This window comes from Rana temporaria, chromosome 1 (assembly GCF_905171775.1).
Source record: "Rana temporaria chromosome 1, aRanTem1.1, whole genome shotgun sequence".
NCBI classification, from domain to species: domain Eukaryota; kingdom Metazoa; phylum Chordata; class Amphibia; order Anura; family Ranidae; genus Rana; species Rana temporaria.
In genome coordinates, this window is record NC_053489.1 from 339,413,228 (window position 1) to 339,649,143 (window position 235,916).

Consider the following 235,916-nt stretch of genomic DNA (forward strand, 5'->3'; position numbering starts at 1 on the left):
GGGAAACCGTACGATTAAGACATCCAGAAGAACTGATGGGATTTTGTCACAAAATGGACTTAATAACACCGGATCTGCCGGACTGGGTGGATTAATCTAAATGAACTGGTCTGATGGTGGGGGAGGAGGGGGTGGGTGGGAGGGGGGCGGGGGGGGCAGCTGAGGAGCGGTCTGAGTATCACCACTAGGGAGGAGCCGACGGTGAAGGAGCGGAGGCAACTAGTAGCGGCTCCTAGGCCAAGAATGGGCCAGGGGGAGGGAGGGGTAGGGGGATTAGGGGTAGTAGGGTGGGCACTGGGGTGGGGACCTTCTCGATGACTCCACAAGATATATCGCAAACCCTTCAAAGTCCCTTAAGATGACAGACATTAAGTTTCTCTCGTATAATGTCAGGGGCTTAAACTCTAAGGTAAGAGACATAAGGTCCTTAGTGAATTGACGCATCATAGGGCAGATGTTGTCTTTTTACAGGAGACCCACATAACGTTAGAGTCTAACATAAAGTTGTACTCTTCTAACTACCCCATTTGGTTTTATGGAGACACAATATCATCACGTTCCCGCGGGGTCGCAATAGGATTTGCAAGAGGTACCCGGTTCACACTGGTGGACAGATTGACAGATCCCGAAGGAAGATTTTTATTCCTGAAAGTAAAACTGGGAGGGGAGGATTACATCCTAGCAAATGTCTATGCCCCCCAATGTGAACCCGGTTAAATATGTGAGCAAAATCCTTAGAAAACGAAAAGATTTTGAGGTGGGGCACGTGGTGTTGATGGGGGACTTTAACTTTTGTATGAACCCTGTACTTGATAGTACGTCCCGGGCACAGGGGACTAATGGTGAGCAGCTAAAAGAACTGAAAAAACGATTATTACATAATCAAATGGTGGATGTATGGCGAATCCTCCATCCTAAAAAACGCGGGACGTACTCGAGGATAGATTATATCCTCATAGACCATAGACTCCTTGAGAGGGTAATCGAAACAGGAATTGAGGTTACGACGATCTCAGATCATGCCCCTATAATCATAAAAATTAACACATCCATACAGAAAGTTAATTCACCTGTGGAGACTGGAGGAAAGTTTATTGTGTGATGAGGAGGTAGTTGGCAGAGTACAAAAGGAACTGGAATTCTACTTTCGAGAGAATGATACGGAGGGAATGTCCAGGGCCTCCCTCTGGAACGTGCATAAAGTCTATATAAGAGGGATTTTTATTGCGGAAGGGGCAAGGAAAAAGAAAGAAAGAACTAGGAAGCTAAAATCACTAATGGAAGAAATATATAAGTTGGAACAAGATCATAAAACACAGGGCCAAAAGCGAGAAATACTCCATGAATTGACTTTAAAAATAGATGAATATAGAGCACTATCAGAGCAAGAAACTAAGAAATTCATAAATAGTATGGAGAGAGAAAGATACGTTTGGGGGAATAAATCCGGTAGGAATTAAGCCAGAATGGTACAAAAAAAGAAAAATAGAAATTTTATTGAAAAAGTAAAAAAAAAGAACGGGGAACTGGTTCATGTGACAAGCGAAATAGCCAAAGTCTTTAGAAGCTATTATGAAGGCCTATACGCGGTACAACAAAAGCCCTGGGATCCTGGTGAGAAAGAGGCCAAAATAAGGGACGTACTACAGAAAGCCAATTTGCCAAAGATAGAGGACCATGAAACCGCAAAAATGGACAAATTTATAACGGAGGAGGAAATTAACTGCGCCCTAAAAAATTCGGTCAGGGGGAAAAGCCCAGGGCCAGATGGCTTTACGACCCTATATTTACAAAAGTTTAGCGCCATCCTGGTACCTAGACTCTGCCAATATTTTAACGGGTTGGGAGTAGAGTATGAGATGAGCAGGGATGCATTAGCAGCAACGATTACAGTCATAAAAAAAAGGGAAAAACACTGCTGGTGTAGCCAGATCCGTCTCCGGTATTCCGATCCTAGGGATTTACCGGCTCTCTAGGGCTATTGGGGTGGGGGCAGGCTTGCCCTTCTCACCCCAGGGTGGGGAGGGGTCGGGGGACCCCGAGTTTCATTTTAAACACTGTTTGCTCTTTTTGGGCTATAATTTGCTTTGCTACTGCTATGTAATGACGCTGTTTCTTTCCCCCTTTCTCTCTTTTTCATCTCTTTCACTTCTACTCTCTCATGATCGACAGTGGAGTTCTCCTAGGCTTCGTGATGGGTTCCGGTCCTCCATATCAGGTGGCTGTTCGCGGGTGCTCCGCAGGTCAGTCCTCCGCAGCTCATTGGCCCTACGGGACAAAGGTATATATTATATTCTCTGGTATAACTCACGCACCTCTGATCCATGGCTGATTCACACTCTCCCCCGCCAATACTCAAGCTTATCTCCCATAATACGCAGGGCCTAAATTCTCCGATTAAACGCAGGAAGCTCTTACAATTATATCACTCTATGCACGCGGATGTACTTCTGCTTCAGGAGACGCATTTCCCATCCTCCTACAGGCCCACGTTCCTTCACCACCGCTATCCTCAATTCTTCCTCTCCTCAGCAGATAACAAAACTAAGGGGGTGGCCATTTGCTTCGCTAGACACATTAATCTTTCCCTGGTAGAATCGATAATTGACCCGCAGGGTCGCTACGTCCTTATTTCAGGACATATAGAGGGGGAACTATACACTTTTGTCTCTTACTACACTCCTAATAAGGGACAAAGACTCTTTTTTGAATCGTTATTACACAAACTGCAACCGTACTTTAGGGGCACTGTTTTTATGGGGGGAGACTCTAACATGGCGTTTGACTTCTCGCTGGATAAGTCAGCGGACGGCACGACAAAACCTAAACGACCCTCCAAACAGAGCAGCAAAATAGCCAAGCTCCTACATACTGTAGGGCTTATAGACATTTGGCGGGAAGCCAACCCGCGCACAAAGGACTACACCCACTTTTCTGCCCCCCACAACTCCTATGCCAGGATAGACCACATATTCACCCAGGCCACGTCAATTCCTTTGCTGTGTAACTCAAAAATCGTTGATTCCCCCCTCTCGGACCACTCAATGGTGACTCTGGTTACACGGAGGCCACAGGGCTCTAAGAATCCGCCTCACGGAGGCCATTAGGGAATACTTCCATATTAACGCCACAAGTGATGTGTCTCCGGCCACGGTCTGGGCGGCGCACAAGACGGTCATCAGGGGAAAATTGATCCAGTTGACTGCTAAACTTAGAAGGGAACACAGGGCGGACAATCTTAAACTTACGGAAGAATTCCGTACACTGCAAAAAGCACACAAACGCCAACCCACGCCCGAGACACTGGCACGAATGGACGAAGCCTGTGCGCTTCTTAACCTCTCCCTCACAACGGCAGCGGAGCAGCATCTTCGGTGGTCCGGGGCAAAATTCTACTCCCAAACTGACAGGATGGGATCTCGCCTGGCCACTAAATTGAGTCCCAAACAGAGGTCTTTGGCCTTCCCTAAAATCCGGGAGCCCACAGGGGACCTGACACAGAACCCTTCTAAGATAATGCATTCCTTTCTGCGTTTTTACTCAGACCTGTACAGCCCTGCCGGGGCGCCTCCCAGCCCGATGGGGGGGGGGGGGAATTCCTTGACGAACTCCCATTACCATCTCTTACTAGGGAACACAGGGATATCATGGAATCTCCTTTTACCCAGGAGGAGGTTTTGTCTACTATTAAGGCGCTCAAGCTGGGTTCCTCGCCAGGACCGGATGGCTTTTCCACCGGTTACTACAAAAAATTTGGCGAATGCCTGGCACCACACTTGACGCGGCTGTTCAACTCTCTCAGGGATGGAGCCCGATTGGGTACGGATCTAAACTCCGCCTATATATCGGTCATTCCGAAACCGGATAAAGATCCTAGCGAGGTGTGTAATTATCGGCCAATTTCCCTGATTAACAATGACATTAAGATAATGACAAAAATGTTAGCGAACAGATTGTCTTCATACCTTCCTATATTCACAAAGATCAGGTGGGCTTCATCCCTGGGAGACAGGGAATGGACCAGATCAGACGGGCTATTGATGTCATCTCCCTCCTTAGATCACATTGGGATGGGGATTCGTCACAGGAGGGCTACCTGCTATCTATTGACTTACATAAGGCCTTTGACTCTATTGACTGGGGGTACTTGACGGGGGTTCTGGGAAGGTGGGGCTTTGGTCCTAGCTTCCTTAACCTCATCGGTTCATTGTATTCGAGCCCCTCAGCGCAGGTACGGTTAATGGGCAGATATTCAGAATCCTTCCAGATAGGCAGGGGAACTAGACAGGGGTGTCCTCTCTCCCCTCTCCTCTTTGCAATTGCCATTGAGACTCTAGCGGTGGCGTTGAGATCAAATCCTGACATCAAAGGGGTAACATGTGGGCCTAGGGAGCACAAATGTGCACTGTACGCCGATGACCTCTTGCTCTTCGTTACTTCTCCCCTTCTGTCCACCCCAATCATACTTAAGACATTACGGGTATTCAGTGAGATTTCGGGATTGCGGGTCAATTTGGGAAAATCCCTGGCTATGAATGTCTCCATCCCCCCGCTTCTGCTCAAACAGCTCTCTGGGAACTTCATTTTCCCTTGGGCTCCAGCTCAGATTCCATATTTAGGCATCAAATTGACACCGGATTATACTGGCCTTTTTAAGGCGAACTATCCTCCTATGATCAGTAAGTGCAGGGGGGATCTCGAGAGATGGGCCAAGTGTGGCTTGTCTTGGCTGGGTAGGGTGAATGCAGTGAAAATGACCCTCTTGCCATGTCTGCTGTATTTGTTCCGTGCTCTCCCGATCCCGGTAACAAAACATTTCCTCACTAAATTCCAGGCAGAGGTTATCAGGTTTATTTGGGGGGAAAGGGAATATAGGTGTCCCTCGAGCGTCCTCTTTCGTTTAAAAACTCAAGGTGGTCTAGGGCTCCCTAACTTTTGGGGATATTATCGAGCTGCTCAACTGACACAAATTTCGACAACTTTCTTTCGGGGTCCTAAGCCTGACTGGCTTGCAATGGAACGACAAGCCATCCCTTCTCATACCATTGACTATGTTTTGGGGTGCGACTCCAAACGCAGACCAGCCATTTTTTCTCCCATGCTTTCCCACTCTGTAGCACTTTGTACCAAACGATTCTCCATTGGCGCCCTGATATCACCCTTGACACCCCTTTCGCACCTATTTCATAACCCTGACTTTCCACCGGGGATGGATATCAGGGCTTTTAGGTGGTTGACGGATAAAGGCCTGTATAGGATGGGACACTTTCTCTCCCCAGCGGGCCCACTTTCCCTTTCACATTGCAAATCTCAACTCGACATGCCCGACAGTGAAATCTTTAGGTTCTCTCAAATTTCCCACTTTCTCCGTACTACATGGACGGATAAATCAGTGCCCCCCACTATAACTCCATATGAACACTGGTGTGGTGTGCGAACTCCAGGGATCAGAGGGGCGGGATATCACAGATATATATATAGCCCTAATGACCAGAACTGATAAACCCTCGTATGCAAGGGCCTGGGAGGAGGACCTGAACACCACATGGAACACGGAGGTGTGGTACCGCGCCTCGAATCAAGCGTATAAAGGTATTCTTAATGTGTGTCTCATAGAAGCTAGTCTTAAACTTATGCTCCGGTGGTACTACGTCCCTGCCAGGCTGTCGAGAATGTTCCCGGGGTCCTCTCCACTATGCTTTCGGGGGTGCGAATTGGAATGTGGCCCTGCTGAACCAATGCATCCCAGGCCTTCCTAAACACTCCCGGATTTTAAGCATTTTTATTTTATTGGGGGCCAAAATGACCATTGCCAAATCCTGGAAGAAAACCTCAGTTTCCTTCCTGATGTTTAAGAGAAAAGTATCTTGGATCATGTCCCAGGAACAAATCGTAGCTAAGTGGGAGGATCAGGTGGAAAAATTTAGGTCTATTTGGGAACCCTGGGCTACCTATTGCAATGTGTCGCTCATTCCTGGGATGCCGCCTGGTGGCGAGACCACTCCACTCTCTGTCTGATTGTGTCTCTCTGTCCTTTTTCTCCCTCCCTCTCTCCCACGTTTCTCTCTCTCTTCCCTCTCTGACACCTCTCTTGGTGTTCTGAACTGCGATCTGGTTCCTTACAATGTTATGTTCTAAGCTCCAATCGTTACTGATTGATCCGGAACGGGCAAGCTTTATCAAAAGGGCGTTTTGGCGGCTGCAGGTCTGTGGCGGCGTGGGGCCTGGGGCCCCGGCTCTCAGGACGCAGCGTGATCCCTATTAGGGGCGTCCGGGGAGCGGGGGGTCGGAGGCGCCGCACGGCATTAAAGTAGCTGCTAGTACGCCTTTGGAACAGTCACAAGCTTATATCACCCTCCATTGCTTGTTTAATTTAGGGGGGCTTAACTGCTAGATTGTTTTGGTATTGTTAGGCTGGAGATTTGCTCTCCGGACTTTATGCAGCTGTCTGGAATAGCTTGATCGTTTTACTTGTTCATGTACCACTGTTCTTTTTTGACATTGTATTGGAAAAATCTTCAATAAAAACTTTAAATATTAAAAAAAGAGGGAAAAGATAACACACTCTGCTCAGGCTTTAGGCCCATTTCTTTATTGAATGCAGACACAAAATTGTATGCCAAGATCCTTGCTGGACGAATGAAGGCGATAATGACAGCCATGGTCCATCCAGACCAGGTCGGCTTTATACCCGGCAGGGAGGGGAAGGACAATGGGGTTAGGGCAATTCTTCTTCTCCTTCTGCAAATTAAAGAAAATGGGACCCCCGGTCTATTCCTGTCAGTCGACGCTGAAAAAGCGTTTGACAGGGTAGACTGGGGGTTCATGATACAAACATTAGAACAAATAGGAATTGGCCCGAGAATGATTGCGTGGATTAAAACACTGTATTTCCACCCCAGTGCAAGGATTAAAATGAATTGCAATTTATCGGCACCCTTCGAGATGAGGAACGGGACCAGGCAGGGGTGCCCCCTGTCCCCTCTCCTATTTGTTCTATCACTGGAACCCCTGCTGGCAATGGTGCGGAATGACCCTGACATTAGCGGAGGAAAAGTAGGAGAAGAGGAGCACAAACTGTCAGCTTTTGCCGATGACATCTTATTTTTTATATGTAGCCCTAGAACCACATGTTCTAAGTTATTGGTAAATTTAAAACAGTATGGGGAGGTTTCTAATTTTAAAATTAATGTATCCAAGACGGAGATTTTGAATGTCAATATTCACAAGGAGGAAGAACGACATCTCCAAAAGGAGTTTAACTTCTCTTGGCAGAAAGAGATAAATTACTTGGGTATAAAATTAGCAAACTCCCTAAAAAAAATGTATAGAAAAAACTTTATCCCCCTGTTAGATGAGATTAAAAGAGAAATTAAAAATATATATAATAGACCAATCTCGTGGGTTCGGAAGAATAAATGTTGTAAAAATGGTCTTAGTTCCAAAAATTTTATATAAATTCCAAATGGTTCCAGTAGCCTTACCACAGTCTTACATTAAAATAATAAACTCTCTGTTAATGAATTATATTTGGAAAAATAAAAAACATAGGATCTCCGCACAGGTATTAAAACAGAACAAGAAAAGGGGGGGATTGTCGGCTCCGGACATTAGAAAATATTACTACGCTTCGGTCCTCTCACGGGTCATAGAGTGGGCCAAAGAGACCTATGATAAAAGATGGATTAAAATCGAATGCGCACTAGCAAGGGCACAATTAGGGAGATTAATTTGGAATCCACCACAATATAGAACTCTACACATGTCTACACACGCAATCACACTTAACGCACTACGGATTTGGGATAGAATGCATAAACAATTAAAATCAAAATTTAACTCTCCACTTAAAGATCTTAAAGATTACGAATACTTTGCACCAGGGACAAAAGGGGTGGGTGGAAATTGAATAAGAAATAGAACCCAGGTAAGGGATATTATTCACAAGGGGAAAATCATGACACTTCATGAGATTAAATCCAAGATAGAATTCATGGCGTTGGACGAATGGCGATATTTACAGCTATCATCATTCATTAAAAGCCTACCGCAACCTTTGCGCCCAGGGGAGGAATACACAATGGTGGAACAACTCTATTTAACTGAAAGTTCTAAGGGGAATATCTCTAAAATCTATAGTTTTTTGTTGAAAGCGGAATCGCCGGAGTCGTTAAAATATATAAAAAAATGGGAAAAAGAACTGGAAGTCCCAAGAGGGAAAACGACAGTAGGAAGAATCCTCAACCTGACCCACACCTCGGCAGTCGATGTAAGGATGGCCGAGAGGAATTTTAAATGTATTACGGGATGGTACGCCACCCCAGACAAAACTAGTAAATTCAGAGAAGGGCAGTCAGCGGAATGCTGGAGAGGTTGTGCTGTAAGGGGAACGATGGCCCACCTGTGGTGGGACTGTCCTAAAATAAAAACCTACTGGAAAAAAATCCTGACTAAGGTCATAACTAAGAAAGAGATAGAAGAAGACCCTTGGGTAGTTCTATTCCATGGGGGTGAAGAGACCTTAAAAGAATATAAAAGATCCTTGACCCCCCCATTTGCTTAATGCCGCTAAGCGATTGATACCTAAGAAATGGAGGGAAGTGGAAAGCCCACAAGTTTGGGAGTGGATGGATTCCGTTGAGGACACATATAGGAGGGAGGAGTTGAAGTACGGGGTGGAGGAGGACAAGGCAGGATCCAGGGACAATTGGGCAACTTGGAAAGCATTTAAAAAAACTTGGAGATTTGCGGAAAACTTGAGAGAGCAATGAGAATGATATAGCAGTAAATTGGTTTAAATTTGCAAATGTGGGGTCATGAGAAGGTGGGGTGGGGGGTTGGCGGGGATCGGGGGGAGGGGTGGGGGGCGGCTGTAACGCCGGCTCAATTTTCCTTATTCTTTTTTCGTATATATATATATACTTTCTCAAAAAAAAATAAGCATACAAAACTTATTTAAAAGTAATCATTTATCCGCATATGATGCTAAACTTTTACGGAGACGATGGGGGCCCATCTTCCATGAGAAAGTCGCCAAGATTGTTAAGTCTGAGCGAAAAAAAAAAAAAAAAAAGCAAGGATGTAAAACACCTGGAGTCGACTCCTCTCATTGATGCAGCCCTAATGAGGATGGTGAGGCACGTCACACTCCCATTGGAGGATACTGTTTCCTTTAGGGATGGCCTGGAGAGGAAAATTGAGACCGACCTCAAGCGGATCTACATTACAGCGGGTATGAGATGCAAACCAGCTCTAGCTCTCACAGCTCTTTCTAAAGCGATGGAAGTCTGGGCGGACAACATAGGTGCTTCTCTGAGGCATATTCATAGGCTAAGGTTGGCACTGGCTTTTCTGGGTGAGGCTTCCCTAAACATAATTCACCTGGTGGCTCGGATCATGCTGTCATCTGTCATGGCTAAGCGTGCATTGTGGCTGTGCCCATGGTAGCTGACCCTGCCTTCAAGCAGGCATGGTGCAGGATTCCCTTTGAAGGTTCGTCCCTCTTTGGGAACAAATTGGACAGTGCCCTCGCCCGTCCCAAAGGGGGCAAGTCGGGGTTCCCCAGGATCACTGTCTGCTAAACCAGAAGAGAACACAGCCCAGGCAAGGTTCAGATCGAGCAATGGATGCACGCTACTATAGGCCTGGCCTTGAGTTCAAGAAGACCTGGAAGAAAAAATAGCCTTCAGGCCAGAAGTTTTCAAAAGGGGCATCTTCCGGTGGACAAGAATCCCCCAAGTCTTTATGATATTGCGCCTGCTCAGACAAAGTGAGTCGGCATCCTTGCCTCTCTCGGAAGAGAAAAAGCTAATTCTCCTGTCCTATGCAGACTCTTGTGGCTCAGGGCGCTGCAATTCCAGTTCCAGCCGACGAAAGGTTTCAAGGGGTCTACTCGACCCTCTTCATGGTGTTGAAGAAAAATGGCTCCTGGAGGCCAGTTATAGACCTAACCCACTTGAATTATCTTATCAAGAAGAAGTTCAAGATGGAGATACTACTCATGATCAGTCAAGAAATCTAACCAGGCGATTGGCTTGTGTCTATAGACCTGAAGAACGCCTACTTCCATGTTCCGATAGCGTCACAATTTCAGAAATACCTTTGCTTTGCTGTCGATCAAATCCATCTGCAGTTCACCTGTCTCCCCTTCGGGCTTACGACATTGCCTTGTTGGCTGTCGTGGCTCTGATCAGGACCAGAGGTATCCATCTATCACTATCTAGACGACCTGCTTTTGTTATCTCGAGATAGGGAGCAGTTGCTAATCCACAGATCCCAGGTCATCTCCACTCTACTCGAGTTCGGTTGGCTTCTGAATCTGGAAAAGAGTCATCTGGATCCTACGCAGTCCCTGGTATTCCTCGGGGCACACGTCAACGCTATCAAGAGCACCATCTTGTTACCCCTGGAAAAATCCCAGTGATCCGGGACAGAGTTTGGTTTGCAATGTCGTCCTCTCATCTCCGAGCCTCTCAATGCCTAAAGATCATCGGCACCATGGTGGCAACAACACCCATGGTAAAGTGGGCTCAGTGGAAAATATGGCCCTTCCAGAAGGGTTTCCTTCAGCAGTGGAACCCAGGGCTTCGGGATCACTCTATCCAAAAAATCTCATCCATGCAGAAGAGCCTTCCTTCGTGGCTACAACAACCTCCTCAATTGTCACTCCATCGCACCTGTGTCTTGGGTCACCATCACTACAGATGCCAGCAACAGGGGCTGACAGAAGTAGCCTAAGGTATATGGAATTTTTCCCTCACAGGATAGTTTCCAATGTTCTGGAACTCCGGGCAGCGTTCTGCGCTCTGTAGACCTTTCATCACTTAACAGCAGGAGCCTCAGTCCTCTTAAGACTGGACAACACGACGGCAGTCGCATACATCAAGAGACAGGGGGGTACTCAGTCTCTCCCTGTCGAAGGAAGTAGAGACCATCGTGATCTGGGCCCATAAAAACCTGGCCAACCTGACAGCTGTCTACCTCCCTGGAGTCCAGAACATTCAGGCAGATTTTCTGTCGAGAATTTCTTTGGACAACGAGTGGACTTCCCCCCAAAGCCTGAAGGTGGGCCCTGTCCCTGGGAGTCATTCCGGAAGTAGACTTGTTCACCTTCCTGTGCAACTTCAGACTAGAGAGATACTACACAAGGTCTCGGTATCCCCAGGCTTTTGGGTATATGCTCTGACAGACCATTGGCGGTTCCACATGGCCTATGCCTTTCCCCCGGTTCCTGTCATTCTCTGATTTCTGTCGAGGCTCAGGATAGAAGAACCAGAGATAGTGCCAATAGTCCTGTACTGGCCAAACAGGCCATGGTTTCCACTGCTGATGCAACTCAGCTTCCGGGACCCAGTTGCTCTACCCTTCAGACCAGATCTCCTATCACAAGGGGCAATTCTACATCCATACTCGGCCCATCTACATCTGATGTTCTTGAGATGGGAAGGTTGGAGGTCATAGGCTGTCCAAGTAGGGCCATCTCCACATTATTAAATGCCAGAAGAGCAGGCACCAACAGGGTCTACCAGAGGATTTGGAAAAAGTTTGCAGACTACACCACTTCCACTGCAGGTTCTTGCAATAACCCAAAGATACATGATATCCTGGGCTTCCTACACTCAGGCTTGAATCTCATTGTCAGTCAGCTCACTGCGAGTCCAAGTCTCTGCAATCTCTGCCTTTACGGGTGTTTCCTGGGCTAGACACCCTCTTACTCAGTAGTTGTTTAGATGAGCAATAAAGCTCAGACCTCAGAAAAAGCCAAGATTCTCTAACTGGGATCTTCCCATTGTCCTGGATTTTTTCTCAGGTAGAGAGTTGGAACATGAAGATCAGTCCTCTATCAAATGACTCTCTAAAAGTTGCCTTCTTGGTGGCTATAACATCGGCCAAGAGGGTCTCTGAAATCAGCTCTCTGGGATGCAAGGTGCCATTTTTAACCTTTATAATTCCTATGTCCTCCAGAAACGGTGACTGCTGACTCAACTAGAAGTGTGTCTTAATCATGGGCGGCGTCACGTGGCTCCAGAAGTTATTTGCAAGGCGGCCTTGTGGTCTTCACGTTCAAGGCACACTACTGCGTAGAGCCAGCCTCGTAAATTTTGGTTTACGTATCATATCTGTTGATGGTGCCAATTAAACCTTTTTTTCTTTTGTCCAGCACTCTGCCCACCCAGGTGTGTATGGCTAGTTATTTCCCACACGTAGGCTGCCATGGAGTCTGTCAGGAAAACAGAAAATGTATATCAAATACTTACCGTAATTTTCCTTTCTCCATGGCAGCAGGAGTTCCCTCCCAGTGGCTGGAGTAGGCTAAATTATGGAACACGGCCTCTGGCCTAGAGCAAAGATTTATGGGAGAAGGGTCCTATGAGGTATGAGGGGCAGGATTAACCCACACGTAGGCTGCCATGGAGTCCATCAGGAAAGGAAAATAACGGTAAGTATTTGATAAAAAAAAAACATTTTTTTCTACCATTAATCTTATTTCAAATTACTTTTAGATTATGATTCTGGAAAAAAAAAAGCAATGCAAAGTTATTTACAAATGAAACAATGAGTTTCCTTAAGGCCGGGTTCACACCTATGCGAATTGAATGCGGACTTCCCCCGCATAGCAGGAAAATGTGACTGTCTCTCTATGGAGCCGGTGCGGTGAGGCGGAAAAACGCATGCTTTTCTGGTGCGTTTCAGGTTCTATTGAGCCCAAAATTCGGGCTGAAATCGGACCTGAACCGGTGAACCAGCATGCACCGGACCCCTGCTGTGAGCCACATGTGGGGATGGTATGAACCCAGCCTTAAGGAGAAGCCCAGCCTGAGCTAGTTTGGCTGTACTTCTCCTAGGGGTCATAGGCGTGCAATTCGTTTTGCAATTCATTTTGCACTCCTGTGGCCGTTTTCAATAATGAGTTTCCTTAAAGGAGAAGTCCAGTCTGAGCTCGTTAGGCTGTGCTCCTATGGGTCACAGGAGTGCAATTTGTTTTGCAATTCATTTTGCACTCTTGTGGTCTGTTTTCAATAATGAGTTTCCTTAAAGGAGAAGTCCAGTCTGAGCTTGTTAGGCTGTGCTCCTATGGGTCACAGGAGTGCAATTTGTTTTGCACTCCTGACATCACAGGAATTAGTCCAGGCACCGTGCCATTATTTTTTTTCTTTAATAGAACACTGAGAAAATAGCCAAGAAGAAGTCATAAACCTATTTCCTGGTCATCAGAACATCTAGTCTGACTAGTAAAGTCTGAAAGGGGGGGGGGGGGTTCATTCTGCAGCATTTGTTGCATTTTCAACAACTCAAGAGCTTGTAGGAAAACATCAGACATATTAGATTCAGAAGAACTTGCATATTTAGGACATGTCCATTATTACCTGTTCGATAATGATATGGAGGATTTGTTTAGATTGAATTGCCAGGTGATCCATTAAAGCGGAGCTCCACCCTAAAGTGGAACTCACGCTGATCGGAACCCGCCCCCCCTCCGGTGTCACATTTGACACCTTTCAGGGGGGAGAGGGGTGCAGATACCTGTCTAAAGACAGGTATTTGCACCCACTTCCGGCCACACGTCTCGGGCAAAAGACGGGTTTTTCCAGACTTCCCGTCTGTCCCCCGTTGTGTGCTGGGAACACTCGGCTCCCAGCACACAGCGTGTGAGCCAATCGGCGGGCGCAGCACGACTCGCGCATGCGCCGTAAGGAACCGAGTAGTGAAGCCGGAGCGCTTCACTTCCTGGTTCCCTCACTGAGGATGGCGGGGAGAGCAGCAGAGAGATGAGCGATCGCTCGTCCTCTGCTGCGGACGGCACTGGACTCCAGGACAGGTAAGTGTCCTAATATTAAAAGTCAGCAGCTGCAGTATTTGTAGCTGCTGGCTTTTAATATTTTTTTTTACTGGCACATCCGCTTTAAGGTTTATAACCTAATTTCAGAGGATTTTGAGCCCCTGGCAAGACAAGGGCATGCCATTCCAGATATGGTAAAACTTTTTCTGACATGCCCAAAGAGGTGCAACAAACACAGCAAAATGCACAGTAAAAAAAAAAGCATAAACCTGAACATGGAAAAATGCTTCATGAGTTACTTTGCCACATTTATCACGCTTAGGGCAGCCCATGGGAAATTGCAAAAAAAAAAAAGCACATTAGCAGGACAGGTGGGAATGGAGGGATGAACATGGACATGCTCCAAATATGCTGCTAGAAGTTGGCAGAAAAAAAAATCCTCTAATTTTGAGTATTTACATGTATTTGTTTACAGGCATATGGTGTTTACAGTGGGTCAAAAATGTATTTAGTCAGCCACCAATTGTGCAAGTTCTCCCACTTAAAAAGATGAGAGAGGCCTGTAATTGTCATCATAGGTATACCTCAACTATGAGAGACAAAATGTGAAAACAAATCCAGACAATCACATTGTCTGATTTGGAAAGAATTTATTTGCAAATTACTGTATTTTCCGGCGTATAAGATGACTTTTTGCATCTAAAATCATGCCCCAAAAGTCGGGGGTCGTCTTATACGCCGGGTACCTGTCTGTCAGACGGCGGCCATCCATTATTCAAAAGCCGCGCCTCCTCCTCTCACTGTTCCGTGATAGGCGGAACACTAATTTTCCCAGCAGAGCCTCTGTTCAGTGTTCCGCCTATCACGGATGCCTTCTCATCCTCAGCCTCGGCCTTGGACAAGAGGACATCCGTGATAGGCAGAACACTGGGAAAAATTAGTGTTCCGCCTATCACGGAACAGCCTGAGGAGGCGCGGCTTTTGAATAATGGATGGTCGCCGTCTGACATACTCTGCAAACAGGAGAAGGTAGGGAGATCGTCCAGGCAGGGAATGGAATGGCACAGTGAGGCATGTATAGATGGCACAGTGAGGCATGTATAGATGGCACAGTGAGGCATGTATAATGGCACAGTGAGGCATGTATAATGGCACAGTGAGGGGTAGTCTTATACAGTGAGTATATCCCAAAAGCTGGAAAATTAGGGGGTCGTCTTATATGCCCAGTCGTCTTATACGCCGGCAAATACGGTATTTGCTTGTATGGTGGAAACAAGCAACATTTCTGGCTCTCACAGACATGTATCTTCTTCTTTAAGAGGCTCCTCTGTCCTCCACTCATTACCTGTATTAATGGCACCTGTTTGAACTTGTTATCAGTATAAAAGACACCTGTCCACAACCTCAAACAGTCACACTTCAAACTCTACTATTGTGAAGACCAAAGAGCTGTCGAAGGACACCAGAAACAAAATTGTAGACCTACACCAGGCTGGGAAGACTGAATCTGCAATAGGCAAGCAGCTTGGTGTGAAGAAATCAACTGTGGGAGCAATAATTAGAAAATGGAAGACTTACAAGACCACTGATAATCTCCCTCGATCTGGGGCTCCACGCAAGATCTCACCCCATGGGGTTAAAATGATCACAAGAACGGTGAGCAAAAATTCCTGAACCACACGGGGGGACCTAGTGAATGACCTGCAGAGAGCTGGTACCAACGTAACAAAGGCTACCATCAGTAACCCACTACGCCGCCAGGGACTCAGATCCTGCAGTGCCAGATGTGTTTCCCTGCTTAAGCCAGTACATGTGCGGGCCCGTCTGAGGTTTGCTAGAGAGCATTTGGATGATCCAGAAGAGGATTGGGAGAATGTCATATGGTCAGATGAAACCAACGTAGAACTGTTTGGTAGAAACACAACTTGTCGTGTTTGGAGGAGAGAGAATGCTGAGTTGCAACCAAAGAACACCATACCTACTGTGAAGCATGGGGTGACAACATCATGCTTTGGCCTGTGTAGAACATCCAATCCACAAATAGAAAAAAAAGTCCTGAATTACACCTAAGCCCCAAGAAGTTTTTCTTTTTCAAACTTTAAATGTGAAATACTGAATCAGATAAATATATGGTATATTAGCTTGTCTGGTTAGAAGGGTACTGAAAAGAAGCTGAAATATGACTTTCATTGAAGCAGTACTCTCTGATGCTCTTTAAGGCTGGGTTCACACTATTGCGAATTGGATGAGAGTTTCCCCACATCCAATTCACATAGCAGGAGATTGTGACCATCTCTCTATCCAGACAGTTCACACATCTCCACAGCGGCTCCGGTGTGAATTTCATCTCTGAATTTAGGCCGAAATTTGGGCTAAAATAAGACCTGAAACAGTGAATGGAGATGCACCAGACCCCTGCTGTGAGCCACTGTGTTATCCAGTGTGAACCCAGACTTCATGAAAAAAAATAATCTGAATTTCCAAAAAGTTTTGACTTATCTGTCCCACTATAACAGAAATCCACTGCAATCTATTTAGAGAAATAAAATTACCCTGAAATCAAACCGTTGTCGATAGTTTGTACTGTGAGACATATGGCAGTGAAGGCTTAATGCCTAAACATTGCACAAAAGTGAGAGCATAAGCACAGAACATAATGGATTCAGAAGCATGCTGATGAATGTCAGCATTTCCACCAAGTGTTTGTGTACAGTATTTGAGTGAATGCATTACATAATGTGCATTCATCAGTGTGCAATGACAATGCATTACATCAATTTAAAAATTAATTATTTGTATTCAAATGCTAATACATAAACAATTTATACCATGATTTTAAAAGATGTTTTCCTTGCTTCCTTCCAATCTGCCAACTCATGGTATGCTCTGCTAGATTTAATACTAATTTATCCCATTTGTTTTCTTGCCATACAAATTACATCTGTTCTTTGGATCCTTAGTTCTTCCCCACAAGACGTGGTACATCTGTTTCTCAATTCTAGATCATCATGTACAACACCACTCTGCAGGAAGATCAAGACGATTGTCCTTTGTCAGTGAGAGAAAATGAGGGAAAATACAAAATTGTACAGTTGTCCCAGAACTAGAGGTGAAGGGAAAACTTCGGGACAACTGTTTAAGGTCAAAGATGGGAACTTTCCTCACTTTGGGGAATATCTTTTAACTTCCTATTGTGTCTCTGGGACAGAAAGTGGAGAAATATTTTCCTAACGGTACACAGACAGCAAAACATATTAGAATGGGTTTTAATCTTCCCTTCTCTATCTAAAACAAAAAAAAAAATACTTAAAGTGTTGAACACTTATCTTCAGACATCTATAGAAGTCAATGTTGATCATGAATACCCTGGTATGAGTGGCCTTATGTGAAGTACCCCATAATATGGGAATAGTTATAACCTAATTATGTGTAGATTTTTCCAAACAATCTATTGTTTTTTAAAATAACAAAAATAGTTACAGTATATCAATTGTAGTATTTGTTAAAATGCCAGACAGTTATGATGAATTTACTGTAAGGCCCCATACACACGAGAGGATTTATCCGCAGATACGGTCCAGCGGACCGTATCCGCGGATAAATCCTCTCGAGGATTTCAGCAGATTTCTATGCGATGGCGTGTACACACCATCGCATTGAAATCCGCGCTGAAATCCTCTGGCGATGACGTGTCGCGCCGTCGCCGCTATTATGACGCGGCGACGGGTGCGACGCTGTCATATAAGGAATTCCACGCATGCGTCAAATCATTACGACGCGTGCGGGGAATCCCTTTGGACGGATGGATCCGGTGAGTCTGTACAGACGAGCGGATCCATCCGTGGGATCCGATTCCAGCAGATAGATATTCTGTGCATGTCGACAAATATTTATCTGCTGGAATTCGGAAATATCCGCGGATAAATATCCGCCGGAGTGTACACACCATAGAATCTATCCGCAGAAACCCATTCGATGGGATTTATCTGCGGATAGATTCTATCGTGTGTACGGGGCCTAAGACTCTGCAATTCATGTACCTTCAGTAGCACATCCTGGGTTATCTGCACCATTGGTTAAGAACTGGTGCCTTATGTTAAATACATACAGTATCTCACAAAAGTGAGTACACCCCTCACATTTTTGTAAATTTTTTATTTGACAACACTGAAGAAATGACACTTTGCTACAATGTAAAGTAGTGAGTGTAGTAGTAGTGAGTTGGTCGACCATGGCGAGGCCTGTTATGAGTGGAACCTGTCCTGTTAAACCACTGTATGGTTTTGGCCACCGTGCTGCAGCTCAGTTTCAGGGTCTTGCCAATCTTCTTATAGCGTAGGCCAGCTTTATGTAGAGCAAAAAAAAACATTTTTTTCAGATCCTCAGAAAGTTATTTGCCATGAGTTGCCATGTTGAAGTTCCAGTGACCAGTATGAGAGAATGAGAACGATAACACCAAATTTAACACACTGGGGAGGGAAAATGGTTAATTGGGCCCAATTTGGACATTTTCACTTAGGGATGTACCCACTTTTGTTGTCAGCGGTTTAGACATTATTGGCTGTGTGTTGACTTATTTTGAGGGGACAGCAAATTTACACTGTTATACAAGCTGTACACTCACTACTTTACATTGTAGCAGGAGTGTAATTTCTTCAGTGTTGTCACATGAAAAGATATAATAAAATATTTACAAAAATGTGAGGGGTGTACTTACTTTTCTGTCTATGTACAGTAGAGAGATACTGTGATTTCTGCAAGTATAAGTTTAATATTTCTCAATAAAGCGGTCAATAACAGTTTAGTAGTTACAAGCCTGAACATTTTAGACAAGAGAAATCAATAAATATTTCTCATTGCCATAGTAAATATATCAGGGACAAGCTTATAATTACAGAAAATATGATGAAAGACAAATACATCAATTAGGATACAGACCAATAAACTATTGTTATCTCAGTCCTTGCAGAATTATTGAAGAAATTTATAGTTATCTCTGAAAGCAGCAGTCAGAGACACACAGAGAGTGATCATCCTGCTTAGTGCATAAAAGATAAATTGCTGTGAGCCTCAATAAGTATTGATTGACTTGACAACAAGCAATAGCCTATATTATACGATGCAAAAGACAAAACACCATAGAAAGCATATACCAGGTTCTATATAAAATATTATATAGATAGTTGTATTATATACTCAGAGGTATTCATCTTCTGCACAGTATAAGAATTTAGCATTTAAAGAATTAGGGGTTTTACATGGAACTAGTTTTTTAAAGCGGGAGTTCACCCGAAAAAAAAAAATTAAGATTAGATTGAGGCTCATTTTGTCTAGGGGAATCGGCTATTTTTTTTAAATCGAAGCAGTACTTACCGTTTTAAAGAGCGATCTTCCCCGCCGCTTCCGGGTATGATCTTCGGGACTGGGCGTTCCTACTTGATTGACAGGCTTAAGACGGTCGCATACATCGCGTCACGAGTAGCCGAAAGAAGCCGAACGTCGGTGCGGCTCTATAAGGCGCCTGCGCACCGACGTTCGGCTACTTTCGGAAAATTGTGACGCGATGTATGCGACCGTCGGAAGCCTGTCGGGAGCCTGTCAATCAAATAGGAACGCCCAGTCCCGCAGCCCATACCCGGAAGCGGCGGAGAAGATCGCTCTCTAAAACGGTAAGTACTGCTTCGATTTAAAAAAAACTACCCGATTCCCCTTGACAAAATGAGCATCAATCTAATCTTAAAAATTAACTTTTCGGGTGAACCTCCACTTTAAATTCTTTTCTAAGATCATATTAAATATAAATAAATTACCCATCCTTGTATTTTCTTACAGTGCTGTATTAATCTTTTCTTATTTTTTTTTTCACCAGGGTTTAGGTATTAGTCACTGATAAGAATACTAATTACTTATGGTATACTGAATACATTTTTTAAAAGGAATGTATTTTCATGTAGCACATATTAGTAGCTATTATTGTAGCATTTGATATACTGTATAACTTTGTTTATGTGCAAAGAGAGATCACACAAATATTTATAAGTATAACATTTAATTAAGTCATTTGTTATACAGATCATATAAATAATATAAACTAAATCACCACGTGAAAAAGTGTCAAAAAATTATTAAACATGCGAATAAAAAGAAAATGTAGAAAATATATACTGCAAATTATATATAATCTCTAAACAAGTGTTTATAAGTGGTCACCCAAAACCCACACCCAAAGTGTGGAAAAAATAAAAATAAATCAAGTCCATAAATTGTAGTGTTTTTCCAAGTGTTTCAAACTTAACCACTTCCCGCCCGGTCAATAGTAAATTGACGTCCGGAAAGTGGTTCTGTAATACTGACTGGACGTCTATTGACGTCCTGCAGGATTACATGTCGGCGTGCGCCGATCGTTGATGCGGGGTGTCAGTCTGACACCCTGCATCTCCGATCTCGGTAAAGAGCCTCCAGAGCCTCAGCTGTGTCCAATCACGGCTGATCACGATATAAACAGGAAGAGCCGTTGATCGGCTCTTCCTCACTAGAGGAGAGCTGATCAGTGGCTCTCCTGACGGGGGGGGGTTTGCGCTGATTGTTTATCAGCGCAGCCCCCCCTCGGATGGCCTCACTGGACCACCAGGGAAGCCCACATTAGACCACCAGGGAAGGGGGCAATAAAAAAAAATAAAAAAATGAGAATAGATGCCAATCAGTGCCCACAAATGGGCACTGACTGGCAACATGGGCACTGACCAGCCATAATATGGGATTAAAAAAGTGATGCCCAGCAATGCCATCAGTGCCATCCCTCAGTGTCCATCAGTGCCACCCCTCAGTGTCCATCAGTGCCACCCCTTAGTGTCCATCAGTGCCACCTCTCAGTGCCCATCCATGCCTAGTGCCCACCTATCAGTGCCCATCTGTGCCACCCATAAGTACCCATCAGTGCCACCCATAAGTGCCGCCTATGAGTGCCCATCAGTGCCGCATACCAGCGCCGCCTATCAGTGCCCATCAGTGCCGCCTATCAGTGTCCATCAGTGCCGTCTATCAGTGCCGCCTCATCAGTGCCACCTCATCGGTGCCCATAAGTGCCGCCTATGAGTGCCGCATACCAGCGCCGCCTATCAGTGCCCATCAGTGCCGTCTATCAGTGCCGCCTCATCAGTGCCCATCGGTGCCCATCAGTGCCGCCATATCAGTGCCCGTAATCGAAGAAGAAAACTTACTTATTTACAAAAAAAAATTACAGAAAAAAATAAAAACGTAATTTGGTCTTTTTTTAGTTGTTGCGCAAAAAATAAAAATCGCAGAGGTGATCAAATACCACCAAAAGAAAGCTCTATTTGTGGGAACAAAATGATAAAAAAATTGTTTGGGTACAGTGTAGCATGACCGCCCAATTGTCATTCAAAGTGCGACAGCGCTGAAAGCTGGAAATTGGCTTGGGCAGGAAGGTGCGTAAGTGCCCGGTATGGAAGTGGTTAAACAAACATGCAATCTTCTCAAAAAAACTTGATATAATGCTTCCACACACCACTTGTGTTTCTGTGACTCTGCCCCCTTAAGGATTTGCACTCACCACAAGAATGTGCCTTGCATTCTCATTAAAGCTTAGTAAAACCCTCCAAGGTCTCCTAGGCAATTCCAACAGTGTCCAGTAAACCAGTGTTCTCCACATGTAAGAATAAATAAGTGCTTGCAATAGTGAAGTACTGTAAAACCATTTATTCAAACGGCACACAAAATCTCCAAATATTGCACTCACATCCTTCCAAGAAAAACAAGACACTTCAAACAAAATCCTTTTTCAGATGCAAGAGACTAGCAGCGGGGCATGCGATATATATAGCGGTCACAGCAAACCTGGAGCTGAACCTACTGATATCACCCCCCAAATAACTAGAGGCCCCGCCTGGTAAGAAGTCATTTTCGCCCCCTCACCCCGCTTCTCAACTCGCTGGCTGCATGGGAGAAGAGGCAAGAAGTCAGCACCCCTTGCTTCTCAATCTAATGTAAGATGTCATTTCCGACAGCAGAACACCCCTCCCCCAACTTCTCAACTTTCTTTAATGTGACATGTCACTGTCGTCGGCGCCCCCCGCTTCTCATTTTTAATGTGCCATGTCATTTTGCTTCGGGCCCCAGGGAGGTCAGGATCGGCACTGAGTGTTGGTCACACAGAGGTGATCCAGTGTATACTTGTTGTTTTTCCATGTAGGAAACTTGGCTAAAGATAGAGAAATGCAGCAGCTTTGGTAATGGATAAAATCCTGTGTTAAGCTTAGAAGTATTGTAAAAACATACAATTGTACCACACTTTTTAAAAAGAATGATTGATATTCCTCTTTCAGGCCTCTAATCTTTTTGATTCATCGATCCCTTTTTTTACAATCTCATAGACCGCAATCAAACTGCAGCAGTGGAAGCGACCAACCACACACAGAGCCAAGCCCCACCCTCGCCGGATGTGCAGGAAGTGCAAAATGCCACCACATCAGGTCAGTGTCATACAGCACTGCTTCAGGTAATACATGTAGGCCTGCATAATTGTAATACATGTTTTTTTTCCAAATTTCAGGAGGTGTTCGAGCTAGTGGGGGCGGATTAGACACCTACAGTAGCCTGTGCTAATTGGGGAGATCATGTCCTGCAGGGCAGAAATAGAGGACACAAACCTCGCCCTCGAGAAGATCATAAAGAACAACTGAAAGGTGGACCAAAACCTGAAGAATCTGATCGATGTGCTGGTGAGGGTTTAACCACTTCCAGACCTTAGGTGTTTTTCAGATTTGGTGTTTGCAAGACTAAGGCCCCGTACACACGATAGAATCTATCCGCAGATAAATCCCAGCAAATGGGTTTCTGCGGATAGATCCTATGGTGTGTACACGCCAGCGGATCTGTTTCCGCGGAGAAATCTCCTCTGGGATGGATTCTAGCAGATCGAATATTTGTTGTGCTGCACAACATATCCATCTGCTGGAATCCATTCCAACGGATGGATCCGCTCGTCTGTACAGACTTACCGGATCCATTCGTCCAAAGGGATTCCCCGCACGCGTCGTAATGATTTGACGCATGCGTGGAATTCCTTATATGACAGCGTCGCGCCCGTCGCCGCGTCATAATCGCGGCGACGGCGCGACACGTCATCGGCAGAGGATTTCCGCGCGGATTTCAATGGGATGGTGTGTACACTCCATCCCATCGAAATCAGCGGATATCTTTGAGAGGATTTATCCGTGGAAACGGTCCGCTGGACCGTATCTGCGGATAAATCCTCTCGTGTGTATGGGGCCTAAAACAGTTTTTTCTGCTAGAAAATTACTTAAAACCCCCAAACATTATATATTTTTTTTTCTAACACCCTAGAGAATAAAATGACGGTCATTCCAATACTTTTTGTCACACCGTATTTGCGCAGCGGTCTTACAAGCGCACTTTTTTTGGAAAAAAATCACTTTTTTTAATTAAAAAATAAGACAACAATAAATTTGGCCCAATTTTTTTATATATTGTGAAAGATAATGTTACGCCGAGTAAAATGATGCCCAACATGTCACGCTTAAAAATTGCGCCCGCTCGTGGCATGGCGTCAAACTTTTACCCTTAAAAATCTCGATAGGCGATGTTTAAAAAATTCTAGAGATTGCATTTTTTGAGCTACAGAGTAGCTCTAGGGCTATAATTATTGCTCTCGCTCTAACAATCGCGGCGATACCTCACTTGTGTGATTTGAACACCGTTTTCATATGCGGGCGCTACTCGCGTATGCGTTCGCTTCTGCGCGCGAGCTCGTCGGGACGGGGCGCTTTAAAAAAAAAATTTGTTGTTTTCTTATTTATTTTTATTTATTTTATTATTTTTTACACTGAAAAAAAAAAAATTATAATTTGATCACTTTTATTCCTAGTACAAGGAATGTAAACATCCCTTGTAATAGAAAAAAGCATGACAGGTCCTCTTAAATATGAGATCTGGGGTCAAAAAGACCTCAGATCTCATATTTGGGCTTAAATGCAAAAAAAAAAAAAAAAAAATGTCACTTTTTCAAATGACCAAAACAAAAATTTGTCTCTTTAAGAGGCTGGGCGGGACTGACGTTTTGACGTCACTTCCGCCCAGCCGAGCTATGGGGACGGGCGAAGGAGATTTTTCCTTCAGTCTCGTCCCCGCTTACCAGCCGACAGCACCCGATCGCCTCCGCCGCTACCGACGGCTACGGTAAGCGGGAGAGCGACGGGAGGGGGGGCCCTCTCCCGCCACCAATAACGGCGATCTCGCGGCGAATCCGCTGCGGAGACCGCCATTATCGGATTCCAGACCGCGCACCCTAAAGATCGATACCTCGGTTGTGGCAGCAGCTGCTGCCGTTACCGAGATATCAATCTTTAAAAACAGGACGTACATCGTCGTGCGCAGGTCTGGAAGTTGTTAAAAAAAAAAAAATAGATGTAGACAAGTATTTAAAAGCAAAAATATATTTCTTGACAAAAAATAAAAAAATAAACAAATTCTATTAAGATATTTTTTGAAAAAATGAAAATGACACATTTTAAGTGTGATACAATAAATATTTTTGGATACTCAACAATGTGTGGCTTCTTATTATATCAATGCTGCCTAAAAGAACAAATCTAGATTTGTGGTGTTTACATTGACAATGATGAGTATTTAGTACAGGAAAATAAAGATGACACTATGATAACGTAGGAGAAAGCTAGAATGAACTCAAATTAGAAAAGAATCAAACTAAGAAAAGTACTAGAACAGGGGCAGAAAAATTGGGCCTTAGGCACTGGTGGAGGTGTCACAACACTGCAACCCCTCACAGATACTGTTATTTGAGCGCAGCAAAGAGCCACATACAAAGTATTGCATCAAATTTTTTTATTAGACGCCCCTGTTAAACAGGGGCATAAAAATTGGGCCTTAGGCACAACACAACACTGCAACCCCTCACAGATACTGTTATTTGAGCGCATTAAAGAGCCACATGCAAAGTATTGCATCAAAAATTATTATTAGACGCCCCTGTTAAACAGGGACATAAAAATTGGGCCTTAGGCACAATACAACACTGCAACCCCTCAGATACTGTAATTGGAGCGCAGCAAAGAGCCACATGCAAAGTATTGCATCAAAAATTGTTATTAGACACCCCTGTTAAACAGGGGCAGAAAAATTGGGCCTTAGGCACTGGTGGCGGAGCCCAGAAACAAAACATTTCTTATTAGCTATCAGCAAGATCAGTAAGGAGGAAAAGGATATTCAGTCAGCAGCATAACAGGACAGTCACTCAGCATCAGCATAGGCAGTCTCCAAGGGATCTGTCATTTCAAAAAAATGATTCAGTTACATCAGCATCAGGTGCTTGGTAGCTGGTGTTGATCCAAGCCTGATTCATTTTTATGAAGGTCAGTCGATCGATGGAGAGGCGCACCCTGTGATCGGTCACAAAGCCTCCAGCAGCACTGAATGTGCGTTCTGAAAAAACGCTGGATGCAGGGCAAGCCAGTAGCTCAATTGCGTACTGTGCAAGCTCTGGCCAGTGATCCATCCTCAAGACCCAGTAAGCCAGAGGATTTTCGGTGGGGAAGGTGTCCAAGTCTGATCTTGCCCCTAGGTATTCACGTACCATGTAAACCAAACGCTGGCGATGGTTTCTTGAACCGGTCATACCTTGGGGCTGCGGACTAAAAAATTGTCTAAACGCATCGGTCAGACGGCCACTGTCAGGGAAGGTTCCCCCTGCTGGTGTTACTGCCTGGTATTTGGCGTGCAGTACTGTGGCCCACCACCAGGTGTCTCCCGACAGTCTTGGACTGTCGGGGGAGTTCTTCCCTGGTGGTGTTATGTTATCCTTGGGCTGCAGTACTGGCGTCCACCAGCGGGGGATTCTTGGCAGTATGGAGCATACAGCCCTTCCTGCGTTCAGGTGTAACCTGAACGTAATTAGCAAGCATATATATACCCGGCGTGTGCAATCAGTCCTCGCCCTGGTATCTGTCTATTTACCTTGATCCTGATCCTTGATCCTGATCCCTGCCTGGACTTTCCTCCCTGTATCCTGATCCTTATCCCTGCCTGGACTTTCCTTCCTGATTCCTGCTTCCCTTGGATTCCTACCTCGCAGCCCGTCCATCCATCCGCTCCCTGATCCGCTGTGTTCCCATCCTCACCCATCTGCTGACTTCCCCTGTGTATGACCTTGGCCTGGCTTTGTTTATGGATACAGTATCTCCCTTTGATTGTACATACTGTTTGCTGTTTATTGTGCACTGGTTGTCCCACATGTTTTGTTCACTTATTTGTAAATAAACACCTTTATTTCACTGCATACAGTCTTGGTCTCCTCTGTGTAGGCACACAGTACTGGTCTACTAAACTCTCCTGACAGTATACCAGGGCCATCCCTGACCAGACGTGCCTGCACTGAGGAACCATCCTGTTGCGGTGCGTTTTTTGACGATGGATTTCAATGAAATCACTTACCTTTCTCTGCTGGCAGAGGAGGATGAGGAGTGTTGTCGCCAGGTTTTTGAGGGATGGACAAGTGACCAGCTGATGGAGGCCATCCGATCAGCCCATTCCATGGTGGATCAGGGTTATATGTCTTATGATGATATTCAGCCATTAATCCATTTATGTGTTAAACCGGCCCTGTCGTTCATCCCAGATGGTAGTGATGATTTCTCTCCTCCCTTCAGTCGTGACCAAGTTGAATCCTTGATATGGTTATTAGAGGATGATCCAGTTTCTTTTGATGAACATTATTCCTCTTGTTCCCAGCAGAAGTTGTCTGAGTGCATTAGTTCAGTGCAGTCTCTGATTAAACAGGGTGTGTGTGTGAATCTGCTTTTGTTCAACCTGTGCTGCAGGCATGGTCAGATCTCCTGATTTCAGCCAAACCACTACATTCCAGCCCTGCCATTAATCACCTGCCTTTCCAAGAATCTATCCACCCATCACCAATAGCAACCCCAGTCGCAGCTCAGTATACACTGCTTCCCACCAGATACTGCTCTGCTCCCTGTACCTATGCTGCATTCAACCCACCTGTCTCTTCTCAGCTGCCTACAAACCCACAGCAACCCACTTCTACCATCAGACACCTACCTGTTCAAGAGTCTTTTCTCCTATCACCCATGGCAACCCCAGTCGCAGCTCAGTATTCACTGCTTCCCACCAGATACCAATACCCAGTCTCTGCTCCCTGTACCTATCCTGCATACAACCCACCTGTCTCTTCTCAGCCGCCTACAAACCCACAAAAACTTCCTCCAGCTACTGTTCCCTCTTCTCTGCCATATCCCAATCCTCCTTTCCAGTCCGCTGCACCCCTTACCTACAGAGCTTCTGTGGCTAAGCCCAAGAAAAAACGAAAGTTTTTCCCAACCAAGATGATCCTGCCAGTAACCCAACCTGTCTCCACACCAACCAACCTGCTCCAGTCTGCTTGCAAGCCAGCTGAACCTGATAACCAGCCTGATTCTGCCAAACCTCTACCTGCTACCCGGCCAGTGCCTCCGCCTGAAGTTCCCGTTTGCCAGCCTGAAGTTCTTGTGCCAGTTTGCCAGCCTGAAGTTCTTGTGCCAGTTTGCCAGCCTGAAGTTCTTGTGCCAGTTTGTCAGCCTGCTGTTCCAGTACCAACTGCCCAGCCTGCTGTTCCAGTGCCAACTGCCCAGCCTGCTGTTCCAGTGCCAACTGCCCAGCCTGCTGTTCCAGTGCCAACTGCCCAGCTTGTTGTTCCAGTGCCAACTGCCCAGCTTGTTCCAGTGCCAACTGCCCAGCTTGTTCCAGTGCCAACTGCCCAGCTTGTTCCAGTGCCAACTGCCCAGCCTGTTCCAGTGCCAACGGCCCAGCCTGCTGTTCTTCCAGTGCCATCTGCCCAGCCTGTTCCTGTACCATCTGCCCAGCCTGTTCCTGTACCAGCTGCCCAGCCTGTTGCAGTGCCAGTTGCCCAGCCTGTTGTTTCTGTGCCAGTTACCCAGCCTGTTCCAGCTGCTCGGCCTGTCGTGCCAATTGCCCAGCTCGACGACCCGGAGCCTGCTGCCCAGCTCAACGACCCGGAGCCTCTGCCTGCTGCCCAGCCCGATGACCCGGAGCCTCTGTCTGCTGCCCAGCTCGACGACCCGGAGCCTGCTGCCCAGCTCGACGACCCGGAGCCTGCTGCCCAGCTCGACGACCCGGAGCCTGCTGCCCAGCTCGACGACCCGGAGTTTGCTGCCCAGCTCGACGACCCGGAGTTTGCTGCCCAGCTCGACGACCCGGAGTTTGCTGCCCAGCTCGACGACCCGGAGCCTGCTGCCCAGCCCGATGACCCGGAGTCTGCTGCCCAGCTTGATTTGCCCCTGTCTACTTCCCAGCTTGATGTACTTTTTGCCCAGCCTAAGATTTCTGTACCCACTGCCCAGCTTGAGCTGCACTCTGCCCTGTTAAAGGTCATGGACTTCCCTCCGGCCCAACTTGTTGTGACTTTATCTGCTGCCCAGCTTGACACCACGGACTTCCCCCAGCAACATCTAATTGGAGTGTCCGGAGGCCGCTCCTTTGGGGGGGGGGTACTGTCAGGGAAGGTTCCCCCTGCTGGTGTTACTGCCTGGTATTTGGCGTGCAGTACTGTGGCCCACCACCAGGTGTCTCCCGACAGTCTTGGACTGTCGGGAGTTCTTCCCTGGTGGTGTTATGTTATCCTTGGGCTGCAGTACTGGCGTCCACCAGCGGGGGATTCTTGGCAGTATGGAGCATACAGCCCTTCCTGCGTTCAGGTGTAATTAACAAGCATATATATACCCGGCGTGTGCAATCAGTCCTCGCCCTGGTATCTGTCTATTTACCTTGATCCTGAGCCTGTATCCTGACCCTGATTTTTGGACCCTGATTCTGATCCTTGATCCTGATCCCTGCCTGGACTTTCCTCCCTGTATCCTGATCCTTATCCCTGCCTGGACTTTCCTTCCTGATTCCTGCTTCCCTTGGATTCCTACCTCGCAGCCCGTCCATCCATCCGCTCCCTGATCCGCTGTGTTCCCATCCTCACCCATCTGCTGACTTCCCCTGTGTATGACCTTGGCCTGGCTTTGTTTATGGATACGGTATCTCCCTTTGATTGTACATACTGTTTGCTGTTTATTGTGCACTGGTTGTCCCACATGTTTTGTTCACTTATTTGTAAATAAACACCTTTATTTCACTGCATACAGTCTTGGTCTCCTCTGTGTAGGCACACAGTACTGGTCTACTAAACTCTCCTGACAGCCACCTTCTCCACTGCTCTTTCTGTGACTCACCGAAGCCTCAGCAACACATTGTCCAGGAACAGGATTTGGTAATCCCCCAGGTTCTGGGAACGCGTTGCACAGACCCTTCTGCATGGCCTCCCGAAGATGTTTCATCCTCTGCTCCCTCTGCGACGGCAAGATAAGCTCCGCAACCTTACTCTTGTAACGTGGATCAAGGAGAGTTACCAGCCAGTAATGATCCCTCTCCTTGATACCACGAACACGAGGATCCTTATGCAGGCTTTGCAGGATCAGGGAGGCCATGCAGCGTAGGTTTGCTGAGGCATTCGGGGCACAGTCCTCTGGGTCACTGAGGACGACAGGATCTGCAGCCATCTCATCCCAGCCATGTAAAAGTCCACGGGTTCCTTGGGACTGTAAGTGATCCCTTGAAGACTGCTGCTGCTGATGCTGAGTGCTAGGCTCCACCTCCATGCTGCTGATACAATCCTCCTCCTCCACCTTGTCCTCCTCCTGTGTGCTAGGCGGGCATGCAGGACCACTGACTGGATAAAGGGGGCCTTGAGAGGTAAGGAAGTCCTCCTCTTCCTCCCTCTGTTCTGCTTCAAGGGTCCTTTTCATTATTCCACGTAGCGTGTGCTCCAACAGGTGAATAAGAGGGACAGTCTCACTGATGCATGCACTGTCACTGCTCACCATCCTCGTGGCCTCCTCAAATGGTGACAGGACAGTGCATGCATACCTGATCAAGGCCCACTGGCGTGGGGAAAAAAAAACAAGCTCCCCTGACCCAGTTCAGCTGCCTTATTGGCACAGGTACTCATTGATGGCCCTCTGCTGCGTGTGCAGCGGCGGCAGCATGGCCAATGTAGAGTTCCATCTGGTGGGCATGTCACAGATTAGGCGGTTCTTGGGCAGATTGTATTCCCTTTGGAGGTCTGTCAGCCGAGCAGTGGCATTGTATGACCTTCGGAAATGCACACAGACTTTCCTGGCCTGCTTCAGGACATCCTGTAAGCCCGGGTACCTGCCCAAGAACCGCTGCACCACCAAATTGAGAACATGAGCAAAACAGGGCACATAGGTCAGTTTTCCATGTCGCAGGGCAGAGAGGAGGTTGGCTGCCATTGTCGCTAACCACCATTCCTGGCTTAAGCAGGCATAGCGTCATCCACCTCTGAGCCTGCCCCTGTAGAGCTGACAGAACCTCTGCCCCAGTGTGGCTCCTGTCTCCCAAGCACACCAGCTCTAGCACTGCATGGCATCTCTTGGCCTGCATTCCTGCGTAGCCCCTCGTATGCCTACGGAGCACGGCTGGTTCAGAGGAAACATCAGCACAGGAAGAGGCCACAGAGGAAGAAGAAGAGGAGGGGGTGGAGGAGAGAGGTGTGTCACAACCAGTAGTAGTGTTTTGGAGGCGTGGTGGCGGAACAACCTCCAACCCTTTTCTGTACCTTGCCCTGCGTTCTTCCCAGCTGCCAGCAGAGTCACCCAATGCGCCGTGAAAGAGAGGTAACGTCCCTGTCCATGCCTGCTGGACCATGAGTCAGCGGTGATATGCACCTTACCACTGACCGCCCTGTCCAGCGAGGCATGGACATTGCCTTCCACATGCCGGTAGAGAGCGGGAATTTCCGTGAGAAAAAGTGGCGCTTGTGTACTTGCCACTGAGGTACCGCACATTCCACAAACTCACGGAAGGGGGCAGAATCTACCAACTGAAAAGGTAGCAGTTGAAGTGCTAGCAATTTCGCTAAACTAGCATTCAACCGCTGGGCATGTGGAAGGCTGAGAGAGTACTTCTTTCAGCGCTGCAGCAGCAGGGGCAGGGAAATTTGTCTGCTACCATCAGTAGATTTCCCGCATTTACTACTAGGTTGTGACACACCTATTTCTACACCTTCAGTCCTATAGTGCAGGCTTCAGAGAGGACTAAGGCTCTAGTGGGGTTGGAGCTCCCAGCTGATGAGGGGCAAGGGGATGTCTGCTTTGTTCTTTGGTGTGGGTCTTTCAGGTATGCTTGTCAACGAACTGCATGGCAGGTCGACATATGTCTGGTCAATCATGTGGTGCCCAAGCGGGTGATGTTTCGGCCACGTGAGATACGCTTGAGACATATGTTGCAAATAGCAACGTTGCGATCTGATGCACATGTCTCAAAAAAGGCCCACACCAAAGAACTTTTGCATTACCGTTGAGACACAGCAGCGCCCTGCACAGGCGTAGCTCTGCGATGTAATGCAGTTGGTGTGCTGCCCTTAAGCTGTCCCCTGGAGGGCATCCTGCCTCTTTGGAGATGTGCCTGTGCCTCTTCCTCCTCCTCTCTCCTATCAGGCACCCACGTAGAGTCAGTGACCTCATCATCCCCTCCCTCCTCATCACTGTCGAAATCCTGGCAGTATGCTGCAGCTGGGGGAACATGACTGCCAGATTGCTGTCCCTCTCGGGCATCCGCTCTCTCTGGGCTCACATCAATGCCTTCCTCTATCTGTGTTCCGTCTTTGGAGCCTTCAAAACGCTGCGCATCTTCATGTAGCATGTACCCAACACTGTGTTGAAACAGTTCGGGGGACTCCTCAGGAGGACATGGTGGGACTAGGGAAGGATTGTGTGATGCCGATGTGCAGAGGGAAGAGGACGCCTTGGCAGCTGCTTTGCCAGACAAACTAAGCTCAGCCTGGGTGAGAGAGGATGAGGAGGATGAGGATGGCTTGGTCATCCACTCTACTAATTTCTCTGCATGTTGAGGCTCAACACGGCCAGCTCCCGAAAAGAAGGACGAACGTGTCAGACGGCCACGTCCTGAAGAGGATGCACCGTGTCCACCACCAGTGTTGCCTCTAGATGCAGAGCCTGCTTGCCCTTGTGACTCTCTGCCTCTCTTTGTTGTCCTTCCAGACATTTTAATAGCCTGCACAGGACAAAATCAGAAATAAACAGCACATGTGCAGTAAGAGCGACTGCGTTTATGGACAAAAACACAGCAAACGTGCACTAACAGCAACTGCGTTTATGGGCAAAAACACAGCAAACGTGCAGTAAGATCGACTGCGTTTATGGGCAAAAACACAGAAAACGTGCACTAACAGCAACTGCGTTTATGGGCAAAAACACAGCAAAGGTGCAGTAAGATCGACTGCGTTTATGGGCAAAAACACAGAAAACGTGCATGTGAAGGACTTTTTACCTATATGGTTCAGTTTAATCCTCCCTGCTTGTTTAAGGCTGTAATGGTATTTACCCTTCTGCAGCTAGTCCTGTTTCAAATGTTAATTGTTCTAGCCCTGTGTTTACTGGTTACTGTGATTAGATAAGTGGCTCATGTTAATTATGCTGATTGCTTCATTGTGGTAATTATCTCTCTATATGCGGTGCCGAACCGGCTAGATACTGATTAGTTCAAAGAAATATCTTTATTTCAAAGGAGCTGTATTGAAGACCCCCCACTGTGTAAGAGGGGGGCGGAGATTTGTCATTGTAACAGTTTTGGAAATGACATATAAGCTGTGTGTGTTATAACATTAAACTCTGTGTTGTTCCAGCAGTAAGCTTGGCATGTGTGGCTTTCTGGGCGACTCCAGGGATATTCCTTCTCGTGGAATATTGGGGTGATTTTCGTTATGGGAAGAAGGGAACGTTGACGGGGATATCATACCAATACCGTCACAATTGGTTGGCAGCAGTGGGATTTTTCCCTTCTATTCCCCTTCACACCCGGATTCCAAGCAGACACTGGAAGAACTACTGGAAGTTCGTGGAAGGATTGCTAGCAACAAAACCAAGCGGGTCATCATAGCAGAATCAATGGAGATAGACCAGGAGGACGGGATTGCAGCAACGCCAGCAGTACAAGAGATGGAGACACCAGTAATTCAGGAGGAGGAATCGCCAGCCAACAAGCTAATGACAGAGAAGCTAGCGTGGTTCGGCCCGAACCCAACGGCAGATGTGGTGCTGAGAGTGATGGACCTGTTAGCGAAGGAGGATAAACAAATAAGGGACGCAGAACTACAGTTAAAACTGGCAGCAGTCCAACAAGCAGCCGCACCTTCTCCGAACAGTGAGTACAGCACAGCAGACACAAGGAAGATTCCGTTTAGCGCTTTTAAAGCTTTTGATGAAAAGGACTGTGAAATTGATAACTACCTGGCGGATTTTGAGCGACAATGTAACCTGCACCGAATAGCTAGAAGAGAGTGGGTTGCAATATTGTCAGGCAAACTGTCAGGCAAAGCTTCTGATGCTTTCCGGACCGTGCCAGACCAGGATATCCATAGCTACGCCAGGGTTAAAGAAGTGCTCCTGGCTCGTTATGCAGTAACCCCAGAGTCCCACCGAGAGAAGTTCAGGGACTCACGCAAAACCACGAAAGACTCTTACGCGGAATGGGCATGCCAGTTGTCCCTGTCGGCCTCTAACTGGGTTAACAGCAGCCAGGCCACCACCGCAGAGGACATTTTGCAACTAATGCTCCTGGAGCAATTTTACAATCACATCCAGACGGACGTCAAGGATTGGGTGAGAGATCGCAGGCCCATAACTCTACCAGAGGCCGCGAAGTTGGCGGATGAATATGCGGATACTCGCAAGACAAACCAGGTCACACCACGGGTACAACCTCCACAACCAACGGCGCCCTCACACCCACCAGCCGCTAGATACCAACCGCCTAACAGACCGATGACATCTAGCCCTCGCTACCCACGCCAGGAGGACAATGAACAACGCTGCTTCCGGTGCAAACAGTTGGGTCACTTCAAGCAGAATTGCCCCATGAATGACAACACCAGGTCAAATTGGTCTCAACCGGGGTACCGCCCACCAGCAGCAGCCCATTGTGTAGACTCGGCTTGGGATCCCCAGGAGCTGGGTCAGGAAGAACCATTGGGCACCCCTTACGAAGCCCTCATGGTACAATCTGTTATTACGGACAACAGGGAACACCATTGTCAGCTGGTCATGGGCGACAGCCATGAGCCGGAGGGGCCTTGGAGGGAGCTGGGCAGAAAGAGGCACCGCCAGCTACCCTCCAAGAAGAAGAGGTCCTGGAAGTCATATAACCAGCGGACCTGGGAGGAGAAGAAGCGACTGTAGGAGATGGAATCGCAGCGGGCGCCCCAGATGCGGGCCGAGATGTTCGCCAAGGGCCCACCGGTGGCCCCTTACACCACCACCCAGTTCCTGATGATGAAGGACCACGTGGAAAGCCTGCAGGACATGAGCAAGCAGGATCTGATCCGTGAGTACATAGAGCTGGAGGAGTGCATAAGCCGCATGGAGGAGGAGAACAACCACCTTAGGTCACAGCGGGCTGACCCCCCCAGGCTCCATGAACTGGAGATGGAGCTGGAGAAGCTCAAAGAGGAGAACCGGCGGCTGCGGAGGGAGCAGGGGGTGGCTGACCTTATGGGGCTCTGAGTCCCCTCCCCCCCCCCCCGGACTCTGAGCACCGTTGCTACAGCATTTCAACAAATATAACTTTTTCTTTTTATGAATCTCCTGTGACTGTCACTTCAGAGCCCTAACCTGCCCCTCCCATAGCGGGACACCTAGATGGCGGCGCACAGACCCATTCGCCGTCTTCACACTGACTTCTGGTGACTCTGCAGATCGCACAAAGACTTGGGGACTGAACGGCGTGTGATCTGACGACCCGGTGGCATACCTGAGTCTGAAGCAGTTGCCAAGGGAGGTCAGTCACGCCAAACGGAGTTAACCTCGGACTAAAAGCTCTGAACCCGTCAACCCTACTGGACCAGGGAAGGTCCAAAAGGGTTTGCCGGAGCAGGGAGAAAGGGGGGCCATTGTGAAGGACTTTTTACCTATATGGTTCAGTTTAATCCTCCCTGCTTGTTTAAGGCTGTAATGGTATTTACCCTTCTGCAGCTAGTCCTGTTTCAAATGTTAATTGTTCTAGCCCTGTGTTTACTGGTTACTGTGATTAGATAAGTGGCTCATGTTAATTATGCTGATTGCTTCATTGTGGTAATTATCTCTCTATATGCGGTGCCGAACCGGCTAGATACTGATTAGTTCAAAGAAATATCTTTATTTCAAAGGAGCTGTATTGAAGACCCCCCACTGTGTAAGAGGGGGGCGGAGATTTGTCATTGTAACAGTTTTGGAAATGACATATAAGCTGTGTGTGTTATAACATTAAACTCTGTGTTGTTCCAGCAGTAAGCTTGGCATGTGTGGCTTTCTGGGCGACTCCAGGGATATTCCTTCTCGTGGAATATTGGGGTGATTTTCGTTATGGGAAGAAGGGAACGTTGACGGGGATATCATACCAATACCGTCACAGTGCACTAACAGCAACTGCGTTTATGGGCAAAAACACAGCAAACGTGCAGTAAGATCGACTGCGTTTATGGGCAAAAACACAGCAAACGTGCAGTAAGATCGACTGCGTTTATGGGCAAAATCACAGCAAATGTGCAGTAAGAGCGACTGCGTTTATGGGCAAAAACACAGCAAACGTGCAGTAAGATCGACTGCGTTTATGGGCAAAAACACAGCAAACGTGCAGTAAGTGCGACTGCGTTTATGGGCAAAAACACAGCAAACGTGCAGTAAGATCGACTGCGTTTATGGGCAAAAACACAGCAAACGTGCAGTAAGAGCGACTGCGTTTATGGGAAAAAACACAGCAAACATGCACTAACAGCAACTGCGTTTATGGGCAAAAACACAGCAAACGTGCAGTAAGATCGACTGCGTTTATGGGCAAAAACACAGCAAACGTGCACTAACAGCAACTGCATTTATGGGCAAAAACACAGCAAACGTGCAGTAAGAGCGACTGCATTTATGGGCAAAAACACAGCAAACGTGCACTAACAGCAACTGCGTTTATGGGCAAAAACACAGCAAACGTGCAGTAAGATCGACTGCGTTTATGGGCAAGAACACAGCAAACGTGCACTAACAGCAACTGCGTTTATGGGCAAAAACACAGCAAACGTGCAGTAAGAGCGACTGCGTTTATGGCCAAAAACACAGCAAACGTGCACTAACAGAAACTGCGTTTATGGGCAAAAACACAGCAAACGTGCAGTAAGAGCGACTGCGTTTATGGCCAAAAACACAGCAAACGTGCAGTAAGACCGACTGCGTTTATGGGCAAAAACACAGCAAACGTGCAGTAAGAGCGACTGCGTTTATAGGCCAAAAAAACAGCACACGTGCAGTAAGAGCGACTGTATTTATGTGCAATTATATAGCCCACGTGCATTAACAGCGACTGCATCTATGTGCAAATAAATAGCACCCGTGCAGTAACAGCTAATGCGTTTATGTGCAATTATATAGCACACGTGCAGTAACAGCAACTGCGTGTATGTGCAATTAAATAGCACACGTCCACTAACACTGAGTACTATGTTTAGGTGTAAACTAAACACATAGGGGCAGATTCATGTAGATCTGCGGCGGCGTAACGTATGTCATTTACGTTACACCACCGCAAGTTTTACGGGCAAGTGCTTGATTCACATGGGGCGTGTATCATTTAAATTAAAATGGGGCGTGTATCATTTAAATTAAAATGGGGCGTGTATCATTTAAATTAGGCGCGTTCCCGCGCCGAACGTACTGCACATGTTCCGTTTTGAAATTTCCCGCCGTGCTTTGCCCGAAATGATGTCGGACCGACGTAATTTTTTGAACGGCAACGTGCGTTACGTCCTTTCCTATTCCCGGACGACTTACGCAAAAAAAATGTTTTTTTAAATTTGACGCGGGAACGACGGCCATACTTTAACATGGGACGTCTAAAGATAGGCCAACAAATAGCAGCTGTAACTTTATGCCGGGAAAAGCCGACTAGTGACGACGTAAGAGAATGCGACGAACGAGCGTACCTTCGTGGATTGCCGTAATCAGCTAATTAGCATACCTGACGCGGAAAACGACGCAAACTCCACCCAGCGGCCGCCGAAGTATTACACCTATGATCCGAAGGCGTACAAAGCCGTACGCCTGTCGGATCGATGCCAAAAGCCGTCGTATCTTGGTTTGAGAATTCAAACTAAAGATACGACGCGGCAAATTTGAAAATACGCCGGAGTATCAGTAGATACGCCGGCGTATTTCTTCTGTGAATCTTCCCCTATGCAGGCAATACAACACGTTAGAGCACTGCATCTAGAACAATCTACTGCCTAACAATAGGAATAGCTGATCTAGCTAAGCTATACAGTGTATAAATATATGTACAACGCTAGGATGTATATATATCCTCTACACACTGTAAATTTAACTAAACTGACTAGCCTTCCTGCTCTATCTATCTATCTATCTATCTATCTATCTATCTATCTATCTGGTAGAAAAGACACTGGGCTAGATTCAGATAGGTTAGCGGATCTTTAGATCTGCGTAACCTATCTGATTTACGATCCGCCGGCGCAAGTTTTTGAGGCAAGTGCTTTATTCAGAAAGCATTTGCCTCTAAAGTTGCGGCGGCGTATCGTAAATCCCCCGGCGGAATTCAAATTCCGTGGCTAGGGGGCGTGTAGAATTTAAATCAGGTGCGTCCCCGCGCCGAACGAACTGCGCATGCGCCGTCCGCTAAATTTCCCAGCGTGCATTGCTCCAAATGACGTCGCTAGGACGTCATTGGTTTTGACGTGAACGTAAATTACGTCCATCCGTATTTGGGACCGACTTACGCAAACGACGCAAAAAATTCAAAATTCGACCCGGGAACGACGCCCATACTTAACATAGGATACGCCGCATATAGCAGGGGTAACTATACGCGGGAAAAAGCCGAACGCAAACAACGTAAAAAAAAAGCGCCGGGCGGTCGTTCGTTTCTGAATCAGCGTAACTCCTCTTTTGCATATTCGTTGCGTATACAAACGGAAGCGCCACCTAGCGGCCAGCGTGAGATTGCAGCCTAAGATCCGACGGTGTCACTTACACCTGGCGGATCTTAGGGAGATCTATGCTTAACTGATTCTATGAATCAGTCGCATAGATACGACGGACGGAACTCAGAGATACGACGGCGTATCAGGAGATACGCCGTCGTATCACTATCTGAATCTAGCCCACTGTGTCTCTCTCTATCTATCTCTCTCTCTCTGTCTGACTGTTCTTTTCTTTAACAAAGCCGGAACACACTACACGCGGCCGCTTTACAGGCGGCCTTATATAGTGTGGGGTGTGTACTAAACCCCCTGGGCCATAATTGGCCAAAGCCACCCTGGCTTTGGCCAATTATGGTTCTTCGTTTTTTGCGCGCTGTGATTGGCCAAGCATGCAGGGTCATGGTGCATGCTTGACCAATCATCAGCGCGCAATGCCGGGATGATTGAAGCGCCAACACCAGCCATTGCCCTGATAAATTGCCCGCGAAAAGCCCCCCGGGCCTTGGCACAATTTTCTTCAACAATGCCAGTCCCCAATGCCAAAAACGTTGGGGACCACTGCTCTAGAATATGTTCCATTGTTTTCTCCTTCTCATTTGTGGATCATGTGTGACAGGACTGCTGCTGGGAGCGAGGAGGGACTACACCGGGCTGGACACGGACAAGGGGAAAGGTTTGGAGGAGGAGGGGGGAGAAGAAGAAGCCCAATGAGTTCAGGAAGACTCAGGAACTCCGGAGCGAAAAAGAAAAAAAAAAAGCAGATGCCGCTACACGGGAACAAACTCAAGCCGCTCCGCACATGTGCCGCGGCGCCCCGAGCATCACGGGAAGTGTAGTCCGGCCGCGGGAAGGCCAAAGAGACTCCAAAAGGAGAGGAGGAGGGAGGGGAGCACTGGCAGTGAGCACTCTGGTGCTTGAGCGCCCCCACCTCTGTGGCGCCTGGGTGAACTGCACCCGGCGCAGCCGTCTCGGATCGGCCCTGCAATTTTCCGCCCTGTTATCCTGGCGGCGCTGGCGCCGTAAGGCAAGTGCCATTGTTGCCTTGCGCTAGCGCCGGCCCTGTCCAGAATACATTATCATTCTGGCTAATGTAATGAATGAATGCCCAAGTTCTTGATGCGCCTAATGCGCTACATAAGTTTACAATCGTTTTATTTGCCAAAACTCTGCTGTCAGGAAGAAAGGAGTCTAGGAGAATTAGCAAATCCAGTGTGCATGAAGCCTTGCACTGCTTGTTCCTATACACGCACTTTCTCAGAGGGTGTGAGTACAGCCAGCAATGTCAGCCCCCACGTCCTTCTACTATCTAAACTATTATAGGGTCTATATGGTCGCTATAAATATGTTTTGGAGGGTAGTGATTTTGCGAGTTGTCGCTTTTATTATTATTACTATGTACAGCGCCCCCTTTCATTCCGCTGTCTGCACACAACTTTACTTCACCCACACAGAACTGAGCTTTTCCGGTGACCGTATGACGTAGAATGTAGGCGCCCAGGGGTGGGCGTGCCCTATTCCTCGTTGACCTCCAGCAGGCTACGGTTCGGAAAGGTGATCAGCATCGTGCGTAGACTCGCCCATACATACCGACATGTTCCGATTGGAGGGTCTGGGGCCCAAAGCTGATCCCGAGGAGCTGCGCGCTAAGATGCGGCGAGATGTCGTCAGCTCTGTGCGGAATTTCCTCATCTATGTGGCCGTGCTGAGGATCAGTGAGTGACCCTGTTGTCTAATGACTGAGCAATGATTAGATGTTCCTATACTTACTATTGTATACATGGAATAGGCTGGTCCCTGGTAGGCTCATGTCATAATGTGGAGGTATAGCCAGCATATACCTATTCATTATCACAGGCTTCATTTACACGCGTGTCCTGTAGTGTTCACCTACGTGAGGGTCACATTTACACGCGTGTCCTGTGGCCCTCACATGGGTGAACACTACAAGACACACGTGTAAATGCATCCCTCACATGGGTGAACACTACAGGACACGCGTGTAAATGCATCCCTCACATGGGTGAACACTACAGGACACGTGTGTAAATGCATCCCTCACATGGGTGAACACTACAGGACACGAGTGTAAATGCATCCCTCACATGGGTGAACACTACAGGACACGCGTGTAAATGCATCCCTCACATGGGTGAACACTACAGGACACGCGTGTAAATGCATCCCTCACATGGGGGAACACTACAGGACACGCGTGTAAATGCATCCCTCACATGGGTGAACACTACAGGACATGCGTGTAAATGCATCCCTCACATGGGTGAACACTACATTTTACATGTGTGTCTTGTGGGAAGGCATATTTGCACACACAGGGGATGTACATGTGTTCCATGCAACCTCATGGAGGCAGTCCCATTCTTGTCAATGGTGATACAGAGGCCATCCAGACACAAAAGCTTTTCCCTATTTGATACATGTGTGGGTGCGTGTGCTCAAGCAGTCTGATCAGGGCTGTGCCCTGACATGGATGTCAGATTGGGAGCAGGCGGTTGTCTGTGCAATCCCAATTACCATGAATGGGATAGCCTGCAAGGGGGTGCACAGAATACCTGTACATTTGAGTGTGGGTAAACATGGCCCTCCATAGGTATACGATGTAGTACACCCGTGTAAATGAGGGGTCCTTAATGTGGTGGTAAACCGTGGGGGACCTGCAAGACAATGGCATAATGTGCTAGTATGCATTGCATACTAGCACATTATGAACTACTTGCCTTAGAAAAAAGATCACCACTGAGACTCTTTTCACACTGGAGGTATTTTTCATGCGCTTTGTCGCTAAAAATAGCCTCATCTGCAACCCCAGTGTAAAAGCCAGAGTGCGTTCACAGTGGGGCGCTGTGCTGGCAGGACATCAAAGTCCTGCAAGCAGCTTCTTTGTGATGCTTTAGGAGCGGTGTATACACTGCTCCCAAAGCGCCCCTGCCCATTGAAATCAATGGGCAGGGGCGATTTGAACCCTTTGGCCACTAGCAGGGGTTGAAAGCGCCTCTAAAAGCGACAAAGCGCTCGTAAAACTAGCGGCACTTTACCTCCGACGCCCCTGTGCTGTCAGTGTGAAAGGGCTCTGAGGGAGCTGAAATGTTTCTTGGGGATTGCTGGCTCTGGCACGTGGGAGCCCTTTGTTCCAGCAGGACACGTAGGACCTGCAGAGCACGTGCGCCGCTGATGTCAGCGGCTGCATGCAGGGTCAATATCTCATAAACAAAGGTAAAACAAAATCCGCTGACAGGCTGGGCTTTTATAACAGAAGAGACTCTAGACGTCTTCTTTCATCTCCCCCCTGCCTGTCGGCGAGTAATATGATCTGAGTCGCATGTGTGCAGCTCACACCACATTTACGGCTCGCTCTGCATGCTGCAGTGATGTGACTCCCATGTAAATGTGTGGGAGTGACGTCACCACTGCCCAGCAGTTCAAGCAGCTATAGATTCTAAACCCTCAAGGAGGACCGGGGAGCAGTGACAGTGCAGCACTGGAGGGCCCTGTGTGTAGGCAAGTCTGTCATAATGTATTAGCATGCATACTAGTATGTTGTGAGTTTTTTTTTTTTTTTTTTTTTAATACCACCAAAAAAAAAAACTCTATCTGTGTCTCCCCCCCCCCCCCCCAAAAAAAATGTTTGGGTACAGCATTGGATGAACGTGCAATTGTCATTCAAAGTGCGACAGCGCTGAAAATTGGCGTGGGCAGGAAGGGGGTAAAAGTGCCTGGTATTGAACTGGTTAATGTGGAAGTCCAGGCTAGAACAAAATGAGCTTAAATCAGCTCCCACACCTTTTCAAACACCTGTACTAACTACCCTGTAGAAAGAAGCTGCTTTTCCTTGTGCCAACATGGCAGCATACTTGTGGTTGTATGCTATCGTGGAGCGGCACTAGAAAAGGAAAATTATGGTAACTATTTGATAAAAAATGTTGGCACCAACATGGCAGCTTACTGCTATGTGTATGTTGCCATGGATTGGGAGAGGAAATGACAGTAAATATTTGATACAACTTTGTTATACTTGCCTATTTTCAGGGCGTTCCAGTCTAGTCACATGGTTGACTCCAAGTGGCCGGCTTCAGGGGAGAGGAGAACGTGCAGACCATGGCTGGAATACCTGGGCAGTAATGTCTTCCATAAGATTACTATGACCCATCCCTTGTTGGCACTCCCTCCTCTCCACTAAAGCCGGCTGCTAAGAGTCGCATGACTTGACCAGATCACCTTGAGAATAGGCAAGTATAACAGAAAATTGTATCATATACTTATTCATTTGTAAAGTCCTTTTTTTTTTTGTTTGTTTTGACATTTTATACTTGCCTGCTCTGTGCAGTGGATTTGCACAGGGCAGCCTGGATCCGCCGCTTTGCTGCTCCTTGCCCCTCCCTCCTGTTGAGGGCCTCCACAGCAAGCAGCTTGCTATGGAGGCACCCAAGCTGAGTCACAGCTTCTGATGTCCATTCAGACACGGAGCTGCAAACTCCAGGCAGGTAGTGTCGCGGTTGGATTTCTAACCAGCGACCCTTTTTACTGCTAGGAGAGAGTGCTACACCACTGTGCCGCCCATTTTAACTTTTGCGCAAACCAATCAATATACTTATTTTTGGTAATAAAAAAATGTAGAAGAAAATGCATTGGCCCAAATTGATTTAGAAATGTTGTGGCTTTTTTGGGATATGTATTGTAGCAGAAAGTAAAAAATATAATAAAAAAAAAAAAAAAAAAGACTTTTTTTTTTACGCATAAAAAAACTGCAGAGGTGATCAAATACCACCAAAACAAGGCTCTATTTGTTTGGGGGGGAGGACATCAATTTTGTTTGGGTACAGCATCGCACGCCCACGCAATTGTCAGTTAAAATAACGCAAAAAATGGCCTGGTCATTAAGGGGGTAAAACCTTTTGGGGGCTGAAGTAAAATAATGTAATTTTCCTTTCCTGCCACCAATCTATGGCAGCATACATGTTGTAGTATGCTGCCATGTTGGTGCCAGAAAAACAACATTTTATCCAATACTTACTGTATTTTTCTTTTCCTAGTGCCAGTTTATGGCAGCATACTACCACATGTATGTTGCCATGGATTGGTGCCAGGAAGGGAAAATTACAGTTAGTATTTAATACTATTTTCTGTTTTTCTGGAACCAACATGGCAGCATACTACCACATGTATGCTGCCATTGATTGGTGCTGAGAAGGGACAATTCCGGTATGTATTTGATACAATTCTCTTATGTTTGCCTAGTCTCAGGGCGCTCCAGTCCAGTCACATAATTAGATTCCCAGCGGCCGGCTCCAGGGGAGAGGCGGGAGCACCAACAACTGATGGGTGACATCACTGCCCAGGTATTTCAGCCGTTGTCTGCACTCCCCTAAAGCTGGCTGCTGGGAAGATCACATGACCGAAGCAGTGTGAGAATAGGTAAGTATAAGCATCTTCCTTTACATGGTAGTTAGTATTGGTGTTAGAAGTGGGAGTGGGCAGTTTTAGGCTTAGATTTTGGAATTCCACTTGAGCCGTCTCTTGATTCTCTGTATGTCACTGTCTTCTACTAAATTCCTGTCACCCTTGGGTGGTCGCTGATGATGTAAGCTGCGCAGTAGCACTCTCCTCCATTTCAGGCCTCTTCCAGCTGACAGGAGTTGGCTGGGAGTGTACTCTGCACTGCACATGTACCACAGGCAGGGTGCATTTTTGGACTCATTCACACATGTCTGTTGATCTGCATAGGTCAGTGTTTGTTACCATAAAACACAATTTGCCATACTGCAGGCTGGGTGTATTGCCTTGCATAGCTTTGAACGGGGTGTCATTTTTGGACAGTTCAATAAAGCTACAATGGTATTAAACCCAAAAACAAAAATGTAATATATATTGCAGCTTACCAATCATTAGATGCGGTGGCTGCATTTCTTTTCTCCTCTTTATTTGCATTCAGTGATCTGGCCAGTAACACACTTTGTCTTGGATTGTCTCCAATCTATAGAGGAGCAACAGAGACGCCTTTAGGCTGGATTCACACCTATGCATTTTTAGTGCATTTTGCAGATTTGCGCTACAGAACATGTTCCATAGAAAACCATGGTAAATGGACTGTAGTGCAAATCTGCAAAAAGCACTAAAAATGCATAGGTGTGAATCCAGCCTTAGACGCAACATTGTCAGTCTGAGGAGAGGATAGTGACACTATACCAAAAACGGAGGAAAAATTTGTATGACGAGCTGTCTGTCTATTTCCGGATTGTTAGTATGGTGCTTTCATTAGCCAATTTCGCTTTTCCGTCAGACAAAAGCTGGATGTGCAGACTATAAAAATTTTTGTTGGATGTGAACTTGACATCCGATTTGTAAGAGCAAGACTAAGCATGCTCAGAAACCAGAAGAATACATAGAAAACTATTCAACACATTGCATCACTTCTTACGACGTATTCTGTTGTAAGAAAATGTTCGAGTAACCTCTTCACTTTCGACATGAGACTAGCATGGCACAAAAAAAATGACATTCGGTTGTCCGAAAATCTAAGCGTGTGTACGAGGCTTTAGACTAGCCGATTTTAGATGGCTGGCAAGTTAAAGCGGGAGTTCACCCGAATTTTTTTTTTAACATTAGATTGATGCTCATTTTGTGAAGGGGGATCGGGTAGTTTTTTTAAAATCGAAGCAGTACTTACCGTTTTAGAGAGCGATCTTCTCCGCCGCTTCCGGGTATGGTCTTCGGGACTGGGCGTTCCTATTTGCTTGACAGGCTTCCGACGGTCGCATACATCGCGTCACGAGTAGCCGAAAGAAGCCGAACGTCGGTGCGGCTCTATACGGCGCCTGCGCACCGACGTTCGGCTACTTTCGGAAAATCGTGACACGAAATATGCGACCGTCGGAAGCCGGTCAGAAGCCTGTCAATCAAATAGGATTGCCCAGTCCCGCAGCCCATACCCGGAAGCGGCGGAGAAGATCGCTCTCTAAAACGGTAAGTACTGCTTCGATTTAAAAAAAACTACCCGATTCCCCTAGACAAAACGAGCCTCAATCTAATGTTAAAAATTAAGTTTTCGGGTGAACTTCCACTTTAAGGCTGAACTCCTGCTTGGGTTAATTTTAGTGTGGTATGTACTTTTTGAGATTTGGTATATTGTGTTTTTGGGCCATATAAGATGAGTATATTTTCTTATGAATTTGTCTTAAAGGTTTGTACAAGCTGACGTCAAAAACGTTCATAATTTTAATGAATGTCTCCTTATTTTCTAGCTCCATATATCTTAAAGAAACTGGATAGTATATGAAGATATGAATTCCTTCACTACAGAAATTCTCTGGACTAATTGTATTCCTAAAACCGGAGTTATTCAAAGTGCAAAATTACCGTACTTGTTGGATTGTTCAATATCCTGATATGCAAGAATCTACCTACATGACCAATCTGTACATTGACTGTATGTCACACCCTGGAGGTTTAAAAGTATTTGAATATGAAAGGGGAACATGCACTTTCTATTGCTAACGTGTATTTTCTATTCGCCAGTAGAATTTGGTGAGGCTTTTTTTTTTTTTTTTTTTTTTTTTAACACAGCTACCTCCCATCTTCAGTGATATCACCGTTTTTTGTTGCATGGATTATATGACTGTTCTGCCATATAAAGATTATTTCCATCAATGCATACAGAAGGATGTGAGGTTGTGCTGTGCTTTCTTACTCAATAAACATGCAAATGTTTGTGCTTTAATGTTTTCTTCATTTGGTCTTATTGGAACCTCTTTCGTATCGGTGCTGGGCAGCAGGGATTAAATTGAGCCAGCAAATATTTTTTTAAGTTTTACACATACTGCTTCCCAGTAGTTTAAGCATGTGTATACATAGAATCTGATCTTTATATACCATGAGAGCACCACACTGTGTTCAGTTGTAGAAAATGAATAGATTGTTATTGACCACAGTGTCGTTGCAAATGTGACATTTACACTTTACTTTGTACTGCTCTTTTGTAAATGGCTTTAATGGAGTTTTAACGGTCCATTGCCGTGAACATTGAAGTGGTTGTAAAGGCTTGTGGTTTGCCTTGGGTTTTTTTATTTATTTTTTTGCTACCTTCATGCATTTTTTGCAATAAGGTAAAAAACCTTTCCATGGTCAGCTATACCCAAATACTTACCTGAGCCCAATCTGGATCCAGCACTGCTCTCTCTTCACAGAACATGGAGGCAGCAGTTGGGAGCTATTGGCTCCTGCTGCTGTTCATAAAATCCAGTGGGGAGGGGGCAGGTGCACAGCTACACCATTTTTAGTAGTAGAAACAGTAACGCACAATACAGCAAAAACACATTTGCCTTGTCAACTATGCACAGCCTAAGGTCTCTGCTAAGAGGAGAACGAATATCCAAGAACAGCGAGGTGTGCCGCTGCCATACCGTAATCTTAAGGATGCAGGAAATAGCCTAGGAAAACATCCATCATGATACATCAATGTGGAAGACATAAATTAGTATTGTACTTGCAGAAGACTCCAGCTAAGCCCCCCCCCCCCCCCCATCAGCCAAGAGTCAGACCATCCTCTGGTTAAACAAGTATACACTGTTTATATCAAACATGAAATAAGCAAGAAGGACCCAGAAATTCAATAAAACTGTAACAGTACAAGAGAGCCATCCATCACATTCCTTTCTAAACTAGGTAAAGTCACCTCAACTCAAGTAGGTGGCTTTTGTAAAAACAGCATATTCACCAAGGATTTCCATGCTGTTAGTTGGTGCAGATCATTACTTTCATTACATTTTTTTTTTTTTTTTAAAGGTACATTTTTTTTTTTTTTTTGTAAAATTCAAAAAGATAAAACATAACATTTTTGTAAATGTAAAATAAACTGTGACAAAGGGGGGGGGGGGAGCAAAAAGTGCTCAAATAACAGTATACAGTACATTGTGTGTGTGTATAATATCAGTTTCCCACACGTGAACCATGGGCTTAAGAACCAAATATACTATACATATTCTTCAAGTATAAAGTAAATATCGTCAGCAAAACATTGTATGCAAAAACAGCAAGACATTTCTCATTCTTAAGCATTGCACTAGGTGGTATAGTGCGATCAGAAGTAACCCTCATATCTTATGAAATTTATGAGGGCAGCCTCTAGCGTCATATGTTAGTTTGTATAGCGAGAGTGCCTGATTTACAAGAGTAAGCCAAAAGACTATAGTTGGAGGAGCTAAGGATTTGCAGTGCATAGTTATAATAGAAAATTGAATACTTGCCTTTCATAATTTTGCTTTCCTGGTGCCCATCCACATGATTATCGTCCCGGTAGAGCAGTGTTTCTCAATTCCAGTCCTCAGGCCCCCCCATCAGGTCAGGTTTTCAGGATTTCCCTCAGATGAAAAGGCTGTGGTGATTACTAAGGCAGTGAAACTGATCAAATCACCTGTGCAAAATAATGGAAAACCTGACCTGTTGGGGGGGCCTGAGGACTGGAATTGAGAAACACTGCGGTAGAGAATGCTGGAAAGGTTTCCAGTCGACCTTCCCGCAAGTTGGCCAAGGCATCCGCGTCATCACAGGAATCTATGCGTATGCTGCCATGAAGGCACCAGGAGAATTGAATACTTACCTTTCCGTAATTTTCTTTTTCTGGCCCACCTCACATCAGCACACAACGGGTTAACACCTCCTCTGGAGACCCACATGACCACCTGGCATATGCATAAAAGACAGCCCCTCCCCCAACTAATGGCATGTATACACGATCTGAAAATCGTACAATTCTTCCTCGGCCGATTGTTTTCATCCGATATTCGGATCGTGTGTACGGGCCATAAGATGTTCTTTTTTTGGTCTGCTCCAGGACACCTGTTGATTGCAGTTGGTAAGTTATTTGTTTGCTGCATCCCAAGCCGAACCTACCCCTCCATGTTCAGCCTCTCGTGGAGTTGGAAGACCCTGAATGCTGAAGGTAAATCCTTCTAAAAACTGGGTGCCTTTTTGTGCCAAGACTATGGGCAAAATTATGCTTGAACAGCATTGATAATGTACAGGTGGTATAAGAGCTCTGCAATGTCATCATTGCCTCCTCCTTTTTTTTTTCCCTGTGTGTTTTTTTTTTTTTTTTTTCCTGTCTTTATATACAGTGCACCGCACTGCCCTCGTGGCTTTATTGTCAGTCAGAGCAGCTGTGAATTGGGTCACAGTGTGCAGGGAGATGGGTGGCACATGATGGGCCAGTCGCCATACAATGGTGTAAATGATCTTGGAGGTCTGCATTTGAGAGGACTTCTCTCTTTGCAGTCCTGCCAGGTAAAAGACTTCCTTAAGAGTCCAAGTCTCGTGTCTGCCTCTGGATGTGCTGTCCTGACTCCCCTGATAATATGCTGTGTACTTCTGTGGGTTTGACAGTCTGACTGTTTTTTTTTTGTCTCAGACTCTGACTGTGTCTGCCTTTGGAAATGCTGTCTGAGCTCACCTGCTGCTTCTTCTGAACAATGCAATTAAGAGAATGACAGGAGGAAAAGTCTGGGCTGTGGCCACAGGCTAGTAAGAGGAAGCCACCATCCTTTACTCAAGCCTACTGAACTTCAGAAGGTGCATGAGGTAAAATCTTATAGGCTGCAGATTTAACAGATCACAGTCTCAGTTACTTTTGATGCAAAATCAAGTCCAGAGCAAGCTGCTAAGAGGGCTGGAAAGTCTTTTTGGAGGTGCATACAACCAGTCTCTTCCAGTTGGAGCCAAGGGGCCTGAGTGAAGTTGATGACTGTCGTCCAAACCCTCCAGAAGGAGGCTACAATCATCAAAGACCAGTGGGTCCAGAAGACGGGTGTGAGTACAAGGGAGGATTCCAAAGTTGACCACTAAATTAATTTAATTTATGTTCAACAGATCTCAGAAGAGAAACGGTTTGCAATATTTTTATACTGCTACAAGGCCATCATACCAGTGGCGCCGAAAACATAGTTATTTAGGGGCCCTTCTAACCAGTTTTTCTAGTACTTAAGGCAGGAGCCTTCTGGCCTGTTTCAGTTTGAAGGAATCAAATGTGTTCATACACACCAAGAGGTTCAAGATGGAGTCCATGCAGACAGTCGCAGGGACAGTTCAGCAGGAGGACCAGTTGGTATCAATCGGCCGGCCAACTCATAGTTCCATGTACCGATCAATGCTGAGCAACAGAGGTGTGTGAGATTTGCGGTGGTCAGACTTCCAGTTCAGGTGTCTGCCTTTTACAGAATTGGCACAGCCCCAGGAATCTTTTTGAATATCTTGTTGGCAGTGGTGGTACATGAGGGCTTTTCAATTTGCCTTCTTTAGCCTATGAGCTTGGCTGTCTATGGACCAGAAAATCTTTGTGCCTATACAAATTCAACTGAGCTTCTTTCAGAGGCATGCCTCTCAGCCCAGGATATGGGATGTTTCTGATGCTAGTGTCTGGGGCTGGGGAGTCCACAATCTGAAGAAACAAGTGCAAGGCCATTGGAGCACGGTGAAGAACAGACTCCCCAACTATCTTGAATGGAAGGAAGACATTTTCTAGCATTGCAAGCCTTTCAGGATCTTCAAGGAGGTCTGAGAAAAGGCCAGTACACACGATCGGATTTTACAACAATAATTAGCTGATGGATATGTTGTGTCGGATAATCCGACCGTGTGTATGCTCCATCAGACAATTGTTGGCGGAATTAACGACAACAAATGTTGGCTGTTAATGCTCACCAATTGTCTGACAATAAATCTGTTACGTTGGATTATCCGATCGTGTGTACACAAATCCGTCCAACTAAAATCCAAAGTACAAACACGCATGCTTGGAACCAATGCTAAACATCAGACAACAATGGCAAAAGTTGCCCAAAGGGTGGTGGTAAAGAGCTGAAAACCCACGTGGTTTGGTGTATGTTGGCTGAAAATTTTGGGCCATCTGTATGGGTACCAAGTTCACGACCAACGCCCTTCGGACCAAAGTCCATGGAAAAGTCAGATGCAAGTCTGATCGTGTGTACGAGGCTTAAGGTTGACAACAAGACAGTAGTAGCCTACATTATCTGACAAGGGGACACCAAAAGTCTTTTCTTGTTACATCTTGCAAAGAAACTTTTCGTAGGGCAGAAAACCACTTAGTCAGTTAAGGTTGGTCCTCTTGCCAGGGTTGGTTCGGCTGAATTCTATCTGAATGTGATTACCTACTACTAATATACCTTGACCATTCATAGAAGAACATTCATAGGTATATTCGGGCCTGTTTCTTTATAGTCTGAGCAAGTGACCATATCTAATGGACATTAAATAAAACATTTTGCTTACTTTGAAAATACATCCAAAACGCATGTAAGGGTGATGTTTGAGACAAATTATTATGAGAAATTTAAATGGTATATCAGGAAACAAAATGTTTTTTTTTTTTCTGTTTCTTCTTCAATATAAATTAACTTTCTTAGAACCACTGCATGGCTTCTCTTACAACTTGACTTCCTCTTGACTTCTCAGAGGTAGTGGTTCTGCATGCAGATGTAGTAGGGCGAGAGAAGGTTCTGCAGGGCCAAATCATCTAAAGTCACAATACGACTGTCTTTTCTATCTCAGACTGCGCTGCACCTGCAGATCAGTGTAAAAGAAGCCTAATAACCCCCCTCCTTTTTTTAAAGTGCTCGTATATGACCATTGCAAAACTATGATGTTGGATACATAATATGCCCATTGCTAAACTGTGATGTTTAATAAACTAACATTTTATCTTTTAGTTTCTGCTGGCTGTTAGAAAGGTTCCTGTCCCAGGTTAAATGATACAAAATGCACTTTGTCTGGAACAGGGGCCAACACTTTAGAATAGGTGAAGCATGGGCTCCTTCCACAGCCACTTGCTTCCCCCGATTCCATCCACTGTGATGCTCTGGGATGGTAGGTTAGCAACCTGCAAGCTGGGCTTGCTGACCTACCATCCCAGAGCAGGAGGTCGAGGGCCACATCAGAGGGCTCCTTGGGGCACATGTGGCCCGCAGGCCACCGGTTGAGGACCCCTGGTGTGTACAGGCTATTTACAGTTACAGTAATACAGTACATGGGATTCAGAGTGCTACAAATTTGTATATACATACACAAATGCACATGCTACCTATCCTTTCCTAGCAAATGCACTAGCTTGAATGCAATAAAGATATATTTAAAGTCACTTAGCATTTGTTATAGTTGGTCTGCAATTTCTGCAGTTAACAGGACTCCAAGAACTTCAGTATATTGCAGAAAAAGGAGTTCTTGACCCTGACAGTCTCTCTGTATCTTGTAATGTGCCTTCTGGTATTGTTCCTTGGCAGAGTTTATCTTTCAGGCAGTGCCACTGCCCTTTTATTCCAGAAATTTTGACAGCTCTTTTTACATGGATGTAGCCCTTTCAAATCAAGTTCCTACATCAGTTTCTATGAGAGAAATATTTCTGTTTACAAACTATAGATGGCAGCATAGTACCTTTAAAAGTGTTGTGAACAAGCAAACTATCGCTTGTGAAATGCCTGCCATTGCCTGTAGCTAAAGAAAAAAGTGCAGCGCAATATTAACCAAATAAATAAATAATAATAAATGTGCAAATTGATATCCAATAAAATGAATAATATAAATATATTAAGCATGTGTCAAGTGAAAGTCCATGGTAATCCACCAGTGCTGAAGAAATCACAAGTTGTGACAATCCCTCCACCATAGGTCTCTCTAGGTACTCACCTTCCAGGATGGTCCCCTGAAATTACCAGGAAGTCATGCAAGCAGATAAACCGAAGATCAAATGCCTGAGTGAATCCTCCAAATATTGCTTAGAACTCCAAAGTAAACAATCTCTCTTAAGCTCAGCAGGCCAATGCAGGTATGAAAAAATAAAGGACGAATCTAAGTGCTCTCCATTTTGAATAAAAAACAAGCATTTATTAAAAATAGCACAGGCTTCTCACATGGCGGCCGAAATCAGACAGCATGTAGTAATCACATAAGGACTGTAGATAGCAGCGAGTGACATCATACGTAGCTGCCTCCCCCTGTACGCGTTACGTTCTGGACGGAACTTCCTCAGCAGGGCCCCGGAAGGTGAGAGTACCTAGAGAGACCTATGGTGGATGGACTGTCACGACTTTTGATTTCTTCAGCACTGGTGGATTATCATGGACTTTCACTTGACACATGCTTAATATATTTATATTATTCATTTTATTGGATATCGATTTGCACATTTATTGTTATTCCTTTATTTATTTGGTTAATATTGCGCTGCACTTTTTTCTTTATATTATTTGTCACTAGAATTTTGTGTTTATTCTATTGTGTTCAGTTTGCATACGGGGGGTTTGGTGATTAATTTTTGCACTGATTGCACTTTTTTGCTTGTTATCTCATTGCCTGTATCTGTCTGACCCTTTTCACAATAAAGATGACATCACGATAGGTTGGAGTTCCAGTGTGCGACCAATTTCTTGTTTTATTCGTCTTCCACAGTGGTGAGCCAAGGTCTGCACCTGTGATCTACCTTGCACCTGATTCTGCCTGGAGCGGTGTGTTTCTCCTTGTTGTTGGCTATAGTACCTTAAGCCCTGGTTCACACTGGGCTGCGGGAGTGAAGCCGTGCGAGTTCAGCTGACAGCTTCACTCCCGCTGGCAGTCCCGATTTCGGCCGCGATTTAAGAGACATCTGTACAGGTTTCTGCACAGATGTCAATGTAAATCACGGCCCGAAATCGCAAAAAGTAGTACAGGAACTACTTTTTGAAATCGGTGCAGCGCCGCAGATGTGGCGTCGCACCGATTAGGACGGTGTAATTGCCGGCAAATGCCGCCGATTTGAGATGTGATTTAACATGTGAAATCGCATCTCAAATCGAAGAAAATTGTACCCAGTGTGAACTTGGGCTTAATGCCATAGGTCAAATTTATCAAAAGGTCATGCTATTGTTGATTCTTATTGACAGAACTACATTTAAACTTGGATACAGTGTTCAATAAGAGCTCCTCCTAAAATAAAACGAACAGTTAACATGTGTCCAACATTTTACATTGCCCACATACTGTATACCACAATAGTTTCTATTAAAGAACAAAAAAAATGAGTCTTGTGCAAACACTGCTTGATTTAATGGTGACGGGTGTTTAAGAGATGCTCCCACAATATGTTCTTTCCTTTTTTTCCTTCCCTCCCTATATATTTACAGTCTAATGCTTATTTAGTCTAGGAGCATGTAACATAGAGAAATAATATTTTTCCCTCTGTCCCACAGGCTTCCTCTCACCTGGTTCTAGCATGAATGACTTGTCCTAAAAAGGGGCATTACTGTTCCTGCATTGTATGCCATAATGTTAAGGGCCCACTCACATTCTAAGCCAATCATCTGCAATGAGATCCAAACAAGTCATGAATATGCAGTGGGGTACCTTTAATGGTATTTTCTTATAGTCTAGCTTTAAGACAGCTTTGGAGCTGTAGATGTATGTGCCATACCTGCAGGATGCCTGTGGAAGCTGGTAGTCACTATAGCCGATACCGATACTTTTATGATCTCCACTAGATTCTGGGTCTTGTGTTAATCATCTGCCCTGGCTCATCTTCCACAAGATGTACCTACTACAGTGATTTCCAGCTTCCATGGGGATCCCACCGGTATGACAAATAAATACTTACATCGTATATATAATAATAGTCCGTGAAAAAAATGTGCTACTCCAACTAATAGTGGTCTTCAATCGATTATTCTGTCTCCAATATTGAGTGCACCACCAACACCAGGTGAAAAACCTGCTCACCTCATATAAAAAACTACAGGCTTTTCATCACAGCTCCTGCAAATCCACCTGGGATGATCGCCTCTCCTCTCTCCTGGGACTTGGCACTTCTTTTTCATACATTATGGGACACAGAGTCAGAGTAATATTCATTACCTTCTGGGTTATACTTCATCATCAGGTGAATGACAAAGATCTTCAGACAGGAAGTGACCTCCCTATATAACCCCTCCCATACAGGAAGCACATCAGTTTTTTTAACCAGTGTCTACAAGGTGAATGGCTCTCTGAGCTCCAGGTCTCTACTCCCACAAACAGTTCCAAAAATGAATCAAGGTATTGACCGATCAGATCCATTTGACACAGGCTATATGCTTAGATAAATGGTACCTGAGCCTCGCAAAGAAGACTCTTGATTCTGCAAAGTTTTGCCTATAATGTGGCTTCCGGCACTGGATCCTGCGGAGTGGAAATCCTGGACACTACAGCGCTACGGCATTTCCTGCAGGGGGCTTTACAGGTCCAAGGGAGTGGACCCTAAACATGAAAGGGTACCCAGTCCTTGAAGGTTCCGTTTGACTGGAACCCACCGTGAAGTGTGAAAATTGGCCCTTAGTTTCTAAGATTTGCATCATACACGAATACAGCTACGCCCTTTTGCCGGGACTGCCCACATGCGTGTGCACACGCACGCATAGAACGTCCCGACGCACACTCAGCTCATTTAAGCTGTGTAAGTGAAGCATGCAGTGCTTCCTGAAGGCAGCTGTAGGACACGGAGCAGGCTCTGAACAAACACTTGCAGTGGTTAATTTTTTCTTACCTGGGTGACGTGAGTCACCAGGTGTTGCTTGGCAGACTAAAGGTGCTTAGCAGGATTGTTGCATAGGAGCTTGGTGAGTCCTAGTAAATGGTATCCCTTCTAAAAGGGTGTCATCACACACACCCAAGTACTTGTTTGTGGCTAGTAATGTCTTCCAAAAAGAGTAGTGGGACTAACACTACAGGGAAGGGCGCACCTATGTCATCAGTAGTTCCTGATGAACATGGTCGTATCTCTAGTGTTGTATCCCCTTAAGGATCAGAGGCTTCTGGGCAATCTGAGCCACTGCGCCTATCTTGTATTGTGTCTACAGTCAATGCTTCTGCTTCACTCTTTATCACTAAGGATGAACTGTCCTCAGCACTAGCCGGGTTAGAGCACAAGATTGCTGATATGATCGCCACCATCCAGCAGGGTGGCAGGAAGTTTGACAGATCCCCCTCCCCGGAGTCTCCTAGTCTGGAGCAGGAATGGGTCGAGAATGGGAAAGAGCTTAAAGCTCAGGATCTGATGGAGTGCCTGGCAGATGAGTCTCCTTCCGAGCAATCTGGACAAGAAGACTCTCAGCCTCATTCGGTGGAAGAGAGACGACTGCATTCTTTGGAGGTTGTCCAGGCAGTCAAGGTTCATGTCCAGATCTGTGGAGTATCGAGGATCAGACTCTTTTTTTTGTTTTTGTTTTACCAAAGAGACCCAAGAAGGGGCAGGCCGCTTCCAAAAGCTTCCATTGCCAATTGGGTCCGTCAATTGATCATTCAGGCCTACGGTCTGAAACATAAAGCTCCCCCCTTTAGGGTGAGAGCTCATTCTACCAGGGGTGTGAGAATCTCCTGGGCTTTTCGTCATCAAGTATCTGTGGCTCAGATTTGTAAGACTGCTACCTAAGTGCATACGTTCACAAAATGTTATCAAGTGGATGTTCGAGCAGCTGAGGATTCGGCTTTTGGCCTCAGTGTACTGCAGGCTGCCATGTAAAGTTCTAATGGCTATTGTTATTTGGCAGGGTGTCTCCCTCCCCTCAAGGCTATTGCTCTGGGACATCCCAGAAGGTAATGAATATTAGCCTGATTCTGTGTCTCATGATGTACTCAAAGAAAAGGATTTTACAGGTAAGTATGACGTAAAAATCCTATTTTTGCTTATATACCATAATCAAATCACATGTAATAAAAAGGCAATTGCATATTGCTAATTTCAACACTTTACTAAAAGGCCCATCTTCTAAAATACACTTACAAACAAACAATGTAAAAAGAGCTAATATCTTTCCCATCAGCTGGCTCACCACTCCAAACATCTCAGTGGTGCGTTCAATATTGAAGATGGAATAATCGATTGAAGAGCACTGTTGGTGGAGGAGCACATTTTTTTCATGGACTATTATTATATATACACTCAAAACGAGATACGCCTTAAAATCATGGTTTTCCGTCCTACCTAAAAAAATGACACCGGCGCTTTTCTGTGCGTAAATTACGCTAGAAACGCCGCTGTTTTGATAGGCAAAGATGCAAATGAGGGAGATAGGGCGATCCACAAAATTAAGTGTGTGCGCCGTAGATTACGCCCTGTGCGCTTCTGTTAGTTTCAATGTGTAAATTTACACTTTATAAAAGCAGCCCTAATTTTACACATGCCGTGTAAAGGTCAGCTAAAGCAACACACTTGCTGGACTACAATCTGTATGCCAACATGCCAGGGGCATCCATGCGCATAGCTAGACTAGTGACTTCAGTGACCGAGGGTACCCCCTCTTCTGAGGGAACAGCAGCCAGGAGACGCCTCCCAGAATGCATCTTTGCACAGTAAACACACACATTAATTATGTCACAATGAGAATGCATAAATGCACACCACTGTGGTCCCTAGCACAGACATATCACATGCACATCTAATTGGATTAGATCCAAGTACCCCCCCCCCCCCATTGGTACTTGGGAGCAGTAACGCCACGCCACGGCTCCAATTCTGTTACTGTGAATTCATACACCATTCAGGGACCTGGGATCACTTCTCCCTGGTCCTGGGGATCCCTTCTCCACCAAAACTGAGGGTGACACCCTTATTTTATCAGGAATGCCACCCCCCCACATTCACACATCATTCACACACATAAACCAAATCATAAGTACAGTATACCAAACAAAATCATAAAAATATAAAAAAAAAAAAATCAAAAGTACCCCTGAAAATTATTAACCGCGGCGAGTGCTCCATCTGGGCTGCCCACGGGCACGGCCACGGCCAACTGGAGGATCTTCATGGGGGGGTGTTAGCAGGGGAGGGAGTATCTTCATGGGGGGGTGGGTGAGCACGGGAAGGAGGAGCCTCCCCTGGTGTCTGTCCTCCTGCTGGCCTGCCCTCCAAGGCCACTGCTATCCTGTTCAGACAGATAGTGATGGCAGCCGTATTGGCCTGGCCAGCCCGGGTTTTGTCCTGGACAGCCCGGGTATTGTCCTGCACAGCCTGGGTCAGGGCAGTCACCTCCTGGGCCACGCCTGTTGTGGCGGTCTTCAGGTCCCACAAACATGTGATGACCGCCAATGAGTTTGTGGCCCCATCACCGAGTGACTCCTTCATTGCACCCAGGCTGTGCTCCATCTGGGTGAAAATGACTTTTATCTGACCCAGAGTGCGGGTCTGCTGGGCATTGTCCTTCTGCAGACTGGCCGGCAGACGCTCGGCCACCCCCCTCGTCTCCTGGGTCGCCATCCTGCCTGCCCCTGAGGCTTGTGGCCTGGGAGGAGGAGGGGAGAGAGTGACCCTTGTGGGTTGCAGCCTGTTGGGGGAGGAGTGGGAGGGGCTACCCCTGATGGTGGCCTGACTGCTGCCAGCCTCTGGGGTAGGCTCTGGGGTAGCCTCAGGGGTAGCCTCAAGTGTAGCCTCAAGGGTATCCTCAAAGGTCATCATATCAGAGGCCAAAAGGACTTCCCGGCCAATTTGAAGATCTTCTTCCTCCACCCCCTCATCCTCCTCCCCCTCATCCTCCTCCCCCTCAACCTCCTCATGAGGGGAGGTTTGGCCACTCCCCTCCCCTGGGGAATCCTGCCCTTCTTGGGACTCATCAGCAGCCTCTTGTCCTTGCGGTGGTGCAGCAGCCTGGCCTGATGGGCCAGCAACCTCCTGGTCATCTGTGGAGGACACAAAACAATCACAGGTTTGAGGATCCACACACTTGGCACATCTTCCCTTCCCCCACCCACACATGCTAATCACCAGATAGAAAAACCCAAAACTTACCTGTCCTCACAGGAGAACCTGTTTGATAGCCACGCAGGCCCACCACCTGCTCTGGCTGGAAACACCGGGCCACTGCCCATTCCTCCTCACTCAGACGGATGGGGCAGGGTTCCCCTCCTCCAGTGCCCCTGGCATGGGCATTGATCTTTGCCACCTTGTTCCGGACCACGCTCTTTAGATCGTTGATCTTTTTTTGGATGCCAGCGGGGGTCCTCGTCTCCCCCCCCCCCGCCGCATTGATCTGATCTGTGATCTTCTTTAGAATCGCCTTCCTTTGGGCCGGGGAGGTGTTCCGGCTATGTAAATATCGCCCATATCGGACGATGGCCCGAGCAAGGATTTGCTTCTCAACCTGATTAAAATTGAGCTTCCTGCGCTTGGGTGCCATCACAGACACCACTCAGCAACAAGAATAAACTCACAGAACAAACAAACAAAAATACACACACAACAAACAAACAAAAATACACACACAACAAACAAACAAAAACACTCACAGAAGAAACACACAAAAAGCAAAACACACAAGCAGACAGCTACTACAAATTCAAAAACAAACACGCAAAAAACAAACACAAAATACAATAAAAAAAAAAAAAACACAAAATACACCCAGAAAAAAAAAAAAAAAAAACACTCAGAAAAAAACAAACATAAAATACACTTAGCAGAAACAAACACCAACTACTATCTAATACTCCTCCAAAACTTCTCTATCACACACAACTCACCAACAAACACCGACAAACATTCAGAGCAGAAGCAACTTGCTCTAGGAAGGGTAACACAGGGAAATACTTTTGCAAGGGAAGTGTGTTTGTCTGGGGCTATTTATACACAGGGCGATCCTCAAACTAAGTATGCTTGGCCTTTTACCTATCTCACTGATTGCGCCAAGCAAAGTTCTGCACATGCCCAGTGAGAAGCAGATTCGTGCGCGCATGCGCAGTACGGCTGGCCCTTCATTTGCATGGGGTCACGGCTCATTACAATGAAGCACACCCACTTTCTTCCCACTTGCAAAAACCCCGCCTTACGCCTTGGGATTTAAGTTACGCAAGCGCAACTTTGTGCGCAAATGCCCTGTGGATACGGCAATTACGACACCAACTTAGGGCGCCGTAACTTAAATGACTTAAGTTTTGAGTAACTTAATTTGCGGCGCTGGCTGTGGATCTGGCCCTGAGAACTTATATAAATTTTGGGTCATTTAAACATTTAATATATATATATATATATATATATATATATATATATATACAATATAACTATGTAAAAATTGCCATACCTAACTTCAGCTATATATATTCTTTAGTATTTGTACAAGGTAGTAAGACACATTTTGAATGATATATTGTAAAAACAGATTTTTTGGAGTTCTCTTGGAATTTTGTTTGAACAGAGCACGGCAGTTAGAGGGCCCTCAATTTTGTTAAAAATGTGTGTTGCGTAAGGAACAGTCTGAGGTATTTTTACAGCATATCTTTGAAAGTCATACTTAGCCCATAGTTTACATTTTGGCTGAAATGCTCTGCATTTTTGCACAGCGTGCTGTTAATCTCACAGCAGAGCTCATTTTAACGCATAGATTCAACACTTTTAGTCCTAAAGTAACATTTATTTTTCCTCTCATGTTGTCTTCTGGTGTAATCAGTTACATTGGGGTCAATTCACTTAGGGGCTCATATACACTTGCGATTGGGGGGGTTTAAAACCCTGTGGTTGAGCTGTGTTTTTACTTCCCCTCAACCACTCCCACTTTTGTTGCTGCAGACCTAGCATCAGGGGGCGTACACATACTGCTGCCATTATACTTTGCAACCACAGCAGAAATGATACCCCTGTTGTGCTCAGTAATTGGGGCTGTGTGTGCAATTGTCCAGTATTTAGGAGGTTAAAACAGGTGGTAAGGAGGCAATACAATGCCTGTCTATTGCTCTCTGAAGAATGATGCAAAATCTTGGATCGTACTTCAAAGAGCAAAGCAGCTGTAAATGAGCCACAAGCCTAGGTTCACAATGTAGTGATGCAGGAACCAGCGCGATTCCAGCGCTGGTTCCCACATTGCATCTCTCCCACAGGCAGTTCACACTGCCATCTGCGAACTGCTGTGGTTGTCAATACAATGTTAATGACACCCCCAAGTCCCTGCACTTTTTTTATGCGAATGCAATGCAAGTTCAGCCATACAACTGTATGACTGAACTTGCATTGCACAGACATTGCATGTGATCTGCACCGCACTGCGGGTGCGAATCACATAAGTGTGAACCTGGGCTAAGGCCCCTTTCACATTGAGGAGTTTTTCAGGCGGTACAGCGCTAAAAATAGCGCTGCTATCCCGCCTGAAAAACTCCTTCACTGCAGACTCAATGTGAAAGCCCGAGGGCTTTCACACTGAGGCGATGCGCTGGCGGGAGACAAAAAAGTCTCCTGTCAGCAGCATCTTTGGAGCGGTGAGAGGAGCGGCATGTATACCGCTCCTTCACCGCTCCTTCCCATTGAAAACAATGGGAAACAGCGGCAATACCGCCCGCAATGCGCCTCTATAGAGGCGCATTGCGGGCGGTATTAACCCTTTATCGACCGCTAGCGGGGGTTAATACCGTACCGCTAGCGGCTGATTCCCGCGGCAATCCCGGCGGTATAGCGCTGCTATTTTTAGCGGCGTTATACCGCCACCGCGGCTCCCGCCCCAGTCTGAAAGGGGCCTTAGAGATAAATACTGCATTCATTTTTGCATTAAAATAACTCATGCCGTATTTATCTCAAATTCAATTCACTAAAAATGTATGCCTTAACAAATGTGTTAAATATTTATGTTTTGCGACATGTAGCACTTAATTTTAGTGTTATTTTTTTTTTTTTATGTTTTTCAATTTTTTCACAGGCTAAAGCTCAGTACACACTATAAAAAAAAATAGAAGAAAAATTCTGTAAGAGAAACGATCGTTAGTATAGTGCTTTCAACAGTTGATCCCGCCTGATTTTCTCAAAGTGTGTACCCCACTTAACATTGGATCAGGGGAGGATTGTTCTATGAATGAAGTCATACAGAAATATTGTGAAACTATGAAAACATCCTCCTTAACCTAGGTTTATGCCGCGTACACACCATCACTTTATGTGATGTAAAAAAACGACGTTTTTAAAACCGTCACTTTAATTGACCGTGTGTGGGGGAAAACGTTGTTTTATGTCTTGTAAAAAACGACCAAAAAAAATTGAAGCATGCTTCAATTTTATGTGTCATTTTTCAAAACTTCGTTTTTTACTTCACAGAAATTGACCGTGTGTAGCAAAAAACTTCGTTTAAAAAGACGTTTTTACACCCGCGCATGCCCAGAAGCGAGCTTCAATGGAAAAAGTGGTGAGAACGTAACCTCGCTTTGCTAAAACATTGTGAGAAAAACGATGGTGTGTAGGCAACTTCGTCTTTGAAAATTGAAGTTTCAAAAACGTCATTTTTTACTTCACAGAAAATTACGTTTTTTTTCATCACATAAAGTGATGGTGTGTACGGGGCATTACACTTTTTCGTTTTGTGCCGGCCGCGTTTGCATGAGCCTTGCCCTACAAAACACAGAAAAGGTCCCTGTATCTTCCTAGAAACCACAGCCAGCATGGGAACTGCAGTGCGGAGTCCTACAGTGCAGTCCCCAGTGCGGGTGCAATTTTCAGTGTGGACAGCATGCTAATAGAATTAATGGCACCAACCCGCGGGTGCTACATTTTGTGTGCGGGTGGTTTCCGTTGTGGGACAAAGTGTGGGTCCCGCAGTGGCATCCATCCACAAGTGTGAACTGAGCCTGGGCCCTTTTCACACAAGCATTCCAATCAGGTCCTCCTCTCAATTTCTCAGGTGGACCTTATCAGAAGCTCCATATGAGTCTATGAGCAAGCTGGTTAAAATGGACTTGTATACATTTACATCCTCCTACCTCCGAGTCTGTTGGACCCCTTTCACACTGGGGCAGCAGGTGCATTCGCGGTAAAACACCTGAAAACTGCCTCAGTGTGAAAGGGGTTTTAAAGTGGTTGTATACCCCTTTTTTACATTTTTACATACAGGCAAGTGGCTTACCTGTAGGTAAAATGAATATCTCCATTCGGAAATGGGAAAAAGATCTGGGGAGAGTTTTCACCCCAACACAGCATAAACAAATAATATACCTGGCAGTCAACTCGTCGGTATGTTCAAAAACGCAAGAAGCTAATTACAAGCTTCTTGTACAATGGTATTACACCCCAGAAAGATTACACCAATTTGATAAAGAAGTAGATGAAAGGTGTTGGAGGTGTGGTAGAGAACAAGGAACTTTGTTACATATTTTTTGGTATTGCCAAAAAATAAGACATTATTGGGAGGAGGTGAGAAGAATCTCGCAAAAATTTTCGGAAGTATTGCTTCCGGACGATCCTGCTCTTTTCCTGTTACATAGTTCAGAAGTACCGGTGCAGAAGTATAGGAAGTCGGTAGTGTGCCACATGATCAATGCGGCACGGGCAGGAGTTACATTGAAGTGGAGGGACATTTGCCCGCCATCTATTGCAGGTTGGCTTAAAAGGATTGAGGAGGTAGGTGCAATGGAAGATTTGGTGCGTACAGCGCAGAATAGGAGGATACAGTACGAAGAAATATGGTCCGGATGGAATGTATTTATGAGATCAGAAGAAGGAAAGGTGTTAATAGGGGGAAACTAGACTCTTAGAGAGGAAGATTTAAAGTATTGGTAGATGACTTGGAATTTAGAAGTGTATGTCCAATATCTCGGGAGAGGAGAAGGGGAGAGGAGGAGGGGGGCGGGAGGGGTGGGGGGAATTTATTGTTTGGTTTTTTTTTTTTTTTTGGAGAGGGGGGGGGGGGAGGGGTAGGGAGGGAGTATTAGATGGATGGGCAATAGGAGTAAGGATGGCTTAGGGGAAATATAGTGACGGATTAAACTGTTAAAATGTGTGGAAAACGTATCTAGAGTTGTAACATTTTCTGTTATCTGTGGAAAAATAAAATAAAAGATGAGTAAAAAAAAAAAAAAAAAAAATGAATATCTCCAAAACCTACTTGGTTTAGGGTATATTCACCCTGCATGCAGTTGCGCATGCACAGTGAAGGTCTAAAAAAGGTCCGGCGTTTCGTGCCGGAATGGAGTTGGGATGACGTCAGTGTGGCTCCGGTCACTCACAGCGCCACAGCGAACCCGGCGTAAACACTGAGGGGAAAATGTCAGCTCCCTCAGCGGTGACTGGGATGTAAGGTAAGTATTTCATATTGAGCTAGTATGCGGCATACTAGCTAATTGTGCCTTTGCCTTACAGGTTTCTTTATTTATTTTGTTTGCGGGTATATAAATGCTTCATGGTCCAAATAAAAATAAAAATGGAAAAGGACAGTTTTTCCGGACCTAAAGGTAACAGATCAAAGGTAGCCGAATTGTAAACGGATAAAAGTTTGTTTACATCTAGCTGCCCATGGCTGCTGTTAAATGCAAACATAAACTGAATGGGTAAAGTTGTTGAAAAACTGACATCAATCCCATTCAGCTCTGATTCAGCAGATAAACGCCTGCTTAACAGAGCGCACAAAGCTCATGTAAAAAGGGCCCTTAGGCCCCATTCAAACTTTACAATTCGGTATTGCGGGCAGAACTGCAATGTGATTTCAGTGAGTTTCTAAAAGTATGCATGTGAATTGCAAAGGAATGGACAACTCGCTCCTGTGTGATTCCCCGTGTGAACCAGCCCTTAGGGCTCATTTACACTTGCTTTGGCTTCAACACACATTAACGGTTACACTTGCTTCAAAACAAAGCTAGTCAAAGCTCCTGTCATAAAATGGTTAGCTTACAGCCCTGTTTACACCTTGCTTTTTGCTTTGCTTTGGCTTCACTTTAAAAATGATACCCCATGTAGCTTTAGTGGTGCTTCCAAACATCTTCAAAGCCTCCATAGAAGTCTATGGCAAAGCCTGCTTGAAGCCCCACGAAGCCTCATCGAAGTTCCACCAAAGCCTCACCGAAGCTTCATTGAAGCACCAAGTAAATGCAAGGTGTAAACAGGACTGTAAGCTAACCATTTTTTTTAGTGACAGGAGCTTTGAGCGGTGTTCAGAGAGCTTTAAAGTGGTTGTAAACCCTATTAAAAAACAAAACAAAAAAACCCCTGTAAGACAGAGGCATAATGAGCTAGTATGCATAGCATACTAGCTCATTATGAATTACTTACCTTACATCGAAGCCCCCGCAGCGGTCTTCATACCCCCTCCAGCCGTCAGCATCTCTCCCGGGTATCGCAGGTTCCGGCGATGTGATTGGCAGTTGCCGGGTTGATACTCCCGCGCATGCACGTGGGAGTCGCCGGTAACGGCACACTGACTGAAGCAGCAGCACATGCCATTGCTTCAGTTTGCTCTAGTGCGCATGTGCCGATGACATTGGCACATGCAGGGGACAGGGGATATCTCCTAAACAGTGCAGGTTTAGGAGATATCTGGGGTAGCCTTATTATAGGCTTACCTGTGGCATAAAGTGGTTGTAAAGGGTTTACAACCACTTTAACAAAGCCCATCCGAAGCCACAGAACAACCTTCCTCTGGTGAAATGTTACAATGTATTTATATTCCAGAGCTCAGGGCACAACATTTTCACATTGATACATTGTATACTTGTCAGTGCAGAGTTCTCCTCATTGTTATTTTGTACATTTCAAAAATATTGATGGTCTGTACCATAAAATAAGAAACGTGTATGTTTTTTTTTTTGTTAATGCTACATATGCTTTGGCGACTAGTCCCAGTGCGAATGACAGAGGTAGAAATCTGCTGATTGTAGCCACTGTGCCCTGTACACTTTAGAGCCCTTTCACACTGGGGCGGCGTCGGTGGTAAAGCGCTGCTATTTTTAGCATAGGTATTCGGCCGCTAGCGGGGTGCTTTTAAACCCCGCTAGTGGCCGAAAAAGGGTTAAAACCACCCGCAAAGTGCCGCTGTAGCGCGTTCAGCCGCGTTGCCCGTTCATTTCAATGTATACACCACTCCTCCACCGCTCAGAAGATGATGCTTGCAGTACATTTTTTAACATCCTGCCAGCGCATCGCATCAGCGTTTCTCAGTTTCCCTTGGGCTTTCACTCTGAGACAGCAGGGGAGCCGTTTTTCAGGTGCTTTATGCTACTTTCACACTGAGGTGCTGGGTGCGCTGGCTGTAAAGCGCCGCTATTTTTAGCAGGGTTTTACCATTGTGTTTGCCGCGATTTTCCGCCGCTAGTGTTGCGGTTTTAACCCCCACTAGCGGCCGAAAAAGGGTTAAAAACGCCCGGAAAAAATCCACTTTGCGGCGTTTTGCAGGCAGGTTGGAGGTGCGACCCCATTGTTTTCAATGGGCAGGGGCACTATAGGAGTAGTATTTTTACTGCTCCTACAGCGACTCAAAGATGCGGCTGACAGGACTTTTTTTTGTGTCCCGCCAGCGCAACTCAGTGTGAAAGCAGCCTAAAGTCCCATAAACACTATCAGTTTTCCTGCAGGTTTTTCTTTTCAGGTTTACCAAAACCATCTAATATGAGGGCAAACCTTAAGGCCCCTTTCACATGGGACCGCAGGCCACACCACCCACCCCCTCAGAACCCAAAACTCCCAGTGAACAAAAAATCAAAACAACTGCTTGGTATTTTAATGGCCGTGGCACCTTTATTGGTTTAAACAAAATTAATCTATATAGAATAACCATCTTTATTTAATCAAATTATTGAATTGAATAGTAAACTTTAATAAACCAAAAAATTCCCTGCTCAGCCATAGGACTCGAGCAGCTTAAACTTGGAAAAACTGTAAAGTCCCCCCCCGATTCGGGGGTGACAAACCACATAATTGTGCCAACGACAGGGAGGGGGGGTGGGGATCAAAGTCCAGTACCCAGCCAACAGCCCTGAGTGGACGCAGCTGCAGCCTTATATAGGGTCCATCCGGAATCCAGAACCTTCCAGCGGTCACCTGCTCTACCTGGACCAGTCAGAGCCCACTTATCCAGGTACCTGTAATTTACTAGAAGCAGGAGAAATTGCACAGGTGTTTTATAGTAACAATCAGGTGTTTTACTATACTGACCATATAATTTTGCCAGTAGAAGCCAGGCCTGAAAAGGGGAGGGGGAGGGGCGGCCGCAGGACCCATGTGCATGGGCCCAAATGAATTGTGCCCTTTTATGCCACGGGGCGGATCAGAAATGACCCGCCTCCGTATGCTGAGCGGGGATCGCTCCGTTGATCCCCGCTGAGCCGTCCGATGACAGGGCGGTCCCCGCACACTGTGCAGGGACCGCCCTGTCTTTTCGCCGCTCTCCCCTATGGGGGGATCGGATGAACAAGGACTGTATGTCCGTGTTCATCCGATCCGATACGCAGACGGAAGGAAAAATAGGGTTTTCTTCCCTCTGCAGAATTGGATCATTGCGGAGGCGGGTAAGATTGGGTGTCAGCGGATGTTCATCCGCTGACACCCGCAATCTCATAGGGACCAATGTATGTCCCTTTTTCATCCGTAAACGGATGGATAAAAAAGCGGACTTACGGTCCGCACGTGTGAAAGGGGCCTAAGAGTTTCAATTTGTATGCAATCAGGCAGGCCCTTGCACTACATGGTTTTGGTAAACCTGAAGAGAAAGACCTGCAGGAAAACTGATAGTGTGTATGGAGCCAGGATGTGGCTGCAAAGACACTGCAGGAGATCAACTGCTCTGGGATGCAACAAAGGATACAAAATTGTGAAAAGATTTTTTTTATTTAAAAACATATGAAAATGATTTATGATACACAGAAAAATAATTGAAAAGCATTTTTCTTTAATGAAAAATAATATTTATGATACACAGAAAAAAAAATTAAAACAGTTTTTTTATTAAAAATAATACTTATGATACACAGAAAAAAACATTTAATCGATTTTAATATTTCGATTTATTAGAGCTTGCTGCATGTGAGCACATCATTTCCATGTGTCTGCCACAGGATGGAGTTCCTGGAACAGCATACAGCTCGCTTCTTTCATCTTTACGACTCTTTCCTTGGCTCCGTCAAGTCTCTATGGTGCTTGACTGCTGGATTCAGTGGAAAGAACAGGAGGGGGCTCCTCTCCTCATTTCTCCTCCTGTACTCTATGGTTTAGCAGCCGCAGCAGCTGAGCCTGAGAGCAGTTGTACAGGCAGCACAAGGAGCAGCATTGCCTGGGAGCCAGCTCAGCACTCTGTGTGTGCATCCAGGTACTCTTCTACTGGAACTTTCTGGGTCCTTGTCCCCCTCATTACTTCATATGTACTGCTCCACATGTACACTACATCCTCTCCATGGGAAGGTTGGCATGCTACAATCTGCTCTGTGTGTATGTGACATTGTGAGGATATGGTGGGGGGGGAACTATAGCATCCTCCTGGGGGTACACATGACTTGTGCATGCTCTCACACTTCACCTCTGCCTGTAACATCATCATCTTCATCCACATCACTACCTTACATTATGATAACACAGCTCAGCCTCCTTCTAATCTGTTATAGTGTGTTGTATACTACACTGCACATACTACAGTGTACGTCATAGATATCCAGGGGATGGGGGCATAGTTTACATCCATATACTACCTTGGACGGATCTACCTAGAGATAGGTCACAGTTATCTATCACAATGTTTTATTTAAAAATGTTTTATATGTATATATATATATATATATATATATATATATACACACACACACACACACACACACACACACACACACACACACACACACACACACACACACGGCATAGGTGGGCAGGATATTGATCTAAAAATAATAGAATGACCTCTGTATCTATCATGCCTAATCAAAAGAGTATCCAATGTTTATATTTAAATACACACACGCACATTGATCTAAATTTTTTTTTTATATATAATGACCTCCTGTATCTATCATGCCTGATCAAAAATGTGTGTGTGTGTGTGTGTATATATATATATATATATATATATATATATATATATATATATATATATATATATATATATATATATATATATATATATATATATATATATATATAAACACACAGACATCAGGCATAGGTAGTGTATTGATCTAATAATATAATGACCTCTGTAGATGCGGCTTGTGCATATTCAAAATAGTATCTGATATACAGCGATCAGCCTTAACATTCTGACCACCCACTGTAAACTGCCAAGGCATGAAATCCAGGAATGCAGTGGTATCTGGTACCAAGCCATCAGTAGCAGATCATTTTAAAGTGACTGTAAAATCTTGTTTGTTATTTTTATAGTTTTTTTATTTTTTATACTTGCCTGCTTTGTTGCAATGGATTTGCACAGAGCAGCGCAGATCCTCCTTTTTTCAGGTCCCTCTTCTGTGACCATGGCCCCTCCCTCCTGTTCAGTGCCCCCACATCAAGCAGCTTGCTATGGGGGCACTGGAGCCAAGTCACAGTTCACTTTGTCCATTCAGACAAAAAGCCCTGCTTCCCCTTCTCCTGATTGGCTAGCTGACTTTGACAGCCAATGGCGCCACTGCTATGTCTCAGCCAATCAGGAGGGAGAATCTCGGACGGCTGAGACACTCGTGGACAAAGCCATACAGAGTGGGACCTCCGCGTAAATATAAGGGGGGGCTGCTGCACACAGAAGGCTTTTTATCTTAATGCATTAAGATAAATAACCTTCTGACTTTACAACCCCTTTAAAGTGGAGGTTTACCCAAAAAAAACATTTTTAACATTACATTCAGCCGAGTTGTCCGAATGACAATCGGCTTTTTAAATTTTTTTTATCCCCGTACATACAGTATTTTCACCGCCGCTTCCGGGTATGTCTTCTGCGGGACTGGGCATTCCTAATTGATTGACAGGCTTCCGACAGTCGCCTACTGCGTGTCACGAGTTGCTGAAAGAAGCCGAACGTCAGTGCGCAGGCCCGGTATAGAGCCGACTCGCAGTTCGGCTTCTTTCGGCAACTCGTGGCGCGCAGTATGCGACGGTCGGAAGCCTGTCAATCAATTAGGAATGCCCAGTCCCGCAGAAGACATACCCGGATGCGGCGGTGAAAATACCGTATGTACGGAAAAAAAAAAAAACAGCCAATTGTCATTCGGACAACTCGGCTGAATGTAATGTTAAAAATTTTTTTTGGGGTGAACCCCCACTTTAAGTCCTGTAAGTTGTGAGGTGAAGCATCCATGGATCAAACTTGTTTTTCCAGAGCAGTCCATGAATGCATGATCAGATTGAGATCTGGAGAATTTGGAGGCCAGGTTACACCTCCAACTTACTAGGGTTTATTTACCAAAGGCGAATCCACTTTGCACTACAAGTGCACTTGGAAGTGCAGTCACTGTAGATCTGAGGGGGACATGCAAGGAAAATTAAAAACAGCATTTTAGCTTGCACATGATTGGATGATAAAATCAGCAGAGCTTCCCCTCATTTCAGATCTTCCCCTCAGATCTACAGTGACTGCACTTACAAGTGTATGTTGTGTAGAGGCAGTGCAATGTGTTGTTAAAACACATCACACTATTTACTTTTTTTTCTAACTTTATTAAAGAGTCACAAAGTGCACAGCAGTACGTTGCACGTGGTTGACCAGCATTTTCAGGGTTAAAACTGCACCAGCCAGCCTTTCAGTAAATGTGATCCAAGCAGCTCTACAGCCCACTTGCAATAGCAGTAAAATTAAATAAAAAGTAAAAAATCATTTTAATAAAATAAATGTAATTAAAAAAAGTAAAAGCACCCCTTGTCTCTTCTGCGAATAAAAACAAATGCGTGCTTAGGTCCCACACATGTATGTAAACAGTGATTGCACCATATGTGAAGTATTACTGCAAACATCAGATTGAAAGCATTAACACTACAGCCATCCTTGTTTAACTTTAACCTCTTCCCAACCACCTCCATAGCAGATTTAATGCTACAGGGCGGCCGCGCTATGCAGAATCACGTGTGTGTGTATATATATATATATATATGCAATACTGCACTTCTTGTTTTTGGCCGCAAGTGCGCGCCACCGGCATTTTGCTATCGCTGTGATTTTACACAGCAGGGGCTTATCAGCGGGTCTCGCAGGCCCAATGTCCACCACGACCCACTGATCGTCAGGCAGACTGGCATTCTGTCAGTCTGCCTATGTAAATAAGGCAAATTGTCATTCTGTCTGTACAGAAGACATGGATTCTATGTTTCTGTAAAGCAAAAACACTGATCCATGTCTTCCAGTAGTAAAAGCACCTCCCCCACTACACTGAAACATTAGCTAGGCACACAGTTAACCCTTTGATCGCCCCTGGCGTTAACCCCTTCCCTGCCAGTGTCGTTAGTACAGTGACAGTGCATATTTTTGGCACTGATCACTGTATTAGTATCACCGGTAGGGTTGCCACCTCATCCCTTTAAAACAGAACACATATGAATTACACAGGTTCTGAGGCTAATTTAATGCAGGTAAGGCACCAAATGAGTCTAATTACCACCTTAATTAGCCACAGAACCTGTGTAATTCATATGTGTTTCTGTTTTAAAGGGATGAGGTGGCAACTCTAATCACCGGTCCCCAAAAAAGTGTCAGGTCTCTGATTTGTCCATCACATAACTAGTAAAAATAAAAATATACCATAGTTTGCAAAAGCTTTAACTTTTGCGCAAACCAAGTGTGTTTTTTTTTTTTTTTTACCAAAAACATGTAGCAGAATACATATTGGCCTAAACTGATGAAGAAATTAGATTTTTTTTTTACACTTATATCATTTTAAATATAATTTTTATTTTTTTGATTTTCAGTCGTTCTTTGTTTATAGCACAAAAAAAAAAAGCGCAGAGGTGCTCAATTGCTACCAAAAAAAAGCTCTATTTGTGGGAAAGATAGGACATACATTTTATTTGGGTACAGTGTCGCACGACAGCGTAATTGTCAGTTAAAGTAAAGCAGTTCTGTATTGCAAAAAATGGCCTGGTCAGTAAACCCTTCCGGAGGTGACGTGGTTAAACTATCCACCTGTAAAGGCTTTTAAAGCATCACCCAAAATTTTACCATTTCACAGGCAGATCTAATTTTGAGTCTTGACATGTTTGGTATCTATTTACTCGACACAACTCCATCTGTTATATTTTACCATACATTTGGTATTTCTGTTTGTGTGCACTAAAATTCATTTAAGTGTATTTCTTCTTCATAAACAGCTGTGCAAAAATCATGCAACATAAAAAATTGCAATTACTACTATATTATTCTGCAGGGCTTCTGCTTTCAGAAAATACATAATGTTTGGGGGTTCTATGTAATTTTCCAGCAAAAAAAACATTAATTTTATAATGTGTGTGTGTGAGTGAAAAACGAAAACCAATTCCCCAGATGCGACGTGGTTAATTTAGAACTGTTATCACAATGTGCTGGATCTCAAGAGACCTAATGTGCCTTGTTTACAATTACTTTTAATAGAGGCATGTAATGTCTGTAGGGATTTGCTACCTAATAGATGTAACTTTCCTTTTGAATTATACCTTTGCATTTTTCATACGGGAACATCTCTTTCCTTGCGCTATATATCACACCCCTATGGGGGGATCGGATGAACACTGACCGTCTGTCTGTGTTCATCCGATCCGATCCGCAGACGGAAGGAAAAATAGGGTTTTCTTCCGTCTGTAGAATCGGATCATTGCGGAGGCGGATGAGATCGGGTGTCATCTGCTGACATCAGCGATTTCATAGGGACCAATGTATGTCCCTTTTTATCAGCAACGAATGGATGAAAAAGTCATACGGTCCGCAGGTGTGAAAGGAGCCTTAGTCGTAAAATGCCGAAACGCATCAGCTGGTTTGCTTCTCACTTTTTGTAACCAACCATTAGAATCGTTATATGGACTACAGAGTCTCTGGCTCAACCCTTTTACTTGTTTCTGTTGTAATGTGTAAGGTCACACTGAGTACCTGAAAGAGGATCTTACAGATTAGACTGGGAGTTTGCTGTTGTGTGCGCTGTCGCTCTTCAAACTTACCTATTGTACCAACCTGCTTTTCTTACCTCCTATTCTGGATTGCCCTGCCAGTGCTGTCTACTCCTCCTTCCTGTGGGTTCACACTACCGCGACTTGGGAAATTCCATTGAAGTGAATGGGAGCCATCTTAATGTACACTACTGAAGTCACTCCGACTTCAGAAAAGGTTCCTGTACTACTTCGATCTGACTTCTAGGCAACTTGTACCCATTGATTTCAATGGAAGTTGCCTCCAAGTCGGATCTCTGTCTTAACTGAAGCAACTTTACAGGAAGAGAAAATAGTTTACCCAGGCAAACCCCTCCCACAGAGCTGATTATTCTGTGATTGGCCAGAGCCAAAGTCGCCTGTCCTTGAGACAACTTTAAGTCGCGTTGTAAGTTGCCCTAAGTCGTGTTGAAGTTGCCTTGCAAAGTCACGATGCACACTCTTGAACCCTGTACTCTGTACACTGCACTCTCCTGAACCCTGCACTCTGTACATAGCATACTCGGAAACTGGGCGCACTCCTGAACCCATCACTCTGAACATAGCACACCCTGCACTCTGTACACTGCACACTCCTGAACCGTGTACTCTGTACATAGTATACTCCTGAACTCTGTACATAGCACACTTCTGAACCCTGCTCTCTGTATGTAGCACACTCCTGATCTCTGTACGTAGCACACTCCTGATCCATACACTCTGTACATAGCACAGGCCTGAACCCTGCACCCTTTACAGTGCACACTCCTGATCCCTGCACTCTGTACACAATTCTGATCCTGCACTCTTTACACTGCACACTTCTGAAACCTGCACTCTGTACGTAGCACACTGCTGCACCCTGCACTCTGTACGTAGCACTCTGTACGTAGCACACTGCTGCACTCTGTACGTAGCACACTGCTGCACTCTGTACGTAGCACACTGCTGCAACCTGCACTCTGCCGAACCTTGCACTCTGTACGAAGCACACTGCTGAACCCTACACTCTGTACGTAGCATAGTCCTCAACTCTGTACGTAGCACACTGTTGAACCTTGCACTCTGTACGTAGCACACTGTTGAACTTTGCACTCTGTACGTAGCACACTGTTGAACTTTGCACTCTGTACGTAGCACACTCTTGAACCCTGCACTCTGTACGTAGCACACTCTTGAACCCTGCACTCTGTACTAAGCACACTCTTGAACCCTGCACTCTGTACGTAGCACACTCTTGAACCCTGCACTCTGTACGTAGCACACTCTTGAACCCTGCACTCTGTACGTAGCACACTCTTGAACCCTGCACTCTGTACGTAGCAAACTCTTGAACCCTGCACTCTGTACGTAGCACACTCTTGAATCCTGCACTCTGTACGTAGCACACTCTTGAACGCTGCACTCTGTACGTAGCACACTGTTGAACCCTGCACTCTGTACGTAGCACACTGTTGAACCCTGCACTCTGTACGTAGCACACTGTTGAACCCTGCACTCTGTACGTAGCACACTGTTGAACCCTGCACTCTGTACGTAGCACACTCTTGAACCCTGCACTCTGTACGTAGCACACTCTTGAACCCTGCACTCTGTACGTAGGACACTCTTGAACCCTGCACTCTGTACGTAGCACACTGTTGAACCTTGCACTCTGAATGTAGCACACTCTTGAACCCTGCACTCTGTACACTGCACATGAGCTTTGGCTGTACTTTTTTTAGCAACATTTTGGAATATTAATGTGCAAGATGGATTTCCTCATCTGGAGTAATCCTAATGTTTATCTACCAGAGTAAAACATGGCAAGCACATTAAGCCAAAAAAGTAAGCTTAATTGTTTTCTCTTTTAAAATATAGGCAGTTCGAATTTACAACTTTTGATTTATAAATGTTATACACTGTAGATGTATTTTTTTCAAATTAAAAGAAAAAGGCTATGAAACATGTTTATTTTACATAAAAGAAAGACTATATTTGCCACCAGCTTTCCTGACTGCCATTTACATGCAGACTTTTGTTCTATATACAGTAATGCTATACATTAGAAAGTGTAGGTACTATAGATAACGCAAAAGTTATAGGTTACTAAAACCAGCTGCTTGCTTACAGGTATGTTTTGTTTAGCAGAAGCAACAAGCGGTTGATTTACTAAAACTGAAGAGTGCAAAATCTGGTGCAGCTGTGCATGGAAACCAATCAGCTTCCAGGCTTTTTTGTCAAAGCTTAATTGAAAAAGCTGAAGTTGGAAGCTGATAGGCTACCATTCACAGCTGAACCAGATTTTGCACGCTCCCATTTATGAGGCTGGGTTCACACTCTACTACACGACTTTCATCCTACTTTGCTCTGCGACATTGCTTCTACACTGATCCTACATTGGTCCTACATTTATCCTACATTGGTCCTACATCCATCCTACTTTCATGAACAGGATACTACTTTGATCCAACTTTGCCCTAGACTTGAAGTCTGACTTTCAATGAGTGGGGATCCGACTTGGATTCCTGCCAATATCAGGCACTGTTTGATATGAATCTTGAGGGGGAACTCCACGCCAAATTTTAAGCAAAAAACCGGCATGGGTTTCCCTCCAAGAGCATACCAGGCCCATGGGTCTGGTGCAGATTTAAAGGGGAACCCCCTACGTCGAAAAAACGGCGTGGGGTTCCCCCCAAAATCCATACCAGACCCGTATCCGAGCAGCAGCCCGGCTGGTCAGGAAAGGGGGTGGGGACGGGTGAGCGACCACCCCCCTCCTTAACCGTGCCACGCCGCATGCCCTCAACATGGGAAGGTAGGTGCTATGGGGCAGGGGGGCGCACTGCGGCCCCCCCACCCCACAGCACCCTGCCCCCATGTTGATGAGGACAGGGCCTCTTCCCGACAACCCTGGCCGTTGGTTGTCGGGGTCTGCGGGCGGGGGGCTTATCGGAATCTGGGAGCCCCCTTTAACAAGGGGGTCCCGAGATACCGGCCCCCCACCCTAGGTGAATCAGTATGGGGTACATCGTACCCCTACCCATTCACCTGGAAGTAAAGTGTTAAAAAAAATAAACACGCTACACAGGTTTTTAAAATATTTTATTAGTCAGCTCCGGGGCCCCCCCTCTCTTCTTTAGCTCTTTTACGAGGGGGGGTTTGCTTCTTCTGGGGGGGGGGGTGCCCAGTCTTTACCGCCATCTGGTTCTCTTCCGCCGGGTGGGGGCCGCTTTCTTCTTAAGCTCCCCATGTTGAGGGCATGCGGCCTGGCGTGGTTAAGGAGGGGAGGGGCGCTCACCCATCCCCACCCCCTTTCCTGACCGGCCGGGCTGCTGCTCGGATACGGGTCTGGTATGGATTTTGGGGGGACCCCCACGCCGTTTTTTTGGCGTAGGGGGTTCCCCTTTAAATCCACACCAGACCCATGGGCCTGGTATGCTCTTGGAGGGGAACCCATTCCGTTTTTTTGCTTAAAATTTGGCGTGGAGTTCCCCCTCAAGATCAGTGAATACAAGTCGCATGCCAAAGTCGGAGCGTGCAAAACTGCGTTCCGTCTTTGATCCTACTTCAATGATATTCAATGGAGTGAAGTAGGATCAAAGTCGGACCAAAGTAGTACAGGGAGCGTTTGCAAAGTAGGACCGACATGTGTCGGATCAGTTAAGATGGCTCTCATAGGGAAACATTGCTTTTCACACGTCATGCGACATGAGCTCCCAAAGTCGGAGCGTGCAAGACTGCGTTCCGACTTTGATTATGTTCAATGGAGTGAAGTAGGATCAAAGTAGTACAGGAAACGTTTGCAAAGTCGGACCGACATGTGTCGGATCAGTTAAGACGGCTCCCATAGGGAAACATTGCTTTTCACACGTCATGCGACATGAGCTCCCAATGTAACAAGTGAAATATTTGCGCTGTAAAGTGTTATACAAAATAATGTGTGTATACATATATAACCACATACATATATATGTACAAAAGTGGGTGGAAAAGGTCCAAAGGGGTGACACTAATATACCAGTGAACAAATATGTTGGATGGTCCTTAATCAAGGACACAGTACTAGGAAAGTCCAGGTACAAAACAATCCGGCCGTGTAAAAGTACAGTTCATCAATGCTTGATCCAATCAATAGCGAAGTAGGTTAAGAAAAATATTAAACACAGCAATAAAAATGAAAATAAAAATGTAAAAGTAAAAATAAGGATGGAAGTGATTCAGAAGAAGGAGGCCTTGTATCCGAAATTTGAGTGAAAGACAGAAGGTGAGCCGTAACCAAGATCCCATATATGCACCTCTAGTGATCCCAGCAGCTCACCTCGGATCTGGCAAGCTGGACTTAGTCAGCCTGGTCCTGATGGATATGGTCCGGGGTTGGATATCACATTCGGGTCTCCATAAAGTATATTACATGAAAAAACAGAAGGGGTAAAAGCCAAATGGTGTAATATCGTCACAGAGGGGGGTAATGTCTATGATCTAAACCAGTGGAGATGCACTCACATGTGGATGTAAAACTGGGGCTCGTATCCACGAGCGCCAAGCTCGTCAGTCCCTCCTTCCTCTCCCTTGCTAATTCTCCAAGGTTACAGGCTAGGAGTCCCGTGTCCCCAAATGGTTCGCGGATCAAATCTTGGTGTATATGAGGGTCTCGATGGTGCATGTGGGGTAAAACAGAAGGACAAGCCTAATCGTGTGATATCGTGAACATCAACAAACCCCAGGAATGCCCAGATGGTGATGCACTCACATAAACAATGTGAAAGAAAAGACCTTCCTCCACGAGTGCGGACTCGCAATGGATCTGTGCCTCCACCTCTTCCCCTCTGTCTATGGCTCAGGCTGGATGCTCAGATGTCACAGTCATACATAAGGGGAAGTGAATAAACAACCATAGCGTAGCCCGGTCAGACGTGAAATATTTATTAAAAACAGGTAAAAAACTCACATTAAAAATCGAAATTCCTGCATCAATCTGACGAGTGGCGAACTCGTATGTCCATTCGTCGGATGCTAGAGTGTGTCAAGCCCTCCAATCCCGACGCGTATCGTCACAGCACGTGACTTCATCAGGGGATGATGTAGGGGACACACTAACAGATATTTATAGTCTGTAAAATTGGGCGCCCGGCGGCCATTTTGTCGAAGCCCGTGTATCGCAATGGGGACAGAGCTTATTGTAGCCCACCTGCGCCATGTTGTTGGTTACATTCAGCGCTGTCCGCTCAAAGAGGGCCCGACAAGTGCATCCGCAGTATTGTCAGTCCCAACAATGCAGACAGGCAGGTGGTGTGCCAAAGGCACATAGAACCTAATACCAAAATGGAGTATACAGAACGGGGAAGAAACTAGGAAACACGGAAACACCCCTCCCCTCTTTTTCCGTGTTTCCTAGTTTCTTCCCCGTTCTGTATACTCCATTTTGGTATTAGGTTCTATGTGCCTTTGGCACACCACCTGCCTGTCTGCATTGTTGGGACTGACAATACTGCGGATGCACTTGTCGGGCCCTCTTTGAGCGGACAGCGCTGAATGTAACCAACAACATGGCGCAGGTGGGCTACAATAAGCTCTGTCCCCATTGCGATACACGGGCTTCGACAAAATGGCCGCCGGGCGCCCAATTTTACAGACTATAAATATCTGTTAGTGTGTCCCCTACATCATCCCCTGATGAAGTCACGTGCTGTGACGATACGCGTCGGGATTGGAGGGCTTGACACACTCTAGCATCCGACGAATGGACATACGAGTTCGCCACTCGTCAGATTGATGCAGGAATTTCGATTTTTAATGTGAGTTTTTTACCTGTTTTTAATAAATATTTCACGTCTGACCGGGCTACGCTATGGTTGTTTATTCACTTCCCCTTATGTATGACTGTGACATCTGAGCATCCAGCCTGAGCCATAGACAGAGGGGAAGAGGTGGAGGCACAGATCCATTGCGAGTCCGCACTCGTGGAGGAAGGTCTTTTCTTTCACATTGTTTATGTGAGTGCATCACCATCTGGGCATTCCTGGGGTTTGTTGATGTTCACGATATCACACGATTAGGCTTGTCCTTCTGTTTTACCCCACATGCACCATCGAGACCCTCATATACACCAAGATTTGATCCGCGAACCATTTGGGGACACGGGACTCCTAGCCTGTAACCTTGGAGAATTAGCAAGGGAGAGGAAGGAGGGACTGACGAGCTTGGCGCTCGTGGATACGAGCCCCAGTTTTACATCCACATGTGAGTGCATCTCCACTGGTTTAGATCATAGACATTACCCCCCTCTGTGACGATATTACACCATTTGGCTTTTACCCCTTCTGTTTTTTCATGTAATATACTTTATGGAGACCCGAATGTGATATCCAACCCCGGACCATATCCATCAGGACCAGGCTGACTAAGTCCAGCTTGCCAGATCCGAGGTGAGCTGCTGGGATCACTAGAGGTGCATATATGGGATCTTGGTTACGGCTCACCTTCTGTCTTTCACTCAAATTTCGGATACAAGGCCTCCTTCTTCTGAATCACTTCCATCCTTATTTTTACTTTTACATTTTTATTTTCATTTTTATTGCTGTGTTTTTTAATATTTTTCTTAACCTACATCGCTATTGATTGGATCAAGCATTGATGAACTGTACTTTTACACGGCCGGATTGTTTTGTACCTGGACTTTCCTAGTACTGTGTCCTTGATTAAAGCGGGGGTTCACCCTATTAAAAAAAAAATATATATATATTTTTTTTATTCTAGCATTACATTCGGCATCGTAGCGCGAGCTACAGTATGCCGGTCTTACATTTTTTATCCCCGTACTTACTGTGCTATTGTACATTGAAGATTCCGGGGAATGGGCGTTCCTATGGTGAGAGAAGGTGATTGACGGCCGGCCCTGGCACAACACGCTTCTCCGGAAATAGCCGAAATAGGCTTGGCTCTTCACGGCGCCTGCGCATAGCCTGTGCGCAGGCGCCGTGAAGAGCCGAGACCTACTCCGGCTGTCTTCGGGGAGCGTGACGTGCCAGAGCCGGCCGTCAATCATCCTCCCTCTCCATAGGCACGCCCATTCCCCGCGGGAGTCGGAATCTTCAATGTGCAATAGCACAGTGAGTACGGGGATAAAAAATGTAAGACCGGCATACTGTAGCTCGCGCTACGATGCCGAATGTAATGCTAGACTGATGTTAAGGAGGGTGAACCACCGCTTTAAGGACCATCCAACATATTTGTTCACTGGTATATTAGTGTCACCCCTTTGGACCTTTTCCACCCACTTTTGTACATATATATGTATGTGGTTATATATGTATACACACATTATTTTGTATAACACTTTACAGCGCAAATATTTCACTTGTTACATTTATCACTTTTGTCTATCGAGGTAGACCTTTTTATTTGCAGCAGTATCCCTATTTTTCACTTGCCCCCTCACTTTAGACAGCGCAGGAGTTCACTTCACTTATATGAGCTCCCAATGTCGGAACGTATGTCGGACAAGTGTGAACCCAGCCTAATAAATGGATGGATTTCTGCATAGCCAATATAGACCACCAATCAAATTAAGGTTTCTGTTTTATTTGTTTGCTTATCTATTTATTTATTTTGGCCAGATGCTGACACTGAAGATATAAAAATGAAGATGAAAGTCAAACATAAAATCAGAAGAGTCTAATAAAGGTGAATCTATTTCTAAGACTTACGTTTTATTTATTGTCATGTAGTTAACTGTTTTGGACAGTTTATAAAATAACACATTTTCAAATCAGATTTTTAACCCTTCCTTGTTTTGGTTTTTCTTTTTCTGTCATGTCATGCACTTTACCAATACGTTAATACAGTAAATAGTACTTTTTTTCAATGTAATCTGCTTAGTGCAATGAAATATCTTTCTGTGTTTAAAAAAAAAAAAAAAGATTGTTGATTATGGTAATTAGTAATAATAGAAATTATATAATTGCTGGGAGGCAGCCATATCTGCCTGTTCAGACTCTGCTTTTTGCCAAGTTGTAAATACACAATGGCTGTGCTTTGTTCTGGTAGAATATTTGATATTGAAATTTAAGAAAAAAAAATATAGCTGTAATAATCCCGCACAGGGGATATAAGCAGTAAGCATAACATAATGCAACAAGAAATGTCACATTTACATTGTTTTGTGGAATGAACTGTTGAACAACAATAACCTTCTGGCCAAAGCCGGGGGTCAACACAGGGTGGTTGCTCAGGGGCTGGGGTGTGGACAAAAAATTTGGGAAAAATTAAACTTGTACCAAACTTGTAAGAACAAAAAGGAAAGGGGGGGGGCAGATGGCAAAGCGAGAGTTGAGATTACAGAATAGGAAGAGGAAAAAGAAGAGCAGAATAGGGGAGGAAAAGGTTCCCCTGGGCAAAAGATAATGGTAAAGGGGATCTATACTAGGTACCACTATGCTTTGAAAACACAGGGCTCATAGTTCTAGAGTAAGGGAAGGTTATAACCCCAGTAAGGTTTATTTTTTCCATCCTTGTTCATTGGGGAGCTTTACCTTCATTTCCTGTTCCATAACCAAACAGGATCTGAGAGGAAATCCGTGCAAATTAAGGAAATCTCTTGGGGACCCCCTGGTCACCAGAACTAGTGTCCCTATTGGAAGTTTTCCCCTCTATTACTTTTCTGGGGACAACCCGAAACTTATGGATTTTCTTTCACTTTCAATTTCAATGATAATGGTTATTGGTAAACATGAGAGAGTGAATCTCCTTAACGGGGTCACAGACAGCAATACAAACTGACAGGTGCACTAATCCATCTCCACTCCAAAATATAAAAAAAAAGTTTTGCCTTTTGTTATACTTTAATGTAGAATACTAAATATTAGTTTCCCTTTAGTGCATACAAAATAGTGTCATGAAATACCCAACCCAAAAATATCAATTACATCAGCAGCTCCTTTTCATGCAAGTCTAAAACAGTCTTTTCACCAACCCTTATTTTTGATTCATATGCAATGTACCTTTTGAAATTGATTAAAAATGTTATGTATTTCAGGAAGAGTTGAAAGAATTAAAGTGGTTAAGCCACTTCTATAAAATGCTCCTATCCCCTCTAATATTACAATAAGTAACCCTGTGCCTGTGTTATATAATGAATATGCTTATCTGTACCGATAACACATTGGCTCCTAGCGCTAAGGTGCCTCTGTGCCTCCTCTCCTCTGCCTGGCTGACGGGTCCAGTGGGCGGGACCGAGCACTGCCTCTGACCTCAGCCGGGCAGGAGAGGAGAGAGACAGCCGAGGACTCACATGGTTGTCGGGAGCCGATGTGTTAGCGGTATAGATAAGCAAAATTATTATATAATGCATGCACTTATTGTAATATTACAGATGGGAGTATTTACTGAAATGAGCAGACAGACAGGGAGGGGGAAGAGGACACAGGAGCAGAGAGGAGACAGAGCGGGGCTGCGGATGACAGAGGCACGTCAACTAGGTGTCGGGGCTCAGCAGCCATGATACACCGTGGTCAGTTTACAGAGGGGAGTATAGCCTGGCAGGATCAGACAGGTATTTTTAGGTGTTACAATGGTCCAAATGACACAGCACAAGTACTGTGCTGTATAAAATGCTAAACAGGATCTGTTTTTTTTTTTTTGGGGTTAACAAACACTTTAATTCCTTAGTACAGTCCCTTTCCTCCTCTACGCATTATAGCTCTCTTCTCTTTCTGGGAGTGTCTAATTGCTCTCTGCGCTGGCCAAGCCCCTCTCCACATCACCTCCTTAACCAGTAGCAGATCATCTGGCGTTGTTATACTGCGGCAAGTCGGCTCTCCTGGGCAAATCGCCGTAGGTATACGTTGGTCACCTAGGGGGCGCCCGCATCCGCGGCCATCGGATTCACTTCAGAAACGAGGCCCAGGCCAAAGATTCTGTTGATCAGTTCTGGCAAAATGAGAGACTGTTCTCTGTCGGTAAGTGTAAACTCAGGCAGAGGAAGTGATGTTGTCTCCCCTCGTGGAATCCTTTTCGGTTTCAGAGAGAGGACATCTAAAAGTGAGTTGCACCAACTAAACTAACACCAGTACATGTAGGCACACATGCAGATACAGGCATGACACCCTCTTTTGATGTCCCTCCTGACCTGACAAACCTGGTCTCTGCATCAGTGAATGTTTCCAACGCTACCACACACTAGTGGAGTATTAGTGCTACACAGTCCTAGGGCACACTCCAAAGATGCCATCGCATTTTTAGAGACCCGAACCTGGAACCTTTACAGTTACAAAAAAAGCGTAAAAATAAATAAATAAATATATAAAATAAAAAAGCCAAAAATGGTTTCAATTTTCTTCTTTGTCTATTCTCTTTCTCTATTCTGCTCTGTTTTACTGTATTTTATGCTTAACTGCAATGTTTTATTGTTACTATGTTTTATCATGTTTGCTTTACAGGTATGTAATTCTTTTATACCTTACTGTTTACTGGATTTTATTGTTAATCCACTATTTTCTTTGTAGGTACGCCATTCAGCTGCAGCACTGATTTATTTATCTTGACAGCAACAACGTTTGCTCTCACGATGCGTAAATCACTCCAGCGCTTTTAGGAGGTGATTTCACCACCACAGTTAACCACTTCAGCCCCGAAAGAACTAGCTGCCCAATGACCGAGCCATTTTTTGCGATTCGCTTTAACTGACAATTGCGTGGTCGTGCGACGCTAAAATGAAAGAAACAGTGTAAAAAAAAAAAAAAAAGCAAAATAAATAATAATAATAATAATAAAAAAAAAAAGCACCCCCTATCATCCAGTGCTTGCGTGCAAAGGCAAACGCAAGCATCAGTCTCGTGTCGTATGTAAACAGCATTTGCACCATGCATGTGAGGTATCACCGTGAAAGTCAGATCAAGGGCAGTAATTTTAGCAGTAGACCTCCTTTGTAAATCTAAAGTGGTTACCTGTAAAGGCCTTTAAATGCTTTTAAAAATGTAGCACATTTTGGGGGGAAAAAAGACACTTTTTTTAATTAAAAAATAAGACAACAGTAAAGTTAGCAAATTTTTTTTTATATTGTGAAAGATAATGTTGCGCCGAGTAAATTGATACCCAACTTGTCACGCTTCAAAATTGCACCCACTCGTGGAATGGCGATAAACTTTTACCCTTAAAAATCTCCATAGGCGAAGTTTAAAAAATTCTACAGGTTGCATGTTTTAAGTTACAGAGGAGATCTAGGGTTAGATGTATTGCTCTCGCTCTAACGATCGCGGCGATCCCTCACATGTGTGGTTTGAACACCATTTTCATATGCGGGCGCTGTTCATGTATGCATTCGCTTCTTCAGGCGAGCTCGCTGGGATGGGGCGTGTTTACCTTCTTTTTTTTTTTTCATTGTTATTTATTTTACCCTTTTATTTTTAACACTGTTTTTTAAAAAAAAATATGTCACTTTTATTCCTGTAATAGAAAAAAGCATGTCAGGTCCTCTTAAATATGAGATCTGGGGTCACAAAGACCTCAGATCTCATATTTGGACTAAGGTTCACACCTAATACCAATGCGGCTCCCTGTGGGGGCCTGTGCGTCCTGGTTCACTGTTTCAGGTCTAATTTCATCCTGTAATTTGGGCTGAATTCGGATCTGACACCCACCAAAAGATGCACACGGCTCCTGTACAAATTTGTACCAGAGCCGCATCGGAGATATATGAACCGGTTCCATAGAGAGCCATTCACAATCTCCTGCTATTGCAAATTGAATGCGGAGAATCCCGCATCCAATTCGCAATAGTGTGAACCAAGCCTGAAATGCAGGAAAAAAAAATGGCCCTTTTAAGAGCTATGGGCAGAAGTGATGTTTTGATGTCGCTTCTGCCCTGCTATGGTATGGAGACAGTTGGGGGCCATCTTACCTTCACTCATCTCCATACCCAGCCACAGAGAGGACCCTCTTCCCCCGCCAATAGCAGTGATCTCGCAGAGAATCTGCCACAGAGACCACCATTATCGGAGACCGGACAGCCGGCTGAAGACGAGGATACCTGGGTTATGGCAACTAGCTGCAAACATAACAGAGGTATCCCTCTTCAAAGTGCCGACGTATATAGTCCTGCGGTGGTTCGGAAGTGGTTAAGATGGTGTGCCCAGCAGCAGTCTCAAGACTTTTACATGTCTACACAAGTGATGCTTTTACAAATAAATAACGCACGCAAAGTACATTAAATGCTCATATAATATTATGAGAAGATTTCTGCTAAAAAGGATTGGTCTGGTCACATAGGTGTTGATTTACTAAAGGCAAATAAACCTGTACACATGATCGGTAATTCCGACAGCAAAATTCCGATGTGAGCTTTTGAACCGAAATTTACGATCGTGTATTTGCTCCATCTGACTTTTTCTGTCGGAATTTCCGCCAACAAAAGATTGAGCGCTGGTTCTTTAATTTTCCAGACGGAAAAGAATTCCAATTGGAAAATCCGATCGTCTGTAGCAATTCCGACGTGCAAAATTCTGACGCATGCTTGGAAGCATTGAACTTAATTTTCTCGGCTCGTCGTAGTGTTGTACGTCACCGCGTTCTTGACGGACAAAAGTTTAGAGAACATTTGTGTGACCGTGTGTATGCAAGCCAAGCTTGAGCGGAATTCTGTCGGAAAAACCATCCAAGGTTTTTCCAACGGAAAATCCGATCGTGTGTACACGGCATTCGAAAGGAATTATCCCCAGCGCTTAGTGAATGAGATCAAGCTCTGCCAACTTTTATCATCAAAGCAAAAATGATGTTTTTTCATTTTACTTGTACGTGATTGGGTGTTCTTTGCAACATGAAATTGAACCACGTTTATTTGCATCTAGCAAATCAACTCTGTGGTTTTAATAAAGTCAAGGCACCATGATAAAAACATAGCAGTGAAGCCTGCAGGATGTATATTGACATATTTCACTTCTAAATAAAATTGAGAAATGTCAGTTACCAGTGATGTCTGAAGCCTGCAGGTTTGCTTGTAAGCACACCTTATGTAAACACCATGATTGACTGTCATGGTGATCACATGATAAGAACTGTGCTAATTGGGTCCAAATCACTAGTCTAAAAAGACCACCAGTGTCACTGTCAGTGACAGTGCAGTCTCAGAACTAGAAGCATAAGTAAGTGCACGCTCCTAGTTCTGAGGAGCAGTGTTAAGTAATGTTTACGAAGCACTATGCCTGAGAATTTTATCTGTCAACTCTGGTTCCTATAACTATGTATAGTGTATAATTTAGCAAAATACTGTCCACATATAAGCAACTATTGCTAACATTTTATTAGAAAGCCCAGTATCGTCTATGAACAAAGTGTAATAGAAGCACCGATTCTGAAATTTTTGATTTTATGCAAGAAATTAAAAACAGGACGTGAAATATCAGTTCAAAGAAACGTATAATTTGTCATAAAAGTTAAATAGAGATTGCTAATAAACAATTGTTTCCTTTTGACCTTCATAATTTAAAATGTGAAACTATTTAAAGTACAATATAGCTTTTACATTTTATCTTTTTTTTTTTTCATCCTTCTTTGACTTTTATTTATTGTTTTTTTTTTTTTTAAAGTTGCCTTCAGCCTAATTTTTTATGTGTTATTTATTTCTAGGATATTATGGAGATTGGTGGTCTACCACTTGAACTGTGGCGTTTGATTTTGGCCTACTTGCCTTTGCGTGACCTTGGGCGTTGTGGCTTAGTCTGCCGATCGTGGTATGATCTTATTATAAGCCTGGATAACACAAGATGGCGACAGCTTTGTCTAGGATGTGTGGAATGTAGACACCCCAACTGGCCTATTAAGCCGGAAGTAGAACCAAAGTCATGGAGAGAGGCTTTCAAGCAGCATTATATAGCTTCCAAAACCTGGACTAAAAATGCTCAGGACCTTGAGTCCTCCAATTGTTTGTATTTATTTAGACGAAAGAAGGATCGTAAAGTCCTTTATGTTGGGTATGGCTGCGAGTATGAGAACCTTAGGACCGCACTAGCTTCAGCTAACATTTATGATCGCATTATGCTCCAGCCTGGTGTCTATGAAGAACAGAATGAGATCATTCTAAAAGTCCCCGTTGAGATTATGGGCCAAGGAAAACTTGGTGATGTGGCATTACTTGTTTGCATTGACCAGCAGTGTCCAACATCTCGCCTTTGCAACTTGGTGTTTATGCCTGCTTGGTTCACACCTGTAATGTTTAAGGTGAGATTTCTTTTACTTATCCCAAATAGTGCTAGCATGATATTTATATTATTTGTCTCTAATTAAATCTACTTTGGTAGATATTGTGTACCTGTTATTTTTAAGCTAACAGTGTAATATAGAACTTATGGAAAGAAGATAGGCTATACTCACCTCTCCCAATGTCCACGCTACCGGAAACGATTGAATTCAAATGAAGAGAAATTGCCTTACCAAATGCAACTCTTCTGGCAGTGTTGATTTTGTTTTCTGAACTTAATGGTTCCTCTCACCGGTCCCTACTTCAATAAAGGGGACAATAATGGTGTAGGGGCTGGAGGATTGAATCATTAAAGGGGTTGTTAAGGTTTGTTTTTTATTTTCTGAATAGATTCCTTTAAGCTAGTGCATTATTGGTTCACTAACTTTTTCCTTTGATTTCCCTTCTAAATGTTTTTTTTCTTTGTCTGAATTTCTCACTTCCTGTTCCTCCTCAGTAAGCTGTTCTGGCTGACTAACCCCCAGCCAGAATGGCTCGGATGATGGGGGCAAGCTTACTGAGGAGAAACAGGAAGTGAGAAATTCAGACAAAGAAAAAAAACCATTTAGGCCCCATGTACACGGGACGCACGGAAAAAAAAACAATGTTTTTTCTGACGGAATTCCTCTCAAGCCTGTCTTGCATACACATGGTCCCACAAAAGTTTAATGAACTTTTGACTGCCAAGTACGCAGTGACGTACAACGAGCCAAGAAAATTAAGTTCAATGCTTAGCGTTGAAGTTGTATACAGACGAACGGTTTTCCCGCTAGGATTTTTTCCTGATCGGGGAAAAAAGAGATCAGCAGTTTTCCTGTTAGAAAAAGTCGGACGGAACATACACACAGCCAAAAGCTCTCATCTGACTTTTTCTGACGGGAAAACCGGTCGTGTGTACAGGGAAATAGAAGGAAAAGATAAGAGAACCAACAATGCACTAGCTTAAAGGAACCTGTTTAGAAAATAAAAAAATAAACTTTACAACCCCTTTAAGTGAAGCAGAGGACCAGGAAATGGACACACATGGAAGCGTCAGATTCTGAAGTGTTTTAGGGCTGTATCTCTTCATAATAGTTGTGTTTGGTGGCACGACCAGCGGGAGTATTTACTGTCTTCTCTCCAAGGGAACCTTTTTCTCCCCGTTTATTTAAACAGAAGTGTCATTTTAATGCTATAACCATATCATAATTTTATGTTATGTTATGTCTCTTTATTTTTAATTTTTTCCTGATCACCGTTATTGCAATCACAAGGAATGTAAACATTCCTTGTGATATCAATAAGCAGTGGCAGGTACCCTTTACTGAGAGATCTGGGGTCTATTAGCCCTCGGATCTCTCATCTGCCCTTAAGAGCATCTGATCACACCAAGATTGGTGTGATTAGATCCTTTCCCAAGCCGAAAATGGCTTTGTTTTCTTCCAGTGAAACTGGAAGTGACAAAATACTCCTTGCTACCAGTTTCTAATACCATAGAGAAGAGATGATTGGGGATGTTCCGGTCCCTGTTCAGCTCTATGGTAAGTCAGCAATAGCTCGGGCTTCCCGATCAGATGGGAGACTCTGGGAAAGCACCAGAGAGTGGTGGTGGGGCACCCCCTCCCGCCCTCCTGCTTGTAAAAGCAATCCAGCAGGTAATTAGCCACTAGGATTTCTATTACATTACAGAGCATCGCTGGCTTAAAAAAAAAATACAGGGATGGTGCCTGTAGCTGCAGGCATTATCCAGGTAGATCCACTCAAAGTCCAGGATGTCATATGACATCCTATGGGTGGGAAGTGGTTAAAAACAGACATGACTAAATTTCAACCTGGCTGGCAACCATGGCTTCTTCTATGGATATAGTGGATGAGAAAATGTAGCCACCCAAGGTCAGGAAATGTGTTTTTTACAGGATTAAAGTGGGAAGGTAATCTTTATGTAATACAGTAAAACCTTGGTTTGCGAGCATAATTCGTTCCAGAAACATGCTTGTAATCCAAAGCACTTGTATATCAAAGCATTTTTTTACAGGGTATAAAAGAGAAGCGAGGCACCTCTAAGTGTAGCAATATGTTGCTAAATGTTGTACCTTCATTAAATGTAACCATATTGCTACACTAAGGCCCCATACTCACGACCAAACATGTCTGCTGAAACTGGTCCGCGGGCCAGTTTCAGCAGACATGTTCGGTCGTGTGTGGGCGCGAGCGGGCCGAATTCCAGCAAACATTTGCCCGCCGGGCCTTTTCCCAGCAGACAAATATTCCTGGACGTGTTTTAAAACCGTCCACTGGAATCCTGCCCGCTCGGACATGTACGGTCGTCAGTACAGACCTACCGTACATGTCCAGGCGCCCGCCGTCCCTCGCATGCGTCGAATGACTTCGACGCATGCGTGGAAGCATTTTAAAGGCGGGCCGCCCACGTCGCTGCGTCATTGTCGCGGCGACACCGCGTCATCGACGCGGCGACACCGCGGACACGCCCCGCGTATTGTTTACGCGCGGACTTCTGTACGATGGTGTGTACAACCATCGTACAGAAGCCCTCTGGCAGACATGTATGGTGAAAACGGTCCGACGGACCGCTTTCACCATACATGTTTGTTCGTGTGTACCCGGCCTTAGAGGTTCCTCTCTTTTTTTTTTATACTCAGTTGTGACATGACACTACTCTTATATCAAGACATCGCTTGTATATCAAGGCAAAATTTATTAAAACATTTTGCTTGTCTTGCAAAACGCTCTCAAACCAAGTTACTCTCAAACCAAGGTTTTACTGTATATTCATTAAAATCACAAATTTCTCCCTACAGATTTCGTCTTCCATCCTGTTGTGTTTGCAGGACAGGTAATCAAGGCATGTTGTCTCAATGGGACACAGACCACAAAGAATGAACTATGAGGGGTTTAAACGAATCTTTCCTTACTATCTCTAAAGCTGGCCATACATACACAATTTTCTTGCACAACTTTCCTTTAGATTTTTCAAAACCATATAATATGAGGTCAAACCTAAACACTTTCAATTTGTATGCAATCAGGCAGGCCCTTGCAGTACATAAATCTAAAGAAAATGCAATAAGAAAAATGTATGGTGTATGGCCAGCTTAAAACAAAGATTTTGGTTATAAGAAGCAAATAAAGGATACTACAGAATTAATTTTTTTATGTTTTTTTTTCTAGACATCTATAGGCTATGTACAGTTTGACAATTGCAATTTTGAAAATGGTCAGCTGCAGATCCATGCTCCAGGAACGTGCCAGATTAAATATTGCACTTTTAATCAGTCCAGCATCCATTTTCACAATGTGGCTCTTAGTGTGTTGGAAAACTGTGAATTTGTCAACAGTGAAAATGCCTCTGTTACTGTGGAGGGGTCACCCACATCTGATAAAAACTGGGCCTGCAAACACCTCTCAGCCTTTGCAAAGTCAAGGACCATGCTGTACAGTTCATCAGATGCGTCACTTGGAAGTGCAGACAATATGGACTACATGGCTAATGGGTCACCTGGTGGAAATTTAAGGACATGTGAAATCATTGTGAAAGAAGACCAGAGTCACTTACTTCCTCACTCAAAATCACAAGTACTAGATGAAAAAGAAAAGGAGTTGAATGGAAACTTTTACATGGGCAAAGAAGGAGAAGCTATGACTTTGGATACGGACTACAGTGATAGTGAAGTTAGCACAGTCAGTGAGAATGAAGATGATAACCCATCGGTGTATAAATTGTCTTATCGTTCACATGGACTAAGTGACATGTTGTCCAAATCTATACTTTGTAGACCACCAAGCAATGGGCTTCTGACTTTGCAGAGTGACATGGCTTTAAAAAGTCTGCAACAAGAGCTGCAGAGAGACAAAGAACTTCAAAATTTTGTCAGCACAATTCAAGGATGCCTTGTACGGAAGTGCCTTTTTAGAGATGGTAAAGGGGGAGTCTTCATCTGCTCTCAAGGGCAAGCTAGACTGGAAGGATGTATTTTCAGGGACTTAACCTATGCAGTACGGTGTATACAAAACAGCAAGGTAAGTCATCTGAACTCTAAAAATATTCATTTATCCCAGAGAATGATTTGCATGTACAGTACCACTAACATGGAATGCTTGACATGTGCAGCTATTTAAAGTGGAGGTCCACTCAAAAAGTGAACCTCCGCTTTTCGGAACCCCCCCCCCCCCCTCTGGTGTCACATTTGGCACCTTTCAGGGGGGAGAGGTTGCAGATACCTGTATAATCCAGGTATTTGCACCCACTTACGGGAATGGAGTCACGCTCGCCCTCGTCCCGTCCCCCCGCTGTCTTCTGGGAAACACACTGTTCCTAGGAGACAGCGTGGACCATTGAGGATGCATTTTGCGCATGCGCAGTAGGGAACCCAGGCAGTGAAGCCACAATGCTTCTCTTCCTGATTCCCTCACTGAGGATGGTGGCGGGGGCAGCCGAGAGCTGAGCGATTGATCGGCTTCGGCTGCCGACATTGCGGGCGCCCTGGACAGGTAAGTGTCCATTTATTTAAAGTCGGCAGCTGCAGTATTTGTAGCTGCTGGCTTTTAATTTTTTTTTTTTTTTTTTTTAGGTGGACCTTTAAAATGTTAGGGTTAGGTGTCTGTTTTTTTTTTTTTATATTTTTCTTATGCCTCTTAATTTTTCTGCATCCAAGACCAGATAAATTCTCTATCATATTATTTTCCTCAGGTCAGCATTTGAACATTTAAGCTGCCACTGCAATAGAAATAGAAGTGCTTCTATAGCCTTTTTTTTTTCCATTGAGCACCCTTTTTCGTAAAACTAGTGTAATTTTTGCACCGAAATTGATCTATTTTTTATTATTTAGTGAACTATTAATTGGTTGGATGTATTTATTGGTCAGCCATTTAAAAAGTTTGAGAAGAAATGTAATGTGTGTTGTACTGTAGAGGTGGATGCTAAGAGATTATGTGCTGCAATGGTAAATTCATGTCCCAATAAATAATGTGAAAATATGTTTTCTGTGCCTCATTGGGTGCCAGTAGCAGGAACATGCATGCGCAGGGGGTGTCCCGGGTGTGCCTGGGCACACACTAATCAACCCGTGCAGCACAGAATCCCCTGCTGATATTTCACCAAAGCCCCCCAATGCCGCTCTTAAAAAAAAAGAAGTAATAAAAAAACAACAAAAAAAATGACATTAACCTCTGCCCAACTGACAAGTTCACTGCTCTACTGAAGCCATCCTCTGCCCTACTAACGCCGTCCACGTTTTAATACGTTTGGGGTGCACACCCTAAAATGCAATAGGCTGCGCACACCTATGAGCAGGAAACTTCACTAGTGTGTGCTTAGCTGTGGAGCTCTTGATGAAATTAGGTAACCGTTCAAATTAACTGTAAAACAGAACTTCAAATGAAACAGGCAGTTTGGCATTAATAATCGTATTTTTGGCATCAATACATTTTATTAATCCCCTGACTGCAGAAAGAATGATCCTGTTTACAGAACACATAACATATAGGGATTTTCTTGTTGCCAACAAGATATACAGTATACAGTGCAAATGTCTTAGGCAGGTGTGAAGAAATGCTGTAAATTTGGAGTGTTAAATGTTCATTTACTTTCCATTTTGTCAATGGATAAAAAATAAACAGAAGAGAAATCCAAATAAAATTAATATTTTGTGTGACCGCCCTTTGGCTTTAAACCAACATCAATTCTTTCAGGTACACTTGCACACAGTTTTTTAACCACTTAAGCCCCGCAATAATCGTTTATCGGTTGGTTTGCGCAAAATTTATACCGTTTACAAAATAGGGGATAGTTTTTTTTTTTTTTTTTTTTTTTTTTACTACTAATGGCGGCGATCAGCGATTTTTTTCGTGACTGCGACATTATGGCGGACACTTCGGACAATTTTGACACATTTTTGGGACAATTGTCATTTTCACAGCAAAAAATGCATTTAAATTGCATTCTTTATTGTGAAAATGACAGTTGCAGTTTGGGAGTTAGACACAGGGGGCGCTGTAGGATTTAGGGATCACTGTGTGTGTGTTTACTAGTGTAGGGGGGTGTGGCTGTAGGATTGACAACATCGATCGAGTCTTCCCTATATAAGGGATCACTCGATCGATACACCGCCACAGTGAAGCACGGGGAAGCCGTGTTTACATACGGCTCTCCCCGTTCTTCAGTTCCGGGGAGCGATCGCGACGGAGCGGCTAAAAACAAATAGCCGCGCCGTCGTCCCGGATCGCTCCCCGAGCGGACCCGACCTCCGCATGTACCGGGGGGGGTCCCGATCGGACCCCCCACCTACGTCTAGCAGAGGACGTACAGGTACGTACATGTGCCTGTCCGTGCCATTCTGCTGACGTATATGTACATGAGGAGGTCGGGAAGGGGTTAAAGGAACTTGTTCCAAACATCTTGGAGAACTAACCTCAGATCTTCTGTGGGTGTAGGCTGCCTCAAATTCTTCTGTCTCTTTATGTAATCCCTGACAGACTTGATGATGTTGAGATCAGGGTTCTGTGGGGGCCAAATCATCACTTCCTGGACTCCTTGTTCTTCTTAACACTGAAGTTCTTAATGACATTGGCCGTATGTTTGGTATGGCATAATAGAGAAGCATCTGCCTTTATTTCTCAGCATTAAGGACGCCATTGATCTTGACCAAATATCAAACTGCACTTGCAGAAATGCAGCCCCAAAGAACTTTCACCATGTTTCACTGTTGCCTGCAGACACTCCTTATTGTACCGTCTTCAGCCCTTTGCAAACAAACTGCCCCCTGCTACAGCCAAATATGTTGCATTACATTTACATTGCTTAGCTTTGTCTCCATATCCTATGCATGAAAACATAGGAACTGTGGTGCAGAAAAATTACAGCAGGTGCTCTGCACTGATGTATACATTTTGAAAGATCTGTGGTTAATTCTCCAAGATTTTTAGAACAACCTACCTGCCAAGTGCCTTTAAAAAACTGTGCAAGTGTACCTAGAAGAATTGATGCTGGTTTGAAGCCAAAGGGCAGTCGCACTAAATATTGATTTGATTTAGATTTTTCTTCGCTCATTTTGGAAATGGATAAAAATAAACTATTTAAAATAAATCATTCTTATTTTACAGCATTTCGTCACACCTGCCTAAAACATTTGCACAGTACTGTGTGTGTGTGTGTGTGTGTGTGTGTGTGTGTGTATACAGCAGGTAAGATAAGTATTTAACACACTAACTGAAATTTATTTTACCACTCAAGGACCAAGCCTATTTCTGACACTTGTTGGGCCGGAAACAGATAGCAGTTACGACGGCGAATCTCCGGATACGCCGTCGTAACTCTGAGTTGCGGGGTCGTATCTATGCGACTGATTCAAAGAATCGGTTACGCATAGATTTCCCTAAGATCCGACCGGCGTAAGTCTCTTAAAACGTCGTATCTTAGGCTGCATATTTACGCTGGCCGCTAGGTGGCGCTTCCGTAGATTTACGCGAGGAATATGCAAATTAGGTAGATACGCCGATTGAGAAACGTACGTCCGCCCGGCGCATTTTTTTACGTCATTTACGTTAGGCTTTTTCCGGCGTAAAGTTACCCCTGCTATATGAGGAGTATCCTATGTTAACTATGGACGTCGGGCCAGCGTAGAATTTCCGGTCGATTACGTCGTTTGCCTAAGTCGTTCGTGAATAGGGCTGTACGTAAGTTACGTTCACGTCTAAAGCATTGACGATTTGCGGCGTAATTTCGAGCATGCGCACTGGGATTCTTTCACGAACGGCGCATGACGCATGACGTGGGGTCACAATTAATTTAAATAAAACACGCCGACATCATCCACATTTGAATTAGGCGGGCTTACGCCGGACCACATATGTTACGCCGCCGTAACTTAAGGCGCAAGTTCTTTCTGAATACGGAACTTGCGCCCTAATTTACGGCGGCGTAACGTATCTGAGATGCCTTACGCCCGCCGATGGATACACTATTGTATCTGAATCCGGGTCGTTGTTTACAAGTTAAAATCTGTATTTTTTGCTAGAAAATTACTCCGAACCCACAAACATTTTTTTTCCCCTAGAGAATAAACACAGTAAGAAATTACTTCATGAAAAATAGATTACAGGACCAAAAACAACTTCCCGCCTGGCCTATAGCAGAATGACAGCGGGGCGGTGGATCAGTTATCCTGACTGGGCGTCATATGACGTCCAGCAGGATAACAGCCGCCGCGCGCCTGTTGGGGCACACATCGCGGCGATCGGTGGTGCGGTGTGTCAGTTTGACACAACGCTACACCGATCTTGGTAAAGAGCCATTGATCGGCTTTTCATCATGGCTGATCACAATGTAAACAGGAAGAGCCATTGATTGGCTTTTCCTCACTCGCGTCTGACAGACGTGAGTAGAGGATAGCCGATCGGCTGCTCTTCTGAAAGGGGGGTCTGTGCTGTGATTATCAGCGCATCCTGCCCTCAGATGCCTGCCCAGGACCACCAGGATGCCGCCGGGACCACCAGAGATGGCAACCACACTGGACCACCAGGGATGACCCCTCTAGACCACCAGGGAAATGCCAATCAGTGCCCATCCACAATGCCTACCAGTGCCGCATATCAGTGCCCATCAGTGCTGCATATCAGTGCCACCCATCAATGCCTCCTACGAGTGCCCATAAGTCCTGCCTTATCAGTGCCCATCAGTGAAGGAGAAAACTTACTTATTTACAAAATGTTATAACAGAAACAAAAGAAACATTTTTTCTTTTCAAAATTTTCTTTGTTTTTTTTATTTGTTTAGCAAAAAATAAAAACCGCAGAGGTGATCAAATACCACCAAAAGAAAGCTCTATTTGTGGGAACAAAATGATAAAAACTCTGTTTGGGTACAGTGTAGCACGACCACACAATTGTCATTTAAACAGCGACAGCGCAGAAAGCTGAAAATTGGCTTGGGCAGGAAGTGCCTGGTATTGAAGTGGTTAAGCTAAGCCAGGGTATAGGACAGCTTCTGTGTAGATTTTCAGCTGACACGGAGGTGACATTGTGGGAGAAAACAGGAATTTCAGCTACCCCAGAGAGGTAAAGCAGGGTTTGACAAAATTTGCTTGGAATCTAGGAGCCAGCTAAAAAAGTTAGGAGCCAGAAAACACACCCCGTCCCGACGAGCTTGCGCGCAGAAACTAACACATACGTGAGCAGCGCCCGCTTATGTAAACGGCGTTCAAACCACACATGTGAGGTATCGCCGCGATTGGTAGAGCGAGAGCAATAATTCTAGCCCTAGTCCTCCTCTGTAACTCAAAACATGCAACCTGTAGATTTTTTTAAACATCGCCTATGAAGATTTTAAAGGGTAAAAGTTTGTCGGCATTCCATGAGCGGAGGCAATTTTGAAGCGTGACATGTTGGGTATGTATTTACTCGGCGTAACATTTATCTTTCATAATATTAAAAAAAATGGGGATAACTTTACTGTTGTCTTATTTTTTAATAAAAAAAAGTGTAATTTTTTTCCCAAAAAAGTGCGCTTGTGAGACCGCTGCGCAAATACGGCGTGATAGAAAGTATTGCAACGATCGCTATTTTATTCTCTAGGGTGTTGGGATAAAAAATATATATAATGTTTGGGGGTTCTAATTAGAGGGAAGAAGATGGCAGTGAAAAATAGTGAAAAATTACAGAATTGCTGTTTAACTTGTAATGCTTAACTTGTAATACCAACTGCCACCACCAGATGGCGCCAGCTCACACATCTGGTGGTAATAACTTGTAATACCAACGGCTCACCACCAGATGGCGCCAGCTCACAAAAAAAACTTTTTTTTTTTTGCCCACCTTCCAAGCCAAGTCGCCAGGACACCATTTCTAGTCGCCATGGCGACCTGGCGCCCGGGATTTGTCGAGCCCTGAGGTAAAGCACAACTATTATAATAATTGAAGAGTTACCATTCAGTTTATTACAAGTGCCCTTTTTAAAAGGGTTGTAAATAAAAAAAAAACATTTTTGCTGAAATTACTGATTACAGGGTATAGAGACATAATACTGTATTGGGGTATAGCGCGCTCCCGCGTATAGCGCGCACCCCTAAAGTTGCAGCGGATTCCTGTGGAAAAAGTTTTTTTGTACTTACAGTTTTGGTGTCTTGTGCGGCGTCCATCGGCGGCCTCGTCGGGTACGGTGTCCGTCTGCGGCTTCGGGTGTCCTCTTCGTCGGGTCCGGCGTCCTTTTGCGCGTCCTTGCGTTCTCCCCGCTCGTTTCCCGCGCCGAGTTTGAATACTGCGCCAACATATACAGAGCGCAGTACACTCGTGTATTGTCGGGCAGGCTCGGCAACTCTTGCGCTGACGTCCTGTACGTCCAGGACGTGAGTGCGGAAGGAGCTGAGACTGCCCGACTATACCCGAGTGTACCGCGCTCGGTATATGTCGGCGCAGTATTCAAACTCGGCGTGGGTATCGGCGTATACCGCGCACCCACGATTTTGCCCTGATTTTCAGGGCAAAAAAGTGCGCGGTATACGCTGATAAATACGGTAGTTAACTGATTCCTTTGAAAAACAATAAATAGATCCAAATCAATCATATATTGTACCTGTAGTTTCTAGTTTCGTTTTTGCATGTTGTTTCCTGCCTCTCTGCCTTACAGAGCATACAGAGCCATAGAGCAGTGATGGTTTGGAAAACGAAACTAGAAACTAGACCCACAGTAATCACACCTCCTTGAAGTTAGTGACCACAGAGAGAAAGCTCCCAGCACTGTGGTCATCAGGAAACAGACAACCAGGAAGTGTGGAGATCAGAGAAGAATTACAGCAACTTGAGAGCAAAAACGAACAATGAGGACATGAAAACAGCACTGCATTAAGGTAAAGGAAGCTATTAAGATAAAAAAAAAAAATTTCCTTTACAAACCCTTTAAAGGGGAGGTTCACCCTAAAATTGACTTTCTCTTATTACACTGCCCCCCACATTATAATACGATTATGCCTATTAGGTTTTCTTTGATGCTGTACATACCTTCGTACAGCTAATTCACCCGTGGCTTCCGGGTTGCGAGTCCCGCGGGAGTGGGCGTTCCTAACATGCTGGTGATTGACGTTTTGACAAAAAACAAGCTCCCCCCTGTCGCGTAAGCCGCGTCACGATTGGCGAAAGGAGCCGAACGGCGAGTCAGCGCTATACTGCGCCTGCGCATCGCCGTTCGGCTCCTTTCGCCAATCGTGACGCGGCTTACGCGACGGAGGGGGAGCTCGTTTTTTGTCAAAACGTCAATCACCAGCCCACTCCCACTCGAAACCCGGAAGCCACGGGTGAATAGCTTTACGAAGGTATGTACAGCATAAAAAAAAAACTAATAGGCATAATCGTATTGTAATGTGGGGGGCCAGTGTAATAAGGGAAAGTCGTTTTTAGGGTGAACCTCCCCTCTATTTTTAACATTAGATTGAGGCTAATTACGGTAAGCAGAATCAGGTTTTTTTTTTTAAATCAATGCAGTACTTACCGTTTTAGAGATAGATGTTCTCCGCCGCTTCCGGGTATGGGCTGCGGGACTGGGCGTTCCTATTTGATTGACAGCCTTTCTGACCGTCGCATACAGCGCGTCACGAGTTGCCGAAAGAAGCCGAACGTCGGTGCGCAGGTGCCGTATAGAGCCGCACCGACGTTCGGCAACTCATGACACGCTGTATGCGACGGTCGGAAAGGCTGTCAATCAAATAGGAACGCCCAGTCCTGCAGACCATACCCGGAAGCGGCGGAGAACATCTATCTCTAAAACAGTAAGTACTGCATTGATTTAAAAAAAAAACACCTGATTCTGCTTCCCGTAATTAGCCTCAATCTAATGTTAAAAAATTTTTTTCGGGTGAACCCCCGCTTTAAGCAAAGGAGAATAAATGTGTGAAGCACCATCATAAGAGAACACTTATGATTTTTCTAGAGGGATGAGTCAATTCTAAATCACGACGTGGGGGAATAAACTCAAGAAAAATGGTTCTAAATAAATCTGTAGACGCTTGCAGAGAAGAAAATAAACATAATTCTATATATGTGTGTATATACAGTCAGGTCCATAAATATTGGGACATCGACACAATTCTAATCTTTTTGGCTCTATACAGCACTGGATTTGAAATGAACAACATGTGCTTTAACTGCAGACTTTCAGATTTAATTTGAGGGTATTTACATCCAAATCAGGTGAACGGTGTAGGAATTACAAGTTTGTATATGTGCCTCTCCCTTTTTAAGGTACCAAAACTAATGGGACAGATTATCAATCATAAATCAAACCTTCACTTTTTAATACTTGGTTGCAAATCCTTTGCAGTCAATTACAGCCTGAAGTGTGGAACGCATAGACCTCACCAGACGCTGGGTTTCATCCCTGGTGATGCTCTGCCAGGCCTCTACTGCAACTGTCTTCAGTTCCTGTTTGTTCTTGGGGCATTTTCCCTTCAGTTTTGTCCTCAGCAAGTGAAATGCATGCTCAATCGGATTCAGGTCAGGTGATAGAGTTGGCCATTACATAACATTCCACTTCTTTCCCTTTAACTCTTTGGTTGCTTTCGCATTATGCTTCGGGTCATTGTCCATCTGCACTGTGAAGCGCCGTCCAATGAGTTCTGAAGCATTTGGCTGAATATGAGCAGATAATAATATTGCCCGAAACAATTTTGTCAGCAGTCACATCATCAATAAATACAAGAGAACCAGTTCCATTGGCAGCCATAAATGCCCACACCATGACACTACCACCACCATGCTTCACTGATGAGGTGGTATGCTTTGGATCATGAGCAGTTCCTTTCCTTCTCCATACTCTTCTCTTCCCATCACTCTGATACAAGTTGATCTTGGTCTCATCTGTTCATAGGATGTTGTTCCAGAAGTGTGAAGGCTTTTTTAGATGTTGTTTGGCAAACTCTAATCTGGCCTTCCTGTTTTTGAGGCTCACCAATGGTTTCCATCTTGTGGTGAACCCTCTGTATTCACTCTGGTGAAGTCTTCTCTTGATTGTTGACTTTGACACACATACACCTACCTCCTGGAGAGTGTTCTTGATCTGGCCAACTGTTGTAAAGGGTGTTTTCTTCACCAGGGAAAGAATTCTTCGGTCATCCACCACAGTTATTTTCAGTAGTCTTCCGGGTCTTTTGGTGTTGCTGAGCTCACCGGTGCGTTCTTTCTTTTTAAGGATGTTCCAAACAGTTGATTTGCCCACACCTAATGTTTTTGCTATCTCTCTGATGGGTTTGTTTTGTTTTTTCAGCCTAATGATGGCTTGCTTCACTGATAGTGACAGCTCTTTGGATCTCATATTGAGAGTTGATAGCAACAGATTCCAAATGCAAATAGCACACTTGAAATTAACCCTGGACCTTTTTATTTGCTCCTTGTAAATGGGATAATGAGGGAATAACACACACCAGGCCATGGAACAGCTGAGCAGTCAATTGTCCCATTACTTTTGGTCCCTTAAAAAGTGGGAGGCACATATACAAACTGTTGTAATTCCTACACTGTTCACCTGATTTGGATGTAAATACCCTCAAATTAAAGCTGAAAGTCTGCAGTTAAAGAACATCTTGTTTGTTTCATTTCAAACCCATTGTGGTGGTGTATAGAGCCAAGCAGATTAGAATTGTGTCAATGTCCCAATATTTGTGGACCTGACTGTGTGTGTGTGTGTGTGTGTGTATATGTATGTATGTATGTGTATATATATGTGTGTGTGTGTGTGTGTGTGTGTGTGTGTGTGTATATATATATATATATATATATATATATATATATATATATATATATATATATATATATATATATATATATATATATATATATATATAATTATATATATATATATATATACACACAGACACACACACACACACACAGGGCTCGACAAATCCCGGTCGTCAGGTCGCCATGGCGATTAGAAATAGGGTCCTGGCGACTTGGCTTGGAAGGGGGGCAAAAAAAATGTTTTTTTTGTGAGCGCTGGCGCCATCTGGTGGGGAGCCGTTGGTATTACAAGTTATTACCACCAGATGTGTAAGCTGGCGCCATCTGGTGGTGGCCGTTGGTATTACAAGTTAAGTATTACAAGTTAAATCGCAATTCTAATGTTATTTTTCACTATTTTTACTGCCATCTTCTTCCCTCTAATTAGAACCCCCAAACATTATATATATTTTTTTATCCTAACACCCTAGAGAATAAAATGGCAATCGTTGCAATACTTCCTGTCACGCCGTATTTGCGCAGCGATCTTACAAGCGCACCTTTTTTTTTTTAAAAATTGCACTTTTTTTAATTAAAAAATAAGACAACAGTAAAGTTATCCCCATTTTTTTTTTTATATTATGAAAGATAATGTTACGCCGAGTAAATTCATACCCAACATGTCACGCTTCAAAATTGCGTCCGCTCGTGGAATGCCGACAAACTTTTACCCTTTAAAATCTTCATAGGCGACGTTTAAAAAAATCTACAGGTTGCATGTTTTGAGTTACAGAGGAGGTCTAGGGCTAGAATTATTGCTCTCGCTCTACCAATCGCGGCGATACCTCACATGTGTGGTTTGAACACCATTTACATATGCGGGCGCTGATTCAGAGAGACCGGCGCATCTTTAGATAGGCGTAGCGCATCTGATATGTGCTACGCTGACGTAACTTGGAGAGGCTCGTACTGTATTCACAAAGCACTTGCTCCCTTTCTTGCGCTGGCGTAACGTAAAATGGCCGGCGTAAGCCCGCCTAATTCAAAGTAGCAAGGCAGTGGGCGTGTAGTATTATAATGAAGCGTGACCCCATGTAAATGCATGGCCGAACGGCGCATGCGCGCGCATGCTCAGAATCACGTCAAATTTACTCCCTAAGATACGCCGGCTCCAACCAATACGACGTCAACGTAACCTACGCCCAGCCCCATTCACGTACGACTTACGTAAACAACGTAAAATACGACGGCTGTTCCGACGTCCATACCTTAACATGACTTACCCCTGCTTTATGAGGGGTAAAGTTACGCCGGACGTACGCCTTACGCTAACGGCGTAGCTTACTGCGGCAGGCGCAAGTACGTTCGTGAATCGGTGTATCTAACTCATTTACATTTTTAATGCGTAAATCTACGGAAGCGCCCCTAGCGGCCAGCGTAAATATGCACCCAAGATACGACGGTGTAGGAGACTTACGTTCCTTGAACTTACGCCTCATATCAACAGATACGTCGGCGTAAGTTCTTTCTGAATCCCGGCCCTAGACCTTACAGTTAAATTTGATGGTGACCGTTTGTGGACTGCAGTTTTCAAGTCAATCCACAGATTTTCAATGGGGTTTAAGTCTGGGTTCTGACTAGGCCATGCAAGACATTCACCTATTTCTCCTTCAACCACTGTGTGGTCATTTTTTCTGTGTGCTTTGGGTCATTGTCATGTTGGAAGGTAAACCTTCTTCCCTGGGCAGCAGACTTAAGAATATGATGGTATTTTATTTTGCCCCATTAATTTTTCCTTCTATCCTGACAAGTGCTGGATTTCAGGCTGCAAAGCAACAAAATGTGATTAATTTAAAGGGGGTGATTCTTTCCTATATCCGTTGTATTAGGAATATGAAATGTTGGAGTAACAAACACATTGAGAATGTGCCTGATTTATTTCCAGCCACCCTTTCACTGCCAGGTCCGTACGGCATGTGGATCTACAGAACCGCTTGCAGGACCTCATTCCTTGTGTTATAAGCTCAAGTTCACTTCAAACTTCGATCTGATCAGTGGATAACAATCCACTGATCAAAACTATAACTCCAAAACAGTGCCTCCTCCACCCCCCCCCCCCCCCCACTATGGCAGAGGCTACACTAAAATTTCTTCCTGCCTTACACTAAAGTACATCCCTTTCTCACCTAACTAATCCCTACAGCACTCCTCATCATACACTAACCCTCCTCCCCCCCACCCTGATCTTGACCCCCCCCCCCCCCCCCCCCCCCCCCACCGCTACACGATGATTCCCTGCAGCTTCCCTCCTCTGCCCTTCCGCCGGCCTATATGGTACAGGGGACACTCAAATGGCGGGAAAAAATGTATACCCCCCTGCCGCCATTCTGGATGCCCCCGTAGTGCCTCATATTCCCCATCTCCGGGACACCTTCCCGCACTGCAGCTTGCCAGCTTTCCCTTTCCGCCTCCCACCAGCTTGTATGCTGCATGGGAGGCACAAATGGGGGGTTATGGGGAAGCACTCTGACCCCCCCCCCTTGCAGTGCCCCCACATTTTAGATCTCCTGGGATCACTCCTTGACCTGCCATCCACCAGATTTCCCTCCCCACCTCCTGCCCACAGCAGCTGCTGCTCGGGAGGAGTCCCGGATCGCAAGCTGTCAGGATGGGGGCGGGGGGCTGGTATATATGTGTTTACCAGCCACCTTTCTATCCTAGGTAAACGTAGTGAGCGATCGGTGTCGATCACGCCTATGTTCAGCTGTCACTGTGGCATAGTAAACCGTGTTTACTATGCCACCGTTTTTGAATGAATGAGAGACGCTATTCAGAGGCTTCCATCCATTCATACATTTTGCAGCTCAGCCTGCAGAGAGAGGAACTGAACTCTTCAGTCCTTTTCTCTGTCTAAAGAAAGAGACATTAGAGGTCTGTTTGGACCCCTGATGTCTCTCCAAAGACCTCCAAAGAAAAAAAAATGGTATCTGTTACAAAAAATTATTGTTAAAAAAAAAAAAATCATAGCAAGGCCCCTTTCACACAGGCACCTGCGTGTGACAGAATACGCTTGTTTAGCAGGGGATTGGTCTACTAATCCCTCTGTGAATGACAGGTCCATCTCCGCTCCTCTATGGGGAGATCGTGTGAAAATGGACCGCCTGTCCATTATCATCTGATCTGCCAGACAGATGGAAAATAGGACCACCATCCATCTGTTTTTTGCAGGCAAGATCGGATAGCGGCGGATGTCAGCTGACATCCACCGCTCCATAGGGGAGACTGGAGGGTTTGATCAGGTCCGCCTGAAAAACTGACAGGTGGACCTGATTAGACAGCCTGTGTGAAAGGACCCTAAGGGTAGATTTAGACATGCATCTAAATCGCGCTTGCCTCTGAAGCCCAAGGCTACTGATATGCGGTGAGGAAGCTAAGCGGTGCCTGTCTTAACCCAATTTTTTATGACAAATGCGTTGCAACTGCATGCATTGCACGCAGTTGCATGGCATTGCGGCGCTTACCCATTAATTTGACTGTGTAGCATTCGGCAGGCGGCATCACTACAAGTCAGTTTAACTTTGCCATGGTCACAAAGCATTGCATCCCTAGCAAGTAAACTCCCCCGTCCGCTGCCTATTGTAGCTTGAGGGGTGTAGCTGGTGGGTGACAGAAACGCAGCTTAATCGTGCACTTTTGCTGCCCCCCAACTGCAAGTCGAAACAAAGCCTAAGGCCTTGTTCACGCAGGACATACTACAGGGGTGTGTTTAGCTGCATAGGGATGCACAGGTGTTCCATGCATCCCCATGTAGGCCCATTGCTGTCAATTGGGACACAGCAGCTGCAGGAGAATGCACAGGTACAAGCTAGCTGTACAATAATAATACGGCAGCTGCAGGAGAATGCACAGGTACAAGCTAGCTGTACAATAATATTATAGATTAACACTTGATCTTATCGATATCTCATAAACCCATTATGAGTCTACCTTTTAGAGGCTATTCATTCTTATTTCTGTTAATGTTGGTCACCATCATATTTCTGTACTGGATAAAATCCGACAAATTCTGGACTATGATAAATAACGCAGCCTACGTTCTGACTGAGGCCAGCAGCACTATTGCTTCCTACCCCAATACACAGTTTGCTTCCCTTTGGGGTGTTTGGGAGGGGAGCAATATCCTTTTTGCATGTTCGGGCGTCAGGCCCAAACCAATGGGTGACACACGTTTTGACTATGCATGCCTACCGCCATAATATCCAAGTACAATTGTATGACAGGAACTATTGCAGATTATGTTTGTCTTTTATACTTTAACTTTGCATGTTCAAAACCTCAATAAAAATAATTGAGTTATGAATACATACTTGAAAAGATATTTTTTTTAAACCAGAGTTTAGTGTCACTAGGAGTTGGGCAGTTGAATAAGTAATCATTAATTGGGTATGTCCGCAGAGTCATGTTATTGTATTAGCGTGCATTATCTAGTACAGGGGTCTCCAAACTGCAGCCCGAGGGCCAGATGTGGCCCTTTGCTAGCTTCTATCCGGCCCTTGGGGCACTATTCCTTCCACTGATATGAAGCACTATTCCTCCAACTGACAGCTACAATGGGGCACTCTTTCTCACTGATACCAATGATGGGATACTATTCCTCCTATTAATAGTGGCACTACCCCTCCTATTGACCACCAATCCTGAGGCCATATTTATTTTCAATGATGCCAATTTTTTTTTGCCCCTGCTGGCCACAATCCGGCCCTAAAGTCTAAAGGACAATAAACTGGCCCTTTGTTTAAAAAGTTTGGAGACCCCTGATCTAGTATATTATAAATGTTTAACGTTTGTTTGCATTATGGATTTATGGTCAGGATTTTTCCACAGGTTGTAATGCTAAAGAATGAAATTTACCACTGCAAAGCATCAGGGGTTTTTCTACGTCTGGCAGCTGGAGGTCTCATAGCTGATAATAACATCCATTCAAACACAGAAGCAGGAGTGGATATACGCAAAGGAGCCAACCCTGTGATATTGGTATGCAACACTCTGGAATTTGTATATTTACTTACTTAGTAGAGCTCTATAGCACTTACATTTTACTGCAATATAGGGCAGGAGACCTAGATAGATAGTCGTATGCAAGTTCAAATTTGGTCTGAGTTCAGGCCCCTGTACCTTGCATTGTAGGAGGAAATTAGGCAGCTTTGCAAACATGCTTTTATTTCATTTTATTTTTCCCCCTTTTCCTCTGTTGAGGCATAAGGGAAGCTGAGGAATGTTATAGCTCAGATATTTTTTATCTGATAGCTTTTAAACCTGACTGTGTTTTCACATTCCTATTTTAGTCTAGCTGTTCAAAGATTTCATCCACAGCATTTGTCTTGCTGTAAGACCAAATCTGTTCTGGGCCCATTCAGGGCATGGTAATGGGATTTCTTTTAGGGCTTTGAGGCCCCATTCACATGGGGTGGATCTGCTCAGGGAATGCCACCAGCTCAGCGAGAGATCGCTAAATCGATCTCCGCTGAGGTCCGTCTCTGATCACCGAGCGGGGAGGGACCTGTAAGATCCCTGCTGGTCTCTATGGGGAGATTGGACGAAAACTGACAGCATGTTAATTTTCATCAGATCTCATCCGATCCGCCAAGATGGATGGTAGGCGTATCGCCATACGTCTGTCTTCAACGGATCGGATGGCAGACGGGTGACAGCGGACACCTCTCCGCTGACATGCACCTGCCCATAGGAGTCAATGGATGGCCCGCTTGGATCTGCCTGAAAAACGGACAGGCAGGTTCAAGCAGGCTTATTGTGTGAAAGGGGACTAACTTTCTTATTTTCCCCCTCTAACTTATTAGCCTGCTGGAGCCCTTTTAAATTTACTGTGTCGGTTCTAACCCAACTATGGGGTTGATTTACTAAATGCAACTATCCTGTGCACTTTGCAAGGGCAGTTGCTCCAGAGCTTAGTAAATTAGGTAAAGCTTCAATTTACAAAGAATACCCAAACACATGCAAAGAGAAAAAAAAATAGCATTTTTGCTTGCACATGATTGGACGATGAAATTCAGCAAAGCTCTCCATCGTTTATTAAGTTCTGGAGCAACTGCGCTTGCAAAAGTGCACAGTTTTGTTTGTTTGCCTCTAGTAAATCCACCCATACGTTGGTGCTTAGGCCCCTTTCACACTGAGGAATTTTTCAGGCGTTTTAGCGCTAAAAATAGCGCCTAAATACCACCTGAAAAACTCCTGCCCTGCAGTCTGTGTGAAAGCCTGAGGGTTTTTACACTGGAGCAGTGCGCTAGCAGGACCGCTCCAAAAGTCCATCTTTATTTTTTGCGCTATAAACAAAAATAGAGCGACAATTTCGAAAAAAAATCTATTTCTCTTTTCGTCCATGGACGGACACAGTTCCTTAAATCTTGGCAAGTGGGTTATGTTCCCTGTTTACAGGAGAGGACTAGGCAGAAACATGTTAGATAATTAAATACATGTAACATTAACAGAGTTGAACAGCCCTGCCCAGAGGGCAGTCCCTCGAGACATAACCCTCCTCACTGCAGCATGCAGCCTCAGTTTTGTTCTGCCTAGCAAGGAGGACATATGGCTCCCTTTGGGCCCAGCGCCCTGAGGAGAAATTTTATTTTATTTTATTTTACCTTTTCTTGAAGAATCTTCTTTCAACTGATGGCTGAGAGACAGGCTGGATAATCTAGATCCTTGTAGTCTACTCAGTCCGACCAGCAAGCGTGGGCACACCTTTGCAAAGAGGCTGGGTCTGCCACGCCATACCCCATGACTCCTGGGGTGGCCGGTGAGCTTTGCTCCGAGGTCCACATATGATTGGGCTGTGGTGTTGTCTCACTCACAGTGGACCGGGCCGACAGCTACCTCCATTGCAGTTGTAGTTCTGTCAGGAATACGTCAGCGAGTCCTCGCTCGCTAAGTACAGTCCCTCCTGCTTCGGTGGGTTGGTACGGTAGGGCATTCCTGGGGTTCGGGGGTCCTCTTCTGCTCTCTTCCCTGCTCCTTTTCCCTTGCTGCATTGCTAACATTGCCACTGTCAGGGGGGAGGGGGCCTTCCTGAGTGGACTGGGTTATCTGGCCTGTGTTTTTTCTTTTTTGTATGGGGGCTTTCCTGTGAGGGGTTTTTCACTGTTAAAAAGCCCTAGGAGGCTTTTTCTGTTTAAACGCAGCATTTTGCTGCCATTTGGCACACAGGTCCCTGCAGATGCCGCACAGTTACCTCACGGTTCTTTTCCTCTCACACGCTGTGTGCTGAGAGCGGACGGCAGCGCTGGGCAGTCTCCTCCTGAGGTGAGTCCCCTGCGTACCCCCTGATCAGTGCAGCAAGTGGATGAGAGGCCCTGAATAGGGCTCTAGGAGCTTTTGTTTATTTGTAAAGACAGGTGTGCATATTATACATACACACTATGTAAATATTATTAATATTTGGAGTCAGTATCTGGGTCCTTCCCCAACATGCTGGTGGTGGCAGCAGGTGTTAGCACCTGGGATTCCCACATAGGTTTTATTGTTAGTCCTGGACACGTTTGTGCCAGGGTGGGGGTGGACTGTGGACGGGCGGTAAAAGAGTGCCCCCTTCCCCCGTTATCCCCTGGGGAATTCTCTGTTATGGAGCCATGAACCAGGTACCTGGGTAGTAAAAAAAAAAGAAGGATAAGGCATTTATGGGTGCGCTTCTCACTGCTGCAAGGCACTGGATAGTGCAGCTGGGTTTCCGCCGAGGGCTCTGCCTTTTTTGGATCACACAAATCAGATCGCTCTGTATAGGTTTTTTTCCTTCTGTGCCCTTCTTTGATAATTTCTAAGAGGCGGAATGAGAACAGCCGCTGATAACTTTTGTAGTCCCTCACCGCCGGGTGGTTCGGTGCCCCTTTGAGGAGAGGCTTTTCAAAAGGTGGGCTTCTTTTTCCAGTGGTGGACCCTCCGGGTGTCATGTATAGGTGACCAGTCTCCCTATTGTGGGAACCCCCGCTTGTATGGATCCGACTGATAGAAGATCCGAAGCACTGACCCGTTCCATGTTTACCATGCTGGGGTCTGACTTGCGGCCTATTGTGGCCACTACTCTGGGGTGTCAGTCGGCGCTGGCGGCCATTTTGTCGTAGCCGCGCTATGGCGCAGCTTACATTGGGTTGGCCATTTTCCTGTGACCACGTTCTGAACGCTTCGGCGGCCATCTTGGAGTAGTCCTGACCCCTAGTGCTGTATACAACTCACAGAGTGAGCATTTTGCACCAGACAGTGGAGGAGCACCGACTCTCTCCCGAAGTTATTAGGCTAGCGGACCAGCTGGTCCAGGGCCTCATATAGGTCTGTGATGCTTCATTGAATGCTGCACCCTTGTTATCCAGGGCTTCTGTTTCAGAATGGTTTTATGAACACGGTGGTGTAGTGGTTAACTCCATTACTTGGCAGCAAGAGAGTCATTGGTTCGAATCCAGACACTGACGCCAATCTGCCTGGAGCTTGCATTGTCACTCCCTGTGTCTGCGTGGGTTTCCTCCGGGTACTCCGGTTTCTTCCAAAGGCATGTGTGCATACACCTACATAATATACATGCACACTATTAGCCGGATTCAGGTATAGCGGCGCATCTTTGTGCCGGCGTAGCGCATCTCATCTCATACAGCGACGGGCGCAAGTACGTTCCGGGAATCGGCGTATCTCGGTCATTTGCATATTCTACGCATAAATCAATGGAAGCGCCCATTGCGGCCAGCGTAAATATGCGCCCAAGATACGACGGCGTAGGAGACTTACGTCGGTCGGATCAAGCCAAAATTCAGGCGTATCTTGTTTGCTGAATAAGGCGCATAGATACGTCGGCGCATCCGTGGACTTACACGGCGTATCAGAAGATACGTTGGCGTAAGTCCTTTCTGAATCCGGCTATATGTGTGTGTATTATTTAGGGGCAACCCTCCCACCCGTCAAAGGCCCAGCTAGGGGACTAATCCGTCCCTGGGTGCGTAAGCCGATCACGCCGGCACCCAAATCCTGCCAATGTATGTAGCCTTCCTTCCCTGTTTCTAAGTGGGAGGGGCGGCTTGCAGGTTCACAATTCGGTGAAACCTCCCTGCTCTCTGACCAGTGGGTCTGCGAGGTGGTCTCTTCGGAGTACTAGATAGGGTTTACTCCTATCCACAGAACAAAGTTCTTTTCTCGTGTCTTCCTCTCCCGGCCGTCGGTCTGCCTTGGGCAGTGTGGGACTTGCTAAGCTGCGGGGTAATTTTACCTTTCCTGCAGGACAAGAGGTTTGGGGTTTTGTATGGGCCTCAGGCCCTAAATACCTTTTGTGAACGTCGGGTAGTTCTGCATGGAATCCATTTGTTCGGTGGTAGCTGCGCTCCATCCGGGGGACGTCCTGGCGTCCTCGGACATCAGGGACGCATACATGCATGTCCCGTTTTGCGCATTTCACAGTGTTTTTTTTCTGTGCTTCGTGATGAGAGAGGGTCTCTGTCAGCCTGTGGCCCTCCCTTTTGATCTGGCGTTCAAATCCTGGGCATGCTAGGTTCCGACTCAGCGTTGGAGTATCTAGGGGTGACGAAGGTCCTATTTCCCCTGGAGAAATTGCAGACTCTTCAGTCTGCGGTGAAGGTATTGGCATCACGCAATCGGTCTTCTCTCCGGGCGCCTGCTGGTCTGGGGCCTGTGGGTAGCCTCCTTCAAGGCGGTACTGTATGCCCAGTTCCACACTCGGGTTTTCCAGGGGAAATCCTATCCAGGTGGTAAAAATCTCTTGTCTCTGAAATCATCAGATTCAGGTGCGCCACCTAGTCAGAGTCTCTCTGAGTTGGTGACGGAGATCCCCGACTCTTCGGTCCGGGAAGTTAATTCTTCCTTCCAGTTGTTCGGTGTTTACGACAGATTCCAGCTCACGGGTTGTGAACCTGGGGGGTTCACAAACCTGGGGGGTCCAGTCGGCCCTGAGTCGCTGGACTTGTGTGGACCTACAGCCACACCTCACTGAATGTGCCCGCTCTCGTCTGGTCTCGGTAGCTACCAAGAGTCGGGCCTGGCTAGTGCCTGGGTGGGAGATCGCCTGGGAATACCAGGTGCTGTCTACCGTTCATTGTCCTACTATTTTAGGTGATCAGGCTATGCTTCTCCTCGTGGTCGAGGAGGTTGCAAGGTTGTCCGATCTGGTTTCAGCCGGACAACGCCATGGCCGTGGCTTCAGTCTACCATCAGGTATACCGGCAGGTGGACTACTGGAGTCGCCAGATGCTGGACCAGGGTGACTGGTCTTTGTGCTTGGGGTGTTTCGGCTCCCTTGCAGAAGGTGAGCCTCACAGGGGCATGGATCTCCTGGTCGCTCGTCTCCACCGCTAGGGTGTCGAAGTTAGTGGCCAGGTCTAGTTATCTGGTACAGACGCGCAAGTCGCGCTGGTGGCCCTGCGGCGACTTTTTGCCATTCCTCCATTGTAGTTGCTTCCTCGGCTGCTCCACAGAGTGGAGGCTGAGGAGATCCCGATGATTCTAATCGCTCCAGATTGACCTTGGCGTCCTTGGTACGCCGATATCGGGCACCTGGTAGCGGAGGTACCCTGGCGGTTGCCAGGGCAGGAGGTCCCTCTGTCTCGAGGTCCCATATTTCCTCCTGTTGTACAGTCACTGACTTGCTCAACATGACTATTGGAAGCCAGACTTTATGTGACCGGGGTCTGTCTGATTCGGTCATCTCAACAATGCTGAGGGCACGGTAGTCTTCTTCCGGAGGATCTACCGTCGCACCTGGCAGGCCTACATCTCTTGGTGCGAAGGGATGGAGTGACGTCCACGGACGTACTCGGTGTCCAGGGTCCTGCTGTTTTTACAGCTTGGAGTGGATCTAAAAATTGCTTAAAGCAGCGTTTGGGGGCAGATTTCAGCCTTGGCTGTGCTCTTTCAGTGGCCTTTTTGCGGCCCGTTCTCTGGTGGGTCCCTTTTTTGTGTGCAGGGGGTTTGTCATATACTTTCCCCTCTTGGCCCATCTCTTCCCCGATGAGTTTTGACTCTGGTGCTCTCGGTTCTTCAGGAATCTTCCCTTTGGAAACATCAGAGAGATTTTCTCTTGACACTCAGAAGGTGGCCCCTTTAGTGGCCTTTACCTCTGTTAGAGGGGTTTCTAAATTGGCGGTCTTGTCTTGCAAGCCACCATGCTTGATCCTCCATAAGGATCTTCCGAAGGTGGTTTCGGCCTTTCGCCGGAATAAGGACATCGTTCTTCCATCCTTCTATCCTCGGCCGGCGCATCCTACGGAGGTTGCCTTTCATACTTTAGGCGTGGTACGCGCTTTGCAGGTGTACCAGCCTGCTACGGCTCCGTTTCAAAGTTCTGACTCTCTTTTGTGTCGGTGTCTGGTCCACAAAAGGGCCTGGCGGTCTCGTCAACCATCATTTCTCGGTGGATCAGGCAGGCTGTCATACAGGCCTATGCTCTTAAGGGGCGGGCCCCCCTTTACGGTCACGGCACTTTCAACCAGGGCAATTGGTGCTTCCTGGTTTTTTTTTTACGACATCATGCGTCGGTCTCGCAGGTGTGCGTGCGAGGCGGCGAATTGCTCGTCCGTTCATGCTTTTTCCAGAATTTACATGGTTGCTGTGAGTGCATCTTCTGATGCTTTTTTTCGGCTGCTTGTTTTTGCCGGAGGCTGTTTAAAGTTGCACCTCCTCCGTTGAGGAGCTCTGCTTGTTTTGGGGTGAAGTTAAAATTGGTTTTACTGATATATTTCTCACCCCTCATTTTTGACACTGCTTGGGGACGTCCCACTTGTGAAGATTTAAGGAGCTGTGCCCGTCCATTGACGATAAGAGAAAATAGGATTTTTTTTACTCACTGTAAAATCCTTTTCTCTGAGTCCATGGACGGACACAGCACCCACCCCTCCTTTTTAGGTTTGTACTGCTTGTTACAAACTGAGGCTGCATGCTGCAGTGAGGAGGGTTATGTCTGGAGGGACCGCCCCCTGGGTGGGGCTGTTCAACTCAGATAATTAAATACATGTTACATTAACAAACATGTTTCTGCCTAGTCCTCTCCTGTAAACAGGGAACATAACCCACTTGTCAAGATTTAAGGAGCTGTGTCCATCCATGGACTCGGAGAAAAGGATTTTACGGTGAGTACAAAAAATCCTATTATTTTTTTACTTTTTGCTATAATAAATATCCCCAAATAAGATATAAAAAAAAAAACATTTTTTTTCCCTCAGTTTAGGCTGATACGTATTCTTCTACCTATTTTTGGTGAAAAAAATCGCAATAAGCGCTTAATGATTGGTTTGCGCAAAATGTATAGCGTTTACAAAATAGGGGATAGTTTTATGGCATTTTTATTAATATTTTTTTTTTTTACTACTAATGGCGGCGATCAGTGATTTTTTTTTTTTCGTGACTCCGACATTATGGCGGACACATCGGACAATTTTGACACATTTTTGGGACCATTGTCATTTTCACAGCAAAAAGTGCTATAAAAATGCATTGATTACTGTGAAAATGACAATTTCAGTTTAGGAGTTAACCACTAGGGGGCACTGTAGGGGTTAAGTGTGACCTCATATTTGTTTCTAACTGTAGGGGGGCGGGGCTGGACGTGTGATGTCATTGATCGTCTTTCCCTATATCAGGGAACAGACGATCAATGACAGTGCCCGGGAAGGTGTGTTTTACACACACCTCTCCCCGTTCTTCAGCTCCTGTGACCGATCGTGGGACACCTGCGGCGATCAGGTCCCGTGGCTGCGGTCACGGAGCTTCGGACCGTGTCACGTGCGCATGCCGGCGACCCACGGCTGGCCTCTTAAAGGCGACGTACATGTGTGTGCCTGTGCCCAGCTGTGCCATTCTGCCGACGTATATCGGCGTTAATGGACCAAGTAGGGGAAAACATTTTAAGTGTTACTCTAGACCAGGGGTAGGCAACCTTGGCACTCCAGCTGTGGTGAATCTTCAAATGCCAAGGATTAACAACGATTCTAGCCTACAACATCCCAGGCATACAGAGCATCCACCAATCCGGGCTCAGAGCGGATGAAAGAAACCTACAGATAAGCCCTATGTTATTAACTCCTTTGTGAGTGGTACTTTTATATGATTATCTTTTTCAATAAAGATCCTAATTACTACGCTTAGAAGGCGCTGCTTTTTTCCCTTTTTTTATGCCTCTGCCTCTAGGAGTCATGCCTGTGATTGTCAGGGTCTTGCAATGTCACATGAGACATTGCAGTTTCAAAGCAGCTGGAGAGCCGGGGTTGCCTACCCCTGCTCTAGACACAATTTCTCTTACAATTTTGGATGAAGAGCAGAAGCATCAAAACCTTTCTTAAAAAACAAGTAAGGGGTAATCTTCTGACATAAAGCAATACAAACTTTAGAGAGTTTTGAACACTTCCCCACTCCATTAAAAACAAATGCTTTTATTGCAGTAAGTGCACCTATTCAAGAGACCAGTCACCACTGTGATGGGAAGTGAGGTGAAATATTCCCCAGTAGGGACACAGCAATAAAAACCTGATTTAAAACCCATCCCTACTTGTTCTGGCTACAGTTGTGTCTGGATTGCACAGGCTTTACCACACATCTGTATGAATATATTTGTTTTAAAAATAGCTTGAATAGTCTTTAATGTATAACCATTTTTAAAGAGACAATGGGGGAAATTTAGTAAAACTGATGCACTTACAATCTGGTGCAGCTGTGCATGGTAGCCAATCAGCTTCTAACTTCAGCTTGTTCAAATAAGCTTTGAAAAAAAAAACTGAAAGCCGATTGGTTTCTATGCAGAACTGCACCAGATTTTGCACTGTCCAATTTAAGTAAGCTTCCCCACTGTCCTATTTTATAACAAAGTGAAAAGGCCTCCTCTGACCGACTGATAATTACCTATGCAGTTTTTCTTTTATCACTCTTTTCTCTATCTCAGCCAGCACAAACCAATACTTCTACAGCGTGGCAGTGCTTGGATCTATTATCCAATTGCTAGACTCAAGCATTGTGACAGAAGGTGAAAACCGGATTTTGTCCTATCGGGAACTTACAACTGTGCATGTGTGCAAGTTTATGCAAGCACGGTACACACGCACATATAGCTAGCGTACAGCCAGTCATTACTATGGCTGAATGTACACGGCAGTCATCTCTCCTGAGACGGAAACACGCCTGCAATTTGTCAGATGCCAAAAAGTGTCCATGTGCAAGTGACAGGGTCTCTTTGAATGGAAACATACTAGCATACTTTTTTTTTTTTTTGCTGCTGTAGCACAGGATAACATATGCTATAGTCAGTGCCGATCCTGACCTCCCTGGGGCCTTAAGCAAAATTACATGGCACATTAAAAATGAGAAGCGGGGTGAGGGGGGCAAAAATGACTTCTCACCAGGCGGGGCCTCTAGTAATTTGGGGGGCCCTTTGCAGCTTTGCGGGGCCTTAAGCGGCTTGCATAGTGAGCCTATAGGGAGGATCGGCCCTGGCTATAGTAAACATAGCATTGTGCAATGAAGAGGTAAAATAGTGACTTGTGCCTGTAGTTCAGTATGAAGCAGATTGTTTTTACATTCACAAATCCTACTGAAAGGGCTGTGCTACTTGTTTTAGAAATAATTTTTATGTTGTGATCTGCACACCTTGGCCTGCATTCTCCATTAACATCAATTCTTCTATTTTCTGTGCATGTAATGCAACTGGCAGTGTAACAGAATACACAGTGGCCTCCGCTCTGGCATTGTGGTCCTAGGCAACGGGAAAGGCAGCATCCGAAGCAATCAGATCTATGGGAATAAAGAAGCTGGCATTTATATACTGTACAATGGGAACCCTGTGGTGAGGTATGTTGTTATGGTTTCTCGACTTATTCTGTCTCTGTGGCTACGCTTTGAAAATGCAGAACACATTATTTTTACATGCTAATCTCCAAAGTAGTGTTCTGATCATGTTCAGCTATTTAGTCTGTTTTTGCTCCAGCCTTTACATTTCCATTGTGATGTATGTCAGTCCCCAGAGACAAAAAGTCTGTGCTCATCTATTTGTTTTCCCAGTATTATTAATCAATGGGACATGAAGGAGTATTTATATAGAAAAAACACACATAACCTATTTAATTGATAGCACGCTGTTTGAAAATGTGCATGTTTAAAATATAAAAAGAGGATTTAAATCCACATATATGGAAAAAGAAATGGTAATTTGTATGAAGTTAGTCGAGAAAGCATACCTAGGGTGAAATTTGAAATGAAAACCATTTTGTTAACTCATATTTTATAATAATATAATTTTGCTGATATTTCTGGCATAAATGTAGTCTGAGTTTAAAGAATTGTAACTCGGGGTGTACATACAAACAACATTTCCTATAAAAATATTTTCTAAGGGCCCCTGTTGGCATAGCAGTTTCTAAGGTATTCTTGATGTAAAATGTAGGTATGGCTAAATTGAACTGGCATGACAAAAAAAGCCAAAGCCTAATGGGTTATAGATTGGTTTTAAAGGGGATTGTAAAAATGCAGACACCTTTTGAGAAACGTTTTTGTTCACTTGAATTTGTAATTTGGTTTTCTGTAACAAAATCGCCTTCTGGACAGCCAGCAGAGATTTTTGTCTTCATTGAAATTACAAATTTCTACATTTGTAGTGTTACTACCTGGATTTAAAATGAATGTTGAGATAACTCAGGCAAAGGACTATAACTATTGTAACATGGTAAAGAATGTGAACAAGAATTTGAATGGCATACCATGGTCCAGTCAAGCCCATATCTAAAGTCCGGTTAAGGATCTGTGACTAAACTTGAAAAATACTGTTCACCAATGGTCTTCATCCAAGCTGACCAATCTAGAACAATTTTTAGACAAATAGGGAAAATTGCAGGATCAAATATGCAAAGCTAGTAGAAATATGGCCCAATAACCTACAGATCCAGTTGCAGCAAAGAGTGTTCTAACATGTATTGGCTCATGGAAGTTAATACTTCTTCAAATAACCAAGGTATGATGATACCATTAGTCACCATTGTGTTCCTCGTATCTCAATTAGTTGCAACCTACAACAGGTAGTTTGCCTTCAAAGCTCTATATCTTGATCTTCCTTGAAGTTTTAACCTGCACCACCCCAGCAAGTTCTATATTGGGAACAGCAATATAAAAAAAAAATAGAACTGTCTCTTTTCCCATTCAGGGCAAAGTGACAGTGTAAGTAGAAAGTCTTCCATCCCCTTCCCCAGTGCTCGGTTCTAGCAGCCAAAAGATTTCACCCTCTTGGCTCTGACACTGGTATTTTTGTGCTGACTGCAGCGGATTTAGAAGCAGGAAAGGATATCTGGTGAACAGATTGGGGGGCTTTTCACTGCACTGAAACAGAATTTGTGTTTTTTTTAAATATCAAGATATACAAACATGTGGGAGAACTCTGCGTATGTGAAAAAGACATATTAGAGGCATCCAACTTAAAGGAACACTAAAGGCAGAATTTTTTTTTTTTTTTTAAATAACAAACATGTTATACTTGCCTCCACTTTGCAGCTCGTTTTGCACAGAGTGTCCCCGGATCCGGTCTTATGTGGTCCATCGGCGGCTGTCTCGGCTCCTCCTCGCAAAAGCTTTCCAGCTTCATGCGAGCGAGCTTGCATGGTGGGAAGCTTTTGCGAGCGTGCTCCTGTGATACAACGGCGGCCGTTGTATCACAGCATAGGGTGCATTAAAGGGTCACTAAAGGAAATTTTTTTTTTTAGCTAAATAGCTTCCTTTACCTTACTGCAGTACTGGTTTCATGTCCTCATTGTTCGTTTTTGCTTTGAAGTAGCTGTAATTCTGCTGTGATCTCCACACTTCCTGCTTGCCTGTTTCCTTATAACCATCATACTGGGAGATTTTCACGGTGGTCTGAGCTCTCATTACTGTGTGTCTAAAACTCCTCAGAACCAATCAGATTCATTTTAAAAACAAAACACTGCCCTGGATTTGTTTGTTTTTGTTCTGTGTGTCTTCCTGACTCACCTCTCACCCGGGAACTTCATGTATGTACATTTAAAACCGAAAGTGAAACTAAAAGCACATTATATGATAGATTAAATTCAAATTTTAATCATTTTTAAAAGGAATCCGGTAACTTTTATGTCTCTATACCCAATAAACAGTCATTTCAGCAAAAAAAAAAATGTTTCCTTTAGTGACCCTTTAAGATGCAGTAAGGTGAAAAAACATTTACCTTTACAACCCCTTTAAGACCAACTCTGTATTGGTTTCAAGACAAGAACCTGAATGCCTTAGAATGGACTATAAATCAATCCAATTGAGAATCTGTGACAAGAGTTGGGCAAAAATTGCTGGACCCAAATGTGTATTACGCTATAACCTCATGCACATTTATGCAGAAGGGGTTGTGTAAATAAAGCACCTGCATGCATACAGGTTGTTCCAAACCTGTGCGGATGGGGGAATCAAGTGATTTTCTTTCCCGCAGCCTGTGATTGCAGGAAAGAAAACTGCTCCATCTATGGCCGGCTTTAGAGATTTAATATTAATGCAACCAACAAATGTCTATAGGTTTTTTTTGTTTTGATGTTTGTATCACAATGCTGTAGAGCTGCATGATTCTGGCCAAAATGAGAATAACGATTTTTTTGCTTAGAATAAAGATCCCGATTCTCTCACGATTCTCACGGTGTAAGAAAAAAATTTGGGCTAACTTTACTGGTTAGTTTTTTTTTTTTTCATTTAAAGTAATTTTTCCCCCAAAAAAATTGCATTTGAAAGACCGCTGCGCAAATACAGTGCAACATAAAATATTGCAACAACCACCATTTTATTCTCTAGGGTCTTATATATATATATATATATATATATATATATATATATATATATATATATATATATATATATATAATGTTTGGGGGTTCTAAGTAATTTTCTGGCCAAAAAAAACTGTCAAAAAAATGTTTGGTGGTTAATTGTTCCTAATTTACATACAGAAGTCTATTCCTTTGATGTAAAAGACAAATTGATACAATGTTTAGACTTAGCATTCCACTGATAGAATGTTTTAAAACTTGGTGGACTGCCCAGACTTTGACTTTTGACTGATAGCAGAGAGAAAATTCCCTGCATACCAAAGATCAGGAATATCAGGAAACACTTTGTCAAGATCGCAACGGGGGGGGGGGAAAAATCACGATAACGATTCTTGACGATTAATCGTGCAGCTCTACTATGTTGTATGAATAAATTACAAACTAGACAATTCATTTGTATGCAAAAAAACATTTATAACCGATAGACGTGGCAATTGGGCAGCCACTGTGTAACAAGCAGTGCCAACAGCAGCAGGTTAAGGCCCCTTTCACACGAGTGAGTGAGTGAAAGACTTATATAGCGCAACACATGCAAACTGAATCGCCTCTGGGCGCTTAGTATCCATTCCCTGAGTAAGCTTTTTTGCCCTCAGAAGAGATGGGTTTTGATCTTTCTTCTGAAGGCCAGGTGGTTCACCTCCAGCCGGATGTTGGTTGGTAGAGCGTTCCATAGTCTAGGACCTTGGACTGCAAATCTTCGTTCTCCTTTGGACTTGTATCTGGCTTTGGGTATCTGGAGTAGATTTTGGTTGGTGGATCGCAGAACGCGATTGGGGTTGTGAGCTTTTAGTTTTTCGCATAGATATTGGGGGGCATTTCCTTGAATACACTTATGTGTCAGACAGAGTGCCTTGTAAGTGATTCTGTCTTTTACTGGCAACCAATGAAGGGATCTCAGTGAAGGACCAAACGGGTCCATCTGTCAGTTTTTCAGGTGGACCCTTTTGGAAACCCCCTATATTGTACTCTGTGGAGAGCCTAAGGCCCCTTCCACATGGGGTGAACTTCGCCAGTAGTCCGTCTGCTGAGCAGGGAATGGCCAGTCTGTGCCCGCTACGCTTATGCAGAACAGACACAGCCCGCTCTCCTCTGTGGGCAGTTGAACGTAAACAGGTCGCCTGCCCGTTTTACACCCGACTGCCAAACAATCGGATTGAAGGTAGGTAGGACACAAGTCGATCCGACTTTGAAAAAAGTTCCTGCACTACTTTGGTCCGACTTTGATCCTACTTCAGCCCATTGAATATCATTGAAGTCGGATCAAAGTAGGATCCTTGTCCTAACCATCCAACTTGTGACATCCGACATTGTGATTACAGCAGCAGTAAAAGGAATTTCTCTCACACTGGGATTGTTTTGATTGGTCAAAGAACAAGTCAGACTATAACAAAGTCGGATCAAAGTAGTATCCTGTTCATTCAAGACGGATGGTTGTAGGACCAATGTAGGACTGATGTTGCAGAGTAAAGTAGGATGAAAGTCGTATGAATGTTGTGTAGTATCAGTGTGAACCCAGCCTCTGTCTATAGGTGATGCCTGAAAATGTACCTTTTGACATTTTTTAAATTTTGTTGGAAAAAAAAGGGGGGACAATGTTCTCCTGTAACTCCATTTGAAAATAGTCATTTATTTGGAGCTAGTCTATAAAAGTGTGGTGTAGAGTGGAAGTAGAGGTGTTGGCCTTGAAAATTAACCACTTCCCGACGGCCGTACGACTATATACGGCCGCAGGGTGGTTCTACTTCTCTGGGGCGCCTTGTTTTTACGGCCGCCCCTTTCCGCGTTCCCCGCGCGCGCTCCCGAGCGCGCAAAGGGGAACTTCTGTGCTGGCCGTGTCCCTTGGACACAGCCAATCACAGATCGCCGTGAACGGCCAATCGGAGTGGCTGTTTGCTAGGCGATCTGTGCGGCCAATGAGAGATGATCTCATATGTAAATAATTTCTTAATTAATAAATTAATAAATTGTTAGTGTTTGGATTCTTCCAAGCACCTCTCACTTTACAATGGATGACATTAAAATGCATGCCAACACAATGTAACACAATTCGGTGTGCATGTAAGTACATGTTAAATGCACCTCAATGTACATGCATTTTCATTCTGTTGTGGTGAGTTTTTATGTGCAGTATGGTGTAAAAGCACCCCAAGGTGTGACACATTGCATTAGCTCCTCACTAATTTCACTTCCTGATTGGAATTGCCCTTCCAACCGGCTGTACATATACTGTATATGTGGCAGTACATCAGTGGGCTTTTAAGAGTATGTAAACCCAACATTTCATATTCCCTGCTGTACCATATACTTGACTACACTAGACATGAGAAGACACCGTGGTCAGTTCTCTAGCTATGCTGGGAGCTCACCCCTCAGCCTGAGCTCCAATGATCAGACTTGCCCCCCGCCAAAGTCTGCTGTTTCAGTGTTTGTAGATCTTTGTGTCAGATGTTACTATGGTATAATTACAAGCATTTCATGAGTATCAAAGGCTTGTATTGACAATTACATTGAGTTTATGCAGAGTCAATATGGTCAGTGTTGACCCTTCTTTTTCAAGACCTCTGCAAATCGATCTGGCATGCTGTCAATCAACTTCTGGGCCACATCCTGACTGATGGTAGCCCATTTTTACATAAGCAGGCGCCGCATAGAGCCGCACCGACGTTCGGCTTCTTTCGGCAACGCGTGACGCGCTGTATGCGACGGTTGGAAGGCTGTCGATCAAATAGGAACGCCCAGTCCCGAAGATCATACCCGGAATCCGTGGAGAACATCTATCTCTAAAAAGGTATGTACTGCATTGATTTAAAAAAAAAAAACACAGATTGTGCTTCCCACAATTAGCCTCAATCTAATGTTAAAAAAAAAATTCGGGTGAACCCCCGCTTTAAGGTCTGGAGAGTTTCCTGGCCTTGGACCCAAAATTTCAATGTTTTGTTTCCGAAGCCACTTAGGATGATATTTTTTTTATACCATTCTTTATTCATGGCTGTGTTTTTAGGCAACATTGTGAGTGAGCCCACTCCCTTGGCTGAGAAGGAACCCCACACATGAATGGTCTCAGCTTTACTGTTGGCATGACACAGAACTGATGATAGCGCTCATCTTTTTTTTCTCCGGACAAGGTTTTTTTCTGGATGCCTCAAACAATTGCAAAGAGAATTCATCAGAGAAAATGACTTTACCCCCCAGTCCTCAGCATTCCAATCCCTGTACCTTTTGCAGAATATCAGTCTGTCTCTGATGTTTTTCCTGGAGAGAAGTGGCTTCTTTGCTGCCCTTCTTGACACCAGGCCATCCTCCAAAAGTCTTCTCACTGTGTGTGCAGATTCACACACAACTGCCAGCTGCTATTCCTGAGCAAGCTCTGCACTGGTGGTGCCCCAATCCCACAGCTGAATCAACTGTAGGAGACGGTCTTGGCGCTTGCTGGACTTTCTTTGGCTCCCTGAAGCCTTCTTCACAAATGCAGTGGAAACATTTTTTTTATGGAATTAAAGGGGTTGTAAAGGAAAAACATTTTTCTCATAATAAGCATCCTTTACCTGCAGACATTCCTCTTTCCACTTCCTCATTGTTCGTTTTTGCTCAGAAGTCGCTCTATTTCTTCTCTGTTCTGTTCACTTCCTGCTTGTCTGATTATTACTCACCACCGTGATGGGAGGCTTTACTGCGGTGGTCAGTAACGTGCTCACCCCCTCCTGGGAACTACATCTGTGTGGCAGGACGCTCTCTACGTGTTAGACTTCAAGGAGGTGTGAATTACTGGGCGTGCCACAATTCATACTGGGAAATGTAGTTCTTACATGAACAAACGATGCAAACCAGGAAGTGAATGAGAGAACAGAAACTAGAATGCCGGAGGTGATATAGATGAAGGAATTTAATAGGTATTTACTCGTTTTTTAAAAGAATCATTACACTATTCTGTATGTCTACCTTGCAGACATTAATTTTAGGCAAAACATGTTTTTCCTTTAGTGACCCTTTAAGTTAATTTTCATGGCAAAGAGGGACTTTGCAATTAATTGCAATTCATCTCATCTCTCTTCATAACAATATGGAGTATATATGCATGTTTCCATCATAAAAACAGAGGCAGCTAAATTTGTGAAAATAATAAATATTTGTGTCATTCTCAAAACTTTTGGCTATGGATGTGCTGTTGTTTTTCTTCCCCCTTCTATGCAGCTGAGAATAGAGGCAATGTGATCACTTATTAAAAAAATGTAAAAAAGGGGCTTAGAGAGGTGGGAGTGGCAACTGCAAGGGGGTGTGTCAGTATGGGCCAGAGAAATAGCTGTATAATGATCTTACCAGTGAAGAGCTGTGCAGAGTGGCATGTCAGCACATATCTTGGCCATTAGAGGACAGGCAGGCTGCTCTCCCAGCACAGCTAAAAAATGAAATAGGAAAGTAGAAGGACTGACGGGATCATCACGTGTTTTATACAAAGGAAGAAATACAAAGAATACAAAAGGATACTTTTAACACTACTACGCGGTACAACATACAGTATGCATATCAGGAATATGAAATGATGGAGTAACATACTCCCCAAGCAGGGGATAAAAAGCATATGAGCACACAAATGCATTCATAGTTTCAGTGCCAGATCTCATGATAGGATAATGTTTACATCACTTTTGTTGTTTAGTAACATATAGTTTATGCTATGGCAACTGGAAGCACGAAGATGAAAAATATTAACAAACCAGCACCTTGTACACCTTACAACTTTTTATGACAAAACTCGCAGTTCTCAATTAAGTGACCAATTCTATTCTAAATGATTGGATCTGTTGGCCATAATAGGCTAAAGAAGGCTTATGACAGATGTCAGTATTCTAGAGTAGCGGTATAACAAGGATAACAATGTGTCAGTGTTTTCCCGCACAGTCTATAAATAATGCACTAATACCATAGAGGTTCGGTTGCTTCCGTGCGTGGTAAGCAGCTGAACCGTGTAAGGTGCTTTGTCAAACAGTACAAGCTTGATGTTCCTCAGGGGAGCAGCTACAGATACAGCAGGGCTGTTAGAGCCAGAAATCTGGAATATTCTTCCTGGTGTGTGAGTAACATGTATTGTAAGAAAAATATTCTCTGGCATGTTTGTGAATTATGACTCAACTTAAAAATTCTCATGGGGATATACAAAATGTCCTACCTGCTACAGGATTGCTTTTTTTTCTGGGTTTCTTCTTTTCATTTTTATACCTATCAGATGAAAAACTCGCAAATGAAGTTATTTTTACAGCACAAGTGCAGTCTGAGATATTTATCAGAAATAGATGGCCGTATCTTTTTACCATGCTTTTTTAAACCTCTGCTTATGTATTTTTCATTACATACACTGTTTTTATAACTTGTTTGTGACAGGTTTACTTTAAAGTGAACCTGTGCCCAGCAATGCAGAGTAAAAGCATTTTAAAACAAACTCATTCACCTCTGGGACTATAGCCACCGTGTAGAAGTGTGTTTTCAACGTGTATTAGGCCTCATGCACATTGGAACATTTTTTCAGCTACTTCTAGGGGTGCTTGGCGGTTTTTCATTTTCCTGCCTCTAAACGTCTTTGCATGTTAGCCTATGGGGGTTATTTACTAAAGGAAAATTCACTTTGCACTACAAGTGCACTTGAAATTGTACTGAAAGTGCACTTGGAAGTGCAGTCGCTGTAGATCTGAGGGGGACATACAAGGAAAATAAAAAACAGCATTTTAGCTTGCACATGATTGGATGATAAAAACAGCAGAGCTTCCCCTCATTTCAGATCCACCCCTCAGATTTGCAGCGACTGCACTTTCAAGTGCACTTTGCACTTGTAGTTTGCACTTGTAGTGAAAAGTGGATTTGCCTTTTGTAAATAACCCCCTATGTGTCCATAGGCTTTTAGCAGCATTTAGTAGCAGGGGTTTTTAGAGACAGGGGAAAAAAAAGTCCGGGACGCGATGCGTTCAATGGACCCACCGACTCACTTTTTTGCACATTATTATTCACAATGTACATACTGACACAAGCAGCGCCACATCCACTTCTACACACCATATTTATTCCTGACCCTACCTTGCTAGCAGACACAGTGGAGGCAGCAGCAATACTTTTACCGTATTTTCCGGCGTATAAGACGACTGGGCGTATAAGACGACCCCCTAATTTTCCAGGAAAAATTTCGGTTTTGGGATATACTCACTGTATAAGACTACCCCCTTCTTACTAGTCTGTCTGGAAGCTGAGGGGTAGCCAGAACCGCTGACAGAAACAGGCTTTTTCAAATCTCACTGTGCCATTACATTACATTACATGCCTCACTGTGCCATTACATCACTTGCCCCCTCTCTGTGCCATCACTTGCCCCCTCTCTGTGCGATAACTTGCCCCCTCTCTGTGCCATCACTTGCCCCCTCTCTGTGCCATCACTTGCCCCCTCTCTGTGCCATCACTTGCCCCCTCTCTGTGCCATCACTTGCCCCCTCTCTGTGCCATCACTTACTCACTGTGCCATCACTTGACCCTCTCTGTGCCATCACTTGCCCCCTCTCTGTGCCATCACTTGCCCCCTCTCTGTGCCATCACTTTCTCACTGTGCCATCACTTGCCCCCTCTCTGTGCCATCACTTGCCCCCTCTCTGTGCCATCACTGCAAACGGTGCATTTACTCACTTTTTTTCTGAATAGCAGGCGGTGCGATGCGATGACAGTCTCCGTTCTGCGAGCGTCAATGATTTAAAAGACGCGCTTTCTCCTCAGACTGTCCTGTGTTAGGCGGAACACAAATCTTCCCAGCAGCGCCTCTGTTCTGTGTTCCGCCTATCACGGACGTCTTCTCATCTCGTCCGAGGATGAGAAGGCATCTGTGATAGGAGGAACACAGAACAGAGGCGCTGCTGGAAAGATTTGTGTTCGTCCTATCACAGAACACACTGAGGAGAAGGAGCGTCTTTTAAATCATTGACGCTCGCAGCAGCACGGAGACCGTACCTGGCGTATAAGACGACCCCTGACTTTGGATGCATTTTTTTGCATCCAGAAAGTCGTCTTATACGCCGAAAAATACGGTACATCAATTTCTGTCCATAGCGCGGATTATTCTACCCAATATCATTGCCCACCTAATGCCTTTAACCACTTACGGACCCCCCACTGTATATATACGTCCTCTTTTTAAACATGGATATCTCAGTAACGGCAGCAGCTGCTGCCACAACTGAGATATCCATGTTTTCAGCTGGCGGCCGTGTAAACGATAACGGCGGTCTCCGCGGCGGATTCGCTGCGAGATCGCCGTTATCGGTGGCGGGAGAGGGGCCCCCCCCCTCCCGCCGCTTTTCCGCGCCCTCCGCCGCTTACCGGAGCCGTCGGTAGCGGCGGAGGAGATCCGATGCTGCCGCCAGGAGAGTGAGGACTTGAGTGAGGGCAAGATGGCCCCCACCCGTCCTCATAGCTCTGCTGGGCGGAAGTGACGTCAAAACGTCAGTCCCGCCCAGCCTCTTAAAGAGACAATTTTTTTTCTGTCATTTTTTTAAATGACAAATTTTCCTTTTTTTTTTTTTTTTTTTTTCATTTAAGCCTAAATATGAGATCTGAGGTCTTTTTGACCCCAGATCTCATATTTAAGAGGACCTGTCATGCTTTTTTCTATTACAAGGGATGTTTACATTCCTTGTAATAGGAATAAAAGTGATGATTTTTTTTTTTTTTATATTTTAGTGTAAAAAATAATAAAATCAATAAAATTAAATAAGAAAACAAAAATTTTTTTTTTAAAGCGCCCCGTCCTGACGAGCTCGCGCGCAGAAGCGAACGCATACGTGAGTAGCGCCCGCATATGAAAACGGTGTTCAAATCACACAAGTGAGGTATCGCCGCGATCGTTAGAGCGAGAGCAATAATTATAGCCCTAGAGCTACTCTGTAGCTCAAAAAATGCAACTTATAGAATTTTTTAAACGTCGCCTATCTAGATTTTTAAGGGTAAAAGTTTGACGCCATGCCACGAGCGGGCGCAATTTTAAAGCGTGACATGTTGGGTATCATTTTACTCGGCGTAACATTATCTTTCACAATATATAAAAAAATTGGGCCAAATTTATTGTTGTCTTATTTTTTTAATTCAAAAAAGTGAATTTTTTCCAAAAAAAGTGCGCTTGTAAGACTGCTGCGCAAATACGGTGTGACAAAAAGTATTGCAATGACCGCCATTTTATTCTCTAGGGTGTTAGAAAAAAATATATATATAATGTTTGGGGGTTTTAAGTAATTTTCTAGCAGAAAAAAATGTTTTAGTCTTGCAAACACCAAATCTGAAAAACACCTGAGGTCTTTAAGTGGTTAAACTGTCTCTAAACCACCTTTGAAAAGTGATTCACTGCAGAGAGCTTTTCAATGAACAATAAAGTCTGCCACCAATGTGAAAAATGGCACTAGAAACCAACTGAAACACAACTTTAGAAGTTTTTTTTTGTGATGCAGCTGGAAAGATCTGTGAGGGTTTGTTTTTTTACAGCTTCTTTATTGCTTGTTAGTCATATGTTAACGTTCATTGTCTTAAGACAGGTGCACTTCAATTACATTGTGAACTAAGCTGAAATTATATGAACCTGTGCTCACTTCAGAGGCTGTCATCACCACTTAAGGTTTTTTTTCCAATTCTTCTGCATATGACTGGAAATTATGTTTTGCTTGACGTTCTATAAACGAAACCTGAGAAAAACGTAGCTGTAGCCCACACATTGGGGTTGTATTTCTTAAACTGGAAAGTGCAAAATCTGGTGCAGCTGTGCATGGTAGCCAATTTTCTTCTAATTTCAGCTTATTCAATTAAGTTTTGACAAATAAAGTTGATTGGTTTCTGAGTTGCACCAGATTTTGCACTCTCCAGTTTTAGTAAATCAAACCCACTGTGTGTTGATGCACATTTTGGTGCATTAATTAAAACAACCCTTTCAAGATGAGTAGGCTGAAATGCACAACACCTACAAAATTAGAGCAGGCTAGATTTTTTGACACAGTGCATTGTGGTGCATTACTGCGCACATACATTAGTGGGGTACCACTCAACACAGAACACCATTGCAGGTATAGTGTGTTTCAGCATTGCAGCAGCGTAAATGCACCAAACCCAACAATCGAGGTAAAAATGACAACCACACTATTAATGTAAGAGCTCTTTTGTGGTCCCAAAACATTGCACTGCATTTTGGGGTCAATTGATTTTTTTGCCTTGAAAACTGTGATGATAGTGAGGTTTGATAAATGCCAAACAGCATGGAGAAAATGGAGGAATTGTAGAAAACAATGTGTCACCCTCCTTTTTTGCTCAAAAGTAATGGCTAGGCCATGTAAGGTGACACATTTGACAAAAAACAATACAGCACAGTTAACAAAAACAGTACAAGTTGAAGGAAAGCAGAGATGTTTTGAACCTCCACTAGCCAGGATCTTTAAAAGACCTTTAAATGGTCTGTCATAAACGGTCTAGAAGAGCAGGTTGAGCAATACACATTTGTGATGCCGCGTACACACATTTAGAAATTCAGACAAGAAAAAAGTGGATTTTTTTGCAACGGAATTTTGCCTCAAACTTGTGTTGCATACACACAGTCACACAAAATTCCAACCGTCAAGAACGAGGTGACGTACAACACTACGACGAGCCGAGAAAAATTAAGTTCAATGCTTCTGAGCATGCGACTTAACTTCGAGCATGCGTTTTTTTTGCGTGTCGAAATTTGCATACAGACGATCGGAATTTCCGACAATAACTTTTCCTGTTGGAAAATTTGAGAACCAGCTCTCAAATTTTTCTTGGTGGAAATTCCGATCGTGTGTATGTGGCATTAGTCTGCTTTTATTTGAGCTAGAACTGAACTTGCACCTCAATCCAAAACTTTACTCATGTTCCCTAATTCTTTTGGTAATTGAGTTGCATTCATAAAAAATGGTTTCACTAATGTATAGGAAGTTACCAGTCACCAAACACACCTAAATAACAAGTAAGTTGCCTGATGATTCATACTCCAGTCGTGTCCAAGTTGCCTCCCAAAGTCGTGCTAGAAGTCGTGTTGCCCCTGTGTGAACCGACTCTTAAAGCGGAGGTTCACCCATAGAGAACACATTTTCCCCTTAGCTTCATGCTCGGTTTGTCTAGGGGAATCGGCTAGTTGTTTTAAAATATGACCTGTACTTACCGTTTACGAGATGCATCTTCTCCGCCGCTTCCGGGTATGGGCTGCGGGACTGGGCGTTCCTTCTTGATTGACAGTCTTCCGAGAGGCTTCTAAAGGTCGCATCCATCGCGTCACGATTTTCCGAAAGAAGCCGAACGTCGGTGCGCAGGCGCAGTATAGAGCCGCACCGACGTTCGGCTACGAGTGGCACGATGGATGCGACCGTCGGAAGCCTCTCGGAAAACTGTCAATCAAGAAGGAACGCCCGCTCCCGAAGACCCATACCCGGAAGCCGACGGAGAAGATGCATCTCGAAAACGATAAGTACGGCTCATATTTTAAAACAAATAGCCGATTCCCCTAGACAAAACGAGCATGAAGCTAAGGGGAAAAGAGAAAAAAAAAACTAATTGGGTGAACTCCCGCTTTAAGCGTTTAACATTTTTTAGGAATTTTAGTTTCATTGTTTTGCAATATTTTTCTGTAAATATTTTCTGTACTGTCTTCCTTTAAAACAATATTTAAACATCATTAACCACTTAGCGCAAATCGCCATCATTGCACATTGGTACTTTGACGCTAAATACAGTTATTGTGGCAGTGACATTTTGCCACTCTAATTTTGTGTCTGAAGATGGCACCATCCATTGTTCACCATAGTACCCCGCTCATGAAAGGTTTGATTACTGTAGGGACAGAACTGGAATACATGATCTAACGTGTCGTTCAGCTCACTTCCCGTGACTCCAGGCCATCATGAACACACACTTTTTCTATGTGTACTTTTTTATGCGTCGGACCCCTAAAAACATGAGTGGTATATTGTATCCTATTGTACATCTGTTAATTTTTACAATATATCACTTTTTTAGTATGCAGTATGTAATGAGTTTTCAAATGGAATATAACTCCTGTTATCAAGGACTGTTTTTTTTTTTTTGCTTGTCAATTACAATTCAGATTTATGGGCATTTCGTATTTTATGCATAGCGTGCACCTGCAGTTTGCACTATTGTTTATATTTCATAGAGAAAATTGTATGGAACTGTAAAAGCATCCGTATTTTTCCACAAGCTGCATGATAATTACATAATGGTTTGGAATACAATCCGTTATGTTTACCAGGTGAAAAAAGTAGTACCCTATAATTGTGGAGCAATGCTGCACAATTACCAATGGATATTTGTAAAGACTAAATGAAAGTCTGTGCACATAACGGAAGGGGCTTATTGAAATGCCGGAACAGTAACTACTCTATGTGCGCAGTCTGTTACTTGATGGGTTAAGTAAATCTCCCATGATTATTGCTCAGGCTGCATGTCGAGAATCACGTTACTAGTCCCCAGCTTCAAAAATCATAAAATGGTGAAGGTCAGAAGCGCTGTCGATATATATTGTTGCTCCTCAGAGGAGAAATGAAGCATACAAAAATGTATGCATCACATTTCATTTTATTATATAACAAGAAAATTATATCAAATGTGGCATGTTTATGCAATTTTAAGGACCACTACCTCCCCTTTTCCCAAGAAAAACAAATTAGGTGCATTATGTGAATGAGCTACTTTTAACATTCACAGCTGAAAGGTTCATGTATTTGTGCAGGAACCAAGATAATTGACATCTCTTTAACATGTCTTTGTAGCCTCTTGCTTTGCAGAAGCTGCCATGGGAGGTACTGTATGGGAATCCACATAATGACAGCTGTTTCATCCATGGAATGACTGGAAGTCAGCTGTGTGCTTAAAAAAATTTTAATTTAACGTTTACAGATGTATCCACAAGTGGGCCCCTTTTAACTTAACCAGCTTCTAAGAATTATATTCTTAAAGGGTAACTCCACTTTCGTGGGGGGGGGAATGGCAAATAAAGAAAAAAAAATTATATAGCTCCTATAATTGCAACACTAATCGTATTGTATTGAATTACCTTTCCTTTTTCAATCTGCAGCTATTGTAATTTTCTGAGAAAGCATTGCAATATGGCTTTGCTCTGTACACAAAGTGTGTACTGACCACTCCCCAGAAACATAATTTCCTGCTTGTGTGATTGGCTCACCAATTTTCCCAGAAGTCTGCCTAAGATATAAGTCAGATTTCATGCATCCCCTGCAACAAAAATGTCCTTTTTGAAGAAATACTTTTAATAGGAGAACATCTAAAGGAATGCAGACCCAGCAGATTTCCTCATTAGTGCCCTGCAGGTGCACACCTGACAGTTAATTTTGAAGCCACTCCCTCAGTACAGAGGCACAGACAAACACACAGTGATTACTTCAGAATAACAAAAGGTAGGAATCTGCAACAACGTTTGTTATAATCCTTGCAATGTACATAGATCAACCAGAGTGGAGTTACTCCCTTACTTTAACTACCTCAATACCAGCATGTTATACCCTTTAATTTCCTGGCCATGTTTTTAGTTTTCAATGCCATATCGGTTGGACTGATAATTACTCATGTCATGCAATACTGTATGCAAAATGTAACAGTTTGTGAAACAGATTTATTTTGATTGCATTTAATAACCATTGGGCTTTTTTTTTTTACTATATCAAATAATAAATATAAAAAAAGTTTGCCTTACTTTCTGTCAATAAACATACTGTATTACATAAAATGGCAGGAGAGCATAAACACACCAAAATTATCCCTTTTTGAAAAGTGGACAAGGTGATCCTTTTGCTTGCCGCAATTTTTGTAAATAAAGAAAAATGCTGGTATTGAGGTGGATACAGTGTGCTCAGCCTTTTAAAGATGTCTACTGAAGCCAAGTCTTTTTGTGTCATTAGTGGAAGAAAGTTTCCCCAGGGGATGAAATTGTGTTTCACTTTACTTGCATTTTAAAACACCCCCAAAAAATCTCACAATCCTCTCCCTCTCCCCATCATTGACATTCAGTGGCAATGTAACCCCCCTCCCCTTCAAAACAAGTTTTGAAACATTGGTGGTTAGCGGATTTTTAACACACCCCTCCTCCTTTAAATCAATACCAAATTCATTGGTGGTCAATGGCATTTTTATACCTTGCACTCCCCGACATTGACAGTCAGTGGCTGTGTAACCTCTCCTTCAAAGCAGTGACACAACATTGGTGGTCAGTGACATTTTAACCCCACCCCTCTCCCATCATTGGTGGCCATTGGTACTTTAAATCCCTACCAAAACAATCTAAAATAGTGGTGGTTAGTGGCCCTTTAATCTTCCCTCACCACTACCATAAATTTCAGGATTAATTAATTACATTTTCCTCCTTCCCAGTCCCCCAATGTGGGAGAAAAAGTTGGGCTCTCCAATACAAACACTACTACATTTGTGAGCGCTGTGATTGGCCATCACTTTGATCACAAATTACAGAAACACTCACATTTTTTTATATATATTTTTTTAAACCGAGAAGAGTTTATTAAAACAAAAAAAGGTAAAGGCATGTGCAAAAGCATGTACAACATAGAATTAGATATTTCCAGTGCAGTCTATAATCAGGTACAGTATTTAAAACCTACCCTATAATAGCTTTTGATCCAAACAATACCCAGCTACATTCCCAAACCCAACAGTTACAGTTGCAATAAAAAGTATGTGAACCCTTTTGGAATGATATGGATTTCTGCACAAATTGGTAATTGGTAATTCTTGACCATTCCTCTTTAAAGAACTGTTTCAGTTCAGCAATATTCTTGGGATGTCTGGTGTGAATCGCTTTCTTGAGGTCATGCCACAGCATCTCAAGCGGGTTGAGGTCAGGACTCTGACTGGGCCACTCCAGAAGGCGTATTTTCTTCTGTTTAAGCCATTCTGTTGTTGATTTACTTCTAGGCTTTGGGTCGTTGTCCTGTTGCAACACCCATCTTCTGTTGAGCTTCAGCTGGTGGACAGATGGCCTTAAGTTCTCCTGCAAAATGTCTTGATAAACTTGGGAATTAATTATTCCTTCGATGATAGCAATCCGTCCAGGCCCTGACGCAGCAAAGCAGCCCCAAACCACGATGCCCCCACCACCATACTTCACAGTTGGGGTTAGGTTTTGATGTTGGTGTGCTGTGCCTCTTTTTCTCCACACATAGTGTTGTGTGTTTCTTCAAAAACAACTCAACTTTGGTTTCATCTGTCCACAGAATATTTTGCTAGTACTGCTGTGGAACATCCAAGTGCTCTTGTGCAAGCTGTAAATGTGCAGCAATGTTTTTTTTTTGGACAACAGTGGCTTCCTCTGTGGTATCCTCCCATGAAATCCATTCTTGTTTACTGTTTTACATATCGTAGATTCGCTAACAGGGATTTTAGCATATGCCAGAGACTTTTGTAAGTCTTTAGCTGACACTCTAGGATTCTTCTTCACCTCATTGAGCAGTCTGCGCTGTGCTCTTGCAGTCATCTTTACAGGACAGCCACTCCTAGGGAGAGTAGCAGCAGTGCTGAACTTTCTCCATTTATAGACAATTTGTCTTACCGTGGACTGATGAACATCAAGGCGTTTAGAGATACTTTTATAACCCTTTCCAGCTTTATGCAAGTCAACAATTCTTAATCGTAGGTCTTCTGAGAGCTCTTTTGTGCGAGGCATCATTCACATCAGGCAATGCTTCTTGTGAAAAGCAAACCCAGAACTGGTGTTTGTTTTTTATAGGGCAGGGCAGCTGTAATCCCATCTCATTGATTGGACTCCAGTTGGCTGACACCTCACTCCAATTAGCTCTTGGAGATGTCATTAGTCTAGGGGTTCACATACCTTTTCCACCTGCACTGCGAATGTTTACATGGTGTGTTCAATAAAAACATGATAACATTTAATTATTTGTGTTATTAGTTTAAGCAGACTGTGATTGTCTATTGTTGTGACTTAGATGAAGATCAGATCACATTTTATGACCAATTTGTGCAGAAATCCATATCATTCCAAAAGGGTTCACAAACTTTTTATTGCAACTGTATATGTCAAACTATATATAACAGTAAAATGAAGAACATGGCTACAAACAGGGGGTTAGAGTCTACTTGTCATCAAATCCTTACGGACCAAGACCCAGAGTGTCTTACGGACCAAGGCCTGGAGGCTAGATATTCTCAAACTTGACGGAGCAGCCCCTATTATAATAAATAAATTTTTCCAAATGTTGAATGTCCTCTCCAGTGCTTAATTGTGGACAAATAATTAGACTTCCAAAAAGTGAGGATTAACCTGCACACCTGAAACAGTGCTCTTCCTCCTTGGATAATTTCTGCAATTGCAGGCTGTCCAGATGCCTGAAAAACAGCGTTAAGGATATGGATAACGTCTGTCCAATATATATGTAGTTTTGGGCATCACCACAATAAATGAATTAAGTAACCATGGTCTTTAGGACATTTTAAATCAAATGAATAATATGTATTATGGAATTCACACAAAAGCACTAAAAATGCATAGGTGTGAATCAGGTCTTACTGTTGAGTCTTTAGGTCTTTAGGACAGAAAGTGTTGAAGATCTGCCCAGTGGTGTCACTGGAAAAACAAAAAGCCTTGCATACTCTGTTACTTTTTTGCTGTATCCTTTGTAGAAAAATGTTTTTATATATATATATATATATATATATATATATATATATATATATATATATATATATATATATATATATATATATATATATATATATATTTGAATGTTTTTATTAAAAAGATCTGGTATCAGCAGAAATAACATTTGATCAAAGTCAATTCTCAGGCTGTCGTCATAGTAAGTTAAGGTAAATAACATATGAATAGAGAAAACATGCAAAATCCAACATCAGAAAAAAGGACATACATTAGTCATAAAATGATAATCAATGATATTTAAAAGTTAGTTGTACTATCCATCCTTGTCAAAAAAAACAAACAAAAGGACGTAAACCTGATCTACAAAAGAACAGGGAGTAAATATTTCCTATCGGTAACCAGGAATGCAGCTATATATAATAGAAGACAGGAGCAAAGACATGGTATGGGGGAATAAGGGGGGACGTGTAGGAAGAAAATCATGGGTAAGAAAAAAAGCGGGGAGACCCCAACACTAATCTCCAAGACTAGCATTGAACATACAACTGTATAAGGCCCTAAAGACAACTAAATATATATTAAATGTAGATAACAGATGAAAGGGAAAAAGTTAAAGTAAAGGAAGCTCATTGGTGACCCAAGATATAAGAAATCCACAGGTCCCATATTTTACTTACTTTAGAACAACTCTGAAAAAAATTATATGAGTGGGTTTGTCGTTGACCTTAATCCAGTTGAGTTTGTTCTTGATGTAATCAGGAGGAATAGCCGACTGCTTCCAATGCCTAGCAATTGTGATCATTGCCGCTAACATTATATAAGAGATCAGCTTCACTGACTTCCTGGGCACTTCATCGGGTAGTTTGTGAAATAGGGCTGCCTCTGGGGATCTGCGGATGTGCACTCCTGTCACCGAATTTTATAAGGTTAAATATCTAGATCCAGAAACTAGTCATTAGGGGGCATTGCCACCAGATATGATGCATCGCCCCCAACGTCGAAAAACAATTTGGTGTTGTGGAAGGATGCATTTTGGCTATCCGGGTTGGAACCAGGTACCAGCGCAGGAGCGTTTTATAATTAGCTTCCATTAGAGTTGTATTGAAACTTTAGATACGTTTTAGTCAATGTCATGCCACTCAGATCAAATGTAAGGTTGAGGTCCTTTTCCCATTGGTTCATATAGGAAAGTTTTGAGTTAGACTCAGTGAAAGAGGTGTAGATATACATCCCCTCAGAAGACTGGCAAGATAATTTGAATGTCGTAAGTGCAAGGAGCCCTACTAGTTGTGTTTAGATCTGGTAAATTATTTTATTTGATTGCATCAGAATATTTCACTAGAAGGCATTTGCATCGTATCCTTAAGTGTTGTAAGGAGTATACTCCGTCTCTATTAAGATAATTGCCAATCCTTAATAGCCCCTTATTAAGCCACCACTGAAATGATCTTGGTACCAGCCCAGGTGGAAATTCTGAGTTGCAAAAGATGGGAGCTAATGGTGTGTGTGGGGACGATTAAGATTTGCGATGATGTGCTCTGTCCCAGACTGCTAATGAATGTCATAGAGAAGGACATAGTATAGGAGGGCGCAAACGGCTAGGGAGTCACATTAATGATCTTATGGCAAAGGAATGACAAGAAAGGGCTTCAATGGAAACCCAAAGGGGTGTAGGGCCTTTAGCAGTAGTGTAGGCTAATTGGGCAATTTGAGCTGTTTGAAAATGAGCATGTAGATTAAGAAGACCAAGCCCACCCCCTGTTTTCAGAGAATATAATATCTGTTTCTGCATTCGAGACCTTCTTATACCCCATATGAAACAAAGGACTTGTAAGTGATGTAATTCTCCCCTCGGGACCGAGTCAGCAGAGTTCTAAAATAATGTATCCTAGGTAAAAATGTAATTTTGACAGAGCTGATTCTGCCAAACCACGATGGGGAATGATTCCCCCAGCGACAAAGGTCCTCCCTACTTGTTTGAAACAATGGGGGGTAGTTTGGCTTATAAAGAATCTCAATAGAAGATGTTATTGAACCCCCAAGTATTGAAGGGAGTGTTGTGCCCATAGTAGAAAAATGTTTTGCCTGAAGTTCCACTAAGTACAGAACCATGAAAAGATAATATAAATGCGATTGCTGCATGCAGGCTGACAGTACATATTAGTCATCTTCCAAATGTTTCCACTCCCCATACTTTTAAATATATTGTCAGTACACAGTGTGTACCCAGCTCTCTTCCATCTAGTGACCAGCAGGGTCCTTCCTCTTTTCTCTGGCCTTACTAGTCCGCTGTGCGGCATAGAATGGTTCTCATGTTTTGAGTGCTGTTCTATGGAGCATTCCACTGCTTGCATGATCATGCAACCCTAATGCCGCGTACACACGGTCCAAGTTTCCAACAACAAATGTTTGATGGGAGCTTGTTGTCGGAAATTCTGACCGTGTATATCCCCATCGGACATTTGCTGTCGGAATTTCCCACAACAAAAATTTGAGAGCTGGTTCTCAAATTTTCCGACAACAAAATCCGTTCTTGCAGATTCTGATCGTGTGTGGACAATTCCGATGCACAAAATTCCACGCATGCTCTGAATGAAGTACGAGACAGAAGCGCTCGGTCTGGTAAAACTAGTGTTCGTAATGGAGACTGAAAAGTACAAGGCTAAAAAGCGTGAATCATTTCTCACCAATCACGACTGGTTTTGAACCTCCCTTTATTAGTTCCGTCATACGTTTTGTACGTCACCGCGTTCTTGGCGTTCAGAATTTCCGACAACATTTGTGCGACCGTGTGTATTCAAGAAAAGTTTGAGCCAACATCTGTCGGAAAAAAATCCACGGTTTTGTTGTTGGAATTTCTGATCGTCTGTACGTGGCATTAGCATTGTGTCCATTATAGCCTTGGTTCCCAAGAGTTGAGTGGTTCTTGAATTTATATTTTTGTGACTGTACAGAGTGTCAATGCACAAGGACAATTTATTTTCAAAAGTATGAAAGCTGAAACTTGGACTAAAAAATATTTTTTTTTCATATCTGTGCAGTAATACTGTTTTTTCCTTATGCAGAGTGGCTGGTCTTGCATCCGCACGCATGTAGTTAGCTATGTACAGCACAGTTAGGTCCCATTCACACCAGAGTGTCACAGATGCATTTTCAGATGTTTAGAAGCAATAGACTTTGCCTTACTAAAGACAAATAGGCTGTTTACTTTGCAAGGGAGTATTCTCTTAGCATAGTGATTGTGGTGAAAATTAAATGCATGAAACAATTGTACACCCCCCCGCAGCCCTCACACAGGTGTACGCATGTGAACAAGGCCTAATAGTCATGATACCTCCCCTTTTCGTTTTCCCACTGTGCTTGCAAGCACTGAGCATTATCTATTTTTACATGAGCTTTGGTTAAACAATTCAAAGTTATACTCAGAAATATCTAAAGTATGTAAGCCTTGTGAACATATATACAATATGTACGGTATGTACACCTTCTTAGCAGAATGTAGTTACTAAAGGATTTAAATCGCGGATTCATTTTCTGCCTGCTCATTGCCATGCTGATACCGCTGGAATCAGGATATGCCAAGAGTTAAGGTAAATTGCTAAAATATTAAACATGTTCTATCAAATTGATGTGCTTTGGAGTCATATAATGATAATGGATGTTGGCAAGTGTGCTTTTAAATGATGTCAGAGCTGTATTCATAATAAATGGATTCCTGTTCTGTTTATCATTAACAAGTCCCATCACTACATGAATAATTATAATACAAAGATTTTTCTTCAGCCTCCTGCCTGACCTATTTAAAAGAAAAGCTCAACCATTGAAAATCCACTGACAATTTAAAGATACCGTTGGACATGAGATTATCAATGCTCATATATTTTTTTCTTGTGGCCATATTGTGTTTTTTTTTTTTTTTCTCAACCAGGCAGTACTGGGCATTAGCCAGGGTTGAGTTGTCTATTTCCCCCCTTCCTTCTCCAATAAGACAAACCTTTCCTTGGCTGGGCAGAAAAGCTAGTAACTACTCCCTGTTGTGTTTGGCGGACACTACCTCCCACTGAATGCAGCCCATTAAATACCCCTCAACCACAGCCAGTGCAGGGGTTAAAGCAGGCAGTGAGGAGGGGGCATATTGCATTCTCACTGCCTGTCAGACACCTCTGAAAAGCAAACCTATTTTCTGAGTGGCAGTCCTTACCACACATGTTATTAAGCCCTCAGAACAGCAGAGGAAGGGACATCTGCAATAGTCAAAGGATATGTAAAAGGGGAGAACTAATGCGCAAAACCAAAAACTAACCAAAGGCACTAAAAACTCTAAATTGAGTGATAAGATGATAAAATACTAATAAAAAGCAGCAGCCACTACCAAAAGGTGCTCACACACCGAGATACAATGTAAAATATGGGGGTGTAATGGCGCTTACTAATAAAATAAACAATAAAATATAATCCAATAAACAATTGATGTTTGGTGGGATATAAGGAATTAGGAGTGGAACACGTTTAATCGGATACATTGGTCTTACTTCACACATTGCTGTGCGTTTATGTGGATTATATTTTATTGTTTATTTTATTAGTAAGCGCCATTACACCCCCATATTTTACAATAGTCAAAGGAATGTTCAGTATGCCTGCACTACCCAATCATGGCTGTGCAGGCTGGTTTACCCGAGGCTCAGGCAGCCAGGATCTAGAGCCATGGCTATGAATAATGTATTTTTCTGGACCGAAATGCATTAGAGTTGGTCGCGCTATGGAACATTTTACTCCTTGTTTTCAAAAGATTTTTCTACTTTCTCCTACTTGCCGACATTCGTTCAGAAGCTGGGATCTAGAGCTGCTGTGCACATTCTATATTTGATTCTAATTTTCCACTTGTACATGTCGACACAGAAACCCATTTTTAGTGGCAGTGTGCACGTCACGGGTGTGGGGTGGGTCAAGAGGCGGAGGCAGATACAGCTTCTTCAGTCCTATTCATGTAGCCTGCTATGCTGTGCACCAAGAAAGGCTCTTGGAGAGGATCACAGGGCAGCCTGAAGTGATAGCTGCAGCCAGCCATTTGTAATTTCACAGAAAGGTTCTCCCATCCACTGACTTTAAGGCCACTTTCACACTGTGGCGCTTCTAAACTGCCAGTATAAACACTGAGCGCTTTTCAGGCGCTTTTGAAGAGCTTTCCATTCATTTCAATGGAGAGGGGAGTTTTTCACAGCTTTGCCCAGCACACTGCCCCAGTGTGAAAGCATTTATTGATTTTAATGTAAATTTTTAGGCGATGTGTTTAGCAAGAAAGCGCCTGAAAAGCGCCTCAGTGTGAAAGTGGTCTTACAGACAACCTGGAGGAGAAATCAGTTTACCAACTGTCTTTGAAATTATGGGGAGTTGGCAACCCAATTCTCCCCCATCCTTTCACATCAGAATCCTCTGATTGTGTTAAAATAAACTCATGCACTGCTATACTAAACCTAAGACCCCTTTCACACCGAAGCACTTTTCAGGTGCTTTCATGCTATAAAAAATCGCCTAAAAAGCTCACTAAAACCTATTTTCATTAAAATCAATTACATTGGGGCATTGGGCTGGAAGGGCGTTGAAAACAAGCGCCCTTTCATTGAAATGAATGAAAAGCTCTTCAAAAGCGCCTCAAAAGCTCTTCAAAAGCGCTCAGTGTTTAACTGGCAGTTTAGAAGTTCCTCAGTGTGAAAGGGGCCTAAGGCCCGGTTTACACTGGTGCAATGCAAGAACCCTGCAAAACCACTGTGACTCGCACCGCATCACACCCGACTCGCACGGCAGTTCACACTACCATATGCAAACTGCTGGGGAGTGTAATACAATGTTAACGACACCCCCAGTTCAGCTTGCATATCGCACTGTGAACTGACAGTTCGGACATGAATCGGATCCTGTGCGTGTTTGGACCGAATGCGGTGCGATATCAGCCATACTATCTGTATGGCTGAAATCGCATCGCACAGACATCGCATTTGATGTGAACAGCAGTGCGCTGCGAATCAAATGCAATGTCTGGCATTGCAGCAGTGTGAACCGGCCCTAAAAGTGCTAAAATAAAATTAGACTGTGTGGATAGTGTATATCAACCTGTATGGAACTGCTGCAACCACCTGTCACTGTACTTGCACACAGTAGTTTATAAAAATATTAGCACACGACGAGTTGTTCCTTATTATGCTAAATTCACCAGTTCTTAAAGTTAGATATTAGCAGGGATCTAGGGATAAGTTCTAACTTGCTAAGGCTACTTTCACACTGGGGCATTGCGCCGTCGGCGGTACAGCACCGCTTTACCGTTGTTTTTGCGGAGCTATCCGGCCGCTAGCGGGACGCTTTTAATCCCCGCTATCGGCCAAAAAAGGCGGTTCGGCAGTGCTGCCCATTGAAATCAAAGATGCAGCTAGCAGGACTTTTTTGAGCGTTCTGCCAGCACACCGCTCCAGTGTGAAAGCCCTCTGGCTTTCACACTGGTGTGAAAAGAGAGGCTCTTTCAGGGCGCTTTGCAGGTATCTGAACTAAAACATTAGCTCATTTGCGACTTCAAATGTTATTTATGCAATTCCTCCTCCAATAATCAGCAGCCACTTCATGTACAGGGTCCCTTTTTAAGAGACCAATTTTTGCTGACTTCATTCAGCTTGTATCTTAGGAGCTCTCATATCGCACTACATAGTACCAGTTTAAAAACGTTTATTTTGTATTCGAAGTGCACATTGCAACATATATTAATAATACAATGAGCAGTGCGTCCCAATACAAAAATTCAGTTTCTCCTTACACTTCCGGCTTCAACCGGAAGTGCTGTCACTGGCTGTGTCTGCGTCACTGGTCACGTGACTTCCTTTGGGTCCCTGAGGAACTCACGTGACCAGTGACTTCTTATTTTTTGGGTAATAAGGAACAGCGCATTACTTACTTATATTGATAGAATCCTCAGATTACCTACACCCCCATAATTTCTTATCAGAGTCTTTCGTTTCCCTGCCCCTCCCTATCATTTAATATCGGAGTCATCCCCCCATTAAAATAATATCAGAGTCCTCAGTTACCCCTTCAAATTAGAATCCTCATTTCCCCCCTTCCCGGTTCACCAGTTTCTATCTTCCATTTCACATCAGAGTCTTCATTCCCCCACCCCCATCCTTTCACATCAGTCTTCAGTTCTGATGCACCCCCCCATCCTTTCACATCATAGTCCTTAGCCCCCCCTTCCACATCAGAGTCCTCCACCCTACTTTCACATCAGTGTCCTCAGGGCCCCCCTCCCCTTTTACATCAGAGTACTCTGCTCCCCTTCACAAATTCTTTCACCCCAGAGTTTTCATTACTTCCCTTCCATCCTTTTATGTTGTTTAACAGAGTCTCCAGCCCCCCCCCCCCTTCATCCTTTTACATTAGAGTCCTCAGTTGTCATTGCCCCCCCCTCCCATCTTCACATCAGAATCCTAAGCCCCCCCCCCTTTCTCTAGAAAGTCCTATCTTCCGATCTGCACCATAGCATGGCTATGGCAGTGGGCAAGAGGTGTAGCATATCTAGAAGGTGGACTTCCATCTCCTTATGAATGCTGCCATGGATTAGCGGCATGCTTCCCTGCATGTCTGCACTATGGAAACATATGACGCTTCGCAAAAATATTGTATGCAGCACCGACTACCCAAAATGGCACACCTTGGCCGCAGGACCCTGGCTGAGAAAACGTCAAAAAGGTCCTATAGCTCCACTTGCTGACTAAAATTGTGAATACAACATTTTCATATGCAATTCTTTTATATTTAAGTACTTGCATACAGGTTTAGAAATGGTATTCTTTAGTCATGACCATAGTGCATAAAAACAAAAACGTACAAACCCCCAGATTCTGCCTTTGACTCTTGAGTATAGATAGTACATAAACTACATACATTTATTGAATCCATAACATTTTTAGGGGGCAGTTAGACAGTAGTTACTAGTGTACCGCACATCAACATGATGCGCTGAGCCAAGTTCTGCACATGCCCAGTGAGGTGCTGATTTGTGCTCGCATGCACAGTACGGCCGGCCCTTCATTTGCATGGGGTCACGGCTCATTACAATGAAGCACGCCCACTTCCTTCCCACTTGCAATAACCCCGCCTTACGCCTCGCTGTGGATATGGCACTTACGACAAAAAATGAAGGCGCCGTAACTTAAATGACATACGATTTGAGTAACTTAATTTGCGCTGCTGTTTGTGAATCTGGCCCTAAGTTTACTAGAATACATTAAGCTTGTGTATTATAGGGTTTTTTTATTTAAAAAGTGTAATTTTGCCCGGAAATCCACTTTAATCGACTAAAATATGACTAAATCAAAATTTGATTAACAGTGCTGGCAGGATCACTGGGTGAAAATTTAAGGTAAAGAAAAGCCCACAAAAAAACGATGTTGTCAGCATTTATAAGGACAAAGTAAACTGCACAATATAAAAAAATTATTTTTGGGTTTACTGTAGATACATTTTAATTAATAATTTTTCAGAGAAAGATGGTGCTCTGGTAGGAAGACACATGATAAAAAAGGCTAGCCTTTTCCACAGAGATGAGATGCACTGGATGGAAAAGCTCCATGTACAGACCCTGTAACTGAAAGTAATTACATTGTAAGGTTACTTTTCTGAAGAAAACCTACCACTTGTGTATAGCTAATGCTTTACTGGCTCAAGCATGGTTTTCAGGTGCACTATAATCCATCTTCTATTAGCAGAAGTTACGTTACTGGTTTCATTTGTAGGGCACTCAATTTGATGGAGGCTTTCAGCATGCTGGCCTATTAAAACTCATTAGATAGAAATTGTGGCATGTTCATCTGCTCCATAATATCTGGGGTCACGGACATAAAAGTGCTGTTGATCTCTTATCTAAACTTATTAAATTGTTATTTGTCTCTTGAAACATAAAATTGAAAGGATGTTATCAACAATTGACGAAACCACAGCGGAAAATCCTATTTTTTTTTTTTATTTCATGTATTCTGCCAATAGGAAGAAAAAAAAAGCAATAAATTGCTTGGTAACGTTAGATTTAGGGTAACTGTTACTTTTATTTTCCTAGCAGTCTGTGGTTTGTAATTTTTATTTCAGAACACGTTTTATTGAAATTTTCACACATCAAGTTGATATATGTGACAAATCTAAAACAGGCTGTACATTGGGCTTTTAAAAACCAAATTGAGTGCCGTATTTGCCGGTGTATAAGGCGACCGGGCGTATAAGACGACCCCCTAATTTTAAAAATAATTTAAGATTTTTTGCCTGTACTCACAGTATAAGACGACCCCCCCCCCCCCCTTCCGATGCTTCCGACGCTTCATATTTCTTTCTTCTAGAGCCATATTCTTCTTCATTCTTGCCAGAGCTGGAGCCAAATTCTTCTTTCTTCGTGCTTAAGACCCGGACCATTATGCTGGTTAAGGACCTTGCCCCTTTTTGCGATTCGGCACTGCGTCGCTTTTACTGACAATTGCGCGGTCGTGCGACGTGGCTCCCAAATAAAATTGGCGTCCTTTTTTTCCCACAAATAGAGCTTTCTTTTGATGGTATTTGATCACCTCTGCGGTTTTTATTTTTTGCGCTATAAACAAAAATAGAGCGACAATTTTGAAAAAAAATGCTATATTTTTTACTTTTTGCTATAATAAATATCCCCCAAAAATATATAAAAAACTTATTTTTTTTCCTCTGTTTAGGCCGATACGTATTCTTCTACCTATTTTTGGTTAAAAAAATCGCAAAAGGCATTTATCGATTGGTTTGCGCAAAATTTAGAGTGTTTACAAAATAGGGGATAGTTTTATGGCATTTTTATTATTTATTTTTTTTACTACTAATGGCGGCGATCAGCAAATTTTTTTGTGACTGTGACATTATGGCGGACACATCGGACAATTTTGACACATTTTTGGGACCATTGTCCTTTTCACAGCAAAAAGTGCTATAAAAATGCACTGTTTACTGTGAAAATGACATTTGCAGTTTAGGAATTAACCACTAGGGGGCACTGTGGGGGTTAAGTGTGACCTTATGTGTTTCTAACTGTAGGGGGGCGGGGCTGGACGTGTGACGTCAGTGATCGTCTTTCCCTATATCAAGGAACAGACGATCACTGACACTGCCACAATGAAGAACGGGGAAGGTGTGTTTACACACACCTCTTCCTGTTCTTCAGCTCTGGTGACCGATCGCGGGACATCGGCAGCAATCGGGTCCGCGGGCGCGGTCACAAAGCTTCGGACTAGGTAGCCAGCAAATACAGTACTATAAAAGCACCATTCTACCCTAGTGTTTCCTCCTTTAATCAAATGATTTTGTATTGCAAAGGTTCAACTTTTTACAAATGAACATGTAGAAAAAACAAGGAGATGCTACCAAGATGGGGGCCATCTAGTAGGTCGGGATACATTTTGGTGCTTCTTCTTGTGGGTAATAATCCCAACTACATTCTGCCAAATTACTTGGTGAAATCCTGTTGCTTTTCCGTTTTTTTTTTCCTAATTGGTAGTAGAATTATTCAGATAACAGTGGGAGGGGAAGGAGAGATCTATTTGTTGGCCACAACTGCTGTCTTCTCTTTAATGAGTAATCCCATCACTGAAACTTGTGGCCAAAAGTTTTAAGAATGACACAAATATTTAAAGGAGTTGTAAAGGAAAACATTTTTTTGCCTAAAATTAATGTCTGCAAGGTAGACAGACAGAATAGTGTAATGATTCTGTTAAAAACGAGTAAATACCTATTAAATTTTTTCATCTATATCGCGCCGACCACACCGCACACAGGTAAAAAGAAAGAAAAAATGTTTTAAGCGGGTGGGCCGTGCTGCTGCCGCCTGCGAACACACAAACCTCTTGGTCTTTCCTCCACCGGTGCAGCAGTATTGAGAGGCGTAGGGGGATCTCTCATCTTCCTTCTCATCACTAATGCAGGAAAAAAACATCTATGGCGGGAATCCGGCAAACGGCTGTGATTGCGGGAGAATGCGTGACAGTTGGGAGGTATGTGATCTATCAGATGATTCCAACACACACGTGAGTACCGGCAACCACTGGCACTGTCTCATATTATGAATATTACCACAGTCAGCTACCCCAGACTCAGATACCCTTTAATAGCCTGTCTGACTGTCATCTGCAAGGTCTGGGGCCCAGACCTTGCAGATGACACTCAGACAGACTATTAAAGGGGGGCATGTGAGGAGTGGACTTAAAATACCGGCAACCACTGTTCCTTATAAAATATTATGAATATTACCACAGCACAGTCTGAGTCAGCTACCCAGACCTTGCAGACAGGCTATTAAAGGAGGACTTAAAATACCAACCACGGTCCCTTACTGAGACATGTTCAGAGGTTGTAAATCTGTAAAATATTTTTTTGGGAGAATCGTGATCTTCATTTTATGCAAAAGAATCGTGATTCTCATTTTTCCCAGAATCGTGCAATTACTTTACCCCAGTCTTCATCCGTCCCTGTACCCTTTGCAGAATATCACTCTGTCCCTGATGATTTTTTTGGAGAGAAAGGGGCTTATTTGCTACCCTTCCTGACACCAGGCCATCCTCCAAAAGTCTTCTCGCTGTGCATGCATTTGTACTCGCACCTGCCTGCTGCCATTCCTGAGCAAGCTCTGCACTGGTGGTGCCCTGATCCTGCAGCTGAATCAACTGTAAGCGATGGTCCTGGCACTTGCTGGACTTTCTTGGGTGCCTTGAAGCCGCCTTCACAACAATTGAACCTCTCTCCTTAAAGTTATTTATGATCTGATAAATGGTTGATTTTAGGGCTGCACCTAACGATTATTTTCATAATCGATTAGTTGGCCGATTATTGTTTCGATTAATCGGATAATAGCCATAAAAGAAAAAAAATTGATTTTTTTGGGCCAATTTGTTATTGGGCAGATTACAAAACACAAATTGCCGCAAAAACGCATTACATGCTTTTCTGCAGCTTCTCCATTGAAGTATATTGAACCAAAAAAACAAAATAGCACCGTTTTGCATTAAAAAGTCCTTGCCCTTTCCAAATACGCAGCAGCTGAAAAAAAATCATGGATGTGAACGTGTCCCATAGGAAAATATGTAAATGATCTGTAGTGTGTTTCTGCAAAAAGCACCAAAAAACAGAGATGTGACCCAACCTGAGATGTTTAGTAACATAATGGGGTTAAAAAAACTAAAATAAGCAAATAATCGCTACTGTAAGGGGTTCGTTTTTTTACTGTGGGACAGTGAAAGTAATATTTACAGTAGCGATTTGCTTTTTTGAACTATAAAGGGCCAATTTTAGTTTTTTTTAACCCCATTATGTTACTGGCCAATTAATCGATTATGAAAATTGTAATCGATTAATTTCATAATCGATTAGTTGTCGAATTAATCGATTGGTTGTTTCGGCTCTAGTTGATTTAGGTTCAATAAGATTTTTATTAAGAGTTTTTTTGACAGAAGTGAAAGAATAGAAAACATAAACCGGGCACCCAACAATGGGCAGGCCGGTTGTCAAAATATTAAGCAGAAACAGTCCACATCATAAAATTCAGTACAAACAAACTTCGCAATGTAACAAGAACAGTTATACAAGAGTCCCTGCTATTCATTGTTCAATCACTAACATGCACCTCTTCCGACCTGGGCACCCCCTTGGGAGCCTGCTGCGCCCGAGGCCAGGAAGAAGCGAAGAGAGAGGCTAGTAAGTGCAGGGGTGCTACTCAGAGCTAGAAAACAGTAAGTTTATACCTCTAATACAACTTCAGGTAGGCCAAAGGATTCGGATCCTACCAAAAGAAGGCATAGGGTGGCCATGGCTAAACCAACCCATTCAGTGGAAGACGAAATAGGGGATAGACCAGGTAGAAGAGGTATAGGACAGGTGGAAAGACAGGCAGAGGAGAAGAAAATAAGAAGGGGAAGGGGCAGGGAGGGAGAGGGGGGGTGTGCCCGGCTCCTAGCGCCCCGTATCAAATTCTTGTGTTCAGGGCCCCTTAGGGCGACGCGGCTCTAGTTGATTTAGGTGCAATCTTAGTAGCAGCAATATCCTTGCCTGTGAATCCCTGATTTCAAGCACCACCTTCCTTGTAAAGCTTCCAGTCTATTGTTCTAACTCAGTCAGCATTAGGCACTGTTTCCACTATTGCAACCCTAAAGTTGCAAGATTTTACCGCAATTTTTTGCCACTTTTTTTTTTTTTTTTTAAAAGACAAGAAAATCCTTACCTCAATTTTAGATGTCAGTGGGAATAAAATACGACTATTGTTTGTGTTGGTAATAAAATAAGCTCAGGGGTAGATCCACAAAGAAATTACGCCGGCGTATCTACTGATACGCCAGCGTAATTTCAAAATTCTAGCGTTGTATCTTTGTTTTGAATCCTCAAAACAAGATACGACGGCATCTCGGCTAGATCCGACAGGCGTACGTCTTCGTACGCTGTCGGATCTAAGATGCAATTTTTCGGCGTCCGCTCGGTGGCGTTCCCGTCATAATCCGCGTCGAGTATGCAAATTAGCTATTTCCGACGATCCACGAACGTACGACCGGCCGTCGCATTTTTTTACGTCATTTGGAGCAATGCACCCTGGGAGTTTTTACGGATGGCGCATGTGCAGTTCGTTTGGCGTGGGGACGCGCTTCATTTAAATGAAACACGCCCCCTACCCGCCGAATTTGAATTCCGCGCCCTTAGAGATACGCTACGCCGCCGTAACTTATGGCGCGGATTCGTTGAGGATTCAAACCAACTAAAAGTAAGTTGCAGCGGCGTAGCGTATCTTAGATACGCTGCGCCCAGCGCAGATGTATGTGGATCTGCCCCTTAGTCTTTGGTGTCAGTGGGAGTAATCTAAGTCCTAATGATGTCGCTAGGAGAAAGAAAAATGTGTCTCATTGTTTGTGTCGGGTACATAAAATAAGCCTCAATGATGGTATACCAAGCAATTCTACACTGACCACCATTTAATGAAGGCCTTTTATGCTGCACTAATATTATAACACCCAATCTGGCCTACAATATTAAAATAATATGAGTGGGCAAAAAAGATTGTGTACATGGCTTTCTTAATTCAGCTGGAATATAAGCATTGCTAAACAAAATATTAAAAAATATCAGTCGTGTAGTAAGCGCATTTACTTTGGAGGTGGCAGTGAATGGGAAGAAGAAAGAGCTTCCAAATTCACCAATGTGATTTATTGAAAAAAAATTATGGGTGGATCACAAGAAAAACAGGCATTTACTAACCGAGTAATTTTGCCTTATTTTAATGGACTATCTGAAAATACAAACAGCAGTATCGCCTCCTGAAAGACTGACAGGGACTGCTTAGTTGCACTCTAAAAAGTGAGATAATGGGCAGATGTAAACCTAGCATTCTAGAAATACTTAGTTCACTCAATGTAGATATATCTTTTTTTTGTCACGATGGCAATAACTGTGAGTTCTGTTGAGGAAGGTAGGAAAAAAAACACAATTTTTAGTGGAGATAAAACAACACTTCATGGGCTATAATACCAATTCAAGAGAAATGAAAGATTTTTATGGCTAAATAATCATTATTATTTAGCACAAAAAAAATATTTAATTTCTCTTGAACTGCTATTATAGCCCATGAAGTGTTTTTTTCCACTAAAAATTAAAAAAAAATTCTGCCTTCCTCAACAGATCTCAGATGTGAATCTGTGTGATAAAGGTGAAACTGATATTACATTCAAAATACAACGAAAATTTGCATGCAAGGAAATTTTTGTTCATCTGTAAAAAAAGAAAAAAATAACTTTTAGAGAATTATAAAAAGTAATTTTTGATAGTAAAAAATTAGAACATAACTCACAAGACGGAAAATACCACATACACTATGCTGTTGCGAACAAATCTTTGTGCATTTTATTGTAGTATGCTATGCTGCTCTATTTTTACTTTCTGGATATCAGGAGAGATCTCTATTCTCTGCTTCAAATTATTCAAAGGAGCATCCTTGTTCTTTAAAAGAGAAGTATGGCTTTATGAAAAAAAAAACATTTATACTCACCTAGGTGGATGCAGTAGGTGACAAATGACTCTTCACTGCTAAAAAACACCTCCATGGCCGTTATTAATACCGGGGTCATATAAGAGTAGAATCTGCAAAGAACCTAGATTTTTTTTTAAAGTTTCAGTTCTTTTGGTCTTTCGCTTGATGTTTGGTATCCCACAGTGCAGCGAAGCTCATATCCGCACAAGTGGTGTTTTTTTAGCTATATGTCATAATGATTAAATAACTTTTTGATGTAGATGATAACATTGATGCCCTGAACACGTAACTTACATTTTAATTTCAATATAGTATTCTTCCTATGCTTTGCTTTCTCAGTTTAACATAAAAATGACCTACTCTTTATATTTCTATGTAGAGGAATGCACAGTGTTTGAAAAAGAAAAGCTAAAATAAATAGACATATAGTACACTTCCCAACCAAGCAAAAATACTTAAATTCCTGAAGAGCTTGGGCCAGATCCACAGCCGCCGAGCGCAACTTAACTTTTCAGAGTTAAGTTACACTGCCGCAAATCTCCCAAGTTAGGTGCCGATCCACAAAGCACTTACCTGGAAATTTGCGGCGGTGTAACTTAACTCCGTCCGACGCAAGGCGTTCCTAATACAAATGGGTGATTCCCATTTAAATTAGGCGCGCTCCCGCGCCGGACGTACTGCACATGCTCCGTCGGGTAACTTACCCGACGTGCATTGCGCTAACTGACGTCGCTCCGACGTCATTTGCTTAGACGTTAACGTAAATGGCGCCATTCACGAACGTCTTACGCAAACGACGTAGAGTTGAAAATTTCGACGCGGAAACGACGGCCATACTTAATAGGGCTTAGTCAAATAGGACTCAGCCCTATTTTTACGTGGCGTAACTCGACGTAAACGACGTAGATTTAGCGCGGCGGGCCCGTCGGAACGTTCGTGGATCGCCGTAAGTGTTCATTTGCATATTCTAGGCCGGCCGCAATGGCCTCGCCACCTAGCGGCCGGCCTAGAATTGCATCCTTAAGATCCGACAGTGTAATTCAATTACACATGTCGGATCTTCTGCCTATCTATGAGAAACTGATTCTGTGGATCAGTTCCATAGATAGAAACAGGGATACGCCGGCGTATCAGTAGATACGCCGGCGTATCCCTTTTGTGGATTACCCCCCATGTTTCTCCAATCTCTCCAACTGACTTTAAATTACAGTACACAGAAAAGGTGATTGCATATACAGTATATGCAGATTAGCGCACACACATAAACACACACCTAGGGGTTTCCTTGACATGCTTTTCAAATCTTTCGCTCTAGACCTCCTTTACTAATATCTCAGAATGCTTGTTGTTGTTATTAATATTATTATATTTAATTTCGTGCTCCTATAATTGTGCGTGCCATATTTTTTCTTGCAGTGGAAACCATATATTTCAAGGCTTGGCTGCTGGAATCGCAGTAAATGAAAACGGAAGAGGTCAAATTACAGGTATCGTTCCATATTCACAAATTTATTAATAATTGTCCCTGATCATTATTTAAGCAGTTTTCTTATATTTTTGTATTACTTGTAGAAGTGTATCTATATAAGAATTTTGGAGATGCTACATTGTGACTGGCTGAAGTAGATCCATTCTTGGTGGAGTAATCTCAGCATAATAAACATCTATAATATCTTTTTGTGTTCAGTTATCTTAATATAATTTTGTTGCAATGTATTTCTGGTGTGGTCTATTGTAAGGTTCTGCAGAATGTTATTGCTATACAAATATATAATACAAAATTCTCCTGCGCTCTGGTGTTTTTGCTAAAGGTTAGTGTAGTCCAATCCTAGGGCAAGGTCTAGAGTCTTGCAGCTCAGCTCAGAACTATGGGCGTTCATGTGGCTACAAAAAAAAAAAGAACAAAAAAGGGGAGGGCGCACCGACCTAGTGCATTACCACATAAAACGATTTTATTGACTAAAATAAAAGCAATAGTCTTGCTCACAAAGAGAGCTTGAATAAATGCTTATCTAACAATCAGACTGGTCTCTTGTCTCCTGTCAGCATGACCTGATGTTGCCGAGGATCGGATGGTACCCCAACGGTGGAATTGGCTGACGCGTTTCTGGGGCACACCCCTTTCTTCAGAGCCTAGATGGTCCGTTATAGCCTTCTCCTATGTGCCCTCAAATATATAAGTGTTCACATGTGTAGAGGGTTCCAAAATCAAGTGACCATCAATTAGCCAATCCTGCCCCTTAATCTTAGCCACTCCCACCCGAGGGGATGGAATTCCTAGGTGACCACCTCTATAGGAGGTGGCCAGTTGGCGAACCCTCTTGCCCAAATAGGGGGGGGGGGGGTTGTGTTGGGCATGGTAAATAGAAAATAGACGATCCCTTAACACAGGAGGGTGCTATTAATGAGATAGAAACTTCATGGAGAGAGACCACATTGCAAGAAGCACCAACAGATCTTGCAAATAACACTAGTAGTAGAGTTGGAAAATCAAAGGATGAGAATTATATTTTCAGGGAAAGAGCTGAGGGATAACGGAAACCCGCAGCGCAGAGAAATCTAGTAGTCAGACCCATCTCCCCCCAAATACTCAGAGATTAAGAAACCTACGAGCAGAGGGCAGAGGAGAGGGAAGAAATCCAAGAATGTAACAGAAGAGGTAGGAGGCCACTCTACCATCAAAATATTCAACCTTTCAGAATGTGCCTCCTCAGAAAAAGAACTCGAACTGCTCAGTAGGGGCGTCACTTATGCCCCGGAAAGCCCCCCCAATCTTTTTGAACTGTTCATTGACTTAAATAAGTTTGTGCGCAATCTTACGGTAAAGCATCATTTTAGGCTCAAAGAAATCAATTGTGCAGCCAGGGAGGATCTAGAGACAACGACCTTAATAACTGAGGAGGAGCCTTTGGACAAAGATATGTTGGATATTCTGGAGGAACTATATGGAATCTGTCCACACGACAACTATTAGTCGTGTGGACTTTTATGGAAAAATGGCAAGAAGAAAGCCATTGTTGAAAGAAAGCCATAAGAAGTCCCATTTTGAGTTTGCGAGAAGCCATGTGGGGACATGGCAAACATGTGAAAGAAGGTGCTCTGGTTACATGAGACCAAAATTTTACTTTTTGGCCTAAAAGCAAAGCTCTGTGTGGCGGAAAACTAACACTGCCCATCACCCTGAACACACCATCCCCACTGTGAAGCATGTTGGTGGCAGCATTATGTTCTGGAGATGCTTTTCTTCAGCAGGGACAGGGAAGCTGGTCAGTGTTGATGAGAAGATGAATGGAGCCCAAATACAGGGCAATTTTAGAAGAATACCTGTTATGCCATGTACATGGTTGGAATTTCTGACAACAAATGTTCGATGGGAGCTTTTTGTTTGGAAATTCCGACCGTGTGCAGGCTCCATCGGACATTTGCTGATGGAATTTCTGACAACAAAAATTTGAGAGCTGGTTCTCAAATTTTCCAACAACAAAACTTGTGTACACAATTCCGATGTACAAAATTCCACGCATGCTCAGAATCAAGCAGAAGAGCCGCTGGCTATTAAACTTAATTTTTCCCAGCTCGTCATACATGTTGTACGTCACTGCGTTCTTGACATTCGCAATTTCTGACAACATTTATGTGACCGTGTGTGTGCAAGACAAGCTTTGAGCCAACATCCGTCGGGAAAAAAAATCCACGGTTTTGTTGTCGAAATGTCCGATCATCTGTACGCGCATTCGAGTTTAGATTGGGGCGGAGGTTCGCCTTTCATCAGGACAACGACTCTAAGCATACAGCCAGAGTTACAATGAAATGGTTTAGATCAAAGCATATTTATATGTTAGAATGGCCCAGTCAATGCCCAGACCTAAATCCAATTGAAAATCTGTGGCAAGACTTGAAAATTGCTGTTCAGACGCTCTCCATCCAATCTGACAGAGCTCAAGCTATTTTGCAAAGAAGAATTTGCAAACATTTCATTCTCTAGATGTGCAAATCTGGTAGAGACATCCTCAAAAGACTTCTCATTGTCCTTCCACTTCACAACTATGTGCCACTTTGTGTTGGTATATCACATAAAATCCCAATAAAACACATTTACCTTTTTGGTTGTAACATGACAAAATGTGGGCAGGTATGTGGGCAGACTGCTTCATGTAATTCTATTACCATAATGATGCTTGTGGTATGGTAGGGTGCTCTTAAATCAGGCATAGAATTAGGGAAAATCCATTTTGCACATCATACTTCAGGTCTATGAAATAAAGCAGTGCCACAGCTATGAGCAGCACCGTATAATCCAATTCAAACAGATGCCAGCACACCACCAGTAAAGATGCATGAAATATTCTTAAACAGCATGAATGAAGAACATCAATGTTTCAAAGTCTGTCTTATTAAAAAAGGGTTCCTACACAAAATCATAAACATCCGTGTTGTGCATTTATACTGCCCAAGTAAAACTTCATCCACTTGCATCTTTTTTTTATTTTTTTAATAACTTACAAAAAAAAACACAGAACAATTGAGTGATAGCCTGACACAAGGCCTCACTTCACACACAAACTCCAAAAACGTCTCAAACACTTGCATCTTTAATATGTGTTGGCATTTGTTTGGATTACATGAGGCATTGGGTGTTCTGTGAAGTCCTTCAACTGACGGTCATAGACTGAACCCTGTTATGATGTCACAAGGACTGATAACTGCAAATATAATGAAAACGGTATACGCTAAACTAAAATGTATTTCGATATGTTATTCTGGGTCAGAAAATGCGATGTGGGAATGACTATATTCTATGCTCCGGCTTTAAACAAGTGCCTTAGCTTTAAACTAATGGTACTTTGTACATCAATCCCCAATAAATCACTTATTTTATAAAGATTAGGCATGTAATGATATAAAAACATATTCCGTAACCATGTGATGATATAACGTATATTCTATAACCATGATGTGATAGAAACTATAATCCATAACCTAACATGACAGGGGGCTTCCTTTCAGCATGTTGAGAGGAAAATGATTGTCTGCTATGCTAGTTTTAGTGATCTGTGCTAGTAATTATTATAATTGCAGTAGCAGCTTCTCCTTTGTTCAGAATAATAACAGGGCTTTGATTTGTACTTGAGGATTGGCTATTAAATCTAACAGAGGATTCTTTGGTGAACTGTAGTGGGCCTACAGCATGTTTGCAGATAAAAATGTGTAATATATATATATATAACGGTTCATTTTTTGTTCCTGTAGATTATAATAGATAAATAAAATATCTGCTATGCATTAGATCTAGTATGCATATTTTCTGATGTTCTGTTTTACCTAATTACCAGAATTGTTGGTGGCTCTTGCATCCCAATGTGACACAGGCGACAAGGAAATGAACAATTTTGCAATTCTTAGCTGCCTCCATGCAACAGACAAAAAGTCCTGCTCTCTAGATTTCAATGTGGTGGAATATTTAGATTGTGACTTTATGCTGTCAGAAGCTAGAGAAAATTCTAATTAAATTACAAGTAGGACACCTGTTCAACCAAGAAAATAACAAGATGCCTGATTACCCTACGTAATGGAGGAAAGGGACAATTTATTCATATGAAATAATATAGGAAATGGCAAATTTGATAAGGTTTGATGTACAAAAGGGGAATTTTTAGTGTATAATAAAACATTCAGGTTGTACTTAGTTAAGGGTTAAAAATAGGATGTAAAAAACATAATGGTGTAAAACTCGTATGCATTCATCTGCATTTTATAGGAACAACAAAGTAGAGAAGAAGGCGCTTCTAAGTGCATTAATAAAACACTTTAATGACAAAGAAGGGTTAAAAAAACTTACAAGATGGAAGTGAAAAACAGGCCTATCAATTGATCCATAACACCCAGCGGGATGACTACTGGGAGTAAAGACAGCTGCAGGTGGAAATTTCATCCTACCAGCAGTGAGAAACACTGTGTCGGAGCATGCTCTGAAACATGCCCTGCCCACTCTGACGTCACTTCTGTTTGCCTGTGTTTCATGCTGGCTCTGACTGCATGGCTCTCCTTCCTGGATCAGAGACACAGTGCCATCCCGCTGGACATTATGAATTTATTGATGTGCCTGTTTTTCACTTCCATCTTGTAAGTGTTTTTAACCCTTCCTTAAAGTCATTTGTCATTAAAGTGTTTTATTACTGCACTTGGAAGCAGTGTTGTCAGTAACTGCGTTAAAGTAAACACCGTTACTTAACGCAGTTACTTTTGAGGGTAACGAGTAATCTAACTGATTACTCTTCCCCTCATGGTCATCTGTGCTGCTTAGTCTGTACGCAAATTGATGTTCGCTGTCACCAGACCCCGCCAATCCAGATCTAGAATACAATGAGGCTGCGGCCTGGCTGCCAGCTGTGTGCCAGGACAGGTGCCTGATAGGCGCTTCCACGCCTCAACATGACGGCATTCTCTCCTCCAGTCCCACCCACAACAGAGGAGCCCGCAGCCCATGGCTGTGCCACATGGTGTGGAGCTGAGAAGGTAAGACGAGAGAAGAGATGAGGATGGACGGACCAGTGTGTGATTATATCAGCAATAAATTTAAGCAGCAGTCTTGTGTGATCCCCAATATTTTATATAGCAGTGAAGCTGGGGAATTTGGAGACATGGAGGCGGAGAATTTACTGTCATTTTAACCCCATATTCTTAATATCCATTATCAGCGAATAGTTTCATGTCCTTGGTACACTCACCTTCTTTGTTAGCGGATGTCTGCAGACATAATGCCACAGCTTCTACTGCCTGGGGGCTTGTGAATATCAGACCCTCATACTTTTCTGGGTAGGAGAGCTTGAAACAGAGAAGGTGTACATTTACAAAAACACTCAGAAAATATTTTGCTGAGTAACTAATTACTTTTTCAATGTAGTAACTGAGTCACGAACGCAATTACTTTTTCGGAGAAGTAATTTGTAACTGTAATTAATTACTTTTTTGAAGTAAGATGAGCAACACTGCTTGGAAGTGCCTTCTTCGCTGCTTTGTTTTTCCTATAGAGCAGTGGTCTCCAAACTACGGCTTGGGGGCCAGATGCGGCCCTTGGCTTGTTTTTATCTGGCCCTTGGGGCATTATTCCCCTCACTGTTGCTGACATAGTTTGTCACAGACACCAACAATGGGGCAGTAATCCTCCCACTGACACCAACAATGGGGCAGTAATCCTCCCACTAACACCAATGATGGGGCACTAATCCTCCCATTGACACCAATGATGGGGCACTAATCCTCCCATTGACACCAATGATGGGGCACTAATCCTCCCATTGACACCAATGATGGGGCACTAATCCTCCCATTGAAACCAATGATGGGGCACTAATCCTCCCATTGACACCAATGATGGGGCACCAATCCTCCCATTGACACCAATGATGGGGCACCAATCCTCCCATTGACACCAATGATGGGGCACTAATCCTCCCATTGACACCAATGATGGGGCACTAATCCTCCCATTGACACCAATGATGGGGCACTAATCCTTCCATTGACCTCCATGATAAGGCACTATTCCTCACCCTAATATCAATCATGGAGCATTGTTTACTCCCACTGACGCAGAGACATTTTCTTCTACTGCTGTTCACAGTGCGGCCCCCTAAAGTTTTCGAAGGACAATAAACTGGTCCTTTGTTTAGAAGGTTTGGATACCCCTGCTATAGAGTGTGCTTCCCTCTTCTGAAGTGCTGCTGTGGTGCATTTACCGCTTCTGGACCGCCCCCACCATACATATACTGTGACAGGGCGGCCCAGCTGCGTGAAACAATGTACCTGTACGTTGTTACCTCTTCCTGGGGCGCACGCACTGCCAGAGACCCGCTCCCGCCGGCCACCTGCGATCGTTTGTAGGAGATGCAGACCATTATTCTGTCACATAGGTAGAGAGAGATCTGTGATTCCTACTAATCGGGAACACAGATGTCTGTCTTCCTCCAGTCAGTCCATCTCCCTCACAGTTAGAAAGCATTCCCTAGGAGCACACTTAACCCTTTGATCACCCCTGATGTTAACCCCTTTCCTGCCTGTGTCATTTATACAGTAACCGTGCATTTTTTTTAGCACTGATCACTGTATTGATGTCACTGGTCCCCAAAAAGGGTCACTTGGTGTCCAATTTATCGCAGTCCCACTAAACGCTGAGTGCTGCCATCCCATAGTTTGTAGAGGCAATAACTTTTGCACAAACCAACCAATATATGCTAATTGGGATTTTTTTTTACCAAAAATATGTGTCAGAATACATATTGGCCTACATAGATGAACAAATTTGATTTTTTACATTATTTTTATTTACGTTATTTTTATTGGATATGTTTTAAAGCAGAAAGTAAAAAATATATATATAATTCAAAATTGTCGCACTTTTTTGTTTATAGCGCAAAAAATAAACACCATAACAGGAATCAAATACCACCAAAATAAAGCTCTATTCGTGGGGAAAAAGGGACATCAATTTTATTTGGGTACATCGTCGTATGACCACGCAATTGTGTATCGCAATAAATGGCCTGGTCAGTAGGGGGTAAAACCTTCCAGGGCTGAAGTCAATATTGACATTTCTAGAGCCAGTCACGTACTGTTTGTTAAAGTCTCCTTGTTATCCAGCGTGCCCTATTCTCCACATTTCACCTGTGTTTCCGTGCTTTTTTATTTGCATTTACCTTCATTTTTATGAGCATTCATCTGCATTTTTCTGCACATTTTTTTTTTTTTTTTTTTTCATACATACCACATTTATCTGTGTTTTTTTTATGCTATGAGTTTTCTGTCAATCAAGTTCCTATGTCGTCATTTCCTTACCTGTTTGCGGTGCGAGAGGAGCATTATTTTTCATTGTGGGGTGTTTTGAAAGTTCTGTAGTTTCTTCGACCACCGCCCTGATTTGTGTTCTAGCTCTAGCTTTATGTGGGAGGAGAAGGATGAAGATTGGATTGGATTGGGCTGTCAGCAGCGGTACTGAGTTTGTCTTACGCTTTGTGAATGTGAAAGTAAAGGCCAGTTCTGTAAAGTACTGTAAGTGAAGACTAGTCAAATGTCGATCTTAAGATTTTTACAAAAATCTTGGTCAATCACCTGTTGCTGTTTTTTTTTTTCATCCCTGATCCACACAGATCAGTTGGGGTTAATTACCAAGAAGGAAGCTAGGGATGACATTTGCGGAGCATTGAACCTGATCCACTTCACCAGTTCAAATGATATTCTGATGTTACTGATCTCATCAAAAGCAGAGAAGACGTTCGACCTGATCACCAGGAGCTTTATGAAATTTGTACTTCTTTTTATTGGAATGGGGGCCAATATGTATAATATAATAAATATTATTTACTCCCAACCCACATTGGCAGTCAGGGTTAATAAGCTTATCTTGGCAAACTTCTCTTTAAATAATGGGATTAGGCAGGGTTATCCCCTTTTCCACCTAATCTTTGTTTTAGTGCTAGAGCTTTTAATGTGTCTCATCAGATCCAACGCAGATATCCAGGGTCTCCTACTAATAATAAAGTTGCAGCATATTCTGGTGATCTCCTTTTCTTTGTGACAGGTTCAGAACTAACCATTCTCAACCTGTTGAAGGAATTGCATACATACGCAGACCTTTCTAACAGCAACATTAAAGTGGTTGTAAAGTCAGAAGGTTTCTTTTTTAATGCATTCTACAGTGCCTTGCGAAAGTATTCGGCCCCCTTGAACTTTGCGACCTTTTGCCACATTTCAGGCTTCAAACATAAAGATATAAAACTGTAATTTTTTTTGAAGAATCAACAACAAGTGGGACACAATCATGAAGTGGAAAGAAATTTATTGGATATTTCAAACTTTTTTAACAAATAAACTGAAAAATTGGGCGTGCAAAATTATTCAGCCCCTTTACTTTCAGTGCAGCAAACTCTCTCCAGAAGTTCAGTGAGGATCTCTGAATGATCCAATGTTGACCTAAATGACTGATGATAAATAGAATCCACCTGTGTGTAATCAAGTCTCCGTATAAATGCACCTGCACTGTGATAGTCTCAGAGGTCCGTTTAAAGTGCAGAGAGCATCATGAAGAACAAGGAACACACCTGGCAGGTCCGAGATACTGTTGTGGAGAAGTTTAAAGCCGGATTTGGATACAAAAAGATTTCCCAAGCTTTAAACATCCCAAGGAGCACTGTGCAAGCGATAATATTGAAATGGAAGGAGTATCAGACCACTGCAAATCTACGAAGACCTGGCCGTCCCTCTAAACTTTCAGCTCATACAAGGAGAAGACTGATCAGAGATGCAGCCAAGAGGCCCATGATCACTCTGGATGAACTGCAGAGATCTACAGCTGAGGTGGGAGACTCTGTCCATAGGACAACAATCAGTCGTATACTGCACAAACTGGCCTTTATGGAAGAGTGGCAAGAAGAAAGCCATTTCTTAAAGATATCCATAAAAAAGTGTTGTTTAAAGTTTGCCACAAGCCACCTGGGAGACACACCAAACATGTGGAAGAAGGTGCTCTGGTCAGATGAAACCAAAATCAGCTCATCACCCTGAACACACCATCCCCACTGTCAAACATGGTGGTGGCAGCATCATGGTTTGGGACTGCTTTTCTTCAGCAGGGACAGGGAAGATGGTTAAAATTGATGGGAAGATGGATGGAGCCAAATACAGGACCATTCTGTAAGAAAACCTGATGGAGTCTGCAAAAGACCTGAGACTGGGATGGAGATTTGTCTTCCAACAAGACAATGATCCAAAACATAAAGCAAAATCTACAATGGAATGGTTCACAAATAAACATATCCAGTTGTTAGAATGGCCAAGTCAAAGTCCAGACCTGAATCCAATCGAGAATCTGTGGAAAGAACTGAAAACTGCTGTTCACAAACGCTCTCCATCCAACCTCACTGAGCTTGAGCGGTTTTGCAAGGAGGAATGGGCAAAAATTTCAGTCTCTCGATGTGCAAAACTGATAGAGATATACCCCAAGCAACTTACAGCTGTTAGGGTCCTTTCACACTGGTGCGTTTTTGCGGTAAAAATAGCGCTATTAAAACGCTCATAAAACGCTCCCCATGCCCCTCTCCATTGAAATGAATTAAAAAACGCTGTAAAAACGGAGCGTTAAAATCGCAGTAAAACACAGCGATTTTACTGCGTTTTTACAGCGTTTTTTAATTCATTTCAATGGAGAGGGGCATGGGGGGGGTTTTAATAGCGCTATTTTTACCGCAAAAACGCGGGGAAAACGCATCAGTGTGAAAGGGCCCTAATCGCAGCAAAAGGTGGCGCTACAAAGTATTAACTTAAGGGGGCTGAACAATTTTTCAGTTTTTTATTTGTTAAAAAAGTTTGAAATATCCAATAAATTTCGTTCCACTTAATGATTGTGTCCCACTTGTTGTTGATTCTTCCCCCTCTCTGTCCAGCGATGTCCACAAATTTTTGGGCCTGTCCGAGACTCTCCCTCCAGATTGGCTGAGACAGATTTAAAATGATGGTGTGTGGGCTTCACATCATTTTTCGGGTTGTAAATTTTTTTTCGAACATGCTGCATTTTTTAATGACGTTTTAAATTATGTTGTTTTTCGGGTTGTAAAAAATGATCGTGTGTGTGGGCTAAAACAATGTTAAAAACCTGCGCATGCTCAGAAGCATGTTATGAGACGGGAGTGCTCATTCTGGTAAAACTACCATTCGTAATGGAATAAGCACATTCATCACACTGTAACAGACAGAAAAGCGCAAATCGTCTTTTACTAACAGGAAAACAGCTAAAGCAGCCCCAAGGGTGGCGTCATCCGCATGGAACCTCCCCTTTATAGTGTCGTCGTACGTGTTATACGTCACCCCGCTTTGCTAGAACATTTTTTTAAAACGATGGTGTGTGGGCAATGTCGTTTTAGTGAAAAAGAAGAAACAATTGGGATTTTAAGTGAGGTCATGGCCAATAGGGAGCATGTACCTCCGTCCCGGTTTGGTGAAAAAATATATATAAAGGAACAGGGGAATGGAATACTATAAACAAGTTGGGACTTTATATGGAGTGTGCAGTTTAGGGAAAAACAGCCATCAATATAATTGTAAATATAAATATTTTAATTAGGTATAGGTAAACAGTAATTACATTAAATTAATAATGATTTGTAATATAATAGACCATAAATATATAAAAAGACAATATTTGATGATGTTTGTAAAATTCCCATAGATTCAATTCATCAACACATACAAATAGAGTATTGAAGTACAGATATCACATAGACACGACTACACATTTGGAAAAAGCCTCCAACCTCCATGGGCGGCAAGGTAGAGTTTGAAAGAGATCCTAGTGTGATAGCAACTCAGTCTAAGTGCCACAGGGTAAAATTAGATGTCACATATGGAAATATCAAGGACAAATGGATGCTGCCGCCGCTTAGAAATAGCTCTACGCGTTTCGTGGTTTTGGTGTTACCACTCGTCAGGAGCAAGCGCGTTATGCATATCTAGAATAAAATACAAAAATGTAAAAAAGTAAGGTTCCATAATAAATTAACATATGGCAGAGGAATTGCTATGTATATCAATTAAGATGAAAACCGATCCTATAGTAAAATTACAGACAGGCGTGCTGTGTATAAGGACATGTCGTGGCCCATGGAAACAGGAGGTCCACCAGAAGTGTCAGGCAAGGGAACTGAGGGGGCGTGTGCCAGTAACGCGCACCCCCACAGAGCCCCCTGGGTGCATGAGAGCCTATCCATAATGGCTGGAACCCAAAACAGAATGAAAGATGGCAACCGTGGTATATGGGCTTCCATAAGAGATAATGGTATTAGTAATATAAATAAAAATTTTATGCAACTCCATAATCCACAGAATATAGTAAATTCATGTTGGAAATATAGAGATTCAATTGTATAAAATAGTATAATCTACCATCACATAAAAAAGCTCCAGTATCTAGGTGTTGTAAACGTCCAGGTAGAGTAACTTTAACTTGTGTAGGAACATGGAAATAAGTTGCTTGGAAGTGGTTGTTCAGGGACTAAGGACCAAGCGTGGGGCCAGCACAGGGTGGACTAATGTAGGCATGGTCCAAGCACACCCCCCCAACGTCACTCTGCGTGCATCAAGGTGGGAGGACATCCCCGCCTGAGCGTCAACCTAATGAGATGCACGCGGATCTAAAACACCACCCACACAGTGGAGACCTGTTAATTTAAATTAAAATATTAAAATATTTATAATTACAATTATATTGATGGCTGTTTTTCCCTAAACTGCGCACTCCATATAAAGTCCCAACTTGTTTATAGTATTCCATTCCCCTGTTCCTTTATTTTTTTATTTTTTCACCAAACGTCGTTTTAATGATGAAGTTGGAAAAAACAAAGTTTTTTCTACATGCCGAAAAACGTAATTTTTTTCATGCCGAAAAATGATCGTGTGTACGCGGCATAATTTCTAAGAAAACTGCCTAATAATATAGCTTGAGTTTTTAACGTTTCTATTACAATTTTAAAAATGTTTATTGAAACTAGTGCTGTCCTGTAATAATTGAATTGAGATACAAATGGATATTAAAAACAAATAGGAAGCAGAACATGTGCACAAGCACTTAAAGTGGACCTTCAGTATTTTTTTCCATCTTTCCATCTATTTAAATCTTCTGTCCTTTTTTCTTTTTTTACACATTTCTATACAGAATCTAGTTAAGGACTTCAAACACTACGGTTACGTTTCCAATATGAAAATCAACTAAAACAAGTCAGAAGCCATTAATCTTGCATTTTCTCCAGAATCGTTAGCCATGGCACGATCCACTTGCTATTTTGAATGGGAAACTGCTGCCCTTAAATATTTGGGATTACAACTCACCATTCTCCTGGTTTGGTAGAGCAGCAATCCTTAAAGTGACTATACTCCCTAGAATACTAGGATATTTTCATACCCTACCAATTACTCTTCCTCAAAAAAAATGTAAGCGCTTACATTCCATTCCCCATAGCTTCATTTGGATGGGCCGAAAACTGTGCATCAATCTCAACATCCTTACCAGACCAAAGGATAGTGGTGGAATAGGGCTTCCCAATTTTAAATTCTGCTACTACGCCGCACATTTGACGAGAATCATAGATTGGAACTGCCATGGCGACAATAAGGACTGGGTGAGTTTAGACAGAGCTATGGTAATCTATTCCTTAAGATGCCTACCATGGATTCCATAGAGGAAACTCCCAAGTTCGATCAGGTTTAACCCCCTTGTAGGTGCAACATTTGAAGTGTTTAAGAGAGTCACCAGGGAGTATATAATCTCTTCATCTCCTGGTCTGCTTACCCAAATTGCACTGAATCCCGACTTTCCCCCCGGGTTTAGATGCACACCTTATACCACCCAAAGATGAAAGGACTCCTCTTCTAAGGATGCATTGCATTATCCACAACAAGTTGATGTCATATGACACCATTAAATCAGACTTGTGCCCCCAGCACCACCTTTCTTTTTGGACTTATTGCCAATTGCACAACTATGTGTCAGTATCTCTAGACAAACGTAGAATTTTTAGATCCCTGTCCCCTTTTGAATCTACATGCCTTTCAGTTAATCCTGTTGAGAAAACCACCTCCCTCATCTACTCATAGCTTCAATTGGCAGACAAGGAAGAGCCCTCTAAAATCCCAAACACATTGGGTGAGGGCACTTCAAACAAGCTTCACTGATGAACAATGACAGCAAGCTAACGTTTTTGCACATAAATGTTTAAGATGTCAACAAGCTAGAGTAGCTATGCTACATATTTGGTGGGGATGCCAAAAATCGTTCCTTTCTGGCATAAGGTGTGTGAGTTAATTGGACACATTACTGAGATGAAAATAACACTTGGCTCTGCCTGTTGCCTATTGCACATTGCTAATTGCCATGAGTTGATATAAAATGTCTCCAACTAGACATTTTTTAAACGCTGCAAAGTTGCTTATGCCCAGACATTGGAAATAAAGTAATATACCAACAATTGCTGAATTGTTACGTGTGATAGAACGTGTGATTACAACATGGAGGAGATGGTACCTATAGAAACTACTGAAAATGTTCACAAACAGTGGACCCCTTGGACCATGTTCCTATACTCATTTACACATTTACACTCAATTTACACATTTATCGGCTGGTTGAAACGCCTACCTACTTGACGTGGTTACCCTGTATTTCCGGTGCCAACTCTCTGTGGATTTGCTCATATCACAAATGGTATATATTCTCGAGAAGTAAGGCCCCATACACACGAGAGGATTTATCCGCGAATACGGTCCAGCGGACCGTTTCCGCGGATAAATCCTCTCGAGGATTTCAGCGGATTTCTCTGCGATGGAGTGTACTCACCATCGCATTGAAATCCGCGCCGAAATCCTCTGGCGATGACGCGTCGCGCCGTCGCCGCGATTATGACGCGGCGACGTGCGCGACGCTGTCATATAAGGAATTCCACGCATGCGTCGAATCATTACGACTCATGCGGGGGATCCCTTCGGACGGATGGATCCGGTGAGTCTATACAGACTAGCATGTCAGCAAATATTCGATCTGCTGGAATCCATCCCAGGGGAGAAATATCCGCGGAAACAGATCCGCTGGAGTGTACACACCATAGGATCTATCCGCTGAAACCCATTCGCTGGGATTTTTCAGCGGATGGATTCTATCGTGTGTATGGGGCCTTACACTGTAATTGTTCTTTGTTTGTTCAATGCTCTACTTCCATTCTTATTTCTGTTATATTTTGATATAATGTTATTTTATACTAATTATCCTACTTAAAATGAGACACCTACTACTGGGTGTCCGCAGTTAACACCAAAATATCTCTGTTCTTTAAAATATTTGTTGTACACTAACGGCTAAACATTTGTTATATGCTGTTGCATTGTACGACCTTGATAAATGTCTTCAGTCATGTTTTACTGATTATACTCAAAACTGTAACACTTTCTTCATCATCCCAATAACATTTTAATTATTAAAAATAAATAATACAATGTTAATTAATTTTTTTTTTTTTCTTCCAAAGAATATCCAAAAATTGAGTGCGAACGCTGCTCAGTATATTGTGTAGCTTACCCAATAAATAAAAGCAGGCAGTACATTTCACTTTAGGTGCTTTTGCAGTGTATTACTTTCAACATTTAGAACTGATTTAAAATGTATTTACTTAGATTTTATGCAATGGCTGTTTCCCTGGAATAATATATATTTTAAGCATGAATTGGAAATTACATTTTAGCTGTTGTCGTTGGGCTGCTAACAGGATTTCAGGGGAAATTTGATTCCCCGCCTTAGTGTAATTGTTTTTCTAAATGAGATGCAAGGAAAGAGCTCTCTTTACCTATGTAAGAATTTTTAAAAATAAACTTCTACACTTGTATTTTCTCTATGCTTCCAAATGACTTGTGTGATGCTTCATGTCTCTCTTTACCAAAGATTTATTATTGTAGACAGATTCAAGTACTTCTGATCAGGCAGCCTTGGCTGCTTTTTGAATGGTGCAGTGTTTATGTGTAGTGTATTACTGGGGTAGTGAGAAGACTTTGCAGAAAGAACTGCACCAGCCCAACATGTTTCTAACAATTGACTCGTAATAAGAGGTAGCCCAAGTGTCTCAGTACATGCTTCATATTCTAGAGCTGTTGTGGATTCCTTTACAAGTAATTAGTTCATTGGCATTCAGCTGGTTACCTTTTTTATAAAGCCCCCAGGAACTTTTTCTTAGAAGAATTTATTTTTAAAGGAGCTACAGACTATAATGCATTTTATTTTATACAAAATATATTTTCTATATTGACCATTGTCTTTGACAATTTGGTTATGTGCAGCTACATTCAGGAGATGGATACTGTCAAACAGAAAAACACAATAAAAACTAGTCCCCCAACCCCACTGGAGGTTGGACTTTTTTTCCTTGGCTCTGGAGAGAAAAACTCTATTTAAAATTTTACGATTTTTACCATTCTGTGCACTTCATGGATGTTTTTTTCTCATCAGTCAAGATGTTTATTATGCTGCATGAGCTGGGCTCTGCACAAAAAGCTATCCAAGTTGGTGTTTCCCTGAATCTCACTTGACTGAAGCTTGTGGGCATGCCTGGAATGTGACCTTTGGACACTGGGCACTGCCAGTAGTGCTTTCCAGACCTCAGTGTACTGTTAGCCTTAGGCCCCGTACACACCATAGAATCTATCCGCAGATAAATCCCATCAAATGGGTTTCAGCGGATAGATTCTATGGTGTGTACACTCCTGCGGATATTTATCCTCGGATAAATCTCCCCTGGGATGGATTTTCAGCAGATGAATATTTGCTGACATGCTCAACAAATCCATCTGCTGAAGTCCATCCCAAAGGATGGATCCGCTCGTCTGTACAGACTCACCGGATCCATCCGTCCAAAGGGATTCCCCGCACGCGTCGTAATGATTTGACGCATGCGTGGAATTCCTTATATGACAGCGTCGCGCCCGTCGCCGCGTCATAATCGCGGCGACGGCGCGACACGTCATCGCCAGAGGATTTCGGCGCGGATTTCAATGCGATGGTGTGTACACGCCATCGCATAGAAATCTTCTGAAATCCTCGAGAGGATTTATCCGCGGATACGGTCCGCTAGACCGTATCCGCGGATAAATCCTCTCGTGTGTATGGGGCCTTAGGGTACTCTCCAAGTCCAGAGCATGGCACAGCCTCTGGTGTGATCCAGCATTGGAAGACTAACTCCGTAAGTAGGCCCATGTGAAAATAAACTAGAAGTTATCTTTAGGCACTGGGTTTTGCATTGTGGTGTTTTCCGGACCTTTCTGTGCTGTGTCAGTTGGCCCCAGGGCTCTATAGTTTCAGAGCAGTGGTACAGCCTCTGTTGACTTCCTTGGTAAGTATCCCTGTAAAGCAAATCCAGGGGAAAATCCAGGTGGTCATGGGATTAAGCAGTATATTTTTCAGTATTTGCATTATGTGACATCCAAGTGCTGATAAGTGATTATAAATATATATGAATCTCCTGGGATATGGAAACACAAAGTGTTAAAGTTTTAACTTAAATTACCGTGTTATTTTTTATAAAATTGTGTACAATTTTGTGTAGCAATCTCTCTTGGGGACACAGCCCTTATAAGTTATTATTTTTTGCACAGCTTGATGTACAACTTATGTACGCCAGAGTTTAGTCTGTGATAGCCTGCAATACAGGTTTATTGTTTTGTCAGTGTTCATACTACAGACTCTGGACCAGGGAAACGCTCTTGTAGTCCACTATCTGATTGATTTTTTTATTGATTTTCCTCAATCAGTCACAAGTGTTTTCTTCCTTGCTGTGCTTTTCTTGTGTGTGCAGGAGTAAGAGAACATATGAACCAGTACTGTGAAAGAGTATATAGTCAGTATTATAAGATTAGGAGAATTTACAGGTCAGTACTGTGTGTGTTGTACTGCTATGTGGCATTTGTAAGTAAGCTCTGCATTGTGGTGCTTTCCAGGCCTGTGTGTCAATTAGCTGCAGAGTGCTCTCAAGATTTAGAGCAGTGCTACAGCCTTTGGTGTAATGCATTCTCTGATGTCTTAGTGTATGTAAGCCTCTGGATGTGGCAATAATTTACTGGTGTATGCCTTTTGAACAGTGTTTGGCAATGTGGTGCTTTTCACATCAAGCTGGTTTACAGCAGAAAGCCCCCCAGGTCCAGAGTGATGACACAACTGTTGGTGCTCTAACGCCATTTGCTAGAGCCCCTAGTTCTGACCTGTTGGACCCTTATCTCCAACAGATCCTGAAGACTTTATCGTTATCTCTGATTCAGAGCCCTTACACCCTGCTCCTGACCAGATCCCTTATAACTTCGATATGCAAACTGTTTCCAATCAGATTGATTGGATAAACCTGCTGTACCAGGTAAAGGGTCTTTTTTTTTTTTTACTTGTGTTAACAGAAAGCCTTTCCTTATATTTTCTCTTGTAGATTAGTTCCATTGCAACCATGGCTTCCTCCGGGTGATAAAGAGGTCCCTACCTTTTTGAGAATTCTCCAGTTCTTCACCTTATTGAACATTTCAGCACTCTGGTGCCTTTACCTTTAGGGAATGAACAAAAAAGTTTTCCTCAAGGAGTGGGATTTTAACGGACCAGAAACAAAAAAACATACAAAATACAAAGTTTGTTAATGGAACATCAGATAAAACTTTGGATCAGTAGAAACAAACACATAGCATGTATGTCTGCATTGAACCAAACCAGTGAATGACCTATTGATCAACTGTACATTGGTAATGGGACAGAAGAAAATCCAACGCTTTTCAACAAGGATAGTGAAGGTCTTCTTCAGTGACAATAGATTATGCAGTTTCAGATTTTTCAAGGTTTTTCTTGTGTGCTGATGATTCAACAGATGGAAGTCATAACTCAAGCGCAGGAAAGAGAACCGCTATAAGTGTGCCAACAAGCAAAGGGGGACACCAATTCCAAACCCGAAAACCCCAAAAGGGGCCAGGACAAATGAAGGACCAATGAGTCTCAACAATGGCTCCAGAAATCTTAATCATATACAGTGCATAGAGTCATTAGGTGTATGCACCAATGTGACCAGGAGGTTTAAATTGACAATATTTTTTCTGAATGCAGAAGGCCCCAGGGCTAAAGAAAGAAACAGAAATGGAGCGTTGGTTACAAATAGTGAGGTGGAGACATGTTACATCGGACTGTAGAGCTCTACCATATCTTCTGATGCGGCAGTACATTATGCAACATACGTCTCCCACAAGACTGCAGACTGCATTTTTCTTGAGCTTTTCTTGCACTAAAGGTGCAAATAATGGCCAAAAATTTCATATTCATTTAAATTGATGATATTAATTAAAAAGTTGAATATACATTACATAACCATCACGGATAATTACATCGCCCTCCGTGGAATGCACAGTAACCGCGGAAACCCCACTTTCTATATGCCTGTTCATTATCTGCCTTGGTGAGTACTGGGAGGGGTCAAGCCCCACCTGGTGCCGTTCACCAGTGTCTGCTTACCATTGTTACTTGCAAGCCTGAAAAGCGATTCAACGGTTCATGCGGTTGGCGCTCAGGGATCCGTTGGGGGCCACAAAAGACATACATTTCAAAATGACCAGGCAGGCCGTCCGAAACCGGAACGCGGGCCGGACTTTGGACATGCCTGCCCTTGACTAATGACATCTCCAAGAGCTAATTGGAGTGAGGTGTCGGCCAACTGAAATCCAATCAATGAGATGAGATTGGAGGTGTTGGTTACAGCTGCCCTGCCCTATAAAAAACACACATCAGTTCTGGGTTTGCTTTTCACAAAAAGCATTGCCTGATGTGAATGATGCCTTACATAAAAGAGCTCTCAGAAGACCTACGATTAAGAATTGACTTGCATAAAGCTGGAAAGGTTTATAAAAGTACCTCCAAAAGCCTTGCTGTTCATCAGTCCACGGTAAGACAAATTGTCTATAAATGGGGAAAGTTCAGCACTGCTGCTACTCTCCCTAGGAGTGGCCGTTCTGTAAAGATAACTGCAAGAGCACAGCACAGACTGCTCAATGAGGTGAAGAAGAATCATAGAGTGTCAGCTAAAGACTTACAAAAGTCTCTGGCATATGCTAACATCCCTGTTAGCGAATCTACTATACGTAAAACACTAAACAAGAATGGAGTTCATGGGAGGATATCGCAGAGAAAGCCACTGCTGTCCAAAAAAAAACATTGCTGCACGTTTACAGTTTGCACAAGAGCACCTGGATGTTCCACAGCAGTACTGGCAACATATTCTGTGGACAGATGAAACCAAAGTTGAGTTGTTTGGAAGAAACACACAGCGCTATGTGTGGAGAAAAAGAGGCAAAGCACATCAACATTAAAACCTCATCCCAACTGTGAAGTATGGTGGTGGGGGCATCATGGTTTGTGGCTGCTTTGCTGCGTCAGGGCTTGCTATCATCGAAGGAAAAATTAATTCCCAAGTTTATCAAGACATTTTGCAGGAGAACTTAAGGCCATCTGTCCACCAGCTGAAGCTCAACAGAAGATGGGTGTTGCAACAAGACAACGACCCAAAACATAGAAGTAAATCAACAACAGAATGGCTTAAACAGAAGAAAATACGCCTTCTGGAGTGGCCCAGTCAGAGTCCTGATCTCAACCCGATTGAGATGCTGTGGCATGACCTCAAGAAAGCGATTCACACCAGACATCCCAAGAATATTGCTGAACTGAAACAGTTCTGTAAAGAGGAATGGTCAAGAATTACTCCTGACCGTTGTGCACGTCTGATCTGCAACTACAGGAAACGTTTGGTTGAAGTTATTGCTGCCAAAGGAGGTTCAACCAGTTATTAAATACAGGGGTTTACATACTTTTTCCACCTGCACTGTGAATGTTTACATGGTGTGTTCAATAAAAACATGGTAACATTTAATTCGAGATTTTCCTAGCTTGTGACGGAAAATATTGATTATATGAAGACAGGAGGCGAGTATCTTATGCATTATCTTTCTTTAATAATGCCCATAGCAGAAATACAGTAAACATTTATTGTAACTTAAAAGAAAAAATTCAAAGAACTACCCTTCCCAGCAGTCCCTGGGCCAGCGTAGCCCCTCCCAGACCGTAATCTATATAAGGGACTGTCTGAGGTAACCTATTCCTCTTTCTTCATGCGAATCAGTGTAAACAGGAACCGAAAGTCCAATTAGACATCTCCGCGGCTGCCGGGAACCTTCCGACCGGAGTACAACATCTGAATCTGGAGGAAACGAAAGGACAAGGCCAACACGGACCAACTTCATCCGGACCAACTTCATCCCAACGGGGACTATAGGAAAACCAAAACCATTCGGAGCCGACCGGTCAGTCGTCTTCAGGAACATGGACCAACGGATTCAGTCAACGGCATCCCGACTCCGGATCTGGAACGTAGTAGGAGCCTCCATCTGCGGTGAACTAAACCCATGGATCGAAACGGAACAGCAATCCCGACGGGGTTAGTGAAAACGAACTCCCGGGGCGTACCAGCCTCCGACTTGCAGGGTGTGTGGTTCAACAGTCTAGAACGAGAGAGAGACAACCTCGTGACAGGGTTGGGTCGGGAGGGAAGATACTCGCCTCCTGTCTTCATATAATCAATATTTTCCGTCACAAGCTAGGAAAATCTCGAATTATACCTCAGACAGGAGGCTCATATCTTATGCAAGTTCAAAGCTATAACAATGCATATATAGATGATAACAAATGAAACAACTACAAAATTGATATAGATATGTGTTCCTCCGATCCAAGCAGAATTGGCGGAAAGCAATCGTGGTTACCAGTCCGCCGCTAGCCGTAAATCCTATAGGGAGCCGCCCGGGGTGATGACCTAGGAGCCACCGCTCCTCTGGAGGGGTGGGCGCCCAACGGGGTTACGTAAGACCCTGCCATTTCCATGATTGATCGTACCCCTCTGGCTAGCGTAGCTGAGGAAACCAGAAACTGAGGTTTAGCGTAGGAATGAGGAGTAGGAAGAGATGCGAAGATCGCAGTGGGACCGTGAAGGACTAAGAAATCCGTAGACAACGGAGTACGATGTGCGGGGAAGAACGGGTAGAAAAAACCGATGAAGTCCCGCCGCTGTCCTACGCACGACGGAAAAACCCTGACTCTCCGAGGCGGGATCCGACGCCTGGAATGGCCAACGTCGTGACACCCGATATGCGTCTGACGGAATCAGACACGAGGGGGCAGTAGCTCAAACGACAATAACCTCCGACAGAGTGAGATTGTCCCCCCAGTCCTGGCGCGTGGTCAGGACCACTGATCACCTCCCAAGAGCGTTGATACCCTGGGTGTGATGGGCGTTGAACTTAACGCTTACTAAGTCGGTACACCATGGGTGTTATCCCACCGGTAGTAAGTCTACAAGGGAGCGGTAGTCCGAGTTCGCAGCGCGGAAGGCGCAGGGGAGCTATAGGACCTCCCGGACTCAAACGAGTCCACCAGGTAGTTGGTCATATCAGACGAACGCCTTCATGAGGTTAACTTGTCGTTGATCACCAACTAACCCAGAGTCCTCCGGATGATCGAAATGTATATCTAGTCCCAAGGCCTAGATCAAGGCAAGTGAAACCCCCGTTATAAAAGAAAAGGTCGCTGTCCGTGACCGACACCCCGAAAACCCAACCATGCGAAGAGAAGTAGGACGTGCGTCGTGAATAGAGGGTGCAGATCCCCGTACAGACTGGGGAGAGAAAGGATCCCATAAGGGAGCAAGGGCCAGGAACACTGACCGGTGCAGTCGTCAGTCGATGGAATTGGGCGGGTAACGAGAATTCCAATCTAACACCATAGCGGAAGTGCCTGGGGTACATTTCGCAGCTGGAACGATGTCGCGTTCCAGGCAGAAATGTCAGAGATCTTGCTAGATCCGTTAGGATTTTGGGTCAAGGACCCCCCAAGCGAAGGTCGTACTGGACCGCGGATACGGTGTCCATACGCAAGAACACACCGTAGGTCCTGATGGCAAGACGGTCGTCAGGATTTCCACGTGTGAACGTGCAGCAGAGACTCCGCTGTGGGCCGCGCCCCTCCTGTGGACGAGGGACCGCATCGAGTACCCCAACCGAGGTGGTTGGCAACCTATTCCAAGATGAATCCGTCGTGGAGTTGCAGGTGGACCTGCCGTGCCGTCTGTCGACCTGACGTAGCCACCACCGTAGTTCAATTATGGCTTCCGTGTCCAGAGTGACGACGTCTGCACAGTGAAGCCCCTGGCAAAGACGTAGGGACTGAGACTCTGAAGGTCTCGATAGTGAAAAGAAGCTGGACAAATGGCCTGGATTAACGCCGGAAACAGGCCGACCAGGCGAGCCAGTCCGCGTAAGGATACCCGTCGTTAGCCCAGCACGATACTGACCTCGTGCAGATGGCGGCCAAGTGGTCATGGGTAGCCGAAGGATCACTAGGTTGGTGTCCACCAAGAACCCTAAAACTCTACCTCCTGAGATGGGGAGAGGATAGATTCCCCGTGATCTATGGGGAACTGTCCCGGAGGCGTGTTCGTTCGCCAGGCGAGGGGTACGAGCCATTAAGAGTAGGTCGTCCAAGTAGATAATCAACCTCACCCTTTGTGTCGCAGAATGTCGTCACTGTATACAGTAATTACGAGAGATTTCTCAAGTTACTACCGGGCGATAACCGCCCTCCTTTCCTGACCAGGAAGACGTTGTTGGGGAAACCCGGGGAGAGCGGATCCGTCTCCACTATCGTTTGGGTGAACCAGAGGCCCTGCAATTCGTTGTCTATTAGGGCGGTGTTCAGGTCTGAAGACCGAGGAAAGAGGGACTAGGTCCATCTCCGGTCCTATAATCCTGATAGACCGGCACTGTACCGTGTTAGACTTTGATGACGTTTGGGCTCATCCGGGATGGAATAGAGCCCTACCGTCTTGGAATATGCACAGCCATAAATGGTAAAGGAAGGGGGTTACGCCCTGAAAATGATTCGGTGAGTTTTTCGACCGATCTCCGGGTCCATTATGTGATATATTGGATCACCTCGGGTGGAGGTGCCCAGTCATCGGAGTGTGGATGGCATATCGCCCCCGGATCTATAATGGCTCTCTACGAGAATCCATAGAGTGTCACCCTGGGAACAGGGTTGGCGTCGTCATAGAGCGCCATGTGCCCACTGCCCTAACACTCATCATCATTCTCATCATCTACAACCTCAGACTCAAGGTGTTAGCCGCCTCAGACTCCGCGGACAACTCTGGAAGAGTCCACGAATGGGTCTGGCTTAGTCCGTCTAACGGATCGCTGCCTCTGCATGTGCATCTCCCCGAGGCTCGGGGGTCGGTCGGAGTCTGGGAGGGCAGTGGGTCGGCAGTCCGGGTAGGGTACTGCCTGGGACATATTATTTACTTCCCCTGTCGGGGAGTCAAGGGCCACAGAAACGTGGCAGCGTTTTGGAACGCCCAGCCCTTCTCAGGGGCGGTAGACCGTTGCCGGATGGTCCGGGCATATGGTGTGCAGGCGGGGGTAACCGACGCCATGGTCGTAAAGATTGGTCTACCGATCAGTTTTGGCAACTGTGTAACACTGTTGAGATTTGGCCTCCTAGGACTGTGTCCACCCTATCCGGGGTACCGGCATGAACAATGCCATGATATTCATTAAATTGTAGAATCTTTGTACAATTCAATACAATTTTTTATACATATTTGTATAATTTATTTATATAATGAATATATAATTTGTATAATCCATCTATAATTTATTATTTGTAAAATTGAATAATGGATTTAGTTATATATTATAAGTAATAATATATATTAATAATAATATCATTAATAATAAATGTATTTATTCATTCAATCCTTAGATAGTTATTTAATACATTATTTATTAGGAGTATGTTGTAGGGAATAAATTCCCCGGAGATAAACATGCTATAATTTCTTTATTTAATTTATTGATTTATTGATCTATCTACATATTGATTATTTATTTATTAGGATAAATAAGGTATATGTTCTAGGGAATAAATTCCCCAGAAATATAATTTGAGTATATATTGAATTATTTATTGTAGATTCGTTATTTAAATTATTTAATTTAATTTATTTATTTATTTATTTATTTATTAGATATTGATTCATTGGAATGAAATATATATATTTATATATATATATCTGAAAAGATGTACTGCCATCTAGTGGTTGAAAGCATGGTGAAACAGCAGCAGGTTCCTGGCTACGACACCGCTGGGAAGGACATCCTGCGGTGTGAGGGGAGCCTGACAAGATTCTAACTCCAGAGGCGAAGTCTCGCGAGACTACGGCCTCTGGAGTTCTTATTGGCCCGAGGTTGTGAGGGACGGAACGGTCGATGAGAACCGTTCTCCCCCGTCTCGCTCTCGATACCGAGAGAGGCACCGAAAGAGAGGAGAGGAGGAGAGGAGCGGCCGCGGCGGAGACCCCGCCCCCCACCTGAGCGCGCGAAGGGGAGCGTGGGGAGGGGACAGTTGCCCAGGCATGGCGCCCGCCGAGGGAGCGAATGAAAAACAGCGCGGATCCCGCACGGACGCCGCAGTGCTCCGGTGTCAAAGAAAGGGAAAAAACCCGAGCAAAGAATTGGAAACAAACAAACGTGGCCTCTCAAACATATCTGCCTGACACCGCTCCGGTGTCAGGCAGACAGAAATAAAGCGCAGAAACGGGGGATAGCAGGGAGAACCCCCAGTATTCCACATCTTCCAAAAACTACAGAACAATCAATTCCGACAAAATACCTGACACCGGGGCATTCGGTATCAGGGAGGAATTCCAGGGAAACTCCCCATGTTCCACAATACCTCAAACATATCAGTCAAGACTGAACAAAATCACCCGACACCAGGGCACTCGGTATCAGAGACCATATATACAATCAAACAATAAAGGTACATGAAACACCTATCTTGTAAATAATAAAGATACAAGAAGTACCTATCCTGTAAATAATAAAGGTACATGAAATACTTATCTTGTGTGCTCTGCCATGAGCAGAAAGAAAGAGGAATAGGTTACCTCAGACAGTCCCTTATATAGATTACGGTCTGGGAGGGGCTACGCTGGCCCAGGGACTGCTGGGAAGGGTAGTTCTTTGAATTTTTTCTTTTAAGTTACAATAAATGTTTACTGTATTTCTGCTATGGGCATTATTAAAGAAAGATAATGCATAAGATATGAGCCTCCTGTCTGAGGTATAATTATTTGTGTGTTAATCGTTTAAGCAGACTGTGATTGTCTATTGTTGTGACTTAGATGAAGATCAGATCACATTTTATGACCAATTTGTGCAGAAACTCATCTCTTTTGATATCAAAAGAGACAGGAACAGCGAGCGCCCAGAGGCGATTTAGTTCGCATGTGCTGCGCTATATAAGTTCTTCACTCACTCACTCAGAATCATTCCAAAAGGGTTCACATACTTTTTCTTGCAACTGTAAATGGTGTTCGCACCACACATGTGAGGTATCCCCACGAACCTTCACGCAAGAGCAATGATTCTATCCCTAAACCTCCTCTAACTCTAAAGGGCTAACCTGTTAAACATTTTAAAACCTTGCCTATGAAGATTTTTACTTGTAAACAAAATGTGCCAGAAAAGGCCTGGTCTTCATTTGGATATTATATGTTGTAAGTTGTACAGTTTTGCACACTACATGAAAAGGTAAAACTACTTTTTTGATTAATAGTTATGTTTAGCTAAACTTTTCCTCTATCTCTCTCTTCTTTGCTAGGCAGGAAGATTAGACTATGACCTCTTTTATATAGTTGTTTAGCAGATTTGTTTGCTATATTCATATATTTTGGGCAAAACACTGGCTAACACTTTGCACTTTACATTTTGAATACAGATCCAAGTTCATGTAGTCAAATTCAGCAGTGTTTCTGAATGATGCCAGTTACTCTAATAACCTCTGTAGTACAGCAAATACGCTTTAATTTATTTGACTCCTCACTGAGTACCTGAAATGAACACAGAAGACCGTAGCATCTTGGTCCAATTAATCTTGCAGAGGCGTTGAAGATAAGAGGAAAGCTTAGAGCAGTGGATCTCTAACCTTTTATTCCACAACAGTATTCACAGAGCATCAGAATTAACAATGCAGCTCCTCAGACACATTAATGGGCTAATGATTAATATACTAACAAGAATAATCAATTTATATTAACCTGTTGTGTTGTAAAATATTGTAGAATTGCATCCTGTATCCTAAGTTTTCAGTGGACTGCCTATGGTAATTTCTGTTAGGGCTTGTTTATCATGCAGTGAATAGCAGTTAAAATTTAGATCAGTGGTCACCAAACTGTAGCCATGGGGCCAGATGCGGCCCTTTGCCTGCTTTTTTTTTGGCCCTTGGGGAACTATTTCATCCACTGGTACAAACAATGGGGCATAATTCCTTGTGATTACAACAATGATGGGGGACAATTTTCTCCCCTTGACACCAACTATAAGATACAATTCCTCCCACTGACACCAACAATAGAGAAACTATTCCTCCCATTGACACCAATGATGGGGCACAATTGCTTCCAATAACCAGAGCACTGATTGTTTGTTTATTTTTCTTAGTGCTCTTTCTCCTTCTGAGAAATAAAGACATGAAAGACAAAACCGAAGCGAGAGAGAGAGATGTTAAAGGGTTAGTAAAGGAAAAAATGTTTTTCCTTTAAAATAACAAACATGTTATACTTACCTCCACTGTGCAGTTCGTTTTGCACAGAGTGGCCCCGATCCATGTCTTCTGGGGTCCCTCAGCGTCTGTCTCTGGTCCTCCTCGCAAGTACTGACCACAGTCATGCAAGAGAGCTCACATGGTGGTCAGTAATTGTGGGCGCGCTCCCGTGATACAGTAAGCGACCATAGCCGCTCACTGTATCATTCGGCACACAGCGTCACTAAATGTAATTGACATCTCAATCCACCCACTCTAGCCAATCAGCGGCCAGGCTGAGTGCCGAAGAGGATCTCGGGACCGCGTGCGGGACTTTCGAGAAGTCAAGTAAGTAAAACGGGGGCACGGGGGGGGGGGGGGAAGCATCAGATGCAATCTATGCATTAAGGTGAAATCTTTTTTTACTTTACAACTCCTTTAAAGAACAAGAAAACCTGCCCATTTTTATGTTATGCAATAAGCTCCACGACATTTCAAGCTGGGTCCCCAGGAGTGCCTTGAGTTTTAGGCACCCTGGCATGATGCCTCTGTTTAAGAGTCATCAATTATTGGTTACCTGTTGTGTAAATATATCATGTAGATCTGATGTGCAAAGGCTGTGCAATTGCCATTATCAGGCATTATCTTGCATTCATTAAGAAAATGTAACAAGAAAACTGGTTGCTACCAGCTATAGTTCCACATCCAATATAGCTTTCTTAAATCAGTATTCCAAGTAACTGTTCTTGGCTAATGAAACTTATTGGTTGCTGTAGGTTACTATACTTGTTGCTTCCACTGGTTTTGTAAATTTTCACTGCTGTTTGTAGAGCCTTATTAAATAAGTCCATTAATGTTAAGGTCACAGTGGAGCTCTAAACACAAAATTCCTAATTAAATCTAGAGTCCTTAGTAACATATAAATGCAGCAACATTTTTTTTTTTAAATCTTATTAAAAATCAACTAAGCAGGCAAGCCAGGAGCCCTTGCAAATAGTATGCTTCTGCACAGCTTCCAGGGCTGTGTAGGCATGTTTCGAGTGTACGGAGATGCACAATGGAGACCGTGGGCAGCACACAGGCGGATGATGTTACGCAAGACAGATAAGTGCACAGGGGACGGCAGCAGCAGTGAGGAGGCTGTTAGGAGGGTCTTAATGGTGCCTGATGCCAACAGTAAATGGGCTGGCAAAAGCCCAGGCACCAGAATGTAATTTCTAGGCTCAGATCCACAAAGAAATTACGCCGGCGTATCTATTGATACGCCACGTAATTTCTAAGATGCCCCGTCGTATCTTTGTTTTGTATCCACAAAACAAGATACGACTGAATGTGGGCTCGATCCGACTGGCGTACGTCTTAATACGCCGTCGGATCTTAGGTGCATATTTACGCTGGCCGCTAGGTGGCGCTTCCGTTGATTTCCGCGTCGAGTATGCAAATTAGCTAGATACGCCAATCCACAAACGTACGTCCGCCCGGCGCTTTTTTTTTACGTAGTTTACGTAAGGCTTTTTTCAGCGTTACATTACCCCTGCTCTATGAGGCGTACGCAATGTTAAGTATGGACGTCGGGCCAGCGTCGAATTTTCCGTTGTGTACGTCGTTTGCGAATAGGGCTTTGCGTAGAATTAAGTTCACGTCGAAAGCATTGGCTTGTTGCGGGTTGATTTTGAGCATGCGCACTGGGATACCCCTACGGACGGCGCATGCGCCGTTCAAAAAAAAATGTAGATTACGTGGGGTCAATAGGAATTACCATAAAACACGCCCTCATCTCATCCATTTGAATTGCGCGCCCTTACGCCTACACAGTTGCACTACCCCGCCGTAACTGACGGCGCAAATTCTTTGAGGATACGGAAAATACGCTGTAAAGTATGGCAGCGTAGTGTATCTGAGATACGCTACGCCGGACAACAAGGTACATGGATCTGGACCCTAGTCGCCATAGGGACATGGCGCCTAGGATTTGTCGAGCACTGTGCTACAGCATCTGATTGTACATCGACTAAACCGTGGCTTGCCTAAAATAAATGCAATTTTATGTAACGTATTTTCCTCTAGCTAACATTTTTAAATACTCCTACCATGAGGAAATAAAACTGTAACAAATGGGCATGGCTGTGACCGCACAGTGTATGGAATTTTTACGTCTGCTGCTTTGCATGACATGCGTACGTTTCATTTATGGAATCTGAAGCAGCACTATTTGGATGTTCAGTGCACATGGCAAACTAGAACTGCATTGAACATCAGTGTACAATAACCTATATAGGTTTAGGCACTGTTGTTTACCCATATATCTGGAGACATATGTGGGTGTGCTATGCGCTCCTACTGTAGCGACTTTCCTCTTGCTCTTGTTCATCTGCTTTAATAAATCAAGTCAATTTTGTTTTTTTGGTGTTTTAGTACTTGCATATATAGCTGAGTTAAGTGATGGGCATTTTATCATTTTTATGAATGTGTGGCTTCTTTCTGATCTCCCAGAAGGCAATTGGGTTTTCCCTGAATTAACAAACTCTTGTGTTATTACCTATAAATGTTCCTATCCAGTTATATTTTGTGCATTTAAAGAATACCCTAAAAAAAATGTGAATAAACAAAGCCAGAGGCTATGGCAAGGTTTTAACCGCCCCCTGCACCAGTTGTCCTAGTAGCAACCATTGTTTATTGTTATAAAAAGTAAGATGTATTGCTACCTTTTACAATTGCCACTGGAAGTCTCCGTGAAGTCAGGAGAAATCTCCAAAGTGGAGACAAAGTGAAAATTTAAAGCGGGGGTTCACCCTATAAAAAATTTCTAACACTACATCCAGCCCAGTTCTGCAAATAAAATGACATTGACCTTTTTTTTTTCCCCCCGTAGATAGCGTTTATCCTTAGAATTCACCGTGGCTTCCAGGTAGGGAATCCCGCGGGAGTGGGCGTTCCTATTGACATGCCAATTGATTGACATGCTAAACGACGGCGCATACAGCGCGTCACGACTTCCCGAAAGAAGGTCGGCTCGGCTCTATTCTGTGCCGGTGCGCAGGCGCCGAATAGAGCCGAGCCGACCCGAGCTTCTTTCGGGAAGTCGTGACGCGCTGTATGCGCCGTCGTTTAGCATGTCAATCAATTGGCATGTCAATAGGAACGCCCACTCCAGCGGGATTCCCTACCCGGAAAATGTGGTGAATTCTAACGATAAACGCTATCTACGGCGAAAAAAAAAAAGGTCAGTGTAATTTTATTTGCAGAACTGGGCTGGATGTAGTGTTAGACATTTTTTATAGGGTGAACCCCCGCTTTAAGTGCTTGTCAGAGATTCTAACCCCTCGTCATTGTGTCCAAAACCATAAAAAAAATAAAGCTTTGACTAATGGATTCATTTTAGTAACACCGTTAGTCAATTCTTGGGAAACAAACACAAATAAATAAAAAACAATCCACAATCACTCCACCATGTTTAAACAAAAAATAGGTAGACATCTATTGTTTGGGAAATCTAAAAGACGGAAAAGCAAGGTGTAATATACAGTTACCAATGGCAGATTTTTTATTTATTTTTTAACCTGGCTGCAGTTGGCTGAAATATAATAGATTCATTTAGGTTTCTAAAACTAGCACATGCCCTTGTATTGTTTCATTATGTGTCTACATAGCCCAGATTGTGCATATTTAATATATGTAGTTGAATTTATTCAGTGAGCAAAGACAGCAGGAACATAAGGTGTACATAGGAAAAAAGATAACATATCACTAGGGTTATTGTGTTGAATCTGAAATGGCAAATCATTTTTTTAATTACCATTTAACAGAAAATGTCATCCGTGAAAATCAGTGGGGTGGTGTGGATATCCGGAGAGGCGGCGATCCAGTTCTCAGAAGTAATCTTATATGCTGCGGATATTCGGATGGAGTGGTTGTTGGAGAACGAGGAAAAGGTCTTATTGAAGGAAATACCATTTATGGTAAACAGTGTTTTATATTTCCGTGTTTTATTTAAAATGCTGCTGAGATGCAAAAGAAGTGTGTGTGTGTGTGTGTGTGTGTGTGTATATGTATGTATATATATATATATATATATATATATATATATATATATATATATATATATATATATATATATATATATATATATATGTTTCTAAAACACCAGTTTATAAATCTTTATTAGATGATACTATATAGTGAATATCTGTAATGAGGTATTTCTTATTATTCTTCCCCCGTGTATTTCTAGAGTAGAAATGTGTTTCAAATTTTTTGTAAATGCAACCTCCACAATATTAGAACGAGAGTCACAATGGCTGATAATTTCATTTAAATCATATTTATTATTTTTTTAATACATGTTATTGCGCATGAATATACAGGAAGCACAAGGACAGGCAAGCAAAGCACTGAGACATACTTGTTAACCAATTAGGTTTTGTCTAGACTGTGTATTATGCTATGCTCTCCGTGAGCACTCCGCAGCATCGTGTGGCATCAAATGGCAGTAACATAGTACATTTCGTACATGATCAGAGCTATGATCACAGTTTCCTGTGCTTTGAAAATAAATGTTTAATTTCACATGCTGAAGAGGGAGCAGGGAAAAAAAAATTCTGTCACCTCATTTTCAAACCAGATATTACCAGCATGCAAGTGTTTTAAACAGTATCATTTTTCTGGCAGTGAAGTGATGTAGAAAGGCTAGTGAGAGGTTTTCAATGGATTTAGTAATTGCTACAGATACAAAGAGGGTACTTGAACAAATGGCATCAGTTATGGTACTTTAAGAAAGCAATTCCAATGAATTTGAATGTGATCTGGTTAAACATCATAAGGTTGCATGCATCCTGGTCTGCATTGGTGTAACTATAGAAACAACAGTGAAAAATATATTTGTTTTGCTTCTCTTTAAAATCACTGTAGCCGCATGTTCTTTTTGTATCTGACTTAGGCTCCATGCACACTGAAGCTAAAAAAAAAAGCTATAAAAAAACGCCAGTAGCCTTTCAAAGTTTTATTAGCGTTTTTGCAATAGCGTTAGCGTTTTTCAGTGTAGCGCTTTTTTTTTTTTCAATGGCGTTTTTTTTAATGGCGCCAGCATTTTTTAGCCTTTTTGAGCGTTTTTCTGCGTTTTGCGTTTTTTCCCACCGAAAAACTGCACTTTGAACGCAAATTTCGGGCGTTAAGAAAAAAGCCAATAAACTCCAAAGCTCATCAACACTAAAAAACGCCCATGTGTGCATGGGCACATAGGCTAACATAGAGTTCAGTTTATGGTCTTTTTTTAAAAAAAAGCCCAAAACGCCAATAAACTGCAGTTTTATCAGCTTCAGTGTGCATGGAGCCTAATATATACATAAGGGAGTGACAGTATAAAGCATTATTCAGAGGAATGCTTTGTTGATTTATACAGATTTTTAGTTTTTTTATTATGGTTCAAACAAAAAAAGAAATGGGAAATATTGCATATGAATGTATGCATGTTGTGCAGTTTTCAGTCCAGACAGCAGGTGGAGCTTTCTGCTCTTCTCACTTGTTTTTCCACTGTCTCCTTAGCTCCTTTGTTGTTAAAAATCCTGATTACACAGCCCTGTCGTTTAAGCTTGAGTTTATACACACATTGGTGAATGACTCATTCCCCTTACTCCCTCTGTCCTTGTACAGCTCCAGTGTTTCAGTGAGAGATATGCCTGAAAGAAGATAACTACTGATGTGCACTCTTTAATGTAAACACTACATTCTTTGAAGTTCTCTTCCCATTGTCCTCATTGCATTCTTTGCAGCTCTTGCCCTACCATCTAGGCTAGGTGATCTGGAAGCTTTCCCCTACCTGTTCACAGTAGCTTTAAAGCGGTAGTAAACCCACAAGGCATAATGAGCTAGTATGCAGCGCATACTAGCTCATTATGAAATACTTACCTCAAAACAAAGCCCCCGTATCGGAGCCCAGTCCACGCCGAGGGAACTGGCATCTTTCCCTCGGTGTGTCTTCCGGATTCGCGGCTCCGGCGCTGTGAGTGGCCGGAGCCGCGATGACGTCACTAACGCTCATGTGCGCGGAAGTTTTCTTCCCGGCAAGGTTCGGCAACGTTGCCGGACCTTAAGCTGGGGTATTCAGAGCGCATTCACCTCTGACGTCAGCGGCTGCATGCATAGGGAATATCTCCTAAAATGTACAGGTTTAGGAGATATTAATTTTACATACAGGTAAACCTTATTTTATAGGCTTACCTGTAGGTAAACGTGTAAAAGTTGGGTATACAACCGCTTTAAGGTCTCCGTTCACTGTCTGTACTGCATCCTGATAATAATTGTAGCTGTTTAATTGCACTTTATACAAATATACTTCCACAATAACTATTGCATTAAAACTAAACTCCATGGAAAGGAAAAATTCTCCCTTGAAGTGGGTTGCCCCTGCAGTGCAAGGGTTAAATGCTTGTTTTGGTCTAGAGGTTTTTTTTTTTAAATCAGAAAAATGGTTTATTGTGCCAAAAAATAAAATTCAAGTACAAACAATATAGATCTACATACATGAGAAATGTACAGAATACCAGCACATGAAGACAAGTTCCTTACATACGTTAGCACTGAGGCACAAGAAATATACATAAACCAAATACTTTTAAACTAAAGTAGCAAAGTGTCGGGTGGGCGCCTCGCCCCCCACTGAATCAAACCTTAGGCCAACGGGCCACATCTGAGATTCTGCCTTCCACAGTCTGCCCGGATATTCATAATCGCTGCCCATCAGTAATGCAAACTCTCGTATCCAAAGTATAATGCCCATTGAAATATAGAGTACCATATACAAACAGGTTCTAGACCCGGGGGGAGAACATCACCTACATCTGCAACAACCGAGTCATAACTAGTCTCGGAGGTGCCAATCCAGGCGTCTCCAACCAGGGCTGCCAAATGGAGGTAAATTTTTTAGAGGCATTTCTGTGCTGATATGTATAATGTTCCCTTACAATAATAAGGTTCACTTGGTCGATCCATTGTTTCTTGGTTGGAACGTGTGGGGACAACCAGAATCTAGCTATCTGTTTCCTTGCTAGGTATAAAAGCCTGATCACTGCAATATTAACCGGAGGAGGGTATACCTCTTCGTCGACTGCACCTAATATGCATACTATGGGGTCCAATGGGACCCTAACCTGGAACACCGAGGAAACAACCTCAGTGACACTCCTCCAGAACCGGTGCAGCATGGGACAGCGCCACATTAGGTGAATAAGCGATCCCTCCTCCCCGCAATGTTTGGGACACAGAGAGGAATCCCTCCTTCCCCAACGGAACAATTGAATGGGTGTGCGGTAGACCCTGTGCAACAGAAACAGGTGAGACAATCTATGCGATTGTGAAACTGAGGTCAAAGGACCTGCCTGTAAACAGGATTCCCATGTCTCCCCGTCAATGTCCCCCAGGTCTTCCGCCCAGCCTCTTCTACATGGTAAAGTCGCTGAATTCTGTATGGATGACAAAAGGGAGGAGTATATCTGGGATATCATTCCTTTTTTATCTTTGCCAGTGGATACATCTGTGAGCAGCCTATGACTGGTTAGTTGAAGAACAGAAATCCGACCCTGGGCCTAAAGGGCGTGCCTGAGCTGCAGGTATCTGTAGAATTGATGTCTAGGTAGATCAAACTCATTTTGTAGGTCCTGAAACGACTTAAGTACATTGTTATGGTAGATCTGGGCAATATTTTGAATCCCCGCCATTTTCCAAGACATGAAGCCCTCAAGCCTGAGGACTTCTATCAAATTCAGGTTGTCCCACAGAGGAGTGTCCGCTAGAAATCCCGAAATACCCAAAGTAGACTTAACCATGGCCCACAACTTACCCAAGAGGACCACCGTGGGCGCCGCCCGTGGCAGATGCGGAAAACCCGCCTCCAGACACGCCAAAACCGACGCACCCCCGGATCCCACTCGTAACAGCGTGTCAATGGAGTCCTTGTCGTTTACCCGTCCCATGCCACACAGATGCTGTAATTGGGAGGCCAAAAAATAGAATTTAGGATTGGGGACCGCTGCCCCCCCCTGGTCTTTGTCATATTGCAATGTGGACAATCGAATGCGGGCAACCTTCTTTTTCCAGATCAGTGATCGAAATAGGGAGTCTATCCTGGTGAACCAACGACGAGGTATCCACTGAGGGGAATTGTGCATAATGTATAAAAGTTGGGGGCCCCACACCATTTTAATTAAATTAATTCGTCCTATCACTGATAACGGGAGTTTACACCAGGTATTACAAGTTGATTGCAAACGTTTAAAAAGGGGCAAAAGATTTTCCTCTAAATATTTCTGTGGGTTGGCTGACACTTGAACTCCCAAGTATTTGAAAGAATTAACCACCTGTAGGGACCCTGCAGCCTCTGGTAAAGAGTCAATTGGGCCATCGACAGGTAACAGGACGGATTTACCCCAATTAATCGAAAAACCTGACAAGGAGCCAAAGTACCGGATCAGCTCCATAGCCGTTGTGAGAGATGTGTCCACATCCCCCAGATACAATAGAGTGTCATCCGCGTAGAGCGAGATCTTCTCCATGCAGTCACCTCTCTGGAATCCAACTATCGAGGGGGAGAACCTTATTAACGCCGCTAGCGGTTCGAGAGCCAGTGCGATAAGCAGGGGTGATAAAGGACACCCCTGCCTTGTGCCTCTATATAAAGAAAAGGGGTCCGTGAGGTCCCCATTCACCCGAAGCCTGGCCGTGGGGGCAGCATACAGTAGACGTACCCACTTAATAAAATTGTCACCTAATCCAAAACGACCTAGGACCTCCCATAAATAAGGCCATTCGACGCTGTCAAAGGCTTTGGCCGCGTCCAATGAAAGGATCGCTCTCTGGCCTTCATTATCAGCAGGTATCTGTAAATTAAGAAAAAGACGCCTGATGTTAATGGCCGTTGACCGGGAAGGAATGAAGCCGGACTGATCTGTATGAATGAGCTTATTTATGACCTTAGCTAACCTGGTGGCCAAGACCCTAGCCAATAATTTAACGTCAGTCGTCAATAATGAGATAGGTCTATAAGAGTCAGCACTCTGGGCATTTTTTCCTGGTTTCAGCAACAATACTATAATGGCTTCATTCATGGATTGAGGCAACGAGCCTCGCTCAAACGAGTCTATAAACACGTCTTTCAGGAGAGTTATCAGACCATCCGAGTATCGCCTATAAACCTCCGCCGGCAAGCCATCCGAGCCCGGAGACTTGCCAGGAGAGGAAAGCGCTAAGGCTTCCAGCATCTCATCAACCGTGAGCGGAGCATTCAATTGCGCCACATCCACGGCCAACAAGCGCGGGAGATGACATTGATCTAAAAAGGAAGCAATCTCCTCCTTCGTGGGCGAGACCTTAGAAGAATACACATCAGCATAGAAATCCTTAAACGTAGACAGAACCTCCGCATGGGAGGACACTAATATCCCTGAGACACTCTTAATTGACTCTATATGGGCCGATCCCCTCTGTGATTTCACCATCATGGCCAGCATATGACCTGTACCCTCCTCGTCTTCAAAGTATTTTTGTTGGAGAAAAAACCTCTTGTTTTCAGCTCTAGTCAAAGTTACATGTTTAAACATATTCTGTGCCTCATTCCACGCCCGTTCAGTGTTCTCAGAGGGGGAGCTGATTCAGCCCTCTCAGCCTCTCGGAGGACAAACTGCTCCCAGGACCTCGTTCCAGTTTTAATGGAATTAATAGATCTAATGAACTGGCCCCTCAGATAAGCCTTTAGAGTATCCCAGAGTACATCCAACCCCGTGGAGTGTCTATTAATCCTAACAAAATTCACTAGCTCAGTACGAATCGGATCAGGGGTTGGGAACAGCGACATCCAAAATGGATTAAGCCTCCAGCAGGTGCGTTTAGTAATGTTAGATGTCAATAACTCGATACATAAAGGTGAGTGATCAGATACAGTCCTGGTCTCGTACCTCGCTGACGAGACCAGGGGAAGCATCTCACTGTTACCCAGGCCCAGATCGATCCTGGAAAGGCCCCTGTGTGAGGCTGAATGACACGAGTAGCATTTCTCCTGTGGGTGGCTGAGCCTCCAGACATCCCTCAATCCCAGCTCCTGCACAAGCCGAGCGAAAGGTGTCTGACTCCCTCTCGGGGTGACCGCCGACGCCCCAGGAGAGAACTTGTCGAGACTGGCACATAGGAAATTATTAAAATCTCCCACTACAAGAGCTGGGATACCCGGGTGTCGGGACAGAAAAGTGGCCAGGGTTTTAAGCACATCCACTGAAAAAGGGGGTGGTATGTACACAGTAGCTATAATGCATTGTATGCCGTTCAATGTACAGTGCAAAAAAACAAAACGACCCCCGGGGTCTATAAGAGAAGAGGTGAGAGCGAACGGGACAGTTATGCCAATAAGTACGCTAACCCCTCTGGCGTAAGATGAGAAGGTAGAGTGAAATTGGCTACCATATAGTTTAGATGAAAACGGGGACTCCTGACCCTGAAGCATATGAGTCTCCTGCAAGCATACTACAGAAGAACCCAGACGCTTAAGTACATGACCCACTGCCATACGTTTCACTTTATCCCCTAGACACCTCAAATTCCAACTAGTCAAAACACACCTATTAGCCATTTTTGGGATAGATAGACATTAATATCAGACATATTAATAATACATGTAAAATGAGTAGAGCACTGTTGCCCCGCAAAAAATGAAAACCTCTGTCCCTGGATCAGAAAAACTATGAAAAAATAATATTGAATACAAAAAAATAAAAAAGTATTGTTCTTATACTGTAGAGAGCACAACAGACAGCAGAATATCTCCACACAAGCTGGGCATAACCTGGAAAAGCAAAAGTTAGGCAGACTGCAAGTAGTACATCCAACAGGACGCATTTCAAACTCAAAAAAAATCATCAAAAATAAGAAAAAAGTCAAAAAACAAATGAAAAACCACCATGTCCACGAGGGACCCATTTCTAGGGGGCTAAGTTCACTAGCCAGCTCAAAGGCCTCCACGATCAGCGGACCTTTTGTCAGGGTAACTTAAAACGTAGTTAAACAGTGTAGGCACTTCCCGTGGAAATAGTTCTCCGCCTTGTTAGGAGATTGAAAAAAGGACATTACTGCAGCTCTGTTGTCAGGTAACACGGCTAGCAAGAGCGAACCCGTAGGATGACAGTCACTCATTCCTGCGTCTCCTCCCCAAATCTTCCCTCAAGGATCTTTCCTCCCTATCCATCCACTGCATGGCCTGGGCAGGTTTCTCAAAGAAATGTACTTAATTTCTGGCCACCACTCGCAGCCGGGCAGGATAAAGCATAGCATATTGCAATTCCAGGAAGCGCAGCCGCTTCTTAACATCATTGAATTGAGCGCGCTGTTTTTGCACCTCCGCCGAAAAGTCTGGGAATAGGGAAATCTTGGAGTTGTCCATCACCAGAACATCTCCCAAGGTGCGCGCCTTAGACAAAATGACATCACTGTCCCTGTAGTGTAACAGTTTAAACAGGAAAGCCCGGGGGGGGGATTTCCAGGGGGTAAAGGCCTCAGGGGTACACGATGTGCACGCTCCACAGCAAACATATTGGAGAAGGATTCTTTGCCAAACTTTTCTGACAGCCACTGTTCTATGAACGCCACCGGATTTTTCCCTTCCATCCTCTCAGGGATCCCAATAGCTCTAACATTATTGCGGCGCATTCTGTTCTCGAGTTCATCGATTTTTGCCGCGTGCTTAGCGACCATGAGTTGCTGAGAATGGGTCTCCCGCTGTATAGGGGCTAAATCATCCTCTAGGACACTCACACGGCCCTCCACATCAGTTGTGCGGTCCCGCAGTTTTTGCATGTCTTGGCGCATAAATTACATTTCTGCCTTAACCCCTTTAAGCTAGGCTGCCATATGTGTTACCGAGGAGTTACAGGCCGTGATTGCCATGAATATGTCTCTAAGCGTGGGCTCAGGCCCGTCCGAGCCTGAGGCCTCCACAGGGCTTTGCCCGTGGGACCCCGGTGAAATACTCACTGCGTTCCATGGCAGCACAGGAGCAGATGGATCCACCAGGGGCACTGTGTCGTCGGCATCCGACTGAGAGCCGCTGCGATTGTCCTCAGCATCCCCAGGGATCTCCAGCAGCTCACGAGTGCTGATCGGGGAGAACAGTTTCTGGGCAGCAGCCCTGTACTTCTCCTTTGCCGACTGCGCGGCGCCGCCATCTTGGCTCGCGTGGTCCGGAGCCGCGCGGCCTGCTGGATTTCGCCGGGACATCGTGCTAGGGCAGGATCTGAAGCCGCCGAGGGTGCCTGGATTAGCCGGAGGAGCCGAGGTATGTTGTGGGATCAAAGGTAAGCCACAGAGGCCTAGTAAGAAGGATAACCGGACGGATTATCGGCGGAGCTCACAGGACGTGCGACCTTCTACATCCCCAGCCAAGCCACCGTCTAGAGGGTTTAGGTCTACTCACCCAATCACCTGCTCTTGAAGATTCCCTCAATGCTCCCCACAGCTTCTTCTCATCCATGCTTCAGTGGTCGCAGGTCCTTTGAAGTCATAAAGTTCATTGCAGAGTCCATGGACACGGGGACACTTAAGGACAATCCACTGCTGAAGCATAGGGGAGAAAAGGGGGACTTCAGCTGCTGGAAGAGAGGATCAGGTAATTAAAACTACATTGTGCGGTCCACTAGACATAAATGAGCATTGAACTCTTGCAGGGTGGGGACAGATCCACTGCAAGAGAGTATTATTACTTTACCTGGAGACAGGCTTTAAACGCTGTCTTAATTCTATGAGCCCAGTGACTGTTGCCTTGTCATTACATTTTAGTGGAGGTGCAAGCTATTACTGGATAGTGCTTTCTGTACCTAGACTTAACCTGATGCACCATCAGCATAGTCCAGCGATTGGAGTGGGTGGGACTGAAAGAATGTTGAAGAGGGTCTGGGCTCTGTTACATATGTGGAAAATCTAAATTAAATTACGGTAATCCCGGATAGGCAACCAAAACTTAGGTTTTAAGTATAGGACCTTTTTTGATTTGAATGAAGATCATTCCTAGATACAGCAATAGCATCTTAAAGTGTAAGTCCACTATTGGTGTACTTAATATTGTAGGCTACCTTATTGCTTCTGACAAGCTACATGCTTGTCCTGTTTCCTTCTTTTGGAAATAACTGAAATCACATCTAACATGCATGTGAGAAACAGGACCCAAAAGTGAAGATTTTCCAGAGGAGGCTGTGCAGTACTAAGAGCAGCAGAGCTCTCAACAGAGTGAAGACAGATACATGTGTTACTTGTCAGGAGTAATAAGGGAGACCATTAGAGCACACTAAGGGGGTTTATTGATAAATGTTTTCACACAAGATTCACACATTTTTCTAGTTGGATTCAGATGCAGAAATGTGTCAATACTGTGTGAATGTTTGGTGAATATTGTGGGAATGCAGTTTTTTTTTTTACAAATATATAAATTGTTTTTATCTAACTCTATTTCAGCTCAAACTAGTGTATTTGACCTACCTTATTTAATGAGTACTATGCTTTGCACTATGTTTTCTAATGTGTTCTAAGTGAATGGAACAAACATTGAAAGTAACTATATCCACTGTAAATTTTACGTACACAGTCATTTTATCTGCCTGATATTCTTGTAGCTGCTATTGTACGATTATTGGAATGCTTTCACAGTAACATGGTAGTTATGAGGTTCATTAGACAGAAAATCTCTGATTAGTTTTGCTTGTTTTGTTATAATGGTCCCTTGGGCATTCAGATTGTAACAAGCCAACAGTGAACACACATTGTAGATGTTTTATTCCTGCTGCTGTATGCATAGGAATATTGTAAAATCTGCTTACTTCAATGTATTTGGTAATACTCCTAGACAGCTACCTGCAGAGCTGTTTGTGAAAACGTGTGAAATGAGAGTGTTTGTAATTGTAACCCTAAAGAGAAAAAAAAATGGATCCTTTTTCTTTAAAGCATGTTATACACCACAGTGCGTGTGTTGTGTAATTTGGCTCTTTCTATCACCTGAAATACCTGGCTGATCCTGCCTGGTTCTGCCCTCCCCCTGTCTACTGACCACAGTTTATCATAGCAGCTGAGCCCTAAAACCGTGGTCATTTTAAATTTCACTCTGTTAGGTAACAACATGTGCCCCACTGTATGTCCTTTATTAAAAAAAACAGATTTCTGCCTTATTTCAGAGTTCCTCCCAGCGCTCATGTGACAGCCCGACTCTCTCCTCTCAGCTGACGTCAGCGGGAGTTCTTGGCCCCTCCGGCTGTAGCTGTGAGACTGGAAGAGGAGAGAGGCAGGTGGTCACGTGAGTGCCGGGATGCGCTGTGAAATAAGGTAGAATTTTTTTTTTTTTAAATAAAGGACATACAGTGGGGCACGTGTTGTTACCTAGTTGTTGTTAAGGGATTGTAGGGACATGACAAGTGGCTTTACAAGCACTTTAACACTACAACAGTATATATTATGAGATGTCAAAATGTCATATTCTGGGTGTGCTGCTCACACTGGCTACATAATACAGTGAGGGGGGAAAAGCTTTTTATCCCCTGCTGATTTTCGTTTGCCCACTGACAAAGAAACGATCAGTCTATAATTTTAATGGTAGGTTTATTTTAACAATGCGAAACAGAAAATCAAAAAAAAACGCATTTCAAAAAAGTTATAAATTGATTTGTATTTTAATGAGTGAAATAAATATTTGACCCCTTCGCAAAACATGACTTAGTACTTGGTGGAAAAACTCTTGTTGGCAAACACAGAGGTCAGACGTTTCTTGTCGTTTGCCACCAGGTTTGCACACATCTCAGGGGGGATTTTGCCCCACTCCTCTTTGCACATCCTCTCCAAGTCATTAAGGTTTCGAGGCTGATGTTTGGTAACTCAAACCTTCAGCTCCCTCCACATATTTTCTATGGGATTAAGGTCTGGAGACTGACTAGGCCACTCCAGGACCTTAATGTGCTTCTTATTGAATCACTCCTTTGTTGCCTTGGCCATGTGTTTTGGGCCATTGTCATGCTGGATTATCCCTCCACGACCCATTTTCGAAGCCCTGGCTAAGAGAAGGAGGTTCTCACCCAAGATTTGACGGTACATGGTGCTGTCCATCATCCTATTGATGCGGTGAAGTTGTCCTTGTCCCCTTAGCAGAAAAACACCCCAAAGCATAATGTTTCCACCTCCATGTTTGACATGGGGATGGTGTTCTAGGGGTCATAGGCAATATTCCTCCTCCTCCTTCAAACACGGCGAGTTGAGTTGATGCCAAAGAGCTTGAATTTGGTCTCATCTGCCTGTACATGTGCTTTCTTGAGCAGGGGGACCTTGGTAACAATTGGTAACACACTACGTCATGAAGGACTGAAATCCTGAAGCGGGTGCTTCAGGATTTCAGTCCTTCACGGTGTAGTGTGTTACCAATTGTTTTCTTTGTGACTATGGTCCCAGCTGCCTTGAGATCATTGACAAGATTCTCCTGTGTAGTTCTGGGCTGATTCCTCACCGTTCTTATGATCATTGGAACCCTATGAGGTGAGATTGTGCATGGAGCCCCAGACCAAGGGAGATTGACAATTGTTTTTTATTTCTTCCATTTACAAATAATTGCACCGTTGTCACCCTTTCACCAAGCTGCTTGGCGATGGTCTTGTAGTCCATTCCAGCCTTGTGTAGGTCTACAATCTTGTCCCTGACTTCCTTGGACAGTTCTTTGGTCTTGGCCATGGTAGACAGATTGGAATCTGATTGCTTCTGTGGACAGGTGTCTTTTATACAGGTAACAAGCTGAGATTAAAAACACTCCTTTTAAGAGAGTGCTCCTAATCTTGGCTCGTTGCCTTTATAGAAGACACCTAAGAGCCAGAAATCTTGCTGATTGATAGGGGGATCAAATACATGTTTAACTCATTAAAATGCAAATCAATTTATAACTTTTTTGAAATGTGTTTTTCTGGATGCTATTGTTGGTATTCTGTCTATCACTGTTAAAATAAACCTACCATTTAAATCAGGGATATGCAATTAGCGGACCTCCAGATGTTGCAAAACTACAAATCCCATCATGCCTCTGCCTCTGGGTGTCATGCTCGTGGCTGTCAGAGCCTTGCTATGCCTCATGGGATTTGTAGTTCTGCAACAGCTGGAGGTCCGCTAATTGCATATCCCCGATTTAAATTATAGACTGATCATTTGTTTGTTAGTGGGCAAACATACAAAATCAGCATGGGATCAAATACGTTTTACCCTCACTGTACATACTGTAGAATAACAAGGCCAGATTTCAGTTACAGTGGATAAAAAATTTTTTTTGACAAAGATAAATAATTTCGGAACTTTTTCCACTTTTATTGTGACCTATAAAACTGTTCAACTCAATTGAAAAACAAACTGAAATATTTTAGGGGGGGAGTTAAAATAATAAAAAAATAATGTGGTTGCGTAGTGTGCACAACCTCTTCTAACTGGGGATGTAGCTGTGTTCAGAATTAAGCAATCGCATTCAAATTCATGTTAAATAGGAGTCAGTACACACCAGTCATTTAAAGATAAGCCTCTGATTAACCCTAAATAAAGTTCAGTTGTTCTAGTAGGTCTTTCCTGACATTTTCTTAGTCGCATCGTATATACCATGGAACACAGTAAAGACAGTCATCATCAAGTGGAGAAAATATGGCACAACAGTGACATTAATAAAAACTGGACATCCCTTTAAAATGTATGAAAAGACGAGAAGAAAACAGTCAGGGAGGCTGCCAAGAGGCTACAGCAACATTAAAGGAGCTGCAGGAATATCTGGCAAGTAGTGGCCGTGTGGTGCATGTGACAACAATCTCCCATATTCTTCATATGTCTGGGCTATGGGGTTCAGTGGCAAGATGGAAGCCTTTTCTTATGAAGAAAAACAACCAAGCCTGGCTAAATTTTGCAAAAACACATCTGAAGTCTCCCAAAAGCATGTGGGGCAAAAATGTGTTATGGTCTGATGAAACCAAGGTTTGGCCATAATTTCAAAAGCTATTTTTGGTGCAAAAACACTGCACATCACCAAAAGATCACTATACCCACTGTGAAGCATAGTGGTGGCAGCATTGTGCTTTGGGGCTGTTTTTTTTTCAGCTGGAACAGGGGCATTAGTCAAGGTAGAGGGAGATATGAACAGTTCCAAATACCAGTCAATATTGGCACAAAACCTTCAGGCTTCTGCTAGAAAGCTGAACATAAAGAGGAATTTCATCTTTCAGCATGACAACGACCCGATGCATACATCCAAATCACCAAAGGAATGGCTACTCCAGAAGAAGTTTAAAGTTTTGGAATAGCCCAGCCAGAGCCCAGACCTGAATCTGATTTTAAAATCTGTGGGGTGATCTGAAGAGGGCTGTGCACAGGAGATGTCATCACAATCTGACAGATTTGAAGTGTTTTTGCAATGAAGAGTGGGCAAATATTGGCAAGTCAAGATGTGCCATGCTGATAGACTCATACCCAAAAAGACTGAGTGCTGTAAGGCCGCGTACACACGATTAGTCCATCCGATGAGAACGGTCGAAGGACCTTTGTTATCGGTTAACCGATGAAGCTGACTGATGGTCTGATGTGCCTACACACCATAGGTTAAATAACCGTTCGTGTCAGAACGCGGTGACGTAAAACACAACGACGTGCTGAAAAAAATGACGTTCAATGCTTCCAAGCATGCGTCGACTTGATTCTGAGCATGCGCAGGTTTTTAACCGATGCTTTTGCATACTAACGATCGGTTTTGACCTATCGGTTAGGCGTCCATCGGTTTAATTTTAAAGCAAGTTCTAATTTTTTGGACCGAAGGTTAACTGACCGATAGGGCCCACACATGATCGGTTTGGACCGATGAAAACGGACCATCAGTCCGTTTTCATCGGTTTTGACCGATCGTGTGTACGCGGCCTGATAAGATCGAAAGGTGCTTCGACAAAGTATTAGTTTAAGAGTGTGCACATGCAACCATATTTTTTTATTTTTACTTCCCTCAACCTAAAAGATTTCAGTTTGTTCAACTGAGATGTACAGTTTATAGGTAAGCTTAAAAGTAGAAAAAGTTCGGAAACAATTTTTCTTTGTCTCATTTTTTTACATCACAGAAACCTGACATTTTAGCAGGGTGTGTAGACTCCACTGTATATTGTACTTATCTGGGTAAAAGATTTTCATACAGTGCTTGTACCCAAGAAGGTGCTTCTGCCAGAGTCGAGGGTATTTCTGCTTGGTAAAGTAAGTTAATTATTACCAGTATTGGGATTTATTACACAATAAATCCTGTATAAAACAAATGTCGGAAATTGTACTTACCAATTTCATAGCTTAAGGGATGGCTTCAGGGCCAATCCGCCCTATCGGCTTACTATGCAAGCCGCTGAGGGCCCCCCAAATTACTAGAGGCCCTGCCTGGTGAGAAGTCATTTTCGTCCCCTCACCCCGCTATTCAACTCACTGACTGCATGGGAGAAGAGGTAAGAAGTCAGCACCCCCCGCTTCTCACTTTAATGTAAGATGTCATTTCCGACAGCAGAACACCCCCCCCCCCCAACCTTAATGTGACATGTCATTTTGCTTAGGGCCCCAAGGAGGTCAGGTTCGGCACTGGATGGCTTAGAAACATTTATGTAAATGAAACAGACACTTTTAATAAATATTCTTGGCTATGTGTTTTTGAGATATGTTAATTTCCCATAGGGAGTATATTGTAAACAGTGGCTCTGGTAAGGGGCTTTTATAAAATGCTTATGTCATACTCCTTTTTCTACACATGCTTAAATTTTAACTGCACCTTATATTGGAGCATATCCCCACCCTCTCTCTGTCTTATATTCACCCATTCTTGAGCCAGAAAGATATCGCTGACTAGATCGCGTGTTAAGAAATCTTCCCGGACTCGGTCAGACTTTTCAAACATATAGACTTTGAGTAAGAGGTTTTTTGACAAGCAGTTGGGTGATCTAGGAAGCAAAACCTCTCTAGATTTAAGACAGGTAATTAATGAAAAGTAGGAGGGGGTGGTCTAATATAAGTGTAAAGCCTAGTACACACGGGCAAAATGTCGGGCGGCATTGGTCGGTTGTCAGGAACCACAAACCAGGCAGCTACAGAAAATGCTATTAAAATCACACCTTTAATGAAATGGCAAAAAATGGCACAGTTCAGGAACTTAGTCAAAATCTGAAGCCAGGGTTTGAATGCCAGAGTGGGTAATCAGACGAGCCAGGGTCAGGAATCCAGAAATGAGCGTAGTAAGGCGCCAAAGCAGGAACAGGTATCGGTAGAGAAGTCAGCTAGGCCAGGTCATACACAGATATACAGACAGGAACACACTGGATATCATTGACCATGCAAGGGCGAGGAGCAAATGAGCTATGCTGCCTAACCACTTCAATACATGGCACTTATACACCTTCCTGCCCAGATCAATTTTCAGCTTTCAGCACTCTTCACATTTTTATGCAACGCTGTACCCAAACAAAATGTTAATTTTTTTCCCACAAATTGAGCTTTCTTTTGGTGGTATTTGATCACCTTTGTTTTTTTGTTTTTTTGCACTACAAATAAAAAAAATGAAAAAGATTTTCATTGTTTCTGTTACAAAACATTGTAAAAAAGTAAGTTTTCTCCTTCACTGATGAGGCTGCAGTGACAGGCACTGATGAGGCAGTACTGTTTGGCACTGATATGGTGGCACTGATGAGCAGCACTGATGGGCACTCATAGGTGGCACTGATGGGCACTCATAGGTGGCACTGGAGGGCACGTATATGCAGCACTGATGGGCGGCACTAATCAGAAGCGCTGGCAGGCTTCACTAATGGGCACACAATGCTATCCCCAATGGGCAATGATTAACATCCCTGATGGGCTCTAATGGGTTCTCCTTGTGGTCAAGGGTTGGCATCCCTGGTGGTCATGGGTGGGCATCCCTGGTGGTTCTGGGTGGGGGGGGGCTGCACGAATGATCAATCAGTGCAGACACCCCTTTCAGGAGAGCAGTAGATCGACTCTCCTCTACTCGTGTGTGTCAGAGCGAGTAGAGGAAAAGCTGATATGTGGCTTTTCCTGTTTACACTGTGATTAGCTGTGATTGGACACAGCTAATCACATGGAGAGGGCTCTTTACCTAGATCGGAGATCAGACTGATGAACTACACCACCGACCACGCTGAACCACTTCCCTGCCGTCATTCTTCTATAGTGGTTAAAAGGGGCTGGCTGTAATCTGGACTAAAGAGGCAGGTAATGGTAACCAGGTGAGTCACTGTGGAAAGGAGTGGCTGGTAATCAACAGTTGAGCAGCTCTGTGCACTAAAAGAAAAGAGCTGCTAGTAAATAGCAGGAGCCCAGCCCTGACACCAGTTCAATAAAAAACGGCTGACATTCAGTCGAAGGGTCATGACCAAAAAAGGTCTGCTGACCAGCTCCTGATCAGCACACTCAGCCAGAACACAGTAGCACGACAGACGGAGGGTTGCTGTACTAACGCCAGATTGTTAGTACAGCGGCTCCAACCTGAGCTGTCAAAAAAAAATAGTATGTACAAGGCTTAAGTGCTCCAAAGCAACAGCTGCAACTTATAAACGCAGGGACATGGTGACCACATCTAGCACACCAGCCTTTCATGGGTTATTTGAAAAATTTGCTGCCAGCGGGCACAAATGTCAAGTTAACAGCGATTAAATATTTTTTATTTGTTTAGCAAATAAAGTGCAAAAAAATCCTGTTTTCTTTTTCTTTCCAAGGCAATAAAGGCTGTGGCGTATGGATTATGTCATCCAGCCTTCCACATATCACCAGCAACCAGATAGGTCACAACAGCATTTATGGGGTGGCAGTTTTTTGCCGCAAAGATGACGCTAGTGACTACCCAGCTAACCAGGCTGGTAATGAAAACTTCAATGATGAAGGAGAAGCAGCCAACTGGGAAAATGATCTGGACAGTGAAGATGATCGCTTCTCCTCAAGGAGGCCAATAAATGTGGCACTTATAGAATCCAACAGTATTAACCACAATGGAGGTAATGATTTTATTTTTATTTTTTCATGTACATTGAAAACTTTTTTTCTAAATCTGTATTTCTAGCTGTTCTACGGTGTTACTATGAAATTACCACTTGAAGGCCAAGACTTTTTCTGACACTTCTCAGATACAAGTTAAAATCTGTTTTTTTTGCTAAAAAATCACTTAGAACCCCCAAACATTATATATTTTTATAAAGCAGAGACCCTAGAGAACAAAATGTTGGGTGAGTGGTGCAATGTTTTATGTCACACCGCGCAAAAACACAATATAATTTCCATTTGTTTGGTAATATATAAAAGATGATTTTGTGCCAAATAAATAGATGCCAAACATGTCCCACTTTAAAATTGTGCACACCTGTGGAACGGTGACAAGCTCTGGTGCTAGAATTCTTCTTCTTAATCTGGCATTTATGATAATACCTCTTATGTGTGGTGCAATAGCTGTTTACGTATGATGCGGGACTGACTCGTGCCTTTGCCTTTGCGCAGGAGCATGGTGGTATGAGGGTGCTTTTAACCACTTAAGCCCCGGACCATTTTGTTGCTAAATGACCGGGCCACTTTTTGCGATTTGGCTTTGCGTCACTTTAACTGACAATTGCGTGGTTGTGCAACGTGGCTCCCAAACAAAATGTAGGTCCTTTTTTTCCCACAAATAGAGCTTTCTTTTGGTGGTATTTGATCACCTCTGCTGTTTTTATTTTTTGCGCTATAAACAAAAATAGAGCGCCAATTTTTAAAAAAATGCAATATTTTTTACTTTTTGCTATAATCTCCCCCAAAAAGATATACAAAACGTTTTTTTTCCTCAGTTTAGGCCGATATGTATTCTTCTACATATTTTTGGTAAAAAAATCGCAATAAGCGTTTATTGATTGCTTTGCGCAAAAGTTAAAGCGTCTACAAAATAGGGGAGAGTTTTATAGCATTTTTGTTAATAATTTTTTTTTTACTAGTAATGGTGGCGATCAGCGATTTTTATCGTGACTGCGACATTATGGCGGACACATCGGACACTTTTGACACATTTTTGGGACCATTGTCATTTTTACAGCGATCAATGCTATAAAAATGCACTGATTACTGTAAAAATTACACTGGCAGTGAAGGGGTTAACCACTAGGTGGCGCTGTAGGTGTTAAGTTTTCTCTAGGGAGTGATACTGTAGGGGGGCGTGGCTTGCTGTGACACGTCACTGAGCGTTGTTACCGATGACAGGGAACATGATCAGTGACAGTGTCACTAGGCAAAACGGGGAGATGTTGTGTTTACACTAACATCTCCCCGTTCTATCTCTCTGTGGGACGATCGTGGATATGCCCGCGGCAATCGAGTCCACGGGACCCGCGGGCGGGCTCACGGAGATCGTGTTGGGTACGTGCTCGTCCGCAACAACCGCTTCTTAAAGGGGACGTATATATATGTCCTTCTGCCTGCCCGTGCCATTCTGCAGACGTATATCTGCGTGGGCTGGGCTGCAAGCAGTTAAAGTGGTTATAAACCCACTTTTGCAAGTTACACCTACAGGTAAGCCCAGATTAATAATTTTTTAGCTATTTAGCCGCTAGGAGTGCTCTGTCGGCTGTAAAAAGATACCAGGAAGATGATGCCTGGAGGCATCATCCTGGTATGACCACTCAATGTCGGGTGATGTACTATTCCACATGTTTTGATTATAGTGCTAAAGGTGCTATTGTGAATAGAGAATTGTATTCACATGTTCAGTGTAAGAAAAGGTGATTCTAGCAAAGACGTGTTGTGTTGGGCACCAAATCTAACTCTGCAGAAACAAGGTTTTGTTAAATCACACAATTTAACTGTTTAGTCTGATTGTAAACCATGCATGTTAATGCAAAATATATGTAAAACAGATGCTACTGAATTTTTTTTTTTATAGATTTTTATCCTGAACGTTGGCTACATTCCTATTGATCTACAGTATATTCTTGTGTCTCATATACCACCCCCATATATGCTGTGATCCAAATTGAAATGCAATAGAAAGAAAGATAAAAAACAAGGAGAGACTAATAGACTAGCAAATAGATAAAGTCTGACTCACAGTGCTGCCTAGAATTCTGAGCAAACAACTTTAATTGCAAGTGGGGTACAAGTAATTTATAGTGTTGTTTAGAGAACATAACATTTTTTTTTTTTCCATGAAAGTGTATGTTAGGGCAAAAAACACATGCAGCACCTATCTGCAATACATGCACATTTCCTCATGTTTTATCCCTGCAAGTACAGAAAAATACCTGTTGATCTGCCTAAAATGTACTCAGATCAGTTGTCTTTTCTAAACTATGCAGACACTCTCCTTATGTTATTTTCCACAACATATTATTCTGAAGTCCACATTAGAACTGGGAGGGCTAATGAAACTCCCAGAGATAACAAATGAAGTGTGCACAGGACCAAGGACAGCAATGAATTTCTGACATGATCAACTGTGTTTTTCTTACACTGATCAAACTGATATAACAAAAGTCTTTTGTATTTATAGTGCCATCAGCATTTTTGTTACTGTGCACTACTTTTTCCTTCATAATACTAATTTGCTTTGTTAAGTAAAATACTGTAAGTATCTTCAGTTAGTAAGTACAGTTAGTAAAATACTGTAAGTATCTTCAGTTAGTAAGTACAGTTAGTAAAATACTGTAAGTATCTTCAGTTAGTAAGTACAGTTAGTAAAATACTGTAAGTATCTTCCTGAATTTCCAGCCTAATGATGGTTCTCAAAGTAACTTGTATCTATTTTATCTTTTTCAGCTGCTGGGTTGTACATTAAGAGCAGTGAAGCTCTGAACATTATGGCGAATGCCATACATGCCAACCATGATAGTGGTGTGGCTGTTTTCCAAAGTAACCAACTTGTTCGAATTGGAAATAACAGCATCTCATGCAACAGACTGAGCGGTGTCCATGTTGAGACAGGATGCAGAGTGGAATTAAGGGGAAATGGTGTCTATGACAATAGAAGTCATGGCATCACTTCCAAGGGAGATGGGACCATCATAGAGAATGATGTCATAGGAAACCGTAGCTGTGGCATTCAGCTTATCCATACCGCTGACATGAAGGTAAATGCATTGCACAATTATTTATTTGGAAATAGCAGATATAGAGAAAACAAATGACGTGATGGAAAGGAGTTTGGGTATCAATTAAATGCAAAAAAGTATTTTTATTTTTTGAAAAAATTATAGGGAAGCTGACCATTGGAATGTTTACATGCTAGCCTTATGTAGGCAGTAGCTGCAGTGTTATGGTGTAGAGATGTAAAACTTGTTTGGTACTAACTTCCAAGGGTATACTAAAGTAGAGTTGCCACCGCATCCCTTTAAAACTGGACACATATGAAATACACAGGTTTTGTGGCTGATTACGGTGGTAATTAAACTCAGTGCCTTATCTGCATTAAATTAGCCTTAGGACCTGTGTAATTTATACATGTTCGTTTTTAAAGGGCTGAGGTAGCAACCCTATACTAGAGTGATTATTTAGTAGGATGCCTTGCCTCTGGACATCAAATGCATTCTAGTTCTAGTAGGTAAAATCAATAAAATAGATTCTTTAAGCTTAAATTTTAAGATATTATATATTATTATGAGAATTCTTTAACTACACTGTGTCTTTAGTAGTACAGTATGTTTTTTTTGTATATTAAATTATATGCCCTTTACATTATTCAATAAAATATAATAGTGCCACACTGTAACAAGTAAAGGGTAGGCACACTTTACATTTTAACCTTCCAAATACTCCCCTCTCCTGCCTCTCCAAAGCATGTTTTAGCCTGTACAGCCTGTCTAAGACCTATGTAGCATGCATTTCATATAATCGCAAACCCTGTCTGTACCTTATCCCTTGAGTCAGCAGACTCTTTTTGCTGAATTTATCTCAAATCAAGTACAGGATGTTGTATCTGTGGGCCAGCCTATAAAATGGCTACATTTTTATTATTATACAGGATTTATATAGCGCCAACAGTTTACACAGCGCTTTACATTATAAGGGCAGACGGTACAATTACAATACAGTTTAATACAGTATGAATCAGAGGGCCCTGTTCGTTAGATCTTACAATCTAAGAGATCAGGAGATACAAAAGGTAATTAATATGAAGACATGGATAATGGCCCCATATAAAAATAAAAACAAGAGACTTTTGCAAAGTTTAAATTAACTTCAACGAATTAAAGAAAAAGAAAAATCGAAACAACAATTACACACCATAAGGCAGTGGTCATCAACCCTGTCCTCAGGGTCCACTAACAGGCCAGGTTTTATGTATTACTTTGGTGAGATGCAGACTAGAATACTGCAATCACTGAGCAGCAAATGATATCATCTGTGATGTATTGCAGTTATCTTGCAAACCTGGCCTGTTAGTGGGCCCTGAGGACAGGGGTGATGACCACTGCTATTAACAACTTGAGACCAATTGAATAAATTGTATTTTAGTTCTCATATCATACATGTGTGTGTTGTATACCAAAACAATCAAAGAGTACATAAATCTGTTAAACATTGTGCAGCATGACGTAAGTAGTGGCATACAGAGAAATATGTTTAATGATTTTATCATCTCTGTATATGCATTTGATATGACTGTACTTGGTGGAGACACAATATACCGCTTTATTATCAGTAGCTATTGGTGTGAATTTCAGGCTAGTTATTGCGAAAAGATTAATATTCTCAGCAGCAAGATATGGGTCCTATATGGAATTTATTGTTATGATGATATTGGAGGGGTGACTGTGGGATTAGCATTTAAAGAGCTTCTATCCCTAAATTCATAAACCTTTCTAAAGACCACACAGTTGTTTCTTAACTGCTTGCCGACCAGCCGCCGGCGGCAGGTCAGCTCTGCTGGGCGAGATCACGTAGATATACATCATCTCGCCGTCCAGCCAATAGGGGTGCACGCGCGCCCCCCCCTGCTCGCCTCTGATGCCGACGTGCGTGCCTGGAAGGCACGATCACCGACGGGCACCCGCGATCGATCGCTCGTTACAGAGCGAGAACTGGGAGCTGTGTGTGTAAACACACAGCTCCCGGTCCTGTCAGGGGGAGAAATGACTTATCTTCTGTTCATACAATGTATGAACAGCGATCTGTCATTTCCCCATGTCAGTCCCACCCCCCCTTCAGAACACACCCAGGGAACATAATTAACCCCTTCCCCGCCCCCTAGTGTTAACCCCTTCCCTGCCAGTGGCATTTTTATAGTAATCAATGCATTTTTATAGCACTGATCGTTATAAAAATGCCAATGGTCTCAAAAATGTGTCAAAAGTGTCCGATATGTCCGCCATAATGTCGCAGTACCGATAAAAATCGCTGATCGCCGCCATTACTAGTAAAAAAAAAATATTAATAAAAATGCCATAAAACTATCCCCTATTTTGTAAACGCTATAAATTTTGCGCAAACCAATCAATAAACGATTATTTTTTTTTACGAAAAATATGTAGAAGAATACGTATCGGGCTAAACTGAGGAAAAAAATGTTTTTTTTTTATATATTTTTGGGGATATTTATTATAGCAAAAGGTAAAAAATATAATTTTTTTTCAAAATTGTCGCTCTTTTTTTGTTTATAGCGCAAAAACTAAAAACCGCAGAGGTAATCAAATACCACCAAAAGAAAGCTCTATTTGTGGGAAAAAAGGACGTCAATTTTGTTTGGGAGCCACGTCGCACGACCGCGCAATTGTCAGTTAAAGCGACGCAGTGCCGAATTGCAAAAATTGGCCCAGGCATTGACCAGCAATATGGTCCGGGGCTAAAGTGGTAATTACATGTAAGGCTCCATGTACACGGGACGTTTTTACAACTGCTCCTAAATGATTAAACTTGACAGATAGTAACCCACATTTAAAACATCCGTTTTGCTGCATTTAAATGCCGCATTTAGCGGCGTATTGCCACGTTAGCATTGAGAAGCGTTTCTAAATATATATATATAATATTTTTTTTTTTTAAATGGCCAAAAACGAAAAAACGCCTATAAATGAAAATGCGGCTAAACGCCAGTACTGCGTTTAGGGCCAGTTCACACCAGACGCAGTTCCGTGTGCTTTTTTTCTGCACAAAATGTATGCACAGTGTTTTCCATGTATTCCAATGGCTCTAGTTCACACCATGCAGTCAGTTTCCGGTCAGTTTGTGCACCGGAAACTGACTGCATGGTAAGAACTAGAGCCAACTAGAGCCATTGGAATACATGGAAAACACTGTGCATGCATTTTTAGTGCAGAAAAAATTTAGTACACAAAACTGTACGGAACTGCGTCTGGTGTGAACTGGCACTTCGCGTCTGAAACTTGGAAATCTCTGGCGTCTGAACAAATTTTTTTGCTTTCAAAGAAATGCTGTTAAAAGCAACTGCCTAAAAACGACTGTAAACGAGAGTGTGTACATGGTCACATAGGATAACATTGAATGTGTTCAGGGGCAGTTGAAAAAAGCGTCCAACTGCCTCTGAACGTCCGCTTAACAGCAGCAGTGCACAATTTTCTTGCACACATTTTCTTTAGCTTTACCAAAAACATATATGAGGTCAAATCTAAAAACTTTTAATTTGGAGTTGAAGGTCAATCCAAAGGAAATTGAATAAGAAAACTGTATAATGTATGACCAACTTTAGGCTCTAGGCACACTGGACTTCGCTGCTTCTACAGGAGTTGTGTTCTGCCTGAAGAACCAGCTCAATGTCATTCTATTTTGAAAATAAAAAGGGGTTAGTGGCGCTACCTATATCCTGAAGGGTGATAGACCCAAATCGCTCTTCAGAGGGTGTGTCTCCACTGGTATAGATAATATGTGTAAGTGTGTAACTTCCCTTATTAATATACCATACCCCTAATAAAGTGCCATAAAATAAATGAGATTACACTCCCATAATTAAAGTCCCGTTAACTCCGTGTTCCATAAATGTACCAAAATATGTGTGCTAACTCCCCTAAATGGGGGGTAAAACCTGTACCTTATATTAAACCCTATGAAGAGCGATTTGGGTCTATCACCCTCCAGGATATAGGTAGCGCCAATAACCCCTTTTTATTTTCAACGTTTATTTCCTAGCTCCCAGTAGGGGACTTAGTAGGGGAGGCTGCAAACCTATTGTTTTGTCCTAAGCGCGGATCTATATTTGTTTTTATTAACAATGTCATTCTATGTATCCATACACATTAGGACTTTAAAAGACATATTTTTTTAACTCACCTGTTAGAAGCAGAAAAAACCCTTCGTTTGCGTTTTTGAAAGGAGTTTTCTGGCAGAAAAAAACACTAAACGCACCCGAACGAGTGTACAAAAACGCTCCATAAAAGCGTTTTATTTCTGTCGAGGTAAAAAAAATTGGCGCCTGGTGCTGTGAGAGATATGTTTGAGGTGGTGCACTGAACCCACCATACTTATTGCAATGTAATTTTCATGAAGATATCCAGAAATATTAATTATTGCAAAAAAAAAAGATTTAGAACTAAATTATAAGATGATCAGTATTGCATAACATCTATATCAGACCAACTTCTTTATACTTCTAACATGTACAGTCCACATTTTTTTTTTAGGCTGTACATACCTTATAATCTATATTTGCAATCAGGCTTCCAGGTACTTCTCCCTGCGGGAGTAGGCGTTTCTATGGTGAGGAGGAATGTCATCTGGGTCGCCCAGATGATTGACGTCCTTTCAGAAAAAGTTCCCCCCCGGCGGATAAGGCCCCTGTATTGCGTAGGCGCGTCACGAGTCATGGTGTTTCCGAAAGAAGCCGAACATGCAGAGCGGCTCTATACGGCGCCTGCCCAGTCAGCTCTACACGGCTCCTAGTCGGTGCGCAGTCGCCGTATAGAGGCGACTCGTAGCTCTGCATGTTCGTGTTCTTTCGGAAACACAGTGACTCGTGACGCGCCTACGCAATACGGGGGGTGGGGCCTTATCCGCTGGGGGGAACTTTTTCTGAAAGGACGTCAATCATCTGGGCGACCTCCCAGATGAGATTCCTCCTCAGCATAGAAACGCCTACTCCCGCGGAGTGAAGTACCCGGAAGCCGGATTGCAAATATTGATTAAAAAGGTATGTACAGCCTAAAAAAAAAAAAAAAAATGCGGACTGTACATGTTAAAAGTATAAAGAAGTTGGTCTGATATAGATGTTATTTGGGTGAACCTCCGCTTTAAATACAATAGTACATCTTCAGCATGTATAGACCATTGGGACAATTCACATAAGATCCTCCATAGGTGGGTGCATTACTCCCATGCGTCTACACACCATGAATCTCACCCTATCCCCACTATGCTGGAGGGACTGTCATTACAATGGCAACCTCTTACACATCATGTAACACTGTAAGGTTCTAAAATACTTTTGGGAGGACATATTCTCTCTTATCCAAGACACTACTAAATCCCATTGTACCCCCTCCTCAGAACTAGCATTACTATGCCTGGGGATAGACTCCTTTCCTTATAGACACAGGAAAGTAGTAGTACATATACTATGTGCGGCTCGCATATCCATAGCAGCAAAATGGAAATCTGCTACTCTTCCAGGTATAAAAGAAGTTATTTTTTTAAATTCTTTATTTTGATTTTTTCTTTTACAAACATAATCACATTACAACTTTTCATAAAATACGTTTTTGACAGAGTAAACTCACAAAGTCTCATGGAAAAAATGCTAGCATACAAAGGACGTGTATATACCGATCATAAGTTTTGGGATATTTGGCTATCATTTCACCATAGCCTCTAGTGTTGGTAACTATGATAAATGGAAATCTGATGGCATCTTTTGATGTAACAGCAAAACCAGTGCAGAGGGTTAGGAATTAACACGGATAAGTTATATTTGTCTATATGTTTGTTTGGTTTATAAGTTGATGTTTATACAAACTGTAATCCAACTACTAATTTGAACAATGTTGGCACTTCTATTAGTACCACTTGGTTCTCGTACTATTATTCTCAAAAGACATTGTAACCTACCGTTAGCGGCCATATGCTGGGTCGCATTCACAGTACCTGGGACAGCATAGAGATAGCCTGCTTACAGTACGCTCCGGACAGGGGTGACAGGCTCTTCATATTAACCATCCTCCTTTAACCGATTTCACCAGGAACTACGGTTCAGATTAAAGGACTCAATCGTTAATATAAGGAACCAAATGTACCCAGCTGTGCTTATATTGTTAATTGTTAAATGTATTGACATTATTGTACATCTGATATATTTGTATCTGTGCACTAAGATATTTAATAAAAATCTTAAAGTTAAAAAAAAAACACCCAGTGAGTAAGGGAAGAGGTACCTCTGTACCTCTCTTACCTGGGCCGGCTGCTGCACTGGGCGCCTGAATCTGCCAGACCCACTGTAGGCTCTGCCTCCTCCATCGCAGATTGCGCAGTGGCTGCTGCCACCATTCCCGGTCTTTTAAATGATCCTGCCGGCGTTCTAGCGGACAAAACCACCGCTGGAAGTCCGACCTGCCCAGAGCTCAGGGCCCCTCTCGGCATGCACTCTGTCACTGCACACATAGCCTTCAAGCACATAGGCAGGTTCCCCCTGGCTTGCCATCACTCCCTTGAGCTGGAAGAGGAAGAAGGTGTTGGGCTGGCCACAAAGGATCCCTGGAGGTACTGCCAATCCCTCCCCTTTTGTGAGTCTCTTGGAGAGAGTGCAGCACCCACACCAGTCCCTCTGGATCTGCGCTCTCTCCCGAAAGGGGAGGTGAGAAAATAGAGGAGAGTATTCTGCCAGTGTATAATTGCAGAACTGCATCATGTTAAAAAGCCTTAAAACATAAAATTGGTGCAGGAATAGGGGCCTGTGCTATGTTGTGCATTTGCTCCACCATACGCTACCAACAATAAATATGTCAATGCCTGAATAAAGAGATGTAGTCATCTGAATACTTGGATGAGCGTAGAAAAAGCACAAGCTTTTGTAGTCAGCAAGAATTTACACTGTGAGAGTATAAATTTGTCTCTTTATGGTTAGTGCCAGCCAGGGATGGAAGATGAAGATTTACCCCATTGTTGGGTAAGACTGTTACTTCCTAAATAGGAGATTTGGAGGTAATGGAAAGGGATTCTGTGTGTGGAAAACTGAAGGGGCTTCTTTCAGGCCCTGTATAAGGCTTGCTACAAGTTATAATATACTGTATTCTAAAACTTCATCTTTAGACTAAGGTGTTTAGTCAAAACACTAACATCTTGCTTTTGTTTTGTAGGTGACCCGGAACCGAATTCAGTCACTTCATGACTATGGTATATCTCTCCTTGACCAAACTAAAGGACTTGTACAGGAAAATATCATCTATGAAGGGAAATCTGGTCAAAACATTTTGCAGCAGATGTCCAACAATGAAGACTGCATCGTCCAACACAACAAACTACTCACCTTTAAGAAAAAGTTAGTATATAAGACTATTGTATGTATACGAAAGTATATAAAAAAAAATGTATGAAATATTTTATAAATGAGTATAAACTCATGTCTATAAAGTATTGAAAAGTATTGAACCAAGCATGTTTTTGCATATATTCTTTATAGTCAGTTAAGATTACTTTATAAAACTATATTTACCGTATTTTCCGGCATATAAGACGACCTTTTGGATGCAAAAAAATGCATCCAAAGTCGGGGGTCGTCTTATACACCGGTGACAGTCTCCGTCGGGCTGTCCTCCCGTCCATCCTCGGACGAGAGGACATCCGTGATAGGCGGAACACTGAACAGAGGCACTGCTGGGAAAATCTGTGTTCCGCCTATCACGGAACTGTCTGAGGAGGAGGCGCGGCTTTTAAATCATGGATGCCCGCAGCCTGGAAGCCAGAACCTGCAACAAAATAAGGTAGGGAGATTGTCTTGGCCGGCACAGTGGGGGCAAGTGATGGCACAGTGGGGGCAAGTGATGGCACAGTGGGGGCAAGTGATGGCACAGTGGGGGCAAGTGATGGCACAGTGGGGGCATGTGATGGCACAGTGGAGGCATGTAATGTAATGTAATGGCACAGTGGAGGCATGTAATGTAATGGCACAGTGAGATTTGAAAAAACCCTGTTTCTGTCAGTGGTTGTTCCTGCCAGTGGTTGTTCCAGCTACCCCTCAGCTTCCAGAAAGAATAGTAAGAAGGGGGTCGTCTTATATGGCGAGTATATCTCAAAACCAACATTTTTCCTGGAAAAATAGGGGGTCGTCTTATACGCCCAGTCGTCTTATACGCCGGCAAATACGGTAATTATACTTTTTACTTCTATAGCACTTTTCATTCTGAGGGCTCAAAGAGGGGCGTTTATTACAACTGGAGCAGACAGAATCTGGATGGAGCAGGTGTGCATGGCAACCAATCAGCTTCTGTCTGCAGCTTGTTCAGTTCTGGCTGCTCCAATTTTCATAAATTCCCCTCAAAGTGGTTTGTCTGCTGTTGGGGTAGATGGTAGGGTAATCATCTTGGTCATACTCGGTAGAATATTATGCTAGGGTAATTTTTTTTTTTCTTTTAGACAGGCCAAAAAATCTTTCATCATATCTTTGGAATGTAGGTGGAAACCCACACAAGCAGAACATGCCAACTCCATGTAGATTGCGTCGTGACTGGGACTCAAACCAAAGATCCCAGTGCTGTAAGGCAAAAGCACTAACCACTAAGCCACTGTGGTTATATATTTTAACCACTTCATTACTGGGCACTTTCACCCCTTCCTGCCCAGGACAATTTTCAGCTTTGTATCATTATGAAATTATATTTTTTTGAGACAGAGCTTTCTTATGGTGGTATTTAATCAGCACTGGGTTTCTTATTTTTTGCTAAACAAACTAAAAAAGACAGAACATTTTGAAAAAAAAAAAAAAAAAACATTTATTTTAGTTTGTTATAAAATGTTAGGCACTGTTTTCAACGACTGCGTGAAAGAGCCCATAAACTTAACTGAAACCGCCTCCAACCCATAGGTTACATTTATACTATCTGTGTAGCAAAATAAAAGTTTGTCGCAGCTTGTCTTAGACATTTTTCATTTTCCGTTTTGATCTTAAGTTAGAAGAACTGGGATAACAGAGATTGCACAAAACAAGGTATACATATATAAATTAGGGCATTGTATTGAAATATAAATCTCATAAATCTGACACTATAAAGTGATAGGCAAAAAAAAGTAACACAGTGGCCTAGACATGGCTGAATGAAGCAGCATTTTTACTTAGCTCCCGGTCTGAACCCCCATACCCCGGCAAAACTACATGTCAACACCGGTATGAGCTCGTCAAAAAAGTACAGAACCAGAGCAGTCACCAGGGGAACCCCTGTGGGTAAGATTTCCGGCGAGATTCATAGGTATTTTCTAGGGATTTCCTCCGGAGCGGCAGTTGCAGCACCGCGAGGCCTGGCACGTGGAGACGCACAGGCAGACTGCTTCTCAAGTACTGAGGGCTCCCCGCGAGACTCCGCTACACCCCTAGACCGACCCCAGGAGGAGTCCGCGGACACACTGAAGGACGGGATGTCATCCGCCCGACAACTGGACATGCCTGGACTGGACCAGGACATCAGGGAGATGCTACAGGCCCTCCCGACCCAGACGGCCATAGAGGCATTAATCCTCCATTTGGAGGAGACGCACAGGCGGCATATCCAAGAAGTCAGGGGTGAGGTGTCCAACCTAGCGGAGGAGGCAATCGGGGGCGGGGGAGGCATCGGTGACCTCCCTGGAGAGCCAGGTGTCGGAGCTGGAGAGGTCCCGCGACCAGCACCGCGATACCGCCGTGGCCCTACAGCTGCACGTGGAAGATATAGAGGACCGCAGCCGCTACAACAATTTGCGGCTTCTGAGGCATCCCTGAGCCGACGAAGGCTGGAAATGTCGGTGACATACTGACGGAGATCTTCCAGATCGTGCTGGGCGACCAGGAGGCTGAGATGATCCTGGATAGGGCGCATAGAGCCCTGGGCCCCAGACCTACTGACACGAGTAAGCCACGTGATCTGCAGACTCCATCGGTACACCCAGAGGGAGACTATCCTGCGGCGGGCGTGGGACCACGGAGATGTGGAGCTGGGAACTGCGCTGGTCAAGATTCTGCCCGACTTGTCGAGAGCGACCCTCTGCCGCAGAGCCCTCCTCAGACCCGTGTTTGACATGGAGCGGCAGAAGGGAGTCCCTACCGATGGGGGTACCCCCTGTTGGTGTCGTTCCGAGGAGAATCGGGGGCTTTTACACTACAGACCGATGCGGACCTGCCGGCGCTCTTCCTCTTTTCAGAGGCGGAGCCGATATCGGTCCCGACTGGCTTCAGATCCTCCCGCACCAGATGGGAAGGTCGGGAGCCTCCGCATGCTGCGGTCCTCTACCACCTCGCCGACAGAGAGGCAGATGGAGGCACCATTCTGCCTCGGGAGAAAAGCCACGTGAGTAGGCCTTGGGCGCCTGTCCCTGAACCCTGTCCCCGCGCTCACTCTGACTAATCCCTGCTATACCTAGGCAGCCGTACCCTGCGCCATCCTTACAGCCGCTCTGAGCGGTAGTCGCCTGGACTGGAAGCCGCGTCTTGCGGTCGGACCACAGCGCCCTCACTAACTCCCGCACGGACATCCTGGAGGTGCCGTACGTCCACCCCCTTTGGGAACATACCTGCGCTACGGCCTAGGGCATTTGAGATGACATCCCGTGGCTGCCGCATGTGGCCGACGACCATGCAGTCCGCCCAGCCCCTGTCTGCTCAGCCCATCTGCTCGTCCCCCTGCAGATGGATTGTTGCCGGGGAGTTCCCGGCCCCGCGGAGCCGTTGCTGACTTTTGGTTTTATTTTTACCGGTCCTTGACATGCCTGCGGGGTGTACCGTTTCCCCACGGGAGGGGGGAGAGCAACGCCCGGGGCGGGTGGATGGCTCCGGGAGGATGGAGGTGGAGGGAAACGGTTACTGATCCCGTGAACGGGGTTGATTTATGGCGGGCTCCTACACTAACTCCCTCCAGAGACTCAACGGAGAGATTCCCTCTGGACAACACAAAATGCAATGGGAGTGCCTGCCTCGGCTGCTGACTGCTTTTTCATGGTACTTGGGGTGTGGGGCGGGGGTGGGGGGGTTGGCTGTGGCCCTATGGGCCGTGGGGGTGGAGCCTGAGGCTCACTTTAAAACTGCACTGTACTTCTTGGTTTAGTAATGCTGTTGTTGCATGCACAATGTTAAATGCGGTTTCTCTCATGGTTTAAATGCTTGGTTAAATACTTAATTATGTTTTGCCTGCTTAATTCACACCAGTTTTGTTATTACACTATAGAACACAATAGCCGGAGATGGGCGTGGGCTCACCTTCTGATCCTGTCTGCGCACCTCCCCACTTAGGACTGTGCTCAGTATCCGGGATTTTCCCTGGGGAGCGCCTTAGCCAATAGGGCTACATTAGAATTTCTCTCAGCAGCAACACCCTCTGGTGGCTGCAGCTTATTCTTCTCTACTTTCTTCTCTTTTTCAGAGGACTGACCTTCCACTACCCCTTATACCCCCCCCCCTCCTGACCCCCCTCCTCTAGTTACACTAGCGGCGCTACGCGAACATGGAGACCCTAATGTGGAATCTCTTAATGCTAAGGGATTAAACATTGACGGATGTTGCTTCACGATATGCAGCGCTTGAAAGCTGACATAGTCCTGTTACAAGAGACACACTTTAGAGCTAAGAACCTACCGCTTCTTAAAAACAGACACAACTCCATGGCATTCTACTCCAACTATACAGAGACGAAGTCTAGGGGGGGGGGGGACCATCCTCATCTCGGCCAGAGTTCCCTGGAGGCTTACGGACTCCCAAACCGATGGAGAGGGCCACTACCTGCTCCTGAAGGGTCTCAAAGGGGATAGAAAGGTGACCTTAGCGAACTTGTACGCACCGAACGACCGACAGGATGTGTTCCTTATACGACGCCTGGACCAGATCGCGCGCTTCTCGGAAGGCCAGCTTATAGTAGGGGGGGGATCTAAACATACCATTGATACTGTCAGAGGAAACCTCATTGGGGACTTCCTCTACCCCCAGGGATGTGCGCAAATGTATAGGTACAGCACTTCGCTCCGTGCACCTGATTGATACCTGGCGCCTTTTCCATCCGGGAGAACGTGACTACACGTTCTATTCTAAACCCCACCAGTCATACTCGTGCTTAGACTACATCTTTATACCCCACGACCAGCTACACGTGATCCGAGACCCGACCATTGGGTCAATTACGTGGTCAGATCACGCCCCTATAGGTATACGTTATGCTCTGTCCGAAGCACAAGGGGGGCAACGCTCCCCGTGGAGGCTGAATGAAAGCCTCCTACAAGACTCGGACATCCTGACAGATGTGACCAGGGAGTTGAGTCATTATTTTGACACAAACTCAACCCCTGACAGCGACCCTGGAGTGGTCTGGGAAGCCCACAAGGCCGTGATTAGGGAAATACTGATTAAGCACGGATCCAGACTGAAACGGGCAAGAACAGCACGTATGGACGAGCTTCTTGCCAAACTGCGGACCCTGGAGGCAGCACCAACTAGACAACTAGGGATAGAGCTTGACACGGTAAGATCACAGCTGACAGACCTCTTGCAATTTAAGGCCAAAGCGGCGCTCCAAATTTGCAGACGAAAGTATTATGAGCCGGGAAATAAGTGCGGAAAACTCCTGGCGCAATCGCTGCGGGCGCAACGCACGGCATCATACATACCGCACGTCCAGTCAGTGACTGGGCAGAGAGTCTCCCTGTCCCAAAAGATCACCCAGGAGTTAAGAACTTTTTATAGCTCCCTATACAACCTGCCTGAAATACCGGCTGCTCAGGACGAAATGACAGATTAACTGGACCGATCCGACCTGCCGTTGCTAGCAGCTGATACCCGGGATCTCCTGGAAGAACCAATCACGATGTCAGAAGTCCACCTAGCCCTAAAAAACACTAAGACAGGCAAGGCCCCAGGCCCAGACGGACTGACCATCTCATATTATAAGACCCTACTCCCCTCTCTGGGCCAACGTATGGTTGAGCTGTACAACAGTCTTGGATCAGGGAAACCTTTCCACTGCTCCACGCTGTTGGCCCAAATTTCAGTCATCCCAAAAGAGGGCAAAGACCCCAGCCAATGCAGTGGCTACTGCCCGATCTCCCTACTAAACACTGACCTTAAGATCTTTACCAAAATACTGGCCTCCAGACTACAACACCTCCCACACCTGGTGCACCTGGATCATGTGGGCTTTGTTCCGTCCAGAGAGGCTAGAGATAGATAATACCACCAAAGTCCTCAACCTTCTCCATGTGGCGGTGCAGAGCAAGATCCCGAGTATATTCCTTGGGACCGACGCGGAGAAGGCTTTTGACCGCGTAAACTGGGGGTTTATGTTTGCAACGCTTAAACACATAGGTCTGGGAGGCAAAATGTTGAACTGGGTGGCGGCTGCATATACGACGCCGACAGCCAGGGTGAGGGCGAATGGGGTGATGTCGGAGACATTCCCAATTACAAACGGGACGAGGCAGGGGTGCCCCCTCTCCCCCCTGCTCTTCGCCCTGACCCTGGAACCCTTCCTTTGCCACGTCCGACAAAATCCGGACATTACGGGCGTAGGAATAAAGGGGATACAGTACCTAATGTTTACCCTCAAGAACCCCACAGTTTCATTGCCGAACCTACTGAAGGAGTTTGACCTATACGGCTGCTTATCAAATTTGAAGATTAACTTCACCAAGTCGGAGGCAATGGGCATAGGGATACCAACCCGCCAGCTCACGCAATTAAAAAAAGGCTTTAAACTGAAATTAACTGACACAGCTCTGAAGTACCTGGGGACCTACATACCCACATCGATGACCCAACTGTTTAGGCTTAATTTCCCGCCCCTCTTGAAGAGTGTTCAGAAGTTGCTCGAAGGATGGAACAGAGGCCTCCACTCGTGGCTGGGCCGCTGTAACATTCTCAAGATGACGATTCTCCCCAAGTTCCTTTACCTACTACAGGCCCCCCCGATTCTTAATCCCGGGAACGACTTTAAACAGGCGCATGCTGTTTTGACCCGATTCCTCTGGGCAGGGAAGCACCCGCGCCTGAACAGGAGGCTACTCTCCCTCCACAAGCTACATGGGGGTCTGGCTTTGCCGGATCTCCGTACCTACTACCATGCAAGCCGCCTTAGCAGGCTTCTGGACAGGTGCAGACACGGGGACACTAAGCTGTGGACGAGCTTGGAACACAAGATCAGAGTGAAATACCCCTCCATAGATCTCCCTGGTGTCACTCAGCATTGTCACCTGCACTGAAGCGCCACCCCCTGATAGGTAAGACAGCGGGTGTCTGTGCAAGACTGCTGGCGCAGTCTGCTCTCTCGCCCCGGCAACTCCCCTTTGAGACCAGTGTTAGGCCACCCCCAGTTTGGACCGGGCTTACACGACGGGAGGTTTCGCACGCTGAGGGACCAAACTGGGGGTGGCCTAACACTGGACTTTTTGAGGGTCTCACAGCTCAGCCACTTTCTCGGCGGCCTCCCACCTCCCCCTAGTGATTCACAGCAGCCCCTTACGACCTTGGAGTAGCTGTGTGTGGGGTCTGGTACGATACCGCACACGCTCTCCTTTACATATGCCATGCTGATAGAACCGCCAGAGACATACCAAATTCCATCCCTCGCTAAGTGGGAGAGAGGCCTGAATTGCCACTTCTCTGATAATAAGAAACAACATATACTCAAATTCACCCATAAGTCATCCCTGAGCGCCAGGGCCCAGGAAACAAATAAGATCCTCAAACGCTGGTACAAGACCCCCGACTTATTACACAAACTATTTCCAGCAACCACAGACCGTTGCTGGCGATGCCAGGAGGAGAAGGGCACCCTCTTGCACATTTTCTGGTCCTGCCCCCGGTTGCGGAGCTTTTGGGGAGAGGTTCGCCGCATTACTCAGAAGCTTACAGACCGTATGGTACCGGAGGACCTAGCCTATTTTCTTTTGCACGCGGCGGACATGCCCACGAAGGCGTATAAGAGCTCGGTGGTCCGCCACCTCCTGGATGCAGCCAAGGCTTGCATCCCATTTATTTGGAAATCCCCACACCCACCGACTATTGCCCAGTGGCTTCGCAGGGTGGATGAAGTTAGCCGCCTGGAAGACCTAATCCTCACTAGCCAACATAGGCTAGAGACATACATCAAGACATGGCAGCTGTGGACAGTGATTAAATATTCAGATGAGGGACAGTTCCTTAGAGGGGGCAACCCAGGAGCTTGAGGGTTCGATCTGGCCCACCCTATAGGGGCCATGAGTTTGGGCCCTGGATGTTGGGGTTCCAGCTGGAACCCTGCCTCTGTAGCGGGACTACAACCCGCATCCGTGCTATCGCGCATACACCTACTTTATCAGGCCCCCCCCCTCCCCTGCCTACCTGTCCCCTGACTCTCTCTTTCTCTATTTCTCTCCCCTCTTTTCCATCTCCCTTCTTTACACCAGGGCGTAGCCTTGGCTCTTTTATCCTAGGACACTATTTCGCTTTTCTTACTACTTACTCTATTAAAATGGGAAAATTGGAGGGGAGGCTGGTCCCACGGGAACAGTGAACTGCATAGCCACCCCAATGTCCCAGACACACAAAATCATACCAGATACAGTCGGGGATGACACAACCTCGCATAGACTCCACTTTCTTCCTGTGCGTATGGAGGCCCGTTTATAGACTGCATGTGGAATGTTCCACGTGTGTGGGGAATGTCTATGCTTATCCATTACTGTATCATTACATGTATCACTGTTTTTGGAAACTAATAGCTGGATTCATGTAGGGGCGTGCTTCTTTGCGGCGGCGTAGCGTAGCATATTTACGCTACGCCGCCTTAAGTTAACCAGGCAAGTACTGTATTCACAAAGTACTTGCCTGCTAAGTTACGGCGGCGTAGCGTAAATGTGGCCGGCGTAAGCACGCCTAATTCAAATTGGGCTGAGGGGGCGTGTTTTATGTTAATGTGGGTTGACCTGACGTGATTGACGTTTTTTTTTACGAACGGCGCATGCGCCGTCCGTGTACATATCCCATTGTGCATTGCGGCAAAGTACGCCGCAAGGATGTATTGGTTTCAACGTGGACGTAAATTCCGTCCAGCCCTATTCACGGACGACTTACGCAAACGACGTAAAATTTTCAAATTTCGACGCGGGAACGACGGCCATACTTAACATTACTAGTCCAGCTATTTGATGGAATAACTTTACGCCTGAAAATGCCTTACGTAAACGGTGTATCTTTACTGCGACGGGCAAGCGTATGTTTGTGAATAGGCGTATCTATGCATTTACATATTCTACGCCGAACTCAACGGAAGCGCCACCTAGCGGCCAGCCTAAATATTGCACCCTAAGATACGACGGCGCAAGCCGTCGTATCTTAGATAGGTATAAGTGTATCTCTGTTTGAGAATACACTTAAACTTAGGACGACACAGATTCCGAGTTAGGTCGGCGTATCTATTGATACACCGGCCTAACTCTTTATGAATCTAGCTATGTCTGTTGTTGTGGCCCTTGTGGGCCAGTCTTTGATTGTTACAAATAAAAAAATAACAACACGTTTGTTTCTTTCCTCTGCCTGAAATGTTTTACATTTTATTTGGTTTTAATTATGAATGGCATTTAAGTTCTCTCTTGTTGTGTTTTGAATGAGGGCTAGCCCCATACTACCTAGAGCTACCATTGTATAGTTTTTCATTATAATCAATGACTGTTGTTTCACATGGAAAATGTTTTATTGCAGGTCAGCTGTTACATGGAAACTGGAGAACCCACCAGCAAGACCATACATTGAAGGGTGTACAAGAGGAGTCTCTAGCACACAAAGCAGTCAGAGGGTTAACACTGTCACCACCAGGATTGCAGCAAGAGTGGAAGGACGTTGTCACAACAATGGCAGCATCTTCTGTACGATTCTTTGACTGTAGAGCAATATGGACCTTGTTGTTTTATTTGGATTCTGAAATACATTCCACAGGGAGTCATTTTGGCAACATGGAGTGGTCTAGACCAAGGCCTCTCTGCCCGGTGCCGTGGAAAAATACCTAAAGATTTCCCTAAATTGCCCAAAAAATGTCAACAAGCCAGCAGGTAGATTAAGCCTGCCTTTTTTGTTACACAAAGTCACTAGTTTTCATGGTGAATCATTACCACCCCTAGCATCCTAATAAGCACATTGGGCACCTGCACAGCATCCTTGTGTTTGCCACTCTCCATCATCACTGGGGTCATGTTAGCTGCATGGGGGAGAAAAACTTAGGGAGGACATAAAAGCCAAAATACTAGTCAGTACTAGTGTATAAAGGTATATTCGATTTGTAAAAATACATCACCTCTAATGTTGGGCACCCTAGGTATGTGGATGCCACTGCATTATTTAAAGCTAGTTTTTACATTTTAGAATGGAGTGACTTGAGATTGTATATCATTTTAAAGGGTGCCTTGAATGAAAAATTTGGGATAAGCACTAGAGCGAGCACACAGGTCTCCTAAAAGAAAGTCATACTGAACTAAATATAGGACCCGCCCCTGCTCATTTCCTCCTACTTGCTGGACTGCCTCTGGCTTCAGTACTTTTGAGTCACTGACCCAGCATAAGCATGACCGCATGTTGTAAAGACAGAACTTCTGATCTGCATATTTGATTTGGGTCAATGATTATTGAAGATATCAGCATGACAGCCAGGCACTTGGCATTTTCAAAAATAGATGTGTGCAGCGGCAGCCTCCACATTTTCTGAGTACAGGTTTCTTTAAATCCTATTTTTCATTAAAATGTTTCATTATTGATTTAATATGTTAACCAATGCTGCAGCATTTCTTTTAAACTCACAAAATGACAGAAGAATCCTGGCAGGCTAGGCTTCTTTGCCAAGGGGATCTTTAAATCGAATACTAGACTAGACGTTACCCAGTACTAAGGACAATACATTTCATATGATGTTTTATACCATTTTAATATAGATTGTCAGGTATATCTCCCAATAGTATGGAAGTGCAAGCATGATGCACCACTATTTATATGACCTTACCTTTAACTCTTTGAAATCTCTTAAAAGTAGTAAGTTTAGTAATAACACTTTTTTTTATTTTTTTGCTTAACACATTGCACAATAAAATAAACATTCCTCAGTAAATTATTTAATACAATTCTTACCCTAGCACTTGCAGTTTACAACATTTAGTGCTGCTGGCTCCTGAACCTCTCAGTGCTGCTTCCATGAACTTCCAGCCTGCACAGGACAGCTGGGAAGGGGAAGAAAGATATGGGCAGGGGAGTGTCTTGCTATCCTAGATTATGTTTTTTTTTTGTTTTGTTGCTGTTGATGAACAAGGTGTAGGGAAACACAACTCTAGTACCTGCATGCAAGGGTGGTCTTAAAGAGAAAGGAACCACCCTAAAACAAAAAACTGGGGCAGTGGTCATGGCACCAGCCTAAACAGGAACTTAGGGCAAGGATTAAAAGATGAAGAAACTGCATATTCAGTAAGTGATTGAATAAGCTAGCTCATAAATGCAGAATGTTTACAGTAAGATGTTCTAAAATACCTTGATAAAATGGTTGTTTATGTGCCATAAATTCTATGTGTATCCATATGAGGAACAGCCATCCATTGACTGGTCAACCTACTTGTCATACCATTAAAATACCTACCCCAAACCTTATACAACTTTTTACGCAGCCCTTTAACATATACAGTGCCTTGAATAAGTATTCATACTCCTTGACATTTTCCACTTTTTGTTATGTTGCAACCAAAACTGTAAATGTATTTTATGTGATAGACCAACACAAAGTTGGCACATAATTGTAACGGGAAAGGAAAATGATAAATGGTTTTCAAAATGTTTTACAAAGAAATATGTGAAAAGTGTGGCATGCATTTGTATTGGGCCGCCTTGGTAGAACCCCCTTTTGTTGGTCTATCACATAAAATACATGTATGTTTTTGGTTGTAACATGACAAAATGTGGAAAATTTCAAGGGGTATGAATGCTTTTTCAAGGCACTGTTGGTTTAGCTATAATACAGTATTTATAGACATTACTCATGTTATGATGTTTTTAAATAACAAAGTCTTAGCTACAAAGCTGCTTAGGCCTTGTCCATTTGGACTTCAGCTTGTATAGAAGCAAAATGTACTGCAAGCTTTTACAAAGCATTTTCAAAGCTTTCAGGCAGGTTTGGTAAAGCTTAAAAAAAATCAACCTTTATATTCTGTTTAAAATTGTTAAAGGCTAAGGTTACCTTTGGAACATGTTCTAGCATCTGCATCCTCTCCCCCTGAACCCCCCTCCTCTCTGTGACAATAGGCAGGGATCCTCTTCCTGCACCTGCTGTCACAATTTGAAAACCGCCCACACAGCTATGTAATGTTTTACCATTGGGGCTGACGGTTTGTAGTTTTCCTTTATAAAGGAGTTTATTGACAGATATAGGCAAATCGTACATCCAGAATGCAACAAAACATTTTGATAAACACAAAAAATATATAGATATAACCATATTATGATCGAAATACTAAAGCTTATTAAGTATATCTTGGACTTAAAATAATTGTGATCCTAAGGGTAGAATTACAGTTAAAGTGGAGTTCCTCACACCCCAACCCCCCCCCATCACAATTTTTTTTAAAGCCAGCAGCTACAAATACTGTAGCTGCTGACCTTTACTATTAGGGTGTATCAAAGCACCCAGCAGTGTCTGCATCTGGTCTGATTCTTGAATCTGCTTTCGGGGGCTGCTGCCACCATCTTGGCTAAGGCAAACCGGCAGTGAAGCTGCAAGGCACAATTCGTGCTGAGCTTTCTCAATGGGCCAGGTACAGGGGAGTGAAATTCAGATGGAGCTCTGCTTCAAGGTTGGAAAAAAAAAAGGGGGGAGTCTGCCTATAAAGTAAGACTGCTTGTTGTTTTCAATGAGCTGTGAGGGCACTTTTGAGCTCTCCCGTAGTCCACTGATGTTCCTTCTCTCAGGTACGAGATACGAGCAGACAGCTATGCTGAGCGTCTGCAGGATCTGCTGATCACGAGTGCAATGCTCTGCAGGCTACTTTTAAAAAAAAAGTGCATTTATATAATTATTTTTAAAAATAATCAGCGCAAACAATCCTGAGTAAATACTTATAATTGCAGATCAACACTTAAGGAAAAATTGCACAACCCCTTTAAATAAGCTAATAAACTAAAATAGTGCAACGTAAGAAATATTCATATTTTTTTAAAAAAGTCCAAATAAATTTCTACATTTCACATTTTTACGTTCTACATTTCTTACAAAAAGTTAATGAAAAAGATCCCGGATGGTGCAAGTAAAGTCTCTAAATTGAACATGCAGGTGTTGTATAATGTGCAACACCTCCACCATACACACAGATGACCGCTCATTTTAGGACCATGACCCCCTGAACCAACAGGATGGTCAAAACAGCATTCCCATGAAGGGATCTAATAGTCTCCCAATGGTCTGAGTGGATCCGTCACATCCTGGGAAGGACAAATGTTACCCGCTGACAAAGTCCTGCTCAGGACTTAATACTTACGGGGGAAGGAGCCACGGATGACGTCACCCGCAGCATCTTATTGGATTATATGTGTAGACACAGAGCGCTCATTTGTGCACTTTTAAAAATGAATATATAACAGAGAGCACTAGATTCTTTATATTTGCTTTTATATCGATATCCACTATCCCACGGAGGAATTGGCTGTCTCGGATGCATTCAGACCATTGGGAGACTATAAGAACCCTTCATGGGAATGCTTGTTTGACCATTCTGATGGTTCAGGGTCCTAAGGTGAGCGGCCATCTCTGTGTATGGTTGTAGTGCTGCACATTATATGACACCTGCGTGTTAGTAAAAAATATATATCCCCTATTTTGTAGAGGCTATTACTTTTGCGCAAACCAATAAATAGATGTTTTGTAATTTTTTTTTTCCACCAAAAATATGTAGAAGATTTACATATTGGCCTAAACTGGTGAAGAATTGTTGTTTTTTTTTATTCAGTTTTTTTTTTCAAAATTGTCACACTTTTTTTGTTTATAGCGCAAAAAATAAAAACCGCAGAAGTGATTAAATAATGCTCTATTTGTGTGTGGGGGGGGGGGGGAATGTTTGGGTACAAGTCGCACTACCACGTAATTGTCAGTTAAAGCGACGCAGTGGCGTATCTCAAAAAATGGCCCGGTCATTAAGAGGGAAAATCTTCCGGTCCTTAGATCTGCGTTTACCATCCTCAAACTTGATCTGAAGGCTAGAAGAAAGCTTTGCATATGCTTTGTAAACTATTGCTGTGCACACTCCTATATTGTATGTAGAGCTGATGCCCATGTAAACGAGGTCTTAAAATCAAATGGGAAATTTGACATTGGGTGGAATATTTGTGATTAAACGATTCCAGGCCTTTGTAAATATTATTTGGGATCTCCGTATATACTTAAGCTGGCCATGGATGGTTCAAATTTCAGCAGGAACTGGCTGAGAGTTGATCCATGTATGGGCAGGCTGAATGTACCAAAGTTGATTGATCAATCAACTTGGGAACAGCCAGCCTGTCAGATTTTACATGCAATTATTGTGGTTATAGCCACTAGCAATATTCACAGTGTTCTCCTGGCGGGGACAGCTTCCCCTGCCGGGAAAACACAATGGCTCAGCAGGAGAGATTTAAGCGAATCTAGCATTTTTCTTTACTGCAACCGCCAGCCTAACTGTTGGTTCTCATTTTAAGAATCATGTCCATCATTGTATTTTCTTTAGTCCATTTGAGAGCTGTCCCTCATTTAAGGTGCATATATAGTCCATTAAATGTGGATACGGACTACTGGGCTAAACAAAGAGTTTACAGAATCCAGACTATCACTAGAGACCATAAAGCACAGTAATATCACAAATGAAATGATTTATTTCCCAACCCCAACCACAATATGGATGCCTTTATAAACTGTTTGTACACTTTATGTATATTTCATCAGTTAACTGGCATATTATGAACATCATGCAGATAAGGTCTTTGTGCTTTTACCGTAATGTGTATATGTTGAGCATAATGTGTGGAAACGTTCAATAAAGTGTATGATTTTTGCTAACATGCTTCTATTTTAATCATGTAAGTATATTTTGCGTAATATGATGTCAGTTCATGTTCATAAAAAAAATATTTAGTCATAGCAACATTTTTATCATCCACTTAAACATTTCAAATAGAATTATGAGAATTTTTGTTTTTCATGGAAAGCTAGCATAAATGTTTGCAGGCAAATTAAAGGTTTTCGTTTACATCACATACCGAATTCCAAAATAATTTTAATACGGTAATGAGGAAATATTCCTGTTCTTTGATTTTATAATGGTTTGGTTGTAATAATCATGAACTGTAAATTTCCACAAGCATAAAGAGACAGCTATATAGGACTCATGCACTGTAAACTTGCAATTATACATTCCGGCTGGCTATACACATGTATTAATTAAGCTTTAGCCTTTTTTGCTTTCCTATATAGAATATTACAATTATGCAGAAATCTGCATCGGACATGTACATCGTATGAATATCATTTTGCTATGTTCTTTTTTTATCAGTAGGTTTGTGAAAACTGTATATATAAGATAAACTAATACAATAAAGATATATTTTATATGCTTTGTTATTGTTTACATTTTTGAGATGGATAAATGTTGGATGTGTGTACATTTATCTGTATAGTGGGGGGGGGGGGGGGGGGTCACATATTTTATGCTATAATAGGGAAATGCTTATGATGTCACAATTCACAGTGGCCCAATGACTGTTGTCATTGTAGAATATGAAAGATGAGTAAATGGATACCTTATATGTCACGCTTTAAAATTGCGCACACTTTGGAATGGCAAACTACGGTACTATCCATATGTGATGCTTTAACCCCTTTAGATCCGCGATATAGCTGAATGACGACTACAGCGCGGACCTACTTTGCCAGGAGGCCGTCAATAGACATCCTCCTATTTGCACGCTCCCCACACACAGCCCCCTGTGATCACTGAGTCAATGAGACTCGGGTGATCACAGATCGGAGTAAGGGGACGATCTAGGCCCCTTTCCATGTGATCAGCTGTTAACCACTGACAACTGATCACATGATGTAAACAGAAGATCGGTAATCATTTTTTTTTTTTCCCACGCTGACAGCATGGGGAGAAAAAAAAGCCGATCACCAGCTTCTGTGCAAGGGACCTCGGTCCCAAAGAGGAAGGATGCACAACTATCTCATATGTGCCCACCAGTATCACCTGATAGAACCCACAGTTCCACAAATCGGTGCATAACAGGGCCAGCAATCAGTACCACCTATCAATGCCTCATCAGTGCTGTCTATCAGTGCCACCTATCAATTTCCTTCAGTGCCGCCTATCTGTGTCGCATTATCAGTGCCCATGAATGCAGCTTATCAGTGCCCATCAGTGCAGCCTCATCAGCGTACATCAATGAAGGAAAGAAATTACCTGTTTGCAAAATTTTATAACAAAACATAAAACCGTTTTGTATTTAAAAAAATATATTTATTTTTTTTGACAAAAAATAAAAACCGCAAAGGTGATCAAATACCACCGAAAGAAATTTCTATTTGTGGGGAAAAAAATATAAAAAGGTAATTTGTACAGCTTTGTTTAACTTCACAATTGTCGTTCAAAAAGTGACAACGCTAAAAATTGATCTGGACAGAAGGGGGGGTTTAAGTGCCCAGTAAGCAAGTGATTAAACTCCATGCTTATTTTCAGCGCTTTCACTTTTTAAATAACAATTGTGCGGTCATGCTACACTGTACCATAAGCTAAATTTTTATCATTTTGTTCCCACAAATAAAGCTTTCTTTTGGTGGTATTTGATCACCTCTGCGGTTCAAATTTTTTGCTTAACAAATAAAGTACCGAAAATTTAGAATTTTTATTTTTTCTGTTACAAAATGTTTTTAAAAACGGTTTTCTCCTTCCCTGATGGGCACTGATAAGGCAACACCGACGAGGTGGCACCAATGAAATGGCACTGATGGGCACTCAAAGGTGACACTGATAGATTGCACTGATGGACATCACTGATGGCACTGCCAGGCATTATTAATGGGCACTGATTGGCAGCTGCCTGGACACTGGTTGGCATATCCCTGGTGGTCTAGGGTGGCATACCTGTTGGGGTTCCTTTGTGGGCATCCCTGGTGGTCCTGGGGGGCTGCACTGATAAACAATCAGCACAGACCCCCCCCCCCCCCCCTGTAAGGAGAGCCGCTGATCGGCTCATCTTTGCTCGCGTCTGTCAGACACGGGTGAGGAAAAGCCGATAAACTGCTCTTCCTGTTTACATTGTGATCAACCATGATTGGACAGGGCTGATCACGTGGCACTTTACCGAGAGATCGGTGATGCAGTGTGTCTGACTGACACACCACACCACCGATCATCATGCTGCGTGCGATCACAGTTTATCCTACTGGACGTCATATGGCGCCCAATCAGGATAACTGAACCACCGCTCAGCCATCATTTTGCTATAGGCCGGGCGGAGCCAGCTGCCATCTGAAAAAAAAATACCCAGGTTATGGCTGCTATCTTCAGCCATAATCATGGTAAAACACCTGCAAACTGCAATGTGTATATATACTTATCACGGTCGGCAAGTGGTTAAAGTATAACTAAAGGTAACATGTCAGTTTTTATTACTGTTTATTATTCACTCTCTATTTGTCCTGTTTACCAAGGAATTACCTTAATTTGTAGAGATTACCTCTCTCTGAGGAAAAATCTGAGGGGACGTAACCCTTCCTTGCTCTAACCAAAATGAAAAAAAAAAAAATTACTAATAGTTCTACTGTAACTATCTACCTCTTCTAAACCACTTCCGCTCTTGTACACCACTGTCTATCTGTATTTAGGAAAAATTATTATACATTTTTTTTATGAAGAACTAGGCTCTCTTTGCAGGCCCTGGTGGGGGGTCCCTTCGAACCTCTGGAAGAGTGCTCCTTAAGATGTCTCTGAAAACATATATTTTTTGGGTGGCAATAACCAGCACCAGGAGGGTCAGTGAGCTAGAAGCATTATCAATTAGACCTAATTTTTTTCATTGTTTTTCTGGATCTCGAATAGTCTTGAAGACAAATTCTGCCTTTTTTTTACCAAAAATGGCTTCAAAGTTTCGCAGAAGCCAATAAATAGTTTTGCCTACATTTTGTTTCACTCCCTCAGGAGAGAGGGAATTTAACTTTCACACATTAGATGCAAGGCAATACATGAAGGAAACAAAACAGGTTAGGAAGATGGATTCCTTGTTTTTTGTTTTTGTTTTTCTGGGTCAAGAAAAGGTTATAAGGCCTCCAGGCGTACAATAGCTAGGTGACTTAGATTGGCTATTGGCAAAGAGGTTCCCATAATCATTAAGACACACTCCACTAGAGCTATGGCGGCTTCTCAAGCAGAGAGGGCTGGAGTGATGCCAGAGCAAATCTGCAGAACGGCAACATGGCCCAGTTTCACCACCTTTGTAAAACATTACAGGGTGAACCTGTTGTCGACAAAACCTGTTTTTACCACCCCCATGCATAGAGCCCCAAAAAAAAAATCTAAACGTTGATGGTAAAACAATATCAGCAGAAAATAGCTTAGGGAAGGAAAATGTTATTACAGCTGATGAAGGTTAACAAATGGTTAAAAAAATAAAAAAAAAAGGCATTATCAATACTTTTTAATGTTTATAGTCGCATTAACGTGGTCGTGAAGGAAGTTTTTTTATCTTAATGAATTATGTGTGTAGCAGCCCCCCTAATACTTACCGAGCCCCATCTCTGTCCAGCAATCTCTATGATCGCCTCGGCCATCCAGGACTCTCCCTCCTGCTTGGCTTAGACACAGCAGCTGTGCCATTGGCTCCTTCTGCAGTCAAAGTCAGTTAGCTAATCAGGAGAGAGAAGGGCAGGGCTAAACTACGGCTATGTGTCTGACTTGAGCAAGCTGCTTGCTGGGGCAGGCACTTGACAGGAGGGAGGGGCCAGGGGCATCTAAGAGGGCCTTGAGAAGAGGAGGATCCAGGCTGCTGTGTGCAAAACCACTGCACAAGTATATGTTTATTATTTTGAAAGAAAAAAAAAATTAGGACTTTAGTATCACTTTAAGTGATGTTATATGTAGAATAAATGTCACACCTTTCATCTACAGATACATTAAATAGAAAATACAATGAAAATATCAATACATTCAATGTATTTACTCAGTTGTAGACTATTTTCAAGTATCATTTTACACACTGCTCCTGCTGTGTACTAAAAAGCAATTACTGGCTGCCATTGTGACAGCCGGTAATAGTAGTGGAGAGTGGCGTTTTTAGGATGTATCTGTTAAGTTCAAAACCCTCAAGCGGTTAACTCTTTTACTAGGAGTCTTCCAGGACAGCCTGGTTTCCCACCCAGCGTTTAATAGTAACTGATGTTGGAGGTACATACGGATGTTGTGTTATGTCTTTCAGAGCCTTCCGGTAGTTCTTTGGTAAACTGAAGAGGGAGGCCTGGAGAATCACCTTTTAAACTAATTGGGTATACATATTTCCTGTCCCGGAGGGAGGAGCCCTATGTCTCAGAGGCTGTCCTAGAAGACTCCAAGCTTTACTTGTCAGTCAGAATACTGTAGCAAAAGCGATACAAAAATTTAATAAAGATGGAACTGAAACCATCTCACAGAGCTTTCCAGACAGTCCACAGAAGTTCTCATCAGAAGACGCTCTGGAGAAATGTTAAGGGTTGAAGAAAATCACCATGCAAGTTCACAGCCGTTATCTAAAGAAGTAGAAAGTAGAGCTGTCCCGATACCGATCATTTGTGTCAGTACTTCTACTCACACAAATGCTCCTGTGATGCCTTATCCGATTCCTGGAACCGGAAGTCGGCGAGCCGAGAGGAGATCGGTCTGGAAGCAGTGGAACTAGGGGTAACATTCGGTAAAGGAAGTGACGTTCCGTGTCTTTGGAGGGTAAACATCACAACGACCATCTTGGTACACCCTGCACTCATCTGCAATAAGCCAGCAGTGGACATCTAGTTGCACCCAGCCCATATAGTTTGAGCTGGGTGTAACAAGATGTCTGCTGCTGCTGCTGCTTATTGCAGCCGAGTGCAGGGTGTACCAATATGGCCGTCGCAGCATACTTACAAGAATGAATGATGAGAGGGCAAGGAAGTATTTTTGCATTGCTTTATGCCATATAGCATTGCAAAATCATTCCTCATCATTCATGTAATTTATTATGCAATTGCCAATTAGTGCTGCATTTCAGTGCCCATAAGTGGCACCTATCAGTGCCCATCAGTTAAACTGTCACATGACATAAAAGAAAAGTATCAACAAGTTATTGAAGAAAAAAAAAAAAAAAGTATCAGTATTTGTACTTGTAACGAGACCCTTGCTCGCTCGCTTCCGCTCTCCCGACACTCCTCTGCTACTAGTGAGTCAGCTTGCAGATCGCAACGTCTGATGGTTCGGTCATCCAAGGCTCCGGGATCCGAACTACAGCTATGTGCCGTTCGGGATCCATTAGAACAAACACCAGGCATGCTGTATGTAAGTTCAAACAGGAAGACCTTTATTGGAAGTACACAACACACTTTTATACAGAATTTGGAACATCCCACCCCCAACAACTGCTTTCCTATTGGTCAATTGTAAAGTACATGTAGTCCTCCTTCAGGTCCTCCTTAGCCATGCAAATGAGGACTTGAAAATTAGTCAGCAGGGATTGGTCCGATAGCTTGATTAGAAGGACTGTTATGTGTAATGAGACGGAAGCCCCAGAGGGCAATCAATGTACACAATAGCCAGACACAGAACAATAATTAACATGAGCTAATTATTTAGCCAGACGAGGAGACCAGACGCCCCGGCTTCTTATTATCTGCTATACACTACACAATCTCTTAAGTGTAAACAAAGAGCATCTTCACACACACAATAGATTAAATTAGTATAAAGAATAGAGAGATGGTTGGTGGTGACGGCATTAGCATTTAGCAGTATGAAAGCGTCGCATCTACAATTAACCCTTTAAGTTCAGAATTAGCAAACTTAAAATAGTCCTACAGATCTCTCCGAATATAATGTGGATAATACATACATAATAATCCCATCTCAGGTAGTCCAAGATATCATTCTTCAGTTCATCCTATGCCCCTAGTGGTCATAGGATGATTTTAGACATAAGGAGAGTCAGAGTCTGTCACAGTAATCGGTCTTAAAAGAGTGGTATTGGAACAACCCTAGTAGAAAACCAAACTGGGGCGATTGTTTCCTGTGGCACAATACGGCGTACACTGCAGAAGAATGGCATGCATGGGTGTCATCTACAAAGGAAGCCTCTCCTAAAGCCCATGCACAAAAAAAAAAAAAACTCCACCTAGAATTTGCCAGGGCCCATTCTGAAAAAGAAGCAGACCACTGGGTATCTGTACTCTGGAGTGATGAGACCCAAATAAATGTTTTTAAAACTTTCATAAAAAAAAACAAAAAAAAACTGTATGGCACCACAAAAGTGAAGACAAAGAAAAATGCATGTTACCTACAGCGAAACATGGTGATGGCAGTGTTCTTCTGTGGGGCTGCATGAGTGGTATCAGGAAGCTGCCTTTAACCGATATTACACTGAGTAAAAAGATGCCTAACATTTTACACGTTAGAATTGGGCATGCTCTTGCAATGTCGCCAAACTATGGTACTTAAAAATTTTCCATAGGCGATGCTTTAAAAAATATGTTACAGGTTACCAGTTTAGCGTTAGAGGAGGTCTAGTGCTGGAATTATTCCTCTTGATAGAAAGTTAGTGGAAATACCTCACATGTGTGGCGCAAACACAGTTTACATATTTGGTCGTAAACTTCGTATGCGTTCGCTTCTGCGCACGAGGGGATCATCCCAGTAGAATTACTTCAACCCAAGGACATCCTACAGTCAGAAAGTGGTTAAAATGGTCTATTGCAAAAGTGGAAAACTGTTCAGTGGTCAGACAAATTGACTACTTTTAGCAACCAGAGAACAGTAAATGCTAGTGTATACTGTGCCATAAAATCCAACTCAAACTATGCACCACTTTACAAATGCATGTCAGAGGGGGGAGAAAAAAAACAAAACAAAAAAAAAACTGTTTACGATAGCAATTACATTGATAGACAGTAGAAAGATCCCCCAAGGTTTCTTAGAAACAAACACACTGGTGTAATTTACCTTTCTCTAGCTACACAAATGTAATGTCTGAATAAGCTGAAGTTAGAAGATACCATTAAAGCCATGGAACAGGGGCGTGCATCCAAGTCCGTGAATAAACAAGAAAACTACAGAGGACAAGAAGATGTAAAAAAAAAAAAAAAAAAAAAAAGTGCTCCTGCCCCACAAGCAGCTTACCTCCAGCATTTGCATAACACCATAGCTATCTATATATATATAAAACTCAACGTGTGTGTGTGTGTGTGTGTGTGTGTGTATGTATGTTCCAGCATCATGTCCAAACGGCTAAAGATATTAACATGAAACTTGGCACACATGTTACTTATATGTCAGCAACAAACATAGGATAGGTGTTTAACCCTTACCCACCCCCATTTGCCATGGTCAGGGTTTTTCATTTGTGAGGGTCGGGGTTTTTGTTTAAAGTCCCATGCAAATCAATGGGAAATGTATGTTCCCACATAACTTCTGTACGCCTGGAGATATTTCAATAATACCTGGTACACATATTACTTATATGCCAAATAAAAATATATGACAGTTAAATGAACCCTTACCTACACACTTATATAAAAGATGGGTTTTTGTTTCAAGTCCCATGCAAGTATATGGGACTGTGGTCTCTTCGCCACAGCTACTGATGTCATCACAGGTCCTTCAACCACAATCTCTTCATCACAGCTCAGACACACCTACCGATTTCATCACAGCTCCTTTTACCACAATCTCTTCATCACAGCTTAGCCACACCTACTAATGTCATCACAGGTCCTTTAACCACAGTTTTTTTTATCACAGCTCAGCTACACCTTACTCCACAAGCTCTGCACTGCATCTTCAGGTCAGTATGTGGGCTGGCTTGCAAACCATGCTCATGCCACTAACCATGCCCTCTCCACACCCCGCCCTTTTTTATGAGGGCTACCTCAGTAACTTTTTCAATTTTATGTTGAAAAATGAGTACATTTCAATTGTGACTTGCAAGTTTATTAACATTTTTGTTTGTGGATTATTAAAGTGTGAAAGTGCCTTGAAGAAAAAGTAAAGCTATAGGCCAAGTGCAATCTAAGGCAAAAAAAATAAAAATACAGCGTAGGCTAAAAACTCCCGAGGAGCGCAATACAAGACTCACAGCACTGCGAAATAGAGCACAAGCTTAAAGAGCTTCAGAAACCGAACAACAGCGTGACATTAGACTTCTGGATATGAGGGAGAGAGCTACTAATTCTAGAGCTTCAGAAACCGAACAACAGCATGACATTAGACTTCAGGATAAGAGGGAGAGAGCTAATGCTTCTAGAGCTTCAGAAACCGAGCAACAGCGTGAGATTCGACTTCAGAATAAGAGAAGGAAAGCCAAAATGACAAGGGCTGCAGAGAATTTTGGCTTACTGTTTGAAGGATTTAACTACGACCGACAAAAGGTCTACTCACAACATGCCAGTGTTACCATTGGAAAAATGGACATAATTTGTCATTTCTGTCAAGCCAAGAAATTCAAATCAGAGTCACCTGGAATGTGCTGCAAAAATGGGAAAGTTAAACTATCTCAATTGGAATCACCACCAGATGAACTTTTGTCTTACACATCAGGAGTCAAAGCATTTTCTCAATAACATCAGAAGGTACAATTCATGTTTTCAAATGACATCCTTTGGTGCCACATCAATAATTAAACATCCTGGCTTTTCATCAACATTCACTGTGCAAGGTCAGATTTACCACAAGGCTGGATCATTGCTTCCCTTGCCTGACCAAGCCCCGAAATTCCTACAACTATATTTTATGGGAGACGAGCAATTGGAGGCCGATCAACGATGCGACTACATTTTGGGAACAAGGCGTCAGATTGTATTAAACTTACAAAGGATGTTTCATGAGCACAATTGTCTAATTAAAACATTTAAAACAGCATTGGAACGTATGCCAACGGATGAATATAAAGTAGTCATTAGAGCAGACCGAATACCAGCAGGAGAACATGAGCGACGCTTCAATGCTCCTCAAGTAGACGAAGTAGCAGTCGTTATATCAGGCAACGAATTTGAGAAACGAGATATTATAATTCAGCGACGAGGTGAGTCATTGCAGCATATTTCAGAAACTCATCGATCGAATGATGCTCTATAGTACCCAGTGATATTTTCCAGAGGAGAAGATGGGTATCACTTTAATATAAGGCAGGTCAACCCAGCAACAGGTGAAACAACCAGGAAAAAGGTTTCAGCAATGGATTTCTATGCATACAGGCTAATGGTTCGAGAAAATGAACAGAACCACATATTAAACTGTAGGCAGTTGTTTCATCAGTTCATCATTGACATGTATGCGAAAATTGAAAGTGAGCGTCTTCTATTTATTCGTTTAAATCAGAGTAAGCTAAGAGTAGAAGAATATATTCACCTGAGATGCTGTGGCAAATGATGCTAACGTTGAAGATATTGGGACCTTAGTTATACTACCAGCAACGTTTACAGGCAGTCCCAGACACATGCATGAATATACTCAAGATGCTATGACATATGTGAGGACATATGGTAGACCAGATTTATTTATCACCTTTACATGCAATCCAGGTTGGACTGAGATAAAGGAAATGCTCAAAAACGGTCAAGTACCCAGTGACCGCCACGACTTAATTGCGAGTCTTCAGACAGAAACAGTTTACATTGATCGAACTTATAACAAAGGCCCATGTGTTTGGACCACCAAGATGCTGGATGTATACAATTGAATATCAAAAGCGAGGATTACCACACTCACACAATTTAATCTGGTTGGCAGGCAAAATCCAGCCCACACAAATAGATGAGGTTATATCTGCTGAACTCCCAGACCCAAGAGAGGATCCCAATCTTTATACAGTGGTAACAAAAAATATGATCCATGGACCCTGTGGAAATATAAACCCCAATTCACCATGTATGAAGGATGGAAAGTGCAGCAAGAGATACCCAAGGGAATTGATTAAAGAAACACAAACTGGAGATGACGGTTATCCTCGATATAGACGACGAGCTCCACAAGATGGAGGGTTCACGGCGAAAGTAAAGTTACATGGCACAGAAATAGAAATAGACAACAGGTGGGTTGTGCCATTTTCACCCCTGCTTTCTAAAATGTTCCAGGCACACATTAACGTTGAGTACTGCAACAGTGTAAAATCAATCAAGTATGTGTGCAAGTATGTAAACAAAGGCAGTGATATGGCTGTGTTCAGCCTAAACAATGAGAAGACAAACAATGAAGTCATCCAGTATCAGTTGGGTAGATACATAAGCAGCAGCGAAGCAGTGTGGCGGATCCTAGGGTTTCCAATTCATGAAAGACACCCTACAGTTGTTCACCTGAGTGTTCATTTGGAAAACGGTCAGAGAGTTCATTTCACAACGGAGAGTGCTCCTAGAGTAGTTGAACAGCCACCAAACACAACTTTAACAGCATTCTTTAAACTATGTAAAGAGGATCCTTTTGCAAGAACATTGCTTTATCCTGAGGTTCCTTGATACTATACATGGAATGCCCCAAGGAAAGTTTTCTGTAGAAGAAAAGTTGGACAGCACCTCCCTGGACACAATATAGTTGAAAGTGATGCTTTAGGTAGAGTGTATACAGTTCACCCCAACAATGCTGAATGTTTTTTTCTAAGAATGCTTCTTCACACAGTTCGAGGACCAACTTCTTTCTCAGCGCTGAGAACAATAAATGGCGAGGTGTGCCAAACATACAGAGAAGCCTGTCAGAAGCTTGGTTTGCTTGAAGGAGACCAACACTGGGATAATACATTGAGAGAAGCCAAATTAATTTCTTTACCAGACCAAATCAGAAACCTGTATGCTATAATACTAACAACATGCAGTCCTTCAAATCCAAACACTTTATGGGAGAAGTATAAGGAATCACTAAGTGAGGATATACTTGCAAAAACTCGGAGGGAAAACCCAACATTGGAAATTACTTTTTGTCCCGAGATTTTCAACAGGGCGTTAATAATTTTAGAGGACAAGTGTATTGCCATGATCAATAAGACATTAGTGCAGTTAGGCCTGCAAGCACCAGTATGAGATCAACAAGATGTACTGAATGCAGATTACATGAGAGAGAAGAACTACAACATGTAAGAGCTGCGTGCATATGTGGCAAATAAGAAACCACTTCTAAATCAAGATCAAAGAAAAGGATACCAAATCATTATTGATCATATAACAAGACAACAAGGTGGGATTTTTTTTCTCGATGCCCCTGGGGGTACAGGAAAAAGGGATTTTTAATACAGCTTACCTGTAAAATCCTTTTCTTGGAGTACATCACGGGACACAGAGCGGCATATTCATTACTATGTGGGTTATATGGAGTACCTTCAGGTGATGGACACTGGCAATCTCAAACAGGAAATGCCCCTCCCTATATAACCCCCTCCCATAGGAGGAGTACCTCAGTTTTGTAGCAAGCAGTATGCCTCCCAAAATGGTCCCTATAAGAGGGGTGGGAGCTCTGTGTCCCGTGATGTACTCCAAGAAAAGGATTTTACAGGTAAGCTGTATTAAAAATCCCTTTTTCTTTCTCGTACATCACGGGACACAGAGCGGCATATTCATTACTATGTGGGATGTCCCAAAGCAATGCTTTAATGAGGGGAGGGAGACATCTTCCCAAGACAACAGGATTTAATTAGAGGTACACTCTAAAATAATAATAATAAATCCAACTTAGTCAAGAAAGAATAAATTTAAATTTAAATTTAAATCAAGGGTGCCCCCGATTCCGAGGGTCTTAAATCGCAGCCTGCAGCACTGCCTGCCCAAAGGCTGTATCAGTATTCCTTCTTACGTCCAACTGGTAGAACTTTGTAAACGTGTGGACTGAAGACCAGGTTGCCGCCTTGCATATTTGAGCCATAGAGATCTGATGGTGTGCTGCCCAGGAGGCGCCCATGGCCCTGGTAGAATGAGCCTTTATTGATAAAGGAGGAGGCAACCTCTTCAGGCCGTATGCCTGAGTAATTAACTGTCTAATCCACCTCGAGATGGTGGATCTTGCAGCCGCCTGCCCCTTCTTGGGCCCATCCGGCAAAATGAACAACACCTCTGTTTTCCGAATCTTCTCTGTAGCTTTAAGATAGGCCTTCATGGCCCTGACAATATCTAGGGTATGCAGCAACCCTTCTTTTCTAGACGTAGGTTTCGGAAAGAAGGATGGTAGAATCAAATCCTGGTTTAGATGAAAACCGGATATAACCTTCGGCAGAAAGGAAGGATGAGGACGGAGAACCACCCTATCCTTATGCAGAATAAGATATGGTTCCTTACAAGATAAGGCAGCCAATTCTGACACTCTCCTGGCTGAAACTATGGCAACCAGAAATAACAACTTCCTTGTTAGTAAAACCAAAGGAATCTCAGCCAAAGGCTCAAAAGGTTGCTTCTGCAAAGTTGACAGAACAAGATTTAAGTCCCACGGACAAAGTGGCGACTTGATCGGAGGATTAATACGTAAGACCCCCTGAATGAAGGTCTTAACCAGCGAGTGGGTGGCCAACGGCCTCTGAAACCACACTGACAGAGCTGAAATCTGTCCCTTAATTGTGCTTAATGCCAGGCCTTTATCCACTCCCAGCTGGAGAAAACTTAACACTCTATCAATGGTATACTTGCGGGAAAGCCATTTCTTGGACTCACACCAGCCTACATAGGCCCTCCAAACCCTGTAATAAATTACTCTGGAGACCGGCTTTCTAGCCCTGATCAGGGTGGAGATAACCTGCTTAGACAGACCTCTACCCCTGAGCATCAGGGATTCAGCCGCCAGGCCGTCAAATTTAGACGCCGTAATGCAGGGTGGAGGATCGGGCCTTGAGAGAGTAGGTCTGGTCGTAGAGGAAGAGTCCAAGGGTCTTCTACTGCCATCCTCAAGACTAGTGAGTACCATGCCCTCCGGGGCCACGCTGGAGCAACCAGGATTACTGGCTTGTGCTCCATCCTGATCCTGCGCAGCAGGCGGGGTAGTAACTGGAGCGGGGGAAAAGCATAAAGGAGTTTGAACTGATGCCAAGGGCAAACTAACGCATCGGTTCCGCAGGCCATCGGGTCCCTTGTCCGGGACATGAACCTGTCTAGCTTCTTGTTGAATCTCGATGCCATGAC

General features: G+C 43.7%; 2 protein-coding genes and 1 pseudogene across 2 annotated transcripts; all 3 read left to right on the top strand.

Moving 5' to 3' along the window:
• The first annotated feature begins 39,353 nt into the window (after positions 1-39,353).
• TOMM5 (translocase of outer mitochondrial membrane 5) lies at positions 39,354-45,627 on the top strand. Its single transcript, XM_040361479.1, has 2 exons — positions 39,354-39,607; positions 45,152-45,627. Exons 1-2 carry the CDS (start codon positions 39,487-39,489, stop codon positions 45,184-45,186), a joined length of 156 nt encoding a protein of 51 aa, XP_040217413.1. The 5' UTR covers positions 39,354-39,486; the 3' UTR covers positions 45,187-45,627.
• A 21,151-nt stretch (positions 45,628-66,778) lies between these two features.
• On the top strand, positions 66,779-217,909 carry FBXO10 (F-box protein 10). Its single transcript, XM_040361489.1, has 12 exons — positions 66,779-66,952; positions 79,305-79,371; positions 85,309-85,899; positions 89,087-89,935; positions 104,501-104,650; positions 114,318-114,454; positions 149,622-149,692; positions 180,237-180,389; positions 197,202-197,477; positions 200,254-200,564; positions 207,732-207,913; positions 217,277-217,909. The coding sequence occupies exons 3-12, from the start codon at positions 85,315-85,317 to the stop codon at positions 217,452-217,454; spliced, it is 2,892 nt and encodes a 963-aa protein (XP_040217423.1). The 5' UTR covers positions 66,779-66,952; positions 79,305-79,371; positions 85,309-85,314; the 3' UTR covers positions 217,455-217,909.
• Positions 217,910-231,417: 13,508 nt separating this feature from the next.
• On the top strand, positions 231,418-233,520 carry LOC120926349 (annotated as a pseudogene).
• The last annotated feature ends 2,396 nt before the right edge of the window (positions 233,521-235,916 follow it).

What these genes read in the sequence shown, in the direction of transcription:
- FBXO10 (XM_040361489.1), top strand. Translation starts at nt 85,315, where the DNA reads ATGGAGATTGGTGGTCTACCACTTGAACTGTGGCGTTTGATTTTGGCC. An exon ending in GAGCCAACCCTGTGATATTG is followed by an intron (nt 104,651 to 114,317) that starts GTATGCAACACT and finishes TGCAACTGGCAG; the next exon opens with TGTAACAGAATACACAGTGG. An exon ending in CTACTCACCTTTAAGAAAAA is followed by an intron (nt 207,914 to 217,276) that starts GTTAGTATATAA and finishes GTTTTATTGCAG; the next exon opens with GTCAGCTGTTACATGGAAAC.
- TOMM5 (XM_040361479.1), top strand. Translation starts at nt 39,487, where the DNA reads ATGTTCCGATTGGAGGGTCTGGGGCCCAAAGCTGATCCCGAGGAGCTG. An exon ending in TGTGGCCGTGCTGAGGATCA is followed by an intron (nt 39,608 to 45,151) that starts GTGAGTGACCCT and finishes CTTATTTTCTAG; the next exon opens with CTCCATATATCTTAAAGAAA.